Genomic DNA, 237,001 nt, shown 5'->3' with positions numbered 1-237,001 from the left:
ATTATTCTAATGTATTTTATGAAAGTACTCTGATATGCAACTAAAAATACACTTATTTTAGAGTGTTCTGTATAAGTCACACTTCTAATGAAGTGAGATCATAGTACACTTTAAAAAAGTAAATTAACAATTAATTTCCAAAAAATATACTTCCCATAAGTATATTGAAATGTCACTCTAAGTATGTCAAATTTAATACACTTAAAAATAAACTTCTATACAATTTAAAATACATTGACAACAAAGTACACTTTCAAAAAGTACATTTAAAAAACAATTTAATTACTGGTAAATTAGTATACTTATTTTTTGGACTCTTAAGTTGAACTTAATTACATCTTTTTGGAAGTATATTTCACACGTCGGGAGTGGCTGCTGCTATACTAAAGCCACGCCCCTTTTAACTTCCACCTCGAGGAGGTCCCCAAAGCCAACCCAATGACCAGACAACACAAGTGCACGTAAGTATAAAAACGTAAACTTTATTTAAATTATTTAAAATGGATATGGGAGATGGGGAGGGGGAAGGGAATTAAAACTATACTCTTTGCTCTGCCCTCCAGGTGGGCCGTGGTTTGGAAGAGTAAGAGGGGGGGCAGAAGGGGTCCAATGCACTGCGGGAGGGGAATGTGGGACTCAGGCTCCTCCGCCTGGTCTTGAGTTCCCGTGGCGCCCTCCTCTTCCTCCTGGAGGCAGAATAAAACAAGATAAGTGTTGGGCTTGTGATGCTGCCCTCTCCTCTCCACTTACTAGACAGTAGAACACCGGACAGGGGCGCCCCTTCGAAGAGGCCTCGGGACAGACGGGATCTACTCCACCTCACTCTGCAACAGTAGGCGTTATTTTGATGAATGTTACAAGCAGCATTAATTCTTGGTCGTACTTACACAGCCTCTAGCGGTCCAACTCTTCACCACCACTCTTCGGAATAACCCAGATACAAAGAAACGACTGCTACAAACACCACAGAAATACTGTACATCCAGAGCGTGCTCACAGCATATGCCAGGTAATAACAACGGACACTGGCAGCCTCTTCGTTCTCCCACGGCGAGGTTAGCGGAGGCGGGGGTTTTTCTGACAATACACACACACAGCAGTTCACAGCACCACATCAAAGTGAAATTTCCACAACAACAGAGACTCACCCACCGCACTCAAAGTGAACACTTAGGACGCCCGTCTTCCTCCACTTCACCGGAGTCCATTTGGTGATGTTTAGCACGGCCCAGTCCGCATTTACGTCACTGTGATAGCCCCAGTTTATCCTTCTTCGGCTCGCCCACCACACTGTTTAGGGGTAGGGCCGTTTTCCTTTTCCTGGAGTTGTTTGCTACGAAACAGGTTAGTGCAAAGTGTGTCTTCAAACTCAATGTTTCATACTCACAATAGCTGTAAGTTCTCTTCTAATGTTCTCCTCTTTGTTCCACACAGGCGATCAACTCCAGCCACACAGAACGAGGCGTTTCTTCCCCCAACAGGGTTGCACAGCGGATTCACTTTGTCACAATATCTTCAATATAGCAAACACTCAATGTTTCATACTCACGATCGCTGTAAGTTCTCTTCTAATGTTCTCCTCTTTGTTCCACACAGGCGATCAACTCTAGCCACACAGAACGAGGCGTTTCTTCCCCCAACAGGGTTGCACAGCGGATTCACTTTGTCACAATATCTTCAATACAGCAAACACTCACGCTAACTCCGCTTCTCCTTTTGGTTTCGTTTCTGTTCCCAGTAGCCTCCGATCGTCTTTCAACCACTAAGGTTTACTACGTCCCACACAGCCACGCCAGCTTCAGCATGAGAGAAAAAACAGCCCAACAACAAGTGCACCAAACGAGTCTAACAAACTGCACACAAACAGAACACAAACTGTGGTTTTGGATGATCCTTTATACTGCCCTGTTCAGCGTGTACTCCAATCATCAGCCGCTCCTGTTAACTAGACGCACCTGCATTCAATTCACTGATTTTCCCTCTCGCGGCGCTACCGGAAGTTCCGGTGTTCGTCTTTTCCGGTCCAGGCGGAAACACTTCCGGACGGAACCAAACTCTCAAAATTTTGGTTCCGCCCCTGGAAAGATCGTCACCGTGTGACAGATACTTTCAAAAAGTACATTTAAAAGATAATTGAATTACTAGTAAATTAGTATACTTATTTTTTGGACTCTTAAGTTGAACTTAATTACATCTTTTTGGAAGTATACTTTCAAAAAGTACATTTAAAAGATTTTTGATTTACTTGTAAATTAGTATACTTATTTTTTGGACTGTTAAGTTGAACTTAATTACATCTTTTTGGAAGTATACTTTTAAAAAGTACATATTAAATACTCTTTAAATTAAGTACAACAAGTAGAAGCATACTTGTTTTATACTGCATGTACTTCAATCATATTTCTAATACACTAAAGTATACTACTTTTTTACCTTGGATTTAGGACTGTAGCCTTCTTCCTCCATCCAGTAGGCTCCTCAACTCTAACTACATCTTGTTCAGAAATAGGTTTCAGTTGCCGAGATCTTGTGTCGTAGTATTATTTCTGCTTCTCTTTAAGGTATTGCATTTCATTCACTGACAAACTATTATTTTTTCTTTCTGGACCATTCTACTGAATCGATGCAAATTGACACTTCAAAACTTCTTGAAAAAAGTGTTTTTTTCCGGCAAGCTTTGTAGTCGTAAACATAGTAGAACATCTAAGGAACACTAATCTACTGATTGGACACTTTAGTTTCCTAGCATGTTTTTATACAGTTTCGAAATGTTTTCTCTCTCCCAAAATGTGTCACTACCGAAACACAACAACATTTGATATAAAAATTTGGTTTTTAACAGCCTATTCCTATCTTTACATTAACCTTCTAAATATATTTTTTAATTTTTTTTAAAGAGAGTTTCATGGTTATATTGATTAGAAATAAAATTTTTACAAAACTATAAGAGTGGTTCTTCAAATTAAAGGCATTTTGAAAGCAATATTTCTCTGTAATTGCCATACATGCACTGATACAGACTTCAAATTCAAGGATTCATTAGTTTAAATTTTTATTTAACTAAATAAAATTATGTCATCCTTTCTGATAACAAAACCTACTTTATTTTTCCAGAACATTATTTGTTTTGGTCATGACCTCAAATGTTCGGTAGTGACAGTAATGTTTCGGAAGTGACAACCATATTGGATTGTCCATATTTTGTGTAAAAAAGTAATTAGTTAGTTAAAAATGGTTGGCATTATGCAGTCAAAACATACAGCACAAAGAATATCTAAAGCAACACCACATAAAAGCCCTTTGCACTGACATAACGCTGAAGAGATGGCGGATAGTTCAGACCTTAAAGGGGTGCAAGATGCTGTGTTGATTTTCACATCTCTTGAGAAAAAGATGACCTCATGTATGTCCATATAAAACTTCAGGCCCACACTATAAAATGCAGAATTTGGTGTGTGTGCACTAGAGGTCTACACGGGTCCAAAAAGTCCTACCCGAACCCGATTAGACCCGCAAATGTGCTACACTGAACCGACCCGGACCCGTCTGTTGTTTTGAAAGCTGGACCCGGACCCGACCCGGACCCGTCTATTATTTAAAAGCTGGACCCGGATCCGACGAAGACCCGTCTATTATTTAAAATCTGTACCCGAACCCGTCCGGGAAGACACAGACCCGACCGGCAAATATTCTTAGCTAAATGTTATTAATAAGTCAGTAAACAAGTAGCGAAAATTAAACTTTTTGTCTTACCCATAGAAGTTAGTCTTCTCCCTCCTTGTACCTGTCTGTGTGATGCACAATCCTTATTTCCAAAAAAAGTTCCATCCATGTTATTCCTCTCTTGACGATTGAAATGTTTAATGCTTATTCCAGATTTTAAAGTCCACTTTACAGTCATGGTGATTAATAACGCAGTTTTACATCGGGTCAACTTGCTTAATAATGTTTGCCCATTTGGATTATAATAACGATTGCTCGTTCAGTGCCATGGCTGCTTTCGTTAGCTTTGCTTCTTTGCTATCATCTCTGTGCTCTTTGAGTCGCGAAAACTTTAGATATAACAGCAAGACGGTCAATTTATAATATTATTATAAAAATAAGAGAAGTCAGTGCAAAATGCGCGGTACGGCGGAATAGGTCCCGCCTTCTAAATAAAAGAGCCAATTGTCAAAGGTAAAGTCATTGCGTCTCACTGCAGAAACTCCTGACTGGTAGCCAGAGACACATTAAAAGAGCACATGCGCGTTAGCTGCCTGGTTGGAGCAACCAAATATAAACTTTTTAACGCAATTTTAGCGTCATAGAAAAAAATTATGCGACAGTTCATCTAAGTTTTTGTTGCTGATTTTGAAATATTTTATATAAATGTGAGTGGGTGTTCTCCAAGTCCGATTGACCTCGGGTATTACCCACAATGTTAAACAGACCCGGGACCCGAAGTAATAGATTGAGACCCGACCCGGACCCGGCTGATCATTTAAAATATAGACTCGAACCCGTACGGGTCCCGGGTCGGGTCCCGGGTCTTCGGGTCTCGGGTCTTCCGTGTAGACCTCTAGTGTGCACCCATGTCCATCTGTAATGTTGGTGTACACGTGTGCCTGTTTTTCCATTACATATTCTTACTTTTCTAAACCTCCTAAATTGATTCCCTTGTTGCTGAGTTTGACTTTTTTGAGTTTAAAGTAAACTTAATTTTTTATTTGATTTGAGGTAGGTTGAATAAATTTTCATATAAAAGAACTATTGATAGACAGATATATAGGCCAATTTTTGCGAGTTTTATGTTTATCGGCATTGGCCGATTTGTGGCTGCTGTGTTCACCAAGTTTTTCCGGCATTATTTACAGACAGAGTGCTGGAAGCCACAAGCGATTGCAGGTCATGTGACTAAAAACAACCAACCTTTCCATGACAACATCGAAAGCTCGGCCTAACAGCTGATCATAGCTGCACAAAGCGGGTTTTTATTTCTATATGCATTTTATATATATATATATTTGTACTAGTAAAGTGCTAGATCAGTATCCTTTGCTGATGGTTCCTCGTCATTGTGGAGAGTGCAGTTCATGGTGTGGGATTTTTATGTTGTTTTATTAATCAGTATGTCATGTTATAATTCATATGTGCTATTATGCTTTCTGTGCTGAGTACAAGAAAGTTGTCTGTGTTCGGTTGGGGGAGAAACAGCATATGCTGAGGAATGTATACGTCTGGAAATTGTTAAGATAAGAGAGAGGCCTGAGGGAGAAAAGCAAACAGGGAACCATGTTATGAACCAATGCTTTAATATTCACAGGATAAAATATGCCATGTATTTCTTACTTAATCAGTATTAATCATTGAATAATTGATGTAATAAATATAAGATGTTGTCTTTGATAAATGTGTATTAACCAAAGAAATGAAGGTTGCATACAGAATAACCTAATGGGGGCAGGGCAGCTCAACCTTGAAGAAACAGAATCTCGTGTGTGTGTGTTTTCTTTCCTAACAGATGGTTTTTAATAATGATTAAAGTGTTTGCTTAGAAGTAGTATTGCAGTAAAAGATTTAATATGTGTTTATCTATCTAAAGAAGTTAATGTGTGCCTTATTCATATAACCAATTTTACGAATAATGAAATGATGTCATGATATTGAAATATGTTTTACCTAATAATCACTTTCATCTTACAGCTTATGTTTTTTATAAATGAATGTTTTATTAATGATTTGTTTTTAAGAAAGCATTATAACATGCTATGTGGAGTGGAGGAGTACTAGAGAGAAACTGCAGGGCTCCCAGGGATGAGAGGAGAACAGTTTGTTTTTCTTTGTCTATGTGTGTCCATCTTTGCCTACAGGCTAAAATTGGGTGTGGTGATGGAGTCAGATGGACGAGGGGAACGGCCTTTGTGGGTGGAGATTTTCTGAAGAAAGATCGACGTCACATATTTTATAAATATGCATCTTACTTCCTGAGCTGGTCGTTCGTTGCTTGCGGCTTGTGGCCTTGAAACGATCCAGCGCGCTGTTAAACTTTTTCATATCTGATCAATAAATATTTGAACTTAGAGATTTGTATCTTGTGCCTTTCCTCTAAATTATGAACATGCAATGGACGCCTTAAAGTCCAACAATTGGTGACCGCCGACGTTTTGTGGAGGGAAAGGAGAGAGTGAGAGGAAGGAGGGTTTCACATTGAAGAAACCAGAGTAAGGGAGGGCTCCATTTCAACACAAAAAGAGTGCTCTACTAAAACAAGGTAAGCAGAAGCCTGTTTTATCGAATTCTGCTATTTGGATATACCAAATTACTTGTGTTGATAAGGAGATCCGAACTGAATTACAAATTTAAATTTTTGTAAATTGATCAGAGTGAAAAACTTTTATTTTTATAGATATTAAGAGATTTATTAAAATTGGGTTGGAGGCCCTTAGCGTAGTAGACGCTATAAATTACCAATTTGGGTGAAAGGCCCGTTAGGTGAAAATCCTACGAATATTGTAATTTATGGTTGGAGGCCATTAGTGCATTAGGCGCTATAAAGTACCAATTTGGGTGAAAGGCCCGTTAGGTGAAATTCCTACGAATACTGTTAATGGCGGTGTAAGTTAACAGAATTAAATATAAGGTTGAGGATTCCTTTAATACATTAGGTGTTATAAAATACCGACTCGGTTGTAGCCGTAGGGGGTGTACAGCAGCCCGTGAGGTGTAAGGCCCACGAATACTGGAAAAGAAAATTGACGTCTTACTGTTTTTGTTGTGGTTTTGTCTGAGAAATTGTATTGTGATAGTATTTGTACCGTGTATTGAACGTTGATATATATTATGGCTGAATTTCAGAAAGAGTGTGATGAATATGTGTGTTCACCGGTGTATGTGCCATGGCAAAAAATAATTCAATTAATGATGGCCCAAACTGATCCTAAAGATGTTAAGAAAAGACAGAAAGAGGTTGCATTAGTCAGGGGAAGTTGACAGTGGTGCAGCTGCAAAGCCAAAGGAGGTTAAACAAGGAAACAGTCAGCCAGACTCAAGTATGACACCTACGGCTCCTCCTGCAGCTCCACCCCCAGTGAAATCGATCTACCCCTACTTGCACACACCTCCTCCTTATGAGAAAGCCAGAGCCCCAATGAAACAGCTTGTTTTTCAAATCAATAGCGGTGAATTGAATGTAGATGTAGATTTTATTTGTGTGAAAATGTAGTGTGTCTGTGATATATTGAGTCTGTTAAAACCATACATGGGATTAAGCAAAATTTAGCAGAAAGACAGAGGCGAAGCTTTGAAAGAAAAACAACAAATTAGAGAAAAGAGTAGAGACCAAGTTATTAAATGTGGAAATAAAGATGAAAAATTAAAAAAGGACAGAAAATTGTTAAAAGGTGAATGAAACAGATAGATTGTATAAAGGAAAAAAAGATTTAACAAAATGAAGAGGAGTCTTCATCTGATGATGGAAGGTGGTCACAAGATAAATTTTATTTTAAATTGAAAGGCAATATTTTGCAATGGGTTAAGTTAAACCTTGAAAGGCTGAAAGCTCTGATCCTTTGACATTCAAGAAAGTGAATAAAAGCTGGCAAGAAACAGACAATGAAAAACTGTGTGTGACATCAAAGTGTTGGAGTTGCAAAGAGAGAAGTAACTCATAAACTGGACTGAGAACACATTCTATTTGAATGGGACTATAATTGAACTCAAGCAGTGAAGGGGGCACTGCATATGGTCAGAGACAATTACAAGGATGAAACACCAAAAAGACTGAGTGGAATCCAGAAAGAGACTGACAAAGACAATATTGTTCTTGGAGGCAAGAGAAACTGGACAGTACTTCACTGGACACTGAACTTTTTCATCTTCATACGAGCCTTTGAGTGAAAAAGGGGAAAGAGTAAACAGCCGTTCAATGTTTAGTAAAGACCTTGTTACTATAGGGACACAGACAATCTTTATGAGAAAATCAGCTAGACAAATTTAAAGGCTGATCAAGAACTTTGTTGTTAGGTGTGACTACCTGTTCTGAAATCAAATCAGACTCCTATTAATCTGACAGGAAGAAATGCATAATTGAATTTGGTATCTACAGAGGAAGTCAGAATTCCACTGATGGTACTGAGCTAAAAAGCAAATATATATGGCATAGAACAGCTATGGCAGAAAGGAAATTAAAATAGATATATGAAATAGATTGAAAAAGAAAAAAAGAACACCATAGAACACTATAAAAGGTAAACAAGAAAAGCTGTGAGAATAGGAAAATAACTGATTGTTGTAACAAACTTTTTATTTAAGGAAATTGCCAGCCCAGACATCATATATGTGCATGAAGGTGTTCACATGGCAGATCTAATCACTGAGGGTGAGCCACATGATTGCATACCATTGACTGAAAAAAGCAAACAAATTGAGAGATGGTTTGTTCGCGGTACCACTGACAACTCCCCCACCGGTAATCTCAATGTTTACAGATGGTTGTTGTTTCAGAGCATCAGATGGTTCGCTAAAGGCAGGCTTTGCTGTGGTTGAGCAAGTTGAGGGTGATTTTGTGACTAGAGTGAGTGGTAGATTGAAAGGTAAACAGTCAGCACAGAGAGCTGAAATGACAGCTGTTATCAAAGCCTTGCACTACACTGGTGAAGAGAGGGTGATTATTTATAGTGACTGTGCATATGTGATTGGTGCAGTATATATGGAACTGCCATAGATAGGTGGGTTTGAAACCAGGAAAGGCCGGCCTATAGTAAATGCTAGCAAAGCCTGACGCATACTACAGGCTGTGAAGGTACCTAATGAAGTGGCTGTTGTCAACTGCCTAATAAACCACTTATATCCCCAACCATGGTTTCCCAAGACAAAGTTAGATCTGACAAAATTGACAAACAAGCACTGGAATTGAAATATAGTTTCGGGGCTGCTTATCACCCCAATGTTAGAGCAAAGCTGAAATATTGAACCTGACTTTGACATTAAAACTTGACTTGACAAAATCTGTGCACAGACAAAAATAACATGGCTTGACGCATTGCCAATTGCATTAATGCCTATTCACTTTTCTGTTAACAGGATCACTGGTTTGACACCATTTGAATTGCTTACAGGTCGTCAGTTTCCGGGTCCGAGGAATGCCCTGGTGAAGGACCCTATCCTGTCACTAACTGATGATGTTTATTTCTACAAACTAACTGCTCTGATTAAACATTTTTCTTGCCAGGCTACCACACAACGAAATTGTGAGAACGACCCAGCTGTTATAAATGATGTTTGGGTTTCTAACAGACACAGGTGTGGACCTGAGGACTCAGGTCCAAGAGAGGGAGAGTGTTGAAAGTGAAAGTGAATCAGCTGGAATACAGAGAGGACAAACAGGAAGTGAAACATCAGTGGTAACACATCAGTGGTAACACTCACACAACACCAACAACAAAGTCAACAAACACTCTGTAAAATTGTGCATAAAAAGGTGACATTTTTTCCAGCCCAGTAACAGAACCCCTAGCACACTGTGTGAGCACAGATTGTGCCTACGGAGCAGGTATAGCCGTACAGTTCAAAGCTAAGTACGGTACACAAAAGGTTGTAAGACAGAACAATCACACAGGTGAATGTGCAGTTACCCATGAGGACGACGGCAGATTGATTTTTCATTTAATAATAAAACAAAATTGTATTGATTTACCAACATATGAGAATTTTAACTACAGCCTCAGATGTATGAGAGAGTGGTGTGAGAAAGAAAACATAACAAGTGTATCCACTCCCCGGTTGGGGTGTGGCCTGGATAAATTGGATTTCCACAAAGTGCTGGAAATCCTGACAGAAGTGTTTAGAGACCTGAATATCACAATTACCATATATTGATTATAACCTGGGTAACTACATACCATATTGACCTTTGAATTTTGACCTTTGAATTTCTTAAGTTTCTTATACAATTCTACAGTATTAATTTCATCCCAGCAAACATAAGGTCAGCGGTCCACCGGCGGACCACCGGCGGCAAAGTTGGCGGTCCACTGGCGGATGCCGCCAGCGGCTCGCCGGAGTTTTGCCCATCGTTTTTCCAGCGGACCACCAGCGGCAGCCGCTACTTTTTCGACGGAGGTCCGCTGTTGGACCGCTGCCCCAGCTAACACAAGGCCAGCGGACGAGCGGCGGTCCCCCGGCGGATGCCGCCAGTGGCTCGCCGGAGTTTTACCCATCGTTTTTCCAGCGGACCACCAGCGGCAGCCGCAAAGGTCCGCTGGTTTATACCGGTAATGGTTGCTAGCTGCCCGGTCGGTCCGTGGTTCATAATTGTGTAATCACGCTAACCAAATGTCTTTCAACACAATAATAAACAATTTACATCAGCAACTGCAAATTTATTATTGTCAGTAAACAGAATAAATATTCAAATGCATATACATTTATCACATGCATTAAAACCAACATGACTTACAAATAAAAACAACCAGTTTACACCTTTCTGTACCCATGCAAAGTTATCCATGATTTTACCATCATTTGCAGTAACACATGGTAAATATAAAATCAACCATGATTTTACAACAATAATAAAGAATAAACATTCTCTTACAACAGCATAGGCTTATAGTACTACATTTTAGTAACCACAAACTTTACCATGATTTAAAAATATATGGTTACCATGGTTTCACTGCAGCATTACTATAATACTACTATACTGCCCAACAAAGCCAAAGCGCAGTAACTATGCATTTGGTCAAAATTGAGGTGAAGGTTGAAATGGGCTTTGTGAGATCTGTTGTCTTGTGACAAAGTCTCCTGGTTTAATTTTGTCCCATCAGAGAAATGTGTTTGCCAAAATTGCAGTAACAAGTTTGACCCGCTGGTGTAAAACACTTTAAGAACTTTTTTCTCGGTTTTAGTGTTTGCGTAGTTACTGCACTTAGAAGAAGAAACTTTTTCAACCCACTTTGTGTTGTTACAATGTCTGTAATATGTACATTAACAATATTTGGATGATGCAAAACATCATTTTGGCAGAGTATTGTGGACAAATAAATGGAAATAAATCAGTAAAATTAGCTAAAGAATATTTTTTTCAAATATAAACATATATTGTATTTGTAAAAATATTAAGTGGGTTGAAAATCTGTAGGGTTGCGCTTTGGTGCAGTAATTACAATATGTTACATTTGGCAGTTGTGTATGTCCATCTATAGATGCCATCATATAATGTCTTTGTGAGTGTTTACGTCATCTGAATTCTTCACAAGTGAGGCTGGATCCAAACAGAGCCATAAGCTCTAGTTATCTCATGATGTGTATCCTGATGGACAAAAACAGAAAAGCAAAATGAGAAGGATTAGGGTTGCTGCTGTTCATATTATTTCAAGCAAAAGCTCGTTTGCGCATTTTATTATTTAATTACTGAAGAACAAGGTCATAAGATGTTTTAGTGTATGTGAATGCTTGTCTTAGAAGTAGTGTTTTTTCTAGATTTAGACTGCATGGGAGAATTTAGGAGTAAAATGTGACAAAGCCTTGCCTTTTTATTGTATTTTATTAAAGAGCAATTATGGTCCGACTCATGATTTTACATTTACTTTGGTGTGTAAGTATGTATTAGTACATGTTAACGATATGCGTAAACAATGAGTAACAATGACTTTGTATTGCATGTGGCTGCCTGAACCTCCATGTCATTTCTGGCTTATAACAAATACCACAACAATGCCTAAAAGCTGCTGTGTGACAGGGTGTGGAGCTAACATAGCCTGGCTCCGCCCTCCTACGTGCTTCCACTTAATTTTCATTTCGCTTCAGTACAATGTCTGGGACTGCTGTGTAGAGTGTTGTTTTGTCCTGCAAAAATCTGCAGGACCAATCAGCGAACAGAGGTCGTGCGTCAGTTTGAGTTGTAATTCAGTAATGGCAGCGGAGAAAGACGTGAGAAAAGCTATTCAGTCCGTTGTTGCAAAATTGCAGAATATACAGAAGTTAAAGCCGGAGCAAGAACAATGTTTGCTAAGTTTTGTTGGTCTGTTCATTCAAACTTGTTGTTTCCAGCCGGTATTGGCGCATGACATACGTCACGACCACACTTTAACAATTGCCTATGGCAGATCCTGAGTGACTCTGGGCAGATCCAATAGTTTTAAACTTCAACAGAAGACCCTCCTTAACGGAAGTAACACTTTGCAATGGAGCGTGGCCAGACTCCCTGTACAAATGAAATGAATGTACGAGAGTCTGGTTGGACCAGGCTTGAGCTAACAAGCCAAAAACTCAGAAATAAGACTTTATAAGCTGTTGACACAAAAAAAACTAGCGTTTCAAAGACACAAAACTGGATTCAGGCAACTTGTCATAGTACTACTATAATTAGAACTATGCCCAGTTGCCCACTGGAGGGAAACGTAATCAGCGATCCACTTTTGTCTCCTTAAAGGCTGAGTTTTATAGCTTGGTACTAAAAACGTATTTCTGGGGTTTTCAGCGTGTTAGCTGTAGACTCTGTCACGCAGCAGCTTTCAGGCATTGTTTTGTTTTTTGGTTATAAGCCAGAAATGCAATATAAAGTAAATTGAGATGGTTGGATTGTTTTCCCCCGGTGGGCGTGGTTTTCAAATAATGCACTGTCTGTATAATTGCTCCCGCTTTTACTCATAGCCTACAAATGAACTCCTGTCAGCATTGCATTGTGACCGAATCTTTCAAACAGGAGCGTCACATTTCCGGCTGACGGCAGACATATTCAGGCCAATCACAACGTACATATTAGCTGGCCAATCAGGGACACAGCGCATTTCAGATCGATGAGTTCTGTACAAAATCAATGCGTTTGAGGAAGGGAGGAAATCTAAAGCTATAAAAATTTATGTGTTTTTAACTGTACACCACGCAAACACATTGCATATTATACCAAATACACAAAATAACATTGTTTTTTACCAATGAAATTGGATGCACTTTATAAATAAACCACAACCTTAAACCTGTAAACAGCAATGTATTAGTTTAAGGTTGTACTTACTAGTTATGAGATTCATAGCAACTTAGAGATGTTTTCTGACAGGTCTGCTTTGACTCTGCTGCACGGATATCAGCAAGGAAAATCTACAAACATAACATGCAATTTGTCACAAAGCAATCAATATTGATGAAAAGGATGTAAAACACAGAAAAGAAAATTAAAGTATACAAAATATAACAGAATCTATGTTTTTAGGTTTACTTGTTCATTTAATATTGCTCATATGGTGCCACTCACGTTTGGATGTTAAAACCTTCCTGGAATAACTGCTATAAACGCAGAAAAATGACAAGATGCATGGTAATATGTTGTGAAAAAAGTGAGTTAATATGCTCTCAACCTGCCTGAGTTTACATCTCTGTCTGTGGCTCCCTTCAGAAAATTTTGAAATCTTCAGCTTTTCTTCTATTATAGAGGTTATATTGGTCACTCCTAAAATAAAAGAACAACTTTTTTGTATATATATATGTTTACGATAAAACATGTGTTTGTACTAGTTTCACCAAATACTCACGCTATATGAAAGTTTTTTCACCGTTTAACTGTGCAGTACATTGCATATTTTAGGCTAAACAAAGTAGCCTAAGTTACTTCCAATAATGCATTGACAACCTGAACAAAGCTATCACATCATCTCATCAACACACGAAGTTGCTTTTTAAAAAGCAAAACTTAATAAACAATGCAAAAGCTATAGTCACCCTAACATTATCACTTTTGAAAAGCGTCCACATGCTATCAGACTTTCTCTAAGACAAAAAACATTTCTATGAAGTAAATATTCAACACAAGCGTTTCTGTTACGTGTCAATAATAGTTTTGTGTATTATTTGTGTATTTTGAGGGACTAAACTTACCTGAAAACAGTAAAGAAACCCGTGAAAGAGGAGCTTCGTCAGTCCCACCTCATGGTAATCCGTATTGAGGGAAAGACGGCTGTTCGACTTCCTGCCTGCGGCCCCGCTAGAACTGACAGACGCATGACGTTAAAGTGCCGCGAGAGCGAGACGAAATTACACTTCGTATGAGTTCTCGAATCGTTCTCGCGGTACTTTGACGTCATACAGCTGTCGGTTCTTGCAGCGCCGCATGAAGTCGAACAAGCCAAAAAGGGCACGTGTTCGGCACGCACAGCACACGCGTCATGGCAAATTCACACATTGACATAATCACTACAACAATTTAAAATCTCCTCAAATGATTATGAAATCACAAACTCGTTTTGTTGTCTATAAATGTCCAAATTACCACGCCTGCACGTGGACTACATTGTATCAAACACTATCTCTCATTTTTTATTCTATCCTTAAAATTCTTTTAAACTGAAATATTAAAAAAATATGTATGCATTTCGTTAAATAAGCCCTATATGCAGTCTCATATTGTTTTTCATGTATTTTCTTAAGATTTTTAAAATTCTTAGTTTCAGTAACCTAGCAGTTTGCCACTGGTGTACCAACGGTGGGCAGGGGCAAGCCGCTGGTTGCTTGCCACCCAAGAAACGCCGGGAGACAGACAGCTTTTTTACGTTGGTCGGTTTGCCGAAGGTGCCCCGACGGTGGTCCGACCGCGTCAAGCCGCTGACTTTGTGCCACCCAAAAACCGCCGGCAGACCGCCAGGTCATTGTTTGCTGGGGCGGTTTGCCACTGGTGTACCATCGGTGGTCCAGCAGGGGCAAGCCGCTGGTGGCTTGCCACCCAAGAAACGCCGGCAGACCGACAGCTTTTTTACGTTGGTCGGTTTGCCGAAGGTGCCCCGACGGTGGTCCGACCGCGTCAAGCCGCTGACTTCATGCCACCCAAAAACCGCCGGCGGACCGCCAGGTCATTATTTGCTGGGGCGGTTTGCCACTGGTGTACCACCGGTGGTCCAGCAGGGGCAAGCCGCTGGTGGCTTGCCACCCAAGAAACGCCGGCAGACCGACAGCTTTTTTACGTTGGTCGGTTTGCCGAAGGTGCCCCGACGGTGGTCCGACCGCGTCAAGCCGCTGACTTCGTGCCGCCCAAAAACCGCCGGCGGACCGCCAGGTCATTGTTTGCTGGGATATTTCATTTTTCTTTTCCTTCTTGAATTTACGATTGTTATTTGAGTATTAGCCAATAGGCATAAGTGTATTTTTTCCACAGAGATGAAGCTATATGCAAATTGGAAGGTTCTGTGGGCCCTAGGAGTTATAACTGCAATTATAGTCACCATAATATTTGGCATAAACAATGGAGATCCTTGTGTAACAGACTGATAGTGTCTGCAATAGAGAAAAAAGAAAATCCACCCAAATACAGCATGCCGCTATTAGGCCTACAGAACCTGGATGAGGAGGAAGAAGAAAATGTGTGACCTCTTTCAGAGGTCAAGAGAGGGAATTGTGGGATTTTTATGTTGTTTTATTAATCAGTATGTCATGTTATAATTCATATGTGCTATTATGCTTTCTGTGCTGAGTACAAGAAAGTTGTCTGTGTTCGGTTGGGGGAGAAACAGCATATGCTGAGGAATGTATACGTCTGGAAATTGTTAAGATAAGAGAGAGGCCTGAGGGAGAAAAGCAAACAGGGAACCATGTTATGAACCAATGCTTTAATATTCACAGGATAAAATATGCCATGTATTTCTTACTTAATCAGTATTAATCATTGAATAATTGATGTAATAAATATAAGATGTTGTCTTTGATAAATGTGTATTAACCAAAGAAATGAAGGTTGCATACAGAATAACCTAATGGGGGCAGGGCAGCTCAACCTTGAAGAAACAGAATCTCGTGTGTGTGTGTGTGTGTGTGTTTTCTTTCCTAACAGATGGTTTTTAATAATGATTAAAGTGTTTGCTTAGAAGTAGTATTGCAGTAAAAGATTTAATATGTGTTTATCTATCTAAAGAAGTTAATGTGTGCCTTATTCATATAACCAATTTTACGAATAATGAAATGATGTCATGATATTGAAATATGTTTTACCTAATAATCACTTTCATCTTACAGCTTATGTTTTTTATAAATGAATGTTTTATTAATGATTTGTTTTTAAGAAAGCATTATAACATGCTATGTGGAGTGGAGGAGTACTAGAGAGGAACTGCAGGGCTCCCAGGGATGAGAGGAGAACAGTTTGTTTTTCTTTGTCTATGTGTGTCCATCTTTGCCTACAGGCTAAAATTGGGTGTGGTGATGGAGTCAGATGGACGAGGGGAACGGCCTTTGTGGGTGGAGATTTTCTGAAGAAAGATCGACGTCACATATTTTATAAATATGCATGTTACTTCCTGAGCTGGTCGTTCGTTGCTTGCCGCTTGTGGCCTTGAAACGATCCAGCGCGCTGTTAAACTTTTTCATATCTGATCAATAAATATTTGAACTTAGAGATTTGTATCTTGTGCCTTTCCTCTAAATTATGAACATGCAATGGACGCCTTAAAGTCCAACAATGGTCCCATAGAACCCTCACCTGTTTTTACTATTTGTTAAATATAGTTTTTTAAGTTCAATTATTGTTACTTTTTAAAATTGAGACTTTTAACATTTGCATCATCGTGTCATTTTTATAATGTAAACTGAGTGAGCAAAAGCAGTATCGGCTCCAAGTATCGGCTCAAGAAAATCGGCAGCCTGTATCGGTCATCGGCTACGGCAGATGAAACAAAAATCGGTACCGGCAAAAAAAATCCATATTGGTTGATCCCTAAAAAGAACTATACACACAGAACTGTCTTTTAACCATCTTCCTGTGTTTGTCCTGTCTTTTCCTCCATTCTTTTCTGACATTTCTTTGCTCCCTGTCAGATATTTTTTTGATACTTTTCAGCATCCCTTCTTCCCTGCGTTTCTGATTTAGTTCCCTTTCCTTTTTTAAGTACCGTATTCTTGGTACCTCTCTGAGTCCTTCCTCAATCTTTGTCTGTATTTTCTGACTGTCCACTCTACTTTCATCTTTCCGTCTATGCATGTTGGCGATTCCTCTCTCTCCGTAGCTGTGTCTACAAATTAACCAAAGATATTTACATTTACATTATTAGTGTGAGCCTGCCCCGTCTACACTTAACAATGACATGTCAATTTACAATGATACTGATAAGTGTTATCTGTTATGTCAATTATATAAAGCGCAGAAAGTTTTCCTAGAGACCAGAGGTAGAATCATATAGCCTTCATTTATCTCAATAATGAGTCAAGCTACTAAGAATTAATTAAATTAATCTGGACTAGTTCATTTTATCTTAGTTTGTAGTCCTAGTCAAATCACATACAACATTACAGAAATATGACTGACAAATTATTTGTACTAAAAAAGAATATATGTGCACTTGAAAGTTTCCATTTATTTATATTTATTTATTAAAATAAAGAAATGTGTCTTTTTCTTACTACCAGAACAATCACGTCACAACCAAAAAGTCAACACATGTTTCAGTTGTGACTGTTTCGGTAGTGACGATTTAAGCTAACTTTGATCCTACTGCTAAAATGCTAATCAGTACGTATATAAAACTAAACGACGGGTATAAAAGAGCTCTGGGTTGTTAAAGCCAAGCAAAGAATAAAGAACATAAACAACACACTGAACTGAACCAACATATCCCTACCCCAATATCAAAAAAGATTGCAAACCTTGCATAATAACCACATACCTCCCCCCCACCCAAGCTTGAAAACAAAAATGTGGAGGACGTGAAAAAAGCAGCCACATTACACCGAAAGACGGAGTTTAACTCTATCTAGTCCACCCCCACTCCCATCACATGTATATTATGTAACAACAACCAAGTGGCATAACTGTATGTGCCCTAAACAGAGCACCTTTAAAATGAATAAAAATAATAATAATTAAAGAAAATAAACTTAATAATAACAATATTTTAGATAATTAAACATTATACTTGAATAAGAAAAAGAAAGGCTGCATAACAACATCACTCAGCTTCATACTGCTGCTGATCAGTAAATAATTAAAAAGTTTTTTAAATGCACAGTGAATCTACACTGATGCTGAACACAATATGGAAAAAATAAAAATACTTTAGTTTGAGGCATACCGTGAAACTGTCTGTTCAAGCATTTACCGACTGTGGAAATGTGACGCAGCGTTCATCCCAGCTAATAAAGTCAACATAATCTTAGTCCAATCCGTTCAAGTACGTCTGTGCATCTTGTGCAGAGTGGAAAGAGTGGTCAGACCCGTTATGGTTGAAACAGAGGTTAGAAGGGTAGCGCATCACAAAGCGGACACCTCTTTGAATAAGCTGTCCGCAGACGTCGTTGTATGCCCGTCTAGCCTCTCTAACTTTAACTGACAGGTCCTGCGTGATGAGAATGCCACTTCCCTCATGTGCGAGATGTTCCTTCTTCTTTGCAGCAGCCAAGGTTTTACTCTTGTCCGAGTAGTTGTGAAGCTTAATCAGCACAGGACGTGCGCGGTTGGGTTTGAGCGGACCCAGTGTTCTATGCGCCCGGTCGATTTTAATAGCGCCATGTTTTGTTTCAATTTCCAGCAGCTTGGGCAGCCAGGTTTCAAAAAACTTAACAGGTTGGCGACCCTCTGCGCCCTCCTTCAGACCAATGATACGTCTGTTTTTAGTTATAATAAAGTGTCTTAAAGGTCTCTTTTCCTAATTTTAGACCCTGTAGATGAGTAACTTTGTTAGCTGTTAAACATAAACAATAGAAGGTTGAAACTAATAAATAAAAGCAATTGTACAAAAAAAAGTACAGGTGCTATTTATTCTAATCAAACTGGTCAACCTTAAATCTTTAAAAACACGAAACCTTTGAAACAAACGATGTTACAGAGGCTGTTTCTCAATCCTAAGTCTGCAGCCTTCCGGAGGTCGCATTTCTAAGCTGCATACGTCATCAAGACTCATCAAGATTCACAATATTAACAATTATTAAGTGTACTATTATTCTTAGTTAATCGTAAATTGTTGTAATATGTTTATGACTTCCGAATGTAATGCTCAGTTAGGTTAAACCAGGCTCGATGACGTATGCAGCCTATGAGACCTCTGGAGGCTGCAGCCTTCCGATTGAGAAACGTTCAGAGGTAACTTATTTCCTTGCCTTTTTTGGAACCAATATTGTTGCATCGTCCCTCTCTCAGTCGCCACCAGGATTTTCTGCAATGTCGCTTGTTTTTTCCTCTCATTTCTTTGAAAATTGCCGCTCCAAATCCACCAAGTAAACCGACGTGTATATGTTTGCTGCTTTGTTTCGCGTCACTCGAGTGACAGCCAAACGTCGCAAATGAGGAGAAGAGAGGAGAGAAACGATCGGGTCTGATTGGTGAATGAATAGGGTTTGGTTTATACTTGGAAAGGAAGGAAAATGCGTCTCTTTGTCATCTGACGTGCCGCCCATGTGGCCCTGTTGCGTGGGGAAGGCGATTGTGGTTCCGTCCCGGGTTACCATGGTGACGGCTGTGAGATACCCCCCCCCCCCCATTTTTTTACGTATCTGCATGATTCACGTAGGTCACATTTTCAGGTCGGAAATCCGGAATTCCGGATTAATCCGGAAAAATCACATCCCTGAGTCTTGGGGACCCACTGCTTTGCACATTTTGTGTGTTTTCAATATTTAACGCATCTGATTCAGATTATCAGCTTATTAGGAGAGAGCTCCATGAACTGAACTAAGTGTGTCAGATAAGCAAGACATACAGAATATGCAGAGCTTTGGGTCCCCAGGAATAGAGTTGTCAACCACTGGCTTATGCCATGTAGATATGAAGATTAAAGTTGTTTGGCTGGCAGATTAATAAGGAGGCTTCTGGTATTGTTTCTTGGCTGTACTGTCCTTTTTATCATTTATTTTGCTGCCTATGACAAGTAGCTGGGAGCAAGCAATGCTATTTAATATCTAATTTCAATCCTATTCTAGTCAGTTGATGACTGATAATTCTGTTTTTCTTGTTTTCTTTGCAGCTCTCACAACCGATAATGTGGTACATAGGTACAACCAGGGGTTAAATTGGGATTTGTTATGTGGGGGGGGGGGGCTCTGTGAGGAGGGGTACTTCGAGGGGTAACATGTTTAATACTGATAACAGCAAAGCCACTGGTGTGTTACAATAACATTCTGGACCTCTGATAGGATTTGATAAGTTTCAGCTTTAAAGCTGTGCCAGAGGTTGACCACAAATATTTTAAAAAGAGCATCTGAATTTTAAATGATGAAAATCTATGAGTTTGACACCATATATTTATTTGTTGCACATGTTATTATGGACAATTGATCAAACTTTGAAGGAAGTTAAAAAAACAACCTTCTGGAATAATTCTAGGCACAAGATTAGGGATGGGTATTGTTTGGGTTTTTTTATACCGGTGCCAAATCGATACTTTTAAAACGGGTTCGTTGCCATAACGGTGCTTAAAGCGATACTTTGAAAAAAGAGTATCAAAAAGATGGTAGATGAAAGTACAGCATAAAACACAATGAATATTCTTCTCTGTTTGTCATAATTTGTTTATTAATGATTTGCCTGAAGCACCATAATCTTTTAAGACCTGCATTCTTGATTTCTTCTTTATGAGATTTTTGATTTGTGAATTAAATAAAATCTTCTCATCACTCCACTTTGAGCTCAGAAAAATGTTCTATGATTGGTTGTTAATGATCTGTTCAATGATTGGTTAAAGCCTACGCGGCTGCCGCTCATAAAAAGAAAAAGGGCGAGTTCTAATCGAAAGTGATCCTCCATATGCCCTATTCCCTTCGAAGATCAGATCTCTTGATGAATAAACTCTAGAGAAAGTTGCGCAATTGTTTCATAGTATGGCTAATTAAACACACTTGGCAAATAGAGCAATAAAATACAGCGTCTTTTTCTCTTTATTTTGATTGACTGTTCATTCAACATCCTCTTCGTGAAGTGCCCTTAACTCTTTCACCGCCAGCATTTTTAAAAAAAGTTGCCAGCCAGCGCCAGCGTTTTTCATGATTTTCACCAAAGTTTAATGCCTTCCAGAAAATGTTCTTCTTTAAATATATAAACATACAAACCCTAACCAAATGAAAGAACAGACCCTCTGCTTTCAAAAAAAAAAAAACGTTTCATCCTACCTTTAGTGGTTCTTTTGCAATCAGCTTTTGAATATGGGTAGGTTTTTGCAAAAACACCATATTTTGAGCAAAAGCAGAGATAATTCCATTTTTATGACGGATTTTTCATAGAGATCATATTCAGAGCGATCTTTAAAACAGACACGGACATGCAGCAGCTTGCCATAGGGCAATACTTCCGGTTTTAAAAAGTTGCGGAAGGGCGCCACCTGGTGGATAATAGCGGTATTGCGGAAAGACGGAAAATCTCGTCATTGGCGGGGAAGCGTTTTCTCTTAATTGACGAGATATCTCGTCAATGGCGGGGAAAGAGTTAAATGGCGCAAAAAAGCATTTGGATTCAACCCAAATATTATTTATCGGCTTGTGAAACCATTCCCGTTTTGACACTTTCTGCATGTCTCCGATGAACTTGACACCCGTGACTGCCGCGGCCCATCTCAGGCCAATATCAGCCGAAGTACTAATAAAAACATTAGTGAGGTAATACGTTTTAGCAAATTCTCTGAAGAAATGTTACAGTATTACCAAAATAAGCTGCCGTCAGATCAATTGCGGCATTCACGCGCTCCTCTGAGGATCTCATTTTCCAAATTGTTCTTTTAAGTCAGAATATAAAAATAACCTGGACATATGTTCTTACAAAATTTGTTCGATTTGTATTATTAGGGACGTGCAGATGAGGATTTTTTCACATTTTAAACTGATTAAACACAGCGCATATTTTAAATGAAAACATATTTGGGAAAAAAGTTCAAAAGTTGGCTGCATTTAATCTTTGACATTAAATTATTTATTATTTCCATTTATTAATAAAATAATTTTTTTAAATGTCTGTTCATTATTACTCTTAACAAAAAACTCAACTCCAATAAAATAGTAGCTTCAATGACAAACTTGTTTATATTAATAAAACAAATTCGACAGATGGTATCTGCTTTAAAACACAAATAAATGAAAGACATAATTTTTCATTACGAATGCTTATTTGTTCATTATTATTTTTTATTAAAACAGAATAACAATAAATGAGTAAAATGACTAACTTATTAAACAAAACGTTTAACAAAAACGAATAGACGGAAAACATTTTACCCGCCCTATAACATAAATAAATCTAAAGATCCTTAGATTTTTCAAAACAAATGATTGATTTCCGTTTTTTTATCAATATAAAACTACAACAATGTAAAATATGAACAAACTCACCTAAGTTAAGCGAAGAAATCAAACTTGAATCCTATGTATTATCAAAGCTTTCCAACTTTCACATTAACATGAATTTTGTAAGCCAGGAAATTATTTACACCACATGAGTGCAGTATAATACCATACCATACCAACTTTATTTGTTAAGCACTTTACAACAACCAAAGTTGACCAAAGTGCTGTACAGAAGAAATATACATATATACAATTAAGACCACACATTTTGATTACATTATAGTTTAACTAGCGATTGTGCTGTGCTGGTGTGATTATGCTTTTTGCGCTACAGAGAGCAAAGTACTTCAGTCGACCGTTCCTGCATTTAAGAGGCACTGAAATGAGGCACCGAAATCTGTGTTCTGATTCGGCCTGGTAGGTACCGCACATTTAGGCATGGCACCGGGTTTCGGTAGCCAACCCTACATAGGATACCCAAAAAGACTTACTTAACAAGAAAAGGTACTACACACAGTACTGTATCAGCAACATGTCTTATAAATTTGCCATAGAGTTTCCTATGCTGGTCAGCAGCTAAAACAATCATATAGTTAGGTTTGATGTGTGTAATCAAAATACATTATTTTATTAAACTATACAATAGTTATATCCAGTGTTATCCAGTTAACATACTGTAATTAGGTGAGTGACATACATACTTTAATCCTTTACACGTTTCTAGTCTTCTATTAAGTTTTCTCGACCTGGGCACCATTCTTACCTCTCTCTCGTCTCTTAACTCTTTCACCGCCATTGATGAGATATCTCGTCAATTAAGAGAAAGCGCTTCCCCGCCAATGACGAGATTTTCCGTCTTTCCGCAATTTTTTAACCCCGGAAATATTGCCCTATGGCAAGCGGCTGCATGTCCGTGTCTGTTTTAAAGATTGCTCTGAATGGGATCTCTCTGCTTTTTGCTCAAAATGTGGTGTTTTTGCAGAAACCTACCCATATTCAAAAGCTGATTACAAAAGAACCACTGAAGGTAGGAAGAAACGTTTTTTTAGTTTGAAAGCAGAGGGTCTGTTCTTTCATTTGGTATATTGTATGTTTATATATTTAAAGAACAACATTTTCTGGAAGGCATTAAAGCTGGCGCTGGCTGGCAACTTTTTTTGAAAAAATGCTGGCGGTGAAAGAGTTAAATGTAGAATGATCTTGCGTGAGAGTGTGTTATTGAAGTTGAGTTTTTTTGCTTGAGTTGCATTACTTGCAGCAGAAGACGCGTTTAAAGGGAGAAGCGCATGTTTTCGCGGCAATTATGCTCCCCGATTCACGTCATTTGCATCGCCCCAGGGGAGGATGTGTCTGATTGCGTCTTTGCATTTACTTTATATGTAATCTGCTCGCGCAAATTGTTGAGCTTGCGTTGGTGAGTATGCCCCATACTGAATGGAAACACATTATTCTCTTTGCGTCAGTGCACATGCACTAGTGCAGCGAGTACACACGCACCAGCGCAGCGGGAACACTGGCAAGAGCAGAGCGAGACCTTCAGCCTATGTGCCGGGGCTTAGCCCCGGACGGCCCCGGCCCAATTTAAACCCTGGGTACAACAAAGTTCTGAAGGTATACAAGAGTCAGGGGAGCATGACTAAGTCCTTTAAAAAATTGTAGGTGTGGACCAGAACACACTGGCGCTGTCTGCTCCCCTGGCAGAAATTGCAATTGCTTGTCCAAAATTCTTAAAGAACCTTCCACCATTTAACCCAAAAAAAGGAGAAGCTTTTAGACTACTCTAAGCGTTGTGCAGAGTCAATAGCCTCTTTCACACAGTAATTCTGGTAAATTACCATGAATTTACAAGAATGAATTTACCAGTAAATACAAAAATGTGCTGTTCTCACATGCAGTGACGTTCCGTCTTAACAATGGCGGGTTATGACTTCATATCCACGGCCCGTATTTTGTTGTTTTCACATTTGTGGCAAACGCTGACGGTCGCGAAGTTGCTCGTGACCAAACAACATGCGTTAGGCGACGTCGAAAGAAACCTGTGTTTGCACATTAGGCCTCAGTTCACAGAGAATGTACTAAGGACGTCGGCAATTCAGCAAATAGATGGTAAGCTGTTTTAAACAACTTTGGTGAAGAAATGTGGATGTTAACCTTAGGTGTCCTTGACTTTTAAGCAGCATGTGTGTGTGTGGAAACGTCCATAAACACTGCAGGGGTAAACACGTCACACCTATAAAAACATTATGATTGGCCCAAAGCTGTTAGCGCGGTCTGACGTTGTCCATTCTAAATAGAGCCCGACCGATATATCGGCAGGCCGATATTATCGCCCGATATTAGGCATTTTCCAAACTATCGGTATCAGCATTCATAATGGCCGATAAATGAATATAAAAAACCCGGACGAAACAGCCTTCAATCATGTCATGAGTGTTGCCGTTGTATAGTTTGTCCACTAGAGGGCACTCTACAACCTCCCTGTTGGCAACACTCGTTTATAACGCGTCACACATCCTGCAACCTGCTGATCCAGCCAGAGTCGGGCAGAGAGAACAACGGTTAAGTGAGTTCATGGTGAGTTGGTCACGAGACAATAAAAGAAACAAGTTTCTTTTTAAAATGCATTATCATATTATTTTAGTTAAAACTCATAAATAAGTACAAATAATTAATGTTAGGGAAATCTGTTAATGTTTTGTTGCGCATTTCTGAAATAAAAATTAAAATATCGGCCTATATAACGGATTTTAAAACAAAAAAACATTTGTATTGGTATCGGCCGTAAAAATCCTTTATCGGTCAGTCTCTAATTCTAAATGCCGGTAAGCCTATATTTTTCGTTCACACATAGCGGTTACCGGTAAATTACTGGTAATCTTACAACCTCTCTTACTGGTAAAATGGCAGCACTGATTTACCGGAAAGGTTCTGTTCACACATGACCTGTTAACTGCAATCTACCAGTAAAGACTGCATGTGTGAAAGGGACTATTGACTCCAGAGGTCAGTACTAAAATTGAAGAGTTAAAAGCTAAAGGGAAGCTTCTGCCAATAAATTACAAACACAGATAAGCACCATAATATGTAATTGTGTATTAATGTTATAGTTTTCTATTGGGGCTATTTTTATTTTCTCTTTAGTTTTTTTCAAAAGCATTTCCATTATGTAAGAATGCACTTAAAATGTGTTTAAGTTTCTGTTTTGCTTAGCAATGTTTTAAAAGACATTTTATTCTAGTGTTCTATTGTTTTAAAGCATAATAATAAAGGTTTTGAATTATAAAAATATCAAATATCAAACTATGTTACAGATGGATAAGGTATGTAGATACACATAAAGTACACTTTTGATACACTTTATTTTACGTTGCTTTTACCTGTGTAATATTCTGTCATTTAAATGTAATTAAGAAGCTAATTCATGTATTTAAACTGTGAACTATGTAACTAGTAACATATGTAGGTACTTGTTATTACATACTACACAAAGTACTTTCAATATGATTACATTGTAACACATATGTAACAAAACATTTTATTACACCAGTAGTTAGCTTTGTAACAGACTCGACCTGTTGTCACAAAATGTCTCGGAGTCAATGCAAGTTCACAAATTTATTGTGAAGAGAGAAAGAGAGTGAGACAGAGCAAAAAACACAGTTCACAGGAGAGCCACACGCGACGACCACTGCCAAACCCATTCTGGATGGAGACCGGGGAGTTGGTATGATACACACGACTGAAGATGAGAGTGAACCGGAACCTGGAGACTGATAATCCACTGTGGTCTTGGACCTGGGAGAAATCCACACACGGCTGATGACAGACGGCAAGATCACCTCACACGACAGAGGGTATGACACACACACGACTAAAGGTGAGGGTGAAGTAAACCGGAGAAGCTGGTAATCCACTCTGGTCATGGACCGGGGATAAATCCACACCCGGTAGATGACAGACAGTATGATACACACACAACTGAAGAAAGCCGCTGGAACCCGGAAGAGACTGGTGTACCGCCTAAAAACTAAGCGAACCAGCTATACCGGGAAAACAGGCAGAGTTCATTCGAGGGCAAGTTCACGTACATCCACAGGCGTGTGAACCCCGGGCATTGACAAGCTTCCGGATACCGGGGACCAAACCTGAGATTGCAGAAGAGAGAGAGAGAAACACAGAACATTCGACAGGACATGGCAAGGCAGCAGGACTGTGACCCACTGAAACAATGAGCGCGCGACGAGAGACAGGACAACGTGCTATTTAAAGGAAAACACTAAAGAGACACAACAGGTGAACCATTACCGAAACGAGCAGGCAGGGCTAGTGCACACGAGGAGCCGTCACCAACAGGTAAATAAACAAACACAACACACACACACACACACACACACACACACACACACACACACACACACACACACACACACACACACCACCGATCACCCAGGAGTCATGACACCTGTTACATATGTTTAACAGTTGCAGCTTATTACATGCTGTTCCATAACTTAGTTACATATTAAGTACATTTTGGCCATCCCATAATAGTTTAATTTATTTTTATTTAATTTGATTTAATAATAAAAGATAATGAATTTCAAACTGTACCAATCATATTAATATAAGTACATATGCATATAAATAAATTGATATAATTTATATAATATGTATAGAAGTATTTTATACTTCAGTTCATACAATAAAAGTTAGATCATCCAATAATAGTTTTCTTTATTTTATTTAATAATTAAAGATAATGAATTTCAAACTAAAGTTACTGAACCAATCATGTTTTTATTAATATAAAAACATATGGATATAAAATTTATATAATAGGTATAGAAGTGATTTTTTTTTAACACAGTGCCTTGCCCTCGACCAACTGACTCCTTCAAGTGACTGATTGTCACTGCCTGCACTTTCAACTGTCCTCGCGGCTGCTGCAACTTCCACTCTCTTAATCTACTCTATAAAACAAAAAGGGGACAAAAAGGTCATATTGTCTTTGTGCATATAGATGAATTAAATAAATTAATAGCAGAGCTGCCAACTTCTGAGTTCAGCTTGGAGTGAGATTTTTTTTTTTTTGGGGGGGGGGGGGAGTGTTGTGGTAATAATTTTTAAGTCCTTAACCAATTGATAATAGTGTGGATTTTAGCTATTTCTGTATAAAATAGTTGGAAAAACTGCGTAAAAATGGATTACAATACAAATCTAATCATATTTTACAAATTAAATTGAAATAAAGGTTTTACTGAGTTTAAATGACTGACAATTAGAGTCTTTATTATTATTTCATACACTTCTACTATGCTTTCCTTCTGATAAAAGTGCCAAAAAAGTTCTTAAAATCTAATGAATAGGCTACTGGTCTCTGTAAAATGTATAACTGCAGATAACAGCAGCTTTGATTCAGTTTATCCACTGAGAAAGAGAAGCATAAAGTGATGATTTGTGATTGATTGGTGATAGAGGGACTGTCACAATCAAATAAACCAAATGAGTACTTTATATTAAAGCTGTAGTCTACGATGTTGAAAATCGGTTGAGAAAGCCTGAGACGGTTAGTAAGTTTTAAAAAACTCATCCCGCCCCTCTGTGCTACCTGATCCCTCCCACCGGGAAACGAACTGAACAACGTCACTCATTCAAGCTTTGATCACCGGTAGTAAACATCAGAACAGAGATTTACCGAGCAGTAAACACATAAAGCCTTGAAGGAATGAACAATTACAATTATGATTGCAATTGACGTTATTTACATTCACAACAACGTTTGGCATACGTTTTCCCTCCTGAGCTTCAAGAAATGACTTTGTAAATATAATTACTTTGACCCGTGATACGCGATGCTAAACGGCTAACATTCCAATGCCGACCGGCAGCATGAGCATGTTGTTACCAGACTGATAAAAAGATTTATCTAACACCACACACAATATTTGTAAATATAATTACTTTGACCCGTGATACGCGATGCTAAACGGCTAACATTCCAATGCCGACCGGCAGCATGTTGTCAGACTCATAAAAATATATTTATGTAACCTCACACAATAAAAGTATAAATAGATGCGTACCTGTTCAACAAAAAGTCCGCCATGTCGGCGTCGGTTTTCAGCCCCAAATCTCCCTGAAGCTTCCTCCAACGGTCAATTGCGGACCCTTTATTGATTCTACTTAGAGTCCGGCGTTTTTCACACTTTTTTTACCTCTGCTCTTTCCTCTACAGACTTCCCTTTTCTTCTAACCTTTACTGTAGGGACAAGAAGCTTGCTGCTGTCGGTTAGTTTTTTCCATTAGTGAGATGTTGCTGCTTCGCTAGCTAACATACACTGACACAAATTTCATGTCGCAGGCACGAGAGGGGCGGGGTGGTGTGCGATGGGGTGGAGACGCGATTGCGAGGTGGATTTTCAAGCGTACGGGGATTTGATGAGAGCAGTTAACCAATGTAAGGATGGACAGTTTACATTGGTCAATTTATCTGCCGCCGTACATCCAATAGACTGAATGGATTTTTAAAATTCTTTTTTCTCTTCATATTGTTAGGATTTAACTGTAGAACCATAACCAGCATCTAAACGAGTTTATTAATAATGAACAATCTTTGAAATCGTAGACCATAGCTTTAAACTAAAGCAACAGATAATGTGCATGTCAAGACCATATAATTATATTTCGTATATATTATTGTTTATAGATGTCAAATATCAATTGACTTTTTTCTCTTTTATTAAAAACTGTCACAGCAAACATCACACAGGCTTGTACTGATTACAGACATGCACACGCGGGTGAGGGTTGATTAAAATAGCTGTTTTCTGAGGGTATCTGTGTGCGTGGAATCCGGGCAGGTCTCTGCTTCTCATCCAGACCTTGACGCTTTGTGTATTCGACTGGTGCGGCGCTGACTGATCGGCTTATGACATCAGAGTAACGCGAGAGCAAAGGTAAAGGCGGACCCTTTTGTAACATTTCGAATTGCTCTCGCGGTACTCTGATGTCCTCTCTGCCGAACTTCCTGCGCAGCGCCACATAAAGTGAAATGCTCTTTGACTTTTTGCAGCAAAGTACCAGCAACATGAGAAGTGGTGGCACGCAAAAGACAGTGAAGGTACGCTTAAATATAAAAGTGTCAGTACTGCGAGCACTGGTTTAGCTACTTACATTGTGCGTTGCTCTTTCACCATCGCGCAGCCGCGCACTAGCTCTGTAGTTTGTAGCTGGCGCTCCGGCATCTGTAAACAATAACTCCACCTTCTTTGATTTGATTGGCCTTCGCATCATTTTGACTTTGACGAGCGCTTTATGTTGATTGAGGCAGGCCAGATAGAGATAGCTAGGCGTTTTACAGTATGTACAATTATGTATATTAGGCAATTATTTCATGACTTTTATTAAACTCAATGGGAATGTCAATGGTGGGCACGAGCCTGCGTGAGAAAATGGATGTGTGGCGTGAGAGCGTGAGAATGGGGTCAATTGCGGGTGTTTCACGGTGAATGCGTGAGAGTTGGCAGCTATGTAATAGAAACAATACAACTTTAAATTCACACTTGAGCTATAGCCTACCGAGGTTGTGGAGGCTTCTCGTCTGCATTTTTGGGAGTCAGCACTCCCATGCCTTATCAGTGCATATCTTAATGCGCGCCTACAGTTTATATATAAAAAACAAACAAGAAACTGCAGTCAATGAGCAGCCGGTAGGGGCTGGCTGCAGTATGACTCAACCTCCTCGCTCATGTGTTATCAGTCAATAACTGCTCAAGATTTTGCTTCAGTATAATTTTCAGGACAATTAGAGCAGCTTAGTTTTCGGGACGTCTGGTCACCCTACCTGTAGTAGTAAATTTCCCTATGAGATCCATGCCTATGAGCTCAAAAGGGCTGCTGACCTAAAACTATATAAGAAAGCATACATACAAACAGAGAATACAAGAGAATTTATCAACAATTGAAAAGCTTAATTACTTTAGTACCCAATCATTCAGAATTGATTTGAGACTAACTTTAGAGACAAGCTGCAATACCTGTATAGGGGTCTAATCAACTGTCTTCTTTATATCACATCCTTCTGACTGATACTACACAACTGGTAACCTTCAGTATAACAAACATTACTCAGTTATTATTGTTTTATTAGTAAAATAAATATAATATTTAATAAATATGTTGACATGTGTGAGTTCATCTGAGAAATAAATCACTGAACAAAAATATCTCTCTGTTTACACTGATGGCTTTCTTTTACGTTATGGTTATTACATCTTTTGATTACTTTGGCTGCGTTTACATTTTGCATTAACATGCGATCTCGGTGATCCATTCACACAGATCCGATCATCTGTATATCAGGACACGGCCGTTTACATTTGTCACATAAATGTGGCTTCTGTATCTGGATGTGTGATCGGATCCCGTTCAGGGAGACGCGCGCTGGGTGGATAGCTGTTAATCACAGATGGCTACAGCTGTCTTTCGCCACATGATTTAGGGTTGTCGCGGTAACCGCAATCCCGTATTGTACAGTGTTACTGAGAAGCAAACAGCAGAGAATAACTAGCAAACCCAAAAACTGTGATGTTCACATTTAAAGCTTTATTTTTTTTTTTAGCTTTAAAGGCTTTATCTTTGTCCATCTGCAACGTCCGCGCCAGGATGCACGTTTCAGCCAACGTTACCTGAACTTGACTTTCACCCGCATGCTTTTCATCAACAACAAAATCCGTGTGAAACATTAGGATGACCTTCTAGACTTTTTAGTCTGCCTGAATTCATACGTTTTTGATGTATGATTTACGAATATAACTTAACTAAAACAGCTAACAATTTCCTAAATTTCCTGTTTATGTCTCCCTCTATAGTCGTATAGTTATGTAACACATTTATAAGTAACTTACTTTGTATAAAACCAACATTGAATAAATGTATTTGGTTAATGTTATTATGGTTTTTAAGTGTTTTCAAGTAACTTAAAATGTGTTAAATGAGATAGAAACTGCTGACTGACCAGAAAGAAGCGCAACATTCACGTTGATATGCCGCCATGGAAACTCAAACATTATAACGATTTATTCAATTCTGCCATTAAATATTAAATCCCTCCATAAATAGTGGAAACATGTTTAACATATGACTGAATAAGTTAAATACAGTCAACAGTGTTAAAATGCTTTTGTATATCGATTTATTTCAAGATACGTTTAAGCTAGCTAGCATTTCTCCACAAATATAAATGTGTGCGTCTCTCACCTGCGCTCCATGACCTAACGTCCTTTATTTTTGACAGCTGTCAGTGAGATGAGATGATAGTGGGCGGGGTTTTGTGTGACGTTGGCCTGCAAATGCAGATACGATGGCTGGATTGCGTTTACATTACACTGAGATCCGATCACAAAGCGTCCTCGACTACCTCTGCATCAGGACACACAGATCAGATAACATTCCGAACACAAACGCGTTTACACTTGTCTTTTCAATGTGTATGTGGACAACATCCGGATACAGGTCGCATGTTAATGCCAAGTGTAAACGCAGCCTTTGATACTGCTTAAAAGAGACTTTGTATGTTCTAATATTGATGTTCATTCACTTGCATTGTACCTACCCAACCATCAATGTCTGAAGTAATTCCAGGCCAGTAGTATCTCTTGCAGATGGCATCCCTGGTTATAATTTGGCTACAATGAGCTCCTAATGGACTGCTGTGGAATTCTTTAAACACCTGGTCAGCAGCCTCTGACCCACAAAGAACTGTAACCTTCAGTTCCTTAGCTGTGCCTGTATATTTAACATAGTACAGCTCTCCATCTATAAATAAGTGCAAACCATGTTAAGCAGGGCCGGCGATTGCTATAGGGGGACTACTCGGTTGCCTAGGGCGACAAATGTACTCGGTTGCCTAGGGCGACAAATGTATTGGGGCGCCGGGTGCCCTCTGTTGGGAGGGGAGTTGCGTTACGTTAAGCAAGTGCTCAGATGCTTGTGCTGTAAGACAATTTCCTAAATAAGATAGCACCTCCCCAAAGGACACTGCATGGGGGCAAAGTGAGTGCGCGGGAAAAGCCACTCTCCACGATTCACAGTGGACTTCCCACTGAGACACATTTGGGTTTCAAAGACACACCTTTAGGGTGTCATACATTTGTATTCTTTTCTCTAAAAGCAAACTGTATATGAAATGCTACATGCACAAAGAATCTAAAATCTGTATCTTATTTGTTTTCTATTGAAATGTCTCATCGCAAGTGGTTACAGTGGTCTCACTCATATAACAACAGAATTCAATGTTAAAGTATATGTGAAAATTCATTCAATGTTGATAGACACCTCCCATTCTAAGCATAAACCAATCACCCACTGTATACAGATTAAGGACAGCCCTTAGTTTTTACAACAACCAATCAGTACAAAATTCCTATATGCTTTGTTCTCTGGCTATTTAAGGAGATGTGTAGAAGATTTAGGTGGGACTTTCAATATCGAGAAATGCACCCCCATGATGCTGTCCTGGCACAGCATCATGTATTGTTATTTTACTTTGAGGAATCTGTAACCAGATCTTCATCTCATTACCAGGTATGCAATGGGTTTTCGTTTGATTTTCGTATTCGAATTGGAATGCATGACCAACGACCACCAGCAGAACCCGCTTTACCTCCGCCTAATCTCCTTAATCGTTTCAATGTATATATAAATATATCTCCCAAGGGTTTTTCCCTCCTAAGACTTTTTTTTACTTCCCCTGCTGAGTCTGGGGTTTTTTTTCTCATAGGGGGTTTTTCAACCCGGGGAGGCAGCCTTCTTGGGCTTAACTTAGCACCCTCTTCTTTACGTTACATTAGCAATACGCACGCTTATAATGTTGATTCATAGCCGCAGCAAATTTAGCTGCTTTTGCTATCGTGTATTATGTTGTGCTATCTGTCGTTTTTCTATGCTTTCCACTGCTTCTATTATTGTAAAGCTGCTTTGAAACAATCACAAATTGTGAAAAGCGCTATATAAATAAAATTGAATTGAATTGAATTGAATTGTAAATTGGCTTCTGAATTATGTTTTCTTACCTGGTAAATAAATTGTTACATTTGTATTCATTCTATCTTCTCTGTTTCATTAACTATTATAAGTTACTATAAGTATTACGAGATCCTTTATCACCATAAATCTACGACAGGGGTATAAATTCATGCTAATTGTCTATACCGATTAACTTAGAGGTTCAGCCATTACTTTACTATATGTGGACTATCAGATGATAAGTCAGGACCTCTGATCAGTATCTCTACTATAATTATAGTTTTGAGTTCTGTATTAAGTTGGATATAGTTGGCTGGGTTGCATAATATTTTCTAATGATAATTAAGGGCACGCCAGCATGGGGCAGTTGCTTCAACCATTTCCTCTGGTTACACGGATAGACTAATTATTTAACCCTAACTAAGTTGAGGGTAATTGTAATGATTATTCGAGGGCTATATAAGTCAGGACCTCTGGTGCGTTTAAGTTTAATTATTTAACCCGAACTAAGTTGAGGGTAATTGTAATGATTATTCGAGGGCTATATAAGTCAGGACCTCTGGTGTGGTTGAGTTTATGTTTCAGAATCCGCACAACGGCTGGTGTGGGCTGATATGACATTGGTAATCGAATGAATGAGTTCAATGCTAACATGAGTAAATAGAATGATCAAACGATTATCCAAGTTCTATATTTACATCAATTTGATTCATATTACAATACATTTTATATCTTTGGAGTCAGATTATAAAGTTGCGTAATGTTAAAACCGGAAGCACCGGAAAAGACCGAATGCGCTATAAACCGGCCATGCCGTTTGGATTCCGTCGTTGGGCCAAGCGGATGGATGGGGTCATATTTGGACTCCTTACAGTGCGTTGATGTAAAATGAAGCGGTCCACTAAATCCTCCGGTGCATAGGGACAAAAACGGGAGAAAGGACGAAGATAAGAAGAAAACCCAGGTAATGTTAAGTCTTCTCATCAGTGCTGTGATGGATCACCTTTGATTCGTGATCCGAACGTTTGGCTCGCATGCGATTCGCGGATTAATACACAAGTTTAAATTGGAAAAAGTTTATCATTTGCACGTGTTTCAAAGGCTTGCAAATGTTAAGATTCAAGTGATTTTAAACAATTTAACCATAAAAAGGCGCTAAAGTGAGCAGCTTTCTGTATGCACATGCATTTGAATGTGTCCGGTCCAGCTCCAGTCAGTCAGACGTGATCATCTATGCCCTTCAAAGATCAGAACTCTTCATGTGTAAACTTTAGAGAGAGTTGCGCTACTGTGTCTCATATTGTAGTCCATTAACTTACATTTGGTGAATAGAGCAATGAAAAACCGGGTAACGTTTTATGTGAAGCAAAGCGACTGTTGCTGGGACTTTTAGAATTCCCCCTCCGTCTGTGCGTGCGCGCATTTAAGGGCACTCAAAAGTGGACACACTGAGAGACGCACTGAGAAAAAAACAAGCAAACATAAAATCTTTCAGTTCTTGACAGGGCGGATAAAAACAAAAATATACAAAGTATTCCTTTCATAATAAAAACGTGTTTATTTCTTAAGTTTATGTATAGATTAGAGTCAAAAACTAGGTCCAAGCTTATCTTAGAGACAGTAACCTCAATTAACCTACTTAAGTGTCATTTAATGTTAATCAAACAACCCAAGACAAAGAGAAAATCACTTCTGTAGCTCTAAAAAAATTCAAATTATATTTCATTTGTACAATAAAGACGGTGTTGTTATTAATTTAATTTGATTTATGTAACTTTTGCTAATTTTAGACCGTACTTAATTTGCAACTTTCTTCTTTTTTATAAATGTTTGTAATTTCTTTATTTGTATTGTTGTCTGTGCCTAAAAAACCACAATGTGATCCATCACACCCCTAATGTTAAGTTACCAAACAAAATAAATTTACTTAGCGTATTTCATGGTCCTGCCTTCCTGTCTTAGTGATTTATAGTTCATGTGGCAGGATCGTGGAAGTACCCATGTTTGGTGTGGTAGCTCACCCTTACGAAAATTAACCATGGTTTTACTACCGTTAAAACAAAAAAAACATGGTTACTGTAGTAAAACCATAGTAACTACAAAATAACCATGGTTTTGACAATCATGGTTTTCAAAAACCATAGTTAAACCATAGTTAGTGTAGTAAAACCATGGTTTTGCTGATAGTAATCAATACACCAAAAAACCATGGTTACTACGCTTTTACCACAATATAACCATGGTTAATTTTCGTAAGGGCATGGCCTTTGGTTTAGGTAGTGTGCTCCGGTGTCTTGTCTCTTGTCCCCGCCCCCTCGTTCTCCTGCTTATTGGTAATCATTAGTTAAATCCCATCACCTGTTCCCTCCTTGTTAACTTGTTTGGTTTCCTTATTTAAAGGTTTCCTTTTTTCTGTGCAGGAACATTTTGTACCGTGTGTTTGCCAGTCGTGTTCGTCGAGAAGTCAAGTCTAGTTTATCTGTCTAGTTGTTCGTGAAGTTTAGTGAAAAGTCTCTGTTAAGTGTATATTCCCTGTTGTTGGGTTTTGCCCCCACGTGGGCTATTGTTTTGTCTTGTGTTTTCACAATTAAAGTCTTTTGTTAACCCTTCCATCTCCGTCTGCATTTGGGTTCTTCCTGCAATCCTGACAGCTTAGTGACAGCAATGAAATGTCCAATACTATCACTAGCTCTAGCTAGGCGGTTTATGTTCAATAATGGCAATAAAAATAATCATAATCATAAAAACATGATAACAAACAGACACACATTGAACACACATGTTCCTTTTTGTTTACTGTTAGCTTGTTTAAAGGCAGATGCTGACAAGTTTCACTGCATGAAAAGTGTGATTTTCGTCAGTTAACAGCACTGTACATTGCCACAGAAATTTCAGGTTAAGTGATAATCAAAACATACATGGACCTTTAAACAGTTTTTGGGCTCAATTCGCCTTTCCACCTCATACGACAAATGACGGCCGATAAACCAAAAGTCATAAATTTCCTATGGAGAGTTGCAAAGGGGCTGCGTAAGGTGCCGTCCATCATCGGATGTGTAAAGTTTGGATCCGTTTTGAGCGTTGGATCCATTAAAAATTTTGAACTTGTGCGAATACACCGCATACAATATGCCGACCAGAAGTGATGTATTTCAGTGTATTGCAATAAAAAAACTCTGTCTCAGGGGAAAATTATTAAATTCTTTTTGTTTAACTTTATCAGTAACATCTAAATCCTTAAAAAAACTATGGATTACTAAGAAGTAATATATTATTAACTTAATATGTTACGTTATTTTAAGCTTGTCTCCATATTAAAACTTATTGGTAGTCTTTGTTCATATAGAGCTGTTTATTGTTTCATGCGTTTGCATTCATTTATTTATTTCACTATGGTAAATATTGAAATGAAGGCTTTTGCGCTGAATTGAGCTTCTCTCCCATGTTACGATTAAACTGAAACTTCATTTCTACTCACAATTCCTACCAATACTTAAACTAACAACTATTTTACTAAGTATTAATAGGCAGTAAATAGGACTAGGATGCAAAAGTAGTTAATAATTAAGTAAAATTGGACCTTAAAAAGTATGACCAGAATTTATGTGTTTTAATGCTTTATTCGAGCAGTTTCTTTTTTTATAATTTACTAAATATGATTTATACAGTAATTAGTTACTTAATACTTTGTATTAATTTGTACAGTAATCTAGTTACATGACTGAAGATGTAATTAGCAGTGTTAATTTTGGCAGCAAATAATGATTTAGTCTAAGTCTTTTAAAAACACACCATTTATTTTAGTCTTATTTAAGTCATCTGAAATCTTTTAGTCTTAGTCTAGTTTTAGTCGACTGTGGGGCAGTTTCCCGGACAGGGATTAGACTAGTCCTAGACTTAAACACTTTTAAGAGCTCTCAAAACTTAAAACAACTTGCACTGACATATCTTAAAATACACCAGTGTCCTTTGTTTTACCTCAAAATGCACACAGGTAATGTTTGTAGTAAGGCATGTTTGTTAAAACTAGTTATGTTTCCTAATTAAACTAAGGCCTAGTCCTGGATTAAGCTAATCCTGGTCCGGGAAACCGCCCCTAAATATCATAAGAGTTTTGGTCTTAGTCTAGTCTTAAAGTGCCCATATTATGACAGCCTTTCCACAAGTTAAATAGGTGTATGAGATCCATAAAGCATGTTTCAAAAGTTGTTTGCTCGAAATAGCTTGTAGGAAAAGATTGTTACCCATCTCTAGGAACCTCTAGCTGGATCCCAAACCGCCTACTTCCATAATATATAGTACGTAAAAAGCGCTACTTTGCATACTATATAGTATGGAAGTAGGCGGTTTGGGATCCAGCATCTGTTTCAGGGCAGTTCAGATTGTGCCATTTTGAGCTAGTCATTACATATTTATGAGCTGCTGCTCCTTTGATCACGCCCCACTACTAACGTCATGTGCGCGTGCATAGTGATATCGTGAGCAGTACAGAGCATACTGTGTTAGTATTTTATATATTATTATTATTAACGGTTTATGTTGCCAACAGACAAATCGAGCAGAAAAGTATCACTAATAAGTACACTACATGAGAAGAAACTCATCATGACACACAATGATTCCAGAGTAAATTGTGATGTAGGAGTTTCAACAATAAACACGTTTTCCTGGACAATACTAACATATTCCAGTTATAAAACATTTTCAAACGCATTATTTTCGCAAATTACAGAAATTAAGACCCGGCGGGGGATGTATACTGCTTGTGGACCGCATGCTAATTGCTAGAAGCTAGCGGGAGGTCCGGACCGTTACAGTTATTAGAGGCTCGGGGGTTAGCCTCGTCAGAAAAGCCGGGGCGGTAAGGCCCGGTCTTGGTGTGTCAAACTCATCATGACACACAAAGATTCCAGCGTAAATTGTGATGTAGCAGTTTCAACAATAAACTCGTTTTCCCAGGACAATGCTAACATATTCCCGTTATAAAACATTTTCAAACGCATTATTTTCACAAATTACAGAAATTAAGACCCGGCGGGGGATGTATACTGCTTGTGGACCGCGTGCTAATTGCTAGAAGCTAGCGGGAGGTCCGGACCGTAACAGTTATTAGAGGCTCGGGGGTTAGCCTCGTCAGAAAAGCAGGGGCGGTAAGGCCCGGTCTCGGTTAGTTGGGCAAAACACTTTTAAAGGACAAGTTCGGTATTTTAGACTTAAAGCCCTGTTTTCAGATTGTTTATGGTGAAATAGAATGGGTTTGACTGAAATTTCGACATTTTCGGCTTCAGTTGACAATTTCAACTAAATGTGCATAAGCAATCTCCATATGGACACGGATAATGTAACCTGCCCCTGAAACACCCATGTGCCTGCCTAAAATGCTGCAGCAACAAATACCTACTAGCTAGCTTTAATGAACACTCTTTGCACTGCCACATTCAGAAACCTGAAAGAAGAGAACTAACATTAGAAACCATATTTAAACAGCTAGTTCACACAATAATGAAAATCCTGTCATTAATTAACCCCACCTTATGTTCTTCCACATCTGTAAGACCGTTACTCATCTTAGGAGCACAAATCAAGCATCGCGTTAGTTCAGGCATGCCACGTCAGTCAAGCATGCATCAGCTGATAATCAGCTGTTCATGAAGCGCACCAATCCTTTCACGACATCTGTAACAACCGACGTTTTAAATTCCCATTCATTAAGTCGCTTTCTAGCGCATCGCTGCTGCTGCCGCTATTTAAACTCCCTCCTCCAACCCCGACTCCACCAAGCCGGAACCTGTTGTTCGTTTGTACCAATATAACTTTATCTTCATCATACTTTTCCTTTCTCTCTCTCTCTTTATTTATTTATTTTATTATTATTATTTTACTTATTTTTTATTATTTTTTTTTTCAAACTTGTAAGTTCGCATACTAATACTATGTGTGATTAGCCTATTTGTTTTGCTGCTATACGGGGGGGGGGGTCTATTTTATTTTATAGCCGCTGCTCTCCAGGCTCTGTCTATGCATGTGCATGGACGGGCGCGTGGAATCTTTGCCCAGAACAGAACCATACCACCAACACTAACTGTATGCATATCATTTAATAAATCTTTATTTGACAAAGTGGTCCTGACTGAAATTAAGATTTTTAATAAATTTAACAGCTTTCTGGTGGTATCACAGTGAATTAAAGCGAATGTGATGGACTTTTGCTTGCTTCAGCTATAGTATCTCCTCTGCTAACAACTACATGCTTTTGCTGATTATGGCTCAAGTGGAAATATTAGCAAATATGCCAGTTTTGAAATGACATGGCATGTGCTCTATGGGGCTTTTTACATCTGGTCACTTCATGTGTTTTCTCTGATTGGATAGCTATCCGATTTGTTAAAACTGTTCCATTTACATTTGACCACGTAAATGCGTCTTGGCAAAACGGATATGAATCCGATCTTTTACCCCCACCCAAAATGCAAATACACTATTTATTACTCCGCCTTAAAAAATTTACGATGATGTTTATGCAACAACAGGGCAGCACTTACTGTATGTTGGGCAGGGGATGCACGTCTCCTTGCTCGGCATGAGCTGAAGCTCGCAGTACAGCGCAGCAGGAGAGTGACAGCGTGGTGATTTAATGCAGGTCCATGAAGGGAAAAGCATTCACAAAACTCTCTGTTAAAGTTTTATTTCTTTGTTTAATATCATTTAAGTTTGTCATTAGACTCTTTTGTTGATTCTAGGAAGCTTTTTACACACTGTTGTCGCTCCATAAAGCAACGAGCGTGTCGTCTTTGTTTGTTTACCTCTTTGCCGGCTAACTTCTGGGTGACTTGCTTACGTTTGGGAGGAGTTATGCGCTGAAAGATGTGGTTTCATCAACCAGATGTATTTTCACTTGTCCAGTTTCATCTGAAATGAGTCCAAGACCACCTCCTGAAGTGGTTTGAGTGATCTCTAGAACGTTACGGAGGGCATTAACACCTGGTCTTTTTACGAACGGATAGCTATCCGATCAGAGAAAACGCATGAAGTGACCAGGTGTAAAAAGCCCCTATGATGTCCGTGTTGTGGGAAATGTGGGCGCAATCAACAAAACAAAAAAATCCACACAATTTTCATCAATAAAGAAATTAAACATTGCACTTTCACCCGAACTGTATTACATTACAGGATCTTCTTTAATAAACCAGCTCTCAAAATAAAGTGCTCTCATACTCAGGCTCACTGACATTGTTAGATGTGTCATGAATTACAGAAACTAAACCCAGATGCAGATAGCAGGTGAAACACAAAGACTTTAATTCAAACAATACAAGGGAAAATAAAACCCACAATAGGGCAAAACTACATACAAAAGCAAACCAAACTCAAAACAGATAAAGAAAACCTTGACAATTAAACTTGACTAATACTTCACAACAGATGCAAGACTTTACACATGAACTTTACTAAACAAACCAGCACAGGACAGCAAACACAAGGGTATTAAATAAGGGAGCAAATCAAGAGGGGAACAGGTGACATGAATCAAACAATAATGGTATGATTAATGAGGAAACAAGGGGGCGGGGTCAGGAGAATAGAATAAAGACAGGGGGGTGCTGTGGCCGACAGCGGAGAAGAGACAGGGACCAAGACAGGGGCCGCTGCGGCGGGCAGCGGAGACTAAACAGGGACCAAGAAGGGGCGCTGCGGCGGGCAGCGGAGACGAGACAAGGACCACGGCACTGCAGCGGCCTGTGGGTGAGGTGTTGGAGCTCCCTTCTTCCTAGGCCGAGTCACAGGGCTTGTGATCGGTAGGGGAGATTCAGGAGCGGCTGTCGCTGGGTCCAGAGGGACCATCACATGCAAGGCTGGCTCTGATTAGGGGGAGTCCAAAGCGGACTCCCAGGACACCCTTCTCCCTCTCTTGCCACGAAGGCTGACAGCTGCTGCAAGGGTCTCGGAAGTTGAGATGGGGGGAGCAGGACCCTCAAGTGTCGCGATGGACAAGACGCGATCTTCTGGGATCACCAGCAGTGGGGCAGGTAGTAAAGCCATGGTGGAATCCCGTGACTCCACCCGACACAGGTGATCCACCAGCTATCGGAACGGCTCTCTGCCCCTCACGTTCAGGCAGAGACGGAGGAATGTTGAGGCCCGCAATAAAGGTAGGAATTTAGGAGCATCTCAGGCAAGAAAAACTTCCTCGCCTCCAGGGACTGGGCATACTCCCTCAGGGCCATATCTCCTTGGGGAGGAAACGGAGCCTTGCCCATATTCATGTCCGCAGCAGTCGACTGCCACCATTGTTCGTGGTCACCCGACTGCCGCCTGGGGGAAAGAGACATGCTGTCTGCTGGGTTCTTTCGCTGGCTAGTTCGTTCTGTCATGAATTATAGAAACTGAACCCAGATGCAGATAGCAGGTGAAACACTAAGGCTTTTATTCAAACAATACAAGGGAAAATAAAACCCACAATGGGGCAAAACTACACACTAAAGCAAACCAAACTCAAAACAGATAAAGCAAACCTTGACAATGAACTTGACTAATACTTTACTAAAAATGCAAGACTTTACACTTCACACATGAACTTTACTAAACGAACCAGCACAGGACAGCAAACACAAAGGTATTAAATAAGGGAGCAAATCAAGAGGGGAAAAGGTGACTTGAATCAAACAATAATGAGATGATTAATGAGGAAACAAGGGGGCAGGGTCAGGAGACGAGACAGAAAGCACATGGCTAGAATAAAAAGAGCCAGTGGTTTCACACAAAACATGGGCCTGTCATCATCCTGCCTCAAGATTAATAATAAAACAAGGACAAGAGGGCAGAATCATGATAAGATGCTGCTTCGGATTCAGAAAAGTAAAAAAATGGTTATTGACCCAACAAAATTGTGTTTATTTAAAGTGATTTTTTTATCTTAGTTTATCTTTATTGGCTTCTGTCACTTTATTTTGTAGAGATGTATTATTATTCCTTTTTTTTTTTTGTCCATAACATCAACATAAATACTGGCTAAATCTGGCGTATTTTACATATTTATGTATTATTAATGTGCACTGTCCCTGATTAAATAATCAAATCAAATAAATAAATAAAAACATTTTACCCCACAGAGCAAGAATCTTCAAAACTTCTGAGCGCAAACTTCAAAACCCTTCTTACGTTACACACACAAAAAGGGGACGGAACTTAAGTTGGAAGATGACACAGGAGGGCACCGTTCAGGAGGTAACACCAAGCCGCTTCCGGGAGGAAAATGCGGAAGCAAAGGAGAGAAACAACGCGAGAATACTGACGAGACGATTAGATTCAGCTGCGGGAATAAACGGGAACAGGTGATTGGGATAAGGGATATTTAAAGTGTTTTTCAACAAGAGCAGCGTCAGGCAGCACAGAGAGCGAAGTCAGGGCGGAGAGACCGCTACAACACAGAGAGAGAGAGAGAGAGAGAGATAACTAAAATGAAAGGATAACGTGAGATGGCTGGATACAGTGGAAGTATAGAAGAGAATGGTAAAAAGGTATCTAGTAAAGAACAACACGGGCTCAAGAAGATAAGTAGTGCTTGTTTATGTACACTGTGAGAGATTTCGACCGCTGAGACCGCCGCCTGAATTACATTTGGATTAAGAGGGATCGTTTGAGGTTGCAGTGCTATTTATCATTGATCACGTGTGCTGTGGAAGTGTTTGCAGTAAATACACATGAGTGGGGTGAAGAGTAGTGGAATCGGCGGCAGCCGACGGAACGAACTCTTGTGCAATGGTACTCCATCTGGCTACCAACTTCCAGGGCAACATCGCTAAATAACTGTAAGTCACAGGTTTTCATTTTGATTGAGCTCTGGGAGAAACTGTGGAGATTACTTAAGTATTGCTAGCAATGAGTCCTAAATCTCTGTCTGTCTACTGTTGAGCTTAGCATCAGCATTAATGTACTGTGACTTGTTTACCTGTCTCATCTCTCTGCAACGAGCTGTCTAAGCTGAAGAACCACTACAGCTGAGAAATACTGCTGATGTTGTGAGTAACATATTTATTCTCTCCATGCTCTGCCTGCATGTAGCGTAATGCTATTGAAACCGAGTTGCTTACCTGTCTCATCCCCCTGCAACGAGCTGGTTGTGCTAAAGAACCACTACAGCTGAGAAATACTGCTGATGTTGTGAGTTACATATTTATTCTCTCCATGTTCTGCCTACATTCAGCGCAACGCTATTGAAATTGAGTTACTTACCTGTCTCATCCCCCTGTAACAAGCTGGTTGTGCTAAAGGACCACTACAGCTCAGAAATACTGCTGACGTTGTGAATTACATGTATATTCTCTCCATGTTCTGCCTGCATTTAAGCGTAACGCTATTAAAACAGAGTTGCTTACCAGTCTCCCCCCCCCTGCAACGAGCTGGTTGTGCCAAAGAACCACTTCAGCTGGGAAACACTGCTGACGTTGTGAGTTACATATTTATTCTCTCAATGTTCTGCCTGCATTCAGTGTAACGCTACTGAACTTGAGTGACTCACTTGTCACATCCCCTTGCAACGAGCCGGAGCTACATGAGCGGAGGAACTATAAGGTCTGAAAGTACTGCGAAATTATGAGTAATGAGCCTCTTCTTTACCTTTGACTATGTTTAGACAGTGTTGTTAGAAGTGGCGAAGTGAAGTCAGCTGGAGATACTGCTGAAGTGGTGAGCTATACCCGTTTGTGCCTCTGCCTTGAACTCAGTGAAGCATTGTTAAATCGACCAAGTGTATTTACCCCCGTCCTGACCCTACGAGCCTAGTGGAAAGTTACGCGGGCCGAAGTATTGTTAAACATCCAGTTATACTTACCCTGGTTTCTTGAACGAGCCCAGTTAAGGGGTGCTAGCACCGGGAGACCTTTTGCCTCACTGTCAATTCCAGTTTGAATCTAGTGGGGAGCCATTGGAGTTGTAAATTCTTATTTAACTGTTTACCTCTCTGTCGTTTGCTTGGCGAAGGAGATCTGCAAGTACATTTTGGTTAAGCCCAAACAGAGCCGCTAATGTTGCAAGATACTTACCGTGTTTCCAACACAGGACCGAGCCGGTGGAGAGTTGTTGGAGCGGAGGGACATACTTACCCTTGTCTCCCACAAGTGTGCCTAGCGGAGGATCCTTGAAACCGGAGGTTAAATTAGCTCCCAACTCACCTTCGGAAGTAGTCTGACAGGACCTCGTCTACTGCGAGTAATACTTACCTTTGTTCTCCATCTCTCTCTGTTAACAGCCCCACAAGGAGCCCCTAACACGGGGTGATTCTTACCTCTACCCCTATTGGAATTGAGCTAGCGAAGGCTCGTCAGAACCTCGGACGGCACGTGCTGCCCAGTCCTTGGACCAGGACCTGACAGCTCTGGAGGCTGCGACGAGGGAGGGACGGAGTGGCCTGCGTTCCGGAGAAGACTTGGAAGGCTTTTTATCCCAATTAACTTTGTTTTAATAGTAAATAAAACTTGAGATCCCTTTGAATTCCTGTCTCTGGAGTTGAGTTGCGGGGTAGCTCCTCAGGTGGGACAGTAGAGAGTGAAAGGAGGGAGGTGGGTCGGCGAATAGCGTCGCTCCCCCCCGCCTGTGACATAGCCTTGTACTTTGTAACTAGGTCCATTGATAACTCATGGTATATATTAAGATAGGTAGACAGACTAAGGACTAAGACTAAGGTAGACAAAAATGTATGATAAAATAAGTATGAATACATGCATAAAGACGTAGAAAATACCTGCATATGTCAGACTGATCTTTAAAGATGCGATTATTAATGTGACGTGCTATAAGGTTTACGTAACTGTAGCGGTCTCTTTTCACTTCCTATTAACCCTCTGGGGTCTAAGGGGTTTTTAGGGCCCTGGGGAAGTTTTGACATGCACTGACATTTGTGCTTTTTTCAGTTGCTTAAAAACATATTAATGGCAAAAGTCTCATAGCACTGTGTTCAGCACAAACTGGGCTACAATATCATATAATCAACATGTTTGTATTTTTGAGAGAAAAATGTTTATGCGTGGTTTTGAAAAAGCAAAAATTTTCTGATATAAGTCCACAAAACTCATTCTAACAGGATCTAGTAGTCTAGAGTTTTTTCTTCAAAATTATGTAAAATTAATATGGTCTACTTATTCACATAAAGCAATATATTGATTTACAATTTCTAAGACACTTTTGCTTGGGAAAGGCTGTATGCGTGGAAAGCTCCTGAATAATCAGTGATTGACAGCTGAGAGACAAAAGAGTTGAATAATGAGCCACATAATGAGCCTTGTGGGGATGTTCAACAGGAATGTAACTTTCTCTGTACTAAAACCATGATAAGGTTTACTTTTCAATATAATGTAAATACACACACACATTATATATATATATATATATATATATATATATATATATATATATATATATATATATATATATATATATATATTTCTATTGAAATATTTTCTTTTCATTTCACAAGTATAAGTTACCTTTTAAAAACATAGTAGCCTAATCATGGTAAAGGTACTGTTTGGCCATCGTAAAATGAACACACTTCAACACAAGGTTAGTGTTTGTTAACACTCTGGGGTCGACGGTGGCGCGGGTGCCGCAAACTCTTTATTTTTCAATCACTCCGCAAAGAGACTTAAATTACTCTGCTGATTTTTGACATACAGATATGATTTATACATCATTTCAAACGTTAAAGTGTCTAGTTTTTTTCTGTCCACTCCCAATAAAAACAGAATGTTGTGCTTTTCGCAAAATTAAGAAAATAAACATGATGCACGTTCTGTTCTCTCTCCCTCAGTGAAGTCCTTTCAGAAACGCGTCAGAAAAATAAACTGTAACTTAACGAATACTTGGTGTAGAAACAAAAGATAAATGTCTACATAATGCTTGGAATGTCTCCTTTTAAATGATATAAGTGAAATTGAAAACAGATATTGTCATTCGGTGTAAACTGTATGAGAAGGAGGAGAAGTACCGTATTTCGCCAGTTACCTCATTATCTGTAATGAGATCGGATCGCCACACCCCCGCGCCATTGAAGTGAATGAGCAGAAACATCCATATGCATGACTCGTGCCTCCTGCAGTCAATGGATATGCAATCCACAATCCAGTCTCTCCATTCCTTGTTGTTCCATCCGATTGCACCAAACATGACATAAATCCTTATTTCCTTGCGTATGTGTGTCAGTATCTCCAGACGCGAGTGTTTTCTTTGTTCTTCCGTCAAACAGTTCACGCGATTGGAACACACATACACAAACACGCGAGTCAGGAAACTCGACGCGCTTTTTGGTATTCTTATATAATGCGCGATTCCAAACAGTACAATCCTTATTTAGTTGCGTCTAAGCGCATATCTCCGCACAGCAAGTTTATTAAACACAGGATCACTCGCGTGTGCACACATTCACTGCTTTCATGATCAACACGTGAGGTAATGGCGGCGGTTGTAAACAAACATTGATACGTTTACCACGCGTGTCCCTTGTTGTGTTTCTACTATAATGATTACAAATACACAAATAAGAGTCCAGACAACGATAGGCAGTTGTTCTTTTGAGCTTTTTACTGCACAAAAGTAAACCTCTCGCTGGCCAACCAAACACTAACCCTGGGTTGAAGTGTGTTCATGTTAAGATGGCCAAACAGTATCTTTACCATGATTAAGCTACTATGGTTTTTAAAAGGTAACTTATACTTGTGAAATTAATAGAAAATATTTCAATAGAAATATATATAAATATATATAATGTGTGTGTGTGTGTGTATTTACATTATATTGAAAAGTAAACCTTATCATGGTTTTACTACAGAGAAAGTTATTCCTGTTGAACATCCACACAAGGCTCATTAGTGGCTCATTATTCAACTCTTTTGTCTCTCAGCTGTCAATCACTGATTATTCAGGAGCTTTCCCGCCTCCATGCATACAGCCTTTCCCAAGCAAAAGTGTCTTAGAAATTGTAAATCAATATCTTGCTTTATGTGATTGAGTAGGCCATATGATTTTCACATCATTTTGAAGAAAAAACTCTAGACTACTAGATCCAGTTTGGAAAGTCTTGGGAAAACATGTTTAGAATGAGTTTTGTGGAGTTATATCAGTGACTTAAAAATTTTGCTTTTTCAAAAACCACGCATAAACATTTTTCTCTCAAAAATACAAACATGTACATACATGTTGATTATATGATATTGTAGCCCAGTTTGTGATGAACACAGTGTTATGAGACTTTTGCCATTAATATGTTTTTAAGCAACTGAAAAAAGCACAAATGTCAGTGCATGTCAAAACTTCCCAAGGGCCCTAAAAACCTCTTAGACCCCAAAGGGTTAAACATGCATTTTACTGCTTCTGCTCTTAGCTTTGCTCTGAAATGTGTTGCTATATGCGTTGCATGTCCAAGCTAAATTGCATCCATAGCACAATCTATTGATTAAGGGATTCAAATAAATATTCTGGGAAAGAGTTGATTGGTGTTGTGTATGGAAGGTATTTTGATCTTTTTTAAATTAATTAAATGATAATTTAAAAAACATCTTTCCTCGTGCATTACACGTATCCACAAGAGCTTCAGCCTGTTTCCACTCGGCTTCCGTGTTCCGACTCACCACTCGCTCGTACCGGTTTCACCCCCAATTCTTGTGCCTCTTTCTGCATTACCACACTCTTTTTATACTCCTCCTCACCTTCCAACTCATCCAATCGGCGGTCGCCGCGTCATTCCACACACCTACGGCGGATTTTGGTGATTTGGGGTTGCCCGGGGATACCCGGAAGTGCTGGTGTTTGTCTAATTCGGTCCGGGCGGAACTTCTTCTTCTCCCACTTTTGGTTCCGCCCCAAGTCACTCCGTGACAATCACGTCTGGACCGGACACATTCAACCGCATGTGCCTCTGTGCGTAAAGAAAGCTGCTCATTTTAGTGCCTTTTTGCGGCTAAATACATCCACACCGCAGACATGTTGCTGCAGATTTGTGCAAACAGCTAAACCGTGAGTGAAACCTGCTTGAGCACGGAGTTGAGGGGTGGGTGACGACTGATAACAGCTTGACCGTGAGTGAAACCCAAATGCTAGCGCACAGATGGGAGGGGCACGGTTGACATTCATTTTCAGTTGACATTTTCAGCTGGATTTTTTCAAAACAGAAAAGTAAACAGAGACAGAATTGCTGCAGTAAAGACTTGAATGAATGAATGAATGAATGAATAAAGCTTTATTTGTCACATGGTCACAAGATCCAGTGAAATGAAACCATCAACCTCTCCATACATACAATACATAAAAACAATGTGGTAGACAGAACAGGTCGACAGAGCATTGAGAAGTAGTACAGCCTTACATGAGGAAGGGTAGGTTAAAAAACAAACCCCCAGACTATGCTCCAAAGGGAGTACAGTTTGGGAACAGGGAAAAAACACCTCAGCAACATAAGCACATAGTCAGTACACCTTACAACATGAACAACAGACGACTTGCAATACGATAGGTGGGAATGGGGGTTCGAGATAGCCCAACGCAGGCAAGCATCCATCCGGTCCTGCAGCCATAATCGGCACTGGTCCCAGACCCGTCTAGCTGGCTGATGGCTACAAAGCTGCGAAGGCGAGGGATTTGGGTACTGGGTGGTGATTGCATATGTGTGTGTGTGAGTGTTCGTGTGTGTGTGCAGGCCTTGAGGAGTCACTTTGCCTGGCATCCCAAATCTCGGTGCCTCAGTCCGCAGGATGTTAAAGCGTTAACACAGCAAATTGCCATGGAGACAGCCTTGGTTAGGTCCAAACAGAGTCAACAATCATTAGGTGTCTGTGGGAGAGGGGTAAGGGAATGCAAGAGCGTCTCGCTGAAGTGCTCTTCCGAGGGAGTTGTTATTACAGCAGCAGCCTTGGCCGAGGCCAGTGCTGGATAAGGGGGGCCGAAAGCAGATAAGATTGGAATTATTTGGTCTTGGGGCAGGTAACCGCATTCCTTTACACGATTACTCTCTTAGTCCATTCTGGTCCATCAGCTTTTTCAAATCCGTTAGCATCTCCTTGATGTTTTTCAAATCTGTTTGCATCTCCTTGATGATATCCATATTGCGGGTCATTTCCAAGTTGTTCTCCAAAATGCGGTTAATAGTCCCAGCCTGAGCGCTGACCGCTCTGCCCACCGCTTCAATCATCCCGGGCAGCTTTTTTGGACTTTTGGCAGCTGTCACCGTCTTCTTAATTTCTCAATAAACCAGGGCAAAGCCTAATCCAGTCAGCAAACCCCAGGTTATCATGGTTACGAATAGATAGATATCTTCAATGTCCTCCACGGAAAGAGCCGCCAGAGACACGACCCACCACCTCTCCCATGCGTCCATCGTGTAGCCAGCTGCGAACGTTCCGGCAGGGCAGACAGGTTCCCCCGAACCCAAGCTTCTCGTCTAGAATATGGTGTCAATTGCGTTGAGAGACCAGTTGATCAAATCCATGATTTTTAGTTTCGAGAGCAGTGCGGAGAGAGTCTCTCAAGTTAAGTCACAAGACTATACGACACAAGGCTTTACAGTATTTACAACAGGACATTTATGCAAGATAACAAACACATTCAATATTGCTTCCAATTACAGTATAAAGTAAAAATTAAAACATTAAAAACAGAAAAAGCCACAGAAGAATACAGTAAAAAAGAAAATCTTATCATCTAATCTATTGCGCTTCTATTTGGCCAAATGTTCTCATTTTCATCACACCTGATATTTTCTTTGGCAAGGCATCTTGGGTTGAATCCATTGCCATTTCTTATCCACCCTGACAGTGTTCAGTTGTGATGTCTGGGAATGCACCATCTATTGCATCCAGGTGGGACTGGAGAAAAACGCTTAGGTTACTCACATAACCCCGGTTCCCTGAAATAACTGGAACGAGCATTGCGTCAGTTGCTGAGGCTATGGGGGAAAGTCCTGTTTACTCCGCGATTGAAGCCTATTGGTTAACGTCTGTAAAAATTACAGACCTATGGCGTTCGAGCTCACGAAACGGGCGGGACTATGCTCTATCATAGTCCGGAAAAGAGCGCCATGAACTCACTTGCATTCGACTGAAGCGCGTAGCCGAATGAAGCTCGCTGCGTAGGCGTTTGTAGCATGGCCAGCTACGCAATGCTCGTTCCTGTTATTTCAGGGAACCTGGATTACGTGAGTAACCTAAGCGTTCCCTTTCAATACGGTTCACTTTGCATTGCGTCAGTTGCTGACACTATGGGGGAACTTAATCCCATCATGCCGTGCATACACAACGGACTGAAGTGCCTTACCGGAGACACTGCATGTGGCCCTAAATCCGGCATAATCACAGCTTTAAAGCAAAAGTGTAAGCACCATATAAAATGTTAACGCGCATACGGTGGGGTTTTAAACGCACCGGGAAGCACATAACATAGCACAAGATGGTGAGATCACGGAGCGTGCTGCGGGTGTGCGAGATTTAATTAAGTTCAGAGTCACGTTGGTGCGCTCGCTGAGTGCACCGAGGTGTACACATAAAACGCGTGAGCATGCATGATTAAGCCGAGGGAACCTGCGCTAGTAGGGCAGGGACGTCTAAGCTGTAAAATCTGACAAACGTAGACGGCGAAGACCAGCCGGCCGTGTTGCAGATATCAAGAATAGATACCCCTGTTGACAGAGCCCATGATGAAGCCAACCTCGCCAGAGTGGGCTCTAACATCATAGGACATAGCTCATTGAGGGAGGCATGAGCCAGTGCGATGGCTTCAACGATCCATCTAAATAGCCACTGTTAGTAACCGGCATACTTAGAGCCGATTCACACCGGATGCGTGGCGTGAACGTCTCTGCTGCGTGGCGTGTCCGTTTTTATTTAGGCTCCCATGTTAGCAGGTTTGACCATGCACACTGCCTGCATGACACGCACGTCTCAGCCGCGCCGAAAACGCGTGCATGCTAGGAATAGGACCAACGCCTATTTTTCACGCCACACGCAAGTGTCTTGGAAGCGTCTCCAGACAAAATAGAACCCAAAAAGTGGTTTATATGTCAGTTTGACATAAATGCAGACATGTAAAAACTATTGAATCTGTCAACAGGCTACAGAACGAAAGTCATTGTGTAATCAAATCAGTGTATGTATGTTTAACATGAAGTAGCCTATTGCAGGTAGTTCATTTCCATACGTCGAACAAGGGCGATCCAAAGCACGTGACGTTTTTGTAGTTGAAACCGGACACTTTCAGGTCAGTTTATCAATGGGAAACATACATGTATACAGAATAGGCTAGCAGCCACAGCGGCGCGTCAAAAAACGCTTCTGGTAAGCAAGGGCATAGAAAATGCCACGCAGCTGCCATGCGAAAGACACGCAACAGACACGCCACACAGCCGGTGTGAATCGGCCCTTAATGAGGGATCTGCAAAGCTCACGAACGGCCGATCTGACTATAATATGCGGCAGAACGGTTTGTGAAGTGTGGGATTATACAGATACCACAATAGTGTTAACCCAATGGTGAGCCCTCGAGCGCATCAAGGATGCAAATAGGTAATATTATAGTGCAAAGGTCGGTGAGCTTCCCAAGCGCGCCTTAAATGTGTACTGACAATAACGAACACTTAAGTACACCGTGAATGCATATAGATGAATCAGAGTGTTTTAGTGCACAGGCCGGCAAGATTCTCGAGCGCGCCGTTATGTGTCCTGATAATAAATTGTGCGCACTCCAAGCGCACCTTTAGTGTATACCGAAATCTTGTAGCGTGCATAGGTGAACTTCTCTAATCGCACGGTGGACGCATATAATTAAAAAAACATATCATGCATACAGGTGAGCTCATGGGCGCACCTTTTATTGCAACAATCCCCAGTAGCGCGCAAGGCAGGGATGTCGTAGCTGTAAAATTGACAACGTCGACGGTGAGGACCAGCTGGCCATGTCACAAATGTCAAAAATGAAACACCTCTAAGACTATGCCTGAGGTAAAGCTAATCCATACATGGAGTAGGTTTAACCACGATTGAGGATTATTTGTTAGGGGAGGTGATAACTTCAACGATCCATAGATAACCTGTGTTGACAGGTGCGCTACTGAGTGATCTGTGAAGCAGCCAAACAGCTGATCGTCTGATGTATGTCAGACGTATCTGCATTCAGGACCTTGGACAGTTCCAGAGCGTTGCTCCTTCGGCACCGTCTGCATCTGAGAAATGACAGGCTTGTGATTTAAATAGAATGGCCGGCCGTAAAAGCATGGTTTGCTGTTATCGCCGCCACATAGATAGTAGCGTAGGAGGCGAGAGCCGCCGTGCAACAAGCTTCTGTAGTGAGGAGAAAAGTGTTCTACACCACAATTCGTGGGGTTTAGACTTTTCCGCCGAACACCAGACAGGGACAGATCAGACTTTGCATAAGGAGGCCTCGTGAAAGGGGTATATAGGGGAAATGGTAGCTGCTCGTGTCATCGTGTCATAAAGGCATGTTGGTCGTGTTTCTAGGATGCAGTCTCCACACGCCCGTCGTAAGGGGGAATATGTCTGCACCGTGGTGGTTTAAGCACGAGATGCGTATCACTCTGATTGAGCATAGCTTATTAAAGGCGATGCAATGAGCTTATAAAGGAGATGACTCGTCAGCTTGTACAGGGGGCGAGATCTCAGCCTGGCTCGTGAGTAATGAAACCACCGTAGTTTGCTCAACCACATTAATCACGGAAAACACGGTCGAGAGTGCTGTAGTGCTAAAATCACCTCCCTAAATGGACTGCATGTACAGTATGAGGTGATTGATATGAGATATTCCACTCGCCGAAGGCTTATTGCCGGCGCAAGGGATGTCCAACCCACAGCAGATGCTGGGCGAGCTCGTATCGATAGCACTTCATGCAGCCGTGTGTAACTTAAAGCATAAGCGTCCCGGCCGTCAGCTCGGGGCGGGACCTTTGCTTAGTCAAACTGAAGTGGTTTTATGAACAGAATGTTCAGCTTTCTTGGGACTCGTTAGGGGGGTATGTGAGCACGCCTTAAACGAGATGCCACGCGTCTGACTGTGAGCGCGCTCTGGTGTTAAGCTCGCTTTCCAAGCGTCATAAAACGAAACTCATTGTGGCGGGTAGCAAACTCACTTGGAGGTTGATATTACCCTTAATTTCTCCGAATATTGGAGCGGAGGTGTGAGCGTCTTCGGATCCACTAATATAAACCAGCTATCTGACCGAAAAACGTCATAAACCACTTGGCTGTAAGCCTTTTGGGTGACCGTTCGGAGAGGGCGCGATTCAAAACGCTTGGAGCCATGAAAAGGTCTGAGGCTGCCATCTCTCTAGGAAGAGAAAATAACAGCCGTAAGACCGTGCTCGCTTGCACTGTCAGTACCGTAGCATCTGAATATTGTTTAGAATCCAGCCCGGTGTCCACTATGCAGCAAACAGAACGCAGAACATACCTGCTTTACAACAATATGCTTTACATTGACCAACTCTTATTTATTAGGGTGAAGAACATGATGAGGACACTTATGGCACACATTTTATGGCATAAAAGTGATGGCCCTTATCCTTCTCATTTTGTAGGATTTTGCACAACCTGCCCCAGAAACTCAGGCCTCTACCTCAATGGGTTTCAGAAGACATGTGAACAACGTAAAACCCTTTAGATGAATAGAAAGACATGCCATTATTTGATTTGGGTTAACCTGCAGAAAACTGATAATGATTATGTTTGTGGTGAAATTATTAGGGATGTCCCGATCAGGTTTTTTTGCTCTCGAGTCCGAGTCATTTGATTTTGAGTATCTGCCGATACCGAGTCCCGATCCGGTACTTCTATAATACATTAAAAAAAGAATAAAGAAGAGCGAAAAAACAGATCCAGGATGCTCCTTATGTCATGCCGCACACGTTGCTGTTTCTGTGTGGAGTCAAAAGGGTCTAGCTCTGTGCCAGCGCATAACTATAGATGTGTTAAAAAATAATAATGAGAACATAGTATATATTTTCAGGGGTTAAATTGGGGTTTGTTTTGTGAGGATGCTCTGTTAGGAGTGAAGGTTCGAGGGGTAACATGTTTTATCCTGATGACAGCAAAGCCACTGGTGTGTTTTGGACCTCTGACAGGATTTTATAACTTTCAGCTTTAAAGCTGTGCCACAGGTTGACCCAAACTTTAAAACCTGAACTTTAAATTATGCAAATCTATGAGTCTATCACCCTATATGCATTTGTTGCACATGTCATTATTCACAATTGATCAAATTTTGAAGGAAGTTATAAGACTCAACCTCCTTGACTAATTCTAGGCATAAGATAGGCTACCCAAAAAGACTCAATTAACAAGAAAAACAACATACTGATTCAGCAATAGGGTATGTCTTATAAAATCACTATAGTTAGGTCGAAATTGATTTGTATAATCAAAATAAATTATTTTATTAAACTATATAGTAAGTTGTATCCAGTTATCTAGTTAACATATTGTAATAAGATGATTGACATAGCTATACATACTTTAATACTTTGTTTCTAGACTTCTATTAAGTTTTTTCGACGTGTGCACCATTCTTACCCCTCTCTCTATCTCTCATCTCTACAATGTGTAATGTGATCCTCCTGCGCGAATGCGCGTTCTTGAGGTTCTGAGTGAGACACGGAGCTGCGTACTGATGTAGATTAACTGAGCACATAGTGACAAAAACGATCGACGCGTCGTTTAAATGAGCGGGAAAAAGGAAAAAACACGTTTTTTTCGTGAATGCACCGCATGCACGAGTGTTTGAAGCCTATGAATGAAAACACGTCTTTATTCGCGTCAGTTCACAGGCACCAGCGCAGCGCGTACACTGGCGCAGAGCAGAGCGAGACCTTTAGTCTGTTAGCCCCGGACGGCCCTGGCCCAATTTAAACCCTGCATATGTATCCGAGTCCTGATCGGAAGGTAACGTCCGATTCCGATCGAGTCTGAAACCACGTGATAGGGGCCGATTTCCGATCATGTAATCGGATCGGGACATCCATAGAAATTATATTTCAGGTGGAAAATTACTCTGTCAGGGCCTTGAACTGGACTGCACACTAAAGGAGCTGGACTGTGAGCTTGAGGTGACTCCAAATTAAAAAAAATAAAACTGGAGATCAAACAGCTGGAAACCCATATCTCAGTATGTGAACTTTATTTAACCATGCAACACTTTAGTGTGAACACAATATGAATATTTATTAATGCAACTTTTCTTGCTCTTTCACCCTCCCTCCCACAGCCACATGACAACTAAAACAGTTTAAAACCCATGCAGTTTCAATGTGCTTTATTTCAGTGAAATATTTAAAGGTAATTGCATCTCTGACAGCTGCGCCAGCTGGGTGGTTAAGTGTGATGGAGTCAATTTCATCAGAGAGATGTTGGTTTTCTGGTGGTAATCGCTCCTTTCTGGTTGTGGCTATATTATGCAAAATGGCACATGCAGCTACAATTTCTGATGCTCGTTCTGGTGACACTCTTAAGTGCCGAAGACAGTTGAAGCATGCCTTAAGGATGCCAAAGATCATCTCGATCTTGACCCTGGTTTTACTGAGGGCCACACTGAAGTGTTTTTGTGGCATTGTCTGAGGGTCAGGATAAGGGGTTAGCAAAAACCTCTGGCATGCATAACCCCTGTGTCCTACCAACAGGCCATCAAAAATCCCTGTCAGGCATAGGACATAAAATGGGGAAAATTGTGTAGGATTTGCTGTCACAATTTTAATAAAAATATTACATGTTTTGTACTACAGTATAGTAAATGTAACTTACCTTCTTCAAAGTGCTGACACATCACAGACTCACAGAAAATTCATAAGTCATGCACTGAGCCAGGCCATTTGGCATTCAAGCTAGTGATCATGAATTCATTATATGCAGATCATTTTCATGTGTTACTGTTATTATTCATTTAAAGATTCATCTCATTGAAATTAAAAAATCATCTCACATGTACAGTATTGTTCAAAATAATAGCAGTACAATGTGACTAACCAGAATAATCAAGGTTTTTAGTATATTTTTTATTGCTACGTGGCAAACAAGTTACCAGTAGGTTCAGTAGATTCTCAGAAAACAAACAAGACCCAGCATTCATGATATGCACGCTTTTAAGGCTGTGCAATTGGGCAATTAGTTGAAAGGGGTGTGTTAAAAAAATAGCAGTGTCTACCTTTGACTGTACAAACTCAAAACTATTTTGTACAAACATTTTTTTTCCTGGGATTTAGCAATCCTGTGAATCACTAAACTAATATTTAGTTGTATGACCACAGTTGTTTAAAACTGCTTGACATCTGTGTGGCATGGAGTCAACCAACTTGTGGCACCTCTCAGCTGTTATTCCACTCCATGATTCTTTAACAACATTCCACAATTCATTCACATTTCTTGGTTTTGCTTCAGAAACAGCATTTTTGATTTCACCCCACAAGTTCTCAATTGGATTAAGGTCTGGAGATTGGGCTGGCCACTCCATAACATTAATTTTGTTGGTTTGGAACCAAGACTTTGCCCGTTTACTAGTGTGTTTTGGGTCATTGTCTTGTTGAAACAACCATTTCAAGGGCATGTCCTCTTCAGCATAGGGCAACATGACCTCTTTAAGTATTTTAACATATGCAAACTGATCCATGATCCCTGGTATGCGATAAATAGGCCCAACACCATAGTAGGAGAAACATGCCCATATCATGCTCCATGCTTCACTGTCTTCACTGTGTACTGTGGCTTGAATTCAGAGTTTGGGGGTCGTCTCACAAACTGCCTGTGGCCCTTGGACCCAAAAAGAAAAATTTTACTCTCATCAGTCCACAAAATGTTCCTCCATTTCTCTTTAGGCCAGTTGATGTGTTCTTTGGCAAATTGTAACCTCTTCTGCACATGCCTTTTTTTTAACAGAGGGACTTTGCGGGGGATTCTTGAAAATAGATTAGCTTCAAACAGACGTCTTCTAACTGTCACAGTACTTACAGGTAAATCCAGACTGTCTTTGATCATCCTGGAGGTGATCATTGGCTGAGCCTTTGCCATTCTGGTTATTCTTCTATCCATTTTGATGGTTGTCTTCCATTTTCTTCCACGTCTCTCTGGTTTTGCTCTCCATTTTAAGGCATTGGAGATCATTTTAGCTGAACAGCCTATCATTTTTTGCACCTCTTTATAGGTTTTCCCCTCTCCAATCAACTTTTTAATCAAAGTACGCTGTTCTTCTGAACAATGTCTTGAACGACCCATTTTCCTCAGCTTTCAAATGCATGTTCAACAAGTGTTGGCTTCATCCTTAAATAGGGGCCACCTGATTCACACCTGTTTCTTCACAAAATTGATGACCTCAGTGATTGAATGCCACACTGCTCTTTTTTTGAACACACCCCTTTCAACTAATTCCACTAATTGCCCAATTGCACAGCCTTAAGAGCGTGCATATCATGAATGCTGGGTCTCATTTGTTTTCTGAGAATCTACTGAACCTACTGGTAACTTGTTTGCCACGTAGCAATAAAAAATATACTAAAAACCTTGATTATTCTGGTTAGTCACATTGTACTGCTATTATTTTGAACAATACTGTAGGCCTACCTGAACATTAAGGCTGTGAAAGATTTGTTCTATTTACATAATCTGCCTCATGTTTTCCTAGAGCTGTGGATATTGCAACATGTGTGCAGTCTATTGCTCCTATAACTCTTTCATAAATACAATAATAATAATCAAGATTTAAAATCATTAACATGTACCTCATTGTATAATATATTTAGGTACCCAAAGTGAAATATGCCTTTTTTAAGTGAATGTAGACTGTTACATTTGTTAATAATCTTACCGGATATTTTATAAAAGCCCTCTTTTAAGGACATGGTCGGGAAATGTCCGGGGAACACTATGAAGCTGTTAATGTAGCCCTACAATGCAAGGACCACCTAGCGAATGGTTCGACAAACCGTGTTTTCCCATACAAGTATACCACTTGCAAAAAAGCACAATGCAATACACATCATTTGTGGTACAGTAAGGGCACGACTTCAATGTGATACATTTCTTATGTGAGGCTCTAGAAGTTTGCAAAGATAAGAGATTCCTTCTGTGGAAAATCTAGATATTTCATACAAATAACTGGGCAAGGGAATTTTGTCTGTCCCTAAAAACTCACTCTACGAAGTGCTCTTCAAACTGCAGTCTCAGATCTCAAATCAAGAACATAACCTGCCTCGTGGCACGTTACCCGCGCAGCGTAAGACACCATGGCGACGAACACCGTTTAAGCAGTGCTACTTTCATGGTACCTAAAACCTAGGGTTGGCGCAAACTAATCTTAAACTTACCTGGCTATCCACTTAAACCGGCTTCATGGTATAGTACACAGCTCTGTGTGTGTATGTGGGGGTATATGGTTTACAGGGACATGAATTGTGTAAAATAGTGTATAAACAGTATAGTGCATAGTATAGTGTTCTTCCTGTGTTCCCATAAACTTAACGGTTTAAAAAACTAAACGGTACTTTTTCTTAAATTAAAGACAACAGGTTTTTGTGACAGTTGAGGTTATAATAGAATATACAGTTTGTACAGAATATAAACCATTACGTCTATGGAATGTCCCCACAAAACATGAAAACCTGTGTGTGTACCTGGTAGTAATCACGTTGGTGTGTGTGTGTACCTGGTAGTAATCACGTTGTGGGGACTAATTGTCCCAACAAAGATAGGAATACCAGTAAATTTGTGAAAGTTTATAAATAAAACAGAATGATGTTTATTGAAAATCTAAGGTATTAGAGAGTTTTCTGTGATGGTTGAGGTTAGGGTTTTGGAATGTCCCCACAAAACATGGAAACCAGAATGTGTGTGTGTGTGTATGTGTGTTGGTCTATGTGGTTTACGAGGACATGAATAGTGTATAATGACATGTTTATTATGCTATTAAGGTGGTTTACGGGGACACAGACAGTGTCCCCATAAACAGAAAAGCTAAAAAAACATACTAAATGGTAGTTTTTCATAGATTAAAGACTGGCAACAGTTTTTTGTGACATTGGGGTTAGGGATTGGGGTAGGTTAGGGGAATAGAATATAACAGTTTGGACAGTATAAAATGCATTGGGTCTTTGGAGATGTCCCCGTAAACCACATACACCAACATGTGTGTGTGTGTGTGTGTGTGTGTGTGTGTGTGTGTGTATGTATGCGTGTGTGTTGTGTTCAGTTTATTCACAGAACTGAACTTCTTTCATGAGCTTCATAAAGAGAAAGAGTCTCTCTGGAGAAACAGACATAAACACAATGAACAGGTGAGAGAATTTGTTTTATTTTTAAAAGAAGTGAAAGAACAACAAAACAACCATTAATCGTCACAGTAATTTCTTTATAGAGAGAGTTTTTTATATTTCAGCTGTATTAACTCTTTCCCCACCATTGACGAGTTATCTTGCCAATTAAGATTAATAATTTACCTAAATAAAGTGTTCCTGATTAATTTTAATGTTAATCTGTAATACCGCGATTATCCACTAGATGGGGAACTTACCCAATTTATAAAAAACTGGAGCAAAAAAAATTATTTACTAATTTTCTTATTCAGAATCTGATTTCTAACAAAATTACTCTACAAAAATGCAATTATCAGCTTTTTGCAAAAAAAAATTGCTAAAGAAAAATATCCCTATATAAGAGTTTATAAGCAGAGAAAAATTATACATGAAACGTTTTCTTTTCCCATTCTGTTTGTTTAAATCATTAATTTTGATTTAGTTGATTTTGAGTTGTATTGTTTTTGTGTTTTTGTTTGATTGATAGAGAATCTGCTGAATTCAGCGGTGTGTCTATGGAGAGTGATCATTCAATGGATTATCCACCTAAATTCAGTTCAGGAGACTCTGGTACAGATGTGAAGTGAGGACAAATACACAACACATATCTATGGGTTAACTGTTGTGTATTACATGTGTGAATTTATTTAAATGTAAATATATAATATATTATTAAATTCCAGTAACACAACAGATGAATCAAAGTCCTTCAAAGGGAAGCAGATGGATTCAGTTTTTCAGGTAGGATTGTTTGTGTGTTTGTGTAAGAGGTGAAAATGAATCCATATAAACTGCTGCAGTAACACAAACATCATGGACAGTGCAGTGCTGTATGTGTGAAGACACAGCGCTCTTCTTTTGAAGCTTTTTCACACTGTAAAGAGTGACAAAAGTAAGAGCCAATAGTGTACAAGTGTGAGCTGTAACGAAGCGTTGATGTACTTACTGTAATAAATTTACTACTGGTGTATTTATGTAATATAAAGAAATTTTCCCTGAACAAATGAGTGAACGAATCTGAACGAGTCTTTTTGGTGAATAAATTAAAAAGAAACAAATCACTGAGATGAATGAAATTTCTCTCCTTTACATCTTACATTGAGTACTGTCACTCTTCTGTACTGCTTTAAACACACATTAGTTCAGTTCTGAAGAAGCCCAGTCGTGACCCAGCTGATTTAAGACATTTTTTATTTATTTCATGTCTTTCTTGTCAAAAGTTCTGAAGAAGAAATATGCGTTCCTCTTTAAACACTTCTGTTGTTGTGTGTAATCAGAGGTTTAAGTGAACTATTACTATATCTAGACTAACTATGTCTATAATACAATGCGTTATTTCTTGATAAAAAACACATACTGTAATCTAAAGATCTACATTAAACAATACTGAGATAAAGACTTGAATAAAACTCTGTTTGAACAATTATTTCAGGATCTTGAAGACATATTTCATGCATTCAGATCCATTTCTCTTCATTTACACAACAGAACTTACATCTCTGTGTGTGAAAAAACACAAATCCAGACTAAAGGAGAAAATCCAGAGAGTAAATGAAGGAATATCAAGTCAAGGAAACTCAATAGTTGTGAATGAGATCTACACAGAGCTGTACATCACAGAGGGAGGGAGTGAAGAACTCAATAATGAACATGAGGTGAGACAGATTGAGACAACATCCAGAAGATCAGAGACACAAGAAACACCAATCAAATGTAATGACATCTTTAAAGCTTTACCTGGACAAGACAAACACATCAGAACTGTGCTGGCTAAAGGAGTTGCTGGAATTGGAAAAACCGTCTCTGTACAGAAGTTCATTCTGGACTGGAGTGAAAGAAAAGCAAATCAGGATCTTCACTTCATATTTCCACTTCCATTCAGAGAACTGAATCTGATGAAGAACACAAATATCAGTCTGATGGATCTTCTTCATCGGTTCTTCATAGATACAAAAGAACTGAAATCAAGAGACTTTGATGTCTGTAAAGTTGTGTTTATCTTTGATGGTCTGGATGAGTGTCGACTTCCTCTGGATTTCTCAAACAATCAGAGTTTGTTTAATGTAAGAGAAGAAGCTTCAGTGGATGTGCTGTTGACAAACCTCATCAAGGGGAATCTCCTTCCTTCTGCTCTTATCTGGATAACATCACGACCAGCGGCAGCCCATCAGATTCCTCCTGACTGTGTCCACCAGATCACAGATGTACGAGGATTCAATGATCCTCAGAAGGACGAGTATTTCATCAAGAGAATAAATGATGAGAGTTTGTCCAACAGAATCATCAGACACATCAAATCATCCAGGAGTTTGTACATCATGTGTCACATCCCAGTCTTCTGTTGGATTACAGCCACTGTTCTAGAGAGAATGTTGAGTGAATCAGAGAGTCAAGCAGAGATCCCCAAGACTCTCACTCAAATGTTTACACACTTCCTGATCTTTCAGACCACACTGAAGAGTATGAAGTATGATGGGAAACGTGAGGTAGATCTTCAACAGGTTAGAAAGAGTCTTCTGTCACTGGGAAAACTGGCTTTACAACAGCTGGAGAAAGGGAATCTGATCTTCTATGAGGAGGATCTGAGAGAGTATGACATTGATGTCAGAGAAGCTTCAGTGTACTCAGGAGTTTGTACTCAGATCTTCAGAGAGGAGCTTGGACTGAACCTGGGGAAGGTCTACAGCTTTGTGCATCTGAGCATTCAGGAGTTTCTCGCTGCTTTATTTGTCTTTCTTTCATTTTCTCCAGAAACATCAGGATCAACTATGAGTGATTTACTGAAGAGTGAAGTGGACAAATCCTTACAGAGTGAGAACGGACACATGGACCTTTACCTCCGATTCCTTCTGGGTCTCTCACTGGAGTCCAATCAGATGATCTTACGAGATCTACTGACTCAGACAGGAAGAAGATCTGACACCAGACAGGAAATAGTTGAGTACATTAAGATGAAGATCAGAGAGAATCAATCTCCAGAGAAATCCATCAATCTGTTTCACTGTCTGAATGAACTGAATGATCAATCTCTAGTGAACGAGATACAAACATATCTGAACAGAGAAGATAACAGGTGTCTCTCTGGAGTCAAACTCTCTCCCTCTCAGTGGTCGGCTGTGGTGTTTGTGTTACTGAACTCAGATCAGACGCTGGATGAGTTTATACTGAGTAAATATGATTCATCAGATGAATGTCTTCAGAGGCTGCTGCCAGTGATCAAAGCATCCAGAAAAGCTGAGTGAGTCATTTAATCTTTAAATTAAATAATAGAGATGATATTATAAAGAGAGTTTGTATGTTAGATGATAAACAATGTGTTGTTGTTGTTATGTTGGTGATAGTTTGTGTAGTTTAATGTGTTTGTATATTTAGTGTTCAGGAGTGAAGACAGACTCAGATTCAGTCAGTTATGAATCAGTGTTGTTCCGTGTAAAAATAAAATAAACCCTTAGCTATGTTATTATTATTTTATATATTGAATCTTTATAAAAAACACCTGTCTGTGTGAGGGTTTGGCAGGACAGATTAACCCAAATGCAGACGATGTCGGGGGAAAACAGAAAACACTTTATTTATACAAAAAACAAAAACCCACGAGGGGGTACACAACATGAAAACATGGAACACTTAACTATTACTAGATAGCAAGACTTGACTGGAACATGAAACACAATACAGAACACAAGGAACCTGCACAGAACTAAAGATACACTGACATTAAATAGCAGAAACCAAATAAGATAACGAGCGGGAACAGGTGATGGGAGAAAACCAATGATTACTAATAAGCAGGAGAACGAGGGGGGCGGGGTCACAGGACAAGACACCGGAGGCACATGCCAAACACAAAAACAAGGCATGAACCTCCACACAAGGCCAGGGACTGCCAGAACTCTGCCACCATGACAAAATTCAAATATAACAAGACTTCAAGGCAGAGTCCTGACACTGTCAAGATGACTCACATTACCCAGATGAGGGTCTGCTATTAATTTTGGTTGTTATCTCAGAATTAATTATCTTTAAATGTCACAACGGGGCAATCAGAATCAAGCATTACAGAGCGTCATGTAATAAAGTGTGATGTATCAAGAATTATGATCACTGGCTTTATCAGTAGATATGAAATCTTAGGGGTGATTTCCCGAACAGGGATTAGTTTAAGCCAGGACTAGGCCTTTGTTTAAGGGGAAACCAGGCAAGTCTGCGTATTATTTCTCTACGAGCTCCCCCTAGTGTCTGGAAGTAAATGCTTTCAAACACACTGTCGTAAAAACGAACTTTTGTCCCTCCCCCCGCGCAACCCATATCAGCTTATTTCCAATCCAGTTATATCTGTCTAAGTTAGGTAAGTAATATTTCCTTTCCAACTGATTTTTTATTTTTATTTTGTTGTCATGCATAATAGTATTTTTAATAGTATTTTAACTACTGCGTTCGTGTTTTGTTTTTTATTGGGATAGTGGGCATGAGAATAATTAAATTATAAATATATAAATAAATATATATAGACAAGCAAAGGGAAAACGTCATTCGTCCAGATGAACTTATAGACCTTACTAATATAACTTTAGACAAATATTATCCTTCTACATCTATTTCTGTGCATCTTCCGGAAGTCGTATTTGTTGACAGCATACGCCATTCAGTTAAAAACATAAGACATGCAATCGTAGTTTCATTCTTACCTTAAAATGTAACTCTTGCTTTTCTGTAATAATAATAATAATAATCCTCTATGATGTATGCGGTCGACAAATATGACTTCCGGAAGATTCACCCGAAATCCTGGCCAGGACGCGTCAGAGAAGAATGCCACATATGGTCCACCTAATATATATATTAGGGTCTGAAGCTCTTTTTCTTTTCTTGGAATCTTCCGTCAAGGGTTTTCGCTGCTTCTTCCCCAGCTCTGCCATTTGCAACAATCGCTAGCTGTGTTTCGCTCGCCTGCCTCTGTGTTGTTTGCCGTAAAGTGATCCTGCTTCTCGCGATATCTGAGACTTTGCGAGACTGAAGGACACCGGGTCGGATACAGCGAACTTGCAAGTGGGGTATTCTTCCTACAGACGGTAGGGGCGGGCGAGAGAGTCTTCATTCGTCCGGTAATGAGTCATTTAACCATATACCGACTTACGAAGATGATTTATTAACATAAAAATGCTGCCTTGTGTCCCTTTAAAACATAACTTGTGTGCATTTTGAGGCAAAACAAAGGGCACTGATGTATTTAAATTATGTACATACACATACACATGTGTCAGTGCAAGTTGTTTTCAGTTTGGATAGCTCGTTCATTTATTTCAGTCTAATCCCTGTCCAGGAAACTGCCCCTTAATGATTCAAAATATAAAAATATAACATGGCCTGAAGTGCTTCATGTTACAGACAAAACACATCATGTTATAACATTTGTAACATGTTTGTGATGATGATGTCATCAGGTGTGTAGGGGAAAAAGTTATTTGGCCTGGATATTAACTTGAATATTTCAATCTCAAAATTTTTAACAAATTTTAGTTTTAGATGTCAAATAACAAAGTTTGAAGATAATGAGAGTCTGAAGAGAAACACGTGTAACGGTGTGGTTCCAAACATGAGAAGAGGCAGGATCTAAATGCAGATGGTGACTTTAATTAAACAAAATCTATAACATAAATCCATGGCATGGCATGACCAGACAATGAATCAGACATGGTTGTTACACATTACAAGCAACAATAACAACAATAAGAGACAAAGGAAACAAGAGGGCTTATAAAGGGGCAGTGGACCAATAGGAACATGACCCATATCACAAGGGAACCAATGACAACATGACATGAAACAAGATGAAAAACAGTGAAAACTTTCAAAGTAAAAGACATGAACATGACATAACAAAACAATAAGGTTACTCACTTCAGTTATCAGTTGCTGACGCTATGGGGGCAAACTCCCGTTTACTCCGCGATTGAAGCCTATTGGTTAACATCTGTAAAAATTACAGACCTATGGCGTTCAAGATTGCGAAAGGGGCGGGGCTACGCCCTTTATAGTCCGGGAGAGAGCACCATGAGCTCAATAGCATTCAACTGAAGCGCGTAGCCGAATGAAGCTCGCTGTGTAGGCGTTTGTAGCATGGCCAGCTACCCAATGCTCGTTCCAGTTATTTCAGGGAACCAGGGTTACATGAGTAACCTTATCGTTCCCTTTCAATACGGTTCACTTCGCATTGCGTCAGTTGCTGATTGTTTTTTCTAAGACAGTTAAATAAATTGACGTTTCCAGCTCTGTTCGGTCCAGTTTTTACAGAGCCACTGTGGAAAGCCTTCTCTCAGCATCTATTACCGTTTGGTTTGCTTCAGCATCAGCACTGGCGAAGGTCAGACTACAGCGTATTGTGCGCACAGCAGAGAGACTGACTGGACAGAGGCAGCTGTCACTTAATGACTTATATGAGGCCAGAGTTAGGAAAAGGGCAGCTAAAATTGTTGCTGATCAGTCCCATCCAGCAAGTGACATTTTTAAGCTGCTTCCTTCAGGAAGAAGGTACAGAGCAGTGAGGACAAGGACCTCACGCCATCTAAAGCCATTTCCCTTATGAATAGCTGATTTAGCACTGTTTTTAGTATCATTTGGACTATTTTATATTTAATTGATTGTCTTTGTCTTTGTGGCATGTTTTTGGTATATATGTTGTATGTTGAGTTGTGTGTTACTGATAGCCAAATCAAATTCCTGTGTATCTGCTGATACATTTGGCGAATAAAGTGATTCTGATTCTGAGAGGAAAAGGTGAGAGGATGTCCATATTGATAGCGCTTTCACGCAGCTGTTCGTGACTTTGATCGTAAAGCGGCCAGCGCGGGACGGAACTCTCGCTTTCAACCAAAACTGGAGCGGTCTCATGTACAGCATTCCCAACGGTATGAGTGGGGATGCTGCTGCCATAAGACCCAGAATTTTCTGAAATCGTTTGAGGGGGATACATGTGCCCGCTTTGAATGATGACGCCACGCGTTTGACCGTGAGCGCGCGTTCCAGTGTGAGCCATGCTCGCGTCTGTATAGAGTGAAGTGTCATGCCTAAGAACGCAATCCGCTGTGTAGGGGTGAGCAAACACTTTTGGAGGTTGATTTTGAAACCTAAATTCTCCAAATGCTTAAGTAGTACAGATCTGTGCTCGAGAATTTCCCTCTCTGACTGGGCTAGAATAAGTCAATCGTCGAGGTAATTCAGTATGCGGATGCGCTCTGTCTCAGAGGGGCGAGCGTAGCATCTGCACATTTGGTAAACGTGCGTGGTACCAGAGATAATCCGAAGGGCAGAACTTTGTATTGGTATGCTGTCTCGTCGAACGCGAATCTCAAAAGCGGCCTGTGACGAGGGGCTATCGGGATGTGAAAGTATGCGTCTTTCAGATCCATTGATATAAACCAGTCGCCCGGGCGAATTAGCGCTATGATTCGTTTGGCTGTGAGGATTTTGAATGGCCGTCTGGCGAGAGCGCAATTCAAAACGCGTAAATACAAAATCGAAGCTGAAGCCGCCATCTTTCTTCGGAACGAGAAATTAACGGCTTTAAAAGCCTGATTCGCTTTGCGCTGCCGGAACCGTTTCTATTGTGCCTTTTGACAATAAAGAACGCACCTCTTCCCTGAGGATCTGCTCGCGATCGTCTGGGACAGAGGTGAAGAGAACCCCGTGAAACCGGGGCGGTCTGCGAGCGAACTGTAGCGAATAACCATTTTGGATCACGTTTAGAATCCAGTCCGGCATGCCGGGAGTGGATTGCCAGGCGTGAAGTTTGACGGCGAGCGTCGACATGCTTATGGACGTTGAGCCGTGTGTGTGTGTGCATAGAGGAGGAAATTATGCTCTTTTTGTGAAAAGTTAAAAATTTGTTTTTTCGCTGTTGCAGCGAAGGGGTGTCTAGCGCCCGAAGGGACTGAAACACAAGAGACTTTTAAGGGCGGGCCGGCCGAGGCGGGACCAGAGCCTCTTTTCCTCCTCGGACTCTCTTCAGGGAGGCAGCGGTGGTGTTTGGTCCAGCTTAATCATAGGGCAGGGACCACAACGCCCTGGAACCCACAGCGCTAAACCTCTGTTTCGGCTCTTTGCTGCTGGGGTTGCGTGACATCGGTTTAGAGCGCTGAGCCGGTGGCGGTTTCTGGCGTAGAGGCAGCTCGTTTCGGCATGCAATGCGAAGTGAACCGTATTGAAAGGGAACCCTTACAAACATGTTTCTTTAATTCTGTCAGGTCAACGTGTTCATCTGACTGAACTGATCTGATGTTTCTCATCTTCATTCATATACAACTGATTCTCATTCTACATTAATTTACACTTTTTTTCTTTATATCTGACTGTGAGTGATAGTAAAAGTTGTAGTTTAACACACTGTTATCTTGTTATTTCTCTCCCAGTCTGATGAGCTGTAATCTGACAGAGAAAAGTTGTTCATCATTGAGTTCAGTTCTCATCTCAAACTCCTCAAGTCTGACAGAACTGATCCTGAGTTTCAATAAACTGCAGGATTCAGGAGTGAAGCTTCTCTCTGATGGACTGAAGAATACAAACTGTAAACTGAAGATATTACAGTAAGAAAATCTTTAAACCAATAATATTAAACGTGTGTGTTTGTATGATGTAAATTCTTATAAAAGTTGATGAGAATCATCTTCATATAATGTTGTTCATAATAGTGTAAGAGACTCAACAGTGACTGTCAGTCAATGACTGTCTGTTGGTGTCACATTAAACCAGACATGCCTTTGCAGATTACATTTAAAAGGCCCTTATAAAGAAGTTAAACTTATATAAGAACAGAAGTGTTACATACAAAGAGAATTTACAGTAATTCCATGAAATGTAGTTACATACTGAAAAAATTATGTAGTGAAGTCTTTAAGAATGTAGTTGGATCACAATAATAAAAGCTATACATTAATATCAGCTGACTTTACTCACATCTAGGGCTGTTTTCGACTAAGGATTTTCATATTCAAATCTGATTCGTTAGATTTTGCCATAGTCAACTGATAGTCTAACTGTTTTTTTTTTTTTTTTGATAGCGTTGCTAGACATAAAGCTCTACTGTGGCACAGGCCCCCAATTTTTTGTTGACTTTTTTGAAAGCCTGCTTTGTGCGAGAAGTGTGCAACACTTCTATACAATGTCATTTGCTTAACCCACTATTCTAGTGCAACAGTTACTGCGAAAGATACATATATACAAGTGTAATCTTCATCATACCTAACATTATTAACATGTTTGGAGGCATAAATGGCATAACATGTTTGGAAATAATGACAGCAGAGAAATATTTTCTACATTATACAATGATAGCAATGATTAATAACTTATTTTTACAAGAATATTTTAAGAAACCTTTTTTGAAACATTTTATGACTGCTATACTAAATAATCTCAGTCATAGTTACTGCTAACTGTTATGTAAGTTAGTGTTCAAAGAGTTAAATATTAGTAAACTATATATTAATTTCATATCTCAAAATACAGAACAGTATATCACATACATGTGTTGATTTTCTCAGCAACGATGCAATTCTATAGACTTGACAGAGGTTTTCCTGAGATTTTTCCTCTGTTTGAGACCTGACAGGGTGAGGATGTAGTTTGTCTTACCTCCTTTAAACTTATCATCTCTCCTTTCTTCTTCCCTTTCCCTGCTTTGCACAAAACATTTCTGATGTACATCTACAGAAGCCAATAATGATAAAGTCAAAATAAGATTAGCAATATTACTAAGAAACTTACTTTAGTTTCATATGCACTCGCGTGGCGTCACCTTTTGAATGCGGTTGTGCGCGTTGAGCGCGGCCATGGATACGTGCGTGCACGTGTCAATGCGACTGCTTTGTCGCTTTTACAAGCCTAAATTGGGTAATTACTTTGCATAAAGATACGTTATTGCCGCAATTGTCTTTGTAAAGGAATACACTAGTTAACTGCTAAAATTTAAACTTGAGATTTACACCAGGGCACAAAAGATTTACACTGGGGCACGTGCCCCAGTAAAAGGGGTCTAGCGACGCCCCTGTGTCACGGTGAAGGAATTTAAATACAGAACAAAGCAGTGTCTTGTAGCGATTCAGCAGGAGGAGGGGAATAAAGTTATTTGAAACACTATAAACCTCGGACCGAAATACTACGGGGATTCCCAAGGGAATCTTAGATTTTAGCTCAAAAGGGAATATTATGTATAACTAACTGTAATTAATTATACAAGTTTATCAGGTTTTACCTGGCGTAGCAGAATTAATAATAACAATTAATTAATATGTTCGTCCACCGAAGACATATATCCATAATCGTATATTAACGTCTAAGAAATGTTAATTTCATGGCCTTTAAAATTAACCTTCTCACTGATATACAGTGCTACTCGCAGCGTGTAGCTGGATCAAAAGGCAGAAATAGTGACTTTAATTTCGTGAGCATTGAACACAGAAACAATTCAATTGTGAAAATGCAAAACCGGTTTATTAACTACAAAACGAAGTACACACAACGACAAACTAAACATACACATATACAATAACGTAAAACATAGATGAGAAAGAAAATACTGAATAGCTAGAGAGAGAGAGTAAAAGATTGGCAATAGCACTATTGCTTAACATCTGCACAAACCATTGGAAAATCTCTAAGGATCGCCTTAATTTTCATAAGGGGTAAAGCTTAAACATCAGCGAGTAGAACAAGGTTAATACTTGCATTTGGCTCTTTGTGATGTAGTACGAAGTTTCTGGTGCGCGCGGGTGCGAGCAGAGAGAGAGAGAGAGAATCCAGGTGTGCTCGTAAGTCCGTTTGGTTGTTCCGTATGACGGATTGTTCCGCGTAAATTGTCCGAACTCGAAGTGCAAAGTGCAAGCCAGGAAATTACTGTCCCGAAGAGTAGGACAGGGCTCAGAGTAGGACAGGGCTCAGAGTAGGACAGGGCTCATGTTCTCTGTCAGATCGTTGTGGATGTCAGTGAGATCTCGTGCTGTGTGTTCCTGTCCGCTGTGTTCCTGCTCTCGTGTTCGTGTTTTGGATTTTGGATTTGGATTATCACAGACCGGAGTTATCTGTTTCCACGCTGGCCACCTCTACTGCCTGTGTCACCCGCTCAGCTGTCAGCATCTACCAATTTACTCTTTTTTGCAATAAACCTCTTAACTTGCATTTGCTTCCTCTCGTGTTTCATAACACGGAAACACCGGAACTTCCGGTAAGCGCCAAGAGGCAAATTAAGCCCTATTGGACACAGGTGTGAGCGGTAAACGTGGCGGTTGGGGATTGAATGAGGAGAAGAAGGAGAGGAGTATAAAGAGAGCTTCAGAAACTTAAACTGGGAGTAGAGTTGTGTTCGTTTGTTGTGTGCTTGCAAACCGATTCGGTGTGCAGAGTGGAGGTCTGGGCGAAGTCACGTCTGATAACGGCAGAGGTTGATATTCGCTGGGTGAAGAAGGAAAAAAGAAAATAAATCACTGGGCTGAGTATATTGATTTTCCTTGATGATTCTGAATGAGATGACATACATGCATCATTGATGTGTTTGAGTGGCAGTTTGAGGAACTTCTTACCGGAAGTATTATCGGGGGCGATCTCCAGCAGTGGATCACGTACGATGTGAAGAGGATTTAGTCAACTATAAGGAGAAGAAACAAGGAAAGAGTGTCCTCATTGATTGTGAGTACATGGGATATCGTACTGAATGCTATTGTGGAAAGTGCACTATTCAACATGTGTTGTGAGCCCTTAGTAAACAGGTCAGCGGCCCTATTACGGAGCAGAGTGGTGGGTGAGCCGGGAAGCATAAATACAAGGAGACGTAAGCAGCTGCGACAGCGACGTCCATCCTTTGGTCCTTCCATTCTTACAACGCCCAACAAGTCCCAGGACAAGTTCTAGGATATTGTGGTTTTGACCTTATTTTCACGTAGAGTGTGTGGAGTGCAGTGGGTGAGTCCTTGTCTTTGCTGTGAGTGTGTACACATGAAATATTGCAGTGTGATGCTGTGTTTATTTTGTCAGTAGCCATTCTAGACTGAACTAGTCGTGGGGAACAAGAGACCGTTGAGGCTGGTGAAGTACCTTTTTAATATATGCTGTTTCGCGACTCTTACATGAAGACCCAGGTGTAACGTCCCTAAGTGATCCTTTGGATTGTCTTGGCTCTGTGGAGGCGGTGGTGAACTTTATAGGTGAGCCAGACCGTTGTGAGTAGAAATCAAAAGTGTTCTATCTGCAAGGAGGAAGTTGTACTGCTGCAAAAGAGTTGTGTAGATTAATCTTACCTGTTGCGGAGCCTCTTCAAAGGTGCGCCCCTGTCTAGATCTCTGGAACTGTGAGTGGAAGAGAGGAGAGGGCAGTGTTCAGCTCCGCGTGACAGTATTAATCTCCCCCGACGTCCAGGAGGCCTCTGGGAAGGCCTGTGCCAAGACGTTGTACTACACAAGGTCTGTGAGTATATCTACCTATTGGTTGCAGTGTAGTTACCGTAAGTCCACCGCCCACGAGCAGTATTTGATGTTGAAATGCCTGTGGATAGATAAAATTGCTACAAGCTACAAGAGTGACCATAGAGACCCAGTTACCTGTGAAATACTTACCTATGTCCATTGCTACAAGCCACCAGAGTGACCAGTAAAGACCCAGTTACCTGTAAAGTATCATTCTGTGTTCACAGCGACGAGCCTTCAGTAGGAGAAAGTACGAGTCCAGTTACCTGTGAAGTACTTACCTTGTCCACTGCTACGAGTTACCTGAGTGAGAGAAAAGACCCAGTTACTGTAAAGTATCATTCTGTGTTCACAGCTACGAGCCTTCAGAAGGAGAAAGTACGAGTCCAGTTACCTGTGGAGTACTTACCTTGTCCACTGCTACGAGTTACCTGAGTGAGAGTAAAGACCCGAGTGACCAGTAAAGTCCCAGTTACCTGTAAAATATAATTCTGTGTTCAAAGCTACGAGCCTTCAGAAGGAGAAAGTACGAGTCCAGTTACCTGTGAAGTACTTACCTTGTCCACCGCTACAAGTTATCTAAGTGAGAGAACAGACCCAGTTACCCGTAAAGTATTATTCTGTGTTCACAGCTACGAGCCTTCAGAAGGAGAAAAAACGAGTCCAGTTACCTGCGAAGTACTTACCTTGTCCACCGCTATGAGTTTCCTAAGTGAGAGAAAAGTCCCAGTTACTTGTAAAGTGTATTCTGTGCCTACAGCTACGAAAGGTAAAGATCCGGTTACCTGTGAACTACTTACCCTTGTGCACTGCTGCTGGTTGTTGTACCAAAACGTACGTTGCCCAGGAAGGTGAAGTCTAAGGCGCCCTGTAGAAAGACAACAGAGGATTGAGTCTAGGATCAGACGGCTCTACGAAATTAAGTAACAGGTAGCCACTTTTACCGAATCCAACATTGATAGTATTTCTCTCTTTTAATTCTGCCTCCAGGAGAAGAGGAGGGCGCCACGGGTTCAAGAGATGAGACAAAGGAGCCTCGTCCCCCTGTCTTCCCCCCTCTTAGTAGTGCCTGGGTCCCTGGCACCTGGCCCTCTCTCTTCCCCCTCTGCTGGAGGACAGAAGAAGCTTCATTTTAACTTTTCCCTTTCCCCCTTCCCAAAAGTAATTTTAAGTAATTTAAATAAAGTTTCATTTTAATTATACTTACGCTCTGTGTGTCTGGTCATTGGGGTGGCTTTGGGACCTCCTCGAGGTGGAAACTAGAAAGGGGCATGACTTACAATATCTGTGGTCCGCTCCGACCTGTGACATAAACGATGAGATAAAAACGCGCAGGGATTTACCTTTCCATCTGAGGATGTGCGCTGGGAAAGAACTGCTCCTACCCCCACCTCTGACGCGTTGACCTCCACTATGAACTGACGTGAGCGATCAGGGGTAACGAGAATGGGAGCTGAAACGAAGCAGCTCTTGAGTTTGGCAAACGCAGCCTCAGCTGCATCTGACCACCTGAACGTAGTACTAGGGGAGGTCAAGGCAGTCAGAGGAGCGGCTAGTTGGCTGAAATTACAAATGAAACGCCGGTAAAAATTGCCGAACCCCAGAAATCTCTGCAGGGCCTCGCGAGAATCTGGGGATGGCCAATTCACCACAGCCTTAATCTTATCAGGATCCATGCGGACACCCTCAGTCGAAATTATGTGCCCTAGAAACAGACTGTGCATGAAAAACGCATGCATGAACTGATCTACCATGTCTCGCAACACGTCATTAACGAGTGCTTGGAAAACCGCAGGTTAGTTTGTTAGCCTGAAAGGCATGACACAGTACTCAAAATGGCCTCTAGGGGTGTTAAAAGCAGTTTTCCATTCATCCCCCTCCCTGATGCGGACCAAATGATAAGCATTACGTAAGTCCAATTTAGTCAAGACGGACGCTCCCTGCAACCTCTCCAAAGCTGAAGACATCAACGGTAAAGGATAAGTATTCTTTACCATTATGTTGTTCAGCCCTCAGTAGTCAATACAAGGTCGCAAGGATCCGTCCTTCTTTCCCGCTAAAAAGAACCCGCCCCCGCTGGAGGCGAGGAAGGACGAATGAACCCCGTTGCTAGAGAATCAGAAAGTATTTCTCCATGGCCTTCATCTCAGGAGCAGATAAAGAGTATAACTTGCCTTTAGGCAGAAAAGTACCAGATAATAACTCTATAGCACAGTCATAGGGACGGTGAGGAGGAAGAGAATCAGCCCGAGACTTACTAAACACCTCCTCCAGGTCGTGGTACTCCGCGGGCATGTAAGACAAATCCACTGCTTCTCCCTGAAATCCAGACGCAGAAACAGTTAGACAAGCAGACAAAAGACAGGACTTATGACACCCCTCACTCCAGCTGGTGACACAACCTAAACGCCAGTCCACTTTGGGGTTGTGTTTATGGAGCCAGGTTTGTCCAAGAACGATGGGGGAGAGTGGAGAGTCCGTAACTTAAAAAGAGATGTCCTCAGTATGGTTGCCCAACGTGATAAGAGACATTGGTTCCGTAATGTGAGTGATGATGGGGAGCTTGTGTCCGTTGAGCGCAAAGGGAGCAATCTGATGAGTGAGTGGTGTGAGAGGTATCTGAAGCTTACGTGCAATGGTTTGGTCGATGAAACTCCCCTCAGCTCCCGAATCCAGAAGGGCATGGCAGTCGTGAGAACGGGTGGACCACCGTAGTTTCACCGGGAGGAGCGTCGAGGTGGATGAGGTCTTCTTGACAGAGATCCCACCCGATAGTAGCCTCAGGTCTTTTACCGGACACTGATGGATTTGGTGCCTGGTGCTGCCGTAGTATAAACACAAACCCAGGGATCTCCGCCGGAGCTTCTCCTCCCAGGAAAGCCGAGCTCGACCCACCTGCATGGGCTCAAGATTGGTGAGGGGGCTGGCCGCACCATTGCTGCTGGGCTGAGGAACCTCCAGTCCTAAGGGTGAAGGTGCTGTAACCCTCCGGCATGCTGCTTGGGTGAGACGCGCATCTACCCTGATGGCGAGGTAGGTAGATCGATGACGTGGATCTCCCGTTGGATGTAGTCAGCCAGCCCATGCAGGAAATGGTCCCACTGCGCTTCTTCGTTCCACTTACACACCGCCGCCAGGATGCGAAACTCGATGGCGTAGTTGGACACAGACCTCTCCTCCTGGCGAAGATCAGAGAGGAGTCTTGCGGCTTCTCTCCCGGCGACTGAGCGATCGAAAACCCTCTTCATTTCTTCAGACAGCGTGGAGAACAAAGAACAACAGTCGTCACAGTTCCCCCACACCGCCGTCCCCCAGAGGGCAGCCTTTCCAGTCAGGATGGAGAGAACGAACGCCACCTTCGTCTGCTCGCTGGTGAAGGTTCTGGGTTGTAAGGCAAAATGGAGTGAACAGTGAGAAAGGAATGTACGTCAGAAACTAGGCTCACCCGCATATTCCTCAGAAATGGGGAGAAGTGGTTCAGACTGGAAAGCGCCCTCTGGTGATGTAGATGTTGCGGGTGGTGTGGGAGGCGCAGTGGGAAGCTGATGATGTTGCACTTGCAGGGTCAGCTCAGACACTTTTGTCACCATTACTTGGACGGCTCGACCCATTTCCTCTATAACTTTGTCCTGGCGATCTATTCTTTGCACCGCCCGCTGGAGGAACTCTTCGAGAGGAGATGGGGAGTGACTTCCTGCTGCTTACATCGATGGCCAGATCCTTCTGTAACGGTAATAATCTCACAAGAAGCAGTTGCAGGAATTAAACACAGGTTTATTTAAACACTGGATATAATGACACAGAGCGGGAACAAACACATAGTCCAGTAGACGGTAATGGTAACGAAGGACTACGGTGGTGAGCGGGTGCTGGTGGTTGCTGGTGACGTTGGTGGAGTAAGTCTGTTGTGCTTTCCGGGTTCGATTTCCTCTTTAAGGCAATATTTTTTATATAAACTTTAACCAAGTGACCACCGTTACAACTGGCTTGTAAACGTGAGCTACACGATCTTTTGGCGTTTGAAAAAAATTAAACCCATGAAATTATATTCATTTATACCACGGGTCTGTTGAATGCTGCATTCTGATTGGCTGAGAAATGTTCTATGGGTGTTGATTATTTTTCTGTAAACCACAAACCTAACTTTTTAAATGTCTTAAAAATAGGCACCAGAGCAATGTTTGTGGTAACCGTGGTATAAGCGGAATACTTTACTCCGGTCCTTTGAATTATTTGAAAATAATGCACACCTGCGGTGTGCATTATTTTCAAATAATTCAAAGGACCGGAGTCAAGTATTCAATGGCCCCTTTTATAATTCAATGGCCCCTTGTCAATTATTCCTTACATGACAGGATTGCTGCGGCACTTGTGGCCTCTAGTGGCGCTAGACGTGAAAAATGTAACATGTCTAGCACCCCCTAGTTGCCAAAAAGTTCCATGGTGTGCCTTTAAATACAACGTTACCAACGAATGTGTGCAGCAGAGGAGGCAGACTAGATCAGTGCGCTAACAGTAGCCGTTAGCCATGCAGATAATATATCAGTTGACGCTATTTAACAGTATTTACATCACATTAATATATACTTTTACAGTATTATTGAAGGCACTGTAATAGAGATCTGCTCAATTAAAACATAAGATCTGTGTTCAACAAAGAGCTATGACCCTTACACGTTTTGTCTATCAAGATAATCTTTACAAGTTAAATCGAAAATGTGTACATTTTGAAGCCTAAATTAAGCTGTCAGATTTAAAATGCTAATGGTATGCTATAAACGGAATACAGCACACCATGGTCACGGATCAACGTCATCATCCAGCTTCCTCAAACTTTATTTAAAAAAACACGCTCGCTCATTATGATCTGCGCTGTCTATGAACACTTATTGCAAATATTGCCCATTCCTAATTTTGTTTACGCGTGTCTCTCTGAGATTTGTTATCTTTTGTTAAGGTTTTATTTATTAGTTTATTATTTTGTTAGTTTATATAAACCTTAACATTATTTTCTCTGTGATTAAGATTATTACGCCTGATCATTGTGCCCCAAATAAACTTTAAAGATTATCTTTCACTGTATTATGTTTGATTGTATGTTTGCATACCATTTGCTAATTCGCCAGAAAAAAATGCGTTTTTACCATATCAGAAGCACTAACGTTAGTTATCAATTTCCAATCTTATGTACTTTTTCTTAGACGATAGTAAAAACCACAGACCGAGGAGAGAACCACTATAAATCTGGACATAACAGTGCAGCTTAGATGCTGGTTTACTTACCGGTATTGTAAGGGCCAGCGTGAGGGACAAGGTTTGTCAAGTCTCCCCCAAGTAAAACTTGGGAGAGATATAGGAGTTATAATAGTGTTCTATGTGTTTAAGATAACTATACAAACAATCTATGAATAAACATAACAGTTAAATTCCAAATATTTAAAATAATAGTTATATATAATTATATAGGTTTAATTTAAAAAGAATTGTCCAATAGCATCAACAAATGCTTAAATATATTATAATTAAACCATTATGTTCCCAAAATAAACCATATATACTCATTTTGTTCACATTTTCTATATATTTTACCTGGTAATCCACAAGTCTCAATGTGAGAGCCTGTGTAGTAAATTGTATCTCACATTCACATTGCTGTAAGCTGACTGGAGTATAGTTACAATAGTATACAAGTAGTATACAATTTATCATTTAATTTTTGGTATTTGTTAGACAGACATTCAAGCTATACATATCAGCGTGTTCTCTGAGAATTAAACTTGCAACATTTTGCACAGTTAACAAAATGCTCTAATCACTGATCCACAGAAACCTTACAGCAAGTTTTGTAGTAAACATCTTTATTTTCATAAAATAAGTAAACTGAAAATATACTATATAATTCACATGACAGGTCTCTACAGGTGAAGATGGCATTGTTGCTACACAATGTGAATGCCCACATGGAAATGCAAGTGTAACTGTGTTTAGTTTATATATATAATAGCAAATTTTCATCAAGGTCATGAAAATCTGGTCCTCAAGGATGATTTATTTGGTCTCCATCCAACAAAGTACGTAATGGAATCCTCAAATCGAGCAACATATTCACACACAGCACTGAAAGTATCTCTATCTGGCAAACCTGTCTCCATCTGAATCACACTTTTACTCATCTGAAAGGCTGAATACCTGTCATGACAGTTACTCGTTTGCCCTTGGAGTTTGTCTTTGAGAAACTGAATCTCTGCTATGGATTCTTCTTCTTCGTCCAGATTGCAGCTCTTCTTTAGTTGTGCTACTATTTGGTTGTTCCTCAGAATTAATAGTGAGGGTTTGATCACCCGAAGATGGTTCATCATCTTTGTCAGCCATAAATTGTGTAGCCATTTCCTCCTCTTCATCCATGGGTGGAGAAACATTTTTAGGCACATCAGCGCTATCCTGTCTCAGGGAGTATGAATGATCTTTCAAAATTTGTCCAGTGGGAACATTGTATAAAAACAAAACAGGGACATTTTTGTCCCCTGCAGGAAAATGACAGCTGAAGATGCGAGAATGGACACTGGGCTTCCGGTCAGCTCGTCGAAGGATAAATTCCAAATAAGCAATTAGGGCTGGGCGATATGACCAAAAAAATTATCGAGAAAATGGTTTCCATATCAGTCGATATTGATAATTATCATGATAAATAACAAATCTTTACTCCTGTCAAATTTAAAGGCAGATTTTTGCTCCTGAATGAAAATTGTAAAAAACAGACAGTTAATAATGGTTTTAAAATACTTTTTATTCAGAACATATACAAATACTAAAATCTTGTTTTAATGCATCTGTATTAAATGTAAATCTATTTGTTATGAAATCAACACATTTCTGACACAAAAGCAGCAGACTACTGTCACTTTAAGACCCAAGACAGACTGCTTTAAGTTTCAATATACTGAGTAACAGCTGTTTATGTTCACTTAAACAAGAAAGAAAACTTAGTTCAGTGATCACGCGTGTGTTATACATATACGAGCTATACACGCTGATAAATGGATGTCAAGAGTATCACGTTGCTGTGGGAGCGCACATACGCAAACACTATATTCACTGCAGTGGTGGATCTGCTGCTTTTCCTCAGTTTCCTGAATTTGTGAATGTCCTGTAAATATACATTTAAAGCTGTGCGGACGCAAGGCGGACGCTGAAGGAAAGTACAGTATACTGCACCTATTGTGTCTGCTGTGTTTGACGAACCCTGTTTGCGCGTCCAACATTACACACAAGAAAATGTTTCCGCACATTTGGATTTCGTGATTCCGTCCGCGTTATCCGCATCGCAAAAATCATAGGTCTCTACTAATAAATGAATAACTTGCCTCATCTTCCACTCCTTCAAGTCTAACTGACACTGTGATTGTAAACCAAGAGCGCGTGCCGCATCCGGAAGTGCTCGCGCAACATTACGCACAGTGCGTAAACATTATCGATCACTTATCAAACTTCCCTTATCGTTTTATCGGAAAAGTTTATATCGGTAAAATTATCGTTATCGAATTATCGCCCAGTACTATAAGCAATGTTAGTTTTATGGAAGGTACACATTTACAAATTAAAATAAAAAAAAAATCACACAATAAAATATTTGTATTAAATTACAATGGAGTTTTTCAGCATTTACATTAATCTTCTTCTTTGATCCGTCCACGTTATATAGCACATTAAATATAGTTAACATTTACTACTAAAATAACAAAGAATTATATCATTGTTACCTAATTTCTTAACTAATGCTGTTTACAAATACAATCATATTATTATAAGTGGGTAAAGCCAAGTTCACAAATATCAGAATGCAGGACCCACCCTTTCTATAATTATATCCAAACAAGTTACAATAAAAGTCAATGACCAGGTATTATTTTTAATATTTTAATTAAACAAATTTCTCGACGTAACGTTAGCCTTTATTAAAACTGCAGCGGATCTAATGTATTAAAGGTGACATAGAATGATTGAACAGGGTATTTATCCTTGTTCTGTGATGTGACATGTAGACAAATTTTCCTAAAAACCTCTCTCAGATAGCTCTATTAGGGTGGGGGATTTTTAACAAGTGGTTTTGCACCTATTTGGCTCCCCATACTGGCTTAACTTGCAATCTCATTACTGATTGGCTGACTTTGCTGCCACTCAAAAAATTTAGCCAATTATTTTAAAGTGGAGGGGCAGTTAGATGCCTGTGATGTCATAAGCATCAGTTTTTCAGATTGGGCTGTTTTCTGGCTGACATTTCTAAAAGAGGAATTTCTATGAGACTGAGATGTTTAGCATGTTTTGCACTTTTTGTAGGTTTGTGAATGTGGGTAGACTACCATTCTTCAACAAAGACAAGGTAAAAATGGTTTTTCATTCTCTGTCCCCTTTAAACAGTGGCAAAGTAAACAAGCTTTTAGATATTTTAAGAGAGAGACAAAGCTATTTTAGCTGTTGATTTTGTTATGAAAAACGTTTATTCTTGCTAACTTAGCCTTTTTAACTCCATCTGACCGTCAGAGTATCATTAGCGTGTTAAGCAATATGCACCATTAAAGTTTGGTCGTGGCCACATTAAGGCAGTAACTACAGTGTTCACATGGAAATCATCGTTGTGCGAGCTTACCTTACGGCACGAACAAAGTCTCCACTGGGTAACATCGGACGGTAAACGAGCATCTTTCCTTCGACGACTTGTGGTTGCATCTCCGGACAAAACAAAACACCATAGAAGTCTCTCCACAGAAATAAGGAACTGGTAACGTTAGTCGGTTACCTTAATATCACATAATTCTCTGTACAACAATATTTGGAAAAACTACAGTTTGAGAAGACTAAATATATAACGTTATGTATATTAACTGAAAGGTAAACTTCTGAGAACGTGAGGCTGAAAGGCTAGTGAGAGATTTCCCGTCATGACGTCTAAAGTCCCCGCCAAAGGATGTAGTCCCTTTCAGCAACTTGTTAGCAAACACCGTTTTTAAGACACAATAAAGTTTTAAAAAATCACAAGCAGATTATAACTAGTGTGTTTTTGTGATGACAAGAGGTGTAAATCAGGAGGCAATTGCAGGATAAAGTGAGACAGTTTATTTGAACAGTGAAACAGATGATATGATGGCAAGTTCACAGACAGACAAAGGCTACGGTGGCTGATCCTGGTGCTCGTGGGTGATTTCAGAGTGACGGATATAAACCGGATACACAAACAGGCAGAAATCCACGCTAAGACGAGACCACAGGAACACACGAAGACGATGAGACTGGTAATGGCACGTAGCATAATCATCTGGCAGTGAGAGGAGAGAATGAGTGAGTATATATGCAGGCTGGGTAACTACCGCCAGCTGGAGCGAAGCAATCACGCACACTTGCACTCACTCAGATCGTTAGTGATCAGACACGCACACACACATGCTTCAGTCACACAGACAAACAAAACACAGAAAGTCACGATGGACTTATCCTGCCGTGACAGTACCCCCTCCCCCAAGGACGTCACCTGACGTTCTCGGGCTCCTTGACCTGTTGATGAAATTCATCAATAAGAGAGTGATCCAATATGTCCCGAGCAGGAACCCAACTTCTCTCCTCTGGACCATAACCTTCCCAATCCACCAAGTACTGAAATCCGCATCCCCTCCGTCTAGGGGTCCAGAATGCGATTGATCGAATAAGTTGGTTCCCCAACTACGAGACGAGGCGGGGGGGGAACCGGGGCAGGCGGATTAAGACGAGATCTAAATACGGGTTTAATTTTGGAAATATGAAAAACCGGATGAATTCGTCTGTACACAGGGGGTAGATTAAGGTGGACTGTTACTGGATTAATGATTTTAGCAACAGAGAAAGTGCCAATAAATTTGGGAGTCAACTTGTTTGAAACGGAACGCATTGGAATATTCAGAGTAGAAAGCCACAGCCTTAGTGCGCTGTCTCGCTTGGAGTATAGCCTCGCATGCTCTACTCCAAGTGCGACGGCACCTCTGGACAAAAGCGTGTGCGGAGGGGACCGCGACTTCGGATTCCAGACTGGGAAATAGGCCTGTGGCTGACACTGGTAATGAATTGTGTGTGTACTCCACCATAGAGATTTGTTGGCTCCAGGAGGAAGGATTCTTGGAAGCCAAACATCGCAACACTCTTTCCACGTCCTGATTGGCTCGCTCGGTTTGACCATTGGTTTGAGGATGAAACCCCGAAGACAGCGACCGCTGTCTCCTTGGCTGAAGGCAATTTGGGCAAGGGAATAAAACGAGCCGCCTTCGAGAATCGGTCCACTACGGTTAAAATCACCGTATTGCCCTGGGAGGGTGGGAGGGTGGTAATAAAATCGAGCGAAATATGGGACCAGGGTCTCGAAGGGACAGGCAGGGGTCTAAGTAAGGAGGAGGACGATTAGACGACTTACCCACAGCACAAACCGAACAAGCCAACACAAATTCGTGTGTGTCACGAGCCATCCCTGGCCACCAAAATCGTTGCTTAACCAAAAATTTGGTTCGACTGACCCCTGGATGGCAAGCTATACTGGAATTATGACTTAATTTAAGTACCTCTGATCTCAGTCTCTCTGGCACAAATAACCGATTCGGTGGGCAACGGGCCGGGGGCGTTACCCCTTCTAAGGCTTTGGTTACCTTCGATTCGATCTCCCATGAGAGCGCGGAGATGAATAGAGTCTCCGGTAAAATGGGCTCGGGAGTGGAAACACGATTGGAACGCTCAAAAATACGGGACAAAGCATCAGGTTTGGTGTTTTTAGAACCTGGACGGTAGGACAAAGTGAAATCAAAACGACCGAAAAATAAAGCCCACCGAGCCTGCCTCGAGTTCAAACGTTTAACAGATTTAATGTATTCTAAGTTCTTGTGATCAGTGTAAACTATGAAGGGCACACCCGACCCCTCTAGCCAATGACGCCATTCTTCCAGTGCTAGTTTAACAGCCAACAACTCCCGATTACCAATGTCATAGTTACGTTCAGCAGGCGATAAACGATGGGAGTAAAACGCGCAGGGATGCAACTTCCCGTCTGAAGGTGTGCGTTGGGATAACACGGCTCCTACCCCCACATCTGACGCATCGACCTCCACTATGAACTGGCGTTTACGATCAGGGGCCACGAGAATCGGGGCTGAAACGAATCAGCCTTTCAGTTTGGAAAATGCAGTCTGGGCTGCATCCGACCACCTGAACGCCATACTAGGGGAGGTCAAGGCAGTCAGAGGTGTGGCTAGTTGGCTGAAATTGTGAATAAAACGCCGGTAAAAATTGGCGAACCCCAGAAATCTCTGCAAGGCCTTGCGAGACTCTGGAGATGGCCAATCAACCACAGCCTTAACCTTCTCCGGATCCATACGGACACCCTCAGTCGAAATGATGTGCCCTAAAAGGAAACAGACTGTGCATGAAAATCGCATTTCTCCGCCTTGACAAAAGCCCATTCCCTAGCAACCTGAGAAGCACTCGTCGTACGTGTTGCACATGTTCCTGGAGAGACGCAGACAAAATCAGTATGTCATCCAGGTAGACATACAGAAACTGATCGACCATGTCTCGCAACACGTCATTAACGAGTGCTTGGAAAACTGCTGGCGACCAAATTATAAGCATTACGTAAATCCAATTTTGTGAAGACGGAGTCTCCTTGCAACCTCTCGAAGGCTGAAGACATTAAAGGCAGGATAGGCAGGAATTATCTAAAAAAACTTCTTTACAAATTTGTTTCAACTGTCTTTATATATCAATAAATAAGTAAAATGTAAGTACTCTGAAAAAGAGAGTATAAAAATTGAGTGTCTGTAGACCTCTCACCACTGTTTTAAACACAGCTCATTTTCCATTCACTCCACCCCCTCCCTTCTGGGTTTCTTCTGAAACCACGCCCCCAAAACACATGAACGCGGGACACTGACAGCTCTGCTGGGAGAAGAATTTACCTCAGACAAGCGGAGAGGAAGGAGCGCGGTGCATGTAATAACATCATGTCACAATCACATGTAATAATACACCTAACTTTATCACTAGGAATATAAATAGATAGGATGGCTTTTAGTACTCACTATTAAGCCAGTGTTTTGCATGGAAGAGTTTCCGTGATGAAAGCATTGTTGACTCTGATGAGGACTACACTCCGCAGACAATACATCTAAGTTACCGCATCATCGACTCGAGGAAAAGCCACGTGATATTTACTCGCGTTTGATTGCTTCGTTTATTCCCTTTTTGCCTTCGCTGACTGGATATGCAGGTACTGTGACTTCTGAATGCACTTTCTGTGAGTTGTGAATGCTCTTTCTAGAGTGCCTCCTGCACGTTCAAATCAATCGGGTGTGCGCATGTCTGGGCAGATCCCATAACAACGGGTGGTGACATGGTCGCGAGAGAGAGGGATATTCGCGCAAGCTAATCATTTGTTTCGTCCCGAATGGAAATAATTAACTGTGTTTAAAACAGTCGTGAGAGGTCTACAGACACTCGACTTTTATATTCTCTTTTTCAGAGTACTTACATTTTAATTATGCATTTGTATATAAAGACAGTTTAAACAAATTTGTAAAAAAGTTTTTTAGATAATTCCTGCCTACCCTGCCTTTAACGGCAAAGGATAAGTATTCTTTACCGTAATGTTATTCAACCCCCGGTAATCAATACAAGGACGCAAGGAACCATCCTTCTTACCAAAAAAAAGAACCCCGCCCCCGCTGGAGAAGAGGAAGGGCGGATGAACCCCGTTGCAAGAGAATCAGAAATGTATTTCTCCATGGCCTCCATCTCAGGAACAGAAAGAGAGAAAAGTTTGCCTTTAGGCGGAGACGTACCTGGCAGTAAATCTTGGCACAGTCATAGGGATGGTGTGGAGGTAGAGAAGCGGCCCTGGACTTACTGAACACTCCCTTCAGGTCTTGGTACTCAGCGGGCACGTTAGTTAAGTCCATCGTCTCCTCCTGAAACAAAGACGCAGAGACAGGTATACAAGCAGAGACAAGACAAGACTTATGACAATCTTCACTCCAACCGGTGATAGTACCCAGCTTCCAGTTGACAGACGGGTTGTGTTTCAACAGCCAAGGATGTCCAAGTACAATGGGAGCCAGAGGGGAAACCATGACAAAAAACTGCAAAGTCTCAGAATGATTGCCAGAAATACAGATGGTGTCAGGGTCCGTGATGTGAGTAATGACAGATAATTCACTTCCATTGAGTGCAAAGGGTGAGATGGGTTTGGAAAGAGCTGACAAAGGAACTTTGAGCTTACGTGCAAACTAATGGTCGATTAAATTCCCCTCGGCTCCCGAATCCAACAGTGCGTCACAGGTGAGGTGTGTATTAAGCCACCGCAGCTTTGACGGGAGGAGGGTAGATGTTAATGGGGTCTTTGCTGAAGAGATTCTGCACGAAAGTAACCTCAGATTTACTTCCGGGCGCTGCCTTTTACCGGACACCGATGGAGTAAGTGTCCGGCCTCCCCCAATACAGGCAAAGACCCAGCGATCTGCGGCGAATCCTCTCCTCCCGGGAAAGCCGAGCTCGACCCACTTGCATGGGCTCTGGATCAGACAGGGAGGAACCGGCCACAGTCTCTCTCGAGGAAGACGATCTCTCTAGAAGAGCGTGAGGCATGACTTCGTCGTAAGCTGGAATTGTTCTCAAGCGAATGTCAGCTCGGATGGCGGCATCAATCAGACCGTTGAGAGAGGATGGAACCTCCCCATGTTGTCGCTCACGTTGAATGCGGCCGGTTAACCCATGCAGGAATATATCCCACTGCGCCTCTTCATTCCAGTGCGTATCAGCGGCAAGCGTGCAAAAATCGATAGCATAATCTGAGACTGAACGGTTACCCTGTCGCAGATCGGCCAACTTCCTTGCTGCGTCTCTTCCCACCGCGGATCGGTCAAACACTTTCCTCATCATCGCGGAGAGAGCATCAAAGGACTGAGTGCACGGATCGTGGTTCTCCCACACCGCTGTTCCCCAACGCGCCGCCTTTCCCGTCAGCAGAGATAGCAGGAATCCCACTTTGCCCTCCTCTGTCGTGTAGGTCTGGGGCTGGAGAAAGAAATGAAGAGAGCATTGTGATAGAAATGGTCTACAGCACTCTGGATCACCTGCGTATTTTTCAGGCGTAGATAACTTCGGTTCCTGACGGGAAACGCTCGCTGGTGGAGTGGGAGGAACAGACGGTGCGGGTGGCGCAGTGGGTAGCGGCAGCTGTTGGATCGCTATGGTGAGCTCGGACACTTTGTCTGTCATATCCATCATTGTCCGGCTCAGTTCCTCAATCCGGTTGTCCTGGGTGGTGAAACAATGTATGGCTGCGGTGATGAATTCTTCGAACCGAGCCGGGGATCCTTTACCTGCTGCTTCCATAATATGGCCAGATGATTCTGTGATGACAAGAGGTGTAAATCAGGAGGCAATTGCAGGATAAAGTGAGACAGTTTATTTGAATAGTGAAACAGATGATATGATAGCAAGTTCACAGACAGACAAAGGCTACGGTGCCTGATCCTGGTGCTCGTGGGTGATTTCAGAGTGACGGATATAAACCGGATACACAAACAGGCAGAAATCCACGCTAAGACGAGACCACAGGAACACACGAAGACGATGAGACTGGTAATGGCACGTAGCATAATCATCTGGCAGTGAGAGGAGAGAATGAGTGAGTATATATGCAGGCTGGGTAACTATCGCCAGCTGGAGTGAAGCAATCACGCACACCTGCACTCACTCAGATCGTTAGTGATCAGACACGCACACACACATGCTTCAGTCACACAGACAAACAAAACACAGAAAGTCACGATGAACTTATCCTACCGTGACAGTTTTATGTCATAGAACAAAACTTGAAAATATTTAGAGGCTTTGTTAACCACAGACCTTATTTCAGGCGATTTAGCAAAAACCCATTCAAAAAACCAATAGACTTCAGGGCGAGGGAACCGTAAGTGCTAAAATGCTTACTCGCCTCCGCGTTTTGGCCTTGTCACGGTTTACAAATGCATTGTTTCCTTCTCGTCTAGTGTTTGTGTTGTGACGTGCGTGTGTGTTTGTGGGCGTGTGTGCCAGCGACGCTGTCATCAGCTTACCAGCCACAGCTGATTCCACTCATCATCACCACCTGCACCCAATCATCTCTCCCTTTATTAGCTCACTCATTTCTCATCTCCATTGTCAGATCGTTGTGTTGGCGTCTCCGTGTGTGAGTTGAGATCGTGTTCCTGTTCAATGTTGGATTCCTGTTTCTTGTGTTCCGGCACATTGTTCTGTGGATTATTCACCTTCTGGCTGTTAATATCTCATCATTGCTGACCAGCGAAGCCCCTGCACCACCAACCTGATATTGACTGTCATTTTCATTCATTCTGTGTTCAATAAACATATTACTTGCATTTGCTTCCGCTTGTGTTTTCATGACAGGCCTATGTCACAGGTCGGAACGGACCACAGGTGTCGTGAGTCTCGCCCCTCCCTAGTTTCCACCTCGAGGAGGTCCCAAGAACACCCCAATGACCAGACACACAGAGAGCGTAAGTAAAATTTAAAACAAGCTTTATTAATTATAATTAAGGTAAATGGGAAGGGGGAAAGGGAGGCTAAAATCCAACTCTCGGGCCAGAGAGTGAGTGTCTCGAGTCGCTCGGACTCCGTCGCAGGGACTCCCAAGTGGGTCTTCTACTCCTCCTATTCTCTGTTTATGCGACGTTAATCAGAAAATTCACAGCATGCCTTCGTTCTGTGTTGCAGGGGGGCCCGCCAGGGGGGGACTTTCCTTTCCTGGACGTGAAAGATGAAGATAGTAAGTACCACCGAATGATGTGCTAGGTAAGTACCTGGTGCTATTCCCGGCAAGTCCTGGGCAGTCAAGCGTGTTGGACTCCTGGCCCTCCAGATACAGGTGAGGGTGCACAATGGCTGCACGGGATCTGGCTTGGATCGTTCTGGTAAGTGTACAGAGATCAAACACTGATTGTTAATGCTTAGCGACAGGTCAACGTACAGACAGACACACTGGATCTTCACGGGTGCTACGCTGCCTCCTAACCTTGGACATTCAGGTAAGTATTTCAGAAGGGTACACTGAGTCTTTGCTGGAGCATACAGGTAAATGTACAGAACAATATGCTGGCTTTAGTTTTGGGCGTACGGTGAGTATACAGAGGGGCAACTGGGTCTTTGCTTGGGCATACAGGTGAGTATACAGAACAATACGCTGGCTTTAGCTTTGGGCGTACGGTGAGTATACAGAAAGGCAACTGGATCTTTACTTGGGCATACATGTGCGTATACAGAAGGGCGACTGGATCTTTGCTTGGGCATACAGGTGAGTATACAGAACAATACGCTGGCTTTAGCTTTGGGTGTACGGTGAGTATACAGAAGGGCAACTGGATCTTTACTTGGGCAAACAGGCGAGTATACAGAAGGGCAACTGGATCTTTACTTGGGCATACAGGTGAGTATACAAAACAATACGCTGGCTTTAGGCGTACGGTGAGTATACAGAAGGGCAACTGGATCTTTATTTGGGCATACAGGTGAGTGTACAGAATGGACAGAAAATGGTATAAACTCACAGACCCTTGGGGGGTGGACGACAGGCTTTAGCCTTTTCTGAAACTTGGGAGACTGGAGAGGATATTGTTCCCGAGCAGCACTCCACACGGTCCCTTTCAACCGTAGACAACACTTTCACGACAACACAGAGCCATAGGCTCAGACCTATTTGGCGAATAGCAAAGGCAAACACACAAACTCCTTCTTGAAATTACTTGGCTCTAGTAAATATGTGGGAAAAGGGTATACCACCTCTTGACTTCGAACAAGGGCAGATAGATGTACGGGTCAAGGCTGCTGCTCGTTGGGCCTAACACGGCCTCGGCTGGTGTCACCTCACAGGTAAGTCCAGGTAGGTTGTTACACCCGAGGTGTACTACAATGAGTGGATCGAACGCTTCCCTCTCCTCTCTTCCAACTGACAGGACAAGAGATCTAGACAGAGGCGAACCTCTGAAGACACTCCACAAACAGGTAGTCACACACACAGCTGGTTTTCCCATACAGCAGCCAATACTTTTCACCGTTAATGTTTCCCACAATATTCACACTGTTCTTACTTGATGTCGTTGCCTCACCACCGTCACGTGGGGAAAAGGAATCAGGATGTCACAAGCGGCATATATGTGAAGATGGTCATTCACCAGCACCAATACTCAATTTCTTCAACAGGATTTCCGTCCGGCCTAAAGGGTGGTTACTGACAACATGGACATAGCACGACACTGCAATTTCCAAGTGTACACACACATCAAAGGAAAAGACTCACCCACTGCACTCCACACACTCTCAGTGAAATAGGGTCAGAACCACATCGGACCGGGGACTCGTCCTGGGAATCATTAGGGTACTGATGTAACGAGTGGCCAGATGAAAACGTTGCCGCCACGACAATCCAACGTCCTCCTTCTCTTGCTGTTCCCGGCTCACCCACAAATCCTTCCCACATTGGGGCCGCTCACACACTACGCCACAACTCACAAGAGGCTCACTGGTATTTCACACTCATGAGAGAATGCTGACACAATGGTAATTTGGGGTACTCACAAGTTTGTTGACATGAGGTATTTTTCCTCTTCCTTTCAGAGAATCGATAGAAGCACAGCACACCGCACAATACTACTTGAGTCAGCCTCTTTTGGCAGTACTTCCGGTAAGTCTTCCTGTTTATAATCGCTTGAAAGCACGTTACACATTTCCACAGGACAATGCAAGAAGCATACTGTATATATATACTCAGCCCAGTCTCTGTTCAAGCCAAATCCTTGGTTTCTCTTCGCCCAGTCAACAATTTCCACAGCACTTGCGTTCTCTCCACTCACCCAAACACTCAGTCTCACCCGCCGTATCGGCTGGAATAAAACTGCCCCTTTCCGGTGTTTTCGATGCTCCCTTTATACTCCTCTTCTTCGAATCGCCCAATCCCTGATCGCCACACTTATCTGCACACCTGCAATCAATAGAACCCAGATTTCAGTTGCCCGGAGTTCCCGGAAGCGACTGGTGTTCGGGGATTATTGTCTGGACGGAAGTAATCTCCATCACTTTTTGTTCCAGCCTTAAAAAGTCACTCGGTGACACCTACAAAGTGACGCCATAACTTCGGCACTCTATAATAAAGACTCATTGAAAAATGCGTTTACTGTGTGGAGATCCAGCATATGAATTTGCCTTCAGCTTCAATCTCTCATTCGTTTTCACTGGAGTGGGGGACTGGAGAGTTTAAAGCTGATTTCCACCACCTAGTGTACTGGATGAATTTATTTTACAGATCTGAAAAGATTCAGGGCTTTTGACAAAAGATTTAGGGCTTGAGCCCCAGAAGCCTATACCTTATTTGTAACTTTCTTTTTTCATATGCTTATAATTTCTTGATTTGTTTTAATTTATTTCCTTATTTCCCTTTTTTTGCTGATCTGAATATTTTTCGATCCATGACAAAAAAAAATCTGTTTAACCACATTATTGTAAAAATAATCTGTGATTCCATTATTATGCACTAGATGGGGCTCTTACCCAATTTATAAAAAACTAAAGCAAAGCAAATATAATTAATTAAACATTAATTATAATTATTAATTAATAAAATTCCTTTACAAAAATGCAATTATTTCAGTTTTTTGCTCAAAGTTTTGTATTTTAACCCATATTTAAGAGCTTATGAAAACAAGTAAAGAGATAGGATGAAAAGTTTTTTTTTTGTTTAAAAGCAGAGGATCTGTTCTTTTATTTGATATATTTGTATGTTTATATATTTATAGAAGAAAATTTTTCCCTGAAGGCATTTTGTGAAAATCACAAAAAATGCTGTGGCAGGCAACTTTAAAAAAACGGCTGACGTGGAATGAGTTGAAAAATGGGGGGAGGAGCACTTCAAATGTGGTCACCCTAGGGCACTACATTAGCCTTGTTTGCACTACCGGGCCACAAGCAGCCGTGCCATGGCCTGTTGCGTTTGCACTGTCACTTCCGAGGCTTGTTCATGCCTCGTCAGGGCTAAAGGCCAGGCTTTCCTGACTCGCTAAAAACCTTGGGCCAGAGCAGGCCTGTCAGAGCTAGAGGAGTGGTAAACGTCAAAATAGGGTTGTTGCGGTGACAGAATTTTCCCACCGGTTAATCAGCGCGTGACAAACCCGGTGATACCAGTTATAAATGCGTATGCAGACGTGGACAATTTACTTTCACTTTTGAATTAGATGCAACTGTTTAAATGCAGCGCTTGTGTATGCTGCGCTAAATCTCGTATGAATTCACGTGCAATGCGAGTGCAACAGCTGTTTTAATTAAGTGCTTGAGTCAACGTGTACAGATAATTTTTTTTTTTTGCCTTTATTGATAGACAGTAGTTTTGAGAGTCGACAGGAAATTAGAGAGTGGAGAGAGGGGTATGGGATCGGCAAAGGAGCTTGAGCCGGGATTCAAACTCGGGTCGCAGGAAGTGCGTTTGCACCATATGTCGGAGCGCTGCCCACTACGCCATCGGCTCCGACGTGTGCAGATACTTCTGATGGAAATCCTCCAGTACCAAGCTGAGTAACCGGCTCTTTCTCCATTTAAAGCGCTGCTAGAATAAAGGGTTTATTATTATTTTTAATGAAAAACACAACATCAAGACGATCTCGCTTATGTTAAACATTATATATGTATATTATAACAAAACGAGTAAGCACTTCTGCCATCGTCTGGACAGTGAGCCTGTTGCACACTCTGACATGAATAAATGAAATCTGACATCTGCACGCGTTCAGCTCCACTGAATTCAGGCAGAAGACACATTCAGTGTTTGCTCTCTCTAATGAAACTAAATAATTTAATTACAAGAAAATATCAAAACGATGGTGAAAGACGGTGTCACGGTGGGCAAGTGATCTAACCGGTGAGAGGCTGATCACCATGTATTACCGGTTATAGCGACTATCGCAACAAGCCTAGGTCAAAAGAGTTTATCTGATTTATCTGAGTCTCTGGCAAGATGCGTGTTACAGATTAAACTGTAGATTTAAAACTTTTAAAACATTGGGATCCCAAATGCTGATCTACAGAAGATACCTGCTATTTTCTTAATTCTGACTGATGAGAATGATAAGCATCTGAAGTGTTTTAATCTGGGTCTGGACAGCTCCATCTGATGGTTTTAATTCTTTCAGGATACAAGAGAGACCTAAATATTAATGTGGAGTTTCATCAATTTATAGCTCATTTCTGATTGAAGAAATAAACCATGTTGGAACTGTAACCGCTCTCCCTTATATGATTATATTCTCATTCTACATTCATTTACACTTGTTTTCTTTATATCTGACTGTGAGTGATAGTAAAAGTTGTAGTTTAACACACTGTTATCTTGTTATTTCTCTCTCAGTCTGAGTCTCTGTAATCTGACAGAGAAAAGTTGTTCATCATTGAGTTCAGTTCTCATCTCAAACTCATCAAGTCTGACAAAACTGAACCTGAGTCTCAATAAACTGCAGGATTCAGGAGTGAAGCTTCTCTCTGATGGACTGAAGAATACAAACTGTAAACTGAAGATATTACAGTAAGAAAATCCTTAAACCAATAAGATTAAACTTGTGTGTGTTTGTATGATGTAAATTCTTATAAAAGTTGATGAGAATCATCTTCATATAATGTTGTTCATCATAGTGTAAGAGACTCAACAGTGACTGTCAGTCAATGACTGTCTGTTGGTGTCACATTAAACCAGACATTCCTTTGCAGATTATATTAAAAAGGCCCTTATAAAGAAGATAAACTTATATAAGAACAGAAGTGTTACATACAAAGAGAATTTACAGTAGTACCATGAAATATACCTTAATGTTACATACTGAAAAAATGATGTAGTGAAGTCTTTAAGAATGTAGTTGGATCATAATAATAAAAGCTATATTAACAGAATTTACCAAACTCTAAGTTAAAGGTCACATAACATAACTTACGAGTTAAATTGACCATGATGCACATTATCATGACTCACAGCCTGTAAGTCTATGTTGTCATATTTAAACAATTCACTAATTCAGTCACTAATAATTGCGTAAGTTTTTGTATTTATATTCACACTTTAACTTTTTACAAAAAACTATTCTGCTTAATTCACAACACATGCGTATGCATACTTAGTTAATGAGACCCACTTTGAGTACACCCTCAGTTCTCCTGTGTCACATTACTATAACATAACTATTATATTGTATGATATAATGAGGGGTATAGATGAGGGATAAAGAGAGCATGAGAACATCTAAATAAACATCATAAAATATAGATGAGAATAAAGGTCTGAGACATGCCACTCATCTCATTACAATATTCTGACTGGATAACACTGAGTTTAAAGAGCCGTAAATTATTTCCAAATACCACAGTCTTGGCACATAATCTCTTAAAAACAGTCTTAAATTGTCTTAAATTGAACGCAAACAGTTCAGAAAGAAATCAGATGTGTCAGTATATGGATCCCTGTTATTATTCATTTGATTCAATTCCTTTAAATACTATACTTTATTTGTAACTTTTCTTTTTTCATTTGCTTATAATTTCTTGATTTGTTTTTATTCATTTCATCATTTCACAGTTTTTGCTAACCTGAATTTTTTTTTATTCAGGATAAAAAAAAACTTAATCCTTTTAACCCCCTTATTGTAAAATTATGTAATTTGAGATTAGGCATTGAGTCCACCCTATTTCACAGAGGTTTACTCAGTTTAAAATTTCTGGCCTCCCCACTGGTTTGCGTGGTTTATGGAAGATACCTGCTATTTTCTTAATTCTGACTGAAGAGAATGATCAGCATCTGAAGTGTGTTAACCCGGGTCTGGGCAGCTGCGTCTGTTGGTTTTATTCTTTCAGGATACAAGACCGACCTAAATATTCATGTGGAGTTTCATCAATTTATACCTCATTCCTGATTGGAGAAATAAACCATGTTGCAACTGTCATCGCTCTTTCTTATATGATTATATTCTCATTCTACGTTTATTTACACTTGTTTTCTTTATATCTGATTGTGAGTGAAAGTAAAAGTTGTAGTTTAACACACTGTTATCTTGTTATTTCTTTCTCAGTCTGATGAGCTGTAATCTGACAGAGAAAAGTTGTTCATCATTGAGTTCAGTTCTCATCTCAAACTCCTCAAGTATGACAGAACTGAACCTGAGTGAAAATGAACTGCAGGATTCAGGAGTGAAGCTTCTCTCTGATGGACTGAAGAATACAAACTGTAAACTCAAGATATTAAAGTAAGAAAATCTTTAAACCAATAGGATTAAACTTGTGTGTGTTTGTATGATGTAAAATCTTATAAAAGTGGACATGGGCGTAGATTTAGGGTGGGACGCTAGGGACATGTCCTTACCAATATTCAGGGAAGACTGAATTGTCCCTAGCAATAATTTTGACCAAACAATTAATCTGTATTTAAATATAACCACTGATGTCCGTCTTATTCTTGTGTTTTCTATTTTTTACTTATTATATTTTTTCAGGAATCATTTAAATGAGATTAGAAATATTTTGCAATCCCGTTCTGTAAAAATAACGCTCTATGTGGTACACAAACGGTTAACAGCTTTCGTTCTCTGTAATGCCCGCCTCCGTAACTCACATCGCTAATATGATTGGCTTTGCATTTCTTTAGTCCCGCCTCTCTAATCACATTGCTAATATGATTGGATTAGCATTTCTTGAGTCCCGCCTCTCTAAATCACATCACTTTATGGGCTTGTCTTTACTCGCTACGTGTGATAGGATGGTTTCACTTTATACAACGCGCCAAAGTTCACTCAACAAGACGCGCGTGATTATTCGGGCTACAGGTAAGTGAGGAAGAAAGTATTATTATACCCACTGTAACTGTTTCATGCACAAATTAAGTTGTATCACATAATGATTCAAGGACAGTGTTTTCACCAATACACGTCAATCCCATGTTAACCTGAGGAGTTGCAAACTTGTGTCAACCTTTTATAAATGGGGTGGCAAGGTTATTTAGGGGGTCCCTAATCCATGAAAGAAAATAACCCCAACATGGTAAAAACATGAATTCATGTCATGATTGCTGAATACTTTACATTACCGCACTGTGGTCATACTTGCACAGATGTAGACATAATGTAAGGTTGCATTTTAAACAAACTATTTTTTTCACACTGATTAACTGTCTGTTAATGAAAAGAAGATTTAATGTGAACTACAGAAACGTTAATAAACGTTGTTCAGGAAACAGCATGATATACATACACCTACTTCAACACTGGGATTTTTTTTTTTGCAAAATTAAATTAAGAATTAAATATTAATTGCATATTCTTCAATGTTATAAAGTAAATTTGGATATATGTTACAATGTGATTTTCTTTTTTTGACAAAGACTTAAACAGTTGCTGTTTATTAGGCTCTAGGACATAACGAATTGTTTATTATAGTACATTAAATTTGGGATGGCACCGGGGGTGGCGAGTCAGATGTCACTGAGTAAAGTGCATACTGCGTTGTCTGTTGTTTATGTCAAGTTTTTGCAATGCGACCATTTTATTTATGTCCCCACCAATGCCAGAATCAAACCTACGCCCTTGAAAGTGGATGAGAATCATCTTCATATAATGTTGTTCATCATAGTGTAAGAGACTCAACACACACACACACACACACACACGCACGCACACACACACGCACACACACACGCGCACGCACGCACACACACACACACACACACACACACACACACACACACACACACACACACACACACACACACACACACACACACATTCCTGTACAACTACCAAAATGAGGACCGGGTAAATTAACCTGCAGTATGAGGACCACCATTTCTGCTTTAATTTGAGATAAACAAATGTTATATTCTAACACTAGGGGTGCCCATGAGCCTAGTTATCACCTCAGATTCTTAATAAAACAAAGGGAAAGAAAAAGTTTTTTACCAGCAGAGCGAGGACATTTTCATGGGGGCGCTATTGAGTTCATTTGTCAATGTATTGTTTGAACTACATTGATTTAGCTTTCAACCATCTTTGCCATTTAATGTTTCATCATGCAAGCCACAAACTGGGGTTTTTAAAAAACTAAATATTTTTGGTATTATAATCTGACAACAGTACTAAAATGCAAAGAGTTTCCTGTGCAATTATTAATTATACTAAAGGAACCAAATTTAGCAATATATATACCCACCATCCCGCAATTCCCAAAAAGCTGCAAGAGAGATACCATCTGCAGTAACCAGATGAACATTTATTTTGTTAACATTTTCAGAAAACAGTAAACGTTACAACAAAATGTTAAAACCAAAAAAAGGAAAAGTGAGAAACGGAGAAAGAGAGATTGAGATGAACACCACATTTTGCCTTTAAAATTTTAGTTTTCTTGAAGCAGATCTCCGATTTAGAGTTACAATTGTGTTGTACACAAAATTCTTCACATCCTTCCAAGATCGTTCATTTAGGGCTTCTTCTTCCTCTATGCACTTCATGCATGGCAGTTTTCCAGGAACTCTGCGCTCGGCTATAAACTTGGCCAAGTGTTTGTGTACTGCACTCCTCTCTGCCTCACTCCATGGTCTCTTCACATTTACCTTGGCCGACACTACAAATGGCAATGTAGATTTTGTAACATTAAATCATAAACCATTTACATTTATACTTTTGGCAAAAGCTTTTATCCAAAGTAACTTGCACTGCATTTAACATATACATTATTTGCATTCCCTGGTAATCAAACCCACAATCTTTAGTGTTGCTAAGTTACATGAACAACTAAAAGTATCAATTAAATAAAGTTTTTTTTTAAACTGCAACTGCTTGCTCACAGGCAATACCTTTGGCACTTTTGGTCTGTCGTCCTATTTTCTTATTTGTTGTGGGTTTTTTCAGCAGGTTTGCTCCTGAACACTCATCTGTAGCAGAAACGCATGAGAAGCTATTAGTAAAAACATTAGGTATTGTTAACCCTGTGTACTAAAGTGTAAACAGTAAAATGTGACATCAAGCCTTCATGAAACACTATCACACTACTACAAACAAGATTAAAACATTACTTACCATCTACATCTGATTCTGAACTACCATCTTCACGGCATGAATTAAGTCGCTTTTCAAGGAAGGAGAGATCAGCACCTCCATCTAAAAAACAAAGTCACACATAAACCTGTGCCTGTAACAGGAGTTTTGTACGGTCATGCATTACAAGATTTGTTGAGCCACAAACTTTTAGACAGTATATAGTGTAAGGGTGGTTGAATACTGTACTGTCTCTGCTGGAATTATAACATTTTTTGCAATCTACATGGAAATTGTAAGAGTCGGTTTACATCAACAGTGTAAAATCCACCTATGGAAAAGGACTTACCAATAACTAAGCACCCACCCACCAGAGGACCTGTATGATGCGAAATCAAACAGCTACCCACACGACCGTCGGTTTCTTTTGAAACGTTTTTACAGCAAGGTAAAGTTCAATTTCATCCCATTTCATAATTGTTTTATGTAATTGATTTTTGTCTTTATACTAGAAGTGTTCGAATTGTTATAGTTGCCATTTAAAATAAATAACTGTGAATGTGTGTAGATAAATTCTCAGTCTGCGAAAAAAGGGCCAAGATGAGATGATCTTTGATCAAAACCACAAATCAGTATGTGTGGGTTAACAGCTAGCAAATTTTACTGTTTTGTATATTTAACTCATGAAAACCTGCCTTTCAAGACATGCTTGTTGTTTAAAGTATCTATTTAGATCAGGTCCAAGATTGTGGCATTTAAAAAACATTTTACTTCACTTCATGGATTCCAGATGCCTTTGCAATAAAGTATTTTTTCTGTGTGTACCTTAACCTTATTTTTTTAAATATAAAGTTTATCTACATTTGTGTTTACAGAAATCATGTACCACAGTGTTGACACTAAAGAAGTGGACGTTGTGCCTGCAGTCTGAGTAAAAAAATATGCGAGTTTAATACATAGATGGTAAATAACTGTGTATAATAAATGTGTATATAATTATGTGTGTGAGCAGTCTGCTCTCCAATCACTCACGATCGGTCCGTGCAGCGTGCATGATGTCAAACACACCTCTGTTACCTGGGGTCATTTAGGATGGGATGATGCGCAACTGTATGCATTTGTGCTGCACATGTCCAATTGTTATTGAGGCTGTTTACCCCTGGTATTAAGATGCATTTTGCCTGTTCAGATCACAAGTGAACAACGCTATAGACAAGTGTAAACGAGGTCTAAAACTTTTTAACCTCGTCAACTTTTGACCACATTAAGTTGTTGAAAACACATTCGACCTGATTGCTTTGTGGTGTAGATGCTCATGTGGTTAAATGTGCTTGAGCAGCCACAAAAGACTTTTGACTCTCCGCCTATTGATCTAATGTGTAATGTATTGAGCACAATGTTTTTACATAGGATCTGACTTCTAGAGCGAACACACAATATACAGCGCTATCTTAAGGCTTTCATTGATAAAAATGAAGTGGCTGCTGTCCGCCTCTTTCATTTGTTTTAATTTCCGAGCATGTGAAAGTTGTGTGAGCTTATTTCATACATTTTTCTGAAATATCAGAGAAAGCTCTACATGTACAAAACACTGTGCAGCATGTTTACAAATAATATAAGCAGCAGACTCTAAAATAATATTAGTTCACATCAATTTAAACCTGTCATTTCTCCCACTCGCGTTTAAACGAAAGCAGAGGGACTCGCCCACAGTCTCCACAGCCCATCCCCTCAAAGCAATCAGGACAGAAGCGGTCGAATGTGGACAAAAGAGATCAATTAAAATACCAAGTGTGAACTTGATGTGTCTCTCTCGTCCACCAAAACGCATCTTAATACCAGATGTAAACAGCCCCTTACCATGACACGAAGCTTGGCATTCAGAAGCGAGTGCCTCACCCCCGAATGAAAGTAAACCCTACCCGAGACAACCTCTGCAAAGTGCACCACCTTACGCTTAAGCGTACCACACTCTGGTACAATTCGAAGCAATCACACTAGCAAAACGAACTGTACTTTGGGCTCAAACGTACCTTGGTACAGTATGGTTCACATAATGCGAGTACACCCTAACTCTGCCAAACATACCAGAGTACGATGATGGTCCTCCCACACTCATGATGGTCCCCCCCATACATGTTTTATGATCCGGAAACAAGTATGTTTATGTCATTTTGATGTAAATTGTTTTTGAAGGTCAGAAGATATGCATCCTGTCTCCGCAAAGCCAGTGCAATGAAGTTCACGGTAATTGTTAAGTTTGTAGTTTATTAGACATGTTTGATTTCATGTGGCGTTGGGCAGATCGAGAGTAAAACTCAAGCTTTCTGTCAGTGTTTAGCAACTGAAAATATACTAAAGTTATACTTAAGCTAAAATTATACTTGGCCTCTAAATGCACACAATAGTGAGTAAAATCTAAAAATGAATTAGACAATGGCTAATATTAGACAATACTTAGTTACCCAGAGTGAAGATTTTGACTTATATCCGAGTGATGTACTTGCATTGTAGAAGGTTGCTAGCCGTGATATTTTATAAAGATGTCAAAGGGAATGACAGGCACTTTTGGTAAAAGGTAAATGCATAGACAAATAAGTTTAAAAAAAAATAAGTTAAAAATATACCATTAGTTTTGAGCACGTTTTGTGAATGTCTTTTACTTTCAGTCTCTGTTTGTTTAATGGTCTGATTAGTTGCTAAATTGAACCATTGAACAAATACCTTGTCAAAAATAACAAATGTTTTGGTTTCCTAGGTAATCTACGTGTTGTTTAATTTGCTTGTTATATAAATAAACTACTTTAAAAAGGACTTTGTTGTTATTTATTCTTAGCAGGGTTTACCAGAAGTTACATGTGTTCCACAAAAGCCGTTTGTTTATGTTGTTACTGCTGAAACCATCTACATGATCTAGGGATGCCACTAACAACTATTTTTATAACGACTAATCTATCGATTATTCTAAACAAATAATTTACCATGAAAAAAACAAACTTTCAATCAAACATCCCTAAACCCTAATGTTCTTTTAATGTGGGATACTCTTTTTATATTGTATATAAATACTATTTATAATGTGATTTATATATTTTTTTCACGTTCTGGAAAGGGAAGCACGCTCAATGTGACGCATATAAATTTACCTGCTAACATCAATTGATCCACAACAAGTAAAATGTATTATTCTTGCAACTGTATTTGAAGAACTTATGCAAAGCAGAAATACAAAGATTTAAGCTGTGGTCACACTGGAGACCAGTTCATTATAAAGATCTTTGGCTTCATTCATTTATGCTTTTTAGTAAAGAGAAAGGTCACCTGTCTGCCTGTTTACTTGGACTTATGTTTGTGGATTGCCCTGATATTAAACTGCATTTGGATGCTCAACCCTTCGTGTCTCTCAGCAGTTTGTTACAGATTTAAATGTCTGTTGTATTGTGTTTACTTAAAAAATAATCAACTTACCCTTTGCTTCCCCACTCTTGGTCTGTCGCCGTCTGTTCTTATTTGGTGTGGGTTTTTTCTTCAGGTTTGCTCCTGAACAATCATCTGTAGCAGAAACGCACGAGAAGCTATTAGTAAAAACATTAGGTATTGTTAACTCTCGTGGTACAGGTCTTCAAGATTCAAACATTACTTACCATCTACATCTGAACCATCAACTTCACGGCATGATTGACGTGTCTTTTCAGTGGATGAGAGATCAAAACCTCCATCTAAAAAACAAAAAGTGTAACTGTGAGCTTCATACATTATAACAGGATCAGGTGTTTTATTAACTGAGCTTGACACAAAACAGAGATTTGAATCAGGTCATAAAAACAACTTACACTTTGTTTCCCCACTCTTGGTCTGTCGTCGTCTTTTCTTATTTGGTGTGGGTTTTTTCTTCAGGTTTGCTCCTGAACAATCATCTGTAGCAGAAATGCATGAGAAGCTATTAGTAAAAACATTAGGTATTGTTAACTCTCGTGGTACATGTCTTCAAGATTCAAACATTACTTACCATCTACATCTGAGCCATCAGCTTCATGGCATGATTTAAGTCTCTTTTTAGGGGAGGAGAGATCAGAACCTCCATCTAAAAAACAAAAAGTGTAACATTGAGCTTCATATTATTGTGAGTGTAACTTCACATAAATAAACGAACACCATTACGGTTTTGAATGTTGTTTTACTTTTATTTATATGACCATAATTTAAGGTAATTTAAGGTAATGCAAGATGCAAGATCATCACGCGTATCATTCCATCACTGGCCGGGTTTACGCAGGGCAGCGATAAAGAGATATTAAACTTTAAACATTTAAAATTTTACTTTAGGGTTTTTTTGGACATCCCTTTGGAATCACTGCCATCATATCATCAATTTATCAGGTAATTATAAATATAAGCGCAGCGCTTATGAGTGTTCAAACACTGCTGAACCCTCAGCTGTCAATCTGCCGACCCTCACAAAGTTTTACATTAAATGATAATATATTTGTCTAATCATTGCCCTGTGCTTATTTCTGTCAATGTTCTGCATGATGATCTTTAAAAGTTTCTACTTCTTACTTCACGATTTGCGGTGCGGCCAGTCGCAGTCTTTGTCAAATGGGCGGGTATGAAATAAATTGATGCTGATGTCGGATAACAGGTCAAGTGTTATTTTAATCGCGCGGATGCGGGTTATCAAACAGGACTGTGCATGCCTCGTATAAGGAAAATGGAATGACAACATGAAAATTATAAAATAGCCTACATGTTTATATTCTGTATTAAACCACCATGGGCGCTAAACTAGCGGTCTTAAAGGGACAGTTCACCCAAAAATGAAAATTCTGTCATCATTAACTCTCCCTCATTTTGTTACAAACCTGCAAAATGTCTTTGTTCTGATGAACACGAAGCAAGATATTTTGAGGAATGTTAATAACCAAACCAAGCATGAGTCCCATTCACTTCTATAGTAGGAAAAAATTATACTATGAAAGTGAATGGGGCTCATGAATGATTTGGTTACAAACATTCCTAAAAATATTTTCATTCATGTTCACCAGAACAAAGACATTTATACAGGTTTGTAACAACATGAGAGTGAGTAAATTATGACAGAACTTTCATTTTTGGGTGAACCACAAATCCGATGCGGTCAAAAATTTGGGTGCACCTAACTTTTGTGCTGGTGCACCTAAGAAAAAAATGTTAGGCGCACCAGTGCAACCAGTGCAAAAATTTAGTGTAAAGCCCTGATCATGTCATAAAAAACAACTTACACTTTGTTTCCCCACTCGTGGTCTGTCGTCGTCTGTTCTTATTTGGTGTGGGTTTTTTCTTCAGGTTTGCTCCTGAACAATCATCTGTAGCAGAAACGCATGAGAAGCTATTAGTAAAAACATTAGGTATTGTTAACTCTCGTGGTACATGTCTTCAAGATTCAAACATTACTTACCATCTACATCTGAACCATCAGCTTCACGGCATGATTGACGTGTCTTTTCAGTGGATGAGAGATCAAAACCTCCATCTAAAAAACAAAAAGTGTAACTGTGAGCTTCATACATTATAACAGGATCAGGTGTTTTATTAACTGAGCTTGACACAAAACAGAGATTTGAATCATATCATAAAAAACAACTTACCCTTTGTTTCCTCACTCTTGGTCTGTCGCCGTCTGTTCTTATTTGGTGTGGGTTTTTTCTTCAGGTTTGCTCCTGAACAATCATCTGTAGCAGAAACGCATGAAAAGCTATTAGTGAAAACATTAGGTATTGTTAACTCTGGTGGTACATCAAACATTACTTACCATCTACATCTGAACCATCAGCTTCATGGCATGATTGACGTGTCTTTTCAGGAGATGAGAGATCAAAACCTCCATCTAAAAAACAAAAAGTGTAACTGTGAGCTTCATACGTTATAACAGGATCAGGTGTTTAATTAACTGAGCTTGACACAAAACAGAGATTTGAATCATATCATAAAAAACAACTTACCCTTTGTTTCCTCACTCTTGGTCTGTCGCCGTCTGTTCTTATTTGGTGTGGGTTTTTTCTTCAGGTTTGCTCCTGAACAATCATCTGTAGCAGAAATGCACGAGAAGCTATTAGTAAAAACATTAGGTATTGTTAACTCTCGTGGTACATGTCTTCAAGATTCAAACATTACTTACCATCTACATCTGAACCATCAGCTTCACGGCATGATTTAAGTCTCTTTTCAGGGGAGGAGAGATCAAAACCTCCATCTAAAAAACAAAAAGTGTAACTGTGAGCTTCATACATTATAACAGGATCAGGTGTTTTATTAACTGAGCTGGACACAAAACAGAGATTTGAATCATATCATAAAAAACAACTTACCCTTTGTTTCCTCACTCTTGGTCTGTCGTCGTCTGTTCTTATTTGGTGTGGGTTTTTTCTTCAGGTTTGCTCCTGAACAATCATCTGTAGCAGAAATGCATGAGAAGCTATTAGTAAAAACATTAGGTATTGTTAACTCTCGTGGTACATGTCTTCAAGATTCAAACATTACTTACCATCTACATCTGAACCATCAGCTTCACGGCATGATTGACGTGTCTTTTCAGGTGAGGAGAGATCAGAACCTCCATCTAAAAAACAAAAAGTCCTTTGCATATAAACTCTTTACTGAGATAATTACGTTTCAGGTGCTTCTAACACCATGTCCTAACTACATGCACCACGGCGACATCCGATAAAAGGTATGTTTTCCATGATAATCAGAGTTTTGTCCTAACCAACCACAACGTGATACCACAATTACTCTATTTTAGAAACGGTCTGACATGTCATGGCTGACAGCACCACCTATACAGAGATCTTATTTGATGAAAGCTATGCGCATTATGAATATTATGTCTCTCCTCTTTCATGTTTGTAGATGTTTGATTCAAAAGCAGAAATAAATAACAAATCCCTAAAGTTGCACAGGGGAAAGCACCAAGAAGCGTAGGAATGTGTCTGTGTATGTGTGCATGCTCTTCAGCTGCAGTGTGATAGGGCAGCACACAAACAGAGCAAACTGTTATGATGTGGCACGCCCCTGTTTAAGCCCGATTTATAGTCGTGCATAGGTTCTACGAGCGTAGCTTTGCGTAGCCTGACACGCACCTCACAAAAATTTTAACAGCACGTCAGATCTACGCGGACCACAAGCGCTGTGATTGGTCCACCAGAACCCCTCCCGTCAGGTAAAAAAAACTGCGTCATAGGTATTTCCGTTTGTGATGGTGAAAACAAGATGAGCCAAGTTGAGGAGTGATTTAACTCAAACTGCATCAAAAGTCGCTGTTTATTTACTTCCATCATTGCTGGAATTCTCAAATTATACACAACAAGTTGCTGTTTCTTCTTCGTTTGTGGGTTAACTTGCTAAGCTTCTCCTTCTTTGACGTTTGCGCTGCTGCTGTCGTGACACGCATGGTTACTGCCTACCAGCGGTCTGTGCGTGTGTTTGCATGACGATGCAAAAGTATAAATGAAAACCGACGCGGAACCTACGCCGTCCCGGCTATGCCATAGGACCTACGCACGACTACAACGAGCCCTTTAGTCCTGTTCAGTATGGACAGACAAACTGCCTGTCGCTGGAATCATATCGCTTCACATGTAGTTAGGACACGGTCTTAGTTAGGGTGACCATATGTGCCATTTTCCCAGGATGTGTTCTCGATGACGTATGCGTTCGACAAATTATACTTCCAGAAGATGCACCCGAAATCCTGGCCAAGACACGTCCTGGGGAAAATGGCACGTATGGTCCCCTAGTGTTAGTGCCAAAAAATTTGAAACTTAAAAACTTACCCTCAGCCAGCTTTACTCTCTTTCTCTTTGTTCTCGGTGAGACACCCACAGAATTCAGTGTGGGACCTTCACCTGAAACAGATAACAACATTAAAATTTTATAGAAATATACTTTTACATGGACTACTTCTAAATTAAAATAATTACATTGGTAGTATACAGTAAATGATAAATCTGCTATCAGTTGTCCAATAAAGTCAATGATTAGCTCTTAAAAATTACCCTAGTGGGTAAACCACAGGCAGTTAAAAGATGTGTGGCTACACAATAAAAATGCATTGGAGATAAAACTGCAAACGTACCACAGGCCGGTGCAAGTGTATTAAGGTTCTTCCCCCTTAAAGTCTGAGTGCCTTGCTCCATTGCAAACAGAAGCTTACTTATTTTGGCAATTTGAAATGTTTTGTCCGTTTGCCTATAAAAGTCACGGTGAACTCTGATATCATGTCCCATGAACCTTGCAACTTGCTCCAGTTCTTGTTCACTAAGGTCCAAGAGTTGGCAGAGTGTGGCAACTTGCTTTCTTAATTTAGTTGACCTCAAGAGTTCAGGGTTTTCTGCTTTGCTTTTTTTTGCATATTTCCGCAGACAGTCACATCCGCGTATGTTTGTCATCACACCGGGTCTTGCAAAGAGATAGGGATTTTCAGCAGGTACACCAGCTTCCACTCGCTTTTGAACCAACAAATCAATTGATGCCTTCATTCTCTTTGTCAAGAAAACTGGAACTTTCTTTCCTCGTTTTCCTCTGATTTCTATGCGAGTTAATAACTTGCTGAGCTGCTTTTCCAATGGTGACAAGGTTTTATAAATGTCCTCGTTTATGGCACTTGTGCTTGCTTTCATGTAAACGTCAAGAGTAAGGCGTGATGCTTCCCCTTCACGCCGCTTGTTGAAGATAATGACCTGTGCTAGAACGGACTCGTTTAATGTTTTGTATGCATGTAAATCCATTTGTTCTGTCAATTCATTTCTTGCTTCATCTTCTACCATCCTGAGATGGTCTCTTAAAGCAATAACATTTTTTGTGAGGGGGATGTCATCATCTTTATTCCATCTTTTTTCCTGTATGGTTTGGTGAGCTGTGACAGAAACACTGTTTCTCCAGTTTTTCTCCAGAAGTTCCAAAAACTTTTTAGCTTTCTTTTCTGCAAGATCATCTTCATTCATTAGAGTCTGTCCTATTAGGACCTCCACAGCCCCTTTAAGACAGAATCCAATTTTGACTGCTGTTGAAGGTTTTCCAAACTCATTTTTGCCTGGACTAAACTGAGTTAGACACTTGGCAACACTGACAACAAGCTGATATTTTGATGGCACACACAAATCTTCAAGATAATTGACTGTCTTGTCCATGTCCTTAGCCACTAACATGAATCGGCCAAGCTCTCTCATTCTTTGTGCAATGTACTGGTGCCTGGACTTCACTCGACCATGTTTTGCGTACAGTGATTCACCATAGTTGCAAATTAAACTATCACTCCTGATATGAAACGAAACATCATCTTGTCTCATTTGGTTAATGATGCTCTGACAGCCATCTGAGGAAGCTGCAATAGGAAGCAGGGATGCGGCGCGACTTTGTATTCTACTTCGTCTATTCTTTGTTTTTTCATCGGTCACACAAGATTTTCTTGTTCTGCATGATGATTGATGTCTCCAAAGGTCTTTTCTCTTAAACATTCCAAAACAGTATGGGCAAGGCAAATAATCCTTAACCGAGGCTTTATCAGATGGCTGCTTCCACGTCACTATTTGTCCTCTGCCTTTTTCCAGAACTTTGGAATTATGTTTAAAGTCTCCTTTGTTGCGGAGCTGTTCTAAAAGACTTTTTCTTTGTTTTGATCCTAATGAAAAGCTGAAGGCATATGCCACATCTTTGACATCCATGTGTTTTCTCTCTAAATGTCTTGAAATCTTTAACTGAGATTTCCCACAGTAGAGGCAATAATGTCTTTTGTCCCAAGCTCTTTTCTTGTCTTCCCGCCTTGTGCAAATTTTTAGGGTCACATTTAATTTGGATGTATCTGTCTTTTTTATCTTGTGTAGTTTATGGTGTTTTTTTCCATACGTTCTTGTGTTTTCAGTTTTTTTGATGGCACCGTCGCTAGAATTTGTGTCGGAACATTCAAGTATTTCACTGGACATCATTGGGTTCTTCCACGATGAACCTTTGTCTGGGCTCAAATCACTGGACGATGAACTCTGACCTGGTTTGTAATCTGGGTCTAGTCCTGCACAACTGGATAACTCTGATTCTGATGAATCACTATCCTCCTGCTCCTCAGAAATAGCATCCAGCTACAAATTAAAAGTATTATTATTATTATCAGAAAAAAAGCAGAGAGTTGGCTCCTAGTTATATCTATTAAATCATTTAAAATCTTTCACATTAATACATAAAGAACTTTTAATGGTATAATCCTTATGATCAGAATGTCAAATTGAAATCGCAGGGTTCATGAGTTAATAGCAAATGCTTACAATTTAATCGTAAAATGAATTTAAAGTACGTTTAAAAAAAAAAAGAGGAAAAAAACTGGCAACACTTTATAATAAGACTATACTTCTTAACAATTAGTTAATGCATTAGATAGCATGAACTAACAATGAACAATATTTCTACAGCATATATTAATCTTTGTTCATTTTAATTTCAGCATTTGTTAATGCATTTATAAAATCAAGCGTTATAACTTTTAACATTAATTAATGCACCATGAACTAACATGAATAACTAACATTAACAAGACTTAATACATCTTGAAAAACTATATTGTTCATTGTTTATTGATGTTAGTTACTGCATTTACTAATGTTTACTAATACTACCTTATTGTAAAGTGTTACGAAAAACTTACTAAGATTTGTATAATTGAATGTCATGTAACCATTATGCAATACTACAGTACATCATAAAACCGAGAATTCATGCGACAGACATCACTTCGCCCAAGAAGCAGTGCTTCACCTTCTGAGAATATAGTTCCCAGTATGTATACTTTTAAAAGATGGCTTATATGACCTTGTTATTTGTACACGGTGTGATTTGTATAGTCACAACACATAAATAGGAAAATGTTGGCGTTATTTTGTCACTTATTTGGAGCAGTATGCTAGCTGGAGCCATTCAATTCCAGTCTTTGTGCAAAACTAAGCTAGCAGGGGCATGCGTCAGACAGAGTTACAGCACGCACGGAGATGAAAAAGGTATGTATGGACTTATTTAACTCTGGGGGATATGGTGAATAAGCTAAATTCCCAAAATGTGGGCGTGTTCCTTTAAAAACGTCATGTGTCTTTACGGGATCTTTGCTGTATCTGTGTGAATGCAAGCACAGATTCCGAGAAGTCATTGACAGTGTGAATGAAGATCAAACTATTCCAGACAAAACCAGGATGCATTTTCTGTAATGTCTGTGTAAAAAAGGGCTGAATAAACTTAAATACGGAAGAAAAATTAATGTTTTTAAAACGTGCAAATGAGATAAAATATTTACTGGAAAATCACAGGGAAATTCTTAAGTAAATAATTTAGGCCAAAGGTGTTCAGCTGACAAAAGTCTGAAAACCAGTGGTGGCTGGTGACTTATTTTTCGAGGCCAAATGATATAAAGCTCGTCACAACATGTATGTAACCTGTTATGTGTGTGGTTCATCATTTTAAAAATATGTGTTCGGCACGTCATGTAAACTGTGCATCACGTCATGTCAAAATATGAGCCTGCTGCAGATGCTTCAAAGGGGTTTATGATAAGAGAGACGCTCACATTTGCCAGATACTCGCTTAATCTTATGTGTAATCAAAGTTAGGGTTAAGTTGGTGTCGTACGAGTATTTTGTGAACATGAGCATCTCTTTTATCATTCGATGCGTGTGCACAAAGCACGTATTTTAAAAAGAGGCATGATGCACATGGTTCACACAAACAAATATTTTGACATGACGAGCAACACACGACACTGCGAACACATTATGAATTACGCACCTCAGAAGAGAAGTCATCAGCAGCCACTGTTAAAAAAACCCTGTGCTATAGCATAGAGGCAATGGAAGTGTCCAGATACTTGATGTTTAATATGTGGAACATACCTAAAAACACAATTAGACTGAACCACAGTCTCTATAAATAGCAATGCTGACATTGCGGGCACGTGTGTCAAAATTGAGGCATAAAATCTGTTTCCGCCACACAGGACTTTTACAATGCATCTCATGCAATATCCACCCCTCGCCGCATGGTTGTTGTATGTTTTTACTAAATACAACAATAAATACGTCAAGTCTGACCACCAAAAGCGTTTGATATTTTGAACTTTCAACCCAGAGGTGTTTGTTTTTAGTTCAAAGCAACTGTTTGAAAATGTGTGACACTTTCAATCATTCCGTGTGCTTCCACTAAACTCTGGACACTAATGAAAGCTAGGTGGACATTAAATTATATATATATGTATGTATATATGTATGTATGTTTTTATATGTATGCATTTATATGTATGCATATAAATAAAAATTATATATATATATTTGAAGAGTTTGGTTACAAAACGCAATAAATCTATTTTGACAAATTTTGGTAAAAACGTGTTTTCTATACCAAGAAAGTGTCAAGATGAAAACCACTATTTTCTGTTACAAACTTTCACATAAATCCATGACAAGTTTTTATTCAAAATGCTATAAATCTATTGAATCAATCGCCTATATAAATGTGCATTCATCTTCGCCATGTTATATTCATTTAGTTGACTAGTTGTACACACTGATTTAAAAAATAAACATTAATGTCATTAATCAAAACACTTACTTTGTGATATTAAGAACACTTTCATTGCTGCGGTTATACTTGACGTCTTCGCTTAACGTTTTTCACAGCGATCAGCTGTAATGTTTTGGTCCTGCTCGATTTTCGTGGACTTTGAGTAAAATTATGGAAAGTCTTTCATAAGATCCCCTGGGGTCAATGTGTTAGCATGACAGAAACTTGATGCTGTCGGTCCGGGCAAACAAGCGATCGTCTCCCAAAGTGCCTCTTGTGTAAATTATTAGATGTTGATGACTTACGTTTCCATCACAGGTTTATCAATGCTATTAAAGTATTATTTTGATTTTGTTTGTTTGTTGATACAAAGTAGATGAGGAAAACTAGGACTCCGTGTACTCAGCGCGGCGCCATTGTTTGTTTACATTGCGTGAATGGTGCGCTGTAATCTGTGGAGTGGATTTATGGCATTCTGTAAAAAAGGAGGAGTGGCGTTTATTGCGTTTTGGGAAAAAGGGAGAAAAGATGACAGAATAACACGGCGGATATTGGATTTTGCGTAAAATTAAGAATTAACTTTTTAATATTGACCTGATATAATACTGGTTCTGGCAGTAACTCATTTTTTTCAAAAATGGCGTCGTTTATTGCGTTTTGGAACCAAACTCTTCATTTATATGTTTGCATTTATATGTATGCATATAAATAAAATTTTTATATATATAAATAAAATTTATATATATATATATATATATATATATATATATATATATAGGCTATATGGTGTCATCATTGGAAGCAGTGACCTCCGCAACTCCTTCTCGTACTTTTGAGTGACTGACAGCTCTGTGCAAACACTTTAAAGTCACAACCAGATTCATCGAAACAAATAACGCAATTTGACGCGAGGTACAGAGGAGCGATTTAAATCCGATCAAGCATTACGTTATCCTCGCCGAGCGCAGCTCGTGGTTGCTAAGAAACACGCCACGGGAGCGCGCTTTGGAAGAAAGAAGGGCTTTGATCCGCGTTTAGCACGTGTTTTAAAACGTGACACGCGAACGGCCACGGAACGCTGTAATGTAACATTACGAAATACACATTTCCTCCTTAAATTAAATGACAAATGCAACTTTTTAAAAGATTTTGAAAAAGCACATACCTGTGTTGAACGCTCTCCCATTGTTTCCTGGACACAAAGATTGAAAATGTATATCAGCATAACACATATTTAACATATCAAAATGTTAAGACTGCACAAATACAACCAAATGAATGCATCCTAATTTATCTTAATCTATGATCACATGACTCTTAAAGTGAGGCCTACAGGCTGTACTGATGTTACAATCTATGGTCTTAAGTTCTGATTCAATTTTAAAACATTAAACAAGGGTTAAAACATTGAGATGTTTTACAAAAACGACACAGTGTAATGTTAGTCTGTGAATTGATATGCATTATGCTTTCTGGACAATTAAAACAAAAACATGCATTTAAATAAATATGAAGAAAAATAATAATGTTAGGAACACTTACCTGACGAAGAAAAGTTTGTTCATAACGGCTTGCGCATTTATTGTGATGCTGTCTAAGTCTCTCCAATCTTCTCTGAAATCGCTCCATCAACCATGAGTTATAAACAAACGCTGATGAGCAGTGAAGTGAAATGGGGGATGGGGAAACAGTGTAGCAGTGTAGCGCTGGTCTGGGGAGTGGGGGTTGGGCGACGCAAACACGTGCAGTGTAGCACTGGTCTGGGGCATTGGGGGATGGGCGTTTACTTTGTATCACAATATTCTCACAGTGTTTCACATGGAAGAATCTTGACTTTTTCAGCATTAATAAGAATATATGATATTTTAACACTGTATTCATTTTGTTAAAGGCCTGCATTAAAACTTTTATTAAAGTAAATTTACAAAAGCAGTACCATTAAGCATTATATGCAAACATTTAGTGATTATAATCCAGTATGTAAATGATGCATTGATTAAACAATTCTTTAAATTGGAATTATATGAGAAAATGAAGACTAAACTAAACTTCTATTAAATTAGTATGTCTACACTGTATTTAATGTACTTAACTGGCTCACAGAGGTACAGAGTTATTAGTTTGTGAGCTGAAGTTATATGGATGTACATTTACTTTAATGTGTGGCTACAAACAGTTGTGTAGTGCAAGGTATACAGAATATACCCACTTTATTAGATGGCATGGGGTAAACCCACTTTTAAATTCCAAATATTAAGGAATAATATTAATTTCATAATGATCCTTACGCTGAGAAGTCAAGCAGCTGTAGTAAAGCGACAATACTGATTCCATTTTGGAGTTAACCAAATATGCAAGATTAATCAAACATGTCACTGTTTATAACACAGGGCATTCAACCTTAGTTTTGCCACTATGTACTGTGTCTTAAGAACTAGTCTGATCAACTAGGGCTAATCAGTACATTTTGGATTGAAATGAGATCAGTCTACGTTCAAACGTAACTGACTTAAAACAGTTATAAACAGTTTTGAAGAAAATAGATTACTAACTTGTATGACTAGTCTAAACAGTTTATGCAGTCGACCACAGGACATACTGTGTGAGTGACTGGAAGATAGCATTGTGCTATCAGCACTATAAGATAGGGTATCTAATTTAATTTATCGAATAGCAATGAAATCACGATGCCACTCTCCATTCAAATCGCCATTCAAAGTCACACCTCTTTCAAAACACATGAACATGCACAGATCAGACGTTTACATCTCATGTCTCGTTCACCAGTGAGAAAACTTTGCAGTACAAAGTGAATAACATTACCAAAATAACCAACATAAACAACTGTTTTACATCAGAATTAGTTAAAGCACACTTTCGGCTGTGTAGACGTAGTAACATAACTATATCGTTATGCTAATCCGTAAACGAACACAAATTTCATAAGCAACACAATGTTTCATCAAAGTAGAATATCTGAATCCATCTCAATACAAACATATCGCGTACCTACCTTACCAAAATAAACTTTTAGACCTTTTGCCTCCTGCAGCTGTTTGCAAATCGTGGTAAAGCAGTAAAGTTGCCGATGTTCATTTGTGTTTTTGCTCTTTGCTGATCCAGACAGTTTTTGCTGTTGTTGTTATAAAAGATGTCTTTCGTTTTGTGGCTCCTGTGCAGGTTGTCAATTCAGCAGAAAAGTTTATCATTATCCCTCTGTTTACAGACAGGAGATGAGCGCACGTGAACGCACCGATGATGTATGGTGTCTGCGTGAACAAGCTGCGCGGTGACATTCAAATTATGCTTACGGATGAGGGACAAAAAAAGGCAACGTCCGTTCGAACCGAGATCTATGATTGGTTTAAAATTTTTTGGTCCTACGCCTTTCACAGATGACATACATTTCAACTTAACATAGTGATTGCTATCAGGATGTGAGGAAACTTTTAATCAGCATAACTAAAAGTGTTTTTGGATCAAATCAGATACCCTGCCTTTAACCAAATAGCTGTCTCCCTCCAAGTGACCATGTCTGTGTGGCCAGGTTATACAACATCTGACTTCAGTAAAACTCCATCAACCTCCAAAATAGACAGCATAACACTAGTGATGACAATAGAATAAATTATATGAAAAATAATAAAGTATACATGGAAAATGAACAGTCACCTCCATAAGTATTGAAACAGAAGCAGGTTTTGTGTTATTTAAGCAGTTTACCAAAATCTATTCCAGTTAAAGTCATATAGTAAATATAGGCTTAAAGTGCACACATCCAGTTTGGATGAAAAGTTTAGGCAGTTTAAAATGTGAGAGTAAAATAAGATCATCCACCACTGTTATCCTATATAGGTGTACAGGATTTTTATGTTGCTAAGCTCACCATTGTGTTTTTTTAGTTAGAATGTTGATTTGGTCACTCTTAAGGTTCCTGCCATCTCTCTGATCGATTTGTTGTGTTTTGATATATATCTAAAAGGGGCAGTTACATTAAATGGCTGCTATTCCCCTGCTGAAAAAAACAGCATCAAACCAGCATGGACCAGCATGGGAATTATGCTGGTCTATGCTGGTTTAGCTGGTGTTCACTAGCACAGTGGTTCTTAATGTTATTCCTGGAGGCCCACTGCCCTGCACATTTTGTATGTCTCTTTTGTCTGACAGACTCAGTTCAGTTCATGGAGATCTCTTCTAATGAGCTGATGATTTGAATCAGGTGTGTTAAATAAGGGAGACATAAAATGTGCAGGGCAGTGGGCCTCCAGGAATAACGTTAAGAACCACTGCACTAGCAAATAACCACCAAAACACAACATATGCTGGTCTTGCTGGTATGCTGTTTTTTTAGCAGGGTCCTAAACTATTTAGACAATCTGGATCAGACAATCAGATGCCCTCTGAGTAAAGCTGAGAGTGTGCACTATTAACTATGTAACACAAAATGTGCTTCTGTTCCAATATTTATGAAGGTGACTACATGTAAGGGTCAAAGATCACATAAAGTTGAAATTTGGTATCATAGTAGCACCAGACCCCGAGCCTAACCCTCATTTGACTTGACATTGTTCATTTAAGAGCATCTCTGTGGCTATTAGACACAGATGCATATAAAGGCCGTATTCCTGCATAAAAACTAGAAAACTCCTTATTTTAGAGACTTTGTATGACATCTTTGTATGACACTCAGGGGATGTTGCAAAACCACCATGTGAAGTTTGGGGCTGGTCAGATCTGTCTAGAACAATATATTAATGACACAGCAAATTAAAAGGAAATAGTTAACCTCAGGTTATTCTAAACCCCGGGTTAACTGAATCCTGACATATCTGTTTCACGTTTCACACTGTGCATTCCTAAACCCTAGGTCATGTAATTATCAAGCAACCCTGAACACCTTGATTAGCTGCTTCAGCTGTGTTTAATTGGGCTCATAACATTCTAACCCTGCTCCTGAGCACTTTACCCTGGGTTAATTTTAGGGAAAACCCCGCTTCTAAATTACAAGTGTGAAATGCTTCTTAACCTATGGTAAAAAGCAGGGTTTATAACAAAGATAACAGTAACTTACTTGTGCAGTGTTATGTGTAATGAGCATGCATGACACAGATACGGACGTGTTTACCTCTCACACTGTTTACAGACGTTTATCAATACATGCACAATGTAAGCACACCTGAAGCGTCGCTTATAGACCTTTCAGCTGCAATAACACAAACAAACGGATTTTGTGGCCCAAACTAATGCTGCGTTCCAGGCAACCTGTAACCCGTAACTCACGACTTCAAAACCATGACTCACGACTCTGAACTGGGAGTACATCGATCTAGTACGAGTTCACGGGTGGGAAGTCACGGGTTTGACTGCCGTTCCAGTGCACTTTCACCGGTAGAAGGTTGTAAAAACACGAGTTACAGGCTGCCTGGAACGCATAGGGTCGTGAGTCGTGGTTTTGAAGTCGTAACTCACGGGTTTAAAAACCTGCCTGGAACGCAGCATTAACTTCCAGTAAACGTCTGCATAGAACAGAAGTCCATCTAAAGTACAGATTATTTCTGATAACAAGCAAAATAAATAACCACAAAATTACTCAAATCAGAGCTAAAGTGTATCAACCATAAAACTGAGAAACAATTGCTTGGAGGAAGAAGACTGGAGACTCAATGAAATAATTAATATAAACTTTAATTACAGTAACAAAAACCAGGCAGACTTAAAGTTTATTTCCACATCCTTTTTGTTTCCTATCTGAATTTGCTGAATTGCCCATGTCCTTCACACGTGATGCCTTATATTTAGACATTAAATAGGCTATACTGTCATTCTGTCAAATGTTTAGATGAAGGTTGTGATTTATTTAACCTACAGTTCAGTTTGAAGTCATCTAATACAACATTGTTTAGTCAAGAGAGACTACACGACTGTCAGCGTGTGCCACAGTAGTAGAAACAACACAAATATGGATATAAAGTCATTAACCCACTGTAACTGTACTATATATGTCTTAATACATAAAGCTGCGTTTAAGTAATAAGTATACATGCAACCAGAGGTGAGTAGGAACGGAACATTTACTTCGTTACATGTATTTGAGTAAGATTTCGGAAAATATTTACTATTAGTACATTTAAAATGCCCTACTAAAAAACAGCTAAAACTATTATAAGCTGGTAGCTGGTTTTAGCTGGTTTAAGGTGTCAGTAGCTGGTTTAAGTTGGCCCATCCAGCCTGGCAAAGCTGGTCAAGCTGGTGGGGTCTTCCAACCTGACCAGCTGTACAGCTTAACCAGCTGTACAGCTTAACAGCTTAAAAAATGACCAAAACACAGGTAAACCAGATGGTTCATTAGCAAAACCAGCTAACCATTAGGCCTACGTAAATTAACCATGGCTTTATTGTGGTAAAAGTGTAGTAAGTTTAACTATGGTTTTTGAAATCCATGGTTGTCAAAACTTATTTTGTTGTTACCATGGTTTTACTACAGTAACCATGTTTTGTTTTTTGTTTCAACTCAAAGAGCTAAAACCAGCTCACCAGCTTATGCTAATTTTAGCCGTTTTTTCAGGGTTCACTTTAACTCTTACTGGAGTAAATTTAATGGACAATTTGTACTTTTACTGCGTTACTGTATTTTAATTCATTATTGTTTCTTGGCCATTTGCTCATTAATTACTCATTTGAGTCGATTCCTTAGTGTATTGCAAATAAATGAGTCATTTGAGTCGATTCTTCATCACGAATGTATTGAACAATGTTTTGAACTGGATCGCGATTCAGTTTGAATGAATTGTTCAGTACGCTGCGCAAACTGAACCGTCTGTTGCGGTTTTTTTCAGTCATATAAAAACACGGAGAACACAAAGAGTGTTGGATGGCATGGATATGAATCTACTACTACATCTATTTACTAAAAGCAAACTTCACACGTGTACTATTGATGAAAGCCCGGCAGTATAAGCGCGCGACCTGTTCGTCGTCAGACAAACGCGCGCACTCCATAAATACTGTAACAGCACAGACTGAAGAAAATCCGTCGATGATTGACGTGTGATTCGCTGTATCTTCAAATGTAAGTGCTTCTTATTTTACACTGTCGATGCCATCAGACCATTTTGGCAGATGCTCTGAGTTTAGTTAACTTTTTTGCATAGTGAATTCGAAACTGTCGGTTTATTTAATATTGTCTGTACTTTAATATTGACTGTACATCGACATGAAGACTAACTGTTAAGAGATAATTTCACAGAAATGCTTCTCTATTGTGTGTTTGTCATTACAGTACTTGTACAGTAGTCTTTAACCTGTACTGTTTGTGAATGGTGCAATTTTTACACATATTGTGTAAATACAGTAACATAACGTAATAAATGTAATATTTTAAGGTCCATTTAAATTTCAGATACTGATCATGCAATCCTTGATAAAAAAAGTGCAATACCTAAATTCACCATGGTTTTACATTTTTAATACATCATTACTGTAGTAACACAGGTAACTGGACTTTAATAAATACACTCATAAAATATAATTTAAATAATATATATGGTTATTCTTGCAGAGGGTTATAAAAATGCATAAAATATGTAGGGTTTTGGTAAGACATTGAGATGTCACATGGAAGTTGACCTTTGACCTGAGATATAGCCAAAAATTGTTCAACAAACTTCAAAATATCACTAGACATGTATCCAGATGTAATGAAACCCCCTTCCTCTGTTTTTGATATCAATATATAGAGATCTAATCAGCTTTAACATTTGTGTCAGACTTAAAGAAATTCAGGCATTCGTGAGATATTGAATTCACAAGTTCAATTATGGCCAACATTTTGATTTGTGAAGTCACAGTGACCTTCACCTTTGAACTCTGCTCCTCAAATAATTTGCACCCTAAACATTTATGACAAATTTGAAGAAATTCCCTAAAAGCAGTCTTTTTAGAGCTATCGCAAGGACTATTTATAGGCGCAATATGTTGTAAATTCATAGGGGGCGATAGAGAGCAAACCGTGTGTGTATCCAAGGTAAAAAAAAATATCGGTCCCTCTCATTTTTCCATCAATCTGAGGACCTCTTTAAAACTTAGAGAAAAGCCTATATTACAGCCATTGGAGGCCATTACAGTGAAAACATAGTGAGGACCGGCCTAAATGTCCTCACTTTGTAAAAAGGTCCTCACTCCAAAGGTTAAAAACTCACGCTGGTCCTCACAAAGATAGCCAAACAAACACACACACACACACACACACACACACACACACGACAAACAAAAGAGAATTACAATCAGTTTGTTTTGATACTTTTTCATGAAGACAAAAGACACTCAAATATTAAAAACAATTATAAATATTTATAATTCACTTAACTTAACTTAACTTAACTCGTACATATAATTATAATTCATGACTTCATTTACTGTAAGTGTCAGGAGTTTTTCTTCTCTCTTCAGTCTGGAGTCCTGCAGTATTGGAGATGAAGGTTTTGTTGCTTTGGCTTCAGCTCTGAGATCAAACCCATCACACCTGACTGAACTCAATCTGAAGTTTAATAATCCAGGAGATTCAGGAGTGAAGCTGATCTCTGATCTACTGAAGGATCCACACTGTAAACTACACAAACTACAGTGAGTTATTAATTTACTGTTTGATTTATAGTTTTGTTATTAAATTCATTAATCATTATTAACTACAAGTGACTTTCATGTAATTGTTTTACTCTCACACTTCTGCCGTACAGTTGTGGCCAAAAGTATTGGCAGTGACACGAAGTTTTTGTTTTGCAAAGTTCATCAGTGATCAGATGCATTTGAAATAATTGCAAAAAGCTTTGATGGCCAGCTAACATTTCATTAAAGGGGACATTCCACAAGATGTTTTTAAGATATTAAATAAATCTTTGATGTCCCCAGAGTACATATGTGAAGTTTTAGCTCAAAATACCATATAGGTAATTTATTGTGACATGTTAAAATAGGCACTTTATGGGTCTGAGCAAAAATGCACCGTTTTTGTGTGCATCCCTTTAAATCCAAACGATCTGCTCAGGTGGGCGGAGTCTCAAGCGCTCGCGCTGTAGACATGACAGAGCATCGAGGAAGATTCTCTCACGAAAGAAGTTAGTGAGAGATGTTCCAGCATTATATATTTGAACAAGTTTACAAAGTCAATCATCTGTTTTTTGCATACTAAATACATGTTAATCAGCAGATGGGGAACATTGTGGAATAAAAATAAAGACCGTTAGCTCTCATGCTGCTGCCAGTGTTTTAAACAGGCACAATGATTTTCAGCATGTTTCAAATAAAATACACATCCACAAACTCTCAGAAGTTTGCTTTTTGACCAAACCACACGAGCACATTTAAAAGATCTGTAATAAAACAACACTTTTAATACTTAAACTTTAGAGAAACAGATCAAATGACATGTTTAAGTTTATTGTGTACACATATTGAACACATTCACGTTTGTGTCAGTCTCTCATCTATCTTGTAACTCCTCATATTCATTTGAAACTTCAGAGAAACATTTAACAACATATTTACTTTGTGTGTGATAGTGAATACGCGTTGTTCTCTCACTCTGTCTCTTGCAGTGCATTAATCCTCGAGTTCATTCATATAAACTTCAGAGAAACATATTAAACAATATACTTGAAAGCGAACCGTCGCGTTGCGCTCTCTCTCTCTCTCTCGTTCGTTCGCTCACTCGCTCTCTCTCACTCACTCGCTCTCTCTGTTGCACTTATGTAAGGTTAATCCTTTAGAATGTTAATTCAATCTTTAGAAATATTATTAAAACTACAAGTTATAAGATTGTAGGCTCCTGTTTGTTTTTGAGGGAATACAAACGCGTCATGCTGTCAGTCATACTTTCTCTCGGTCACTCGCACTCGAGGTAGCGTCATGGTTGGATAGCGGAGATGAAGAGGTGGTATCATTATAATAAGATCCCTTACCTACGTCATAGGGGGAGCGAAATCCGCATGACCTATATGTTCACATGCTTGCAGAGAGAGCCTTACCAAAACAAAGTTACAGGGTTGCTATTTTTCATGTTTTCTGGGTTGGTAGAAGCACTGGGGACCCCATTATAGCATTTAAACATGGAAAAAATCTGATTTCATGGAATGTCCCTGTTAGGATTTGACCGGGGGAATTGGAGGCAAAAGTGACACAGAAGCCGCTTGGATGCAGGTGAAGGGTGATTTATTAATGATACACGGTGTAAAAATAGAAAAATAATCAAAAAGAAAATAAACTGTACAAAATATACACTATATACAAAGTATTTACATGCTAGTTCAGCTAAATCAACTGATCTGAACTGCATCAACAAGAAATCCGCAATAGACTTTGTATAAAGCAAAACACAAACTCCAACAACCCACACTGACTTCTTCTTCTGGTGTTTTATGGCGGTTTGGCAAACCAACGAAAAGGTGCATTACCGCCACCTACTGATCTGGAGTGTGGAGTGGGCATAGATTTGGAAGAAAGAAATGCAAAAAAAAATAAAAAAAATTTTTATTTAAAACCTAAATTCTGTTTATTATTCCTATGTTTTTCAAATATTTAAATAATACTTCTTGAATTCTTGATTGCCTACCCTCTTTTCCTAACAATAATTTTAATGAAATATTTTCAACTCCCATACATCGTAATTCTTGTATTAACTGAAATACCCACACTGACTACTGTGTGGGAGCCATTTTATATTCTTAGCTCCGCCCCTGGACCAAACCATTTTGAAATTGGTGGGGGTTTCTCCTCCAACTTTAAAAACATGCATGGGCAACAAAATATTCATTAATGAAAATAAATAAGTACAAACACAACATTCCACACACACATCAAACAACCATTAAGACTTTAAACAGAAAACAGAACACTTTTATACAGGCATGAACTGGTGACCCATATGATGTCACAACCAAAATGGCTGCCCAGCATGGTAAGTGTATAAAAGTCCCAGGTTGTATATTGCACAGGTTTGGTTCTGGAAAATGGAAACTGGTGAGTGTTTGTAATCTTTGTATGCGTGTTTATTGCCCAATAAATCATAGTAGATAAAGAATATGCGTGTGGTTATTTCAATGTTTTATGGCAGATGAAATGTAGTTTTGTTTGAGAAGTACAAACAGTGATAAACATAAAACATTAACATTAAACACAGATACACAATACACTACACCACTACACAGATCCGTGTATACATTAAATGCCGGCATTCGAATCGTGCTTGGTGTTAATGGTGGCTGTGTAATAATAATAGCTGTGTATAAGGCTAGTCACAGTGGCCCTCATTTATCATTCTTGCGTAGAAACGGGCGTATATGTTGGCGTAAGATTACGCTTACACTCCTCTCACCGCCTGATTTATGAAACTGTGCGTACCTCTGAAATTCAGGTGTAAGCAATATCTGCCCTTCATAAATGCGGCGGCTGAAAACGATCGTCATTAGAATAACACGCCCATATAAATTCAAGTCTCCACCTCTCCCACGCCCTCATTTTACGACATTGACACATGGAAGACGGCAAAGAGGAGAAACCAGGGAAGTGGAAAGAAACAAAATTGTTTTATTTGGGAGTTTAAATAGAGGGACTAAAGAAACATTAATAATTGCATGACGTTTTGTAATATTTGTATTATTATTTTTATTATTAAAGACGCTTTATTGATATTTAGAAGAATAATTATTTATTATTATTATTATTATTATTATTATTATTATTATTATGTAATGTTGCCTACATCTAAATTATATGTCTGCTTAATGGTTCGGTTAAGTTTTTTTTTAATAATATTTTAAAAATGATGTAGTAACTTTTGTAGTGTGTTTTTCTGTGTTTACATACAGTTGTTTGTTAGCTAAGATCCAGTTTGATACGGAGCTCCGGATATAATTCAAATTAACAATTTGTTTCCACGACATCCACATGTTTTACTAGGCTTATTCATAATTTGAAGTAATAATAATTGTAATAGTAATTACGAAATATTATAATAATTAATTCCAAGGAACAAACTGTTGAATATTTACTTTAAACTAAATAAGAAAAAGAAGTGTCCATAATGTAGCATAAAAGATAATTCGTGGCCATGATTTTGTCCGCATGTCATCATGATCGGATTTATGGCTCCATTCAACACAAGCATTTTACCTTACCTATTCATGTGTAGCTATTTATTTATCATCGAATAGTATGTAACTAGCTTACCTTTTGATGCATTATTACCATGTTTTCGTAGCACATCCTTGTGCTTTCTTGCAATGTGCCGCTCGGTGCTGAGCGAGCGGATCTTTAGAGAGGCGCTTTGATGGTAATATTACCGCACCGCTCAAGGCTCCGCTCCGCTCACATGCTTTGCCCTGAAACGTCAGGTAAAGCGCCCAGGCTCTCAACTGAAGGAATACATATGCCTACAAATCAAATGCTTTGGTAAAGTCTCACAAATTAAACATTGAAGTACATGTTGCATAATATAGTTTTAGTTTTTTACAGTGGGTCATAATATATCATATATTTTAGTTTGTCAGTGCGTTTTGTGTTGTTAGGAATTGTTTGCGCATTTCTGCACTAACTCAAAATGTGCGTACACCACCTCCTGAGCTGGCGTAGGATTTGAGCGTGCCGTACGCCAACGTCCATATTGATAAATCTCAAAGTCACCGTGGTTTTGGGTGTACGCCAGGTGTACGCTGGAAATTTGGTGTACGCACGTTTGATAAATGAGGGCCAGTGTCTCAACCTCATACTACACTGTGACAGTCCCCTTTAATCATATCAGCAGCAAATGTGAAAGTGTGATTGAGCAGTGACGGGTTTATCATTTTGGGGGCCCTAAGGAAAGTTAGGACCTGAGGCCTCCATGCCACAACATTGCATCAATTGTACTTTATCATCACGGCTAAAACACGGAGTTTAATGCATTAGGGAATTCCTCAAATGGAATGGATTTGACTGACGGCGCCCTGACAAGTGAGCAGACAAATGCGTTAAATAAGAAAAAAAGTGAGTGGTCTTAAAAAGTAGGTGCAGTGTTTCCCACACATTGAATTACAATAACAGCTGTAAGTGAGAATAAATTTTGGACTCATAAAAACCACCTACTGTCAAGGAGCCTTCAAGTGAGAATTTAATTTGGCATGGAGGGATTTATAAAAGATTTTAAAATAAATATGAAAGCCTCGGTTACAGTCTTCACGATCACAGGTGGTAACATCCAGGATCAGCACTGTTAATGTACCGCAGAGTAAGATTAAATTAATTTATATTTAACCAGTTTAATATGGAGAGGCACTGAAATCTGGACCATCGTTTATGTGTTTTTGACCTACACATTACATGAGGTGAGAACAGATCGCTATTTAGGTTAGCATAGACCTTTACACACAGACAAAACGGAAAATACACAGGAAATGCGTCCGGTATTTGTCCTGGATCATTTGATTTTTTGTTCATTCACACCAGACCTGTCGCCAGACACAAATTCACAGACGGGCATTTCATTTTTCAGGGGGGGCACAAATGAGAGCAACCTCACTGCAATGCATAATATCATTAATTATTAATTAAATGGACAAAAAAGAGAGGAAGAACTAACATACCTCTCCATTAACGCAATACAACGGAGAAGTCGTAAAGATTGGACCTAGCTTACTGAAGCAATCTAAACACAAATAAAACACGTCGCAGGGCTCGACATCAACGCTTGTCCGCTTAATATCAGAGACAAGTGGATTTTTTAAAAGGCCAAGTGAAAGAGAATTTTACTTGCTCGACCGAACAAGTTGCCTAGTCTGATTAAAAACGCCAATAACAATCACCAAAACAGTATAATGATTCTGCATCCTGTAATCAATGGCGACCGAAACTGAATAATGTAATAACGCAAAGTTAAACAAATAAGCACAGCAAACACAAAGTGTGTTAACAAAGTGGGTTAAACATACTGCGGTAAAAATTTGGATTTTTTAATAACATGATACAGTTAAGCAGCATCACATCACGGTTGAAAATGTGACAGATTTAATGACAGTTCACTAAACAAGTAATTAATATTAAGCCACTTACATTTTAGACGCAATGTTGACTGTTTTTGTTGTTTCAGCAGCGAAAATAGTGAAAGATAACAGCAGAACCGTGTCAGTCTCACTGCAGGCAGCACTCAATCATGTCTTAACGTTAAGCGGTGGCGCGCTTAGCAAACAACCAAACATTTCCACCCTCACTATTGACACACCATTCCAATACGTTTAAAATATATATTTTTTAAATCAGACCAAACACGTTTTTATTTTTATTCAGGAGTTATACATGTACAAAACAATAACTTTTAATTAATAACAGTGGCCTATTGATAAAAACATGGAGCTGGTGAACAGGTGAAGGGAGACAGCAGGTTCGTCCAGGGCGGGCACTGGTGACTCACAGGGCGGGCCCGGCCCCCTAAAGCCCGCCCATGGCGCCGGGACTGATTCACACTTTCTATGATTTGCTGGAATCTGTGTTTTCGTTCACACAGATACCGTTAATATCCCGGAAAGACACATGAAGTAAAGTCCTGCACTTGGTAGTTTTTTTTCTCCACAGCGTCTGAAGTTTGCCTATTATCTATTATTCCTCACTCCAGAAAATACTTTGTTTTTGTTTATGTTAAGACTATAAAGGAGCGTGTGACGCGCCAGTTTGCAGACATTTCTCATCGTGAATGTAAATCTGCATGTAAACCCCTCATTTTAAAGAGCTGAACCATAACTTCATGTTGCCATGACACGCCCCTTATGGCATTGTTTCTGCGTTTCATTCACACTGAAGGTTTATGTCAGCATGTGTCACAAGGTGACGATCTTTTCAGGAGCGGAACCAAAGTTAGTTTGGTTCCGCCCGGAAGGTTTCCCACCGGGCCGGAAAAGTGGAAAACCGGACTTCCGGTAGCGCCGCGGGAGGGAAAATCAACAGATGTGTCTAGTTAAGCGGAGCGATTGACGATTGGAGGACACGCTAAACAAAGGCAGTATTTAAGGACAGCTAAAATCACAGTTTGGGGCTCATTGTTTGCAGTTTGAAGCGCTGCGGTTGTGTCCTCTAGTACGTTGGCCGTGGGCTGTTTATCTCTCTCTCTGGCTGGAACTTATATGACTATGTGGACTTTGGACACCTTAAGGGTTGAAGCAAGATCGGAAGCATTGGAAACTGAGACGCAATAACGAAGAGGAAGTAGAGAAAGCGTGAGTGTATTTCTGCATGGAGATGCATGATATTGCTGTGTAACTCTGCTAGGAGAAGAGACGTCCTGTGTGTGTGACCGAGGCGATCGCCGGATGAATTAAAACAAAGGACAGTTGGAACCAAGGTTGATAGTATCCGTGAGTATAACACACTGAGCTGAATATGCATTGTATGGATAATTTGTTGTGAAAGCGATTACCTCTGAGTTAGGCCCTACCCCTAAATTAGCGTGGTGGGAGAGCCTAAGGAACATTGGCTGGGGCTCGCCACGACGATGCATCTACCGACTGGGCCGTATTAATCATCGCCGAACAGACCCAGGCGAAGTGGAGAAAGGCGGGCATCCTAAGTGTACACTGGATCGTGGTGGGTGAGTCTTTGTGCTGTGGAACTTTCACTTTTAACGTGGTGCTGTGCATTGCTGTGTGTCTTGTCAGACAAAACCCCTGCCTTCGTACGCCTCGTCGAGGGAGAACGAAGAGGCTGTCGGTCTCAGTGTGGCCCCTAATTATATGTCGTGAGCACGCCCCAGGTAAAGAGTAACAGTGTGGTGTCCAGAACGATTCCGGTCCTTGACATTGGAGTGGGTCTAGGAGTGGCGGTGAAGTGCTGGAGTAGTACAGTTGTGTGAGTACGATTACGAGTCACTAGTGTGGATATTGTCATCTGTGTGATACTTACCGTTGCAGAAGAGAGGAGTGGAAAATCCTGTCTGTCCCGAGGTCTCGTCGAAAGGCCGCCCCTGTCCTGTATTCGAACGCCTAAGGAGGGTGAGAAAAGGGCAGCGCTCAGGCCGGTGAGACAGTACGACGTTTCCCCCTCCCCGCAACCGCCGAGCTTGTCGAGAGGGTTGGTCCCCGACGCCACATGAGAACTGCTTACTCCAGCTGACGCATCGAAGACATCAGTGTCGTAAGTCCGCCACCCTGTGTAACCAAAATTAATATATTCTGGGATCTGTATGTTAGGAAAAAGGAACGTGCTGTGTAAAGTTGGAACGAGTGGAACGCCACGAAAAGGAACCGTGTGGAATTCGTACTTGCTGTACGCTGTGTCCAGCAGAGAGGTGAGAGCAAACCAAGTCCAAGTAACTGTGCCTCTTGTGTCCCAGCTGTTGCCTGTGGAAAGAGAGAGAGAAAGAGAGTGAGCGACGCGAAAAGGAACTGTGTGAAACCCGTACTTACTGTACACTGTGTCCAGCAGAGAGGTGAGAGCAAACCAAGTCCAAGTAATTGTGCCTCTTGTGTCCCAGCTGCTGCCTGTGGAAAGAGAGAGAGAAAGAGAGTGAGCGACGTGAAAAGGAACTGTGTGAAACCCGTACTTACTGTACACTGTGTCCAGCAGAGAGGTGAGAGCAAACCAAGTCCAAGTAAGTGTGCCTCTTGTGTCCCAGCTGCTGCCTGTGGAAAGAGAGAGAGAAAGAGAGTGAGCGACACGAAAAGTAACTGTGTGAAACCCGTACTTACTGTACGCTGAGTCCAGCAGAGAGGTGAGAGTAACCTAAGTTTCAGTAATTGTGCCTTTGTATCCCAGCCGCCGCCTGTGGAGAGGAAAAGAAAGGAGAGAAGAAAGAGGAAAGGAATCTATACTTACCCGACCGTGATCCGAGTGAAGGCGAGAAGAGGTCCTTCGCCGCTGGTAGGGCTGACCCCCTGGTGTTCTGCAGCAGCCTGCAGAAGAAAGAGATACCTGTGAGACAAAGGAACATTGTGCAACCCTCAGAGCACGTACAGAGGAAAAACTCCGCACGGAGAGTAAGGTACGCAGAAGAATATAACCAGCTAAACACTCATCTTGTTTCATTTCTGCCTCCAGGAGGAAAAGGAGGGCGCCACGGGTAGACCAGTCCAAGCAGGAGCCTGAGTCCTACATCCCTGGCCCACAGTGTCTGACCCCTGCTGTCCCCCCCCCCCCTTTTTCCTCGTTACTCTTCCTGGCCGCAGCCTACCTGGAGGGCAGAGCCGAGAGTACTAGTTTTAATTTCCCCTTCCCCAATTCCCAAGTTCATTTTAATTATTTAAATTCAATAAAATCTTGTTTTATACTTACCTGTACCCGTTGTTGTCTGGTCATTGGGTTGGCTTTGGGGACCTCCTCGAGGTGGAAGTTGGAAAGGGGCGTGGCTTAGGCACATAGCAGCCAGCCCCGGGGCGTGACACATGCACTCACTAACTTTACTGAAACTTAATGAGAGTCTGACAATCAGTAAATGTATGTTTTCATCTTCATTGGGATTGGGGTTAAATCCTTAGGGCACCAGTTAGGACATTTTGCTCTGTCTTTTATGGGTTTAGGAAATAAAAAAATAAATCCATTGTCCACCCTCTCAGGATACCTGGAATCAGTGTTACAAGTACCCCAGGCACATCGTTTGACCATTTTTGAAGCATAAACAACATCAAACTGATGAGAGCTTTAGATGTTTCTCTATGGCACTGAAACTTAAAGATGTCTGAGTTCTGGGCCCGGTTGCATAAAGCACCTTAAAGGAACACGGCCACATTTTGGGAATGAAGCTTATTCACCGTATCCCCCATATATACCTCTCTCATCTCCGTGCGTGCTGTAACTCTCTCTGGCACAGCCCCCGCTAGCTTAGCTTAGCACAAAGACTGGAAATGCATGGCTCCAGCTAGTATACTGCTCCCAATAAGTGACAAAATAACGCGAACATTTTCCTATTTATGTGTTGTGATTTGTATGGTCACACCGTGTACAAATAACAAGGTCATATGAGACGCAGCCATCCTTTAACAGTATACATACTGGGAACTATATTCTCAGTAGGCGAAGCACTGCTACTTGGGCGGAGTTATTTGCACAACTCTGACCGAACTCTCTGAGAACACACACAAACATGAATACAATCAAAAAGAATAAAACAAATAAAATAATTCAAGGGTCTAACCCCTTCACATAATTAGGACCAAATACCACATAAAACACATTGACATTAAATTAAACCAAATAAACATACATACGAGGTGCTTCAAACCAGTGGAATTGAATAGACTGGGGCCAAATGAAACAACCAACCAGTTTGCACAGTCAGAGGAATAGCCGACACAATACCCGATAGCAACGTGCAATCGAGTCACAACGGTTAATAGTTGCTATGGGGATGAACGTCGAGGCAAAACAGCGACGCAGTCGAAATTATACACGATCACAGTTTAGCAATGATACGCTCTCGCAAATAGCACAAGAGGCTCTCAGTTACGCAGGGTCATCCTGCTGAGCAGAAAGATAATATTAAAAACAGAAACAAATTATTATCACACGAAACTATAAGCGTACATACCGCAGAATGATCCCGCCACACAAACCGCTTTGCAGTCACGCACCATCTTGCAGTGCAGTAGCTCAGTAAAGAACACATGCTATCAATGACATACTATCAATGCCACAGAAAACAAAATGTAAATAATTAGCCGCGGTCAATTTCTTCTTGTTATATGAAACCGGCTACTCATACCTGTGAGGCGTGGGCAGCCAACACTAAGCCAATACCGAGACGCATGCCATGTGAAAAACACACATCCCTTATATCAACCAAGAAAGGGGCGGGGACTTAAATTAAGCACAGGTGAATGAAATCATTCAGTCACCCTGCTACATGCTTATCATTGTTTTCCAGTATACCATAGAAACATGGAAAAATAATCTACAAATACTGAGGCCTAGTCCACTTGGACACGGGTATTTTTATAACCGTGAGTTTTTTCACGCGGTTCGGCTGTTCGTCCACACGAAACCGCAGTATCAGGGCACTGAAACCGAGCATATTTGAAAACCCCGGCCAGGGTGAGCTTTTTAAGAAACCCTGGTGTCGTGTAGAGAGTAAAACCGGGGGTTTTGCTTTGCAACGTCAGAGTGTGCGCCGTTATCCACTGTGTTTGACTTCAAGATTGTGCGCCACTGACTGCTTTGTTGATGATTCTGTGCAATGGCGGATGTATCTTGCTAATAATAACTGTTGAGCAGAATCTCAGAAATTAGACTTAAAGAACTACATTTCCCAGAGTGCATCAGCAGCAGTAAATCAGCTGCTTGTCATGTGATCAGTCATTGTCACTGATTTGGAGCACCTGTTAAAACATGGGGTTCCTCAGTCATTCAGACAAACAAACTTCACAGAGAAGACACTCTAAATTCACTCATAGGTTCAGTCCAAAGACGCCAATGGTTTGTGAAATGTTTATTTACTTTGTAGTGTACTGCTTTATTCCATGTAAAAGGTTTAAGTACTTAATTTATCATAAAATTCATGTAAAATGTTTAGTTAAAATATTTGATTGAACTGTTTCATTAGAATGTTTAAATGAAATGTTTAATTGAAATGTTTAAATGAAATGTTTAATAAGAATGTTTAATTGAACTGTTTAGTTAAAAAACTTTTACTTTTGTTCTCTGTTTAAAGGTTTACAACCTAATTCACTGCTATTTCACTGCCTAATTCACTGCCTAATTCACTGAACAAATTAATCAACTGACAAAGCCAAACGAAAAATAAAAGTGATTAAGCTGGAAATTTGAGTTGTCCTTGTGTCCTTTGGAAATTGAACAAGAGAGGATTTGACAGTTGTAAACCACGCGAAGCAGCCTGGCCCTGAGGATAAACGGCTTCAGATCCAGAAATAAGCTGTTGACGTAGAGGAAATCAAGATGGCAGAAGATGTCCTGGGGATGACGGTCCAGCAGCTCAAAAAGGAGAGGACCACTGCAAAAAGCAGCTTCACCAGACAAGCCAACTTAATTTCAAGAGAAGCAAGCAGAATGCTTCAAGTGGAGTTAAAGGAGGAATACACTAAGCTTTCAGATTGTTTCAGGAAGATGCTCGATGCCAATGATGACTACAGAATTGGACTGGAGGCAGACATTAAGACTGAAAATGAGGAAGCAGGTCTTAATGAACAGCAAGAAGCTGACGTTGATAGATCTGTAAAGGAAGGTGAAACAAAGTTGGCGGAAATAAGAACCATTGTTCAAACAAACCTGTGGTCGAGGTATGGAGAGAGTGAACTTCTGGTGGCAATCTCGGAAGCAGAGAAAGGCAATGATGAAGCGGCTGATGTGCCTGTGGAAAGTGCCAATTTGGAGGGCTATGAAGTGCACCTCAGTCTCTTGGACAAGAGAATAAAAGAGGCCATCTCAGCAATGTCAACATGGGAGAGATGGATCCCTAAAGAGTTAAAGGATGAATTAGATGGAAGAGTCAAGGACATAAGAGCATCCTACTACAGGCTTGAGGTAAGGAGAGCTGAATTTGTCACTGCACGGACGGTCAATGAGCAAAGCACCGGACCAGTACAACCCCAACTGGCAACATCCACTCCATTAGTAAGAATTAAGCCAACCTATCTACCTATTTTCAGTGGAAGCAAGAGAGAATATCACAGATGGAGGAAAGACTGGGAGAGCCTGCAAAAGCAGGGAGAGCCATCTGGATCAACTGAAGTTAAGAAAATTCAACTCTTGGAAAGTGTGGATGACAGAATCTCAAAAGACCTCAGACTTTCAACCTACACCACTGCCAAAGACATGTTCAGAGTCTTGGAGAACAGATATGGCAACAAGTCAACCATCACAGTGGAAATCCTTGAAGAGCTAGAGAAGATGCCACATGTGAAAGGGAACCAGCCAAGAAAGGTCATTGACCCCATACAGTCAGTGGAGAAGGCCCTAGCAGATCTTACAGAGTTAGGAAACTCTGGAGCCATAAATAACCCACTGGTAATTAAAACCATTAAAAGCAAGTTGCCTGACTTTATTAAACGAGACTGGGTGATGTTCATGGTTGAACCCAGGAACAACGTCACATCAGACAACCACTTTGGCATGCTTTTGAAGTTCTTGAAAAGTCAAGAAGAAATACTGGAGAGACTTGAACAGCTCAGAACTGTGGAGAAGGTGGAGAAATCAGATCGTTCAGACAAAAAGTATGACAGAAAAATCGCCTCAACAAAAACCACAAAGAAAGAAGAGTTTGATGAAGGATGTGGTGTCTGTGGTGAGAGAGGGCACAACAACAAAATCTTCTTTTGTAGAAAGTTCAAAAGACTTAAACTACCTGAAAAGAAAGCTGTATTGAGAAAGCTGGGAGCATGCAGAAAATGTCTCGGATGCCATGATGAAGATGGATACTGCAGAGACACATTCCTATGCAGAAATAAAGACTGTAAAAAGGAAGGTGGTGCCCCAGACCACCATTATTTCCTCTGCCCAAAGGGAGAATTCAAAAGAGGGGAAGAGAGAAAGAGTGGAAAAGACGTCAAAGGGGAAAGCAAACTAACTGAGGAACAAGAGGAGATCTTGTCTGAACTTTCTCCAGAAATGGCAGATCGATGCAGAAAGGTTTTCACCAACACCAACAAAACTGCAGTGACACTTGATGCTTCAGGCCAGTCTGAGCTATTGCAGAGAAATGGGCTCTCTGAACTTCCAGTTATCATGATGTTGATGCAAGTCACTGCAAACGCAGGGCAGAAGATTGGGACTTTAATTGACCTCGCTTCAGATACAAACTACATCACCCATAAGGCTGCTGAAAGACTAAGGTTAAGACATGAGAAGATAACTTTAGTTGTGCATGGGGTTGGTGGTATGGCTATAGAAGTCAACACACAAAGGTATCTCCTCAAAGTCAGAGTCAAAACACCAAAAGGAACAGAGAGAGCTCACGAAATGGTCTGCTACGGCTTGGATGAAATCGCCAGAGTGCATCAAGTAATTGAACCTGAAAAATTGAGAAAATTCTTCCCAGAAGTCAAACTGAAAGAATTGGAAAGGCCAGAAGAGGTTGAACTTCTTATTAGCCACCGAGAGGGAAGACTCGCTCCACAGAGAGTAAAGATCATTGGAGACCTCGTCTTGTGGGAGGGTCCGTTGGGTAAGACAGTGGGTGGGGCACATCCCGACTTATTTGAAGAAGTGGAGGTAGCAGAATTTGAGTCCAGAACACACTTTGCTCACTCCATGAGGACAGCAGCTGTCAAATATCAAGAAATCACAAGTCCAGCAATTGATACAGCCCAGCCACAGCAAAAAGATGAAGCTCGGACCAAATTTACAGCGGTCAGTAACCGTAAGTTCCTAGAGTGGTGGCACTGGGATAGCATCGGAGCTGCATGTGAGCCAAGATGTGGAGGATGCCGTTGTGGAAACTGTCCACCAGGAGGAAAAGAAATGACCCTGGCAGAGGAGAGGGAATTGGAGATCATTAAAGGAGGTCTTACCTACAAGAAGGGGGATGCTCACACATCAGCGCCACATTGGGATGCAAAGTATCCTTGGACGGTAGATCCAGCCTCTCTCCCAAACAACAAAGGTGCAGTCCAAGCTTGTTTCTTAAAGATGGAAAAGCAACTAAGCAGAGAGCTAGACTGGAAAGTTGCATATACTAATCAGATACATGAAATGATTGAAAGAGGCGCAGCCATAAAACTCACCAACAAAATTATGGATGAATGGAACGGACCAGTGTGGTACGTAAGCCACCTGGTGGCACCAAACCCTCATTCAGTGACCACACCAATTCGTATTGTATGGAATAGTAGCCAGGAATACAAAGGCGTGAGTATGAATGATCTTCTTTTGAAGGGACCAGACGTTCTCAACCCTATCAGAGCTGTCTTACTGAGGTTCAGAGAAGGGATGTATGCATCTCTAGAGGTGAGATGCATCTTCATAGGTTCCTCTGGAGGGACAGCCCAGATGAAGAGAGAGGTGAATATGCAATTACCAGAGTCAATATTGGGGACAGACCTGCTGGTTGCATTGCTCAGTTGGCTATGAGGGAGACTGCACGCCTGCCCAACTTTCTTCACTTAGAAGATGAGCGCAGAGTCATTGAAGAGGACAGCTATGTAGATGACCTCTTAACCTCCCATAATGACCTAAATAAACTTGACAATATTACAGCAAATGTGGAAGAGATCTTGAAAGCTGGAGGTTTCTTCCTCAAACCATGGGTCCGGTCAGGGCAAAGTGGGAGGCAAGAAATGCAGACGGAGGAGGGTTTAACAGAAACACAAAGTAGAACCTTAATTCTTCCAAATCAAATGAAAGGTGAAGACAATAAAACCTTGGGTATCGGCTACCAAATGGATGAAGACAAGCTCTACATGTTAACCTCAGTTAACTTTTCCAAAAGGAAAAAGAAGATGAGAGTTGGAAAAGATCTTCTTAAGGAGGAGGTAAGAACTGAGACACCTAAGCCACTGACTAGGAGGGCTCTCTTAAGCCAAGTGGCTGGACTGTACGACCCAATTGGCTAAGTCACACCTGCAAAACAGAAGGGAGCAATTCTTGTAAGAAAAGCATTCCAAGAGGGAGGGGGTGGGAAACTAACCCAAGAAACTTGGGACCAACCTCTCTCAGAAAGCCTCAGAGAAGAAGCCATACAGCTTTTTGAAGAATATGTGCAGCTTGGACAGGTAAAATTCCACAGGAGCCTCACACCAGCTGGCTGGGAAAGGAGACCTTGGGGCATCACATTCTCTGATGGAAGTGACAAATCCTATGGAGCTGTGATGTACTTAAGATGGGAGACAAGTCAAGGCACTGAAGTTCGATTTGTTGAGTCGAAAGCCAAGCTGACACCCCTGGATCAGAAGGGAGAAGCTGTAAAAGCTGAGATCTGTGGTGTTGTCTTCGCAGCTAGGATCAGGAAGTATGTGGAAAAACATGCTCGAATTAAAATCGAGAGATGGTTCCATCTACTCGACAGTCAAACAGTCTTGGGAGCCATTCAAAGAGTCAGTTATGGGTACAAAACCTTCTTTGCAAATAGAGTGGGTGAAATCCAGAAGGCTGGACTAGTGCAAGACTGGTGGTGGATCCGTGGAGATCTAAACATAGCTGACATCATAACGAGAGGAGGCGCTCCTGAAGATTTGAGGGAGAATTCTACATGGCAAAATGGAGTTCCTGAAGTGGCCAGTGGAGAAGTGGCCTATAAAATCAGCAGGAGAGATTGCAGCTCATGCCAGGGAGAGTGTCAACAAGCTTCAGAGAAAGGCATTCACAGGTGCATTAACTAGAGCTCAAGCCAGAAGCAGTCAGAAAAATGAAGACCTACAAGGCAATCAGGAAAGTCCAAAGAGTAAAACTCAAGAGGGAATACCTGTGGTAAATCCAACTCCTCTTCTAAGTATGAAGCCCACTGGATGGGTTAAAAATCTCATAGAAGTAAGAAGATCCAGTAGTCTGGCCAAACTGGTGATAGTCGTTGCCTGGGTTTGTCTTGCTGCCAAGCAGTGGCTGAAGAGGAAGTGTCGGGCCCCTAAACAGTTAAAGTGGGAAGTTAGATCACCCAAGCAAGCTGTGCTGACTGTTAAAGAAAAAGAAGATGCACTCAAAGACATCTTTCTTGCAGCTCAAGAAGGTACAGTTTTTGCAGACACAACTCTAAGCAGACTGGCAGTATACAAAGATGTGAACTCCGGACTGCTAGTTTGCGGGGGCAGAATTCAGATGTTCAATGAAGATAAGACAGCAGTGCCAGTTTTACCATTTGAAGCATGGGTATCTACACTGTTGGGAAAGGAATCCCACAAAGCAAACCACGAAGGAGTGGCAGGAACCCTTCTCCGGATGAGAAAGAAAGCCTGGGTAATAAAAGGCCGTAGACTTGCCAAGAAAGTGGTTGACAGCTGTGTGGTTTGCAGGAAAAACAAAGCAAAACACTGCCAACAAATCATGGCTGACTTGCCTCTAGAGCGAACAGGCCCAGCTGCACCTTTTGAATTTACCACTATGGACCTTTTTGGCCCTTATGAAGGGAAAGATGAGGTCAAGAAGAGAACTAGACTCAGAGTATGGGGAATAGTTTTCTGCTGCATGGCTTCTAGAGCCATCCATACTGAAGTGGTGAGTGACATGTCTTCTGAAGGATTCTTGCTAGCCTATCAAAGGTTCACCTCACTGAGAGGACACCCCAAGAAACTCTGGTCAGACCCGGGCACTAACTTTGTGGGAGCCAGACCTGCACTGGAGAAGCTTTACAAATTCCTGAACCAACTAAACAAATCTGAAATTGAAGACACAGCTGCCAAGCATGGTACAGAATGGTCATGGAAGATTCACCCTGGAGACTCTCCCCATAGAAATGGTGCAGCAGAGGCAGCTGTCAAAGTAGTAAAGCGGGCATTAAGCAACCTTGGTGGAGATGGTGGTTTCACATGGGGAGAATTTCAAACTTTTCTCTTCATGGCAGCCAACCTTGCAAATGAGAGACCCATCGATGCAAGAACTCAAAGCAGAGAAGACTGTGTAGAGTACATCACCCCAAATTCTCTGCTTTTAGGACGTGCCAATCCAAAAGGAGACCCTGGGGATTTCCAATTTGATGGCTACCCTTACAAAAGACTTAAACATATTCAAGCAGAAGTAAGCAATTTCTGGAAGAAGTGGAGCCAATTGGCTGGACCCAATTTGTTCGTAAGGAACAAATGGCACACCAAAGAGCGAAATGTTGCGGTTGGAGATGTGGTTTGTTTGGCTGACCAAAACGCCTTGAGAGCACAATATAAGCTGGCTAGAGTGGTCGGTGTTAATGCTGACAGCAAAGGCATCGTAAGAGATGTGCTTGTGAGAACTTTTCCCAGCTATCCTGTTCACATCACAAAGACAAAGAAGGTCCCATTAGAGCTAATAGTGAAAAAACCAAGAGGCTCCAAACCAAAATCCCAGCCACAATTCTTCACAGAGATGTCAGACGCCTTGTCATTCTAATTCCCATTGAAGAACAAGCAGAGGTATGAAAGCACTTGTGTGACCTCTGGTTTTGGAAAACCAGGAGCTCAAGTGGGTAGTGTTGAGCAGAATCTCAGAAATTAGACTTAAAGAACTACATTTCCCAGAGTGCATCAGCAGCAGTAAATCAGCTGCTTGTCATGTGATCAGTCATTGTCACTGATTTGGAGCACCTGTTAAAACATGGGGTTCCTCAGTCATTCAGACAAACAAACTTCACAGAGAAGACACTCTACATTCACTCATAGGTTCAGTCCAAAGACGCCAATGGTTTGTGAAATGTTTATTTACTTTGTAGTGTACTGCTTTATTCCATGTAAAAGGTTTAAGTACTTAATTTATCATAAAATTCATTTAAAATGTTTAGTTAAAATATTTGATTGAAATGTTTCATTAGAATGTTTAATTGAAATGTTTAAATGAAATGTTTAATAAGAATGTTTAATTGAACTGTTTAGTTAAAAAACTTTTACTTTTGTTCTCTGTTTAAAGGTTTATAACCTAATTCACTGCTATTTCACTGCCTAATTCACTGCCTAATTCACTGAACAAATTAATCAACTGACAAAGCTAACAGGGCTTCTAACATGTATACAGATAGATGCTCAGTTATCTCACTATATTGCGGAACACGGGGTTATATCCCCGCCGGCTGGTGTGGCATGCTCTTGACAGCGCTTGATAGCGTGCTTTTGCTTTATCGTGTGGATGGATATTTAATTTAAACCGAGCATGTGTGGACGGAATTTTTTTTAGGGAAAACTCAGGTTATAAATATACCCGTGTCCGTGTGGACTAGGCCTGAAGCAGCAAACTTTGCAAAACACAAAATTTATGTCACTGCCAATACTTTTGCCCATGACTGTAGTGTTGTTTTAGTCTGGTATTTAATGTAAATGTGGTATGATAGCACTACTTGTATTATTCTCATGTGTAAGTCACTTTAGATAAAAGTGTCTGTTAAATAAAAAAATGTATAATGATGAAAGTCATGTAAGATGATAAATATAAACATGATTCTGACATGATGTCTGTTGATATTGACTGTAATGAGTGTTTATTAATGTCTGATCTTTCTCTTTAATGTTTTACAGTATTAAGCCTCGACTGTATCAATCATCTTATGACAAATCAAACAACTGTCTTCAGTCATAAAGTAGAAGATCTGCTTACTGCCTCCTACTGGACAAACAGCAGCAGTGAGACATCAGAGCTCAACATGAGAGACATCTGTTAGAGTTAAACACACAAACATGTGGATGATGATCTGCATTCATAATCCAGCAGAAGAGTTTAATGAAGTTCAATGATGTTTGTGTTGTGGATGTGATTCTTACACAGCTGGTATATGACACTCAGTGTCTCTCTTTCTGTCTCATCTGATGCGGTTTAAAGTCTTCTGAGCTCTGCTGATGCTTCATTACCTGTATATCTTCATCATCATCATAACAGTTCATTCCTATGGATCTATTCTCAACAATGATGACAGACTGACCAATGAGATATAAGCTTTAGGTCATGTGACTAAATATTCCTTATAGATGTTCATAATGCTCATTTCTGAATATAATATCTTGTTCACACTGTCAATCCAAATAAGATTTTGGTGTATGTATTGTTGGATGTTATTTGTTAAATTCAAATGTGTCTTTCTGTCTTGGCCAGGATGCTCTTGTAAAAGAGATTCTTAATCTCAATGTGCTTCTTTCCTGGTAAAATAAAGGTTATAATAATGTCAGACGTCAAGGCAGTTGTGAGTGATTGTCGCATGGAAATTTAACATGGACACAACTCAGTGGTTGTTATGTTCAGGAGACAGCAAATAAAGAGAGATAAAGAGGTGGTGCAGGCATAAACATGAACACACACATTTCGTTTTATGAGAACAGAAGCAGATAAAAAAACGAGAAAACATTTTTAGGCATTCATGTGTATTAAAATAAAAATTTTGACAGTTCAGAGGGAAAGAGAAACGTGAAAACAGCCAATGTAGTAAGAATGTGTTGTGGCAAAAAGTCTTAGCTTGAATCCTTTATAAGAAAAAATACTCAGGAGACAAAGGTTCCAGGTGCCAAACAAAAATTACTTTATTCGCTCGAGCCAACAAAGTGAGACAATCAACACCCCTCAAAGAGGTGCTCAAAGATCATCTGCCTTCCCAACATCTGACTCCATTTTTATACAGTAAGATCAAACACTTCTTATCTGAGATGACGTATACTCTTCTAATTGGTCTCGGTCTGCCACAATTAATTTTATTGTTTGATGTAGCAAAAGTGCAGCTGAATCCTTCCTCATATCTAAAATGATATATTCAGCTTATTGGTTCTCATGGCCTTGGCCTAGCTTGCAAAGGTAGCTTATTATTAATATAGCAAAGTACAGCTGGACTGCTCCTCAAATCTTAAAATTACGTACTCTTGTTTGTCGGTTGTTTTTACCTAGTTTCTTATAATAATCATGGCGAGAACAATCGGGGTATAGTGGCAGGATCGCACCTGGTCTCTTTTAATTAGGAAACTGAGAAAACGAAAGTTAACTAATCTGAAATGACGTCCTCTTGTTTATCGGTCGTTTCGACCTTTTCTCATAAAACGAAAGTTTAACTGGGTGTCTTATAGCCTTGTGTAGAAACAATAGGCCTTAGGCCTAATATAATATTAATACACTATATGATCAGTAATATACCCAACAAAAATTACTATATATTCCCCCCTCATGGACTTCTAAGTCCATCAAACATTAGGGGGTACTTTTAAGAGAACCATCACATAATGAGAGTGCTGCAGCAGAACGTTGTCGCACATGATGTTATACTAGCTAAGAGCTTTCATGGATCAAAAGTTCCATGCAGATCCTAACACAGGCGCAGTTAAGATGCACCACTCACTCCCTTAAGGGAACAAGAACCAAAACCTTCCCAAAATGGCACCATTCTTGTTTGTTTTAGTGAGTATATTAGCTTAAAGGAAGGGAAAAAGATTCTTGGACCCTGTACATACTAAAGGAACCCAAAAATGAAAATGTTCAAAAACAATTAACATCTCATTATTTGTAATTAAGAAAAAGAAAGACACATGTGTAATCAAATTCAGTAACTTTAAAAGGTGTAAAACGTATCATTACTAAAGATAATGCAGAAAGAAAATATATCAAGCAAAATAAGTCCATCATCTTGATCAGTACTATATATATATTGGTTAATTAAAGATGTTCTCAGTGCAGGTAGAGAGATACAACAGTAGTGTAATACAGCAGTAACAATTCAGTAATGTAGTATATCAGTAGTCAAAATATCTGGACAGTCTACGTTTAATAATATAATGGTGATGTAAGCACTGGGGCGCGCTGCGACACTTCGATAGCATTTAGCTTAGCCCCATTCATTCAATGGTACCACTCAGAGATAAAGTTAGAAGTGACCAAACACATCAACATTTTTCCTATTTAAGATGAGTAGTTATACGAGCTAATTTGGTGGTACAAAATAAAACGTAGCGCTTTTCTAAGCGGATTTAAAAGAGGAACTATATTGTATGGCGGAACAGCACTTTTGGGAGTACTTTGACTACTCCCAAAAGTGCTGTTCCGCCATACAATATAGTTCCTCTTTTAAATCCGCTTAGAAAAGCGCTACGTTTTATTTTGTACCACATAAGAACGTTTTAGAAAGGACATTTGGAACATTAACAGAACATTCCCACATGGTACTATTTTGGTCAGATAAAAACGTTCCCGATATGACTGTAGGAAGACATTCCATATTAGTTATCCTGTGGTCACATAAGAACGTTACAGAGAGGACACCTGAGACATTAACAGAACATTCCCACATGGTACTATTTTGGTCAGATAAAAACGTTCTCGATATAACTGTAGGAAGACATTCCATATTGGTTATCCTGTGGTCACAAAAGAACGTTACAGAGAGGACATTTGGAACATTTACAGAACCATCCTACATGGTCCTCTGTTGGTCATATAATAATGTTCCTGATATGACTTTAGGGGGACGTTCCATATTGGTTATTCTGTGGTCACATGGCAACGTTACAAAGAGGACATTTGGAACATTAATAGAATGTCCTCACATGGTCCTCTGTTGGTCATTTAATAATGTTCCTGATATCACTAGGAGGACAAAATATGAAATTACAGTTAGAGCATTTTATTTTTATAGGCAGTTAATACAAAGGATGTGTCAATGTGCAGTGGACCATACAAACAAAGTAATAAATAAATGATTTCAGAATGAAGAAAAATAAATGAGTGATTCAGTCTGCACTATCCTACATCAGACAAAGACAAATAGCAATTAAATAAGACTTTACATTAAATTGTGTTAACAAGCACAAAAATACTAGTAAGTAATACTATACTAATACGTATTATGTTGTACTCTCTGAATATGATGATGTAGATTGCAATGCATATTGGAAACAGTAGTCAGTTAACAGCAACAGCGTTCAATCCGCTTTATGAAAAGTACTACCTTTCCCATAATGCTACAGCTTTCAAGAGGACCCGCATGAAATTCAAACTGCCACACTTGACGACGCGTGATCTTTGTTTTGTCTTTATATAATACTGTAAGGTAAGTTCAGATACTTTTCTTTTTAAACCTACGTAGATTTCACTCGTTGTTCTACAGCGAGTTACATGAATGTTTTTTCTGTTTATTTGCTATTCTTTTCTGTGATGTTTTTTATTTCTATGTTAGGCTATATATTCTTATTTGCCATTTAAAGTATAACGAAAAACATGCAGGCTTACAGTGAGCTAAACAATTTTCATAAAGAGGATGTTAAAAAAATCTTTAAGATGTTCGATCTTTACAAAATTAATTAATGCTCAGCCCACAAAGAAGCCAACCGAAGATCAAATGTTTTGTGTACAAAACAAAAAAATCGACACTTTTTGGAAATACTTTTGTAAAGGAATTTAATACCTAAGAATCATAAATTAGTGTTTGTCTTACCCTTTTATTTTACTTTTTTTACAAAAAAAATTTAATGATTGTGCTTTGTTTGCAGAAAGTCATGTACCACACATTGTCCAACCTGAAGAAGTGTATCTTCCTGCAATCTGGGTAAAGAAGGTGTAACTGTTGAGTATGTTTGTAAGGGGTCCAAATATATTTGGACTTTGTAAGGGGTCCAAATATGACCCCATCCATCCGTTTGGCCCAACGACGGAATCCAAATGGCATGGCCGTGGATTATAGCGCGTTCTGTCTTTTCCGGTGCTTGTAGATGATGTTTTAACATTACACAACTTAATACCTGACTCCAAAGATATGAAACGTATTGTAATATGAATCAAATTGATGTAAATACAGAATTTGGATAAACGTTTGATCATTCTATTTACTCATGTTAGCATTGAACTCATTCATTCGATTACCAATGTCATATCAGCCCACACCGGCCGTTGTGCGAATTCTGAAACATAAACTCAACCACACCAGAGGTCCTGACTTATATAGCCCTCGTATAGTAATCAAAAACATACTCAACTTAGTTAGGGTTAAATAATTAAACTTAACCGCACCAGAGGTCCTGACTTATATAGCCCTCGTATAGTAATCACAAATATACTCAACTTAGTTAGGGTTAAATAATTAGTCTATCCGTTGAAGGGTCCTACCTTAGATCCTCACGTGCAGAATGTTTTTATTATTGTTTTTTTATCTTTAGTCATTTATTTACATAATCATCATTTTATAATCATTAGTTTTTATCCATTTAATTATTGTATTTGATTATTTAATATTATTTTATCATTATCAATTTCATTATTATCATTTTTATTACTACATTATTGTTTATTAATTCATTTATTAATTATTGTTTTTATTCATTATTCATTTATTCATTCATTATTATATTTCTATATTTGATTATATCATTCATTAATACATTGTATTTCTATATTTTATATGTCTCTTGGTGGTTCAGTTTCATAGAGCTGTTCTGTCTGTGTGTAAACAGAGATAGATAAAGAGAATGTTTATGGAAGCCCAATGTCTAAGGGATGATGCAGCTGAGCAATTTTGGATATAACTGTGCATGCTGTATTCCTGGGGTAGACGAGGTTTGAACATTGAGGCATATGCAACTGAAACTAGCTGTCCATCAATAAAACTCTGTTCTATTTTATCATCTAAAACCTCTGTCTCACGACTCTGTTTATGCTCTCCTCTAGCAACGATTGATCAGCCTTGTATCTGACAGATGCTTTAACAAAGTAAACTTATGTTTTCTGACGTGATCTGGTGTCCGGGGCTGGATCGTTTTTTATTTTGTCTGTGGTGTGGAGACCAGATCTAACAGTTTTGGTGTAGTCGGCAGGATAGAATAAAATTTTTGTTGTCTCTATTCGAACGAGGAGTCAGGATTTTCTCTCGCACATCCAGATGGAAATGTTTCCAGACCACTGGCTTCTGACTCCAAGCCGCAAGTGAAGGTTAACCTCGGCTGGTCCGGTGTCCTCTCTCCTGACTCATCCACTTAAGCAAAAGCAAAAGTGAGTGTGTTCTGTTCTGACATTTTGGAAAATTCAGTACGTACTGTGTTGGTAGCTTGTCTACTGGTCAGATTATATTACTTTGATAATGGAGCAGTCAGTTAGTGTCAATCAAGCTAGAAGATATAATTAAAAAGCTAGCTAAAACAAAAGCTGAAAGAGCACTTTAAGATCAAACAAGAGGAAAAAGAAAAAATCAGTTGCTAAATATAACATCAAATATAATATAACATCAAAGTACGTTGGGCGGTCTTTAGGTTCCCAAGACAAAGGTAAAAGTAAAGACATATTAAAGACGTATCTAAAGAGTTAAAAAAAACATGTGTAAAATTCAAAAGAATGATAACCCGAGAATCGAAGTGTATCCTTGGATTTTTGTCACTTTGTCTAAATGTTGAAATTGAAAAGTGAAAATGCAAAATCAAGACAAACATAACAGAGATAAAAGAAGTTATGGAGGGAATGCTGAAGGGGTTATAAGATAGATAGTCAAAAGTTTAAAGCTCAGTTTGAAAATAAACAAAAATCTAAAATGGCTTATGTTTAAGTTACAACTCTTTGTTGATCAAAAGCAAATTACGTCGGTTTTACCAGATTTTAAATGCATGCGATACTGGTAGTGACATCAATACGAACTGTTTCAGATTTTGAAACAGACATTGATGTGTCTGAAATTACGTAAATCATGTCCTTCGTGAGTTCAGATGAGTATTTTGGTTTTGCTACTTCTATGCTGTGCTTGGCAAGATCTGCCTTTGCAAATGCCAGTTAGTATACCATGATATATGCCATTTAATTGTACAATGTTTAAGGAAGTTGCTTTTCGAAATTTGCCATGTATAAACATAACAGTTAAGGGACAAGTATGTGATCGAATTCTTCCAAATTTCAAATTTGTGTTAAGATTACAGCTGCTATCAACTTTCTGATGAAATTACTATTTCATTAAGCTCCACAAGAGCATATACAACCACGGAATATTTTTCTAAACCTTTGATGGGTAAAATAAAGGGTTAATTGTGTATAAACTCTCATTCTTTTAACTACAGTAAATAAAATATGCCCAGTAAATTTATGTTCAGATACGAATGGTGTGTGTGAAAGACGGTGCATTCTTGTGCTGTTTTTCATAGAGTTGAGGGCTCAAAGTAAGTGTATGAAGGTTAGAGGAAGTGAAGTAAGTGAAGTAAATTTATGATGGTCAAAGGAAGTAGGGAATGTCATATCCAAGATCAGTTTTAACTGTTTGGAAGCTCTGAAAGAGATTTATTTTTCTTTATTGGTCAGACTATTGGTTCAGCATAGTTTCAGTCAATCTGTTATGAGCAGACAGAAAAAGTTTGAAGAAGTTCCTGGTGAAACTTTGAGTAATGAATGTTTAACTGACGATAGAGCTAAAAGAGATGTTTGGATAAATCTTTAGGTTTGGTTTGATGTAGGAAGTACAAAAGTAAGTAGTTTGGAATGAATTTGCAAGTTGTAAATGAAGGATAAATGAAAGTGTTGAGAATCGCTGAACGTTTGTGTGAGCGAAGAAGGGGGTTTGAGAGGCGCTGTATCTGTTCTTCCAGCGATTGCTAAAGCAAAAACAAAACAATGATAAGCTTTTCTCTTCTCTTTTTAAAGCTTTGAGAGAGAGTGCTTATGTGTCGGCCTATTTTATATGTTAGGGTCCATATTTTAAATACATATTTTATCTTCTCATTGATAAGAAGCAGAGATAACAATCTTTCCATCTAATTTTCTTACAGAAGTTTCTTTAACATCAGAAACGAAATTTCATGTTTCAGAAGCAACAGGAGAAAGTTTGACATTTCTCAGAGAAACACGGTGTTATGGCCTAGGCAGCAGCTTTGCTGTGCAGTACACAGCTGTGAATTCTGTGTGCGTCATGATGTTGGCCAATCGAGATAACATGTGTTTTATTTTGATGTTTCTCTGTGTTAAGTTTTTTTGGTTTAAGTATAATTTAAGTTTAATCACCTGTCAAGAATAGGGGAAATGAGATGTGTGAGGGAGTGTCACGTGTCATTTATGTTGCTTAACCTTTTTAGAACAAGCATATTTTAAACAGGGGTTTGTAACATAAATGGGGACTCATCCATGATGCTTAAATCTTCCTCTCATCTTTCAGTTTGTCCCACATGTAGTCACTGTTGCAGTTTAGCAGGTGACATTATTCATCCATTACTTGGTTTGGATGTGTTAATTAATTTGAATTCAGATTTGCAATTCAGAATTGAAATGTGATATGGCAGTTATGGATCATGGAGACTCACAGTTGATTATAGAGTAGCTAAGCAAACTAATACATTGATAAGATAAGACCTCTTGTGTCTGACTCATCAACAAGTTTCAGCTTGATTAAACGGGAACACAAATGGTTTACAGCAGAGGCGATTCTAGGGTTAGAGCTTTAGGGGTGCTGAGCACCCAATGAGCTCCCCTGCCACCACCCACTCTTTTTTCCTACAGAAACCAATATGTTTATTGTAAAATAACTATCATTTTAACATTGGTTCAACTAACTCCAAAATCCAGATTTTTTTGGAGACCTTTCAGGCATGAAAACGGGTCAGGGGTGAAAAAGATGAGAAGAAAATTACCCCTCTAGGGTCTGGGAGCATGCTCCCCCTTAGAACTTTTTTTAAAATTACATATTTTAAAGCATTTTTTTGCCAACCTTTTTATTTCTAATTAGTGGCGAGCTAGCACTTTTTTGCCATTAATGCCATATTAAAGTATCAGGACAAAAGGTGGGCTACATCAGCAGTGTGGGTATGGTTTTATGTGTATATACAGTGTGTCGTTTTAAGCCTTTGTAAAAATGACAAATCTCCTAATTTATAACTTTTATGCCTACAACATATGGTAGGTTTATTAATAGTTTGTTAGTTTGATAGTCAGACAGTTAGTGATTTCACACATAACTTACCGGTACTGGTGGTATACAGTGATATGTAGTTTGTTTTCACTCTGTTCCAAACGCCATGTTTTCATGACGACTGACCAGAAAAGACGCACGTGACGTCATGTTTACATGACTCCCGATTGTTAAAATAAGTCTCAAATTAACGATAAATCATACAATAAACTTTAACAACGGAGACACACGTATGCAACTACCCACTGAGACGCACAAAACTGCATGCGTCTTGCGGAAGAACATTGTAACCGGCGCTACTTCTCTCCGTTTAAGTCTATGGACGAGTCACCCAGGTACTGTACTACTCCGCAGCGCGCGGGTACCCGCCGGACTAAAATAATCCGAAAATAAACACTTATTATACGTGTACCATGGTGATTCAGTATAAAACAAAAACACGGCTTGAAAGATTGATTCGTGATGTACTCGCTCATTATAAACATAACGTAAACATTTTGTAAGATTCATGCAAGCAAGTTGAATCACAACACTTTTAACTGATTCTCACTCTGCGTGTGTTTCGCGCTCAGGCTAAGCGATGCAGGTACAGAGAAGTAAAAGAAGAGGATGACACCATTTGCTAAGCGGGGAGGTTTTCATTTTCTACCTTAACATATACATTTTAAACCACAAACTACGGAGTATGTTTTGGACATTATTTAACCTTGTCAAAGACGAACCAACATTTTAGAATAAATAAATTTCTTGCTCCAAGTTTTAGGGGTGCTGAGCTCCTTTTTAGGGGTGCTGAAGCAAACCTAAAAAGGGGCTAGCCTCGCCCATGGTTTACAGTGTTTAATATTACTAATGGATTTTGGTCTGTACCAATTGTAAAAGAAATTTCATCATTATTTGCTTTTACAATTTAAAGTCAAAAATATACCAGCAGTCTTTGTTAAAGACATTTAAGACATCAAAGACATTTGAAAGATTTTGATTTAACATCAGTCATCATTCAATATATTGATATTTTGATTTGTTCAGAAGACAAAACTGAACATGAGAGAGACGTCAGGCTGTTTGATTTCTTGTACAATAAAGAAGTAACAGAAGTAAACTTTGACCCAAATTCAAAGTGTATCGCAGGGTAAAAGACAAATAACACCTAGTCACAGTGAGGCAGTTAAAATACATCTATTAACAACTATTCGAGAGCTGAGATCTCTTCTTTTCTGGGTTTATGTAATTACAGTTGTAATTAGATTGAAGGGTATGCAGAAAAATCACAACCCTTAATCAATTTGTTAAAAGGTCATCCAAAGACCCAAGACTCAGTTAACTAGACTCCTGAAGTTAAAATAGCTTTTGAGGGATTGAAAGAAGCCTTATGCGAAGCTCCTGCACTTGGCTAATTAATCACAGAAAGTCTTTTACATTTTATGTAAATGAACAAAAGGGTTATATTATATCTGTTTTAATACAAGAAGATTGAAATTAGACTGTGCTGTATGGGTATTATTCAGTATTATTCACAACAACTCAACTTGACTTTGTTTTACAAAGCTGGGGCCTTGTTTATGAGCAATTCAGGCAGTGTATTTGGCCTTGCTTGGTCAAAAAATAACCATTTATACTTTATTATCTCTTTAGAGAAAGCTGCTCGTATTCGTATGACATTGAAGAAGGCACACCATCAAATCCAGCTAAACTACTTGGTCTGTCTGAAGCAATTCCAAACAGCCATGACTGTGACTGTATAGATATTATACAAGCATTAAATGTTCTTAGACAATTCAGTGTATCCTCTAGGATTTTCCCAGCTGTGGTGGCAGGGGGCGCCCATGATAATTATAAATGTGCATTATTTTTTTAAATGTAGAAAATAGGCTACAGTAATAACATGTATTTTTTTTATAATTTTCATGCTGTCATTTACTTTTCCTTATATTTATAGCATATTGCTTTTCTATGTTTGATCTAAATTGTATTTTCTTAAAAAATACGTTTTATAGCTTCGTACGGATCTTTCATTGTAGTTTTAATGTGCAAGTTCGTGCTCGTGTTTAGCGTTACAGAGCTGTAGCAAAGTCACGCACAGTCCTGTTTGATAATCCGCACCGCTGTGATTGACAGAACATCCGAACAGTTATCCGACATCAGCAGCATTTTTATTTCACACCCGGCCTGTTTGACATAAAGACCCCGACCCGGTCACACCGCAAATCGCGCAGTTAAATATAAACCTTTAATGGTCTAACCTTTTGGTGTTGGATGTTAGACCCGCAATTAACTCTATTGAGTGCCGTCATGCATCTACAACGCAAATGACACGTTAATATTATTACACTCGTTACCTCAAATATTATGCGTTTTACCCGCGGGTACCCTGACCCTCCTATCTGAAGCAGATAAAACAGTCTCACCTTCTGCCTCAAGTTTTTATTACCAACGTACTTCTCTTCCCACAGGAATAATGTAAGTTTCCTTCCAAACAGATTCGACTATTAATGTCTTGCAGTCCCATATAAGTAGTATTCAGTATTTAGCCTTTTGTTTTTGGACGAATATCTTATCATTTAATGTGAAACTTTGTGAGTGTCGATCTAAAGCACAGAAGATTGACAGCTGAGTGGTCAGCAGTGCTCTGCGTTTATAGCCTATATTCTGAATAACTAATGGCCTGATAAGTTGATAATATGAGTACAGTGATTACAAATGATTGTCCAAAAAACTCGTAATATGTTAAATCGAAAGTTTAATTATGTCATTTCTCGCAGCCCTGCGCTGCGTCGGTGTACATGCGTCGGTGAACATCATACGCGTGATGACCTTGCACCTTAAGTTACCCTAAATTTATTGTCATACAGATAAAAGTAAAACAACATTCATAACTGTAAATGTTCTATTTTTATTTGTGTAAACTCACAATAAGGAGAAAACATTGTGCTTATTTAATATAATTAAAAACATGACATGCTTTTTGCTGCTTTGGTTTTAGAGCGCGGCACAAAAAAGAACAGAAACTCAAATACTTTTTCATTCGTTTTGTCAATCTGAAAATTATTTAAGTGCTATATATTTCGTGTAGGCTTATTTATTTTATTATTATTTCTCAAAACAGAGACGTAGCCTAATCATCATCTGTTGATTTAAATCTATTTGTGCATTAAACTAAACCCATGGGGGAAATTATGATATTTTAGGCGATTTATTTATAAATGAGTTTACAATGCGAATCCAGAAAGGAATTTATTTATTTTTAAAGACAGCCAGTTCGAGACATCATTCCAGATTAAATGAAACATTATTAATTCTGATCAAGGTAAATACTTTACTGGTCAGGTATGTCAGGAAGTCTGTAGGCTTTTGGGGATTCAATGGATGGCATAGCTGCCAGAAACTTCAGACCTTGCAGAATTAAATTTACATTTAATATCAGATTCTCTTTTTACATATTGTATGGCTTTGACTGAAGCGGTACAAAAAAGCAAAATCGGGTTCAGGATGCTGTAAAAAGTATGTGTCACAGGAGTGACGATCTTTTAGGCGGAACCAAAAATTGGGAAGTTTTGGTTCCGCCCGGATGTTTCCGCCCGGACCGGTAAGAGCAAACACCGGACATCCGGTGGCGTCGCGAACGCTGTAATCAGCCAAACTACACACAGCTGGGAGTTATTAAGAGGAGCGCCGGGTGATTGGAGGAGAGCAACACCCAGGGGAGTATTTAAAGACAACTTAAACCACAGTCTGGGCGGATGTTATCCGCTGTTGTGTTGGAGTGTATCGTAGCGCCGAGTTGGGCTCGCCGGATACGCTATATTTGGATTGCTGTATTGCTCTCTCTCTCTTGTTTGGATCGTAGATCGATGCTAATGAGGATATCGACGACCTTATAGGTGGAATACTAGACGGACACTGACATTGGATGAAAGAAACGGAGGACGAGGAAAACTTACCGTTGTGAGTATACACCTGTGGAAAAGTGGTGTTGGTGGCTGGAGAGCGTCCTGTCTAGGTACCTGGAGTATTACAGCGTGGAGTCAACCTAGGACGAAGAGAGACAGAGATCGTGAGTAACCCAATCCCTTGAAGTAGGTGTTTTGTACATATTTGGCCTATACATCGTTTTGAGTGTTTTTAAGAGAGACTGAGTGGCCCTACCCCTGTACCAGCGTGGTGGGTGAGCCGAAGGTTTCTCATGTGGAAGCAGCTACAGTGACGACAACAAACAAATACTAGGCCGTCCACCATCTTCCTATTCTCGCCCAGAGCGAAGTGAAAGAGGACGGGTGTCTATTGTGTGCACTGAGCGTGGTGGGTGAGTCTTTGGAATTTTCACTTGAAGTGGTGCTGTGTAATGCTGTGTATTGCAGTGAGAGTGCTGTGTCTTGTTTGACGTAACCCCGCCTTCAGTCACTCGTCCCGGGACGACGAAGAGGAAAGGACGGCGCTAGAAAATACCTGTACAATTATGCTGTAGTGTGTTTTCAGTTTAATCGTAACACAGAGTGGCGGCGAAGAACTGTGCGAGTGGCAGTGTGTGTGAGTATCACATCTACTATTGTTACCTGACTTGTGTCTTTTTCTCATCATCACAGAGTAGAGGCGAAAGAGATCCGCCGGCCCGAGGTCTCGACGAAAGGGCGCCCCGGTCCAGTTTTCGATCGACCAACGGGTCTCGAGGAAAGGGCAGCGCTCGACCCGGTGTGCCGGCGTGGCGTTCTCGCCCCTCTGTCAACCAACGAGTTCGCCGAGAGGGTCTTGGCCCCCGGCGTCCCTTTTACAAACCACTGTTCAATCGACGCATTGCATGACCAGCCAGCGTAAGCCCGCCACCCTGTATACTACCGTATAACCTGTTTTGTCTGCTGATTAACAGGGAAGTGAGTGAGTCGTGAGAGCCAGCGTGAACACTGAGATATCAAGCTGTGGAGAGAGCCATACCTACCCAGAAGCTGTAACCAGCAGAGAGGGGAGAGAAAGCCTTGAAATCGATTTATTGTGTCTCCGTGTCCCAGCAGTCGCCTGTGGAGAGAAAGAGAGCCAGCGTGAACACTGAGATATTAAGCTGTGAAGAGAGCCATACCTACCCAGAAGCTGTAACCAGCGCAGAGGTGAGAGAAAGCCTTGAAATCGATTTACTGTGTCTCCGTGTCCCAGCAGTCGTCTGTGGAGAGAAAGAGAGCCAGCGTGAACACTGAGATATTAAGCTGTGGAGAGAGCCATACCTACCCAGAAGCTGTAACCAGCAGAGAGGTGAGAGAAAGCCTTGAAATCGATTTATTGTGTCTCCGTGTCCCAGCAGTCGTCTGTGGAGAGAAAGAGAGCCAGCGTGAACACTGAGATATTAAGCTGTGAAGAGAGCCATACCTACCCAGAAGCGGTAACCAGCGCAGAGGTGAGAGAAAGCCTTGAAATCGATTTACTGTGTCTCCGTGTCCCAGCAGTCGTCTGTGGAGAGAAAGAGAGCCAGCGTGAACACTGAGATATTAAGCTGTGGAGAGAGCCATACCTACCCAGAGGCTGTAACCAGCGCAGAGGTGAGAGAAAGTCTTGAAATCGATTCACTGTATCCCTGTATCCCAGCAGTCGTCTGTGGAGAGAAAGAGAGCCAGCGTGAACACTGAGATATTGAGCTGTGGAGAGAGAGTCATACCTACCCAGAAGCTGTAACCAGCACAGAGGTGAGAGAAAGTCTTGAAATCGATTCACTGTGCCCCTGTATCCCAGCAGCCGTCTGTGGAGAGAAAGAGAGTCAGAGTGAGTGCCGAGGTACTGAGCTGCGAAGAGAGCCATACCTACCCGGGAGTTGTAACCAGCGCGGAGGTGAGAGAAACCCTCGAAACCGATTCACTGTGTCCTCGTGTCCCAGCTGGAGTCTGTGGAGAGAAAGAGAATAGGGAAGGAGAGTGAGTCAACGAGCAAGGAGCTGTGGGAAATAGGCGGCGAACCGCCGTGCGCTTCATAAAGGTACACTGACTGGAAAAGTCCATACCAACACTCATTATGACTTATTCTGCCTCCAGGAAGGAAGAGGAGCGCGCCACGGGCAGAGGGAACCAGAGGCGGGAGCCAGTTCCCCGACGCAAACCCCCCCTTCCCTCTGGCATTCATTCGGCCGTGGCCCCCCCTGGAGGGCAGATCCTGATTTTAGTCTTTAATTCCCCTTTCCCCAAGCCCCCGTATATTTTAACTATTTAAACAAATAAAGAATATTTTTATACTTACCTGTACTCGTTGTTGTCTGGTCATTGGGTTGGTTTTGGGGACCTCCTCGAGGTGGAAGTTTAGAAGGGGCGTGGCTTAAACACTAGCAGCCAGCCCCTGGCTTGTGACATATGGACAACATAATATTGTGCCAGGGCAAATAATTTATAAGAATTTACAACACTCAGGTCTAAAACCAAGATGGGACGATTCTTATGCGGTCCTACTAGGTACCCCTTCAGCAATAAAATTCTGCAATAAGATTCAACAATAAAATTCTGAAAAAAATTCAGCAGTGAAGTTGCTAGGTAAACCTAGATGCAAATTAGCGTATACTCCCCAAATCTTAGACAGGCGAAATGCTGTGGGACGGAGTGGGTCATGAGAAGATCCCCGTTTTTTTAGGACGGGGGGACACCTCATGTTGAAGATATGGGGTGGGGGGCTAATGTTTAGCTTCTACAGAACCAGACTAGTCGTCTGAGGGTGTCTATAGTTTCTATGGGAGTCAAAGCTAGATATTTCCTTGCAATAGTAAAAACAAGATATTTCCTAACAAATTTGTTTATACAAAGTTATTTTTTGGCCATGGAGCTCTCTTGTTTTCCTCTCTTTTGTTTTTATGTTTTCGCAGAGATATATGTTGGCGGCCTTCAAGAAATTCGCTGAAAAATTGAGCCTTATCATGTTTACGAGTCTTATGGGCGCCAACCTCCAGCAGACAGCAGTTGGAACTCCGCTGTATTTCGAGATTCTGCAGGAAGGACGGACTGGCAAGACTTCGTGGATTCCGGTTGATTCCATGAGAGACATTCAAGAATCACAACTGACATGGTTGCAAGTGTTGTCTTCATGACATGACACAGAGTCTAAGATGTGATGTGTGTTTCACATCTGTTCAGAATGATTCATGGATTCACTCTTAACTGTATGCACTCAGTATTTATATTGGTTATTAATTAACACATGTACAGGGGTTTTGTTTTGAAATTTAAGCCACTTATCATTTTTAATTTTTAATTATGACACTGAAGTGTATGAGTCAAATTAACACAAACACAATGTTATTTGCTGTGTTGATTTCTATTCTGATTCACAATTTAGATCCATTATTCCATCCATGATTAGAAATCACAGTAATCTTAATTCGGCAGTAACTCTAACTCATACACACGCTAAGATGTCTAATATTTCCAATTGTTGGATATGTCAATCTTTTCTTCAAAAATCTACATCTGTACTCTATGTACGTCCATTACCGCTGTCTGATTTAATCTCCATCATTGAACAAAGTAACATGGGTAACATTTGTAAAATTCTAATTGATTTGATAATCGACACCTCTATTCCATCTTTGAACACTCTAAGTGGTTTACACAGTTGATGGTTTCGGTGAACACCAGTTAATGGTTTTGGTATCAAAGTTGCAACCTTACAAGACAATTAGTTTATCTTACTATGCCCTATTGCTGGGAAGAGATGCTGAAAATGGCTGGAAATTGTTAAAGTTGGAAATGGCCATAGCATAGGCATTTAGGGGTGGTAAAGAGTATTTTTTCATGATCTTTGGGAGGATTCTAATTGTACCAAATCACAAGGCGAAGTTGGTGTCAAGTGTATGATTATTGAACCACTGATAATGTCAAATCCTTACAGATGTGTTTTTAAGGTTGTCGATTATTCATGGGAAAGCAATCTGCTATTCACAAGCAGTGTTTGCCACTACAAAAAGTTATCTTATCCAAGTAATTCCTGGTATTTGCCTGCGTACAACAGTACTGAATCAAGCCATCGATTTGCTCTAAATGTAAATTTGAAGGGAATTCTTTCTGATATTGAAGGAAACGGGGTAAACATTACAAACTAAAAATGCGTTTCCAGTTTTCCAGATGTGACAAAGCTCTTCTGATAATGACAAATGAAACACTAATTACTCCTAATGGTACACACTTCGTTTCTGGTAACAAAGCTTAACCATTACTTCCTAAGGGTTGAGAGGTAACCTGTTATTTGTACATTTATCAGCGATATGAGTAGTGTCAGAGGATTATGTAAAACAGCACTTAATCATGAGACATACTAAACGTTCGATTTCTGATACTGAGAAATGGTTAGGAAGATTTATTCTTTATTCCATTCTGAGAAGTAACTGATTAACAAAATGAAAAAGCAATCCTTACACGAAGCATTTGAGGTTACAGTGAACGCCACTCTTATATCTATTGCTAATATTTAGGACGAAGTAAGCGCAATTAGAAAGGTTGTTTTGACTGGCTGGCAGACTGACTGCTCACGAGAAGCTACTCTCTGCTCTTTGGAGAACTCTGCGTGTTTGATTTGGTTGGGCAAAGGCATTTCAGTGGAGGCTCGCGGGTGTTCCACCTCTCTTTTTTATTTTTTGACTTTTTTCTCACTCTTAGTTGAGTGTGTGCGTAGCCGTTCCCCTGTGTGCTTCATCAACATCAGCACATTAAAAGAGTGTTTCCTCTAAAAGAGTATTGCGGTGTTCTGCGTCTTTTTAAAGACAGCATTTCACTTGCACTGAGGCGGGAGCGTCTTTTTAAAGATGTCTTTCCGTCCGTGTTTCTGGATGCGGCAAATGTATGGGTCCCCGGGTGGCCACGATCGTCCTCTCTCGTGCGCAAGAGTGCATGCTGAGGCGGCGTTTGTGGAGGGTTCATACTCCTAAGAGAGCGTGAACCTCTTGGATGGCGGAGACGGGTTTCGTACCTCCGAGAACGTCACCCCCTTTTTCCGTTGCGGAGCCCCGTTAAAGGTGCGGTGGCAAAACTCCGGAAATCTTATCTCCGTATAAACGGTGCTGAATCGGTTAGCTGGTTCGTCCAGTGACTCTCAGCACCCCCATCCACAGCCAGAGGTGCCGTAACAGACGGGTGGCGCGTGTTCTACGTGCTCTCGTCCTCTTTCAGTCCTCACGAGGATTCTATGTCTGTCACAACATCGGAGAGTGGGTCGTCTATTCGGTCGCCGACTCGGACCCACTCCCGCCTTCGGGTTGGGTAGGGGCTCTCGTGCTCGACTCCGAGTGGCGGCCATGTATGCTCGGGAGCGCGGAGACGGTCTGTGTGGAGCGGAGAGCTCCTCCCCCACCCGCACCGTCCCGCCTAGATGATTGGCACTTCAGGACTGCAAGAACAGCCCCAACCTTTTGTGCCTTTCTTCCCGGGGTGCATGTTGGTTGACACGGTCGTGGAAAACTCGTTTTCCTCCCGGAACCGACCGTTCAGCCATCACCTCTCACCTCTCCTGACGGCGGGGCCGCTAAGGGTTATGCTGCTCCAAGAGACCAGCCTCCCTCCCCTCACAGACCCACGGGCTTGTGAGAGGCGGCCTCTGCCGTGCGCGCCATGGCGTGATGCAGGTCCGCCAGGCTACGGCACTGAAGGATCTGCACAGGCGAGGTCACGGTCCGGCAACTAAAGAATCCTGTGTGGCTCTGACCTGGCGCTACGAGCGACTGGGTTCACCCCACAGGCCACCGGACGTGCTATGCCCACCCCCCGGTGGTCTAGGAACGCCATCTCTGGTTGTGTCTTGCGGGCATTAAGTAGGTCGTTAATAATCGCCCTAATGTTCCTTTTTAGACCAGCCATTTCGGCGACGCGGCTGAGAGTGTCCAACAATGATCGGCCGCTTTAGAGCAGACTGAGGCTTCATGCCACGTCGGAGCCTAGCTGCCCCCTCCGTTACGTCAGTATATTGGTCTGCTTTTCGCCGAGGGTGTCCTGCTACGGCTTTTTCATTCCTTCATCCCGGCAGCTCTGAGGAACCTGTCGTAAGCTGTTCACCCGCCCACTCAGCCCGCTACAGAGGTGGAAAATGAAACTTAGCGGCTCTGAGTCAGGCGACCTGAAGATGGAGAGGATCGCTCGTCAGGAGATGGTGAAAACATCACTCTCCCCCCCACCCCGGAGGAGGGCCGGGTGGGGAATCCTTGGTTTCGTTTTGTGTTCCGCCGACTTCAATCGGCACCCACTAACCTCAAAGAGCGAATTCCTCTTCTTTCTCCAGGTCCCCGGAGGCATATAGGAGTTTCGGAAGGGCTCAAAACCCTACGTTCTCCTCTTCCTCATTCGCCAGCGGATGTATCGAGCGGGACATCTACAAGGGAGCCCCCTTTGCTCAGCATCCATCAGCATTTTCGGGTGAGTGTTTCATTACTCACAAAATCTCACAATGCGGCCAAAGAGCACGCGTCGTTGAGTTCCCCGTCTCCGCTCGCCACCGGTACACATCGTGCCGTTGATTTCCTCTCGCTCGGTATCTGGGGGCCTGGGAAGAGCTTCCCAGCCCGTTGCGTTGGCTTTTACGCACGATCCGTCTCGGTTATATATTCAATTTGCCCGGCTACCTCCCAAATATTCAGGCTTCACCACGGTGAAGGCTGCCGATGCGCACGTACTGCGTGCGGAAGATTGCTGTCCTATTGGCGAAGGACGCGATCGAGCCGGTCCCTCCAGCCGAGATAAAGTCGGGGCTTTACAGCCCTTACTTCATTGTACCCAAGAAGAGTGGCGGGTTGCGTCCGATCCTAGATCTGCGTACTGAGTCGAGAATTCACAGCATTCACATTCACAGAATGCTGTTCAAAATGTTTACGCAGAGGAGCATATTTTAATGCATCCGCCCATAGGATTGGTTTGCAGCCTTTAACCTGAAGGACGCGTACTTTCATGTCTCCATAATTCCCCGACACAGGCCGTTTCTCCGCTTTGTGTTCGAGGGGTGGGCATATCAGTACAAAGTCTCACCGGTCGGGCTTTCTCTCTCTCTCCCCGTGTCTTCACGAAAGTTGCGGAGGGTGCACTGCAGCCCCTGAGAGAGAGAGCGGTGTTTGCGTTTTGGCGTATTGGCTCATAATAGCTCAGTTTCGTCAGATGCGGTGCACACACATAAATCGTGTACTTAAACACCTCGCTCGTCTCGGTCTTCAGGTCAACTGGGAAAAGAGTAAACTTTGCCCCGTGCAGAGGCTCTCTTTTCTCGGAATATAACGGGATTTGGTCGATTTAACAACACGTCTCATAGAACCGCGTGTTCAGTAAATTCTGACTTGCCTAAACATTTAAAGGCAGGGTTGCGGTTCCACTAACATAATTTTAAAAAACTTCTGGGGCATATGGCAGTAGCTGCGGCTGTGACACCGCTCGGGCTGCTCCATATGAGACCGCTTCAGTCTTTGCTTTATGACCGAGTCCCGAGGAGAGCGTGGCTCACCGGCTTTCACAGTATTATTATTACATCGAGATGACATCACACTTTCACCCCGTGGTCAGACCCAGCGTTTCTCAGGGTGTGGATGCCACTGAGTTAGGTCTCCAGGCATGCTATTGTTGGCAAAAATGTCTCTACAACGGGGTGGGGAGCTACGTACGGCGGGCTCGTCGCTTCGGGGGTCTGGTCGACGTTCCAGCGACATTGGCATAAATTGCCTCGAGCTGTGCACTGTATATCTTGCGCTCGTCCGTTTCATCAACGTGATTCGTTGCTTAAGATGTATTAGTGCGCACCGACAAAACTGCGGCTGTAGCGTACATCTATCGCCAAGGCGGTCTGCGCTCTCGTCACCTGTCGCATCTCGCCCGTCTCTCCTCTTCTGGAGTCAGAAGTATCTGAGGTCTCTTCGTGCCATTCACATATCGGGGTCGCTGAACACAGCGGCAGACGCGCTCTCATGAGCAGCGTGCCCCGGCGAGTGGCGGCTCCACCCCCGGTCGGTTCAGCTGATTTGGAAATGTTTCGGCAGAGCAGTTAGATCTGTTTGCTTCTTCAGAGACAACCCATTGTCGCCTGTTTTATTCATTATCCGAGGGAACACTCGGCGTGAATGCACTGGCACACAGCTGGCCGCGGGGTTTCCCCCAGTAAGCTTTATTGCGCAGACACTGTGCAAGTCGGGGAGGACGAGGAGCGCATTCTATTAGTTGCGCCGTACCGGACAACTAGGAATTGGTTTTACAGAATTCACTCTCCTCGCGACAGTCCCTCCCTGGCTGTTTCCCTGGCACATTATGGCACCCTCGCCCCGATCTGTGGAACCTCCATGTGTGGTCTCTGGACGGGGCGCGGAGGTTTTAGGTGATTTACCCCAGGCAGTATCTAACACCATCACTGTAGCGCGAGCGCCGTCTACGAGGCAGGCGTATACGCTGAAATGGAACCTGTTTGTTGTATGGTGTACTTCTCAACGAGAGGACCCCCGGGAATGCTCGATCAGTATTGTGCTTCTATATCTCCAGCACCGCTTGGAGAAGAGGCTGTCACCACTTACCATTAAAGTAGATATCGCGGCAATATCCGCGCATCACGTACCATAGACGGTAGATCTGTGGGTCAGCACGATCTGGTCATTAGGTTTTTAAGAGGTGCACGGAGGCTGAATCCTTCGCGCCCTCCCTCTATTCCTCCTTGGGACTTGTCCATGGTGCTGAAAGCCCTTCAGGACTGCCCTTTCAAGCCTCTGCGGACGGTGAGCGTCAAGTTTCTCACTATGAAAACTTTGACGCTCCTCGCATTGGCTTCTGTTAAAAGGATAGGGGATCTTCATGCATTTTCGGTCAACGACTCGTGCCTACAGTTCGGTCCGGCTGAGTCCAGCGTTACACTGAGACCCCGGCCGAGCTACGTGCCTAAAGTTCCCACCACTCCCTTCAGAGTTCAGGTGGTGAGCTTACAAGCGCTGCCTTCGGAGGAGGCAGACCCAGCCATGGCTTTGTTATGTGCGTGCACTACGTGTGTATGTGGATCGCATTCAAAACTTTCGGACCTCAGAACAGCTCTCTGTCTGTTACGGTGGTCAGAAGAAAGGGAAAGCTGTCACTAAACAGAGGATGTCTCATTGGATTGTAGACACAATCGCCCTGGCTTATGAGAAACAGGGCATTCCTTGCCCTTTTGGTTTGAGAGCCCATTCAACCAGAAGCGTGGCTTCATCTTGAGCTTTGGCTCGTGGTTCCTCGCTTTCAGATATTTGTAGAGCTGTTGGCTGGGCGACACCTAATACGTTCACTAGATTCTATAGTTTTCGTGTTGAGCCGGTATCCTCTCGAGTTCTCTCGTCAGATCAGTGAGAACATTGAGGAACGGCTCCTGTGTCGGCTTGGAGCCTTTCTTTTTGGTGCTGCGCAAAAACCGCACCATTATGGAAGGCCATCAAGGCAAAAACGTTACAAAAAATGTTTTTTTGTCTTCTCCACCGCTTGGTGGCCAATGTTGCGGAGCAGCGGCTGCCAGCCTCTCACTAGATGTATCCTTGACTATCTGGGTGAGGCTAGCGCCCACATTGCGGCCCCTAGTGGTTTCTTTGAGTATTTCCGTGGAAAGTTTCTGATTTACCATGTTTCCCTTAGCGGAGTTCGTTCCGCGCCTCTCTAGTGTTGCTAAGAGAGTGTATTTTTTATAGACCTCGTGTCTTTTTATCCATCACCTTAGTGGTAGACCCCTAGAGGGTTTTCTTTCCGCAGCGATCTTAGTCCCCCCTGACGAGTTCGCTTCCCAGTTCGCCTAGTCACTATCGTGGGTTAAGGAACAAGTAGTGACCGGCCTCTGCTTCAACCCCATTTCCGTTCCCTTAAAGAGGAGAGTCGGAGGGTTTACGCAGGCACTGGAAGGGTCAGCTTCAGTGGCGCTTTGGTAGGGATTCCCAATTCGTCGGTCACGACGTGACGTCGTAGTGACCGACTGAAAGGGAACGTCTCGGTTACATATGTAACCCTCGTTCCCTGAAGTAAGGGAACGGAGACGTTACGTCCCGTCGTCACAGTTTGCTGTTCCACTGCTGATATCGGCCGGACCCTTTCCTTTTGTCCAGCTTTCTCAGCAAAAAATAGCTGATTTGATAACTGCACCTGCCGCTCATTAAATACCTGTGCAGCGGGGCGGCGCCGGCAGATGCAATTATCTGCATGCCAAGTTCATTGGCGTTTTAAAGGTTTCTCGAAGCAGATAGGTCACCCGCGAAGCGGTTCCCAATTCGTCGGTCACGACGTGACGTCTCCGTTCCCTTCCTTCAGGGAACGAGGGTTACATATGTAACCGAGACGTTCTGTCTCGTTTGTTAGAAAAGCTTTTGCAAATATCTTGTCTGAGGTAAATTGTCATTTTAAACACATTTAGTGAGTGTGAATAATATGATTTTTGTCTCCATCTATATTTATGATGCTCTGGCAGTTTTAGTTACTGTATAAAGTGTATTATTATGATCTATCTGTATGATAGTTTGAGTGCTTACAATGGCAGCAAATTTAAAAACAAAACAAACAAGAGATGTTTACATTGACATTATGCAAGTTAGTTCAGATTGTTTGAAAACCATTTTGTTATGCACAGTGCAATCTGATTTACGTTATTGTATATCGGATGTATGAAATGTACAGTGATTTAATGAACAGGTGTTTCAAATCATAGTCATTTGCCATACTGTGGATTTTAAACACATCAAGGGCTGGAAATGACTGAATAAATTTCTTGCCTTTTTCCTTAGCTAATATTTCCCTCATATATGTTTTCTCTCTTCTTGTGTGTTAACAGGTCATTGGCACTGCTGTGTAAGTATTTCACTGACAGACACCTCAAGACATTTTAGTGGGTGTAACTGGACATCATTTATGTAAATCTGTAAAATTAAATTGTTATGTTTTATGTCTTTGCAAAACAGATCACAACATCATTAGCTGTAAGTTGTTTTTTACCAGCTGTTACAGACATTTTTATTATTTGACTTTAACCCTTTGGGCCCTATCTTGCAGCCAGCGCAATTGACTTTGTCAGTGACGCATGTATCATTCGTATTTTGCACCTGGCGCACAGCGGGTTTTTCCCTCCACAGACGCATGTCGGCAAACTAGGGAATGAACTTGCGCTCCCTGAGCGGTTCAGCGCAAAAAAGGAGGCGTGTTCCGGCGCAAACCATCCCTGATGCTATTTTGCAGTTTCAAAAAACAATTGCGCCTCTGACCAGAAAAAAAAAGTTTAAAGTCAGTGGCGCGTTGCGCGTTGTTCATTATGCTATTTTAAGGGCGCATGCTTGACCATATTGTATAGCGTGCACAACGCGCATACACTTTGCAAACTTTACTTGCAAACTTTATTCAACCAGGAGAAATCATATTGAGACTTATAGTCTCTTTTTCAAATGATCCCTGGCCAAGAAAGGCAGCACTTAAAATCTAATAACATCCCAGTAGAACATAACACAACATCTAACAAAACAAAAATTAATACAACAAAATTTAAAATGACATAATAATCAAGACAGACAAAAACAACAATCTATATACATTCACAAATATAGCTGAAGGTTTCACAGATATATGATTTAAAATCCTTAAGTGATATAAAAGTGCCTAGTTTCATCTGTTTCTGCAAAGCATTCCAGGTTGAGGGAGCATTATAACGGAAAGCAATTTTGCCAAATTCAGTTTTAACAACAGGTATATTAAAAAGAATACTATTTTTTTTCGATCTAAGATTATATCTGTTGTTTTCTACTAAAGAAAAGACTGATAAATAAGAAGGCAACAGTCCAATTATTCCCTTATAAATAAAAATAAACCAATGATGCTGTCTACGAATTGAAAGCGGAGGCCAACCTGATAAACTATACAGCTTACAATGATGTGTAAAATAATCTGCTTTAGTAACAAAACGTAAAGCAGAATGATAAATAGAGTCCAGTGAACATAAAACAGACTTTGCTGCATGCATATACAAAATATCCCCATAGTCTATAACAGATAAAAAGGTAGAAGCAACGAGTTCCTTTCTTACTTTCAAAGTAAAACAAGCCTTATTCCTATAATAAAAACCTAATTTAACTCTCAATCTTTTTACCAAATTATCTACATGGGGTTTAAATGTAAGCTTATCATCCAATAAAAAACCCAAGTAATTATAACATGACACTCTTTCAATTTTCTGACCATCTTGCGTGATAATATGTTGCAAATCCTGTATATTGCTGGAGTGAGTAAATAACATAAATTTTGTCTTTTTGGAATTAAGTACCAATTTTAATTTAAGTAAATTATTTTGTAGAGTTATAAAAGCAACCTGCAGTTTCTTTAATGCCTCATATGGAGTTTTAGCAATACTGTATATGATAGTATCATCCGCATAGAGATGTACAGCTGCATTTATATTTGTACAAATACCATTTATGTAGATTGTAAACAACAAAGGTCCTAATATGGAACCTTGAGGTACTCCAACACTTAGTTTTGCTTCCCCAGACATAATACCTTCGCAAGAGACATATTGATATCTACTATTCAAATAATTATTAAACCATTTAACAACATTATCAGACATTCCAATTTTAGACAAACATTTTAACAAGATGGTATGATTAACCGTGTCAAAAGCTTTTGAGAGATCAATGAATAAGGCTGCACAAGATTCTTTACAATCAATAGCACTAATAATATCATCAACTACCTTTATGGCTGCTGTGATGGTACTATGCCCTTTCCTGAAACCTGACTGAGAAGAAATGAGAATATTATTTACTGTTAAAAAGTTCTTTAATTGATCACTAACCAATGACTCAAAGATTTTGGCCAATAAGGAAAGTTTTGAAATAGGACGATAATTGTCCATATAAGTTGGATCCCCATTTTTAAAAAGTGGGATTACATGCGCTGTCTTCCAAGATCAAGGTATACTGTTTTGATCTAAAGATAAATTAAAAATATAAGTTATTGGATCAACAATAATATGAGCTACAAGTTTCAAAAGGAAAGGGGCAATCCCATCAGGACCAGCTGACTTTTTACAATCTATATTTTGTAAAGCAAATAAAACCTTATCCCTTAAAATAGGTTCAAAAGTAAAAAGGTTCGAACCCCCAACATTGGGGTGAAAAAACCCTGGAGATGAAAGAGATTCTGGCTCTGATTTAAATAGGAAACCAGCAGTGGCAAAGTGATTATTAAAAAGATCAACTATATCTGTTTTATCTGTGATTTGTACGTTATTGACATTTACAATTTTTGGAAGTGCTGAAAATGAAGCGTTTTGTACCGTTTTTAATGAATTTATAGTTTTCCAAAATTTAGCTGGATTTTTAAAATTTCTTGTTGTCTCATCAAGATAAAACTGTGACTTAACTTTACGTATTAGTGTAGTACATTTGTTTCTTAAATATCTAAAAGAAACCCAATCAATTTCTAGCCCAGATTTCCTTGCCTTTGCCCGTGCTAAGTCCCGTTCATGTAATAGAGTGGTTAATACATCAGAAAACCAGGGATTATTCCTCCCCTTTACTTTAAACTTTCTTAAAGGTGCATGTTTATTTAAAATACCCATAAATGAATCTTTAAAATAGGACCATGCCAATTCAACATCAGGAATTAAACAAACCTTTTTCCAATCAAAATGAAAAATATCATGGATATTTGCATCTAATCTACACAGATGCAACAGTTATTTTTGCAAATCATAAATTGTTACACTAAAAAATATTAATACACAAGATAAGGGAAATCATAGTGGTGAGCATTGTGGTGATAGTTTTTATTTATTGTGTGGCTGCGTTAAAAAATTCTCATGCAAATAACGATTAAAATATTTTCATAAGTTTGTTGTGTGGCTGTATTACGTTTATTTTATGTAAATAATAATTAAAATGTTTTCATAAGAAACCTTAATGTATATGAACTTGATTTGTAAGAGTACTTTGGGGTTGGACCTTGGTTGCGTTTCTTGGGTCCGATTTCAAAGCCCCCAAACCCTTTCAGCGGTGAGGGTGGACGCAGCGATGTCCTCTGCTGGCGTCAGGTCCTGAGGCAGATCCACCTCGGCGTGCCCGATTTATGCTGGCAAGCTTGGGATTCCCCCGTCTCCTGACATCATTGTAGTGCTTGGCGCAACGTCCTGGGGATGCCAGCTGATGAGACTGTGGCTATTTCCTCTCACGCCTGTTTAAGCGACGCTAATTTGGGCGGGTTTCTCCTATCCCAATACAAAACAACTTCTCTGTCTTTGACTGCTCTTATAAGAACGTCGGTCTCCTCGGCTGTGAACCGCTCCTGGCGTGCGCCTGGTAAATCCTTAATAATAATAGCAACCCGCCATGGAACTTGCGCCCTTGCGTTTAAAGGGAATGTTGGATAGCGTTCTGATTGGTTTATTTGACGTTACGCTCAAACCACACCTATGAATAATGAACCTACTTCAGACCAACCTCTTATTGATTTGCGCCCGGCGCAAGAGTTGTTTCTCACGCCGGGAAAATAGCAACAGCGCCCAAGATCCGCCCACAAACTCACTTGCGCTTCGTACTTGCGTTTCAGATCGTTAAAATAGGGCCCTATGTGTTTTTGATCTTAACCATACTGTCATATTAGTTTTGTCGGAGATAGGACATAGAGGAACTAAGCCATCTGTTTCTCTGTGCAGACTATGTACATCTAGGATGCGATCTATCCAGATGAGATTCTCTCCAATGCCAGCAAACCGACAGTGGAAGACACGAGCTAGCACTTCTCCCTCCACATTGCCTCAGGCTTTTGAGATACCCACTTATAACTGCTTCTCCCCCCATGTTGGGATCATCGGGGCCTCCATCGCCCTGCATGTACACACTACATCAGGTGTAGGTAAGACGCACACTCACTGCTTCCCTGGTGCTTGTGTTCTCAATGTTTCTGTGCAGGTGCCTGGGATAATGTAGACAATTTGGGTTGTCATGTTACACGCCAGGTGAACAACATCAGAGTGCGGCAGTCAGAGATCCTAAAGAAGGACTCCATATGTTTAGTCGAGACAGTACGCCGTACATCCTTACGACGAGGATATTTGTTTCAGGACCACTTTCCCAATACTGACAAGGACATTTAAGGGTCAATGGACAACTTGCTTTCAATGAATGGTTAATGTCTGTAGTTCTTTTCACACACATATTATGGAAAAAATACAGAGTACACATCCGGGAGTTGTTTGGGATTATCTGATTTTGGTTAATTCACGCTGCCAATAGTTTTCTGGATCTGTTTGTGCTTTCACACACATGCCATAAAGACATGACATATTTAAAGTCTTGCACTTGGTAGGTTTTTTGTAGTATCTGTAGTTTGCTTATCCGTGATTTCTCTCTCGAGAAACCACACGTGTATTTTTTTGTTTATGATAAGATCATAAAGGAGTGCGTTACACCACTGCTTCCCAATCCTGGTCCTCGAGCACCCCCTCCCAAAAAGTTTTAGATGTCTCCTTATTTAACTCATCAGCTTGTTAGGGAGACATGTTTACCATTTTGGAAGGAGGCTGATAACTTGAATCAGGTGTTTTAAATAAGTTTTTGGGAGGGGGTGCTCGAGGACCAGGATTGGTAAGCACTACATTACACGCTGTTTTGTTATGCTGGTGAATGTTCATAGCTGATAGTGACGAGCCCCCTGATTTCTTCTTCAGTCCAGTTTGCAGATATTTCTCATTGTGAATGTTAATCTGCATTTAAATCTGCCATGTCAAAGGGGAAAAGGCTATATTTTTGTTGTGATGACATAATATTTATGTTGACTAATTATCGACGTTGAAATTGACACCGCCGATTCTATCGACCAAACGCAACAGCTCTTAGCTCTAAGCATACACATAATTGCATTCACTAACCTTTGCCTCAGGTTATAAATAACTTAATAATCACAACTATCCACTACCTAAAAAGCTATGAACAGCAGTCATGCAAATTTTCTCAATTTGCTTTTCTATTTCTACTAGCAATTATGTGAGCTGCAGTCTGGATCCTGCTTCAGTCAGATGACCTAACACAAATGGAAAGATGACATCGACCCTTGCAAGGACTTCAGACGATGCCAGCACTGGACTACATACAGTGGTAATCATGTGCGTTTCATGTTTAACTTTATGCCTTTTGGAGATCATTTCATCTTCCCCTCGCTTAAATGTTTACATTAACAAAACATTTTTACCAGGGGTGCCCAAACTTGTGCATGTCCCTGTACTGATATATAGTATACAAATAATGTAAGTTGAATTTACTTATTTGAAACGCATTATACTAAGCACTACACTGCAATGTTGTTTTTAACGTTTGTGCATAATATATTATTTTTTGTCTTTTTCCTTCATTAGATTTTCAGTAGTCCGTGTCAAATTTTATTTCAAGGTAAGATAGCTTTACATGTTTTTTATTGTGCTTTAGTGATCACACAGGCCCTGTTTATGTTCTTAACCGGCATGAGTTTATTTATTGTGATATACACAAAACAAGATATTTTGATAAATGATGTTAAGTACACAGCTGCTCATTTACTTCAATAAAATTTATTTTTCCAATTATGGAAGTCAATGGGTACCATCAACTGTATGATTAAAATCATTTATCAGATTAAAGAATTTTTGGCAAGTTTATAACAACATCAGACCTGCCAACCTGTACGCATTACGCGTAGCAGGTACTCATTTTGACCTCAAAGTACGGTGGTACGATTTGTCACTCTAAACTACGCAAAAACCTGATGACGCCCTTTGCTGCGCGAAGTACTCAAAAGAAGAAACAGAAAAAAGAAAAATATGTCCAATCATAGCACTGGGCTCATCCACCACATAGAAAGTGGGGATGATTGACAAGTCGTATGGCCAATCAGTAACAAGAGTCTGCTATCGATGGAATCACAAAATCCAGCGTGATCTCCTTCCTCCACCCGCAGTTTCTGACCATCTTTTTCAACGGAGAGTCAAGACGTCTGACCCGCTAAGGTAAACTGGTCAGGGTGGATGTGCAAATAATGAAATAATGCATTAGCTTAATCCTTTGAAGTCGACGGTCGGCTCCGTTTCATAACGTGCACTTCACCGCAAGATGCGCTAACATTACTTCTGATTTGTAAATGAGCATCATTTATAATTGAGCGCTTACGAAAAAAGTACAATAATTTTACCATGGGGAGAGCATCCAGTTTTAGTCAAATAAAAACGGAAAGTTCACTCTCAGTGAAGGGAATCCACCTGACATCCGAGTGAAGCGGATTAAAGTCGCCATGAAACGGAAGTAGCGATTGCCTTATTTTCCCCGTGGTGACGTATATCCGAATGAAACGGCTTTTGAGATGAAATAAGGCAGGGCTGGATTTGAATTTGTCCATCGAGATCTGATTGGATCGTTTGAAGTTGGGTCGTGTTGCTAATTGCTAATCACTGCGATCTTCTCCCGGACCCCGCCCACCTGCCATACTTTTGACCGGAAGTGAAGAGAGATCGTTTTGAGGAGGGGAGGAGATTTGCATTTTTGATTAAAGATTATGAGCACACACGAATTTTTAAATAATAATGAAGCTCACAGATAAGTCATTTGTTAATAATACCAAACTATTAAAAATACATATATAGTTTTTCATTTCAATTTCATTGCGACTTTAAATGCGTTCTGAAATAACGCGCTCTTTATAATTGTCAATAAAATAAAACGTCATATACAACCACATCAAATAAATGGAGAATATCTCGTGTCTCGAGCGCCCACGTGATAGGTGCCTATGCCGTACTGTACTGCACTGTAAACAAAGCTACAATAAATTACAGACAGACATACAGTTAACAGCACTACTGTCACAGTTATGGTTGAATTTAAAGCAGTGTTAACTCTAAAATACTGTCTTAAAGGGATAGTTAACTTAAAACATGTAATTCAGTCATAGTTTACATAACAGAACAGACCATCCAAACATTTATGAGTTTCTTTATTGTGTGATACTCAAGTTATTTTAAAGAGTGTTGATAACCACAGTGTCTGGTCCCCACTCCATTGTATTTTTTGCTAGTCAGGGAAAAACAACAATTTTTTTCTCATTTTTTTGTGTCTGTTTCACTCAAGAAAGAAATCATGAAGGTTAGACACAATATGAGGTTGAGTAAATGATAACAGAATGTCATTTGTGGGTTAACCATCTCCCACTATTTAACAGTAATATCACTTTTAACAGTGTTTGTGCAGACATGCTAAACTTTGGAGAATACAGTATTTAACATTAATAATGTTATTAATCACCATGTATGGCAAATTTAGTTAAACATGATTTTATTCACATTTATAATTATTTTTAAAGCAGATTATGGCAGGATGGGGAAAAAAGTGAGTGCAATGTGCAGCATGTTACCTTGAAAGTTACTAAGAGGTGTGTGTGCGTGCGTGCATGTGCGCGTGCATGTGTTAAATCATATGTGAAAAACCCGTGTTCTGTCCTTTCGGCCGATGCTACTGTACTCAAAAAAAATTTCCAGGGTTGGCTGGTCTGCAACATGAAGGTGAGTAAATGATACAATTTTAATTTTTTACGTAAACTGTTAGCTTTGAAGGATTATTTACTCAACCCCATGTCATCCAAGATGTTTGTCTTTGTTTCTTTAGCCAAACACAATCTTATATTAAATACTGTCCTGGCCAGTGGCGGCTCGTGACTGCTCTTCTGAGGGGTGCGAATTCAAAATAAGTGTTCCGAGTGTCATGTGTGTTGCTCGTGTTTTCAAAAATATGTGTTTGTTGCGTCATGTAAACCATGTGCATCACGTGTCTTGTCAAAAGAAGTGCCTGCTGCACACGCGTCAAAACCGTTTATGATAAAAGATGCTGACGTTTACAAAATACACGCAACATTCACTTAACATTAAACTCTGATTACACATTAGATAATGCAGGTATCTTTTATCATAAACCATTATGACGTGTGTGCAGCAGGCACTTATTTTGACATGACACGTGATTCACATGCGAAATGCTAACACATATTTTAAAATGACGAACCACACACATGACGGGCTACATACATGTTGGGATGAGGTTCGCATTGCATTGTTCGCCCTCGAAAAATAAGTCATTGTCCACCACTGGTCTGCTTCTTCAATGCTTAATAATGGCATTGACTGGGCATCAATGTTTTGAAGTTCCAAAAGTGCATCCATTCATCATTAAAGTGATTCATATATAACCCAGTGGGTCTTCTGATGCAAAATTATAGGCTTGTGAGAAAAACTTTATATTTTAAGCTTTAAGGGAGTTACGATGCATATGTAATGTAAACAGACTACAACAACTCAATCGCATTGTTTCTCACATGTCTCTACTGCGTTTCATCACAATTCATATTACGACTAGTCATGAGATGCATAACATCAAATGCGATAACACGTGCCGCAATATTTAAATTGTCTTTTTAACTGTGTAAATGTCTTGTCTCTATCATAAAAAGCTATAAATATGAATTGTTTTTCTCACAAATGTATTGTTTCGCTTCGGAAGACATTTATTAATCCACTGGGTTACATATGGATTACTTTAATGATGGATGGATATACTTTTGAGCTTTGGAAAACATTGATCCCAGTCAATGACATTATAAAGCAAAAAATATAAATACAATATATAAATGTAAAGAACCAGGAAATTATTTAATATAACTCTGATTGTGTTCTGTTAAAAAAGTAATAGATAACTTCTTGGATGACATGATGGTAAATAATCCGTCAATTTTTATTTTGGGTGGAGGAGTAATCCTTTAACTCATTCAAGTCATCAGACAGTCATCTTGTTGCTTTGACTGAATTAATTTACAGATCAATATCCCTGGTGGTAAATCAACACTGCTCAGTCTTATCTATTTAACTACACTGACGATCCTGAAGGTGTGTTTAACATTAATAAAATAATAAAGTAATGCATAAAGTGATAATTGAACATTACTGATGATGTGTGCTGTTAACAAGCAGAAGGGTAAAGATAAACTAAAACAAAGACGTCAAAGCAACAAGATGACTTGGTTCAGACAACTCAACCCTTTTAAAATGTCTTTTATTTAACGGTGCATTTTATCCTTTATTTTAGACAAAGCAGACCATGTTAATTTCATTTAATACATTCTGGAACAAATCTGGGTCCACTTATCATTTCTACTTACAAATTAACATTTCTGTTCGGCTCCGCTCACAGCGTTTGGGTGAGACCGAGGACCAAGGCGTATACTAGGACACAACTAAGTGTTGTGGCCCACAGGTGAGACAATCTTTGCAATTTGGTATCTGTTAGACACGATGCATTGAAGAAGGGCCCATTCGTATTATACTTAAAGGTGCCCTTCCTCTGTCGTTTTTATTGCTTTATACTGTTGTCTGAGGTCTACTCATGACGTTTGCATGGTTTTTACATCCAAAAACATCAAAAGCAATAAGTAATAGCCATTTTGTACCCTGATTTTGAGGCTGGTTAGAGAAATGATCAGTTTTAATGGGCGGGCTGCATTGAAGACTTGGAAGTAAACGCCCACTGCTGTGATTGGATAACAGTTTTTCGTTCAAACTAACTTTCAATTTAATCTCATGTGTAATCAGTTTAATGTTAAGCGAGTGTCTTAAGACACAGTGTCTTTCTTACACACATAATCATAAACCCTTTTGACACACACACGCGTGTCTTTTATCGTCAGTTTAATGTTAAGTGAGTGTCTTAAGACACAGTGTCTTTCTTACACACATAATCATAAACCCTTTTGACACACACACGCGTGTCTTTTATCGTCAGTTTGATGTTAAGTGAGTGTCTTAAGACACAGTGTCTTTCTTACACACATAATCATAAACCCTTTTGACACACACACACGTGTCTTTTATCGTCAGTTTAATGTTAAGTGAGTGTCTTAAGACACAGTGGCTGCGTCCCAAACAGCATACTTCCATACTATTTAGTAGGCAAAAAGCACTGCTTCTCGTATTCTTTGCCTACTACTGTATATAGTATGGAAGTAGGCGGTTTGGGACGCAGCGAGTGTCTTTTTTACACACATTATCATAAACCCTTTTGACACACATGCGTGTCTTTTATCGTAAACCCACGCACAAAAACACACACACAAACACGTCTTTTATCGTAAACCCACGCACAAAAAAACACACACAAACACAAGCGTCTTTTACATAAACCCTTCGACGCGCGTGTAACGAAAGCACAAACTTTTATTACATTCGATGCGTGTGCATCATGAATTCGCGTGAATCGCGTCCCTCTGAAGAGAAATCCTGGCCCCAACTGATAACACATAGTACTAAAGTGTTTTAGTTTTACTCACACAAACACGCGTGTCTTTTATCATAAACCCTTTCAAAGCGTGTGCAGCATGAATTCGCGTCTTTCGGAAGAGAAAACACCAGCCGCCACAGTGACACATAACACTTTACTCACATAAGCTGCGCCATTCTGTCCGGATCCAATATTGATGGAGGAGCATTGCTTTTTAATCGCAGTCTCTCTTCAAATCCAGCGTTCTTCTGAACATCCAAACATGTAGCAACTGTTATGATTCCCTCGTTTAATAGAAATTATGTCTCGACGAAAAACAATGGCCCGAATATGGTACGGTTGACGTTTAGCCATCCTTGCTGTAACTTGTTATGAAAACTAACTCAACTACACGTAATATGTGGGCGCGGTCTCAAGTTGAAGAGCTCATGAATAGTAATGACCTCGATCAGTTCCACGTCACACTGATAAACTTTTCTAACTGACCTGATTTCTCCACTTATTTCTTTTCAGTGGCTACAGCTGACAGAGGAGGTGGAAGTTGATTTTCACATTCACGACACAACACAAACACATATGGACCCAACACATATCAAAAAAATACAAGTAAAAACGGTTTTATGTGGAAGGGCCTCTTTAAACTTGGTCCAGGACCATGTGATTTTTGGTTCGTTCCCACCGCCAATGATTTTCCGGAATCTGTGTTTATGCCGTAAAGACACATGATGTGTTTAAAGTCCTGCACTTGATAGATTTTATCCACAGTGTCTGAAGGTTTGTTATTATTGGTTATTTCTCTCTGCAGAAGACTGGATTTTTGTTTATGATAAGACTATAATGGAATGCGTGATGCTCTGTTCTAGTATGCACATGAATTAACCCAATTTCAAAGTGGATATTTGAAACTCCCTGAACTCTGTCCTAGTCCAGTTTGCAGACATTTCTCATCGTGAATGTAAATGTTCATTTAAACCCCCGTTTTAAAGAGCTGAACGGTATATCTTGTTGCGATGACGCACATGTATTTTGTTTAATATAAGCTCATGTGAGCGCCTGATGCGCTAGAACTGTTATGCTGCTAAATGATCTCTGCTTCAGCGTGGATAGTGACGAGCTCCCTGATCTCTGCTTCAGTCCAGTTTGCCGACCTTTGTAAAACCCTTGTTTTAAAGAGCTGAACCATAACTTAAAAACTACGCCATTGTTTCTGCGTCTCATTTACAAAGAGGGCTTTCCAGGTATTTTACGGTAATTTTTACTAGGTCCTCTTTCCTGGAACAATCCCAGAACATCTACGGCACATGTTTGCGTTCACACAAATGCCTGTCTGCCAATTTTACGGATATTTTCTGGGACCAAAGTGCTGTGTGAATAAGGTTATACTTTACTCGATTACACGAACACTGATGCAAGCACTTGTTCAACACAGTTTGGTGGTAAGCAAGTGGGTGACTGTTATCTTTAGATATCTCTAACAATAAAATGTATAATTTTCAAGACATTTGCATTAATTCCTCCTATAGCACTCATTTTAAGTATAGCTGAGGATGCAAAGAAGAATTAACACTGTTTATAATGCACAGCCAGACACTCAGGAATGCAACAACACAGTAGACCAGATGTTTTATATGCTTACATAAAGTAATGTATACTTTGTGGGTCCACTTTTTGATTATGTATCCAATATACACGATTGTTCATGTTTGCCATAGGCACCTAAATTTAAATATAAAAATGTGATCGTATGATTAATAATTTTTTGTTGGATGTTTCCATTTAGGTGATCCTAAAGCAAAAAAAAAGAAACCATGGAGAGGAAGAAGTGGTATCCAGATGTTTAAAAGGCGGTGTTCGGGACAGGAAACAAAGGCAACAAAGAGGATCCTCTAAGGCAGGGGTTCCCAAACTTTTTTTCCTGCGCACCCCCTTCTATGTCCCAACCGGGTTGGCGCACCCCCAATCCCCATTTTAAAAAAAATCCAAAAAAGCTTTATTTTCTCACCATAAATACTCATGTTTAATCATGCGCAAATAACCAAGGGCCGGTTGCACTAGCCGGACGTTAAGAAGTTGGGTGTAATAGTCCTACGTCGGGCTTTGCTACGTCCAACATTGTGAAAAAAATTTACGCCTATTGCACCATCTGAAACTACGCTCGGCGTAGATGATGCGCGCCCCCGTGTATGCGTTTAACCACTGTGATATTTAGACGCCATTCGAGTTTACTATGGTAAAAAACGTACACTTACTGCCGTCAGCTAATAGATGACATATGAGAGGTTTCCTCATGTTTACCAGTGCGTCACGTGCAGACCCATCAAACACATTAACGAAAGCCTTTACTGTTCGCACAAAAGGTGTATAATAGTTTGCAGATTCATTATAACAGCTCAAGTTTCAAACAAAATTAAATGAAAGCTTTTAATAAGTTCTCTACAGTAAGTATTTATGTATTTTATTATATAATTCATTGGCGGTCTCTTTACCATGCATGAAAACACATTGCTCGCGTATCCTGTGCCCATGTCTCGTCACATTTCATTATTTCTATTTTTGCCATAAAAAAAGTCTCTCTCTCTTGGTCCCTCTCCTCCTTCGTGACTAACAACTTTATCATAAGACGTCCCACATGACAGTTTCCCTGATTTCAGTCAGTTAAGCATATTTATAATATATATGGAATGAATGAAACGAGTTGGCACGCATATAGCGGCTGCAGTGCATAACAGAAGAGCAGTGCGTAGAAAAAGACAGCAGCTGTCTTCTACGTTTCTATCAAAAATTAATAAATTATAGTCTTTTATTTAAAATAAAAGCGATTACAAAGAAAATGTTTACTGTTCATTTTTTTATTTATTTATTGTATGGAAAAATCCCACTTAAAGAAACAGACCGCCATTACATTTTTCCTCTCGCGCACCCCCTGGTGGCAGCTCGCGTACCCCTGGGGGTGCGCGTACCACACTTTGGGAATCCCTGCTCTAAGGTTTAAAGGCACTACTTGCAGAGACGAGTGCAGAAAACAAAGACAGAAGACCTGTCGAGAATGTTTTATGATTAAATGTTTTTGTTATGTACATGCACATTATTATTTACAGTATATTTCTAAGATACATAAATATGTGACCTTGTATATGAAATCCAGGCTACTGTCTTAAAATCTAATGACATCTAAAGTTTGAATTTACTGATTTAACATTGAGTTCAGTCTTTGGCATGACCTTACTCAGTCAGTATTTAAGATGTCAAGATTATATTTTCAGAGAATGTTTTCTGAATTGTGTAGGATAATTTTTTGTAGAAAACAGTAAGTCACAAAGAAATACTTTGCCGGGTTTTCACAGGCCGTGTCCCATTTGTACAACATATGTGAATTATCTTGAGACTAAAACTTCTGAAATCCAAACTGTTATATTTTAGCATTTCAAATGCAGCCACCCTTTGCCTAGAATTTGAAATATATATACCCTTGGGTTTTTTCAGTAATTTGAGATCTCATCCTGAGATATTTTCAAAGAAATTTCCATGTATTATGGGCTTGAATTACTTGTTTATTTTATCATTTTGTCCAAGTAATTTGAAAAAAAGTTTTAAATTAAATTTTAGTTCTCAATTGAAATAAATGTAAATGTTGAGACTATATTTTTGTCCACAAACGTAATTGAATCATATACCTTAAGGGTATATTATTTTGAGAAATATTTTAGTTAAGTGTAAGTAAAACGTTTACACAGTAGTATAGCAGTGTATAATAGTTACAGAATATGTAATTTATGTGTGACACATGTAAATATTCTGTTACTGATTTATCCAAGTTGTTTATGTGTTATATTTGTCAAATGAATACATTTTCAACGGTTATTGACAGTGGTGTACTTGTTTTTAGCACAGAAGCACATTATTCTGAATAAGTGTGAATGAATAAAGGTTTAAATTAATAAATAAATGCCCGGTAAAGCCCGTGCAGAGCAGCTGAAATTGCATCGTTTAAACATCGGCCCGAGGGCATTTGCGACGAGATGCCGACATCTAGATGACATCGTCCCAATGAGCAAAAGCTCCCTGAGCGACATCTTGCCGATGGAACTTTGAAAGTCGGCACAACGTCGGCCAGATGTATGTGTGCTGTCTGGGAATAGCTAAACTAAACGAAGACCATGGTCTTTTCTCATCTGATTGGGACATGTGGTTTACATCAATATTAGGACCACTTTGGAATCATTTGAAGGCACCTTTGGTTGTTGTAATTTCAGGAGTGTTTGTCATCTAACTCTTGTACATTGCCATAAAAGTGTTGATTTGTCTTATTAGACACTTGACTGTGACAGGCCCATCAAGGCCATTATCCAGTGTAAGACACACTCCCTCAACCGACGCTGGTATGCGGAATGACGGAAATGACCTGTTCTTTTAAGAATGTGTAGAAGGGAAAAGTATGGATAGGTACCATCCAAGCTTTTCAAAGATACATTTTGAAAGTTTGTTTGCAATAATCATTTAATGAGTGAAGGATCCTACCTTAGATCCTCACGTGCAGAATGTTTTTATTATTGTGTTTTTTTTATCTTTAGTAATTTATTTAAATCTTCCTGCTTCGCTACTGTTCGGACGCTTTTACTTGCGCTCTGTGCTTTGCGCTTTTTCTTTTTCGCTTTTATCTTTTGATTCAACTACCAGCAGTTCAGCACAGTGCTCAAACTAAACAATTGGGCACTCACACTAAAACTACAAATTCCTGGAACTATATTGATATTTGGAACATTCAACATCTTGGGGAATTTGTCAAAGCGGTCTACCAGTCTGCTATTGCCGGCAGCTGACAATCCTAAAACAGGACAACACAGCTGCCCACACTCAAACAGAAGAAAAGAAGAAAGAATGCCTTCTTCTGGATCTAAATCCACCTGCTGCTCAAATTGCCACAGACTTTTACAAAAGATTGCAGTTCTCGAAACAAAGTTACTTGTGGCGCTGCCGACCCTGCCAGAACATACAGCGGAGCTTCATCGTGGTCCTTCTCAACATAAAGCTGGTGAGTCCTGTGAACCTAATGCTTTTAAACAGGTCATAGTGAGCTCAGAGAAACCTAAAGAAATTGAGGACACAAACCAATGGCATAAACAGGGTGCGAGACCCAAAAGTGCTCAAGACATTAGACTGTCACGAGTGTCACAAATTGCTGCATTAGCATCATCTACCCCAGATATGGGTACAACTCGAGTAGCCAATATTGGTATTCTACCACCCCCTGTACGGCTTGAAAATAGATTTGAAGCACTAATGAGTTTGGGTGAAGAATCCCCAAATGTTAATGGACACAGATCACTTCACCCAGTAGCTTACAGAGCTAACAGACGCTCAACATCATATAGGCAGCGGCGCTCCGCTCAGACAGCAGCCGAGCCAAACACGCTGATAGTGGGTGACAATATTATCAGAAACTTTGAAAGCAAGGCTACCCGTACATACTGTTTTCCTCGGGCAACGGTTTCTGATGTTAACAAGGAACTTTGCAACATTCTGATGAAACATAAGTCTGTCAGTCGGATTGTCATACATGTGGGAAAGAATGATATTCGAAAAGAGCAGTCTGAGCTCCTTAAGGGGGATTTCAATGAACTTTTTGAAACACTTACAAGACTGAAAGTTCAATTTTTCATCAGTGGACCTCTTCCAGCCCGAGGAACAAATATGTTTTCTCGTCTACTAAGCTTAAATTCATGGCTGCAAAAAACCTGCACCATGAGAGGACTGAATTACATTGACAACTTCAATATCTTCTGGAGTCAAAGGCAACTTTTTAACACAGATGGTATCCACCCAAACAAACTAGGTGCTAGGTTGCTTAAAGACAATATCTTTTTCTCCATGCATCATCCATCAGCTGAGTGTGCCAGTCCACTACTGAACAGCGGAAATGACCACAGGATTTTACACCAGCACCTGGATGGACATTCAGATGACAAGGATAAAACTCTGCAGTCACAACTACTGTTCACAGACACAGCTCAGGCTGAGCCCTGCCCACAGACCTCGCTACAGCTGGATTGTGAATCAACACCCAAGGACGTTTCTGTTGATAATGACCAGAGGAATGATAACACTCCCTCCCAGCCTTCAGGAACACCAGAATCACAGCTGATGTCGTCACACTCTCTCTCCCTCTCTCCAACATCACCACTTCTGGGCTTTTCAGAGAAAATGGAGAAACTGGTATCTGCTGGAACAAAGCTCTCCCACTCTATTGCTGCGAGTCCCCAAATATCAACCAAGAAACGGCGGGGTCCTCAACCACAAAAGCCTTCGGGCCCAGCCCGCCCTCCCCCTCCATCTCAGAGAGCACTCCGACCTCTGCCTCAACGTCAGGGATCACACCAGCCCTCATCTGCAAACAGCATTGGTAACTGATGTGTGTTGGGTTCCCGCTACGTCAGCAGTAACAATCATAAATATTTTAAGAACAAGCGGGCACCCGATGTCCCTTTAGCTTTCCCTATCTCTGTCCTGACATGTGATAGAAAGATGAAGGCCGTCTCCAGCCGCACAGCAATTCTATCTAATCTACTGCCTATTATACGTCATTCTGAGATTGATACAGTTCCAAAACCAGTTACTGTTAAGTTAGCACTTCTGAACATCCGTTCACTAAAGAACAAATCATTTTTAGTTAATGATCTTATCACCACTAACAACCTGGACTTTATGTTTCTAAATGAAACTTGGTTAGATGGCAGCTGCAGTGCTACAGTCCTCAATGAATCAGCCCCACCCAACTTTACCTTTATAAGTGTATGTAGAGCTGTTAGAAGGGGCGGAGGAATAGCTGCTTTATTCAAAGATGCCTTTCAATGCAAGCAAGTGTTACTTGGTGATTACCAGTCTTTTGAATATTTGTGTATTGCTCTAAAAGGTACACCACGCATTCTGTTTACAATTATTTATAGACCTCCCAAATACACCTCAGCATTTGTTGATGAATTCACAGAACTTTTGTCAACAATTTCCTCTGAATTTGATTATTTTGTTATTGCTGGAGATTTCAATATTCATATAGACAATTCAGAAAACAATACTGCGATTGAACTGTTAAATGTTTTAAACACTTTTGATCTGACCCAGCACGTGCAAGGTCCTACACACAATCGGGGACACACTCTTGATCTGCTCATTAGCAAGGGTCTAAACATTTCATCCACTGTAATCAAGGATGAAGCGCTATCTGACCATTTCTGTGTTTACTTTGATTTATTGATCTGTCCTGCCACTGATGCTAGATCTGTCTATATCAAAAAAAGGTTCATAAATGAGAACACCAGTGAGGTATTCATGAATGCTATGTCAATGTTGCCAAACATATCCGCAGACTCTGTTGATGTTCTCCTTGAAAACTTTAACATAAAAGTTAAAGATGCTATTGATGATATAGCTCCAGTAAAGGTCAGGATGATCACTGGCAGACGTAAAGCACCCTGGAGAAACACAACAGCAGTACAGCACATGAAAAGAACATGCAGAAAAGCTGAACGTATGTGGCGGAAAACAAAACTTGAAGTACATTATAGCATCTATAAGGACAGTCTTCGTGCTTTCAATGTAGAACTAGGCACAGCTAGACAGACCTTCTTCTCCAATATTATAAATAACAACATAAACCACACTCGCACTCTTTTTGCTACTGTAGAGAGACTAACAAACCCCCCAAATCAAGTTCCTAGTGAAATGCTCTCTGACAACAAATGCAATGAGTTTGCTAAGTTTTTCTCTGAGAAGATCAGTAATATCAGAATGGCAATCAATACGACCTCAAATTGTACTGTGGTCAGTCAGATATCATTGCAACAACCTCAGAAATTAGCCATTCTCTCAGAATTTGACATAATTGATATAAAAACCTTGGAAGAAACAGTACAACATCTTAAAGCATCAACTTGCAGCCTTGACACTCTCCCCACATCTTTTCTCAAAAAGGTACTTAACTGCTTAGAAACTGACCTTTTAAAAATAGTAAATACCTCTCTGATCACAGGCACTTTTCCAGAGTCATTAAAAACAGCAGTTGTAAAGCCTCTCCTAAAAAAGAGTAACCTAGACAAAACCATACTTAGCAACTACAGACCTATCTCAAATCTTCCGTTTAGAAGCAAGATCATTGAAAAGGTTGTTTTCAATCAGCTAAACAAATTCTTAAACTCAAATGGTTATCTGGACAACTTTCAATCTGGTTTCCGTCAGCATCACAGCACAGAGACAGTGCTCATAAAGATAATAAATGATATTCGCTTAAACTCTGATTCAGGTAAAATATCAGTGCTGGTGCTACTAGATCTTAGTGCTGCCTTTGACACAGTAGATCACACCATACTCATACATAGACTGGAAAACTGGGTAGGGCTCTCTGGGATGGTTCTCAAATGGTTTAAAACATACCTACAAGGAAGAGGTTACTATGTGAACATAGGTAACCATAAATCTGAGTGGACATCCATGACATGTGGAGTCCCACAGGGTTCAATTCTTGCACCGCTTCTGTTTAATTTGTATATGCTCCCACTTCGTCAAATAATGAAAAAGAACCAAATTGCTTACCACAGCTATGCAGATGACACCCAGATATACTTAGCCCTGTCACCCAATGACTACAGCCCCATTGACTCTCTATGTAAATGCATTGATGAAATTAACTGTTGGATGCGTCAAAACTTCCTCCAGTTAAACAAAGACAAAACCGAAGTCATTGTATTTGGAAATAAAGATGAAACTCTCAAAGTTAACACATACCTTGACTCTAGGGGTCTAAAGACACAAAATAAAGTCAGAAATCTTGGTGTAATTTTAGAGTCTGACCTTAATTTCAGTAGTCACGTGAAAGCGATAAGCAAATCAGCTTACTACCATCTCAGAAATATTGCCAGAATTAGATGTTTTGTCTCAAGACAGGACTTAGAGAAACTTGTTCATGCTTTCATCACCAGCAGGGTGGATTACTGCAATGGACTCCTTACTGGGATCCCCAAAAAGACCATTAGACAGCTGCAGCTAATACAGAACGCTGCTGCCAGAATTCTGACCAGAACCAAAAAATCTGAGCACATCACTCCAGTCCTCAGGTCCTTACACTGGCTTCCTGTTACATTTAGAATAGACTTTAAAGTATTGTTACTCGTTTATAAATCACTTCATGGCTTAGGACCCAAATACATGACAGATATGCTAACTGAATATAAACCTAACAGATTACTCAGATCATTAGGATCAGGTCAGTTAGAAATACCAAGGGTTCACTCAAAACAAGGTGCGTCAGCATTTAGCTTTTATGCCACCTCTAGCTGGAATCAACTTCCAGAAGAGATCAGATGTGCTTCAACAGTAAACACTTTTAAATCTAGATTAAAAACACATCTGTTTAACTCTGCATTTACTGAATGAGCACTGTGCTGCTTCACACTGACTGCACCTTTAACTCAAGTCACTTTTACTCCTGTTTTATTCTTTTTAACATTTTAAACTGTTTTATTAAAATCACATTTATTTTCTTTAATTGTTATTTTAAATTCTCATGTATCTTTGTCTTTATTGTGATCTTATCGTGTAAATCTTATTTTTACATTTTCTTTTTCTTTTTTATATATTGTTTTCTCATTTCTGTGTAAAGCACTTTGAATGACCTTTGTGTATGAAATGTGCTATACAAATAAACTTGCCTTGCCTAAATAATCATCATAATAATTTTATAATCATTAGTTTTTATCCATTTAATTATTGTATTTGATTATTTAATATTATTTTATCATTATCAATTTCATTATTATCATTTTTATTACTACATTATTATTTATTAATTCATTTATTAATGATTGTTTTTATTCATTATTCATTTATTCATTCATTATTATATTTCTACATTTTATTATATAATTTATTAATTCATTGTATTTCTATATTTTATATGTCTCTTGGTGTTTCAGTTTCACATTTGGGAAGTTTCATAGAACTGTTCTGTCTGTGTGTAAACAAGATAAATAAAGAGAATGTTTATGGAAGCCCAAGGTCTAAGGGATGATGCAGCTGAGCAATTTTGGATATAACCGTGCATGCTGTATTCCTGGGGTAGACGAGGTTTGAACATTGAGGCAAATGCAACTGAAACTAGCTGTCCATCAATAAAACTCTGTTCTATTTTATCATCTAAAACAGGAGTGGGGAACCCTGGGTCCTGGAGGGCCACTGTCCTGCAGAGTTTAGTTCCAACCCTCATCAAACACACCTGAATTTCATTTCCAAGTAATCCTGAAGACTTTAATTAGATTTTCAGGTGTGTTTAATTAGGGTTGGAACTAAACTCTGCAGGACAGTGGCCCTCCAGGACCAGGGTTCCCCACCCCTGATCTAAAACTTCCGTCTCACGACTCTGTTTATGCTCTCCTCTAGCAACGATTGATCAGCCTTGTATCTGACAGATGCTTTAACAAAGTAAACTTATGTTTTCTGACGTGATCTGGTGTCCGGGGCTGGATCGTTTTTTATTTTGTCTGTGGTGTGGAGACCAGGGGCCTCATTTATCAACAGTGCGTAGAAAATGTTCTATATTTGTACCTACGAATGAAATTTAGAATGTGCCTAAGTACAAAAAAATTGGGATTTATCAAACGTGCGCACGTGGTTCGTACGCCCATCAGTAAGTAATCATTGTTGATAAATCCCACATGTTCTTAAGCACCATGCGCGTTCATGGTCATGGTCATTTGCATTCCGAAACGCCTCCAATTAACCATATATGGGACAACACCTCCCTTTATAAGTCACGTGGTTGTACTTTTCCCACACCGTAATAATGGCAAAGAAAGCAAAAAAGCGAAACTTTACAGACACAGAAATGGATAGTCAAATAGTCAAATCAACACATACTGTTTGGTTCACTTAGTGCGGGAGGAATAACCAGCAAAAGGAAACATTCAGTATAGGAGCATGTCACCAGTGCAGTTAATTCCGTGGGGTCTGAGGAGAGGACAGTTCCAGAAATAAAAAAGAAGTGGTTTGATATTAAATTATCGGCCAAAAAACGCGTCACAGCACATCGACGTGAAATCAGTGCAACTGGAGGAGGACAGACCACAACTGAAATTTCTCCCTTGGACAGTCGCGTAGCCAGCATCATTGGCGACACAGCTCTGTCCGGTATTATTCGTGATGGGGACACTGATGCTTTTGTGCCAGAACAAGCCGGCCCATCTAACACCCAAACGCAAGGTAAGACAAACCCACTGGAATAGTCTGTGTAAACATTTTATTTTAATTGTAACAATTGAATTAATGAGTTTAATCATTATGACCATGTGTCCTTAGTAACACCCATGGTTACAGAGGAACTGGAGGAGCCGGTAGAGGTGGTAGAGGTGGGACCGTCCGTTGCCCCTTCCGTGCGCCGTCCGCCAAGAGTGCTGACTGATACGGTGCTGCAAAATCAAGAGGACACAACCAAGGCCATTAATGAGATAAAAGAACAACTGAGCAACATAACCAGTGTATTGTTGCAAATTAACGAGTCTCTTAAACAAATTGCCTCTTGCGCAAATAAAATTACAAATCCATAAAGCATTGACTCTTTTTCCATACTGCAAAACAACTTTAAATGTGTAAAATGTGTAATGTTTCTGAGCGCGGCCAATGGCCACACTTACCTAAAATGTCTGTATGATCCTCTGTCTTGCCGAATGGCAGCGGCATTGGGAGGTGGCAGGAACCCTGCATCAGGCAAGTTGTGTAGCACGCAGCAAGCCATGATAATTTTGCACACTTTTTCTGGCCGATACTGCAGTGTTCCCCCCGTGTTGGACAGACACAGCCATCGCCCTTTCAATAACCCTATTGCACGCTCAACTGTGCCCCTTGAGCACGCATGAGCACGGTTGTAATTCTGCTCCTGCTGGGTCATTGGGTTGGTAAGAGGGGTCATTAGCCACGGCTTCAGCGGGTAACCTTGATCACCTAATAAGGAACATTTGTTTAAAAGTATTGTACATAGCCGAGCAATAGCAGTTTAAACATGTTGCAGTGTAAAACTCACCAATTAGCCAGCCATCTGCAATTGCGCCTTCTTGGAGACGCAGACCCACAGAGCTGTTCTGCATTATGAAGGAGTCGTACGTTCCCCCAGGCATCTGCTCTTCACGTAATGCAAATAGCATCTGCCAATATCTAAAGTGCCATCAGCCGTCAGTCCAAAGAAATGAGACGCCATTGCCCCAGAGACCAACCTTTGCTGCACAGCATGTGCAAGCAGTTCTACCATCTTGTTCTGGATCGTATCTGATAGCCAGTTATCCCCGGAGAAGCATCCACTGGTGAGCTGCGGGAAGCGACTCAGTGCAGTCAATCATCATAGGCCAGAAGTGTCCTTCATGGTGATCGTGGCCTCGGAGAGGTAAGCGCTATCAGACCAAAAAGCGCACTGACTTAAAGGCTTCTTGAAAAACCACTCCGGCAATATTCTGCTCCTTCGCAACCCCGGCGAAGAGCATGACACTGATCGGTTTACTATTCAGCGCAGAGATTTTGTTCACAGCTTCTAGGTGGAAGGATAACTTCTCGTGATCTCTGAATTTTTCTGTGGCTTTACGCCAATTCGAAAAGCCCCCTCTGATAAATACGGGGTCAGCTCTGGTTTGCTCCTCAAGTCTCTACCACAGACCAACAAGTAAATCACAGGGTTTTGTCAGTGTCCTTGACATAATGGAGCCATTTCCATCTTTTAAACCAATCTGATTCAAACGATCTTGAAATCTTTCAGTTTCAAAACGCTTAGTGGGGAAGTTGAAATACTTTGGCTGAAATGTCTAAAATTCAGATGGTAAAAGTGATGTCCCTGCTGCATCAGTCTCACTCTCGTCGGGGGCAGCGCACAAAATTTCTGAACTTGAAGCGCTAGTGTCAACAGCAGCCTAGTTGTGTTGGCTAGCAGCACTAGTAACGAAAGAAGGTAGCTTGTTCTGCTCAAAGTGCCTTTTTCTGGTTTGCGGGATGAGAAGTCGAATGGAGAAATAACGCTAGTCCTCGGGACTTTTGGGTTGTGTGATTGAAATATCCAAAATTCTCTTCTGAGACATTGCGAAGCTGATAGATACAGATAGCCTAGTAAACTTATTCGTCGTTCTATGTGGCTGTGAGTGTGCTTGTGTTGTTATGCCTATGTGTATAGACAGCGTATCGGCTGAATGGCAAATACTAACTGAAATAAATTAAATCATTTTAAAATTACTAAAATTATCCCTCTCTTCATCACACACCCCAAAAATGACATACAAAATATCTTGGAACAGAAACAAACAACAATCGGAGATATTTACAAGCTATCATTTTATCGTCATCGCAGTTTTAAATCTTTGCCACCAGGGGGTGCTGCAGGTGCACTTCCCACGCCCATGTGCCCCTACCCCAATAAAATCTGGACCTTCTTTTGTCAAATCTGTCCCACAGATACGCAATCCAGGCAGCAATGTTGTAAATGAGTAAAAGCAATCTGCATTACTACGGTAATCCAGGTCAAATGTGTTTTGACAGTAATGCATGTTTTAACATGTGAATAGTTTTTATCCGTTTTACATGGAAGGCGACGTTAAACGCCCGGCACAAGAGTGAGAGCCGGAGGTCGGAATTTTGCCACTGACAAACGACTGCAGGAGACATAGATCGCATACACATGCTACAGGCTCAAAGACTTGCACAGCACAAGTAAGTGTCTGAAAACACCTACGTTAGTGGCCCTTTAAAATAACCATCAGAGCAATGTCTGTGGAAACCGTGGTATAAGGAACAATTTACTCCGGTCCTTTAAATTATTTAAAAATAATGCACACATCTTTTTACTGGTATTTCATTGCCTATTCACATGACAGGCAGACCAGGGCACGTTCAACTTCAAAACTTTTGCTATGGTTTCCATGTTGAATTACATGTTTTCTGGAAATGGTGTGCAACGGTGTTTGAGCTCCATTTTCTCTTGTTTGCTGGGTGTAAGAACTGCAGTCCAATCAGCAGCAACATGTAAATAAACCATGCAGTACTAAAAGAGACCGCCCGCACAATGGCTCCAAGTTGGGATGTACCCTTTTATTCTGGACTGCAAGTGCAGTCAGAGGCAGCCTTAGCTATGTTTCAACCATTTCAATTGAAACGGCGCAAGAACGTTTGAACGGGGGGCTATGATTCCTGCACAGGGGAGCTCACAGTGTCAGTGCCAGTGGATGTTAAGCAATCACATATCTTTCATTTTAAATCAATTAATTTCTGCTCTTTATTTTCTCTCGGACGTTCATACGCGCTTTAGCCTACGATAGAAATCGGATTATTAATATGAAATGAATGTATTTTATTTAGTCTACAATAAAACTGTAGAACTGCATTAATATTTGTTATATGTCATTTAAATTATGTTTTTTAAAAGTAAGTTCTTTCATTTTTATAAATCAATGTAGAATCGTTTACAGCAGCATCACAGTGCTTCATAAAAACTCTCAGAAAATGTGTCGTGCACATATGGATAATTCTAGAGCAGTGTTTCTCAAACTTTTTCAGCCCAAGGACCACTTCATCTTCCAATATTTTTCTGAGGACCACCTAACAGAATCTGACTCTAACACGCCCCCAAAAAAACTACAAAATAGGAAGGATAAGCTAAATTTAAGTTTAATATGCAACTGTTTTAAGTCAAAAACTAATTTTTTAAACACAAATGCAATGCTATGTTCAGAAATTATTATATGAATTTAATTTAATTTGAAAAAGTAAATGTAAAATGAGTTGCAGCTTAATATGAACAACAAACTGCACATGTGAAAAACTGCAATTAAACATACTGTAACAGCCTAGGTCCCACTTAATGTCATTCCAAAGAGCCATTAATTTAAAACTGAGGTGGTGGGTAATGAGAAGTTTATGGTTGTATCTATGGTAACAATATAATGCTGAAAAAAATTCCCCTTAATGTCCAAAAACATTTGGATTTTACACATGAAACAAAAACTAATACATTACAAAACTGATAGATCTTTGGATTTTAGCTGCTTTCAGTGTATGCTTGACATTAAGCTTTATTCTACATTTAAATAGGTAAATAAGATCCATATCACACTCATTGAGAATTTAACTCATTTACTCACTTCAGTGCACATATCAAAAAAGTTTATAACATGGAACATAACATTGTTTTATGCAGTTTTTTTGTCAAAGCTAATTATTACAGTAGCCCTATTTCAACAACAACAGCCATCTTAATAATTGGCAAACATTAGGCTAGCTTCTAATAAGACAGAATATGTTTTTAGATTTCGCAAGAGCAGTGAAATCAGGTGTATGTTTGTCAGCACGATACGCATACAGTGGTGCAAATGAACTGTTACTCGTTTAAATTGCATTATTGTGTGAGAACGATGCTTTGAATTTTGGAAAAATGGCAGTTTCATTTATTAAGACATGTAACGTAAATGTCATTGTTGATAAGCAAGTCATAATTGAGCAGACTTATCAGACAACAATTGTCGGAAAAGGCAGTGTTTTAAAGCTGGAAATACAACAAATAAAGTTAAAACAGCCATAGAGTCCGATCTCTTAACTCACCACAGTCAGCTATAGCGTCTTGAGACGCGGGCCGCGAGCGGGGGAGGCGATCGCGTTGAACTTGGGGACCACGACTCTGTTGTGGACCAAAGCGCGAATATAAACACGTGACACAGCTGCTCGCACCAGTCACGTGACTCGCGCTCTGCAGCTCATGCTGTATGAAACAGACGCACGCGCATCAACTCGTAACTGTAGGGCCCGTTGTCTAACTTACTACATTTATTCTAGAGATGTCTTTTTTACAGACTACATAAAGGGACGGATCAAATTACCTTGGGGGCCGGGTCTGACCTGCGGGCCGCCAATTGAATAGCCCTGGTATAAACACTTGCCTAATTTAGGTCATCTTTTGGCGGCCTACTGGGGGGGTTTGGCGGACCACTACTGGTCCGCGGACCACACTTTGAGAATTACTGTTCTAGAGGTTTAATTATTCTTTAGCATCGGGATCACTAGACGAGAGCTTGATAGCCTAATTTTTTTGAAAACCGACATTTCTTAATTTTGTTACCTGTCGTAGTTAGCCCGTGCGCATTCATTCCAACAAATTTACCGTCACAAATGGAGAGAATACCATTTGAAAGTACTCATCCCTAAGTCCTATTCCCTTCGAAGATCAGAGCTGTGCATAGAGTTGCGTAATTGTGTCTCTCATTGCGTGACTGTGAACGCTAAAATACACTTGGAGAATAGAGCAATGAAAACAATGTCATTTTCATTTTATCTGGAGTGAGTTTAAGCGGCGTTCCCTTTCAGAAGTGCCCTTCAAGGCGCAAAAACGCAGTTTTGAATTCGACCATGCTCTCTCTCATCAGGCTTGGCTGTGCAAGTGCGATTCCAGGTTTTTAATAATACATTTTTTTAGGGGCTGATTTGGGGGGTTTTAAATAATATGATTGAATTTTATACTAACCTTAATGCAGTATTTCATTGTATTAAAAAATATGTGTTTAACATCTGTGTGCATTTACTGACTGCCTTTAATATATTTTGTGCATGACTGCATTTTCCTCTACCGCAACATCCACACAATGTTCCATTAAATGAACATAATGTCTTTGCTTTTGTGAATTAATAAAATTTAAGAGAATGTTTGAGCTGTTTTTTTATAAGTCAGCCCAGACAGCTGAAAATATACTGCGCAAATCAATTAAGCAGAGAAGTTTGCGTCCATGAAAGGGCGAGGCTTATTCCAACAATAATTGTATGGTTTTAATTAAATAAGGTTGGATCATTGCTGTTGAGCTGCCTGTTCGTGAAGCTGAAAGTCAAGTGCACGTAATAAAATAATATACCATTGATGCAAACCAACAGGAATCCTTGCTTTTTTGCTCTATTATGCTTATGTTTTATGTGGGTAGGGCCCCCGATTAGTTATTGAAACGGGCCACCAGAAGGCCGGCTCTGAGTGCAGTGACTGTAAAATTGAGCATATTTGCTGACGTCATCAGAAAGAGACGCTGAGAGAAAGACGAGGAGAGGAGTCGCAAGCCCGAAGCTCCGTTGAGCTTATCAGCTAAATCCTATTTTTTCACTATCTTATTCCTATCTATATAATATAACTTTTTAGTCTTAGGAATGTAAGCCGCGAGGGCGAGCAGAAAAGCTAAACCAAGCCAGCTAAGGGGCAAACCTACAATCATCTGAGACGTAGTAAGAGGCTTAAGCCATTGCCCAAATAGCCCAAAGACAGCGTGCTGACATGGCAAGCTAATTTGACGAGAAGAGATGGAGCGACTTCAAGAGGAAAAGCTCTACCTCCTTCGAGCCGGATTCGAACCAGCGACCTAAGGATGACCAGGGGAATGACTACAGTCCTCCACTCTACCAACTGAGCTATCTAAGGCCGGGCGTGCTGGGGGAGATTGCAACGTCAGAAGGCTCGGCCATCCTGACCCCGCAAACAGCGTAGACTAGGCTTCTTAGCGTAAGTTTTCGTACTACTTTTGGAATTACTTCTGAATTAATTTTTGCGAGAGCGGGTGCTCCCTGGCTGCCGTTTGCACACACAACCCATCTGCAAGTAGCTTTCAACAGATGCTGCCAAAGCATTTTTGGGTTCAATGATTGCATCCCATTTCTCATATTGTATTACGTGGCGCTCACAGGAAGAAAAATATCCATTCTAAGACTGTTACACTGCTATACAAATCTGTCCCGTTTTTCTTGGAATTTTAATTCTTTGTTGCAATAACAATAATAAAAATAAGAATTTGATGCTACTACTGCTTATAATAATAATAAACCTTTATATCAAAGAAATGTTTTTGACACACCCTGTGAATCTGTCTGGAATTATGATCATGTCCCTTTCTTGTAATTTTAATATCTGTGTGAGTTTGTAAAATTTTTCTAGAGAGGTATGATAGAAAAAAGCCAAAGGATAATGTTGTAGAAATAAAGTTCTTTTTATTTTTATTACAAACACCTTCTCTCTCACATAAACACAACTTTTTCAAAAAAGCTTTAAAGGTGAAATTTGTAAGATATTTGCAGTAAAATGTCCAAAAACCACTAGGCCAGTGTTATATATTTTGTCCAGCTGATTACTATCAATATCTGTAATGTTTTCAACTACTTGTAAATCGTGAGAAAATTTCCATTCAAAACATTGTTACGGGGCAGTGCAGTCTCATGTCAATGACATTAATATCCATGTGACCCTTTGTCACTACCTTTACTGACGTAAACCACATGACAACAGTGGTCGAGTTAAAATGGCGGCCAAGGAACCAACTGGAGCACAAATTTAGTGTAAATAAACGTATATTTTCACTTTTTACACATTTTAATTGCATTTCTAGCGAGAAATTAGTATTGTAGTTTTCAAATATGTGATCAGTTATCACAAAGGCGCTCTCTGTTCATATTTCAAACACGCTGCCTTTGAAGTGCGTCGGAAAGCCTTTCTCGGAGCTGCATTCATGCCTCCGAAGTCATGGCCTCATGAGGCAACAAGTCACTGCCTTGAGTTTTCGGACACAGCGAGCCAGTGTCCTGGACAAATGCCGAACTATGCGATAGCGCCTGTCGGGCTACGCGCTTGCTTATGAACTTATGGATATCTCTGTACCGTCTGCCACTGGTTGTGTCAGCTCCTGTTAGCGTACGGGCCAACCAAACGACCCAAGAAGAGTTTGGAACAAAACGAGAGAGGATCAATTTGTTGTTGTATTATCTGGATGGAGAGTAGCCTGGTTAGCCAGACCTACATCAAGATGTAAGGTCTGGCAACTCTTCACACAAACGGCTCAATGCAAGGGGCGGGATATAAGGTTGTCCCTCAAAATGCCTCTGCACGCAATAGGATAGCGCTATGACGGATCAGAGCAACGAAGAAGGTGACGTAGTTACCGTAACCAGTCGGCAAAACTCCAAACACATCTTTCTTGCTTAAAAAGGACTTCAGTAGGGTTTATTTGCTCTTCTCTCAAAGAAAAACATAAGTCTAAGTCCTCCAGAGTCGCGGCCAAAGCCGCTTCAAAAGATAGCTGTTCGCCAGCAGCAGCAGCCATTCTCTGTTTTCAAGTAGGAACCGTTGCAGCTCTGTCGTCATCATGTTAAGCCCGCCCCACAGACGCTACACACGATGTGATTGGCCTGACCAAATTTTGGTTTTTGGACCGGTTAAGTGTATTGTGAGTGCCTAGACTAAACCCTGGCAGCAAATATATTTTGCGGCCGCTAGGGTGCGTCTAGATTTCTAGGCTAGATGGAGAGAGCTTCACGACAACATTTAACTAGACCGATATTCTGATCCTGCTTGTGTTTTACGCGATGGGTGAGTTGTTTTGATTCGTAACCCTTCAAAAACATATGCTATTATATTGATCACAACATTAGTGTGTAGATTGTAATCAGCGCGTCTTCCCGCGGACGATATGCACATCAAAGGTATTGTACAGCAATATAAATGGTCATTTTAAGACACTTCACAATAAGATTTGTACTGTCAATACATTATGTGAAAAATCATTGTAGATTGTAAGTTGAAAACTTAATTCTGTGCTGTGTTAACCATCGAATTTGGACTAATACTGTAATATTTATGACTGAAAATTTCGTTTTGAACATCACATATTAACTTACATAATGAAATAAACGATGTCATCAAACGCAACATTTATAAGACTTGATTACCTTATCCATACGTGATTTCTCGTTCTCGTCTGATTGATGGCCATCAGTGGTTGAGTTAAAGACTACAAATCCCATAATTCCACGCTGCTTCAGAGCGTCAGTAAACAACATCATTGTTATTGTTTGATCTGCCGCCATCTAGCGGCGAAAATAATACAAACTGCATTGTAGCGGCTACCTTACGTTGTTAAAAGGCCGCTGAGAGGCTGAAGCCGGAACTCAATGCATTTGCGACGCATATAATGAACTAGCAGTGAAGCAAACAGCTGTTAATAGTCCCATTTTATTGCACAGACAGATATTTCTTCAGGTTTAAAAGTTGTTAATATGTAAATATGGTCAACAAAGAATACATCGTCCTGACTCACCCCCTCTCGCTACCACACTAAGTGAACAGGTGACTAATATTCCTATTTCCAGGTAATCCCGTGACCCTCCACCATGATCACGTGACATTTAACTCTTTCATGTCCCTTTCATTCCAGCCCCTAATTATTATCAAGTAATAATTACATCGCCATAAATTAGACAGGAAAACAATAATGCATTTACATTATAAAATGTCCATTTCTTCTTTCAAAAGAGAAAAAATCCTGAAAAAAGTCAGGCAGAAAAAATTGACATTTTTTTAAAAAGTCGTCAAAAAATTTCAGGCAACAAAATTATCCGTCTTCTGCTTCTTGTAAAAGACAGATCTTAGTTATTGGCCTTTCCAGACAGCTGGTTTTAGTTTTAACTTGCACATGACGCACAAATCCTCTTCTATCTGGAAATGTTTGAATTATGCGTCCAATAAGCCATGAGTTTCGAGGTGCTGTATTGTCCACTATAAGCACTATGTCTCCTGGTTTAAAGTTGCGTTTGACTCTTGACCATTTCTGACGTTCTTGAAGTTGTGGCAAGTACTCCAGAACCCATCTCTTCCAGAACAAGTCTGACATATACTGGACCTGTCTCCAACGTTTACGAGCATAAACATCTTCCTTTTTGAATTCGCCCGGTGGTAACGATGGTACAGTTTTCAAAATCAACAGGTGATTTGGTGTTAATGCTTCCAGGTCATTTGAATCAGTGGATGCTTTGGTGATTGGACGTCCATTGAGAATAGATTCAACCTCGCAAAGAACCGTTTGCAAACCCTCTTCATCCAAATTCTGCAGCTTTAAAATGGAATTCAAAACTTTCCGTACAGATCGAATTAACCTTTCCCAGGTTCCTCCATAATGTGATCCAGTCGGGGGATTAAATGACCATTTAATACCTTTCTGAAGGAGGACATCATTAATTTGACCCTGATTCCATCCCTGTATAGCAACTCTTAGTTCCCGCTCTGCTCCAACAAAGTTCTTTCCATTGTCTGATCGGAGTTCTTTGACTTGACCACGTCTTGCAATGAAACGTCGAAGTGCATTTATGAATGAATCTGTGTCCAAGGAGGGTGCCACTTCAATATGTATAGCCCGTATGGCTAAACAGGTAAAAATTAATCCATATCTTTTCACCACAGTTCTTCTGCTTTTTACCTCGAAAGGTCCAAAATAATCCACCCCAACATGGGTAAATGGTGGCACATTCGGAGTGACTCTGTCTGCTGGTAAATCAGCCATCTGTTGGCATCCTGGAAGTGAATTCAGTCTTCGACATATGACACATTTGGATAGTACACTTCTTATTGCTGTACTTGCACCTGTAATCCAATATTTTTGTCGTAATTTAGACAACATATGATTACGACCACAATGTCCTACTTCTTCATGTATGTGTCTCAGGAGAATATCAGAGATGTGAGAATTCTTTGCTAGAATGACTGGATGCTTGGATTCTTCAGGCATTGATGCCCTACTTAATCTGCCACCAACCCTCAAAACATCATTAAGCGTAGGACAAAGTCCATAAATACAGCTACCTTTCTTGACACTTTCCCCTCTTTTTAGACAAGCAAGTTCATCAGGAAACATCTTCTCTTGTGAAAGTCTAATAATCTCCAACTCGGCTGTCTCTAGTTCTTCTGGTGAGAGATGAGATTTTTTGAGTTGACCTTTGAAAATCTCCATATCCTTTTCCAAAGAATTTCCTTGTTGCACAACAGATTGAACTGAAGCAAGTCTCAGTAGTTTCCTCTTCTGACTAAGAGATAAGAGCAGTTTCTTAAATCTCAAAATCCAAGCCATTGCCCTTTTCAAATGAAACCAAGAAGAGAAGTGATTAATGAAACGTGCAAGCTTGTCATCCTCTTCATGAAGCTGCACAGAGTTAATCTCAATACCTTTCTTGACCTCAGGATCATCCACTTCAAGCTTTTCAAGGTCATTCAGATTGGCAGGCCATTCACTTTCAGAATGAAGAAGAAAGGCAGGACCTGATGTCCATGTCCTGTTTTTGAGAAAGACTTTAGCAGTCGATCCTCTAGAAGCAACATCAGCTGGATTGCTTACTGTATCTACGTATCTCCACTGTGAAACTTGTGAAGCCTTGAGAATTTCTGTCACCCGATTGGCTACAAAGATTTTGAATCGTGAAGTCTCGTTTTTGATGTATTTGAGAACAAAAGCACTGTCTGTCCAAAAAACAGAATCCTGAAGCTGCAGATGTAATTCCTTCCTCCATATAACATCCATACGACTTGCCATTGTAGCAGCAATGAGCTCCATGCATGGAATGGTAACACACTTCATTGGGGCTACTCTTGACTTTCCCATGATAAAAGCACAATGTAATACAGAATTCATATTGTGTGTTAGCAAGTATGTCACCGTTCCATAGCCATCCTTACTCGCATCTGAAAAATGATGTAACTGTGCAGAGGCGATGTCACCAAAGTTTGGAGGTTTTAAACCTCTTGTAAGCTCAAAGCTTTCCAGAAGATGAAGTTCTTGAAGCCAGCCTTTCCATTTTTCAACAATTAATTCAGGCAAGACATCATCCCATCCTAAATTTCCTTTGCAGAGGTCTTGCAATATTTTCTTAGCAGACAATAGTACAGGGCTCACAATTCCCAAAGGATCATACACCGAGCTAATCATGGACAGTATTCCTCTTCGAGTCATAGGTCTATCTTTGATTACAATCTTGAACTTGAATGTGTCAGACTGAATGCACCACTGCATCCCTAACACTCTCTCGACTAATGGAGACTCCCGATCAATATTCAAGTCTTTTGCTGTCTTTGCTCTTTGATCCTCAGGTATTACTGCCATGACTTCACATCTGTTGCTCATCCATTTTGTTAGCTTGAATCCACCTTTGGCACATAAGGATACAAGTTCCTGGTACAATGTCATCGCTTGTTCAACAGTAGCAACTGAAACAAGGCAATCATCAACATAAAAAGAATGTAGAATTGTATCCACTGTTTCCTTGTTGAACTCTTCCTTATGATCATCTGCACATTTCCTTAGAGCGAAATTAGCACAGCTAGGAGATGATGTTGCTCCAAATAGATGCACTAACATCCTAAAATCAGTAGGGTCTTGGCTTAAATCCCCATCAGGCCACCAAAGAAACCTTAACAAGTCAGCATCCTCAGATGGTATCCTTACTTGATGAAACATTGACTCAATATCTGCCATAATCACCACAGGTTCTTTTCTAAATCTCGTCACCACTCCAATGAGTGAGCTGGTGAGATCTGGTCCTTGCAAGAGTTGAGCATTAAGTGATGTTCCTTGATAACTCGCTCCACAATCAAACACCACACAGATTTTCTTCTTTGTGGGATGGTAGACACCATGATGCGGGATATACCAAATTTGCCCATCACTACGCATCCAATCATTTGCAGGTACTTGCTCTGCATAACCTTTGGAAACCATATCCTTCAAAAAATCTTTATAGTCAGTAAGAAAGACAGAATCCTTTTGAAGTCTCTTCTTAAGGTGTAAAGCACGTTGTTCAACAATTCTCCGATTATTTGGCATATGAATTCTCTTCCTTAAAGGTAAGCCGATCTCATAATGCCCATCAACAAGCTTAGCAGAATTTGTCACCATTTCCATAAATTTCTGATCTTCTCTTGAATAGCTAGTTTGTTCATCTTGGATACATTCAGGGAAGTCCATTTTAAACTGCTGTTGCCACATGTCTTCCAGATTCAGAACTGAAATTCTATTGACCATGACCTCTGTTTGAGCACAATCCTTTACATCATTAGTATCTCCATATAGTGGTCCATTAACAGTCCATCCTAACATTGTTTTGATTGCATAGGGTCCATCATTCACACTGCGGATAACTTCCAATGGTTCCAAAGCTTTAGGAACATTGGTTCCAATCAGCAGCTCAATCCCTGCCTCAATCTCAGGTAAATGAACACAGTTTAAATGGGGCCATCTTTGCAGGTCACTTTCTTTAGGTATATTCCTCTTGTGAACAGGCATACTTTCTTGGGTGTAAACTCGAGGCAATTCACAAAAGTCATTCCCATTCAATCCTGCTAACTCCATTTCAGACAGAGCATAGCTACTCGTAACCTTTTCTTGTCCCATAGTTCTTAAGAGTATACACACTTTGGTTCCTGTGAGGTTAAGTTTTTTCATTAAACTCTCAGTACAAAACACAGCTGTGCTCCCTTGATCTAAAAAGGCATAAGTAGTAACAATTTTACTGCCTTTCTTTGCTTTGATCTGTACAGGCACAATTGGGAGTTTACAATCATAGTCCCCAGCCCCAGTAAGACCACTGGAAATCAAAACATCATTCACTGCCATCTTCGGTTTCTTCTCAGTTGTATCAAGAGTCTTTTCCTTTGGAAAGATATGTAGCAAAGTGGGATGTTTAAGACCACAAACATCACAACAAAGACGTTTTCTGCATTCTTTGCTTATGTGCCCAATGCTCAAACAGCCAAAACAAACTCTATTTGACTTTAAGAAGTTTAACTTCTCATTGTGGGATTGCTTTCCCAACTGAGGACACATACCCAATGTGTGTGCACCTTCACAGAAGAGACATTTTTTCTTATCAGGACCAACCTTTACCTCTCCTGTCTTTTCAGATTCACTCCCTTTGCTTGCAGCAATCACAGTGGTAGCAAAGCTGGTTCGTTTTATTCCAGGACGAGAAAGAAATTTACTTTTCACATCCTTATTCTTGGCTACAGGGTCATCCTGTATATTTCCAAACACTGGGTCCATTACCACTTTGACTTGATGCTCTATAAAGTTGACAATGTCAATGAAGGAAACTCGTTGGTTGCGTCTTTCTTGTAATTCACAAGCCATTGTTCTCCATTTATCCCGAAGTCTGTAAGGGAGTTTCTTTATAATAATCATCATATTTGCTGGCATATTCAACTCACACATATATTGTACCTCCTCCATGACATTACCACAGCCTCTAAGGAAAAGACTGTACTCCTGTAAAGCATTAACATCTTCAGCTTTGATCTGAGGCCATGACAGAGCTTTATTCATATAAGCAGATGCAATTTTCTGTTCATTTCCAAAATGTTTGTGCAACAGATCTTTGGCTCTCACATATCCCCTGTGTGGGTCAATATGCTGACAATTTGTACTAAATCCCTTGGTGGACCAACAGTATATTGTTCAAGGTAATACAGGCAATCACTATAGTTATCAGTCTTACTCTCAACACTGTTCACAAAGGCTCTCATGAATGCATGATACTGAAAAGGGTCGCCATCAAACACTTTCAGATCTCTTTTGGGCAAGGATGACAAACATTGCTGTTTTAACAAAAGTGTTGTTATTTCGTTTTGCTTTCTCATTACACCATAAAGGTTGCTCTGCACTTCATCTTCATCATATGGACCCAATGCATCTCCTTGTGTCCCTTGTTGTACAACTCCTCCATTAGGCCTTACTCCGGATCCTAATTGGTCATGCACTGATCCATACACATTTACTGACGTCTGAGGAACAAATGATTTAGCACTGGCATTAAGAATCTGTGTTTTCCTTCGATCTGACTCCAAGTTGGAACGTTTTCCTCCTGAATGTCCAGATTTATCGCTTGACACACTCTGGGATTTTAAAACATTCAGTTTGGCCATTTGAACTTCAATTTCTCCTTGCAGATTAAGTTGTTCCTTTCTTTTTCTTAGCTGCTCTTTTTCTTAGCTGCTCCTCTTGATCCTCAAGTTCATGTTTATCCTTCAACAACTTTTGTCGTGCCTTTAATGCAGCCAACTCAGCCTCTGCTTTGAGACGTACAGAAGAAGTAGATGACACACCAGATCTTCTTTCACTAATTGAGCTCTGATTTTTAAATGATCTGCTCCCCACATTTGATACACTATCATTAGGTTTAATGTCATCTTGCAAATTATCTGATGTAACAATAGATGAAGCTTGGACGGTCGCTTGAGGAATAGTAAACTCTTCCTGTGTTGCAACAGTTTCAGACTGAATAGGAGTAACATTCTCCTCCAGCGTCTTCAACCACTTTTGAACTGCATCTTTAAATGTATCAGTATATTTCATGACATTCAAAAACCATTCATTTTGCTTTTCCTGCTCATCTTCGGCGAGTAAGGGAATCAACATATCATGCAGCTTATTGGCATTTTCACACAATTCAACAAGAGTTTCAAACAGCATTTGCACCTGAGAGGCATTTTCGTTTCTTGTCATCAAATTCTTTATCTTTGGAATCAACCCTTTCATTTTGTTCACATTTGTTTTTCGTTGCTTTTGCAAACTTTCAATGTGGTTTGCCAAGACTTTTACAGTGGGTTTGGATACTCGTTTTTCACCCTCCATGACGTCATCAGCACTCGCTTCACTCATGTTTGTGTGCTTTCCAACGCATCAACAACAATCACAATTTACTTCAAACTTCTCAAAGCATCACAACGAAACTTAGGCAAACACCATCAACTTCCAGAAAACATTGCAACGTTATTTTTCACAACAAACGAATTAACAAACAACCTATTTCAAACACCAGAGCTCTGGACAAAACCAACTAAAGCCAAACAACAAACAAAACAACCGCGCGACCATCCCCAATGGATAAACAACATTCCGAACACTAACAGCGCGCTCTCAAAACCAGCACAGCTCAGTGGTAAAAAGCCCAACAGGCTTACCTATGCGGTGGTTGTTTGCGTGCTTCTCTTCGGAGCTTTGTTTGACGTTTCTCGTTGGCGTTTTATCTTCGCTTTCATCTCAGTTGAGCAGAATCCTGTACTCCGTGACGCGATGTTCAATCTTTGCGATGCGTCCGCCAAGAAGTGAAGGTCTTTGTTGACAAAATGTAGCGACTACCTTACGTTGTTAAAAGGCCGCTGAGAGGCTGAAGCCGGAACTCAATGCATTTGCGACGCATATAATGAACTATCAGTGAGGCAAACAGCTGTTAATAGTCCCATTTTATTGCACAGACAGATATTTCTTCAGGTTTAAAAGTTGTTAATATGTAAATATGGTCAACAAAGAATACATCGTCCTGACTCACCCCCTCTCGCTACCACACTAAGTAAACAGGTGACTAATATTCCTATTTCCAGGTAATCCCGTGACCCTCCACCATGATCACGTGACATTTAACTCTTTCATGTCCCTTTCATGCATCTTTAAGCTTATTTATATGGGTTAAATGATCAAATGTGAAAAGCAAATGAACAAATTAGCTTTTCAGAGGGTGAACAAATGACCCTAACAGAGGCGTACCCAAGCAAGCACACACACATAGCATTTTAAAATGAACAAATTATTATTTTTTATCTGCCCTCTTCTTCTTCATATCCTCCCATTGGTCAAGTGGCATAACAGCAGTCAGGGGACAGTAAATGTGGCCATAATACTGGCTGTGGCCAGTATCTTTGTTGTGGGGCTGGTGGCACAGACTGCACTTGTTTTTGTCCACAGTGCGGACGTAGGGCCTCCGAGCTGGTGGTGGGGAGGGAATGGGGCCAGCTGGAGCAATCTGCCGGATGACAGGAACTGGACATAAAAACACAAATGGGGCAAATGCAGGACTGGGGTTGGGAACAACAGGTAAAGGAGCAGAATCAGCAGGGAACAACTGCCTTGGTCGGAAAACCTTTGGAGGAGGGGGGTGCGGGGCTGGAACTGCAGACTTTCGCTTGTCCACTGCCTTTCCCACTGTGCTTGCAGGCAGGTGGTAGCGGTATTGGGGACCAGGCTGTGGGGGTGCTGTAGTGGGGCGAGTCTGTCCAGGCGGGAGAGGCCTAGCAGCAATAGGAATGGGGGCTGGCAAGTTCACACCCTGAAGCAGGATGGCACATTCTTGCCTCTTTAGCCGCTTCTTGTGCTATTGATTTAAAGTTGTTTGATTCACCTGAAACAATTGCAGGGTGGTATTCTCCATCACAGTCCCATTGCCCAGGACCAGCTGCCGGATCTTGCTGTAGTCCCTCAGAATTAGAGTCCATCTTGTTACTGCATGATTTCCTATTTTTTTGGGACTCCTGTGAATATCACACAGTTTAACAAAGATAGACTCTACCAGGAGGCAACAGTCTGGCCACTAAAGAAGATATTCACAAAAGAAGATATTTTGATAAATGATGGTAAACACACAGAAGTAAGTGACCATAGACTTCCATAGTAGGATAAAAATATTTTGGAAGTATTGTGATAAATGACTAAGAAAATATTTTGATAAATGATGGCAAGCACACGGTTGACGGTACCCATTACATACCATCATTTTTTTATTCCTAATATGGAAGTCAATGGTCACTATCTGCTGTGTGTTTACCATCATTTCTCAAAATATCTTCTTTTGTGTTCATCAGAAAAAATAAATTCATACAGGTTAAGAACAACATGAGGATGAGTAAATGATGACAGAATTTTCGTTTTAAAGTGAGCTATTCCTTTAATAGTGCTATACAAATAATACTACTTGAACTGTTATTATTAAGAATAGTTACCAGTTGTTGATTAGGTGCTGCTGTAGTGGTGTTAGCAAACCCAGTCTGGACAGAGGCAGGAGTGCTGGCAGGGACGGACTGGGGCTAAAAAACAGCCCTGGACTTTTTCCCAAATAGGCCCATCATCCGGCCATTCGCCCCTAGCCGTGCGCAACAGACACAAGGATGTCCTGATACTATGCCACAATACTGTCAGACTATTAGACAAGGATATTTAATATTTTGTCCATGTAATATTAAACTTTGATGTATAGTAAGGCTGTGAAATAATGAAAATAGCTAGGCCTATTAATTTTGTCTGTACAGCTTTCACAAACAACCACCAGGTCTTTGCCAATTCCACAATACTAAACACAAATATGAAAGACAAGGAAAAACTGCACTCTGATGGAAGACAGACAGAAAGTGCAAGCTAGGATTTTTTGGTTAAACTAATATTTGGTCAATTATTTAGCCCCCTTTCTTATTAGCACGTTTAGAGTGGTTGCAATGCATGCCTGATATTTACCCGTTTAATTCAATACCTTAGTCTTCATTTTAGCAGAAAATGTGAGCTCACTACAACCTCTCATTTACAATAAAGTCAATGAAAGAAATGAAAACCAATGCAATACGATGAATGTCCACCCACAGACTGTTTTTAAACGGGGTTGGATAAATATTTTTTGCTTTGATGTGTGTGATTTTGGTTAGATGACAGTTGTAGGTTACAGTTTGACAAGAGTTTACAGTTTGACAAAAGCAAAATGTTTTGTTTTATTGCGACTGTATACAAATATAAGCAAACACTTTGCCGTTTGAATTATGTCCCATATGAACAAAATGACAGAGTATGTATTGTTTTTATGTTTCCACTGTTCAATCGTGCCCGCGCCTCTCTCTCTCACACACACACACACGCGCGTGCGCACACACTCACATCACGTCTTTCTCACATCACGTAACACTAGTTGCGCATTACGTTAATTTTCACGCGAGTTTTATTTATTTTTATATGGTGTATATTATATTATAATGTCACGTGTCCTGCTACTACTGGCACTTAGCTCTTGCTGATGTGAAGTTAACTCGGTCTGTCCCTCATCATGACCAGGCTGTGGATGCTCAGGCTCGCAAACATAGACCCTCGCAAATTCCGGGAATCCGTGGACCAATCACGGCTAGTAGGCCGACTCTTCTTCCTTGTTTTTTTACACGTAGCAGCATATAAGTGATCGTATTAGTGCCTCTGCTGTTGGCTGTTCATATTGCATTATTAGACTTTTTTTGCCATCGGCCGGGCGACGGCCCTCCGTTGAACGGCCGTTCTGGACTTTTCCAGAACGCACAGATTGCCAATCTGTCCCTGAGTGCTGGCAACACTGGTCGTGGCAGGTCGAGCGCCTCAATAGTGGGATCCAGGTTGAGGTCCAAACTGATATCTCCGAAGCCCTCATATCCAACTCCTCCTCTGTGCCCACATCCTCCAACATCTGATCTGTCACCTCAGAGTCAGGATCCAAATCCTGTAAGGCCTGCCCTGTTTGACTGTACAGGTAATCTATACCTGGGACAGACAGGAAAACACAGTTAGAAGGAAATAAAAAATATATATATAAATATTATATATTTTTATGCAATATAAAAAGCAATTAAAAGTTGAAACTCACCAGTATAGACAGATGGTGGCTAAAAAGATGGGGCGAGCTCTCTTCCAAGTACCTTAACACTTTGGGTGTTGACACAGTGCATCAGGTCCCCGGAGTAGCTTAACATGGATGGAGGTTTGCCTGCCAGACATGCCATTTTACGGTCCTGATTCCATCTGTTCAGGCCTTCCAGGAGGTACAGCTGGAAATTCAAGCTGTTGGCACTTGTTCCTTTTGACAAGATCAATGACTTTACATTACTTTTTTGTGCTATGCTATTGAAAGGCATTCATTGTGTCACCCTTAATATTTCTGATGAATAATGATTTATACTGTCCTGGAATGAACCTGTTCAGATGGAGATGAAAGGATTCCAGTGATGTGGAGCCCCTTGCACATCTGTAATTTGGCAGCACAATACCATTTTTGGTGGTGGTGCCGGTCTGTGTGTAGAGCAGCACACCTGGTTCGTCCTGAATGCACTTTACGTGCTTCTTCTGGAGTTGCCAGATGTTCTGCATCCTCTGCTGGTCCAAGAGAGGGACACCAAGAAGGTCTCGACCCTTTACCCCCATCAGCTCACTGAGGAGGTGCTCAATCATTAAGATGGTCTGCTTCTCTCCTCTTGTCCGCCTTCGGCAGTGCAGGGCCAATTCCTCCTTGGTGATCCGTTGATCCACCATATTGTCGGTGATGTTAGGGATACCTTCATGTCTCAGCTGCTCCCTCTTGGCCTGTCTCAGCAGAGACACATCCCCACTGTCCCATTCAAAAATACAGGAAGACATGCGTGCCATTAAAATGGGGTAAAGAGGATGTGCATCCTTAGTGCACCCAGCTGACAGTCGCCGCATGAAGTGGTAGATGTCCAGCTTCACCACCAAGTCTGGCCACCCACCAAATCGCTGCTTGAGCTTGGTCTGCCCAGTGCCCTCCCGACAGCACTCGCAGTCCACATAGAGGAGCTGAGGCGGAGCCACACCTGCATCAGTGTACCTCCGGATGAGGTCAGCTGCCATTCGGTCCAGGGCTGGACCCTCCTGAGCTGTCAGAACACTAATGAGGATTTGGCCCACATCATTGCTGACAGATGTTAGCCCCAATGCTGTCCCCTTTGCAAACCCCGACAGCTTCTTTGTGATCTGTAATTACACAGAAAAGACAGTGAGTGATGCTTTATTCACTCACTCTCAATTATTTATACAGTTATGCGGAAAATAGCAAAAATAATGTGAAATATAAGTAAATAAAGTGCAGAAATGTTATAAATAGATTTTATTTCCTTATTTCAAATGTATTGAAAACATTACACGTTCAATTCCAAATCAAAATATTAACAAAATGTACAAGCCTGTCTTGTTCTTTTAAAGGGAAGCAAGAAAATGAATATTAAGCTGTTAAAAAAAAATAGAAGTGTCAACATTTTTCTCTTTAGATATTTATAAACTGAAGAAATTTCTTAAGATTAAACTTCACTTTAAGCTATTGAATTACAAATATTTAGTTGCATAACCACTGTTGTTGATAACTGCTGCACATCTGTGTCAAAATAACCAATACTGCCTTTACTGTGTACTGTTGCTTGAATTCAGTACACGGGGGACCCCTGAGGTTCTGTCAATAACCACTAGACCCCAAAAAAACAATTGTACTCTCATCAGGCCACAAAATGTTACGCTATTTTTCTTTGGGCCAGGGCTGATGTGATTCTACAGATGTCTTTATTTTAACACTGATATTTTACAAGAGCTTATTGCAAACTTTGCATCATAACTTTGCTGCATTTCTTTATACGCAAGGATGGAATGGTCAATTTTACTTGAAAATTCAGCAGCAGATGTATTTTTATAACAATGGGTGAAACATTTGCGGGAGCAAAATAATTTCCAATTCAGAAATATTACTACGAATAATGAATAACAGTGGTTTATCAGGTTACTGATGTTGCACTGCTATTTTTTGTACATAATTTTATATGGAACATTACTTACGTATTTTAGGTCAGTGCTACTACTAATGGTGTATTTTCAATTCTTTTGATTGAAATGTAAAAAGTAGTTACCTTTTTGGTGGAGTCCATCTTCAGGATGCATCCATATGTGGACGTTATGCTGGCTTTAATGTGGTCAATCATGCACAAGATATCTCGCCCATAAACAGCCAGCATCCACCTGTGGGAGGGGATATTTTCAGGCTCAGGTGGCTCCTGAAATCTCACAGGGAGCAGGCTTGGCTGGGAGGTGAAGTCTGAGCAGGCACCAAGGTATCGGCAAAGACGCTTCAGCCACTCTTCGCTGTGGTTCTCCCGCAGCTGCCTCACTAAGCGAGAAGGGCTGTTGCCCAGGGCCCTCTCCCTGAGGAACCTTATGACCCGCATGTCACAGGCATACCTGAATGAAACAAAGTGAAGGAGAGACAGAAAGACACAAACATTAAAACCAGCTCATCTCAATTGTGTTTTAAATGACAAACATTTGTTACACAAGCTAAATAATCTCAGTGTACTCACTTTTGAGTTAGGATCAGCCTAAATTCCAGTCTGTGAGCTAAGTCCAGCTGGTCCAAGATGGCCTTGCTGGTGGAAATAAAGGCCGCTTTGCACCCACTGCACCAGAGAGTCTCTGTGATCATTAGATAAAAGTGGTCCACATCCAGAACCTGGCGGGCTCTCTTGTGTGCCCCATAGCCTGTGAGCTGTCTCCCACACACAGGACAGGACAGCCTGACCTTCCAGAGGTGGTATGGCATCCAGAGTAGAAGCCTGTGTGTAAAGAAACGCTCTGGAGCGGGGCCTTGGTGATAGATCAGAGCTGGCTCTGGTGGATCATACCACAGCTTCAGGTCGGTACGAAGCCGATGTTGCTTCCACAAAGTTGCTGAAATCCACTTCTGATCCTGTAGTGGTATGGTTTTCATCAACTTTGTGGGAAGCCATCCAGACTCTGAACCTGGAGAGGTCACCCTATCCTCGGCAGGTTGGACAGAGGATTCAGCCACAGATGGAGCAGCAGAGGAAACACAGGTGTAGCTGATCATAGGGGTGAGAGGAGCAGAGGACGTCCCAGAAGAGGCAGCGGCTGACACTTCCTATTGTAATAAAAAAAGACAAACACATAGACATGATTACAAGCCACTTATGAGTAATGTAGCATATTTATGTGATCCAATAATTTTAGTGTGAAGAAAACGATTAAATTAAAGAGTTTCTCACAACTCTGGAAGCAGCTCCTGGAGCACAGGAAGAAGGGGTGGCTTCAGACACAGAAGAAGGAAGAAGAGACAGGGGGAGACGGTCTGAATATACAGCCTGGGACTGCGAGCAGGAGATGGTGTCCTAGGTGCAGGACTGGGCAATGCAGAAGTGCTAATAGGCTGCAAGATTAAGAGATGGCAGTTTACAATTTTGAATGAAATAATCTATCATTATCAGGTATTGCAGTAACGATGATTAGATAAACTCTGCATATCTTAATTGAATGAAATGTCTTTTTTTTTACTATACCTTGGTTGCATGCGTCCTTGCAACACCTAGATTTGGCTTTAAAGCTGCACCATGGACACCACCAAACCGCGGCTTTGTAAACTGACAAAAATAAATTAGTTACATTATGTGAGGCATACACAGTAATAAAATGCTATAACATATGATAACATAAATATCTGCAAAGACATGCATTTACCGATGCCAAAGTTAAAGTAGAGCCTCAGAAGGCCAGACCCCCTGTGTGGCAAATCCATTCACCCTCACCCATAGCCCTGTGCTTCTTGTGCTTGGAAGCCATCTTCCAATAAAAGATAGCGTGTGGCAAAATACAAAGTTTATGACTATTCAATAGAACTGAGTAGTTAATCAATTTCATACATTTTTTTCAAATAGCACATATTTAATCTCAGTCTTTTATTACAAGGTTATAGTTTGATATTTGGGAGGAAGGGATAATGTGGTGTGTGGGTAAAATATGCCATAACTCAAAAAATCCTGATTATTGCATACCATTTCAATTAAATAGGCTTACCCTTATGAAAATTAACCATGGTTTAACTACAGTTAAAACCATGGTAACCACAAAATAACCATGGTTTTGACAATCATGGTTTTCCAAAACCATAGTTAAACCATGGTTAGTGTAATAAAACCATGGTTTTGCTGATTTTAATAAATACACAAAAAAAAACCATGATTACCACACTTTCACCACACTAAAAACATGGTTAATTTTCACACCCCTTATTAAAATTAACCATGGTTTTACTACAGCTAAAACCAAGAAGCCATGGTTACTGTAGTAAAACCATGGTAACCACAAATAACCATGGTTTTCACAATCATGGTTTTCCAAAACCATGGTTTTGCTGATAGTATTCAATACACACAAAAATAAACATGGTTACTACACTTTTACCAGAATAAAACCTAACATTAGGTTAATTTTCATAAGGAACAATTAGCCTAACTTACATAATGTTTAGTATCGATTAGCCCAGTAAACAACACAAGCCCCATATTACGTTATAAAACGTCAGCTATTTTTAGCTTAATGTACGCATATCAACGTAATAACGTGAATTATGCACGATAGTAATTATATCGATATAAACATGTAAAACTGTAAAAGTAATGAAACTGGCCGCTACTTGATCTCTAAGTTACATAAATAAGAAGTTTTTTTGTGTAACTTACACGTAAAACGTTAGCTAATTAGCCAATTAACTAAATATAACACACAAAAAAACTAAATATAACACCATTATTGGCTTCTTACCTCTAGGTAGAAACGTGAAATTCAAAGTAAATGCGGGACAACTTTCTTTCTAAACCGCTGAAAACCGCTGGCGATGCTCCGTCAGGTAGATGGAAATTAATGTAGTGATTGGTTGTCAACAAAGGCAAGGAGACGACGATTTAGGAAACTGACTTTATTGATTGGCTGTAAACTTTGAGGTAAATATACACATACTGATACGTGATTGATGCATATACGTATAAAAAAGTTAAAAATGGATGATAGTGACTGGATGTCAACAGAGGCAATGATGGGATTAGGCTTTATTGATTGGCTGTGACAAAGTTGGAAAGATGCTAACAGTGATACGTGATTGGATGGCAACTGACAGTCTCTCGTTCTCCCGGCACCGCTATCGAAGGCAGTGGTGCGCTTGCGCTACGGATGGTCTATTTTGGCCTAGGGCGACAGGCGCACAAAGCCGCGAGGGCAAGCAGAAAAGCGAAACCAAGCCAGCCAAGGGGCAAATCTACAATCATCTGAGACGTAGTGAGAGGCTTAAACCATTGCCCAACTAGCCCAAAGCCAGCGTGCTGACATGGCAAGCTAATTTGACGACAAGAGATGGAGCGACTTCAAGAGGAAAAGCTCTACCTCCTTCGAGCCGGATTCGAACCAGCGACCTAAGGATGACCAGGGGAACGACTACAGTCCTCCGCTCTACCAAGTGAGCTATCGAAGGTCGGGCATTCTGGCGGAGATTGCAACGTGAGAAGGCTCAACCATCCTGACCCCGCAAACAGCATAGACTAGGCTTCTTAGCGTAAGTTTTCGTACTACTTTTGGAATTCTGAATTAATTTTTGCGAGAGCGTGTGCTCCCTGGCAGCCGTTTGCACACACAACCCATCTGCAAGTAGCTTTCAACAGATGCTGCCAAAGCGTTTTGGGGTTCAATGATTGCATCCCATTTCTCATATTGTATTACGTGGCGCTCACAGGAAGAAAAATATCCATTCTAAGACTGTTACACGGCCTATGTAAGTGCATCAAACGTGTAATAACGATATTTGATAAAAACCCAATTTGATAGCCATGTGCACAAGGATCCTCTAGCACAGTGGTCACCATACCTGTTCCTGGAGATCTACCCTCCTGCCTACTTTACACCCAATCCTGCTTCAGCACACCTGCCTCCAATTTTTGGGTAGCTATCGAAGGCAGGGGTGTGCTTACGGCACGGATGGTCTATTTTGGCCTAGGGCGGCAGGCGCACAAAGCCGCGAGGGCGAGAAGAGAAGCTAAACCAAGCCAGCCAAGGGGCAAACCTACAATCATCTGAGACGTAGTAAGAGGCTTAAGCCATTGCCCAAATAGCCCAAAGCCAGCGTGCTGACATGGCAAGCTAATTTGACGACAAGAGATGGAGCGACTTTAACCCTCTGGGGTCTAAGGGGTTTTTAGGGCCCTGGGGAAGTTTTGACATGCACTGACATTTGTGCTTTTTTCAGTTGCTTAAAAACATATTAATGGCAAAATTCTCATAACACTGTGTTCATCACAAACTGGGCTACAATATCATATAATCAACATATATGTGCATGTTTGTATTTTTGAGAGAAAAATGTTTATGCGTGGTTTTTGAAAAAGCAAAATTTTTAAGTCACTGATATAACTCCACAAAACTCATTCTAAACATGTTTTCCCAAGACTTTCCAAACTGGATCTAGTAGTCTAGAGTTTTTTCTTCAAAATGATGTGAAAATCATATGGCCTACTCAATCACGTAAAGCAAGATATTGATTTACAATTTCTAAGACACTTTTGCTTGGGAAAGGCTGTATGCGTAGAGGCGGGAAAGCTCCTGAATAATCAGTGATTGACAGCTGAGAGACAAAAGAGTTGAATAATGAGCCACATAATGAGCCTTGTGGGGATGTTCAACAGGAATGTAACTTTTTCTGTAGTAAAACCATGATAAGGTTTACTTTTCAATATAATGTAAATACACACACATTATATATATATTTCTATTGAAATATTTTCTATTAATTTCACAAGTATAAGTTACCTTTTAAAAACCATAGTAGCCTAATCATGGTAAAGATACTGTTTGCCCATCGTAAAATGAACACACTTCAACACAGGGTTAGTGTTTGGTTGGCCAGCGAGAGGTTTACTTTTGTGCAGTAAAAAGCTCAAAAGAACAACTGCCTATAGTTGTCTGGATTCTTATTTGTGTTTTTGTAATCATTATAGTAGAAACACAACAAGGGACACGTGTGGTAAACTTATCAATGTTTGTTTACAGCCGCCGCCATTACCTCACGTGTTAATCATGAAAGCAGTGACTGTGTGCACATGCGAGTGATACTGTGTTTAATAAACTTGCTGTGCGGAGATATGAGCTTAGACGCAACTAAATAAGGATTGTACTGTTTGCAATCGCGTATTTTATAAGAATACCAAAAAGCGCGTCGAGTTTCCTGACTCGCGTGTTTGTGTATGTGCGTTCCAATCGCGTGAACTGTTTGACGGAAGAACAAAGACAACACTCGCGTCTGGAGATACTGACACACATACGCAAGTAAATAAGGATTTAGATCTCATGTTTGGTGCACTCGGATGGAACAACAAGGAATGGAGAGACTGGATTGTGGATTGCATATCCATTGACTGCAGGAGGCATGAGTCATGCATATGGATGTTTCTGCTCGTTCACTTCAATGGCGCGGGGGTGTGGCGATCCGATCTCATTACAGATAATGAGGTAACTGGCGAAATACGGTACTTCTCCTCCTTCTCATACAGTTTACACCGAATGACAATATCTGTTTTCAATATCACTTACATTATTTAAAAGGAGACATTCCAAGCATTATGTAGACATTTATCTTTTGTTTCTACGACAAGTATTCGTTAAGTTACAGTTTATTTTTCTGACGCGTTTCTGAAAGGACTTCACTGAGGGAGAGAGAACAGAACGTGCATCATGTTTATTTTCTTAATTTTGCGAAATGCACAACATTCTGTTTTTATTGGGAGTGGACAGTAAAAAAAACTAGACACTTTAACGTTTTAAATGATGTATAAATCATATCTGTATGTCAAAAATCAGCAGAGTAATTTAAGTCTCTTTGCGGAGTGATTGAAAAATAAAGAGTTTGCGGCGCCCGCGCCACCGTCGACCCCAGAGTGTTAAGAGGAAAAGCTCTATCTCCTTCGAGCCGGATTCGAACCAGCGACCTAAGGATGACCAGGGGAACGACTACAGTCCTCCGCTCTACCAACTGAGCTATCGAAGGCCGGGCGTGCTGGCGGAGATTGCGACGTGAGAAGGCTCGGCCGTCCTGACCCCGCAAACAGCGTAGACTAGGCTTCTTAGCGTAAGTTATCGTACTACTTTTGGAATTTCTTCTGAATTAATTTTTGCGAGAGCCTGTGCTCCCTGGCTGCCGTTTGCACACACAACCCATCTGCAAGTAGCTTTCAACAGATGCTGCCAAAGCGTTTTTGGGTTCAATGATTGCATCCCATTTCTCATATTGTATTACGTGGCGCTCACAGGAAGAAAAATATCCATTCTAAGACTGTTACACGGCCTATGTAAGTGCATCAAACGTGTAATAACGATATTTGATAAAAACCCAATTTGATAGCCATGTGCCCAAGGATCCTCTAGAACAGTGGTCACCATACCTGTTCCTGGAGATCTACCCTCCTGCCTACTTTACACCCAATCCTGCTTCAGCACACCTGCCTCCATTTTTTGGGTAGCCGTGAAAAGCATGATTGGCAGGTTCAGGTGTGTTTGATTAGGGTTGGAGGCGAACTCTGCAGAAAAGTAGATCTCCAGGAACAGGGTTGGTGACCACTGCTCTAGCACTTCCGGGTGTGCCCTTCTCAGCGCTGTTTAAAGCCCGATAAGGGTCCTGCGACTGATATTGACCCCTGTGTCTTTCCGTACGTAGACACTTTGGTACTGACAACGCCTTCAGGGTAATTTTTCCGTTTACAAGCAGTCTAGTTATACTCTGCCGGATGCAGCGGTCGGAGTGTCTGCTCTGGTTGCAGGCTAAATGACAAACGGCCAGGTCCAAGAGTGTCGGCCTCTGCGCATGCCAGTGCGCTTGGTGTAACTGTTCATATCTCTTGGAAGACAAAGACACACTCTTGACAGAACAAGGAACGGCAAGCTTCTGTCAGCACAATGAGCCTGGAGCTTTCGTGCTCCCTGGTGGTCAAGTGGTTAGGATTCGGCGCTCTCACCGCCGCGGCCCGGGTTTGATTCCCGGTCAGGGAACGCGGCTTTTGACATCCGACGAGCACTTTTGAACGGCAAAACCGAATGTGACGGCAAGAGATCCCGCGACACGAAGAGGTAAAGCTCTACCTCCTTCGAGCCGGATTCGAACCAGCGACCTAAGGATGACCAGGGGAACGACTACAGTCCTCCGCTCTACCAACTGAGCTATCGAAGGAGGAAGCTAGCAGAGATTGCGACGTGAGAAGGCTCGGCCATCCTGACCCCGCAAACAGCGTAGACTAGGCTTCTTAGCGTAAGTTATCGTACTACTTTTGGAATTACTTCTGAATTAATTTTTGCGAGAGCGTGTGCTCCCTGGCTGCCGTTTGCACACACAACCCATCTGCAAGTAGCTTTCAACAGATGCTGCCAAAGCGTTTTTGGGTTCAATGATTGCATCCCATTTCTCATATTGTATTACGTGGCGCTCACAGGAAGAAAAATATCCATTCTAAGACTGTTACACGGCCTATGTAAGTGCATCAAATGTGTAATAACGATATTTGATAAAAATCCAATTTGATAGCCATGTGCCCAAGGATCCTTTAGCAAAGTGGTCACCATCCCTGTTCCTGGAGATCTACCCTCCTGCCTACTTTACACCCAATCCTGCTTCAGCACACCTGCCTCCAATTTTTGGGTAGCCGTGAAAAGCATGATTGGCAGGTTCAGGTGTGTTTGATTAGGGTTGGAGGCGAACTCTGCAGGAAAGTAGATCTCCAGGAACAGGGTTGGTGACCACTGCTCTAGCACTTCCGGGTGTGCCCTTCTCAGCGCTGTTTAAAGCCTGATAAGGGTCCTGCGACTGATATTGACCCCTGTGTCTTTCTGTACGTAGACACTTTGGTACTGACAACGCCTTCAGGGTGATTTTTCCGTTTACAAGCAGTCCAGTTATACTCTGCCGGATGCAGCGGTCGGAGTGTCTGCTCTGGTTGCAGGCTAAATGACAAACGGCCAGGTCCAAGAGTGTCGGCCTCTGCGCATGCCAGTGCCCTTGGTGTAACTGTTCATATCTCTTGGAAGACAGCGACACACTCTTGACAGAACAAGGAACGGCAAGCTTCTCTCAGCACAATGACCCTGGAGCTTTTGGTGCTCCCTGGTGGTCTAGTGGTTAAGATTCGGCGCTCTCACCGCCACGGCCCGGGTTTGATTCCAGGTCAGGGAACGTGGCTTTTGACATCCGACGAGCACTTTTGAACGGCTAAGACGAATGTGACGGCAAGAGATGTCGCGACACGAAGAGGTAAAACTCAACCTCCTTCGAGCCGGATTCGAACCAGCGACCTAAGGATGGCCGGGTGATCGCCTACAGTCCTCCGCTCTACCAACTGAGCTATCGAAGGCAGGGGTGCGCTTGCGCCACGGATGGTCTATTTTGGCCTAGGGCAGCAGGCGCACAAAGCCGCGAGGGCGAGAAGAGAAGCTAAACCAAGGTAGAGCTGAAGATCTTTGCCCGAACCCGACGGGACCCGTCGGGACCCGACGGGCTCGGGCGAGTTCGGGCTTCATTTCTAACATTTTACACGGGCTCGGGGCGGGCTCGGGCTTCCGCTCCGGCTTTGTGAGGTAAATGAGCGGTCAAGTTCAAATCAGTAGCGCAGGATCGCGCTGAATTCATTTACAATGGATTTAATGATTTTCCTCATCAAAAACATGTAGCCTAAACTTGGTGAGTAGGTTTTTCAATGTATAACTAAATATGAATCGAGTCTTACATAATTTAGACAGAGGATAGACTAATGTTGGCAGTAATGGAGAGAAGTGCCGACGCAAATCCCGCGGAGCCTGCCTCTTAATTTCGTTATTGCCAAATACCCATCTTAATTCAGAATGTATTATCTTAATTTAATTCGTTAAGAAATAATAATTTTATTGGCATATTTATAGTGTATTGCATAAGCCTATTTAGAATGAGATGTTACAATGTTACAGATTACTTATTTCTTTGTTTCAACTTCCAAGTGGCGTGTAGATTATTAGTCATGAATAAATAATGTTAAAACCTGTGTAAATTTCTCATTCTTGACAAAAGCTGTGTGTGTGCGCACATTTAAATAATGTCGGGCTGTAAACGGGTTCGGGCTTTTAAAAAGCTGTCAATCTAAATGTACGTTCAGGTTCGGGCTGCATTCTGTCGGGCTCCGGACATTTCGGGCCTAACTTTTAAGGCCCGATTACAGCTCTAAGCCAAGGGGAAAACCTACAATCATCTGAGACGTAGTAAGAGGCTTAAGCCATTGCCCAAATAGCCCAAAGACAGCGTGCTGACATGGCAAGCTAATTTGACGAGAAGAGATGGAACAACTTCAAGAGGAAAAGCTCTACCTCCTTCGAGCCGGATTCGAACCAGCGACCTAAGGATGACCAGGGAAACGACTACAGTCCTCCGCTCTACCAACTGAGCTATCGAAGGCCGGGTGTGCTGGTGAAGATTGCGACGTGAGAAGGCTCGGCCATCCTGACCCCGCAAACAGCCTAGACTAGGCTTCTTAGCGTAAGTTATCGTATTACTTTTGGAATTTCTTCTGAATTAATTTTTGAGAGAGCGTGTGCTCCCTGGCTGCCGTTTGCACACACAACCCATCTGCAAGTAGCTTTCAACAGATGCTGCCAAAGTGTTTTTGGATTCAATGATTGAATCGCATTTCTCATATTGTATTACGTGGCGCTCACAGGAAGAAAAATATCCATTCTAAGACTGTTACACGGCCTATGTAAGTGCATCAAACGTGTAATAACGATATTTGATAAAAACCCAATTTGATAGCCATGTGCCCAAGGATCCTCTAGCACAGTGGTTCCCAAATCCAGTCCTCGGGACCCCCCTCCCAGCATGTTTTAGATGTCTCCTTATATGAAACACCTGATTCCACTCATCAGGCTCCTTCCAGCCTAGCCTGATGAGTGGAATCAGGTGTTTCATATCAGGAGACATCTAAAACATGCTGGGAGGTGGGTCCCGAGGACTGGATTTGGGAACCACTGCTCTAGCACAGTGGTCACCATACCTGTTCCTGGAGATCTACCCTCCTGCCTACTTTACACCCAATCCTGCTTCAGCACACCTGTCTCTAATTTTTGGGTAGCCGTGAAAAGCATGATTGTCCAGTTATACTCTGCCGGATGCAGCGGTCGGAGTGTCTGCTCTGGTTGCAGGCTAAATGACAAACGGCCAGGTCCAAGAGTGTCAGCCTCTGCGCATGCCAGTGCCCTTGGTGTAACTGTTCATATCTCTTGGAAGACAAAGACACACTCTTGACTGAACAAGGAACGGCAAGCTTCTCTCAGCACAATGACCCTGGAGTTTTTGGTGCTCCCTGGTGGTCTATTGGTTAGGATTCGGCGCGGCCTTGGTTCGATTCCCGGTCAGGAAACACGGCTTTTGACATCCGACGAGCACTTTTGAACGGCTAAGCCGAATGTGACGGCAAGAGATGCCGCGACATGAAGAGGTAAAACTCAACCTCCTTCGAGCCGGATTCGAACCAGCGACCTAAGGATGGCCAGGTGATCGCCTACAGTCCTCCACTCTACCAACTGAACTATCGAAGGCAGGGGTGCGCTTGCGCCACAGATGGTCTATTTTGGCCTAGGGCGGCAGGCGCACAAAGCCGTGAGGGCGAGCAGAAAAGCTAAACCAAGCCAGCCAAGGGGCAAACCTACAATCATCTGAGACGTAGTAAGAGGCTTAAGCCATTGGCCAAATAGCCCAAAGACAGCGTGCTGACATGGCAAGCTAATTTGACGACAAGAGATGGAGCAACTTCAAGAGGAAAAGCTCTACCTCCTTCGAGCCGGATTCGAACCAACGACCTAAGGATGACCAGGGGACAACTACAGTCCTCCGCTCTACCAACTGAGCTATCGAAGGCCGGGTGTGCTGGTGAAGATTGCGACGTGAGAAGGCTCGGCCATCCTGACCCCGCAAACAGCGTAGACTAGGCTTCTTAGCGTAAGTTATCGTATTACTTTTGGAATTACTTCTGAATTAATTTTTGAGAGAGCGTGTGCTCCCTGGCTGCCGTTTGCACACACAACCCATCTGCAAGTAGCTTTCAACAGATGCTGCCAAAGTGTTTTTGGATTCAATGATTGAATCCCATTTCTCATATTGTATTACGTGGCACTCACAGGAAGAAAAATATCCATTCTAAGACTGTTACACGGCCTATGTAAGTGCATCAAACGTGTAATAACGATATTTGATAAAAACCCAATTTGATAGCCATGTGCCCAAGGATCCTCTAGAACAGTGGTCACCATACCTGTTCCTGGAGATCTACCCTCCTGCCTACTTTACACCCAATCCTGCTTCAGCACACCTGCCTCCATTTTTTGGGTAGCCGTGAAAAGCATGATTGGCAGGTTCAGGTGTGTTTGATTAGGGTTGGAGGCGAACTCTGCAGGAAAGTGGATCTCCAGGAACAGGGTTGGTGACCACTGCTCTAGCACTTCCGGGTGTGCCCTTCTCAGCGCTGTTTAAAGCCCGATAAGGGTCCTGTGACTGATATTGACCCCTGTGTCTTTCCGTACGTAGACACTTTGGTACTGACAACACCTTCAGGGTGATTTTTCCGTTTACAAGCAGTCCAGTTATATTCTGCCGGATGCAGCGGTCGGAGTGTCTGCTCTGGTTGCAGGCTAAATGACAAACGGCCAGGTCCAAGAGTGTCGGCCTCTGCGCATGCCAGTGCCCTTGGTGTAACTGTTCATATCTCTTGGAAGACAAAGACACACTCTTGACAGAACAAGGAACGGCAAGCTTCTCTCAGCACAATGACCCTGGAGCTTGGGGCTCCCTGGTGGTCTAGTGGTTAGGATTCGGCGCTCTCACCGCGGCCCGGATTCAATTCCCAGTCAGGGAACGCGGCTTTTGACATCCGACGAGCACTTTTAACCGGCTAAGCCGAATGTGACGGCAAGAGATGCCGCGACATGAAGAGGTAAAACTCAACCTCCTTCGAGCCGGATTCGAACCAGAGATATTCCTAATTATCTTAGGAATACTTTACACCTTGACGATTACTGAATTGTATTACTAAGCGAAACGATTTTATCACTAGTAACACCCAGTGTTAGCATATAGCCTGCTAGCATCACCAGTCGGTGCCGGCTAAAGTTAGCATTTTTTACCGTCTGTTTACTTAAACCTGCCTTCGTTGGCGATCTAATGGCAGATTCATCCGATGTATGCTTTTCTGACCTGTCCACACCAGATCGGGAAGCTGTGAAGGAGGTGCTGCCCGGCCTTCGCAGAGTCAGCATGCCTGACCACAGACGCTCGTAGGCGGCCGAGGCGTGCTGCGAGCAGCACCCGTCTCGATGCAGCTTCACGGACCGTGTTGTCTCCGCTTGTCATTGTAACCTGCACTACTTGCCACATGTACAGTTTAGCTTCTTCCGTCAGCATAGAGGGGTTTACATGTGCTAAGTCTATTGAAGTAGTAAGGCTGAAGGAGAAGGTTGCAGAACTAGAAGCGCGCATCCGAACGCTAGTTGAGGACAGTAAGACCGCTAATGTTAATGTTACAAACACTGTTTCAGGTGCACCTTGTGTTAAGCGTAATACACATGGCTCGGTTCCGACTTCAGAGTCAAGGCGGCTGACTAACTGGGTGACTGTCAGGCGGCATAGTCACATTCGGCACCCAAATCATGCTCCTGTTTTAATATCAAACAGATTTTCTCCACTCAGCAATACACCGGCTGAGACGTCTGTTAAAAGTGCCCTGGTTATTGGAGATTCTATACTCAGGAACGTTGACATTGAGGCACCAGCCACCATAGTCGATTGTATACCGGGAGCCAGTCTGATATTAGATCAAAACTTAAAGTGCTGGCTAATGCTAAATTTATGTTTTCTAAGATTGTTATTCACGCCGGCACGAATGACACCAGACTCCGCCAGTCGGAGATCACCAAAGATACTATTAAAGAGGTGTGTGAAATTGCAAAAACAATGTCGGACAATGTAATTTGCTCTGGTCCCCTCCCCGCCTACCGGGGGGATGAAACTAACAGTAGATTAGTGTCTCTTCAAGGCTGAATGTCAAAGTGGTGCCCTCAGCATAACGTAGGGTTAAGACAATTGGAATCATTTCCGGGGAAGACCTGACCTGCTAAAGAGAGATGGCCTCCATCCGTCTCCGGAAGGAAATGCTATACTCTCTAGAAATCTGACCAATAGTCTTACTTTTGATATTGTCTGACTATCCAGGGCCCAGGTCAGGAAACAGACAGATCGGCTTACCCATCAGTCTGTTAGCTGCCTTGACATGTCAAGATCACATATATCCCAGCACATAAAGCCTTTTTTACAAGAGTACCAACACATCTCGACTGTGTCTGTTCCTCGAACAAATAAATACAGAGCACCGTTTACCTCGTACAAATCTTATTAACATAAAATTAGAACACAATACATTAACAGATGAAACTCAAATGTTAAAATTCGGCCTTCTTAACATTAGATCGCTTACCAATAAAGAACCTATTATAAATGAAATAATTACTGACCAAAACTTAGATGCACTCTGTTTAACAGAGACCTGGCTTAAAGCAGACGATTACATTAGTTTAAACGAATCCACCCCAGAAGACTATTATTATAAACACGTTCCTCGTCTAAAAGGGAGAGGGGGTGGTGTAGCTACAATATACAACAAAATGTTCAAAGTAAACCATAAATCAGAAATAAAATTTAATTTGTTTGAAATAATGTTGTTAAACATGGAAATAACTGATCGTAACAACAAACAGCTTTCGTTCATTTTAGCTACCATATATAGGCCTCCGGGCCACCACACAGATTTTCTTAAAGAAATAGCAGACTTCCTATCTGAGCTTACAGTCACTGTAGATAAAGCTCTTATCGTTGGTGATTTTAATATCCATGTGGATAACTCAAAATCTTGCTGTTCTATTGTTACTGCTCCGCTAAAGATCCACTGATTCCGGTAATCCAGTTCGTGTTTTCCCGCCCGCAGCCCGCTCCACAGCATCTCTGTGCTCTCTCTGCCTGGAGAGCGAAGACAACAGTTTCCGAAGTTCGTTGCATTAACAGGTAGATTCATTACATTATATATCAGTTGTTAAACAACAGAATTAGTAATTTGGAAGTTTGTTTATGTATTTCTTCCGGTAATGGTTTGCTGTCAGTGTTCTAAAAGTGCTAACAACTTAGCAAGCACACAACAACAAAATAGCCTCATTCTAGTATTAACGTTACAATACTTGTCTAATCGATTTAATCTTCTCGATCAGATCTAAGTTAATATAAACACTAAATTTGCTGTTGTTGGCACACTTTGTAGACAAAAACACAAATGCCTTGACAAAATAAAGGCAGAGAACGGAAAGGGAGGATGCTAAAGGCAGTGCAACATTGCAAACATTGATTCAAAGCTCCATCAAGCCAGCAGGTAAATCATATTGAATATTTTGCTGATTGTCACACTTTAATTCTTGTTATTATATTTCCCATTATAATCACATGCTAGTAATATAACACATCATATTTATAATACTTTATTAAAACCATAATAGAAGTACCACCCCCCTTAGTGCCCTTTTTGGTTTGGGCCACTGCCCCATCTAGCATTTTCATTTTCTAAATGACTGTTCTCATTACAAATATATTCCAAAGAAAAGTAAATGATTTATAAATAATTTTGGCATTAATGAATAATGCAAAAGAAGTAAAATTAAGGCTTTTCAACCTAAGGCCAGTGGATTTTGTACAGATGTAAATTTGTGTGTATAGAATGAACAGTATGAGTGTGACCTTATGAAATGTAGTTTTCACAGAGCTGTGTGTTTCTCTAGTTTTCTTGCTAAACAAACAAATGAATTGGTTTGTTTAGTTAATATTAACACAATTATCAGCACACTAAGGTTTAAAAAAATTATCCGGCCCTCACATCATGGCGTTATTTACCATCCGGCCCTCAGCCTAAAATAAGTTTGACACCCCTGGTCTACAACATGCTACAGATTAGCCAGAACAATAATTTCCACCACTAAAGATAGCTTTATTAGCACTCTTCCAGACCTGTCTCAAATGAAACATTTAGCAGATAACCGTGAAGATCTGGTTATTATAATAGAAAACCTGAACAACGTTTGCTCTAGCACGATGGATGCCATTGCTCCCATTCGAAAAAAGAGAATCAAAGAAAAAACGCCAGCTCCATGGTATGACCATCATACTGCAGCCCTTAAAAAAGTAGCTATAAAAATGGAAAGAAACTACCGAAACACAAAGTTAGAGGTATGGCGTTCAGCATGAAAAGAGAGTGTTCAACACTACAGACAGGCTATTAAAACCGCCAGATCTACCTATCTCAGTACCCTTATTAAAGAAAATCATAACAACCCTCGTTTCCTCTTTAGCACAGTTGCGAAACTGACAAGAAACAAAGAACAAACTGAAACCAATAGTAAACTCCAACACAATAGTAACGACTTTATGAACTTATGTTTAACAAAATTATGTTTATTAGGGAAAACATAGAACACCACTCTACCCAATAGTACATTTACCACTAGATTATCATACGAACATCTTGAGTCATTTAAACGTACTACAACAGAAGAGCTCTCTAAGGGTGTTTTCACATATACACTGTTTAGGTCGGCCCAAATGACGTGTCGCTCCGAGTACGGTGCGTTTGGGTCAGTGTGAACACAACAGCCGCACTCGGGTGCGCACTAAACGGCCGCTCCGAGACCGCTCTAAACAGGTGGTCTCGGAGCGGCTGTTGCCGAACTCTGGGGCGACCCACCTGTGGTGTGAACACTGCTGGACCTCGGGCCGAACCAAATACAGGAAGTTCTCCACATGTTTGAGCCACTGGGCTTTCGTTGTGACGTGAGCCGGGTGTTATATTGTGGGTTAACAACAAACAAGCCAATCCTGGTCCGTTGCAGAGATTCCCTGTCTCCATTATGTTTGAGCTGATGATTTTATAAATGCATAGCTGTCCTCCACACACAAATAGTGACATTACGGGCTTTTAGCAAACGGCTCCGTGAGAAAGGCTTTAATAGAACAGCTACGCAATTTCGCGTTAAAGCAAAGAAACTTCGCAAAGACGTACAATGTTTATCTCCACATCTTGATAGCTGCGCTCTCCCTGTCAAGCTGGTTGTCGTGGAAACGTGGGGGTGGTCATGAGACGGTAAGAGCTGTCAGAGACCAATGACAGCGCTGACCATTGTCACATGGTGTACGGTGCGGCATTTCGCGTAAAGTAAAAAATATATACATGTGAACACGGGCCGCACTAACTGAAAAATGATACAATGTATTTTGGTGCGCTCCGAGGCCGCACCACGGTGCGCACCAACATATGTGAAAACAACCTAAATTAGTAACATCATCTAAATCATCGTCCTGTATATTAGACCCTGTTCCCACAAAATTACTGAAAGAGGTATTTCATTTAGTGTCCGACACGGTACTAAATATCTTTAACTCATTGCTAGAACTAGGATACGTTCCAACAGCTTTCAAACTAGCAGTTATTAGACCACTCATTAAAAAACCAAACCTTGACCAGGGAGATCTTAATAACTTTAGACCAATCTCAAATCTACCTTTTCTTTCTAAAATATTAGAAAAATTAGTGGCAAGCCAGTTACGCACATTCATAATGAATAATAGTACATACGAAAAGTTCCAATCAGGATTCAGGCCCCACCATAGCACAGAAACAGCGCTGCTTAGAGTTACAAATAACCTCCTATTAACATCCGACCGTGGTGAAATCTCAATTCTTATATTACTAGACCTTAGTGCAGCCTTTGACACAATAGATCACAGAATCCTACTCAATAGACTAGAAAACTATGTTGGCATCAGTGGTCAGGCGCTAGCCTGGTTTAGATCGTATCTAACCAATCGATATCACTTTGTTTATGTAAATGAGGAAGAGTCCTATCACTACCCCGTTAAATAGGGCGTACCTCAGGGATCAGTTTTAGGCCCTATCCTATTCTGTTATATATGTTACCTCTAGGAGACATTATCAGGAAACATAACATAAGTTTTCACTGCTATGCGGATGATACCCAGCTTTACATCTCGTCACATCCTAGCGAAACCCACCAGTTTGCTAAACTAACAGACTGCATTAGTGATCACTGATTCTTGAAACTTTGGCAAAAACATGTCCCACTAAGAAAAGTGCTAATTCTGTTGGAAATTAATAACATTTTCATGAAGAAAAGGAATCAATGTTATAATCAGGGGGTCCTTTTCACATATGTAAGGTTCTTTTATAGGTTTATTTTTATTTTTTATTAATTTAATGATTATATGCTGGCCCATTGCCTACAAAATCAGCTGTCCTCGGTTAAGAGATAATCAATTCAACTTGATTAAAAAAGCCAAAAATAATAATTGAATTGAATAATATATTTACCACATGAAAGAGTACATTGTAATATGTATTAAAAACTACAAACAGTGTCCCACATATTTGTCACCACCGTCAGATATTTTTAAAAAGCAAAAAAATCTGACAACTACAGGGTCAACTGCATTCCTAAGAACCCCATTTTCATACCTTCAGTTCTACTGCATCCTTCAAGATCACTCAAGCTCCTGTATGTTTGCTATTTTCTCATAAACTTGTTCTTATTTTTGGACAGTGCTACTGTGACAACCATAACATGTCAACACCGTCATCTTTGCAAAAAAATATTAGATTAGATTATGAAATAAATGTATCATTTTTAAGAAGAGGTCTGAAGTAGCTAGCAACAGAGGGGAAACAAGATGGCTAATGTGAACAACTCATCTATTTTTTTAAATCTATATTAGGTTTTTGTCACCACCGTCAGATGTCACCACCGTCAGGTTTTCTGTCTTTTCTGTCAGGTTTTATGTATTTTAAGAAGTTATGATTTTATATTTGTTCATCACAGTGCTCAGAATTGTTATTTTTTGGACCAAATATTTACATAAATTTTAAGCAAGAAGCCATTGACTTGAGTGGTATACATTTTGGAATAATGAGGCCAATGTCACCACCGTCAGATTAGTGTCACCACCGTCAGACGAAGTTTTATTTGTTTTAAATGAATACGCTTACAATTTGTTTCTTCAGTGCTGTTAAGTTATTAAATTAATAGTCTCTAAAATATGGTTATTAAAAATATGTTTATTAAATAAAAAAACATTACTTTTTCTATTTAGGCTTAAAGTAAATGTTGTATGAGTAATAACTGGAAAAACACCTAATTTATGAAAAAAATACAAACAGGGGAGGTTGCAACAGTAAATTGCTGAACAGCCAAGACCTTTGTCTATAATGTTATTGTCTAAGGTGACAATCTTTTGAGGGGCGGAACCAAAGTTAGGGAAGTTTGGTTCCGCCCGGAAGGTTTCCCACCAGGCCGGAGAAGAGGAACACCGGACTTCCGGTAACGCCGTAAGAGGGGAAATCAGTGAATCGAGCGCAGCTGTGTGTTATTAAGAGAAGCGATTGCTGATTGGAGGATACGCCAACCAAGGACAGTACTTAAGGACAACTAAAATCACAGTTTGGTGTGGTTTGTGTGCCGTGAGAAGCGCTGCTGTTGGTGTTTTCCAGTAAGTTGGCCGTAGGCTGTTTATCTCTCTCTCTCTCGCTGGAGCTTACATGATTGTGTGGATATTGGAGACCTAAAGGTTGAAGCAAGATTGAACCCATTGTATGCTGAGGCGAAATACTGAAGAGGAAGTAAAGAAAGCGTGAGTGTATTTCTGCATGGAGAATCTGGAGATGTATATTGTTGTTGTATAACTCTTGCTAGGAAGAGAGACGCCCTGTGTGTGTGATCGAAGCGATCGCTAAGGAAACAAGAACAAAGGACAGTTGGAGCTAAGAGTGATAAGTCTCCGTGAGTATTATATACTGAGTTGCTTACACATTGTGTGGATTATTGTTTTGAAGCGTTTTACCCCCGAGTAAAGGAGGAAGGCCCTACCCCTAGATTAGCGTGGTAGGAGAGCCTAAAGTACTTTTAGCTGGGGCTAGCCACGGCGACGTATCCGCTGACTGAGCTACAAGTACCATCATCGAACTAACCCGACGAAGTGGAGGAAGGCGGGCATCTTGAGTGTACACTGGAACGTGGTGGGTAAGTCTTTGTGCTGTGGAACTTTCACTTTTGATGTGGTGCTGTGCATTGCTGTGTATTGCTGTGTGTCTTGTCTGAGAAAAACCCCCCGCCTTCGTACGCCTCGTCGAGGGAGAACCGAAGAGGCTGCCAGTCTCGGGCAGCCATTAATCATATGCTGTGAGCACGTCCCAGGAAGAAAATAGCCGTGTGGTGTCCAGAACGTTTCCTGTCCTTGACATTGGAGTGGGTCTAGGCGTGGCCGTGAAGTGCTGGAGTAGTACAGTTGTGTGAGTACGATTACGAGTCACTAGTGTGGACATTGTCATCTGTGTATACTTATCGTTGCAGAGGAGAGGAGTGGAAGATCCCGTCTGTCCCGAGGTCTCGTCGAAAGGGCGCCCCTGTCCTGTATTCGAACGCCTAAGGAGGGTGAGGAAAGGGCAGCGCTCGGCCCCGTGAGACAGTACGACGTATTCCCCCTCCCCGCAACCGCCGAGTGCGTCGAGAGGGTTTCGCCCCCGACGCCCCACGAGACCCATTTACTCCAGCTGGCGCATCCAAAAACATCAGTATTCGTAAGTCCGCCGCCCCCCTGTGTAATCAACTTTAATATGTTCTAGGATCTGTCTGTTGGGGAAAAGGAACGTGCTGTGTAGAGTTGGAACGAGTGAGCTTCACGGAAAGGAATCGTGTGGAACCCGTACTTACTGTACGCTGTGCCCAGCAGACAGGTGAGAGCAAACCAAGTCCAAGTAACTGTGCCTCTTGAATCCCAGCTGCCGCCTGTGGAAAGAGAGGAGAGAAAGTGAGTGAGCGCCACGGAAAGGAACCGTGTGGAACCCGTACTTACTGTACGCTGTGCCCAGCAGAGAGGTGAGAGCAAACCAAGTTCAAGTAACTGTGCCTCTTGAATCCCAGCTGCCGCCTGTGGAAAGAGAAGAGAGAAAGTGAGTGAGCACCACGGAAAGGAACCGTGTGGAACCCGTACTTACTGTACGCTGTGCCCAGCAGAGAGGTGAGAGCAAACCAAGTCCAAGTAACTGTGCCTCTTGAATCCCAGCTGCTGCCTGTGGAAAGAGAAGAGAGAAAGTGAGTGAGCACCACGGAAAGGAACCGTGTGGAACCCGTACTTACTGTACGTTGTGCCCAGCAGAGAGGTGAGAGCAAACCAAGTCCAAGTAACTGTACCTCTTGAATCCCAGCTGCCACCTGTGGAAAGAGAAGAGAGAAAGTGAGTGAGCGCCACGGAAAGGAACCGTGTGGAACCCGTACTTACTGTACGCTGTGCCCAGCAGAGAGGTGAGAGCAAACCCAGTCCAAGTAACTGTGCCTCTTGAATCCCAGCTGCCGCCTGTGGAAAGTGAAGAGAGAAAGTGAGTGAGCGCCATGGAAAGGAACCGTGTGGAACCCGTACTTACTGTACGCTGTGCCCAGCAGAGAGGTGAGAACGAACCAAGTCCAAGTAACTGTGCCTCTTGAATCCCAGCTGCCACCTGTGGAGAAGGAAAGAAAGGAGAGAAGGAAGAGGAAAGGAATCTATACTTACTCGACAGTGCTCCGAGTGAAGGCGAGCAGAGGTCTTTCGCTGCCGGGAGGTCTGACCCCCTGGTGTTCTGCCGCAGCCTGCAAGGGAAAGAGACACCCGTGAGACGAAGGGACATTCGTGTGACCCCCCAGAGCATACACAGAGGAGGAGCTCTGCACGGAGAGCAAGGTACATAGAGGAATACCACCAACTAAGCACTCATCTTGTATTCATTTCTGCCTCCAGGAGGAAAAGGAGGACCAGGCAGGAGCCTGCGTCCCACATTCCTGGCCCACAGTGTCCGGTCCCTGTTGCCCCTCCCACTTCCCCCCCATACTCTTTCTGGGTGTGGCCTACCTGGAGGGCAGAACCAAGAGCAGTAGTTTTAATTTCCCCCTTCCCCAAGTCCCAAGTTCATTTTAATTATTTAAATTAAATAAAAACCTGTTTTATACTTATCTGTGCCCGTTGTTGTCTGGTCATTGGGTTGGCTTTGGGGACCTCCTCGAGGTGGAAGTTGAGAAGGGGCGTGGCTTAGACATATAGTAGCCAGCCCCCGGGCGTGACAGATTTTGGCTTAGTCGGCAGCGTCTCAACCTCGAGTTGAGTAACCAAGGTCGCCCAATGACCAACAACGCGGGCCCAGCAGCCCAACCCCGTGCCATGCCCGTCTTTATGGGTAACCCCTGGGTCCAAAAATATGGCGGAAACGAGTCGGAGGTACGACTATCCGAGTGGAAAGCTCAGCTGGAATATTTAGCCGACCTACAAGGCCTTAGTGCGGCCCAGCGGTTAAAATTCATATTGAACTCCCTGGAGGGGGAAGCACGGAGAGAAGTGCAGGCCGCCCCCGAAGCCGTCAGAGCCACCGCCCAAACCGTCCTTCAGTTTCTCACCGAGCAATATGGTGACCACACTCCCGTAGCTGTCCTGCGTTCCAAATTTTTTAACTGCAAACAAGGCCCCCGTCAACCCATCAGAGCGTTTGCCCTGAGGCTGCGAGAGCAATTTACCCGGTTGCAGGCCCACCACGATCATGGGCTGGGGGACGGAGAGGCTTTGCTACGTGACCAGTTCCTTCTGGGGAAGAAGGAAGGCCCGGTGAGGCAGAGTTTGAGAGTTCAGTTTCGGAGAGACCCCGGACTTACATTTGAAGACTTGAAGAAGGAGGCAGTGGCCCTGGAGGGTGATGAAACTGAAGTTGGTGAGTCCCCAGCAGTGGGGAACCTTCAGGGCCTTCTACGCCTTCAGAGAAGGCCTTAAAAAATTAATAAAAAGATTTTTTATAAATAAATAATAAATAATATAGTATTCAATAAAAATATGTTTTTAAATTTTTTAATTTCTATTTAATTCAATTTAATACAATACATGTAATATATTTTCTCTCATCTATGTTTTAACGTTAAGCTTACTGTCAGGTTCATGTCATGAAAACATCTAATCCAATCAGAATCGTCTGTCTCTATTAAGGCCCGGTTATCTGGCTCATTCATTGGTTAGGACTTCATGAATCCCAGGGAAGGCCAAGCTATGTGTTTTGGTGTGGAGAGTGATGGGCAAATTGACCAATCACGTTTTGATTTCAAGTGGGCGGGTAAAAAACAAAACATTGTAAGCCTTCATGAAGTCCTAAGCATGCAACAAACTGGATGCGAGCTGCCGTAAAACACCAAAGACGAAGATCATAGACCGTTAATATTAATACAGTCTAATGGCCCGAATCTCTGCGGTGAGAGTGGTTGAGGTAAATGGCGGAAAACGTGATTGACGTTGTGGCTAGCTTGATAGGGCTGAGGTAAAAACGAAATTACTTAAGCGCGTACTCGTGAAGAGCACAGCAGAGAGAAGCGCGTGCAGAGGAGACCGTGCATAAGCGAACACGAGAAAAATAATGGGTTTAATTATACTTTTACTTCCTGACAGTTTCACTTGTTACGTGAGGATAGTAATGACTGACAGACGACGCCGAATTACATACAATATAATTTCCTAACTAAATCTGAGAGAATGCGAAAACATTCAAATATTTTTTCCTCGCTATACCCGATGGGCAGGGCGGAGATACATTTTGGTAGCCCGACAAGAATTCGCAATAGCCCCGGGACCTCGGGGCTCGGGCTAGCGATTTTGCGAGCCCTGGATATCTTATAACAACAGTTATAAGCCACAAGGAGGTGCACTGAGAACGCAGGGTGCTATATTTCCCCTTATGAAAAAGACTAACAAGGTATCCTACAGCTAAATATATATTTCCAAAAAATAAAAAAAATAAATTAAAGAACATAATTTAAGCTTGTTAAATGCAAATTTACAGAGCCCCTGTCATTACAGAGCAGCAGAGTCTGTATTTGTGTTTATTAGTTAGATTAAAGTAATTTTAAACTTTAAAACTGCATTTAAAGGCAGACAATGCCAATTCTGTAATTTAACTTTGCGTGCTCAGATTTTTACACGTTCACTGTATGATTTAACGAAATACGAATAGCCTAGTGTTATGGATGGAGAGGCATTTGCACTTCATTGCATATTTTGAAGGCCCAGCTGAAGTACCCACGGTTCGCCACTGGTCCCCAGTGTGTGCGGAGGTAAGTGAAGCAACACCGGCTCGAACCGAGGGCCCCGATTGGAAGCAAGGATTGAAAGTGGAGCTCCTGCAAGACGTCCGGGACCAGATGTCGGAGTTGTCAAAGACCCTCCTGGGAGAGTTGCGCCAAGGACGGGCGCGGGAGGAACCGAGGCCGGCACCCCGAGATCGAGTGCACTCTGAAGGGGGCCAAGAGCCGCCTAGACGCCCAACCCGGCTTAACCGGCCCCGATTCGAGTGGGACGAGCAGGGGAGGCCTATCTGTAACCGCTGTGGAGAGCCAGGCCATTATAGCCGCCAGTGTGGACCCCGCAGAGCATCTGAAGGGGGTTTTTAGGTCGGCCGGCCACAGTGGGTCGTGTGGCCGGGACCCCTCGAGAAGACCCGGGAAGAAGGGATGGCCCTAGGGCCAGATGGTCGGGCATAGCCCGGTGGCAGAAGTCCGAGTGTGTGGTAAAGTGATCCAGTGCCTGGTAGATACGGGCTCCCAAGTTACGTTGTTCGCCGAGAGCCTCTCCCAAGAAGCGTTTGGTAAGCAAGGAGCGCATGGGGCGGAGGCCCCCTGGCTTACTTTGAAGGGCGCAAATGGCCTTGACATCCCCTACATTGGCTATCGACTGACGGATCTAGAAGTTCATGGCGTGGTGGTTCCCCAGAAAGGTGTGATCATCGTACAAGACCATTGTTTAGGTGCACACCGAGCCTTGTTGGGCATGAATGTGCTCTCCGAGTGCTGGGAGGAACTATTCCGGGCAAGGCCTGGCCCAAGGATTTCACCTACCGAGAGGCCCAAGTGGGAGCGAGTGGTGGCCGACTGCCGCCGGGTGCAGCTGGCCCAGGTCCGTAGGGACCGTGAAGAGGTAGGAAGAGTAATGTGCCGCTTTGCTGTGTCTATTCCTCCTAGAAGTGAGGCCATCGTGTGGGCAAGAGTGCCGCCTCGTGAAGCTGGCCCCGAAGAATGGGTACTGGTCGAGCCCCATGTAGACTGCCCGCAGGTAGAGGTAGCACGGGGCCTGGCGGCGGTCCAACGGGGGAGGGTCCCGGTGAGAGTGCGGAACGAGCACCCATATGCAGTACACCTACATCGACACCAGCGGTTGGCCCGGTTAACGGCAGTCGCGCCCCACCAGGTACGAGAGGAGAGGGATGTGAAGTTTCGTCAGGTGTGCCCCACTGTCATCGAGGTGGCCCTGACGCGGGTGGACACCCCGTTGGACGGCACAGTGCGAGGTGTACCGAGACACCTTATGGGTGAGTCTTTGAAGGGGGAAGACCTGGAACGGGCACAAACGCAGAAGCTGCAGGCGCTCCTTCGGAGGTGGCAACATGTGTTCGCAACGCACGATGAGGATTACGGATGCACCCAGGTGGTGGAACACCACATTCCAACTGGAGATGCGGGGCCAAGTAGGGAACGGTATCGGCCGATTCCACCTACTCTATACGCTGAGGTACGCACACTCCTGCAGGGCATGCTGGGACGAGGCATTGTCCGAGAGAGCAGTAGCCCATGGGCGGCTCCCATTGTGCTTGTGCAGAAAAAGACGGGAGCTTGGAGATTTTGTGTGGATTACCGTAAGCTTAACTCAGTGACCAAAAAGGATGCTTTTCCCTTGCACGGATTGAGGACTCTCTCGCCGGCCTCACGCAGTCTGCTTGGTACTCCACCTTGGATCTGGCCAGTGGCTATTGGCAGGTGCAGGTAGCCAAGGCAGACCGAGAGAAGACCGCCTTTACGACCCCCTTCGGATTGTTCGAGTGGGAACGGATGCCCTTCGGGCTTTGTAACGCTCCGGCCACCTTTCAACGGCTGATGCAGCGGTGTTTGGGGGGTCAATTGATGGAGTCAGTTTTAGTCTACTTAGATGATGTGATTGTCTATTCCCCAGATTTCGATTCCCACCTTCGGCACCTTGAAGAGGTCTTCCGGGCCATGGAGAAGTATGGACTGAAACTGCAGCCGGATAAATGCCATTTGCTGCGGCGGGAGGTCCATTTCCTGGGCCACGTGGTCAGCGCAGCAGGAGTAGCCGTAGACCCTGGGAAGGTATCTGCAGTGAAGGACTGGAGTGCGCCAAAGACGGTGAGACAAGTGCGATCCTTTCTAGGGTTTGTGGGATATTACAGACGCTTCATCAAAGACTTCTCAAAAATTGCTAAGCCTCTCAACCAGTTGCGAGATAAGTCCATAAGTGGGGATGCCCATTGCGAGACGGCATTCCAGAAGTTGAAACAGGAGCTACTACAGGCCCTCATCTTAGCGTACGCTGACTTTACCGAACCATTTGTTTTGTATACAGATGCCAGCAACCTCGGGCTGGGGGCGGTGTTTGCCCAACGTCAGGAGGGAACTGAGCGGGTCATCGCCTATGCTAGCCGGAGCCTCCACCCAGCTGAGAGAAACGATGCAAACTACAGCTCCTTTAAACTGCAGTTGCTGGCGCTAAAGTGGGCACTGAGTGAAAAGTTTAAGGATTATCTCTGGGGTGCCAAGGTGACGGTCATTACGGACAATAACCCGCTGGAACATCTGCAGACGGCGAAACTAGGAGCTGTGGAGCAGCGGTGGGTAGCTCAACTCGCCAACTACGACTACCAGCTGCAGTATCGCCCTGGACGAGAACACACGAATGCAGATGTGCTTTCAAGGCTGCCAGAGACAGAAGACCCCAGGAGCCGGGCCGATTCAGAGGCGGCTAGCCGGGAGGAGGGCTATATGGTGGGAGTCGTGGATGCACCGGGGAGCCGACGGGAGGCCGTGCCTGAAAACTGGGGGTGGGAAGGAGGCTGTTGGGGCAATGGGACAAGCTGGGATTGAGGGAGGGAGTACTGTGTAGGAGAATCAGAGACCCGAAGTTGGGGGAAGAAGTGTGCCAGATCGTGGTACCCACGGATCAGGTAACAGCTTTGGTTTCAGCGTACCACGACCAATTGGGACACCAGGGACAGGAGAGCCTCAAACTCTACTGGGGTTGTTGGGAACTCTGGACCAACGACGACAGGACGACTGGGTGAGTGCCTCACCAACTCTTCTTCAAGCGTACAATAACAGCGTGCATAGTACAACGGGGTATGCCCCTACTTACCTGATGTTTGGCAGGCATGTGCGTATGCCCACCGACCTGGTGCTGGGAGTAACAGCAGACCAGGAGGAGGTGAGTGTGACGGAGTGGGTGGGACACCACCATCAGCGACTGCACTTTGCCTACGAGCAGGTGTCCAGGAGGATACAGACAGTAGGGGAGAGGAACAAGCGCCTGTATGACCGGACCGCCAATGACGCCCCCCTATTGCCAGGTGAGAGGGTCTTGGTGAGGGACAATCGGCGGCAAGGAAAGGGGAAGCTGAGCGACCGCTGGGAGACCATCCCGTATGTAATTTGCAGGCAACAGAGACCGGGACAGCCGGTATATACCATCCGGCCGGAAGGGAAGTCCGGCCCTGATCGTGTGGTGCACAGAAACATGATCCGCCCATGCCCCAACTATCCTGAGGCCGTGGAGGTACCTCCCACGGAGCCTACACCGGTGGCCCCCTGGATTGGAGGATGGGCAGTGGTTCCCGGGAGACCTGTGGTGGCGCCACCCCCGGCCGCCCCAAGAGAACCAGAAGCGGCACCTGTACAGACTGAACCCGATTCACCAGCAAGGCGTGACATTATACCTTCAGATTTTGTAATTTAATTAACTTTTATTTTCCAAAATTTAAAGCTGTTTTATCCAAATTCCCAAGAATCAGTGTGATATAAGGGACTGGATGGCACATAACTTTCTTATGCTAAACTCCAATAAGACTGAGATACTTATTATTGAACCAAATCACTCCAAACATAATATGTCAGATTACAAGTTGCTCATAGATGGCTGCACGGTGGTGCCATCTTCCACGGTTAAGAATTTAGGCGTAATGTTTGACAGCAATCTATCTTTCGATAGTCATATCTCCAACGTCTGCCGCACAGCATTCTTCCATCTTAGAAATATCTCAAAAATACGCCATATGCTGTCTGCATTAGATGCAGAAAAGCTTATCCATGTGTCACGCCCGGGGGCTGGCCGCTATGTGCCTAAGCCACGCCCCTTTCCAACTTCCACCTCGAGGAGGTCCCCAAAGCCAACCCAATGACCAGACAACAACGGGTACAGGTAAGTATAAAACAAGTTTTTATTGAATTTAAAGGGGACAGAGAATGAAAAACCATTTTTACCTTGTCTTTGTTGAATAATGGTAGTCTACCCGCATTCACGAACATACAAAAAGTGCTAGACATGCTAAACATCTCAGTCTCATAGAAATTCCTCTTTTAGAAATGTCAGCCAGAAAACGGCCCAATCTGAAAAACTGATGCTTATGACATCACAGGCATCTCACTGCCCCTTCATTTTAAAATAATTGGCTACATATTTTGAGTGGCAGCAAAGTCAGCCAATCAGTAATGAGATTGCAAGTATGCCAGTAGGGGGAGCCAAATAGGTGCAAAACCAATTGTTTAAAATCCCCCACCCTAATAGAGCTATCTGAGAGATGTTTTTAGGAAGCTTCTAAGGCATTATAGACCCAAACAAAAAAAATTGTCTACATTTCACATCACAGAACAAGGATAAATACCCTGTTCAATCATTCTATGTCACCTTTAAATAATTAAAATGAACTTGGGAATTGGGGAAGGGGAAATTAAAACTAGTACTCTCGGCTCTGCCCTCCAGGTAGGCTACGGCCAGGAAGAGTCTCGAGGAAAAGTGGGGGGGGGCAACAGGGGCCAGGCACCGTGGGCCAGGGATGTAGGACTCAGGCTCCCGCCTGGTCTGGTCTACCCGTGGCGCCCTCCTTTTCCTCCTGGAGGCAGAAATGAAACCAAGATGAGTGTTTAGCTAGTTGTATTCTTCTGCGTACCTTGCTCTCCGTGCGAAGTTCTTCCTCTGTACGTGCTCTGAGGGTTACACAAATGTTCCTTTGTCTCACAGGTGTCTCTTTTCCTTGCAGGCTGCTGCAGAACACCAGGGGGTCAGCCCTACCAGCGGCGAAGGACCTCTTCTCGCCTTCACTCGGAGCACGGTCGGGTAAGTATAGATTCCTTTCCTCTTCCCTCTCTCCTTTCTTTCCGTTTCCACAGGCAACAGCTGGGACACAACAGGCACAGTTACTTGGACTTGGTTTGCTCTCACCTCTCTGCTGGGCACAGCGTACAGTAAGTACGGGTTTCACACAGTTCCTTCTCGTGACGCTCACTCGCTTCCTCTCTCTCTTTCCGCAGGCAACAGCTGGGACACAAGAGGCACAGTTACTTGGACTTGGTTTGCTCTCACCTCTCTGCTGGACACAGCGTACAGTAAGTACGGGTTTCACACAGTTCCTTCTCGTGTCGCTCACTCGCTTTCTCTCTCTCTTTCCACAGGCAACAGCTGGGACACAAGAGGCACAGTTACTTGGACTTGGTTTGCTCTCACCTCTCTGCTGGGCACAGCGTACAGTAAGTACGGGTTTCACACAGTTCCTTTTCGTGTCGCTCACTCGCTTTCTCTCTCTCTTTCCACAGGCAACAGCTGGGACACAAGAGGCACAGTTACTTGGACTTGGTTTGCTCTCACCTCTCTGCTGGACACAGCGTAAAGTAAGTACGGGTTGCACACAGTTCCTTCTCGTGTCGCTCACTCTCTTCCTCTCTCTCTCTTTCCACAGGCAACAGCTGGGACACAAGAGGCACAGTTACTTGGACTTGGTTTGCTCTCACCTCTCTGCTGGACACGGCGTACAGTAAGTACGGGTTGCACACAGTTCCTTCTCGTGTCGCTCACTCTCTTCCTCTCTCTCTTTCCGCAGGCAACAGCTGTGACACAAGAGGCATAGTTACTTGGACTTGGTTTGCTCTCACCTCTCTTCTGGACACAGCGTACAGTAAGTACGGGTTGCACACAGTTCCTTCTCGTGTCGCTCACTCGTTTTCTCTCTCTCTTTTCACAGGCAACAGCTGGGACACAAGAGGCACAGTTACTTGGACTTGGTTTGCTCTCACCTCTCTGCTGGACACAGCGTACAGTAAGTACGGGTTTCACACAGTTCCTTTCCATGGCGTTCTACTCGTTCCAACTTTACACAGCACGTTCCTTGTTCCTAACAAACAGATCCCGGAATATATTAATTTTGGTTACACAGGGTGGCGGACTTACGACACTGATGTCTTCGATGCGTCAGCTGGAGTAGGCGGTTTTCATGTGGCGTCGGGGACAAACCCTCTCGACAAGCTCGGCGGTTGCGGGGAGGGGGAAACATCGTACTGTCTCACCGGGCCGAGCGCTGCCCTTCCTTCACCCTCCTTAGGCGTTCGAATACAGGACAGGGGTGCCCTTTCGACGAGACCTCTGGACAGACGGGATTCTCCTCTCCTCTCTCTTCTGCAGAGGTAAGTAGCACACAGATGACAATATTCACAATAGTGACTAGTAATCGTACTCACACAACCGTACTACTCCAGCACTTCACCGCCACTCCTAGACCCACTCCAATGTCAGGAACCGGACTCGTTCTGGACTCCACACTGTTACTCTCTACCTGGGACATGCTCACAACATATAATTAATGGCCACACTGAAACCGACAGCCTCTTCGTTTTCCCCTAGACAAGGCGTACAAAGGCGGGGGTTTGGTCTGACAAGACACACAGCAATACACAGCAATGCACAGCACCACGTCAAAAGTGAAAGTTCCACAGCACAAAGACTCACCCACCACGATCCAGTGTACACTCAAGATGCCCGCCTTTCTCCACTTCGTCGGGGGCTGTTCGGTGATGGTATTCGCAGCCCAGGCAGCAGATACGTCGCCGTGGCTAGCCCCAGCCAAATGTTCTTTAGGCTCTCCCACCACGCTAATTTAGGGGTAGGGCCTTCACTCAGAGATGAATTGCTTCACAACAAATTATCCACACAATGTGTATTCGGCTCAGTGTGTTATACTCACGGATACTATTAACTTTAGTTCCAACTGTCCTTTGTTCTAATTCCCCCGGCGATCGCTTCGGTCACACACACAGGACGTCTCTCCTCCTAGCAGAGTTACACAGCAATATCATACATCTCAATGTTATCCATGCAGAAATACACTCATGCTTTCTCTACTTCCTCTTCGTTATTACGTCTCAGTTTACAATGTTTCCAATCTTGCTTCAATCCTTAAAGTGTCCAAAGTCCATGCAGTCATATAAACTCCAGCGAGAGAGAGATCCACAGCCCACGGCCAACGTACTAGAGGGTACAAACGCAGTGCTTCACACTGCACACAACAACCCCAAACTGTGATTTTAGCTGTTCTTAAATACTGCCCTTGTTTAGCGCATCCTCCAATCATCGATCGCTTCTCTTAACTAGACACAGCTGCGCTCGATTTGTTGATTTTTCCCTCTTACGGCGCTACCGGAAGTCCGGTGTTCCTCTTTTCCGGCCTGGTGGGAAACCTTCCGGGCGGAACCAAACTTCCCTAACTTTGGTTCCACCCCTGAAAAGATCGTCACCTTGTGACACATGCTTTTATGACCTCTAGAATAGACTATTGTAACTCGTTACTCAGGGGATGTCACGCAAATCAGGTAAACAAGCTACAGTTGGTTCAAAACGCCGCCGCAAAAGTGCTTACTCGATCTAAAAAGTATGACCACATTAGTCCAATTCTGGCATCTTTACACTGGCTACCAGTTAAATATCGCATACAATTTAAAATATTACTAATCACCTACAAAGCCTTAAATGGCCTAGCGCCCTCGTATATTAAAGAATTACCATAATAATACAATTCACCACGTAAACTGCGATCACAAAATTCTGGTTACTTAATTATCCCTAGAATATCAAAAGTGTCTAAAGGTGGTAGATCCTTTTCCTACTTGGCCCCTAAGCTCTGGAATGACTTACCAAAAAATGTTCGAGCATCAGACACAGTCAAGCAATTTAAATCTAAACTTAAGACATTCTTCTTTAACAAAGCATTCATATAGAATGTCCAGTAAATGTACTTTTCCCGCAGTAGTTATTTTGTCTAGAACAAAGCACTCACATACCTCATATGGGTAATTTACTCTTGCCGCAATAGTTAGCCTGTCTGGAACCGAGCTGAATTAAACCACTATAATGTATAATGTATGCTATAACTTGCATTACATGTGAACGGCCTCTACGCTAATAGAATTCTGTTTTTGTCTCCCTGTCTCGTCCTCGACCCCGAGGACAATGAGACAAACAGACACAGTTCCTGTTGCTGTGAAGGTCATCACACCACTGATCTACTGGCTGTCCTTCAACGTGATGCCCAGCCGATGCGCGACCAACGACCACCGGCTGAACCAGTTTAATCCGCTTACCCGCTTCCTATCTCTACCGTGTCTATATATATAAATATTAATTTCTCCCTAGGGTTTTTTGTCCTTCTAGGATTTTTTCCCATTGGGTTTTCTCCTAGGGGGTTTTTTAGTCCCAGGGAGAGTCAGCCAACTTTGGCTTAACTTAGCACTTTACTGTATACGTTACATTATTAATACGCTCGCTTACACGGTTTATCCTTAGCCGCTATATTCTACTTCTTATACTATGTATTGATTTTCAGTGTTCTCCTCTACATCTACTCATGTAAAGCTGCTTTGCAACAATAAACAATTGTGAAAAGCGCTATATAAATAAAATTGAATTGAATTGAATATTTTACAGTACTAAACATGTATTTATAATGATTTCTTCAGGCTCCGAAAACATTTAAAAAAGAATACTAAGAATGGCCTGCTCAGCTACCGTAGCAGCAACTCTTGCGTCATCAAAACAGGATTTTCAACGCACCACCTAGCCTGGGTGCCAGCCGATCTTAGCCCCGCCCACAACATTTTGAGAACGGGAAGATCGGTCTGGAGTTTCTTCGTTGAGGAGCTACTATGCTAGACCCAAAGCTGATCGAACCAATCAAATTGTCAGGGCGGGCTTTATATGATGATGGACAGATGATCAACAGTAACGCAATGAATCACGTCACCAAAGAGCGTGTGTTTAATCTGTTTAACGAAATGGCTGCCGCTGTAGAATTCAGATGTGTGGATTCTGACATTGAGTCTGTTCTAAAAGATATCGACAGAGCATTGATTTTAAAAGAGGAACAGAGAATCTTCAAGAAATTCTTTTAGAATCCTCAAGAAATTGGTATCATAGCGATGCAACTCGGCGTGCATGACAAGATGGATATAATTAGCGGTCGTTGCCAGCTTCTTTTTGGAAGGCCGGAATCGTGGTTGCTGAATAAGCGGAGGGACATGCTAGGCTCCAATATTTTCAAGCCAACGTAATGGGTATCGTCATGGATGAAGTTCACCTAACGTACAAATGGTAAGAGATAGTCTTACTGTATGACTTAGTAAATACTTAATGTTGTGATATAAACGAAATGTTGTAGACAGAGTAGGTGTTGATGTACGTTCGCTAACTCAGAATTAGTATAATCACAATGTTAGTGCCATTGTAGCGAAATAACTAGCAGTTCGGTCAGGCTGCAAAAGACGTAATTTCAACATACTCCGTTGCTCTGATTGGTCGTAGGTCTATCCAATTGAGTGCAGAGGCATTTTTCAGTTGAGACACGCCTCATAATTATAGCTCAATGGAGCGGTATCAGACTCAAATTCTGACTAGAATTGAGTATGGCAACTAGGGGTGGGCGGATCGATCTAAATATCGATAGTACCGATGCCAACACTGGTATTGGTATCAGATCGATACAATTGTAATTGAATCGATACTTCAATTTAAATATATGTCCTCTACGTTCATTATACTTTGCTCGTGTCTTCTACCTCTACAATCCTGAGGAAACGCTGCTTTCACATCCTGGCCAACTTTGCTACTCCTCCCCCTCCTGCTGCTCTGCTGTGATTCGTTGTTGTGTCGTCACGTGACTCACTGACGCGCGAGGAGCAGCGAATTGAGTGAGAGATCAGGATGGCCGAGAGGAAGAGAAGCGTTGTGTGGAGCTATTTTACGGCTCTAAATAATAATACTGTAACTTGATACGTGTAAAAACTAATAATTGTGTGGACTTTATTTTACTTTATTTCATTTGCTTTTAAAACCAGAAAAAAAGGGAGAGATTTTTGTTATTCTTCATTTTTTTTAAAAAGGTTGTAACAAATTAATTCTACAGTTCCTAATAACTAATAATATTGTGGACTTCAATACTTTAATAAAAAAAGCCTAAAGAATTTATCATTCATTCACCTCAGAAATAATGACATACTGCTCTCCCTTACACAAAAGTATTTTTTAAAGTAAAAAGTATCGGATTGGTATCGGAATCGGCAATACTGACCCTATATGTATTTAGTATCGGATCGATACCAAATTTTGCAGTATCGCCCACCACTAATGGCAACGTCAGGCTACGCACCACCATTTCTGTTTGATAAACATAGAGCAACATTATTTTCGGGGCTGAACGCAGCCCAGGTAAGATTTAAAGAAATACACACATAAAACCATAAGTGAAATTAAATGGCCAAGAGAAAATGTTAAACCTATTAAAACTCTTAACAAAATCATTGCAATCCTCAGTATATATAGTCACAAACTAACAAGACAAAACACATACATATAGTACAAAAAAGTCCCCTAAAGCACTTTTTTATATAATCAACTCTACACCTTTTTCTTTTACTTTTAGATTTTATTTTATTTTACTTGTTGATATGTTTATTATTGTTAACATACATAAAAGAAGCCCAACTAATATAAAAAAATATTAAACAAATAAATCTTTAAATTGAGGTTATTAATATAATGTGCTTTGGTGAGCAACTCACAGACTCCTGGGCTTCTTAGAGTCTAAGGGCGCACTCACACTATCCAAACCAAACCGCGCTCGGGCGCGTTTGACCCCCAAAGCCTGGTTTGTTTGACTAGTGTGATCGCTCTGTTCTGCGCCCGAGCGCGGATTGGTTATTCGCGCCGCGGCCGGGTTGCAGAGGTGGGCCGGAGCGCGGTTCACTTGGGCTCAGGCGCGGAAGGCTGTGGTGTGAGCGCAATCGCGCCTGAGCGCAATTCAAAAGGTGAAGACGTCAGTTGCGCGACCACTCACCTTCATCTGCCTCCGTAAAAACCTTTTGATGCACGCCGCGGGGTTACGTGAATGTCCGAGCTGCGCACGTGACA

At 41.0% G+C, this 237,001-nt stretch overlaps 2 protein-coding genes, 2 long non-coding RNA genes and 4 other non-coding genes across 14 annotated transcripts; 2 read left to right on the top strand and 6 right to left on the bottom strand.

The window, feature by feature from the left end:
• Positions 1-10,337: 10,337 nt before the first annotated feature.
• Positions 10,338-14,776, bottom strand: LOC135718228 (uncharacterized). The gene is made up of 4 exons (XR_010520679.2): positions 13,855-14,776; positions 13,342-13,429; positions 12,998-13,080; positions 10,338-11,290 (listed from the first exon to the last, which is right to left on the bottom strand). It is a non-coding gene; the product is annotated as an uncharacterized lncRNA (long non-coding RNA).
• A 10,961-nt stretch (positions 14,777-25,737) lies between these two features.
• On the top strand, positions 25,738-61,005 carry LOC135718230 (uncharacterized). Its single transcript, XR_012337804.1, has 5 exons — positions 25,738-26,571; positions 59,458-59,542; positions 60,048-60,143; positions 60,244-60,301; positions 60,993-61,005. It is a non-coding gene; the product is annotated as an uncharacterized lncRNA (long non-coding RNA).
• Positions 61,006-61,008: 3 nt separating this feature from the next.
• Positions 61,009-137,424, top strand: LOC135753702 (NLR family CARD domain-containing protein 3-like). Of its 3 annotated transcripts, XM_073816089.1 has the most exons (7): positions 61,009-62,798; positions 67,969-68,142; positions 92,468-92,641; positions 94,173-94,346; positions 118,143-118,316; positions 118,738-118,807; positions 136,781-137,424. In XM_073816089.1, the coding sequence occupies exons 1-6, from the start codon at positions 61,012-61,014 to the stop codon at positions 118,766-118,768; spliced, it is 2,514 nt and encodes an 837-aa protein (XP_073672190.1). In that variant the 5' UTR covers positions 61,009-61,011; the 3' UTR covers positions 118,769-118,807; positions 136,781-137,424. The 3 variants fall into 3 exon arrangements, with proteins under 3 accessions (XP_073672190.1, XP_073672189.1, XP_073672191.1); XM_073816088.1 differs by lacking the exon at positions 118,738-118,807; XM_073816090.1 differs by lacking the exons at positions 67,969-68,142; positions 118,738-118,807.
• Positions 96,341-112,272, bottom strand: LOC135718212 (uncharacterized). 5 transcript variants are annotated; one of them, XM_065240485.2, is made up of 19 exons: positions 111,237-112,269; positions 110,860-110,886; positions 105,238-107,236; positions 104,936-105,007; positions 103,648-103,722; positions 103,472-103,555; positions 103,282-103,356; positions 103,106-103,189; positions 102,916-102,990; positions 102,752-102,835; positions 102,562-102,636; positions 102,386-102,469; positions 101,134-101,208; positions 100,958-101,041; positions 100,769-100,843; positions 100,593-100,676; positions 97,167-97,247; positions 96,944-97,021; positions 96,341-96,711 (listed from the first exon to the last, which is right to left on the bottom strand). In XM_065240485.2, exons 1-19 carry the CDS (start codon positions 111,591-111,593, stop codon positions 96,476-96,478), a joined length of 3,804 nt encoding a protein of 1,267 aa, XP_065096557.1. In that variant the 5' UTR covers positions 111,594-112,269; the 3' UTR covers positions 96,341-96,475. The 5 variants fall into 5 exon arrangements, with proteins under 5 accessions (XP_065096557.1, XP_065096560.1, XP_073672187.1 ...); XM_065240488.1 differs by lacking the exons at positions 110,860-110,886; positions 111,237-112,269 and adding an exon at positions 109,743-110,130; XM_073816086.1 differs by lacking the exons at positions 100,958-101,041; positions 101,134-101,208 and having other exon boundaries at positions 111,237-112,272.
• A 71,092-nt stretch (positions 137,425-208,516) lies between the features above and the next one.
• Positions 208,517-208,603, bottom strand: trnay-gua (transfer RNA tyrosine (anticodon GUA)). Its single transcript is given in 2 exon segments — positions 208,517-208,552; positions 208,567-208,603. It is a non-coding gene; the product is annotated as a tRNA-Tyr (tRNA).
• A 1,089-nt stretch (positions 208,604-209,692) lies between these two features.
• Positions 209,693-209,779, bottom strand: trnay-gua (transfer RNA tyrosine (anticodon GUA)). The gene is given in 2 exon segments: positions 209,693-209,728; positions 209,743-209,779. It is a non-coding gene; the product is annotated as a tRNA-Tyr (tRNA).
• A 1,087-nt stretch (positions 209,780-210,866) lies between these two features.
• Positions 210,867-210,953, bottom strand: trnay-gua (transfer RNA tyrosine (anticodon GUA)). Its single transcript is given in 2 exon segments — positions 210,867-210,902; positions 210,917-210,953. It is a non-coding gene; the product is annotated as a tRNA-Tyr (tRNA).
• A 983-nt stretch (positions 210,954-211,936) lies between these two features.
• trnay-gua (transfer RNA tyrosine (anticodon GUA)) lies at positions 211,937-212,023 on the bottom strand. Its single transcript is given in 2 exon segments — positions 211,937-211,972; positions 211,987-212,023. It is a non-coding gene; the product is annotated as a tRNA-Tyr (tRNA).
• Between the last annotated feature and the right edge of the window lie 24,978 nt (positions 212,024-237,001).

The sequence above is a fragment of the Paramisgurnus dabryanus genome, chromosome 10 (assembly GCF_030506205.2).
Source record: "Paramisgurnus dabryanus chromosome 10, PD_genome_1.1, whole genome shotgun sequence".
Lineage (NCBI taxonomy): Eukaryota > Metazoa > Chordata > Actinopteri > Cypriniformes > Cobitidae > Paramisgurnus > Paramisgurnus dabryanus.
This window is presented reverse-complemented; position numbering and strand designations above follow the sequence as displayed.

Excerpts from the sequence above, each read along its gene's own strand:
- LOC135753702 (XM_073816088.1), top strand. The coding sequence starts at position 61,012 with ATGCATTCAGATCCATTTCTCTTCATTTACACAACAGAACTTACATCT. Across the intron at positions 92,642-94,172 it reads TGTAAACTGAAGATATTACA|TCTGATGAGCTGTAATCTGA; the intron begins GTAAGAAAATCC and ends TTTCTTTCTCAG. Across the intron at positions 118,317-136,780 it reads TGTAAACTACACAAACTACA|TATTAAGCCTCGACTGTATC; the intron begins GTGAGTTATTAA and ends AATGTTTTACAG.
- LOC135718212 (XM_065240485.2), bottom strand. The coding sequence starts at position 111,593 with ATGCAGGCCTTTAACAAAATGAATACAGTGTTAAAATATCATATATTC. Across the intron at positions 103,723-104,935 it reads GAGAGTAAAGCTGGCTGAGG|ATGGAGGTTCTGATCTCTCC; the intron begins GTAAGTTTTTAA and ends TTTGTTTTTTAG. Across the intron at positions 97,022-97,166 it reads TTCAGAATCAGATGTAGATG|ATGAGTGTTCAGGAGCAAAC; the intron begins GTAAGTAATGTT and ends TTTCTGCTACAG.